This window comes from Moschus berezovskii, chromosome 1 (assembly GCF_049115385.1).
Source record: "Moschus berezovskii isolate FMDL1 chromosome 1, NW_MosBer_1.0, whole genome shotgun sequence".
In the NCBI taxonomy this organism is placed as follows: Eukaryota; Metazoa; Chordata; class Mammalia; order Artiodactyla; family Moschidae; genus Moschus; species Moschus berezovskii.
Window position 1 is genome coordinate 93,776,993 of NC_142460.1, and position 243,793 is coordinate 94,020,785.

At 38.0% G+C, this 243,793-nt stretch overlaps 2 protein-coding genes, 1 non-coding gene and 1 pseudogene across 3 annotated transcripts; all 4 read left to right on the plus strand.

The window, feature by feature from the left end:
* Nucleotides 1-21,367: 21,367 nt before the first annotated feature.
* On the plus strand, nucleotides 21,368-44,086 carry PPP1R2 (protein phosphatase 1 regulatory inhibitor subunit 2). Its single transcript, XM_055407409.2, has 6 exons — nucleotides 21,368-21,801; nucleotides 32,824-32,931; nucleotides 34,946-35,023; nucleotides 35,567-35,667; nucleotides 39,921-40,088; nucleotides 41,640-44,086. Exons 1-6 carry the CDS (start codon nucleotides 21,680-21,682, stop codon nucleotides 41,684-41,686), a joined length of 624 nt encoding a protein of 207 aa, XP_055263384.1. The 5' UTR covers nucleotides 21,368-21,679; the 3' UTR covers nucleotides 41,687-44,086.
* Nucleotides 33,647-33,719, plus strand: TRNAR-CCU (transfer RNA arginine (anticodon CCU)). The gene has a single exon. It is a non-coding gene; the product is annotated as a tRNA-Arg (tRNA).
* Nucleotides 44,087-72,832: 28,746 nt separating the features above from the next.
* Nucleotides 72,833-242,786, plus strand: ACAP2 (ArfGAP with coiled-coil, ankyrin repeat and PH domains 2). Its single transcript, XM_055407433.2, has 23 exons — nucleotides 72,833-73,163; nucleotides 139,113-139,170; nucleotides 148,274-148,393; nucleotides 149,166-149,219; nucleotides 180,528-180,586; nucleotides 183,161-183,344; nucleotides 185,361-185,405; nucleotides 189,423-189,518; nucleotides 196,927-197,001; nucleotides 202,595-202,707; nucleotides 209,978-210,029; nucleotides 211,529-211,629; nucleotides 212,222-212,327; nucleotides 221,078-221,286; nucleotides 221,618-221,687; nucleotides 223,516-223,607; nucleotides 224,987-225,171; nucleotides 226,311-226,403; nucleotides 227,784-227,971; nucleotides 228,348-228,457; nucleotides 229,739-229,849; nucleotides 232,278-232,339; nucleotides 238,275-242,786. The coding sequence occupies exons 1-23, from the start codon at nucleotides 73,111-73,113 to the stop codon at nucleotides 238,373-238,375; spliced, it is 2,337 nt and encodes a 778-aa protein (XP_055263408.1). The 5' UTR covers nucleotides 72,833-73,110; the 3' UTR covers nucleotides 238,376-242,786.
* Nucleotides 198,256-198,399, plus strand: LOC129553884 (U1 spliceosomal RNA; annotated as a pseudogene).
* Nucleotides 242,787-243,793: the final 1,007 nt, after the last annotated feature.

The window sequence follows — 243,793 nt, forward strand, 5'->3', positions numbered from 1 at the left end:
GACATTGTTTCCACTGTTTCTCCATCTATTTCCCATGAAGTGATTGGACCAGATGCCATGATCTTAGTTTTCTGAATGTTGAACTTTAAGCTAACTTTTTCACTCTCCTCTTTCACTTTCATCAAGAGACTTTTTAGTTCCTCTTCACTTTCTGCCATAAGGGTGGTGTCATCTGTATATCTGAGGTTATTGGTATTTCTGCCAGCAATCTTGATTCCAACTTGTGCTTCTTCCAGCCCAGCATTCCTCATGATGTACTCTGCATAGAAGTTAAATAAGCAGGGTGACAATATACAGCCTTGATGTACTCCTTTTCCTATTTGGAACCAGTCTGTTGTTCCATGTCCAGTTCTAACTGTTGCTTCCTGACCTGCATACAGGTTTCTCAAGAGGCAGGTCAGGTGGTCTGGTATTCCCATCTCTTTCAGAATTTTCCACAGTTTGTTGTGATCCACACAGTCAAAGGTTTTGGCATAGTCAATAAAGCGGAAATTGATGTTTTTCTGGAACTCTCTTGCTTTTTCCATGATCCAGTGGATGTTGGCCATTTGATCTCTGGTTCCTCTGCCTTTTCTAAAACCAGCTTGAACATCTGGAAGTTTACGGTTTATGTATTGCTGAAGGCTGGCTTGGAGAATTTTGAGCATGACTTTACTAGCTTTACATGTGAGATGAGTGCAATTGTGCGGTAGTTTTAGCATTCTTTGGTACTACCGTTCTTTGGGTTGGAACTAAAACTGACCTATTCCAGTCCTGTGGCCTCTGCTGAATTTTCCAAATTTGTTGTCATATACAGTGCAGCACTTTCACAGCTTCATCTTTCAGGATTTGAAATAGCTCAACTGGAATTCCATCACCTCCACTAGCTTTGTTCGTAGTGATGCTTTCTAAGGCCCACTTGACTTCACATTCCAAGATGTCTGGCTCTAGGTGAGTGATCACACCATCATGATTATCTTGGTCGTGAAGATCTTTTTTGTACAGTTCTGTGTATTCTTGCCACCTCTTCTTAATATCTTCTGCTTCTGTTAGGTCCATACCATTTCTGTCCTTTATCGAGCCCATCTTCCCATGAAATGTTCCCTTGATATCTCTAATTTTCTTGAAGAGATCTCTAGTCTTTCCTATTCTGTTGTTTTCCTCTATTTCTTTGCATTGATCGCTGAGGAAGGGTTTCTTATCTCTCCTTGCTATTCTTTTGAACTCTGCATTCAGATGCTTATATCTTTCCTTTTCTCCTTTGCTTCTCGCTTCTCTTCTTTTCACAGCTATTTGTAAGGCCTCCCCAGACAGCCATTTTGCTTTTTTGCATTTCTTTTCCATGGGGATGGTCTTGGTCCCTGTCTCCTGTACAATGTCACGAACCTCCGTCCAGAGTTCATCAGGCACTCTATCAGACCTAGTCCCTTAAATCTATTTCTCACTTCCACTGTATAATCATAAGGGATTTGATTTAGGTCATATCTGGATGGTCTAGTGGTTTTCCCTACTTTCTTCAATTTAAGTCTGAATTTGGCAATAAGGAGTTCATGATCTGAGCCACAGTCAGCTCCTGGTCTTGTTTTTGCTGACTGTATAGAGCTTCTCCATCTTTGGCTACAAAGAATATAATCAATCTGATTTTGGTGTTGACCATCTGTTGATGTCTATGTGTAGAGTCTTCTCTTGTGTTGTTGGAAGAGGGTGTTTGCTATGACCAGTGCGTTCTCTTGGCAAAACTATTATTTGCCCTGCTTCATTCCGTGCTCCAAGGCCAAATTTGCCTGTTACTCCAGGTGTTTCTTGACTTCTACTTTTGCATTCCAGTCCCCTATAATGAAAAGGACATCTTTTTTGGGTGTTAGTTCTAAAAGGTCTCGTAGGTCTTCATAGAACCATTCAGCTTCGGCTTCTTCAGCATTACTGGTTGAGGCATAGGCTTGGATTACTCTAATATTGAATGGTTTGCCTTGGAAACAGAGATCATTCTGTCGTTTTTGAGATTGCATCCAAGTACTGCATTTCGGACTCTTTTTTCGTTGACCATGATGGCTACTCCATTTCTTCTAAGGGATTCCTGCCCATAGTAGTAGATATAATGGTCATCTGAGTTAAATTCACTCATTCCAGTCCATTTTAGTTCACTGATTCCTAGAATGTTCACGTTCACTCTTGCCATCTCCTGTTTGACCACTTCCAATTTGCCTTGATTCATGGACCTAACATTCCAGGTTCCTATGCAATATTGCTCTTTACAGCATCGGACCTTGCTTCTATCACCAGTACATCCACAACTGGGGAGTATTATATTTAATTCTCCTGAATTTTCCTAGGCTGCTAATTCCAATGTAAAAATGCCAACCTTAACTCTTCAGCCTCTTCAGAGACCCAGGAGAGCAATAGTTTGTTGAATTATAAAGTGACAATTCCATAACAAAATTTCGAAGAGGGCTTGGGACAAGCACTGTCAGGAGACGAAGTTTGATAAGCACAGTCAAGTATTCAGACCTCTATCCCAATCCCTTCACTCAAGCGTGCTGAAGCCCTAATGATGGCTCTGGATACCTGCCGAGGGGTAAGTGCTCACTTCTGTTTATTTCAGTGCCATTGATTTTTTTTTTTTCCAGAGGGAGGGAATTGTTGCGTTACAATGTTGTGTTAGTTTCTGCTGTACAACAAAGTGAATCATCTGTATGTATACATATATCCTCTCCCTCTTGGTCCTTCCCCCTGCCCCGCGCACTCCCCATCCCACCCATTTAGTCATCACAGGGCATGAACCTGAGCTCCCTGCACTATATGACCGGTTCCTTGATTAACACACCCTCCTGGCCAATCTCCATCCTCCTGGCGTTCCCTCCATTCAAGCTTTCCTGTCTCTCCTCCCTTTGTTACTTCTCAGGCACCCAGTCTACTGGCTCTCAACTAATGCAGGCCAGTTTCCTGAGAGAATACATACTTTCCTTAGGAAGACATCCCAGAATGGGGAGTGTGTGGGCTAAAGAGGGAAAATTTTACAAAAAAATTTCCCCAAGCAATTCAAAACTGCTTCCTGCCTCAGTAGAGAACTCTTCCTTTGTTAGAACTATTTACCTCTGCCTTTGTCTCCCACCCCAAACCTTTTCATGCATATCCTTTCCCTTACTGAGATCTGCTGCTGTCAAAATCTTGATTTAACCACCAGGTATACATTAGTACTTAGGTGGAGCAGTTTGACAATATCTAGCAAAGTTGAGAATGACACAAACTTCGACCTAGTGATTCTATTCCCCAGTAAATATCCTACAAATATTCCTGTATATGAGCACAAACGTTCATTGTGTCACTGCCTGAAAGACTGAGAAACCAGGGACAACCTAAATGTCCGTCAACAGAAGAATTGATCTTAAAATTGTGGTACACATACACACACATATACACACATGCACACATAAAAGGAATACTATGCAACAGTTAAAGTGAACTATAGCCACATGTGTCAACATACACAATTTATAAAATATGTGTTTACATATATATATATAATTTAAAATATGCAGAGGGAGGCAGATAGGATAAAAGCAAATGGCAATAGGCAGAAGGATGTGGTATGATACTGTATATAAAGTGGCTTATTATTTCAGATTACAAACATATGCAATAAAAGCATAAGGAAATTCAGAGAATATTAAACACCAAATTCAAGGTTACTTCCAGAGGGTGGAGAGAGGAGGGTTGCAATTGGTTTGCAACACAGGTAGCTTCCATTGCATTGGAATTGTATTATTTTCCTGTTACAACAGAAATTTATTCTCTCAGAGTTCTGAAAGCCAGAAGTTCAAAATGTGAAGGCGTGGGCAGTGCCATACTCCCTCTGCAGGCTCTGGAGGCAAATCTCTTCCTCACCTCTTCCCTCATCTGGTGGCTGCCAGCATTTCCTTGGTTTGTGGCCACATCACTCCAAGTTTCAAATCTCTTTCTGATCCATCTTCACAAGACCTCCTTGTGCAGACAAATGTGTGTATGTGAATATCCCTATGCCTCCCTCTTATGAGACTCTTGTCATGGCATTTACGGCCCATCTGGATAATCCATGATGATCCCCCCCCACCATCTCAAGACCCTTAACTTGAGCACACATGCAAAGATCCATTTTTCCAAATTTAACATTTACAAGTTTCAGGGATTAGGACCTGATATCTTTGGAAGGGGTACATTTTCAGCTACCACAGCAATGTTTTATTTCTTAAGCTGAATGGGGAGAGATAGCACATATAGGCCCATGGTTGTCTACCATGGGATACTGTTACCTGTGCATGTATCTTACATCAGACACTGACCTTGACCATGAACCTCTCGAGGAAGGAGAGGTCTCCAGGAGATTGAAGAGCAGTTGTAGTGGGAGTAACTCAGGGGGAAGCTTAGAAAACTATGAGTCATGTTCTAAGAGTAGGGTGTATGCTTTTGTCATTTCACAGGTCAGTTCTGGCTAAGGTAAGATTCAGGGCATGACACCTATAAACTGACTCCTCTTGTTTTTAGAATTTTTGTGAGTCTCTTTTAAGGTGTCAAATCAATATGTTTAGAGAGTGAAACATTCTACTTCTCCAAAAGACTTTCAAGTCTTCTCCTGAAGAACACTTGCGAGTCTTCTCCTGAAGAAAATTTAGTCTTCAGGGACTCGAAGAGTAAAAATAAACAAATCTCCCACCCCAAAAACCTTTCAAAAGCTGAGTGGATTGGATGCTAACTTCTAGCAGTAGAATTTCAGGCATTGAGGACAGGTCAGGGGAGAAAAATTCCAGTCATAATACATAGACAGTCACCAGCTCTGCCTACTTCTAATCCAAGCCTTCTGTCTCCAACCCTTCCCAGGTCAAAAGAGTTACAAGTGCTCTGTGAGACTGTTCTGTCCCCAGGAGGTGACAAATGGGCTCAGAAGCTCCCTGACCAGAATGGGCAGTACATGGAAAAGCAGGTGGTCACTCCTTTGTCAGCACAGTTTGGCTGTGACTAAGTGCATGTTCATTCTTTGTCTGCAGCCTGGTCAGAGCAGGATTGGTGAGGTCAGGGCCTGCACAGAGTCAGAGGACTCCCTGCATCCACCCTCCCCAAATGAGGGATTGGTTGGTAATGACCAAGACCAACCCTACTGGAGGATGCTATGGAAATCTGACATCTCTGCATTCTGCCTAAAGGCACTGCGTCAACAAAGTGTTTTATGAATGGGAAACAGACTACATGGGTCATTTTTGCACCTATGAGTTATTAATGTGAATAACCTCTCTACTTTGCCAGGCTTAGAAGTTGAGGTTGTTGGCATATCTTTTGATATTCATTTCTCAGCTCAGATGGCATCACAACAGCCATATACCTAAAGGTGATTGCCTTAGTTAACATCCATCCACTCTTTAAAGGAAGAATTTTTTAAAATTTCTTTCTTACCACTTTAAACAATCTGCAATTATCTTGTTTACTTATTTGCTGAAGTATTTATTATCTATTTGTCCCACTAAAATGTGGTTTTTCTCGACTTCCCCGGCAATCCAGAGATTAAGACTCCACACTTCCAATAGAGGGAGTGTGGGTTCAATCCCTGGCCAGGGATATAAGATCTCACATGCAGTGTGGTTCAGTTGCTGGGTCGGGAAGATCCCCTGAAGGAGGGCATGGCAACCCACTCCAGTATTCTTACCTGAAGAATCCCATGGACAGAGGAGCCTGGCAGGCTGTTTCAGTCCATAGGGTCACAAAGAGACATGACTGGAGCGACTTATCATACATACACACATGGTGCAGCCAAAAAAAAACCAGAATGTAGGCTCTCTGAAGACAGGAACCTTGCTTTTTTGCACATTCTTGTATCTTCAGAGTTTAGGATGATGCCTGACACAGAATAGACACTCAAAGTAAATTTTCATTGAATGAATGAGGGAATGAGGGCAGAAAGAATCAGTCATGGAAAATTAAAGTGAATCCAAATAAATATAAATATCCTATATTCATGTGCTTTGCCATATTCAGCTAAGATTGCCTCCAATTTGCTGTTTCTGCTACATTTCTACAATTTACCACTGGAATATCATCTCCCTCATATGCATATTCATTCTCCAAATAGAGGAACTGATGCCCAGCAAGGTGAAATGACTTGAACAAAACTACGTGGCTAGTTACAGTGATGACTTGAATTTGAGCACTCATTTCTACCACAGAAGAAATTTACAGGATAATTTTTTTTTTAACTTTCTGTTCCTTTTGCCACAAACAACAACAACAAAACACCTGCTGTGAGAAAAATATTTGGGACAAAGTCAGTGTTACATCTGAGAAGACAATAACTTCTCTGTATGGGGCTGTAGTCAAGGAATAAATACTATGGAGGGACTTTTGGCTAAGATTGATGATTCTCTATGTTATTAGAGACGAAAGTAGGATGTCCTGCTTCCCAGGGCTACCACACATGAGATGTCAACAACAAGGAAGTTTTGGGCTCAGACTCTGGCTATTTTTAGCATTAGGAATATGGTTTCATGTGGCCAAGGGGCAACTCTACCAGGAAGCAGAGAACCTACTGACTTCATGAGGCCTTCCCAGCATCTAGAGCCACCTGGACAAAGACAGGACAAGAAGCAAGAAGAACAGAAGCTTTTAACACCCCCTCTTCCCATGAGCGTCTGAGGCCTCCTCCTGATTTGAGGGACAAATGCCGATTTCATGTACTTAATGTGTTGATTGGGAAACCATAATTTCTTACTAAATGTGAATACTTTCTCTGTCTTCAGCTCTCCCTTTGCACATTACAGAAGGGTTTCCCTGATGGCTCAATAGTAAAGAATCCGCCTGCAATGCAGGAAACGTGGGTTCAATCCCTGGGTCAGGAAGAGCCCCTAGAGAAGGAAATAGCAATGTTTCCACTCCAGTGTTCTTGCATGGTAAATCCCACAGACAAAGGAGCTTGGCAGGCTACATGGGGTTGCCAGAGTCTGACACGATTTAGTGACTAAACAACTGCAAGAACGTTATAGAAAGTATATCTTGCTCATTCAAATGTCATTCATTCTGAAACTTGTTTTGAATTATAATAGGAAAGTATGATTGCCATTGAAAGGGGAAAGAATTTTTTCACTTCAAACAAATAAAAGCCCTGAGGTACCATATCGTTTCATAAACAAGTTCACTGCCAACCTACAGCAAAAGAATTACCCACAGTAAAGGGAGACTATGAACACTAGTGTTTTACAGAAGAACAGCCTAACTTAGAGAATCTTTCTTAGCTCTCAAACAAACCTTACTATTTATTGATATTGTTTATTAATAATGTCTAGTCTTGTAACAACCACTTCCACCACCATCTTAAAAAAGACAACTCCCTATAAAGTCACAAAGAACAGCCAGCAGGAGGCTACCTGAGAGAAAGTTTTCAATACAAAATGATGGTAAACACAAACAAAAAAAAATTACAAAGCAATTTAAAATTAAGAAAAATTGTTATTTCAGCATAATAAAAGTTAACTATTCAGGGAGTAAAGAAACCTTGTGAAAACAGAATTCAAAGAACATTCTAGAAAACGATTTTGGGCCACCAAATTCAATGTGGTGAAGAAACAGTGTGATAGTTTTCTGCTTGAGGGACAAAGACTGGTAACTCCTGCAATGTTTTCAGTTCTCTGCTCAGGGGACTGGTTTGACTCATTATTAGAATTATGCCTAAGAACGCCAACAGCTCACATATTAGCTTTGACAGGAAGGCAGCTCTTCTTGTTCTTAGAATTACCGACTCCAAAGACAAATCTGATGTGTCAACGCTAAATAATCTCCTTCACTCCTAGTCATTGGTTGGCCTTTCCCACTAGATGATGAGGGCCTTAACGCAGGGATGCAGTCATTCAGTTTTGTTTCCCTCACTTCTAGTACAGAGGAGTGGAGTTAACACATGGACAGGTGTGAAGCCTGCCTCAAAAGTCAAATTCCCTTTAAATGATACAAGTGAACTTACAGAACAGGAAGAGACTCACAGACTTATCGTTGCTTCAGGGAAGGGAGAGTTAGGGAGTTTGGGGCTATCATGCACACACTGGTATATTTTAAATGGATAACCAGCAAGGACCTAAGTACCACACATGGAGCTCTGCTCAGTGTTATGTGGCAGCCTGGATAGGAGGGGGATTTGGGGGAGAATGAATGCATGTACATGCACGGCTGAGTCCCTTCACTGTTCACCTGAAAGTATCATAACATTGTTCATCAGCTGTACCCCAATACAAAATAAAAAGTTCAAAGTGTGGGGAAAAAAATCAATTCCCTTTAAAGTATTTAAAAATTTTATTTGTTCTATTCTTTATACCTATCTTTTTGGCATTTGAAGGACTTTTTAAACTATTGACCAAAAGCACCTCAGACTTTAGCTTATAATAGATTTGCAGCGTTTATGAAGGATGATATTGTTAGTTCCTTTGGGCCTGTTATTTTTCTTTTATTTACTGTGAGTCAAGATCTTCAAATTGCTAAATAATATTCTGGATTCTGAAATGCTAGTTACAAGTACTACAAATTATAAAAACTAACTTGTACCAAGTATTATGGATGACTGAGAGCAAGTTATTTCAAGTATTTACAATTAGAATCCACCCACAGACAATGGTTTTCAGAGAGTCCGTATAATTTCCACATCTCATCCGCAGCTATGTGTCCAGCTGCCTGCAGGACTCCGTCCCCACCTCACTGGGGCTGTGCTGCTCAGTCTCCATCAAGGGAAACTGCCAACGTTACCTATTTGAAGCAGGTTGTCTTAGAGTATGCCTCTAACGTCTGTGAAATCCAGCAATTCCATCACGATAAAGCAAAACAAAAATGTCAAACATTAGGCCAAAAAAGCAAAGGATACCTCCACAGGTGCCAAGAGGGCAGTACTTTGGGTGCACTGCTTTTAGGAGAATTGACATGGAGCCTGATTAAGTTGCTCATGGTCTAGAGAGGAAGATAAACAAGAAAATCAACCATTACAATGTAGGATTAAGAAGCCTCATAGGATTAGGGGCTGTAATCGAGGTGAGAATTGGGCACTAGGGAGCAGGGCACCCAACCCCAGTCTGAGGGGTCGGGGGAGGTTTCTCTCAGGAACGAATCCCGATGTGTCTTTGGAAATACAAGCTGAAGGCAGCCAGAAATAGAAGGATGAAGAGGCGGCATCCCAGGCAGAAGAAAGACTGTCACCTGAGAGAACTCAAAGAACTCAGTAGCATCTGGGGCCCAGGGTCTATGGAGGAGCAGTGGAATATGAAGCTAGGTAAGTGGCCAAGGTCAGATCACCCATGACAAGGAGTTCTGATGTCAATTTGAAGGTGAAGGGGAATGATTGAAGGATTCAAGTCTAAGAAGTAATAGAACTTACGTTAGAAAAATAAAACCAGAATACCAACTTACTAAGCCACAGTGAAAACAGTCCCTAAAGAGTAGATCAGAAGTTGGAGTCCTCTGGGAAGCTAGTGCTCTGCCTTCAGCTGGCTGCAGGGGATGCCAGGGTGTAATGAAGAAGTTGGTGAAATTCAGACAGCAGGCTAAGGCCACTCCACTCGTGATGCGGTCATATTGGATTAGGGTCCACCTTCACACATCCACCTACCACCTCACAGACACCTTCCTCCTGGGAAGGACACGGTTCCGAGCTGAGTGATGGCCCTGGCAGCAAAGGAAGATGGAGAGAGACAGGTGAGCATGAAAGTGGGAGCTTCTGTGGGGTAGCTGTTGTACTAATGTGTGTGATGTTGAGGGTCTGAACTAAGGCAGTGGGTATGGAAAGGACAAGGCAGACTTAGAATATTCTTAGCAGGCAGAATCAGATGGACTTAGGGACCAACTGGATGTGGGAAGTGATGGGGAAGTAGGTGTCTAAGATAAATGGTTACCAGGAGGTGTAGAGGGAGAGTCAAGGTGTGAAGGCATGTTTGTACGGGAAGATAACTAGACTCATGACCTGCTTCCTGCTACCTTTTAGGATCACCTCTTGCCACTGCTGAGTATAGATCCTTTTGACTGAATCACTTGCAGTTTCCCAAAGGTGCCTACACTTCAGATCTCAATCCCTTTGTACACATAGCTCCAGATGACATGATGCGCTTCCCTTCTCCTGCTCTTCCTGGATGACTGCAACTTACCAGCTCACCAGTTCTGTCCAGCCAGCCTTCTCCGGCCCTTCCCTTGCTTTCTTTCCTACCCAGCTGTTACGAGTTGAATTGTGTCCCCCCAGAAGATATATTGACAATTCTAACCCTCAGGATCTGAGCATGTGACTTTATTTGAAAACAGGGTCTTTGCCTATTTAATCATATTAAGATGAGGTTATTAGGGTATACCCTAATCCAATACAACTGCTATCCTTATAAGAAGAAGAAAATGCCACATGAAGACAGAAACACATGGGGAGAACACCATGTGACAATGGAGGCAGAGATTAGAATGATGAAGTGGCCTAAGGAAAGCTAGGATTGTCAGCCACCAACAGAAACTAGGAAGAGCCAAGGGTGGATTCGGCCCAGAGTCTCAGAGGGCACACAGCCCTGCTGACACCTTGACTTCAGACCTCTCACCTCTGGAACTGTGAAGAATAAATGTTTGCTGTTTTAAGCTGCTTGGTGGTACTTTGTTACGGCAGCTACAGAAAACTAATACACCAACTATTACTTTGTGTTCGTATTTCCGTACTTGTAAATGCTATCTGTCTGTGCAGGCTTTTACCATCTACCCTGGTTCTTTAAACTATGAGCTCATCTTTAAAGATAAGAACTCTTACACATCTTCGTACATACTGCACACTGGAACAATGAAGGCTTAATAATGAATATTTCTTTCTTTTCATTTATTTATTTTTGGCCATGACATGTGGCCTATAGGATCCTAGTTCCCCCGCTGGAGATAGAACCTAGGCCCCTGCAGTGAAAACATCAAATCCCAACCACTAGACCACCAGGAAATTCTCAAATATTTCTTATATGAGAAAAAAAAATGAGTCAGAATTCTGGATGCCATGTAAAGACTGGCAGGAGCTAAGGAGATGGCTACAACTGAAAGAGGTAGACAGAGTATTTATTTGATATTTTAGTTGATATGAGCCTGAAGGAGTTTTTACCCTGGGATATGGGTCAGGGTAGTGGGAGTGATGATAAAGGAAGGAGCCTTGAGAATCAAGGAGAAAGGCCCACCCCTCCTTCCAATCCCAGGGTTCCATGACACATGGGTGAACTGCCATCCATGACTTATAAGAGCTGTGTGGGGAAGAAAAACCAGAATTCTGCTAAGCTGATGAATGCAGGAAATATTCTGGTAAAGTCATTTGGAGTCTCAGGCCAACACTCAGCATGTGTGCCATCACAACATACCTACTTGGTATACAGCCACTCTTCTGAGTCTCCAGACTGTTCCCCATCACTCGGCCATCCTTAGGTCCCCCAGGGAGCCCAGAAACTAAAGGAGGAACACTTGCCTACCTGTATGATGGTCATTTTTCTTTGTGCCTGTTTGGAGCTAGCCCGCACCATTTTGGTTACCAAATATTCTGAGCAGTTTGTGAGGCATGGAAGCTAGAATGCCAGCAGAAAAGGCAGTGGAGGAGAATGAGCACTGAGCTGCCTGAAGGCGACAGTGGGGAAAGAGGCCTCATGTCCAGGGAGGCTGAGGGTAACAGGGTTGCAGGCCTAGTGAGTAGAACTGGCCTTGGGTGTCTAAGAGCTGGTCCATGGTGCCATGTGAACTCTCTAAAAGCTGCCTGAGCTAGGAGAGAAGCATGCTAGCCTACTTGGCTCCTGGAAGCAGCTGGCTCAGAAAGAAAGGGTTTGGCCAGGTCCCAGAGCCTGGAAAGATTGAAAATGGAGTTTGATGCCTGTGTGGGGGAGGTGGGAGCAAAAGACATTTATGCTAAATCCAACTGAGAGTTATTTTAGTACTGACTTTATTACATTCTAATTCTTCAAGAAATATAATCTCATATTTAATAAGTATGCTAACTTGATTAACCAAAAGACTATTCCTGCCCACTCTGTATAAATTTTCTTTATTTCTATGTTCTGCTATGGAAGGAGAAGAAACATGAAACAAAAGCAGTTAATGTGTTTATGTGTTCTCTTTGACCCTGAAAGAGTTGGAAGGAATTTATCCTGCAGGCTTAATTCATTGTTTCCTATTTAGAGGGATTTAGCAAGATCAAAGTGAGTTTCAACTATAGTCACCCATGAGGTCTACAATCCTGCACTGTAGCTGTTTTAGCACAGAATCAAATATGCTTCTGGACTTTCCTCTGAGATATGGCAAATATAATTCATTGCCTTTGATAAGCTAAGCTGAGCAGTGTAATTAGGAATGTTAGAGCGTTAGGGGTACAGTGGATCTTCATAAAAATAAGATAAAGTTTCCTGGGTGTTCATTGGTAGGACTGATGCTGAAGCTGAAGCTCCAATACTTTGGCTACGTCATACAAAGAGTTGACTCACTGGAAAAGACTCTGATGCTGCGAGGGATTGGGGGCAGGAGGAGAAGGGGACGACAGAGAATGAGATGGCTGGATGGCATCACCAACTCGATGGAGGTGAGTTTGAGTGAACTCCGGGAGTTGGTGATAGACAGGGAGGCCTGGCGTGCCGTGATTCATGGGGTCACAAAGAGTCGGACACAATTGAGGCGACTGATCTGAACTGAACTGAACTGAATGTTTACTATAGGTCTATCTTGGGCTTCTCAGGTGGCGCTAGTGGTAAAGAACACACCTGCCAATGCAGGAGACTTAAGAGATGCAGGTTCGATCCCTGGGTTGGGAAGATCCCCTGGAGGAGGACACAGCAACAAACTCGAGTATTCTTGCCTGGAGAATCCCATGGACAAAGGAGCCTAGCAGGCTACAGTCCATGGGGTTGCAAAGAGTCAGACATGACTGAAGCAATTTGGCATGCATGCAAGGGTCTATCTTGGACACAGTTGGGTTTCCAAGTAGGTCAAACATGAATGACAGGCAAGTAAAAAGAACATTCTAGTTAGTTACCTACAACACAACAGTATAGGTGCCACAGTTTAAAAACAAAATTCTAGGGACAAAACTAGTATTCACTTTGGCTTCATTTTTAGTTCAATTCAGTTCATGATGCTGGCTAGAAAACCCCACATATGAGAAAATGTGAAAAGAAAATTCCTTTGTGTCCTAGAATGTTCTTGATAGGAAATTTTTTTTTTAAAGAAGATTATTGGCGATCTTTAGTGTTTCCTGCTTTATGTTACGCAGATGAGAAGAGAACGTTTGCACTGAAACCACCCACCAATGGAGCCCCACTGCTGTTTCCCAAGTATGAGCTTTTCTTGCAGTCTCCCCATCCAGCTTTCCTGACTGCTAGTCCAGGGGGAGGAAACAGCTAGACACCAGTCGCACCAGTGAGGGCTTTGTGGTTCCTAGTGAGGGTCCCCTCTCCACCTGCTTTAGCCACAGGAGAATGAAGAGGGTCTGGAATTCCATCCAGAGAACAGGCCTACTTCATAAGAACACCTGATGATGTAGGGGAAGATCTTTTATGAACACAGCAATACTGGTGTCAAAGAGCACAGATCAAATTAAAACTGAATGCATGTACGTGAGAACAAAGAATTTTTTTAGAAAGGGTTCTGAAATTAAAGAATAGCTGCTGTAGTTCAGTGTATGAAACCAAGCCATCGGTGGCATCTAGAAAAAGGCCTGGCACATAACAAGCCCTCGATAAAGATTTTTGACAGACCGTTGTTGACAGACAGCCCCTCCACACACTTTAATGCTTTCTCTGCTTCTTTCAGCAGACTCGCTTATCTCAACTGTTTCTAGAATTATAGCTGGTTAATAACTCACTCTGCCATGTGGAACAAGATATATAATCAGATAGAGTTCCAAGAAACTGATATTTTTAAGGGAACCATTGATTGAGGAAGAATTTCAGAAGCATTTATTCTATTCACAGATTTGACCAACATTCATAGGGTGCTGCTCATGGGCAGACACGGCATCTGTTACGTTATACTGTTGTGGAGCTGAGAGAAGAAATGCTCCCCAAGAGGTCACTGTGGGAGAGACAGACAGACACTTGGAGAATTACGATACACGAGACAGAGGCAGGCAAATAGTCCCTCAGGATCCAGGTGAAGGCGAAGACTAACTGCCTGAGTGGAGTGGGAAGGAGGTAACCCTTGAACTGGGCTAATTCCAGGGCAAGAATGGGGGATGGCATTTCACACAGACTAGTAGAGCATGAAAAAGTGAAGGAACATGGAGTGTTTTTGTTACTGAGCCACGTTTGTTCTGCCGTCCTGCAGCAAGCCAGAACACTAAGACGATGAGGTCTGCAGCAACGAGGATTGATCTGTAAGGCAGACAGGAGAGGAGCCAAATCTCAGATATGCCTACCAAATGCTTGGGGCTCCGAACGTTTATGGAATATAACTGCATGATGTCTTGAGGTGTGGGAAGTATGGGAAAAGGTGATTGGAAAGGGATGGTAACTGTCTTTCTGTGCAGGTGTAAATAAGCTATGGGCCTCTGCACATTCAAAAATGAGGGCATTGAGCACCATTTGAGGGTACAGTGTTTGACCCTGTGATGTCAGAAGGTCACTGAGTGGACACTCATGTCCAGCTCAGCTTGGACTAGATGTAGCTGACTTCAAGTTTCTAGAAAACAACTCTAGCAAACACCTTATTGTTTAGGCTACGTGCTGCATGGAGGACACACAAGTCTGAAAATGACCTTGAATTAGTGAAGGTAGGTGGAATAGATTGACTCATGGCCACAGTTTCCTTCTAGCACCTTGAGAATGGTAGTGAGACTGGTCTGAAGAACATAAAGAGAAAGAGAAAGAAAGTAGATGTGAAAAGACAGGGAGCCTAGGAAAACAGATAGGGCCAGATTGTGAAGGCCCACGGAATTTGGACTTTATCCTATGTAATAAGCAGTCACTGAAGACTGAGCTCTTTCAGTAAAAGATAAAAGGGGGGAAGGGTCTAATTGTTTGCTCCATTCCTAACACTGCATCTTTCAAAGCAGAGTTGACTTTATACATTATATTTCATTACATAACATGATTAATTTTTTTTAGCATGAGAGTAGTATTAAGAAGAATGGACAGTAAGGAAAAATGGAGATCAGGCCCGAGACAAGTATAGAACTGTTAACAACAGTCAAATAAAAATAATTAAGATTATGGGACGGGGAGGGAAGTTCCAAAGGGAGGGCTATATATATACTTATGGCTGATTTATGTTGACCTTTGTCAGAAAACAAGAAAATTCTGTAAAGCAATTATCCTTCAATTAAAAAATAAATTAATTAAAAGATGATTACATAGTTGAGAAATTTCAAAGTAGAACAGATGCAAGTGAGCATAAATACAGTTTTTAAAATAAGAAGTCTTCCCACTGTAAACAAAGACTATAGGCTTCAAAATATATTTAGGGTTTTCCATGAAGTATTTATACCAACATCACATGTATTCTGAATCAAAGTCTATACTCTTTATTCCATTATGAGTTCACAGAATAATAAAATGCAATAGAATCTGGCAGTATTAGCACAACAAAATTACAATATATGTCATTGCTTGCTTACTACTCGCAGTAATTTACAAACCAGACCCATTGACGCTTATGGAAAATTTACAATCACAAAAAAGCTGAAAGATTTCTGGCAGGCACAAAAGACATTTGTAGCTTGGCCAAGAAAATAATTCACATTTCCTGCTTACAGTTTCAGGGTTCTTCATACTCCTTATCCTGCCTTCTTTTTTCTTTCTACTTTTTTGTCTGATAGGTTTTGAAAAATGTAAGTACTTTTCTAGACTTCCTCAATTTAACTAGTTTTTAAAGTGTCAGGAAAACATCTAGGAGCTAATGAAACCTTGTATAGTTGACAGGTGTACCTATGTTATGTGGATCTGTTCAGAAAAGTATCTTGGCAGTGTTCCGTGGTGTGTGAAAGAAATCCTCTTCATAGGCATCTTTGAAGAGATGACAGACAGTGGAGAGTTGCAACTCAAAGCCATTTTTAAAGTAAAAAGATGATTAATCTCTGTCCGTGGCTTTCTTTCTCTCGCTTGAATACTTTGGTATTTTTGTTTAAATAATCTTGCCTCTGCTACCACAAATTTCTACCAGGTACTATAAAATCTGTGATTTCAGATGGTAAAGAGTCTGCCTGTAATGCAAGTGACTGGGGTTCAAATCCTGGGTTGACAAGATCCCCTGGAGAAGGAAATAGCACCCCACTCCAGTATTCTTGCCCAGAAAATCCTCTGGACAGAGGAACCTGGCAGAATACAGTCCATGGGTTGCAAAGCATCGGACACGACCAAACAACTGATACTTTCGCCTTCACTATAAAACCTGTGATTTTTCTTGTCCCATGGAGGGATTACAGGGAATGGAAGAAAGTGCTACTCTTGACGAGCAAAGAGCTGCTGCTGACTCAGTGGTCAGTAAGCCCCAACCCTCGAGTATATTTCCAGAGGTTAGGGGCAGGCACTACTGCTCCTCTGCTTAATGAGCCCTGGTGACGACTTAGGCAGACTGTCACAGAAGCCATTTCTAGCTTTGGAATATGGTTCATGGTGGGAAACCAGGTGGTGTGGGCCTCAGTGGCCTACTCCAGTGAGAAGAGAGCCAGCTGGCTCCGCTGTGTAAGGAGGCACATTCAACGTGTCTCCTCTTCTCCTCTCTATGCGTAGCACTGAATCAGCAACCATGACGAGGTCTTCAAAAGAAGAGCAGAAGTAACTGATAGGTAATTCTTAAACATGTAGATATTGTTAAATATATATTTAAGATTCCATCCACAATCCATCTCTTGGCAGCCAAACCCACACAAGGAATTTAACACAAATACAGCCAAATTCGGTGCTTGGGCTGTCATTTGGAAACCTTCTTTGGGCCACACTAAAGAGTGTTGTTGTTGTTGTTTTTCAGTTGCTAAGTCACGTCCAATGCTTTGTGATCCCATGAACTGCAGCACACCAGGCTTCCCTGTCTTTCACTATCTCCCGAAGTTTGCCAGATTTATGTCTATTGAGTTAGGGATGCTATCTAACCATCTTATCTTCTGCTGCCCTCTTCTCCTTTTGCCTTCAATCTTTCCCAGCATCAGAGTCTTTTCCAATGAGTTGCCTTTTTGCATCAGGTGGCCATAATATTGGAACTTCAGCTTTAGCATCAGTCCTTCCAATGAATCTTCAAGGTTTGTTTCCTTTAGGAGTGACTGGTTTGATCTCCTTTCAGTCTGAGGGACTCTCAAGAGTCTTCTCCATCACCACAATTTGAAGGCATCAGCTTTGGTGCTCAGCTTTCTTTATGGAAGACTCTATCTGCAATGCGGGCGACCTGGGTTCAATCCCTGGAAGAAGGGAATGATTACCCATTCCAGTATTCTTACCTGGAGAATTCCATGGACAATGAGCCTGGCAGGGGTTGAAAAGAGTCAAATATGACTGAACAAGTAACACTATACTAAAGACACTATAGTAAGGAGTAAAGTGGTTCAATTATTTTAAAATATAAAGAAAACCTGTACTGGCATTCATAATCTTGCAGTCAAGCTAATATTTCATTAATATTTTTACACAAGAAAGTCATTTCATCTGCATTCACTTTTAGTGGGGTTGGGAGTAGAAGAAATAATAAAAGAGGCAACAGTTTGACTTTTGATGATGGAAATATTTTTTTCAAGATTCTTCAGAGAACTCTATATCATTCCCTGTTTCAGTGTTTTTTATTTTGTTAACTGTAATAAAACACATTAGGTCACACTGTGCTAGCCCTTTTCAAGAGTGTCTCAAAGCAAGGCAGTGCTTAATTTAGAGCCCAGTCATGTCAGGTCCAGGGAGGTGACTGCTGGGTCAAAGCAGGAACCAAGCAATCTGCCCCAATCTGCCCAGTAATTTACAACATGAAGAGAAGTTTTGTGTAATCCTTTGAAAAACAGGATTACCACCGCTGAAGGGGGCTCCCGCTGACAGAGGAGAAGAGGCACTGCAGGTGTTGGAAACTTGGATGGAAAGAACTCAGGAAGGGAGGTGACCATCCAGCTTCCCCCTGGATGAGAAGCCTCTCTCTGCCCCAGAGGCTGGGCAGGGACATCAGGGTGTAAAGAGTAGAAATCCACTGGGCAGTGGAAGACCTGTGCCTAGGAACAGAGATGGTGCCAGAAGCGGAGGTGCCAAGGGGGGCTGTGGAGGCCTCTGCCTGGGGTGATCCCTGGGGAACACAGACAGCTCTGACTAGCAAACTTGTCACCCTCCTGCCCTTCCTACTCACTCCCCTCTCCACTGTCTCCATGTAGTAATTATTTCTTTACTGAGGCCCTGTTCCAGGCCAGAAACACAGCTACAAGCTAGAGCCAAGGCAATAAAAACAGAGTAGCTTCCCTGGTGGCTCAGTGGTAAAGAATCTGCCCACCAGTGCAGGAGATGCAGGTCGGATCCCTGGGTTGGGAAGATCCCCTGGAGAAGGAAATGTCAGCATTCTTGCCTGGGAAATTCCATGGACAGAGGAGCCTTGTGGGGTACAGTCCTCATGGTTGCAAAAGAGTTGGACACGACTTAACAACTAAATAGCAAGTTTTCAGGAATCTTGCAGTAGTTTCTGAGGAGCTGAGTTCTAAAGCAATGAACTGAGTGTTGCTTTTCAGGGCACAGAGTCTGTGTTAAGGGAGACTAGGTTTGGGTCCCAGGAATAGGAGACCTGAGTGAGACCGTTGCCATCAGGATATGATAAAGTATCTTCACCTTCTCTCCTTTCATCCCCTATGCCACTGGCCAGATGTTTCTGGGAACCAGGGTGTCAGATCAATCTAAGGAAGAACTTTCTGACTCGGAGCTGTACAAAGATAAAATGAACTGTGTTGAGGGGTGGAGTGCTCCCAGCCACTGGATTTGTTGAAGAGTCTGGACAGCTAACTGGTGGATTGACAAGGTCCCTTCTAGACCTAGTAGTCTGTGAATCCACAGGGGGCTGGTCCACTGGGGGAGGTGGCAACTCTAGATGAACTAGTCTGCTGCTCTGACCTGTCATGAGGATAATGAGAAGGCCTGATCAAGGGTGATGGGCTGCTATATTTAAGATAGATAACCAACAAAGACCTATTGTATAGCACATGGAACTGTGCTCAGTGTTATGTGCCAGCCAGATGGGAGGGGTTTTGGGGGAGAATGGATACATGTATATGTATGGTTGAGTCCCCTCTCTGTTCACCTGAAACTACCACAATATTGTTAATTGACTATACCCCAATACAAAATAAAAGTTTAAAGTTTATTTTTTTAAAAAAAGGCAAAGGGTGATGGGAAAAAACCTGGTGATGAGGGAGTTGGGGATGAAATATAGGAGCAGAAGGGGAGGAGTATATACAGCTGCCATAACAAAGTACCACATACTGGGTTGGTTTTAAACAACAGAAATTAATATATCACAGTCTGGAGACTAAAAGCCCTAAATAAAGGTGTCAGTAGGGCTGGTTCCTTCTGCGAACTCTAAAGAATTTTCTCCATACTTCTGCCAGCTTTGGGAGGCCCCAGGTGGCCCTAGGCTTATAGATGCATCACTCCAGTCCTCTGTCTTCATATGGTTTTCTGCCTATAAGGACACCAGACATACTGGATTAGGGGCCCACCCTACTTCAGTACAACCTCATATTAACGAGTTACATCTGCAGTGACTGTATTTCCAAGTCAGTTTAGATTCCGAAGTACTGGAGGTTAGGACTTCAATATAACTTATTCTTGAAGTGAAGTGTTAGTCACTCAGTCACGTCCAACTCTTTATGATCCCATGGACTGGTGGTGGTTTAGTCGCTAAGTGGTATCTGACTCTTGCAATCCTGTGGACTGTAGCCTGTCAGGCTCCTCTGTCCATGGGATTCTGGACAGAGTGGGAGTACTGGCGTGGGAATACTGGAGTGGGTTGCCATTTCCTTCTCCAGGGGATCTTCCCGACCCAGGAATCAAACCTGGGCCTCCTGCATTGCAGGCAGATGATTTACCAACTGAGCCATGAGGGAAGCCCATGGACTAGAGCCTGGCAGACTTCTTTGTCCATGGAATTCTCAGGCAAGAATACTAGAGTGGATAGCCTTTCCCTTCTCCAGGGAATCGTCCTGACCCTGGGATCAAACCTGGGTCTCCTGCACTGCAGGCAGATTCTTTACTGTCTGAACCATCAGAGAAGCCCTAACATTTTAAGGGTGACATAATTTAACCCATAACAGGAGGCAATTTACTTAATCTGAGCCCTCTGCCTTTCTCACCTGTACAACTCTAGTGCTGGCGCTGGCTGCATGGAGAGAGCCTGTGTAGCTGGAGTGGATACCACCCCCTCCGCTGGCCTGAGCTTGACTTTAGATACACTCGAGCCCTAAGAGTGGGCTTTAAACTCCTGCCTTTCCCTAGAACCCACTTCTCACAGCAGCCACAGGACCCACAACCAGGATATACACGTATCCTGGCCCATTACAGCGTTAAATTCTCTTTTCCTCCCTCATCCAAGTCATCCCTGGTATCTTTCACTCACACCCAGGCAGAGATAAAGTGAGGAGACTGTGTGGGTGGGTTTTGGGTTTTTTTTGTATTTCTCTTTTGAGACTCATCTTACAAAGACCTAGACAGTCCCAGAATTTTTTGGCCTGTATTTCGCCCAGTGTTGGATGGCTCCTTACACTGAGTCCCAAGATTTTGGGGGGAGACAGATTCTAAACCACCATTCTAGGAACTTCTGCCAGCAATCCCTTCCATGGGATTACCAACACAGAGGCAGAATGTGGTAAAATGGAGAAATATCAGACCAGAAGCATAAGTCTGAAGTTCTATGACCACACATGACAGATGGGTCTTCTGATAGTGGTGGTTAGGTCATTTCTCCTCTCTAGCCTTCAGCTTTTCCAATGGTTAAAAAATGTTAGACTATTTCAATGTTGATGTCCCATGATTTCATAAAATTCAATATTCTATGATCCCACAGTAGGTCTCTAAGGACCGTTCCAATGCTGACATTTCATGACTTTATAATGGAGAGTTAAGCTTTTTATGGTTGTTAAATGGAAGGAAAGAAGAGACACACTGCTTTTCTCTGAAAGTCAGTTAATGTCTTTGGGGAATGATGTTACCTTTGAGCCTCAATTTTCAGATCTATAAAATACAGAACTAACAATAAGAACCTCATGAAGTGGTGGGAGCAACGGTGCTTGGAGAGATTTACCATTCCGTACAGAGTCAAACTGGAAACCTCTCCTAGGGTTCTGTCAAACAGCTCTCAGAGCCCCAGCCGCGGTTGGCGCTAACTCACCGAGAGGACTCGGGGAGGGGGCGGGGCGAGGAGGTTGGCATTGTTCTTGCCCCGCCCCCGCCCCGCCCTAGATATCGCGAGAGGGCGGGCCCGCTTGGCATTAGCGTCGGCGTCGTTCCGGCGCTAGGCCGGCTTCTCTCCGCGGGCCACGGTTAGAGTGCCGGTGGCCAAGGGCTCGCGGAGGTCCGCCAGCCACGCGGCGTCGGCTAGACGCCAGAGCGTCCGAGTCGTTGTGTCGTGACAACAGCTCTGGTGGCTGTCTCCGCGACAGCAGGTGCGGCCGCTTCAGCCCCAGGCGGGCTCGGCGGCTGCCTGGCGAGTTTCTGCTCGCGCCCAGCCCTTTCCTTCCTGAACTCGGCGCCAAGCAGCGACGCTGAGCCGACCGCCGGAGCAGCAGGCAATGGCGGCCTCGACGGCCTCGCACCGGCCCATCAAGGGGATCCTGAAGAACAAGAGCTCCACGACTTCCTCTATGGTGTCCTCGGCCGAACAGCCCGGCAAGAGTGTCGACGAAGAGCTGAGGTGAGAGCCGAGAGGGGCGGCCGCTCGTCCACCGGGTCAGCCTGGGAAGCCCCACCTTTCCCTCGGTGCCGTTGCAGACCCCCAGCCGGACCAGCCCCAGATCCCGAGCCCGAGCGCGGCCGGCGGGCGGGGCGGTTGCGTAGTTGCGGCCCCTGCGCGGCTCAGGTCTCCCTCCGCCGGCCAGGCTTAGGGGTGGAGTGATTATAAAGAAGGCAGGAGCTATGACGTTTATTGTGTGTTTGTGTGTGTGTATTTAACACATATACATATATAATAATTTTAAAACGTACATCAGGATCTTTAAGCTTTTGGAGATTGGTCATATTAAAGGATCAAATTGAAGTTGTAAAGCTTCACCTGTTAAGCAGTTATTACTTCACTTCGTATCCGAGTGTCTAAAATTCAGTAATTAAAGTCTATTTTCCTGGATTGGAAATCCTTTAAGATGCAGTCGTAGACTAATAAGAGACTCCTCCGAAAAAGAGATTTCTCTGTTTTTCTAGTTGCCCTTCTTCCACGGTCGTTCCTTTTTAGGTGAACATTATCGAAAGAAAAGCATCGTGCCACATTCACTCCCTTGGGTCCTGGTTTGTCATTATCTCGGCATTAAAAGAAACAGACATTTCCCCAGTCTGATCTATGTTTAATGGAAAACTACTTATTGCTAATTATTTTGAATCTGCAACAAGAATTTGAGCGCTTTCTAGTCTTTGTTCCTCTTGAAAGACATGTTTAAGCTCAGAACAGTTCAGAAAGTACCAAGTTAAAATGATGCCATGATAATTTAGTTGCTTTTGCATACTCGCAAATACATATGTGAAAAGATGTTGACCTGTAGTATTGTATGTGATAGTAAATAATTGGTAACAACCCAAGGTCCATTAAGAAGGACTAGTGAAATATTAATTATAGTACATTAGTATAATGGGAAAATAGACCAGCCTTTTAAAAGAATGAAATAGATGTTAATGGCTCGGAGAAAGATACCCAAGGTGCAGTCCTCAATTGGAAAAAAGGTGGAAAACTGATAATATATAATGTAAAATAAAACAGTAGGTTAGAAGTCATAGAGGGGCTAGCATACAAGGACTCTTACATACTGGAAATAAGGCTTAAGAAAAGTTGTTGAAATCTGTGAAGTCATAAAGCTAAAATTAGGATGTTCCCGAAAACTTTGAATATTGGAACTAGGGCACACCTGTTTAAAAAGATCATTTTAGAGCTATAAAAGGAACTACAGTTTGGTGATGGTGAATTTATGGGGATTTGTGTTGTCTTGAGGAAAACATGAAGTAAGATCATAGCTTAGAATCATAGCCTTTGGGGGTTGAAAAGGACCTTAATTTGTCTAGCAAGTCTCCTACTCCTGGATGTTTGACCCTTACATTCTCCGATGTGCAATTTTCCAACCTCTATTTGGGGTAAGCTGCTTCAGGTTGGGGGTTGTAATGGGACTAAAAAGACAGAATCTTACCAGACATAGCTGTAACAGGAAGAAGACTAAGATAGTCTAAAAACCAAACTATGGAAGGCTCTTATATGACTTCAGGGTATTCGGCGGCAGCACTGTGGTTCTCAGTGGCATTTAAGTTATTTAGTTATTCTCCAGCGTGAGCTTCTTTCTGTTTGGCTACCAAGTAGCTGCTTATATTTTCTTCTGTCTTTCCCTACTTCTGTTTATTCTCAACCTTAGTCGCTGTAATTTCTGGTGGCCCCACTCTGTGTATTGGCATCTTTATATAATTGATTAGGATTTACCTTCCAAGTCCTGCCTGGAAAGCCACTATACTAGACTGATTTACTTACACAGGGGTGCTCCTTCTCTCGGAGCTGCTAACAGGGCAGATTCATTTAAGGGTGGCCTTTTTCAGGGCGGTCATTTAAGAGTGGCCTTTTTCAGGTTGGTTGGCTTTGACTTGTCTAAATTAGAAGGTTATAGTCCTATCTTCAAAGGGAGCTGCCAAGCCCTAATTGATTGAGGTTTATGATGTTTGGTTCTAAGTAGTAAAAGGGATGGGTTTTTTCATTATAAGTGTTGTATGACTATAAAAGAAATAAAGTAATTCTTTTGGTAATACAATTTACATTGTTATTTATGTCACAGTTCATACAACCAATATTAGTGACTTTATTAGAGCCTCTTTGAATTCAGACAATGAAAGTATAGTTGAACATATTTGAAACAAACTTTTTGTAATTTTTAATTTTAATGACACCCAGTATTTTTCCTTTTGTTTATAAAGGACTGAAATAAATAGCTCTTTCAATTACAATGCACTTAAACTTCAGAAACTAAAAAAATATAGTGTAATGGTCTAGCTTTAAATGTTGGAACCATGGTTTAAAGCAAAATAATCTCATATTAATTAATGTGAAAATGACCAGGGATTTAAGTCAATTCTCAGTGTTCTGAGTAGTTACATTCTGTAAGTCACCACAAACGCTGGATTAGTTCATGCTGAACTGTTACTCCTAGAAGAAATATAAAAATATGTTACTGTAAGCTGATGGTCACAGCATTTTCATTACCTTTAAAAAATTTGTTTGTTTAAAGACACCTAATTTAATATATATTGACTCATTAACATTGAACACATGGCCAACAGCACTATAACTCATACCTGAATGAAGACGTTGTCTAACACATATTTTCTCCATAAAGCACTTACAGCTTTCTTGGGCTTAGGAGCACTAGATAGCAGTTAAGCACTATTCTTGGGAGCCATTTTGAACAGCCAGTTCACCAAAAAAGCAAAAAACATGGCACTAAATAGACTGTAAAAAGGACACATTTACAGTAAGAGAGCTGAAACAAGGTTTAATCTCAGCTAGGAACATGTGCATGTTCAGGCTACTCAGATTTTTCCCACTCTATGCATGTGTGAAAGAGAGAAAGCTCCTCTAGTATTGATTTTGAAGTTACAGGTAAATTTTAGCAAGTAGGCAAATTTCCAAATACAGAATCCATGAATAACCATACCTTTTATTGGTGCCTTTATCATATGAAATACAGTGGTGGTTTCCCTTTTCTGCACAAACCACTCCCCCACCCCATCAATTGTAAGAGGGTGGAAGGACTGATGCTAAAGCAGAGAATGAGATGGCTGGATGGCATCACCGACTCTGTGGACATGAGTTTGAGTGAACTCCGGGAGTTGGTGATGGACAGGGAGGCCTGGCGTGCTGTGATTCATGGGGTCGCAAAGAGTCGGACACTACTGAGCGACTGAACTGAACTGATAACAGAACGTTTATGTAACACAAAGAGATGTTACTAAGGGGTTTTTAAGTAATAATTGAGATGTGATATTCCAGTGGTCTCTCAACTTTTTGATTGTGCATCATTTATTAGGAAAAAATGAAATACGTTTCAAATACGTTTGTTTACAATTAGATAATATCTCAAGGTTCAAAGTATACTTAAAGTGAGGTTTATATACTGCCATATTTCAAATAGTCTTCAGGACTCTCTTAAATTCTTATTCTTTATACTTTGCATTGGTACTGTTATCTTCAATGAGTAGTTATTTCAAGTACCCCTTTCTGAGGGTTAGTTCAATTAAAACTGGATAGAATGTGTAAATCCACATAAAATTAGGCATAGATAATCTCAGTACACTGTAGCACACTGCTTGTGTTAAAATACCACTAGTTAGAACACCACCGTCACCCCCATCATTGTGGAATTCCCATTCTTTCTGGATACTTTGAATATAGTAAACAACCTGTGACTGTCAGACGTAACAGTTACAGTAAGTCCATGTACGTCATCAAAACAAGACATCATTGATTTTACGATGTACCATGATTTTATGTCACAGCAAGAAAAAAAAATGCTGCCAATTATGTCATCCATTTTAAGATATATTTTGTTTTCAGAAATATTAAAGTGAGAAAAATGTGCATTTGGGATTGTTGAAAATATAATGTTAAGTGTTACTAAATTCTGTCTTAATTAGAAGTGTTTAAGGTTACTGGTTAGTAATGGGGCCAGATTGCCTGGGTTCAGATCCTGTTTACTACTTACTAGGTCTGTGACTTAAACAGTGACTTAAACATTATAGTCCTGCCTAGTTTAATTATTAAATGAGTTACTAAATGTAAAATGTTTAACACAGTACTTCAAATGTTATTATTCTGTTAAAAGTATAGAAACCTAATTTTCCATACTTACAGGATTGTGTACGCAGCATGGTTTGGATTCACAGTGTTCAATTCAGATTCTGTAATAGTCTTAGGTAATGTGGCAAATTCTGCTTGGAAAGATTGTGCTTAATTTCCTTTAATATAATTTTATGTAATCATACTTCAACTTTCTCATTTTCTGCCTATAAAGGGATATCGAATATGGTCAAAGGCTCACTGACTGAAGTTTTCGAAAAGTGGCCTTTTATTCACTAATTGCTTTTATCGTTAAGTCTTTAATTGTTCAACCTAAAAGGCAGAGGCACCAGAGATCAAATTGCCAACATCCGCTGGATCATGGAGAAAGCAAGAGAATTCCAGAAAAACATCTATTTCTGCTTCATTGACTATGCCACAGTCAAAGCCTTTGACTGTGTGGATCACAATAAACTGTGGAACACTCTGAAAGAGATGGGAATACCAGACCACCTGACCTGCCTCTTGAGAAACCTGTATGCAGGTCAGGAAGCAACAGATAGAACTGTACATGGAACAACAGACTGGTTCCAAATAGGAAAAGGAGTACGTCAAGGCTGTATATTGTCATCTTGCTTATTTAACTTCTATGCAGAGTACATCATGAGGAACGCTGGGCTGGAAGAAGCACAAGCTGGAATCAAGATTGCTGGGAGAAATATCAATAACCTCAGATATGCAGATGACACCACCCTTATGGCAGAAAGTGAAGAGGAACTAAAAAGTCTCTTGATGAAAGTGAAAGAGGAGAGTGAAAAGGTTGGCTTAAAGCTCAACATTCAGAAAACAAAGATCATGGCATCTGGTCCCATCACTTCATGGGAAATAGATGGAAAAACAGTGGAAACAGTGTCAGACTTTATTTTTGGGGGCTCCAAAATCACTGCGGATGCTGACTGCAGCCATGAAATTAAAAGACGCTTACTCCTTGGAAGGAAAGTTATGACCAACCTAGATAGTATATTGAAAAGCAGAGACATTACTTTGCCAACAAAGGTCCGTCTACTCAAGGCTATGGTTTTTCCCGTGGTCATGTGTGGATGTGAGAGTTGAACTGTGAAGAAAGCTGATCGCCGAAGAATTGATGCTTTTGAACTGTGGTGTTGGAGAAGACTCTTGAGAGTCCCTTGGACTACAAGGAGATCCAACCAGTCCATTCTAAAGGAGATCAATCCTGGGTGTTCATTGGAAGGACTGATGTTGAAGCTGAAACTCCAATACTTTGGCCACCTCATGCGACGAGTTGACTCACTGGAAAAGACTGATGCTGGGAAGGATTTGGGGCAAGAGGAGAAGGGGACGACAGAAAATGAGATGTTTGGATGGCATCACCAACTCTATGGACATGAGTTTGAGTGAACTCCGGGAGTTGGTGATGGACAGGGAGGCCTGGCGTGCTGTGATTCATGCGGTCACAGAGAGTCGGACACGACTGAGCGACTGAACTAAACTGAACTGAAAGTATTGTACTTTGTCAATCTATAGAAGTTGAATCTTCATTTAAGAAAGAACCATTTTTTGAAATGTGGGCTTAAAGTTTAACACATTGAAGCAAAATCCTGCTTCCAAACTCATATAAAAATTAGAAAGTCACAAGCAACAATAAGTATGTAGGTCTTTGAGATGGCATCATATGAGTTATCAAAGTAAAAGTGAGAAGTGGTGACTTTTTCTGGTGCAGACTTAGGCTGCAGGGAAACCAGTCATCCAAGAAGGAGCAACTGAAACCAGCAGTTGCTTTCACCCTTACAGCTGGTTTTCAGTGTAAGTGATTGTGCCCCTATTTTTTCTAAGTGGCATTAATGGCCCAGTGACGGTCATAGGAATGGTTGTGGTAGTATTGGGATTAAACTCAAATTCACTCCTTGGGTTTTGTTGCTCAACTGATGTTAATTCTACCAAAACCTAAGAGATGGTAATTCCGGTATTCTTTGTCCTCTTTGCAGTTCTCCAACTTCATTACTTTCCTCCTAAGAATTTCTAACGTTCTTTGGAGCCTACTGTTTTATGCCCTTATTTAAATTCATGGTTTTGCAAGATGTTATTTCTCTGGATCTTGACAGTGTAAGGATTTCTTTTTCTCTTAGTATTGTGTTGAAGAAATAGACTGAAGCTTTGGATATATAAAACTTTAATTCTGTTTATAGTAGAAAGTAAATGGCAAGCAAAATACAAAAAATTTGGGTTATATAACCCAACAAGGTGGTTTTTTATCGTTTATACCTTATATATACCTTTGAGTTATATATAATGTGTTTAAACCTTCTCATAAATTTGAGTGTGTTCTTTACATTTATGTAGCTATAAATAACTCAAATTAATGAGAATGTTTCCAGCAAATAGGCAAAGGATGCAAACAAGGAAAGTAAGCATTTTTTTCATTGTTTATTAGGTAATAAGCAGAGAAACAGACGTAAAGCAGTGTTTAAATATCAATTTATACCTGCTCGGGTGGGCCAAATACCCAGATACCCAGTCCTGGCAAAGTTTTAGTAATTATTTGGGGACATTACAAACAGTGCTCTCTTAAAAAAGAAAAAATGTCTATGTGGCAACATAGAGTGATCTACAGAGCTCTTCAGTTTAACCCAGATATGCTTGTCCCAGCAAATTACCCGGAAATATCACTGAACAGAATGCGCACAAACATTTCTGCTTTAAGTAGGAAGACATTGGATTCAATCTAAACATTTAACATTAGGAGAATAGTTTATTATTGAATATAATGCATGTAATACTAAAAAGGTAAAGACTAGAAAATGCAAGCAGCTTCGTATGATAAAATACATATACTGATGTAGGAGCTATTTTTATGTATACTATATGTACTGTTTTGTCTATATATTTTTATATACTGTGATAGCTTGGGTATTTTTTCTTATGTTATACGGAGTGGAAAGAATATACAGAAATCAAAATTGTTAGTGGATTAAGATGCTAAGGTTGTGCTTACTAAATTTTATCCTTAATTTTAGGAAAATATTTCTTACATCCTCCTGTTCTTCTTTTCTATCATTTATCTTACAGAACAGATTTACAGCATTTGAGGGGTACCTTTAAACTGCAAAGGGCCATATTCAGTCTTCTAATGATGATAAAATTATTGTTTTCAATTAAATATTGCTAGCATTATTTATTTTTACTTTGAGATTAGGACACACTTAACAAAGTCATTTTGTATATGTTTATTTTTAAAATATTTTATTCTAATTAATATAGATACATCTGTCTCTGTTTCATTGACTACGCTAAAGCCTTTGACTGTGTGGATCATGACAAACTGGAAAACTCTTAGAGAGATGGGAATACCAGACCATCTCACCAGTCTCCTGAGAAACCTGTATGCACGTAAAGAAGCAAGTTAGAACCCTGTACATGGGTTGAACCAACTGATTGGTTCAAGACTGAGAAAGGAGTACAACAGGGCTGTCTGCTGTCATTCTATTTAACCTGTACACTGAGCACATGATGAGAAATGCTGGGCTGGTTGAATTACAAGGTGGAATCAAGATAGGTGAGAGACACATCAACAAACTCAGATACGTGAATGATACCACACTAATGGCAGAACGCGAAGAGGAACTAAAGAGCCTCTTGATGAGGGTGAAGGAGGAGAGTGAAAGAGCCAACTTAAGACTAAATATTAAAAAAACTAAGATCATGGTACCCAGCCCCATTCAGTTCAGTTCAGTCGCTCAGTCGTGTCCGACTCTCCGCGACCCCATGAATCACAGCACGCCAGGCCTCCCTGTCCATCACCAACTTCCGGAGTTCACTCAAACTCATGTCCATCGAGTCGGTGATGCCATCCAGCCATCTCATTCTCTGTCGTCCCCTTCTCCTCCCACCCCCAATCCCTCCCAGCATCAGAGTCTTTTCCAGTGAGTCAACTCGTCACATGAGGTGGCCAAAGTATTGGAGTTACAGCTTCAGCATCAGTCCTTCCAATGAACACCCAGGATTGATCTTTAGAATGGACTGGTTGGATCTCCTTGCAGTCCAAGGGACTCTCAAGAGTCTTCTCCAACACCACAGTTCAAAAGCATCAATTCTTTGGCGCTCAGCTTTCTTCACAGTCCAACTCTCACATCCATACATGACCACGGGAAAAACCATAGCCTTGACTAGATGGCCCTTTGTTGGCAAAGTAATGTCTCTGCTTTTTAGTATGCTATCTAGGTTGGTCATAACTTTCCTTCCAAGGAGTAAGCGTCTTTTAATTTCATGGCTGCAATCAGCATCTGCAGTGATTTTGGAGCCCCCAAAAATAAAGTCTGACACTGTTTCCACTGTTTGCCCATCTATTTCCCATGAAGTGATGGGACCAGATGCCATGATCTTAGTTTTCTGAATGTTGAGCTTTAAGCCAACTTTTTCACTCTCCTCTTTCACTTTCATCAAGAGGCTCTTTAGTTCCTCTTCACTTTCTGCCATAAGGGTGGTGTCATCTGCATATCTGAGGTTATTGATATTTCTCCCAGCAATCTTGATTCCAGCTTGTGCTTCTTCCAGCCCAGCATTCCTCATGATGTACTCTGCATATAAGTTAAATAAGCAGGGTGATAATATACAACCTTGACGTACTCCTTTTCCTATTTGGAACCAGTCTGTTGTTCCATGTCCAGTTCTAACTTGCTTCCAGACCTGCATATAGGTTTCTCAAGAGGCAGGTCAGGTGGTCTGGTATTGCCATCTCTTTCAGAATTTTCCAGAGTTTATTGTGATCCACACAGTCAAAGGCTTTGGCATAGTCAATAAAGCAGAAATAGATGTTTTTCTGGAACTCTCTTGCTTTTTCCATGATCCAGCGGACATTGGCAATTTGATCTCTGGTTCTTCTGCCTTTTCTAAAACCAGCTTGAACATCTGGAAGTTCACAGTTCACGTATTGCTAAAGCCTGGCTTGAAGAATTTTGAGCATGACTTTACTAGCGTGTGAGATGAGTGCAATTGTGCGGTAGTTTGAGCATTCTTTGGCATTGCCTTTCTTTGGGATTGAAATGAAAACTGACCTTTTCCAGTTGTGTGGCCACTGTCCAGCCCCATTACTGCATGGCAAATAGGAGGGAAAAGGTGGAAGTAATGACAGATTTCCTCTTCTTGGGCTCCAAAATCACTGCGGATGGTGACTGCAGCCATGGAATCAGAAGACTATTTCTTCTTGGCAGGAAAGTGATGACAAACCTAGATAGTTTGAAAAGCAGATGGTTGTACAATAATTTGAATGTACTTAATGCCACTTAAACTTACACTTAAAAATGGTTAAACTGGTGAATTTTGTTTTATGTATGTTTTACCACAATAAAAATATGAAGGAAAAAAGTGCTTAGTCTTAAATGGGGACACTGTGGGCACTATAGTGTAGAAAGCAAAAGAACGTAAAGTCAGGCTCACCTGTCATGAGTTGGCCCATGTAATTTTTAAGGTGACTTAGAATATGAAGAAAAGAATATGATACCAAAATTTTAAGTGTGTCATCAAGAGCATTTCAAGATCAGGTATTGGAAGATTTAGGAAAATTGAAAATATCTGCAGTAAAACGTCACCAATGTGGAACAAATATGGAAAGAATGATTTGAATCTGTGTAAAATCCACATTCTTTTTAAAGTAGTTTTATTTTCAAGTATATAATCAAGTCATAAATTATATATGTAACAATGTTGTTGCCTTGCAGAGAGGTGGTTTTTGTCCTTTTTAATGAATAAATAAGGATTTGTAATTAAGGCATTATTGATCACCTTAGTATTTGTGCAAGTATTTTGTTGGATGGATACTAATGAATATTCATAAAACACAAAGCATTTCTAGTTTTCGTAAGTAGATTTATCTCAGGTGATCTGAATATACCATTTCTTAGCAAATTAAAATAAAAAGATAAAAAAATCTTAGAAAACTGAACTGTAAGTTTATGTACAATCTAAATCTTCATTAATAGTATCTGAATTTAGTGAGATTTTTCTCTGTAGTTTTATGTTCTGATTCTTTCTATTGTTACGGTGTTGGTGGTGGTTTAGTTGCTAAGTCATATCTGACTCTTGGAACCCCACAGACTGTAGCCTGCCAGGTTTCTCTGTCCATGGGATTCTCAAAGCAGGAATATTGAAGTGGTTTGCCGTTTGCTTCTCCATTGATTGTTATGGATACTGCTAAAAAAAAATTAGGCCAAGAAAAATATTCCTGTTGTGTTTTTTTCACCAAACTTTTAAAAATATATGATGGATCCAAAATCTTTAGCTGTTAAGATCAAGCAATGTATAAATTCCAGTTTTTGCTGTTGTTCCATAGGCTAGATGAAGATTAAACATGTCATAATAGTTTTTTGAATGCCCAGTGAAGAATCTGAGTATTCCTGTGTATCCACAGTTTCTGCATCCTGAGAGTCAACCAACCATGGATCAGAAATATTCTAGAAAAAAAATTTCCAGAAAATTTCAAAAACCAAAACTTGAATTTACTGTGTGTCAGCAGCTATTTATTTGCATAGTTTCTATATTGTATTTGTGACTATTTGTATTTATTAGGTATTATAAGTAATCTAGTAATGATATAATGTATATGGGAGGGTGTACGAGCTTATTTGCAGATACTCTACCATGTTATAGAAGAGAGTTGAGCATCCTTGGGTTTTGGTATCCATGTGGGTCCTGGAACCAACTGTGATGTGTTTTTAATATGTGGGCACTAAGTAGTCTATAAAATATTTACTTACAGTTTTATTGTACAGCTTTTTACCCAAGTTAGTTTCTATTCCAAGAAAGTAGATGTAAAAATAGAAGTTAGCAGTCAAATAGAAATGTGAGATTTGGGTGTATCTTTGTCTTTTAATACATTAAGGAAAATTAAAAAATGTTTTATTTTAGTAAAAAGTCCCAGAAGTGGGATGAAATGAACATCCTGGCGACCTATCATCCAGCAGACAAAGACTACGGCTTAATGAAGATAGACGAGCCTAGCACTCCTTACCACAGGTAGTGTTTGTGCACAGTGTTCCTTTTCTCAGTTTCTTTTTTTTTTAAATTTGTTACTGGAACACTAATTAGTAACCCACTTGCATATTTTTGTGTAATAGTATAAATAACATGGAACTTTATGAAATCCAGTTTTTATGGTACAGTTATAGTATTAGATGTATTAGTATTAGTATTCTATTAATATTGCACCTCAGTTGTCCCTAGCTGCTAATGATATGCTAACATTAGTGACTTCTGCCTTCCTTAAAGTAATCTATTTATAAAAAGGAAGATGAGAGTTGGGCTTGTTTGCTGCTTCTTAAGTAGATAGCAGGGCCTTATTCATTCTCTTTGCAGAAAAGGGATAATCTCACAGATGGTTAACTCTTTTTTAACCCATACAAAAAAGGGTGGACATTACTGCCATCTCATGTCCTTATTTTTTTTAACTTAAATGATAGTGTAATTCATATAATTGCATTGGAATTGTTAGTTTTGAGTCTTCCAGAATTTTTTTTAATGAATTTTAAAATGATAGTGTGTGGCTGTAGTAAGTATGAAGACTAATGCACCAGTAAACATAATGGATTTCTAAATAAGTTAGAAATACCTAATTCAGATCACACCTAGATTGTATAGAAAAAAGATTTTCAGGACTGAAATATTTATGTTTGTCACTGAAGTAAGATGACAGAAATCCAGAATTTACTATTAAAACAGAGTTAGCGGGACTTCCCTGGTGGTCCAGTGGCTAAGATTCTGCACTCCTAATGCAGGGGGCCCAGGTTTGATCCCTAGTCAGGGAACTAGATCTCACATGCCACAATTAAGACCTGGCACAGCCAAATAAATAACTATAAATAGGTAAATTAAAAAAAAATAGAGTTAAATTCTGTTTTAAATCAATGGATGAAATTTTGGAAGATAAATTGAAATAACTTGATGATAGCAAAAACAGTGAAAACAATAAACATGAAGATTATGATAAAGGGAGGACATAATGAAATAGGAGTACAGATACTGAAACAATAAATCTTGAGGGAAGAAACAGACGTATCATTTATGAAAGTGATCCTCCTAATTTGCTCCTAATTATAGATGTATACTTTAAAACATATCTTAAGAGTGTCATTGTACCAGAAGCCAAAGTCAGTGCTTTCTTCCTTTTCAGTAAAGGTAGTAGACGTCCCTTATCTGTGTTGCTTGGAGATACATATCCTAAAAAAATTAAGATCAAACATGATTTAAAAAAAACCCAGCTTGTAGCCGTTATTTTAAAACTGTTTAAATAATAAAGATAACCTTTTTTTTTTTTTGGCCATTAAGTGGAGAGCAAATTTTTCATTAGAAAGTAGATTGGGAAAGCTAAATAACTTAAACTTCCTAGGTCTTAGGATCTAATTTTGTTATTTTACTTAACCTGTATCTGCATAGATCATTTGTGTCTCATCTTGAGTGAAAAGAAAAGTGTTAGTTACTTGATCATGTCTGACTCTTTACGACACATGAACTGTAGCCCACCAGGCTCCTTTGTCCATGGAATTCTCCAGGCAAGAATATTGAAGGAGGTAGCCATTTCTTTCTCCAGGGGATCTTCCTGACCCCGGGATTGAACCTGGGTCTCCTTCATTGCAGGCAGATTCTTTACTGTCTGAGCCACCAGGGAAGCCAGGTTGATGTACAAATACATATTCTAAAATCACATGGAATTTCTTTTGCATTAATTGTTCCCTCCTGCTGTATAGAATAATTGAAATGTTTAGTTTCTTTTTTTCCCCAGATGATTTGAGTTTTCAATATTTATATTCATGATTGCAGTAGTTTGTTTTTTTATATTATTTGAAGGCTTTTCTTGATTGGTGCTATACTTTTAAGTCTTTGCATTGAATAGAAACAATTTAAAATTAAACTTCAAAGACGACAACAGAGCCATGAGTATATTGATACTCTGTAGAATTATGTTCTCTACCTTGTTTTCCTGCTTAAAAAATTATAGTTCAAGTATTAATTTATAATGTGTTTGTCATCTTAGTATGGTAGCTGATGATGAAGATGCATTGAGTGATTCAGAAACCACTGAAGCCCTGACCCCAGATATCTTAGCTCGGAAGTAAGTATTGATAACTATAAAGCATTTTCCACAACTATAAAGCTGTGTCTAATTTTGCAGAGTTAAAGACATTTTACTTTAGTACAAGTGTAAATAAAAAGCATGTGCTGAATGAATAAAGTTTATCTGGATTTTTCATGGCAACCTGTATAGTCTTATTTCTAGGTTAAAATCAAAGTATGCAGATGAGTACCAGAAGCTGGTACACAGATTCCCTGTGTTGATTTCCTGCATAGAGGTTTTTTGTTTTGTTTTTTTATTATCCTGCCACCTGGGTATTAAAGATACACGTGAGATAGGTAAAAATAAGTTGAATTCCTAAAAAAGTTCTATCCCTTTGCTGTTCATAGATTTGTCTCCACTCTTCTTCTTGTTTATTGTTTTCTGTACCTATTACCATTCTCTGGCTTCCCACCCCCCTCCATCAGGTTATGGCTAGCATACTAATGTTCTTTAGATGTTTTTATGAGACTCAAAAGTTGAATAAGACACTCATATAAGACAGTCATAATGTTGATTTCTTTGTAAATTATTATTATATAGATTAACTGCTGCTGCTGCTGAAAGCTTGGAACCAAAGTATCGAGTTCGTGAACAAGAAAGCAGTGGAGATGAGGATAGTGACCTCTCACCTGAAGAACGAGGTAGTTTATTTCTTTAACTCAGATTCTACTTATGTGTATTTATTGTATATCAGCTTTGTCCCCCCTCATTTCAAGAAAATATTGCTATGTCTGAAGTGATTACAAGTGTTCCTTTCTTTGTACTAAGCATCTGTATTAGGTAGATGCTCAGTAAATGTTTATTAAATTAATGCATTTAGAGTCATTGAGTATTTGGATAATCTTAAAATGGATTGCAGTTAGAGCTAATTGCTTGTAGTTTTTTCTGTATTAAGACAGTGGTGAAGTTTACCAGATGAATCAGACTTGGAGTAAAGATTTTTTATTAGGTCCCATTGAACAAAAAGAACAGTAGTGTCATAGGAAAGGAGATAAAAATAGTCCTGTCAACAATGATGAGGAAGGCTCTTTTTAGTCCATATGGTGCATACACAGTTAAGCATTGCTACCTATTCATATTCCTGGTTTTACAAGTATTAGTGCTTATCTGTGGAGGTAAGGAAAGAAGAAAGATGTTTCACTTTGTTGCTTTTTGTAATTTTGAAGCATGTGAACATATGACCTCAAGAATTAAAAATTACGTATATAATTTGTTTTCGGTTATTCTTAAAAGGAAAACCAAGCCTATATATAGCGTGAAAGGATGCATGAAAAAAAAAAAACCCGTAAAAAAAGAAAGATTATTACTTGAAGCCTTGAAATGTGGAAACTATCTGTACTGTAAAGAAGTTTAGAAACTGTAGAATTAAGATTGCAAATATTTGCTAGTTAGCTGTCAGGATTTTTGTCGTGCATTTACAAAGGTAAAATTGGCTATTCCCTCCTGTCATGTTTAGAATGAAGTTTGTTGAACTAAACAATATGAGCCAAGAAAATAAAAACCAACAGCAACAGTCTGAGCCTAATTGCTATACAGGAGAGAAATTTTATATACAGCATAATCTCAGGTTGTATTATATTGATGATATTATCTATCTTCTGCCCTTGGTGACTTCCTATTTTCCGAAAATATACCCCTTGAGGCCCTTGAAAAGAGTTTTCAGATAGAAATTGTTCATTGAGCTTGTTAATTCCTTATTTTCTGAAAACTTGATCTATTGAGAACCAAATTTTTTTTATTATTTCTATCACCAGTTTTCATTAAGGAATTTTCCCCTCAATTTGTAGTTCAATGAGTTAACCAGCAGGGGGAACCATTTTACTAGTTACAGTTTTCACAAGTTTTTCAAGTTCCCAGTAGTAGAATTACTGATACAGGTGTTTTTAATGCTTTTAAACAAATTACGTGTCTGAACATCCTTGTTTATTGAAAACATTCTTAGAAGATTTTATCTTGTAACTAGCTGCAAACAATTAAAATATTGGCTATGGAATCAGATAAATCAAAGTTTATACTCCAGGTATATTGCTTATCTAATTTGCTTAATTTCTCTGACCCTCAGAAATGATCCTCATTTCTAAATTGGAGGCTTTAAAATATTTAGATTCATTAAATGAAATAAAGAATTTAAAGCACTTAGCACTGATTCTGACATATAGTTCAGTTCAGTCGCTCAGTAGTGTCTGACTCTTTGCGACCCCATGAATCACAGCATGCCAGGCCTCCCTGTCATCACCAACTCCCGGAGTTCACTCAAACTCGTGTCCATCAGGTCGGTGATGCCATCCAGCCATCTCATTCTCTGTGTCCCCTTCTCCTCCCGCCCCCAATCCTTCCCAGCATCAGAGTCTTTTCCAGTGAGTCAACTCATCGCATGAGGTGACCAAAGTATTGGAGTTCAGCTTTAGCATCAGTCCTTCCAATGAACACCCAGGATCGATCTCCTTTAGAATGGACTGGTTGGATCTCCTTGGTTGGAGCAGTCCAAGGGACTCTCAAGAGTCTTTTCCAGCACCACAGTTCAAAAGCATCAATTCTTTGGCGATCAGCCTTCTTCACAGTCCAGCTCTCACATCCATACATGACCACTGGACATATTGTTAGTACACAGAAATACTAAGTTTTAATAACTTAAAATTGGTAAACAAAAGTATAAAAAGGATAATTTACTTGTCAGGTTCATTGGATAGTTGATTATCATTATAGCCGGGCCTGAAACCTTAAAATTTTTGTTTTGTACTCTTTTGTATGATGTTGCTCTGCCATACAAAAATTATAAGTAAAATTAATATTCAAAGAAGGTCGAGACCATTTGTGTTAGCAGCTTTCTGTAGAAAGAATACATAAATCATATAATAAATTTTGAGTATTACAAAATGAAAAATATTCTAACAAGCAAAACCCAAGTCTAATATCTCTTAGAATTATATATAGTTGACCCTTGAACAACACGGGTTTAAAATGTGCAGGTCCAATTATACTAAATACCTAATACAACACTAGACAATCTGGTTGAATGCACAGATGCAAAACTGCAAATATGAAGGGACAGCTGTAAGGTTAAATGTGGATTTCAACTGTGAGGAGAGTAGGTGCTTCTAACCCCCACATTTTTCAAGGGTTACCTGTATATTACATCATAAAAAACAATGAAAATACAAAGAGGGAAATCAGAAACCTTTGACCAAGCTAGGGGATTACGTTATAACTTATTACTTACTAACCTTTTAAAATCATGTAGTAAATCTGCTATGTATGTGGCAGAATTTCACTGTATCTTCATGTCTAAACTCTGTATCATTTTAAGAGTGAAAGGTCACTATTATAGTTCCACTAGACAGTGGGCATAAACTGAGCTTCCTGGGATGTGGCCATTCTAACTATATAGTGAGAAAACAACATATGCAACAAAATATGATTCATCTTTATAAAAAATACATTTTTAGAAAAAAGTCAAATTATAAAATGTTAGTGATTATTTAAAGAAATGCATGTGTTTTAAGATTGTACCATTAAAAAAAATTTTTTTTTCCAAGTTACATTAAAGAGAACGTGTGTTACTTTGTACTTAGAAAAAGTCTTACCTTTTTAGTAAATATATCGGGTATTGGAGGCAGAACCAATTTTTGTTTTTTTTTTAGTATTGGCTCTTACATCATCTGAAAGTCTTCACTAAAAATTTAGTCATAAGGATTTGGTCTTTTATTGATTTTTTTTTTTTTTTTAATTTTACTTAAGTAACTTAGAAAAGAAGAAAGATGCCTGGCAAGATCTTGGTAATTTGAAACAAATGTTTATGGGATGATGATAACGGATGTTGATTTCAGAACTTTCCTCTCCCAAAGAGGCTGAAAAGTATTTGATCAGTAGTGACATGAACTGTAAATACCTGTTTTTAAGACATAAATAAGTGTAGATGATAGAAACTTAGAGGGAGTGACTTGCCTGATGGTCCAGTGATTAAGACTCCATGCTTCCACTGTAGGAGTTGAAGGTTTGAGAGAGGGAATTAGAGGACATTTAGAAAGTACTTTGAATAGCCTTATTCTGAGAGTTTTCTCTTATGCTTTTTTGGCATTAATATATATTTATGAATACGCTAATAAACCTATGGTGAGTTAATTTTTAATGCTCTTTACAAAATGAACAGTTGCAATTTTATGTCAGTTCCTTTTTTGTTTTTTAATTTACAGGTCTACGAAATTCTAAAATATTTCTTGATAAACAATAGATCTTTAAAGTGCTATCTATTGATAAAATATCAATATCAATTGATCAATTGGTTGTGTTGATTTACAGCTATTTTTATGTTTCTGTGATGACTTCATGGACAATAAGCATTTTTAAAAGGAAATTTTTCTTAATTGTAAAAATAGAAAATTTGAGAATACTAAAATCACCCCATAATTCCTTGATCCAGAATTAATGACTGTTAATTGCCAAGTCTTATTTTGTATGTGTGTATATGCACATGTGCATGCATGCAGGCTTTGTACATAGTATATATACGGTATTATAGTTTTCCTGTATCCCATTCAATGCTGTCCGGAGAATTTTCCTGTATCTTTAAGTTTCCTTCACAAATATAACTACTAATAGCTCTGAGTCTCCCATTAAGATGGACATATGAACCATCTAAGGCAAAGGTTGGTAAACTGTTTCTGTGAAGAACCAGACAGTAAATATTTTAGATTTTGAGGGCCATATGGTCTCTATTGCAGCTACTCAACTCTGCTGCTGAGTACAAAAGTATATTAAGCATTACAAAAACAAATGAATGAGACTGTGTTCCAGTAATATCAATACTTTACTTACCGAATAGACACAGGCTGTAGTTTGCCAGTCTTTGAGCTAAAGACTTCCTATGCCTACTTTTTTTTTTTTAATCTTCTAGAAAAAAAGCGACAGTTTGAAATGAAAAGGAAGCTTCACTACAATGAAGGACTGAATATTAAGTTAGCTAGACAATTAATCTCAAAAGACCTAAATGATGAGGAGGAGGATGAAGAAATGTCAGAGACTGCAGCTGGAGAAAGCATGAATATGGAAGAATCAAGTCAAGGTTAGATGGTTTGAAAGTATCACTGAGACTTGTGATCCTTTGTGCCTAAGTAATATATTTTATTTTGCTTGAAACTTCGAAGAACCTCAGAAAATTTTGCTATAATTTACTTTTTATGCCAAAAGCTTAGAAAACTTCAACCCCTATGGGCCAATTTGAAAATAATGTTTTTATGCTCAAGTTGTCTCAAGTACATAGGTTGTGCTATGTCTATGTTGTTTGGTCTACTGGCTTTAAGCAGTGATATTTATCTTCATATTAAGAAATACTTTATTTTTAATGTTTCAGATCATATTTTATTTGTTGTAACAACAAAAGAAACAGGTTTTTAACATGGAAGATCTGTTTTGACATCCCTTCAGGTATAAAGTATGTCATATCCTTCCAGTGTTGACTCTTGACTGTTGGGTTGACAAGTTATTGGCAAGTTTTTATTTGTTTTGAAGTCTCAAACGACCTGCCCCTGCAGCCTACCAACTCTTGATCAATCCTAGGAAATCTGTTTTTATTTATTTTTAATAAACTTATTCTGGCATTCAACGAAGGTGAATCTTCTATACTATTAATGTAGATTTTGTGCCCATCTGCCTACTCTGTACTGCAGGCTGGTACTTGTGAGTGAAGATGTAACTTACTTTTATGTGTGCCTTAGATGGTCAAGTCTTAGGAAAGTAAATAATTATTATATTATGGTGCTGGTGAGCATATATGAAATGTAAGTGATTTTTATGGAAGAACCCGATGACTGTGTCTCACTATAACATCAAGATTACAGTATGCTTTTGCTTTTCAGTTTATTTCCTTTTGATTAGCACTTCCTTTTGATTTTATTCACCATATTCTGTTCAGCTTGTATTTAACGTGAACAGGCTGTATCTTGAATGATTATCGCTATATGTCTCTTTTTTCTCTTTAAATTTATTATCTATTTTTAGGTGGCCTATTTCTGTATCTTGGTGATTTCTTTTGTTGTATTCAGCATAAACATTTCTTTGGTTATAACTTTTCATCAGTTTCTACTCTGACTTTCAATATCCATTTGTAGCAGCTCTAACAGAGCAATGGGAATACCCCTCATTTGCTATTGGAAATTTGTGCTGGCACTACTGTGCCAAAGGTTAAAGGGATATCTTTTTTAAGCCATAGCTTTTGAAAAATAACTTTGGCCTTTGTCTGTGGTATATTTAGACTCTGAGGAAATATTTTGCCATTTTTATATCATAAATGCAAATATTTTATAACTTTGAATATTTGAGTTGTAATAAACTCTTAGCTTTCCATTTGTGACTTACTCACAGAAGTGTTCAGTGTGAAACTTGTTTATCCTACCAGTAAGTAGATACACCTGTTCTGCTCTTTAGACTATTACAGGGTATACAGATTCTTTAATATTGTTCAGTCTTCATGAACTATGTCTTACTTGTTTTTTAGATTTTTTTTCTATTCATTTATCATCTATAGCAGTGGAAGGGAACTTTAGCTCAGGTGGGTCCAAGTTTGGCAATACTCAACAAACAAATGATGTTGCTATTTTTTCTTATATCATTGCAGGATCTGCTACAAGTGACCAACTGCAAAACAAATCACAGAGTTCATAGAAGAGATTTTTTTCAATACAGTAATTGTCAAATACAAACTCTGTTACTGTAATATACTGCTTCTTGTTCTCTACAATTCATGACTTAAGTACCAAAATACGTACCATTTATTATATATTGCCAAGAATTAAATAACTTAAGAGACTAATTAGACTGAAAATGCCTAATTGATACATATATTCTTGTGCCTAGTACTTCACCACAAATACAGCATAATGTCATCCAAAACTATGTTACTTTTGTAAGAACACTGGTTAATTTGTATAAGATATATAGCTTTTTATGCTTTAGAAATTAATATCTTTTGGGGAGGGAGAGGGGATCTAATTTATTTTCTTCACTTCTAGATGTGATAGCTCTTATAAAAGGTTGGGTTTTTAAAAAATCAAAATCCAGTTAGAACAGCAGATCATATAGGCTGATAAATATATTCAGTCTGAAATGTATTTTAACACGTGTCTTCAACTTGTCTGTTTAATTGAAAAGGATTACGTTATGAGTTACTGTTGCATTTTCTGGCATACTACCTTTAAAATTCCTGTTGAGTTTCTTTTATGTTTACAAGGAAAGGATTAAACTTTTTCTCATCAAAACTAGTTTTTTCCATAAATAAATTGTCAGGTTAAATTTGCACTAATGTCTGCTCTGACTTTTTTGTACACTCCATGGGCAGACTTCAGATCAGTCTTTCAATAAATATAATTCTAATATAGTTTCAGCATTCCCTTTATATGTCTGTGTTAAACTCCTGCCTTTGTCTCTTACTCCTTTCCACACATACGCACAGAATCCTTTACCTTTACAAAGGATCATAAAGATTGTCATGACATTGGAAACTTTTCCTTTTCTCACATACTCTGTCGTTTGCTGCAACAATGAAAATCACTTTGACTATTAATGCCTATTCATTCTTCTAATACATGGAGAAAATGAATTGAGTAGCATCAGTACTAGACAGGAAATACAATTCAGCTGCAGAATTTTCTACATGTCTCTGACTTACAGCTTGCTAATTAAAGTGCTATTATTAGTTTATTGTTTGACTTAATTAGACCTTAGAAAACAACTGAGGTTTTTTTTTTGCATGATGAGAGAATTGTGTGTAACCAGTGATATGATAGTTCCTGAATGTATAAACAGAATTCTGAATACTTTTTAATTTAAAAGCTTAAAATAGTTCCTGCTTTAAGGGAATATGATAATGTATACTATGACAAATGTTCTTTATTCTTCTAACACAATAAGATTTGGACTTTTTCCCCCTAAAATGAAGTGCAGTTCCTGTTTATCTTAGCTTACATTTCTAGTCAATTATTTGTATTTTAATTTTTTGTTAGTACCGAAAGAATCCATTATATGAGCAGACTTTTAAAGTAATTTCTGTATATTATATATTTGAATTGGCTTTTATTGAGCAGCTTATCTTCCACTTGCAAGCTTATGGAAATATCAAATGTCAAAATAAGTAAAAAGTGGGAGAATTATTTACTGTTAGAAGAATGTTTTTATTAGTTTGGATGTCTTCTTTTTAATGGAATCTAATCAGTACTTCTGAACTGCAGGTATAGTGTTCTAACTAAAACATATAAGCTAGTAGTACCACTGATTTATAAACTAAACAGTGTTTATCCCTGCTTTCTGAATTTAGAATATTGAGGTATTCTTACCTGTTTAGACTTGTCTGGGGGTATTTAAGCTTATACATATATGTGTACATATGTTCATACACACAGATCTCTGTTTTTGGTTTTCTCATTTCAAGTTCTTAGGAAGTATTCACATGCTCTTTATTTGTAGAAATAGCTGCTATACAGTGAAGAACAGGTAGGAACTTTAACAACTGATCCTTTTGGTGTTTTCTACAAATTATTTCTTGAAACTTCAATCACAGGCAAACTTGCATTTCTGGTTTTCGGAAGTAGATAGTTATCTCAGAGGAATAAGACATGGCAAATAATAGCATGCTCAGTAGAATTTTAGATAATCAAATGTGACTTGAGTAAAATTGTTATCATTGTCATGAGTTTCTAATTGATGTGGTATTGAACTAAACAAAAAATGAACCTTTATGACTCAAGTTATATTTTCCTTTGGAGAAAGTTATCTGTCAGTGTTCAGTTCTAGCCAAAGTAGATTTTACTTTCAGTTTTAATCAGTATCTTTTCTCTGCTTAACTCTTGATGTCATCTTTTCTGTGTATTCATTTTTCAGTCTGAAATTCAGCAGTGATACTCTTTAAAAACTGAGACATAAAATGGTATAAATGGATTGTTAAAAATAACTTCAAATTGAAGATTAAAGCAAAGTGCCATTTTTCCTTAGACTTTGATTTTGTTTACATTTTTTCCTCTTAACATTAGTACACTGAACATATTGTAATAAAATACAGTCATATGACAATTGCTTGTGTGTGGATTTTATTTTCTTGCTACCCAGGTCTCGTGTTCTATTACTAAGTGTTTTGGATACCAGAAGAGGGTCTTGGACTACACTGTGGTAGAGTAATTTGTTTAGTTGCCCAGCATTGTGCTTGGTGTCTTAAGATATAATCTTCAAAACAACCACGCAGAACAGATCACTTACTGAGTGAGGAAAATATTCTCGGCCAAATTCTTCGGTTTCAGTGTCTCACACGTGCCAAATGACAGGATGTCACTGAATTTCGTACTCTCTGTTCATGCCTTTTTAGGTGTAGAAATTCCCTCAGTTTTGAAGTTGTACCTTACAAGTAAACTTCGTTTGGATTATTGATACACATCCTGTGCTTTAGGAGTAACATTTTTCAAGTGTTTAGGTTGAGTTTTTATATTACTTTAATCTGAAGAAATTTGGAAATTTTATTTGAGGTTTACACACCATTTAGGAAAAATCTTAAAAGCACAATTATACAGTGGCGGGAGAAGTGCAAATGCATGTGATTAGGTTGTGTTCCACAAAAGTTTGTTTCTAAACAGGATGTTTTCAACACAAAGCATGATTTTTTTTTCATAGACTCTTTTACAAAGTAAGTACCAAGCTAGCTTGTATAAACATATGCCTAAGCCAGCATTTCTCAGTGTGTTCCATGAAACTGTCAATCCCACAACATGTTCCACGAAAAGGAAGCAAATATTCTGTGAGCAAATATGCTTTGCACTTGCTGTAGGCTTTATTCCCCTACCCCCCAGATTTATAATAATGCACATCATCATATTGAAAGAGTCTGAGACATCCTGCCTAAGGAACCTGTTTAAAATTTGATTTAGTATTTTTCAAAAACACTTCACAACCACCCCAAATTCCCTTTTCCCTCAAGTAGCATCCCAGATAGGAGTAAAGAAATCAGTTGGGGACTCTAATACATGAAAATTGAACTTCTTCCTAAAAGAAGAGACCAGTGTATCGTTGATAGAGGTAAGGCATGGTAGCAATAGCAGCATATTATGGATTGTATGTAATTTGGCAGGCATAAGACTTAATTTTTAGTAACTTACACAAGAAACTATAGAATACATGTCCAGGGCAGGTGAGGGTGTGGTGGATGTGGTTTGTTATAAGCTGTTGTGGTTTAGTATTGATATGACTGTTGCTGAAAGACTTGCTGCTTTAAGCAAATTTCCTAAATGCCTTGTCCTCCCCATCAGCTCACATAACTGGTTGACAGGAGCACATCTGCTACTCACTGGGAAAATAAAAGAGCAAATAACAAGTGAGTCTAGTCTGTGGCTCACACCACTAAGCCTTGGTTAGCTTCCCTAGTGTTTAGGGGGAGAGGTGTTAGGGGTTTTTGACTCCTACACTTCAAATTTGGGGTTGACTCATCTAGTTTTTTATTTGAGGAATTATTTGGGGGAGGTAATGCTGAGAAAGGAGGTAAGTGAGGGTGGATTTGGCAAGTGTTTAGTCATGATTTTATCTCAACTGCCCAATCTGAAATTTTTAGTAAGTCTGCCAAGTGAGTGTTTTGCATTTCAGTTCTATTACCAATGGAAATTACTGGAATTGGAAGAAAGCTATACATTTTTTGTTCTTTGTTTGATTCCTTTGGATTGATGACTGTTGAAATAGAAGAGGATTGTACAGGCTGATCTTTGGCATCAACATTATTTGACCTTACTTTTTAGGCAAGGGATCATAAGCAACTTTGCAGTATGCCTTGATCTAATAAATGATTCAACCTGAAAAAGAATTAACCAGTAATAGACCCTACAACCATATGAATGAGAAAGTTTAGTTATATACTTGTTCAGTTACACACCCTGGTATTGGCAGTATCTCTTAACATAAAAGATATTTTCATCTTCCTTTGTAAAAGAGATCCATGTGAAAAATACTCAAGCACGTTATTGTAGGGCATCATGCCAAGCTAATTGGAAAGTATGGACATATGATTTGCCCTGCCTTTAAATATATTGAAAGTTACACGTGTTTACGGAGCAGAAAGCACACTTTGGGTGAACGAGGAAGGAATAAGCTACACACTTTCCTAATTCTGAGGAGGCCTTTCTTGTAGAGTAGCTTAGGCTAATTAGCACTACCTTGTTATATGACACTGTTTCCACTGTTCTTCCATCGATTTCCCATGAAGTGATGGGACCAAATGCCATGATCTTTGTTTTCTGAATGTTGAGCTTCAAGCCAACCTTTTCACTCTCCTCTTTCACTTTCATCAAGAGGCTTTTTAGTTCCTCTTCACTTTCTGCCATAAGGGTAGTGTCATCTGCATATCTGAGGTTATTGATATTTCTCCCAGCAATCTTGATTCCAGCTTGTGCTTCTTCCAGCCCAGCGTTCCTCATGATGGACAGGGAGGCCTGGCATGCTGTGATTCATGGGGTCACGGAGAGTCGGACATGACTGAGTGACTGAATTGAACTGAACTGTTATATGACAGATTCTTATGCAACTTTCTTAAAAGTAGAATTTCTTTTTTTTTTTAAAGTAGAATTTCTTTAGTTACCTATAACAATTTTTACTAAGCAAGATAGACACCACAGAAATCAACGATGTTAAATGACTTTTTTTTTTTTTTTTTTTTTAGCAGAACTCAATCCACAATGTTGAACTGCAGAAGTTGAAGCAGATTTATGGATTGTTGCAAATTAAGCTTCTGCTGCCATTTTATTTTTTCCTAAGTCTAGTTGTTGAAAATGAGGTGGATTGGGAGGGTCTGGGTCAAGGCCACAATTAACAGGAGCCCCACTATAGTTTGAAACTATCAGGAAATGTGCTCTGGTCCAGTGCTGACTTTGAAAAGCAGTCCGTTCTTCCTCAAGTAGGAGCATCTTGAGTTGGTGTTTTTTGTTTTTTGGTTTTTTTGATAAATCACAATTTAAATTTTAAAACCAGCCATGGGAGTTGTGGGGTAGTGGGAAGCTGGCCAGACTGCAAAATGAACTGGACCCAGATTAGTATTCTTTTTTTTTTTTTTCGGGGCCGCACAAGGAGAGCTGGCTCGGGCCCTGAAAAACCCCGAACTCCCCGCTAGATTAGTATTCTTTAAGTTTCAAACACTGTTCTGAAGACCCAGACTAGAGACACCTGAAGGTTTTTACAGCCTGAATGAGGACATACTGATAAATGTAAAGTTAAGGGGAAAGCTTTATTTTTGAGATTATTAAATATGTATGAAGCACCAACTGTCCAGCCCAGGCATTTGCTGGGTAATGTACATAAAAAGGTAAGTAGAAGATGGTTCTTAAGAAAAAAGGTATGCAATTACTGTGGCCTAGATCAAAAGATAACAACAGAGGGTTCAGATGTCTATTGCTTACAAATGATGTCTCACATATATCAAATACACATCTAAAGTTGAGCTCTTTATCTTTCCTCTATTAATTTCTCTGTCCCCTGCACATTCTCCTCCCAAATAACTTAGCACCAGATTATTTCTCAACTTTGATTCTTTCATTCTCTTAAATAGGCGAAACCATCCATTAGTAAACCCTTTTGATTCTACCTCCATTATATATAGACTTCCCTGGTGGTGCTAGTCGTAAAGAACCCTCCTGCCAATGCAGGAAACTTAAGAGACTTGGGTTTGATCCCTGAGTGGGGAAGATACCTTGGAGGAGGGCATGGCAACCCACTCCAGTATTCTTGCCTGGAGAATCCCGTGAACAGAGGAGCCTAGCAGGCTATAGTCCGTAGGGTCCCAAAGAGTCAGATATGACTGAAGTGACCTAGCATGCACATACTCGTGGTAGATCCATAGCATCCTTTATTCAGGGACTTATTTAGCTCCATTACTAAAACATTATTACTCTTTGCTTCCCTGGTGGCTCAGTTGGTACAGAATCAGACTGCAAAGAAGGAGACCCAGGTTCGATCCCTGGGTTTGGAAGATCTGGAGGAGAAAATGGCAACCCATGCCAGTGTCTTGCCTAGGATAATCCCATGGACAGAGGACCCTGGGGGGCTATAGTCCATGGGGTCGCAAGAGTAGGACACGACTTAGCGACTGAACCACCACCACTATTCAGTTTAGTTCAGTCACTCAATCATGTTCAATTCTTTGCAACCCCATGGACTGCAGCACACCAGGCCTCCCTGTCCATCACCAACTTCAGGAGTTTACTCAAACTCATGCCTATTGAGTCGATGATGCCATGCAACCATCTCATCCTCTGTCGTCCCCTTCTCCTTCTGTCTTCAATCTTTCCCAGGATCAGGGTCTTTTCAAATGAGTCAGTTCTTCGCATCAGGTGGCCAAAGTATTGGAGTTTCAGCTTCAGCATCAGTCCTTCCAATGAATATTCAGGACTGGTTTCCTTTAGGATGGACTGGTTAGATCTCCTTGCTGTCCACGGGACTCTGAAGAGTCTTCTCTAACACCACAGTTCAAAAGCATCAGTTCTTCAGCGCTGAGCTTTCTTTATAGTCCAACTCTCACATCCATACATGACCACTAGTAAAACCATAGCTTTGACTAGGCAGACCTTTGTTTGGCAAAGTAATGTCTCTGCTTTATAATATGCTGTCTAAGTTGGTCATAACTTTTCTTCCAAGGGGCATCTTTTAATTTCATGGCTGCAGTCACCATCTGCAGTGATTTTGGAGCCCCAAAAAACAAAGTCTGTCACTGTTTCCACTGTTTCCCCATCTATTTGCCATGAAGTGATGGGGCCAGATGCCATGATCTTAGTTTTCTGAATGTTGAGTTTTAAGCCAACTTTTTCACTCTCCTCTTTTAGTTTCATCAAGAAGCTCTTTAGTTCTTTTCTTTCTGCCATAATGGTGTCATCTGCTTATCTGAGGTTATTGATATTTCTCCCGGCAGTCTTGATTCCAGCTTGTGATTAATCCAGCCTAGCGTTTCTCTTGATGTACTCATATAAGTTAAATAAGCAGGGTGACAATATACAGCTTTGACATACTCCTTTCCATATTTGGAACCAGTCTGTTCCATGTCCAGTTCTAACTGTTGCTTCCTGACCTGCATACAGATTTCTCAAGAGGCAGGTCAGGTGGTCTGGTATTCCCATCTCTTTAAGAATTTTCCACAGTTTGTTGTGATCCACAGAGTCAAAGGCTTTGGCATAGTCAATAAAGCAGAAGTATATGTTTTTTGGAACTCACGCTTTTTTGACCACCACTATTACGTATCTTTATGTATCTTAAATCTCTCCCCTTCTCCAATCCCTACTGCAGTATCATGGTCAAACCACCATCAGACTGCCTGTACTTCTACCATAGCCTCCTAAGTAATTAATTTCCTACTTCCATTGTGTCACTTTCAATCTATCTTCTATAACAGCAAGTGTTGCTGCATTATTTAAAGCCCTTCAGTGATTTCCTCTGCCATCCTTAAGAATTAAGTCCACATTTCTTAGAATGGGTTAACAAGACTGCATTGAAAGACCCCCAAATACCTTTTCAAATCTTTTTGTTTCACTCTCCTACTTAATTATTATAGTTGTACTTTTTTTTTTCTTCAGTTCCTTCAGTTCACTAAGTTTTTCCCCTTTTCTAGTACCTAGGCACTAGAAGATTACTCTGCCAGAAATGCTCTTCAATAATTATTCTTACGGCTTTTCTTCTCATTATTTAGGTTCAGACATAACCTCTCCAGAGGTGCCATTCCCTGACCATCTTCTTAAAAAAGATGTCTTTCCTATTGTTTTCAGACTCTTGTTTTCTTATCTGGTTGGGTTGCTTTGTTGTTGCCTGACTCCCTTACTAAACAGAAAGCTCAAGGCAGGATCTCTTTTATGCTTACTACACAGTATTCTCAAAGATTGGTATAGGCCATCTCTATAGAAGCCTAAATGAATGTTGAATGAATAAAAGGAAGATAGTTGTTTATAATGTGATTTACCTTTTCTTTCCCATTAGTTTTTAGCATCTTCATATACTTAATGTTTGAATATTAGAACTGGAAAAAATTTTAGAAATCAACTAGCCTAATGTCCTTGTTTTTTCAGAGAAGTCAACCAAAGCAAAGAGAAGGCAAGATTACCCAGCTGGTTTTTGGCAGCTCAGAGTCTAGAATCTAATTTCTCTGACTCTATATTTTCATAAGAAATCTCACCTTGGATTGAACAACTGTGGCCCTGTCTAGCCTTGGTGGTTGTATTTTTTTCACAGTGGAGGTAGTTAAGAATTAATTCATTATTCAGGATTATCTGAAAATGGGTTTATCTACCCAAGTAAAATTTCTCACAACTGAGTTACCCAAACTCTGACTTTTTGTTGTTATGATTAACATAGAATATTGCATTAGTTTCAGGTGTACAGCATAGTGATTCTATATTTTTATACATTATGATCACTGCAGTAAGCCAGTTACCATCCACCACCATACAAAGTTGTAGTATTATCGACTCTCTGCCCTATATATACATTACATCACTGTGACTCACTTATTTTATGGCTGGAGCTTTGTACCTATAAGCATGTTGGAAGTAAATCTTGCTGAAGAATGATGGATTTTCCAGTATTCACATACCAAGGACCCCAGACATAATCTTTACTCACTGACTTTTGTTTGTTCATATCAACATTGATTATTGTACTGTCTGAAATACAGCCTTGCCCTCAAGAGCATGTTGAATGGATTTTCCCCAAGCCTTAACGTGCTGTTCTTTTTCAGAAGGCATCTGAGGGTAGTTACCAGCTTCTTTCTGGATATGGCCTTTGTGACCATTTTCTTTGATGCCAAGAGGCTTGTTTCACTTCCAGCTTCCTGTCTTTGTTTCTGGCTGTAATTGCCAAAAAGCTCACACCACAGTAAATGGGTTATTACTGTAATGTAATACTCCTTGGACTCCCAGCCCTACCTATCTTAGGAAAGTCTTTAACACTTTTGGAAAGATATCAATTGTTGCGTTATGTGGTCCAACCAGAACCACAAGAAGTTAAGAAGAATTTAAGACGTTATAAATTTTGAGAACCAGGCTGAATACTTAGTTTTCTCTTCTGCACAAATTCCAGAAAATTATATATGCTGATGAGATTCTCCTGAAGAATTAACATGGAAGAGCAAACTTTACCTTATTCTTTTACCTATTTTTCTTGATTAGTTATATAAATACAATTAAAAATGTGATGACTTCTCAATTATTTTGAATGATGGAAAGATCACTTTCTGTATTTACACCTAGTCAGAAGATACCAAGAAAAGATAGACGTTTGGAACATATCTTGAATATTTCAGATATTTGAATATTCAATTTCAATTGAATATTTGAATATCTTGAATATTTCAGATACTAAATATATTCGATGAGTTAATACATTTAATGCCCAAAACAAGAGGACTAACAGTGCAAAGTCTTCATTCGATTTAGGGTCACCTGGATCATGGTGGTCATGTATGGATGTGAGAGTTGGACTGTGAAGAAAGCTGATGGTCGAAGAATTGATGCTTTTGAACTGTGGTGTTGGAGAAGACTCTTGAGAGTCCCTTGGACTGCAAGGAGATCCAACCAGCCCTTTCTAAAGGAGATCAGTCCTGGGTGTTCACTGGAAGGACTGATGCTAAAGCTGAAGCTCCAATACTTTGGCCATCTCATACGAAGAGTTGACTCACTGGAAAAGACTCTGATGCTGGAAGGGATTGGGGGCAGGAGGAGAAGGGGACGACAGAGAATGAGATGGCTGGATGGCATCACCGACTCGATGGACATGAGTTTGAGTGAACTCTGGGAGTTGGTGATGGACAGGGAGGCCTGGCGTGCTGTGATTCATGGGGTCGCGAAGAGTTGGACACGACTGAGCGACTGAACTGGACTGAGATCATGGTGATCTTCGTGAGAACTGACTTCATTGGCCTTGTGAAGGTGGAAGCCACAGTACAAGGGGCTGAGGAATGTGTACATGAGGTGTGGAGATTAACATTGCATGTATAGGCAGCTTGTTTAAGAACCTTAATTGTGAAAGGGAAGAGGGCTAAGACAATAGAAGTGGAGCAAACATTTGTGTGTTTATAACTGTATTTTAGAAAATGAATAGTATAGACTTAGAAAATAAGGAGAGAAGGTTCATCTTTGTTTATATATAAAAAATGCACATGACTAGATAAAGTTTAAAAATTAATCACTAGCAGTAACATTTGAAAAGAGACCTATGAAAGTATCTAATAAACAACCATGCCTTACTGTTCTTGAAATAGCTGCCTCCCTATCTGTACACATTATAATGTACACAGAGTCTTCATTCAGCATCTCATTATCGCATCATCTCAGGTTGTTTTTTTAATGTAATGCCTAAAGAGTGTAGGTTTATGAGATCTATATTAATATTTTCCACTATTTTCATGTCATTTGCCTTCAAAAGATCATCTATTTTTAAGCCATTAATTAGTATCTAAACAGATGGCACAACAACTAAGAGATCTTTTTTAGAGTCAGAGGTTTTGGTGTATATTAAATTAGAACCCCAAACGGTATGCTTCTTTGTTCACACATTAACAAAAGTTATTGCATCCAAAATTTAGTTACAATAATTAAACTATCTACTGACAGCAAGGGAAAAAAGGCTACTGAGAAAAACATTTAAGATTATCATTGCCTATCTTCTGTTAAATGAAATTTTGGACAATAAATGCGGCAGGTCTTAGAAAAAGAGGATATTCCGACATCCCAAGACAACATACTTGAGCACAGAGCTAGACAGCTCAGGGCTAATTTTGGAACTCAACAGTCAAAGCAAAATTTTTCTAAAGGCTATCTGAGAAAAAGCAGATTTTAAGTTTACATTCTTTTGTTTAAACTCAATATGTACAAAAGTAAACTCATAAAATTTCCCCATCAAACAATGCCTAATTGTGGAGCAATGTCTTCCTGTCACCCATACTATGCAAAGTCATCTTTCATGCCCTCCCTGCCCTCACCCTAGCATCTTAGGAATTACTAAGCTCTGTTAATTACCTTCAAAATACCACTTGAATCTGTCCTTCTCTAACTTCTGTGTAACTCTTCTCACTCTTATTCTTTATTACCTACGCTCCAACTAGTCTCATTTCTTCAGTTTTTCCTCTGTCATCCTTGCTAATCTATATCCATCCTATTCCTGGATGTTAATTTCCTTTTAAGACAAATGTAATCATGCATTAAAATATTCCTGATTCGGAGGGTCCTTGGTCCCTACAGCCTGCCAGATAAAATCAGTTCACCCTTAGGTCCTTTCTTCCTGCTGCTGCTGCTGCTGCTGCTAAGTCACTTCAGTCGTGTCCGACTCTGTGTGACCCCATAGACGGAAGCCCACCAGGCTCCCCCGTCCCTGGGATTCTCCAGGCAAGAACACTGGAGTGGGTTGCCATTTCCTTCTCCAATGTGTGGAAGTGGAAAGTGAAAAGTGAAAGTGAAGTCGCTCAGTCGTGTCCGACCCTTAGCGACCCCACGGACTGCAGCCTACCAGGCTCCTCCATCCATGGGATTTTCTAGGCAATAGTACTGGAGTGGCTTGCCTTTCTTCCTACCATCTATATATTCCCTGGATTTGCGTGAAGATGGACTGCTCTTTTTTCACCAAGATTCTTTTTACTTTTTTCTATCAACCTCTGTCATTCTGTTCTTTTCTGTCTTTTAGGTCAAGATTCACTTTTTTCATTAAGCTTTTTCATGTGTTTTTTTTCTTTGAATTCCTGTCATGTTATTTCTCCCTTACCACATTCTGTGTTATAATTGTGTATGTATCTGTCTTCTAGTCCCTTGGACTAAATACGTCTTTCTTGTATTTTCTACTATATATGAAGGTGCATGACAGATGTTTAATTATTCTTGAACCTTGAAGTATATTGACTAATGAAACATTAGGTTGTGATTCCAATCTGTAATGATGGGGTCAATTTAAAAGGAGATGTGAGTAGCGGGAGCAGGTGGAAAATTTGCATAGGTTCCAGTGCTTTGGACCTGTTTCTCTGTTGGATGTAAGGAGACATTACAGCTGTACTGCTCTTCCTTCATCTCTTGATCTGGACACCAAGCAAACTTGCTGGATTGCTGATGTATTTACATACGCAGATCCCAACAGATGGGACTTGGGCTACCACAGACCCACCTATTCATATTTGGTTTACTTTGAGCTGAGTTTATTCACCCCGCATGAGGCCTTACCATATTCAAAGGATATATGGGTTAGTGATAACAAGGTCTTTCTCTGAGAAGACTGGAGTAGATTTGGCTTGAACAGCTGTCTGTGTCCAAATGCTGGTTAGCAGAAAAACACAATGATATTTTATATTTCTCATGGACATGTGGGTCCGTGGAGATAAAAATGTTAATTTCAGCAGATGTGTTGATTTTACTCAGGGAGAAGGTGTCAGAACACTGTACCAGCACCAAAAATAACTTCTTGAATGCCTGAATTTAGAAAGATTAAAAATAAAAACATTTTTACATATTCTTCAAATGGTGGTAAAATATGCTATGCTTTACACAAGGACTTTTTCAGTGTGCTTATTTATTATTAGGATAGTTTCTTGCATAACCTAATTGATAAATATTTCTGCCAAGTTTTTATAAATTCCCAGGGAGTTTTCATCTGCCTCTTTCTTCTCAAATTATTTACTGCTATGGAAAGGTTTGTTTAACAGCATTTTGTTATCCACATGCATCTTAATCCATTTTTGAAAAGAATTTGGTTTTGGCTGCTATTCAATTTCAGGAGAGCAAATTAAGCAAGGTGGGTGACTGAGTAGCTGGTTGGCAGGTGGGTTTTAGAATAGCTTTGTTCTTAATCTGGTTTGCTTCAACTGCATATTACTCCAATTTCATTCTTATATTCAGACAACAAAAATAAGGTTTTGCTAAACACTGTGAAATTAAGGGAGATGTTTGTAAAATATGAAATAATGACTTCTGAATATGGAATCCCATTAGACTGTTGAAAACATATGATACCTTTTTATTAATACACGAAGATGAAAGAAATATACATTGTAATACCACATATATTAGGTTTTACTGAGACTGAAGTCACTTTCCCTGGAAAGTGACAAGTAGAATGAAACCATAATATGACATAGGTCATTCCTAAGGTGCCTCTAATAATTAGCATGAGGTCCATTATAGAACTGAAAATATGGGTTACCAAAAATATTGACAAACTCTGTCCCTTGGGTTATTAGCTAACCTGACAACTGATTTCTACCTTTCATCCTTATATATTGTATAACATCTGTATTGATTTTTTTTGGATCAGGTTCTTGAAGCATCTTATAAAGAATGTTATATACATACATACTATTACAGATACCTTAGGAAATCAGAGAGCGTCTTTCATAGAAGGTATGTATATCAAGTCATTTGGTGCAAAAAAATCAAATCCTCAAGCAAAATGGGAATTTGTGGCTCACAGAACTGTAAAGTGCACAGGTAGATAGGTCTAACTTTAGTTGTGCCTGAATTCTTGGCAGGGCTGTCTCCACCTTTTGACTCTGCTTCTCTCTATGCTGGCTTCATTCTCTCCACCTGATGGTAGAGTTGGCTGCTGCTTCCTGATCTCCATCATCCTTAGGTGCTTGAGATGCTAGAGAGAGAACTCCCTCTGCAAAAATTCCAAGGAGGATTCTGACTTGGCCTAGTCTGGATCTTGTGCTTCTCCTTCTTGGAGCAGTCACTGTCTATGTATATTGGAGAGAGGGGGCAAGAATGGAGCTGGTCGACTGCAGATGTAGAACTCCGGGCAAACCTGGCTCTCATCTTAACTCCTCATCAGGGCTACATGGACCAAGAAGAGTCACTGGGGAAGGGGGAGGGCTGGTCCCCCAGAGGAAGGAACCATAGGCAGGTAAAAATCTTCAGTGCACTTATTCAAACCTAAGCATATTCAGAACATTGGAGGAGGCTAATTTCATTTATTGTTTGAATTCTTTGCTTTTTAAGAATTACATATTTATTTTTTTGCTGTGCTGGGTCTTCATTGCTATGCACTGGTTTTCTCTAGTTGGGACAAGCGGGGTCACTCTTCGTTGCATTGTGCAGGCTTCTTCTTGCAGTGGCTTCTATTATTGTGGAGCACAGTCTCTAGGTTCTTGGACTTTGGTAGTTGCAGTGCATAGGCTCAGTAGTTTCGGTTCAGGGGCTCTAGAGCACAGGACTCAGTAGTTGTGGTGCTTGGGCTTAGTTGTTCTGGGGCATGTGGAATTTTCCTGGACCAGAGATCAAACCTGTGTCCCCTGCTTTGACAGGTGGATTCTTAACCACGGAACCACCAGGAAAGCCCTGAATTCTTTATATAGAAAAAATATAGAAGAAACTAAATTCTTTATTTAGTTTTTCTGTTTAAAAATATCTTTCATTTATATGTAAATTTTTCTGTTTTAAAAGAACTTGCAGATTCTGAGTTAGTGAAGTCTACCTTAATGAGCTCAATTGGTTGTATAATGGTTCAGTTCAGTTCAGTTCAGTCGCTCAGTCATGTCTGACTCTTTGTGACCCAATGGACTGCAGCATGTCAGGCTTCCCTATCCATCATCAATTCCCAGAGATTGCTCACACTCATGTCCATCGAGTCAGTGATGCCATTCAACCGTCTCATCCTCTGTCATTCCCCTTCTCCTCCTGCCTTCAATCTTTCCCAGCATCAGGGTCTTTTCCATTGTATCAGTTCTTCACATCAGGTGGCCAAAGTATTAGAGTTTCAGCTTCAGCGTCAGTCCTTCCAATGAATATTCAGGGTTGATTTCCTTTAGGATGGACTGGTTGCATCTCCTTGCAGTCCAAGAAACTCTCAAGAGTCTTCTCCAACACCACAGTTCAAAAGCATCAATTCTTCAGCACTCAGCTTTCTTTACAGTCCAGCTCTCACATCCATACATGACTACTGGAAAAATCATAGCTTTGTCTAGATGGAGCTTTGTTGGCAAAGTAATGTCTTTGCTTTTTAATAAACTGTCTAGTTTGGTCATAACTTTTCATCTAAGGAACAGTGTCTTTTAATTTCATGGCTGCAGTCACCATCTGCAGTGATTTTGGAGCCCCCCCAAAAAAAGTTTCTCACTGTTTCCATTGTTTCCCCATCTATTTGTCGTGAAATGATGGGGCCGGATGCTGTGATCTTAGTTTTTTGAATGTTGAGTACAATTTGGTAACTGAGGGTAATAATTGTTAACATTTATTGAGCACTTTAGTTCTAGAAATAATTCTGAAGGTTATCTATGTAATATCTCACTTAATCTTTAAAACAGTCCTAACGTGGTAACTACTGAACCTGAAGCTCCAATTCTTTGGCTGTGTGATGCAAATAGCCAACTCATTGGAAAAGACCCTGATTCTGGAAAAGATTGGAGGCAAATGGAGAGGACAGCAGAGGATGAGATAGTTAGATAGCATCACTGATTCAATGGACGTGAATTTGAGCAAACTCTGGAAGATAGTGGAGGACAGAGGAGCCTTGTGTGCTGAAGTCCATGGGGGTCACAAAGAGTCAGGCACGACCTAGCAACTGAACAACAGAAACAACTATTACTACTACTGTTTTACAAGTGAGGAAATTGAGGCACTGAGAAATGAAGTAACACTGGCTATACATAGTAAGTTGGGCATCCAAGATTCCAACCCAGGAAGCCTCTAGAGCCCATGCGGTTCTTAAAAGATGTGCCATATTGCTGCCCAAGTCCATGTTACACCTCCATTATCTACTGTTTGTGTTGCTGTTTGCATAGCTTTGCTTTCATTATCTTCTTACCACATGTATAATAAAATCCCAGCTCTCTGCCATGTCCTGCAGAGCTATGCATGACCTGGCCCTTGCCTACCTCTCTAGTATCCTCTATTACTATTCTGCTTTGCTCACTTCTGGCTATTCCTCAGATATGAATCCCAAATTCATTCTGACCTCAGGAACTTAACAAATTCTGTTCCCTATGGCTGGACTGCCCGTCCCGCAGCTCACTGTCTAGTTTTCTGGACTTCTCTGTCGGTCCAGTGGTTAAGACTCTGCACTTCCACTACAGGGGGCATGGGTTCACACTCTCTGATGGGGGAAGTGCCACATGCCTTGTGGTGTAGCCAAAAAAAGAAAAAGCTACATAGTACATGATTCAATTTATGATACTGTGGAAAAGTTAGAATTGTAGTTATAGAAAACAAACTGTCTAGCTTTCTTTTTCTTCAAGTCTCTGTCTGATGTTACCTCCTCCCTGATTACTCTATAACCCCTGTCCTAGTTTATTTTTCTTCTTGGCACTTATCACTGTTGAAATTGTCTGCTTATTTGTTCTTATTTTTCTCAATCCTCATTTCCACTACAATGCAAACCCCATTTCCCAATGAGGAAAAGAATTTTGTCTCTTTTGTTCATGACATGTTTCTGGGATCTAGAGCAATGCCAGACACACAGTAGGTGCTTTGTAGTTACCGAATGAATAAATTTAGTTTATCCCAAGAGTCTATGGGGTAGTAAGGCAGAAAATATTATATCCTTTTTATAGTTGAGATGGTCTCAGAAAGATGAAATAAATACCTTAAGTGCATTAGCTAATGAGTGGATGGGACTAAAGCGAGACTGAAATCCCTCCCTCTTCACTCTCAGGTCTGGACAATTTTCACTGTGCCCCCATGGTCTGCCTGATGTCATCTGTTTTTCTCTTCTCTGCCTCCAGATTGGTTATAAAGCATTTCTGAAATTACTGTCTGTGTAAGTCATCACAATAATCAAACCGCAGCTAAGATGGACTATAGTTTGAGAATTCTTAAATTATTGACACTAACACTTGTAGTTTTTTGACATGATTTTTCTTCAGCTAAAACTTTGAAATATTTGTAAATCTGTGTTGTTTTCTCTCTCTCCCATTCCATATGTGGTTAGAATATTTAGCTAAACCCAAATGTTTGCTCAACTAGAAAGAATTATTTCATTTATTCAATATGGATTTGAGGTCCACGCATGTATTTACAAGCTCAGCCCTGGTGGTTGAGATGGTAAAAATCTTCCTGCAATGCAGGAGATGCAGGTTCAATCCCTTGGTCACGAAGATCCCCTGGAGAAGGAAATGTCTACCCACTCCGGTATTCTTGCCTGGAAATCCCATGGATAGAGGAACCTGGCAAGCTACAGTCCGTGGGGTAGCGAAGAGCCCAACAGGGCTGAAATGACTTAGTATGCAAACTTGTATTTACTGGTAGAAGTCATTTCATCTCTCTGGGCCTCAGTTTCCTCATTGAGTAAGTGAGGATAATAATATTACCTACCTCATAAGGCTGTTCTGATGATTAAATGAGAGATTATGTTAAGTGCCTGACACATAACAATGGCGCAATAAATAGCAGTTACGAGCTGTATCACTATGTTCTATGTATTCTTTGATGTGAGAATATAATATCGAACAAGTGAGATTTGAGCCCTTCTCCCTTAGAACTTTCAGTCTTACAGGGAAGATAGTTAAACAAATGAACACAACGTATGTCAAGTACTCTAAGAGGGTGGGGCGAGAGTGTCATTCTTGGAGTTATCCTTGATACCCTCCTCTCATACCCCACATCTAATCCATCACCAAATCACAGCACCTCTACCTGAACAAAACATCCAGAATTAGACCACATCTCACCACTGCACTGCTGACACCCAGTCCTTGATCTCCTCTCACCTGGGTTACTCTTTTAGCCTCCTACTTGGTCTCCCTGCCTCCATCCTTGTCTCCCACAGTGTATTCCCCACAGGGCACCCAGGGTAATTCTGGTGAAACCTAAATCAGATCATGTCATTTGTTGTAGGCCGAATGATACCCACCCCCTCAAAGATGTCTGTGTTCTAATCCCTGGAACCTATGAATATGCTACCTCACATCACCAAGGGACTTTGCAGGTATGATGAAGGACCTTGAAATGCAGAGATTATTCTAGATCATTCAAGTGGTCCAAAACTAATCTCATGACTGCTTAAAAGTGGATAACCTTTCCTGGCTGTGGTCAGGGAGACAAGTTTACAGAATAGTCACAGAACTGTACGTTACTGGCTTTAAAAATAGAGGAAGAGGAATGATACGGAGGCTGACTATACTCTTATTTTCAGAAATGTTTTCTATATGTTGTGTTAGTCATTCAGTCGTGTCTGACTCTTTGAGACTCTGTGGACTGTAGCTGCCAGGCTTCTCTGTCCATGGGATTCTCCAAGCAAGAATGGTGGAGTAGGTTGCCATTCCCTTCTCTAGCGGATCTTCCTGATCCAGGGATCAAATCCAGGCCTCCTGCATCGTAGGAAGATTCTTTACATCTGAGGCACTAGGGAAGCCCATGTTTACTATGTGCCCAATTGAAAATGAGCTGGATGGTTCTAAATGAAATAGCACATGGACTTTTTTGCCTCTTCAAGGAGCTTCCCTGGGTAGCTCAGCAGTGAAGAATCTGCCTATAGTGCAGAAGACTTGGGTTTGATCCCTGAGTTGAAAGATCTCCTGGAGGAGTGTATGGCAAAGCACTCCAGTATTCTTGCCTGGAGAATCCCATGAACAGAGAAGTCTGGTGGGCTGCAGTTTATAGGGTCACAAAGAGATGGATATGACTAAAGCGACTTAGCCTGCATGCATGCATGGGCTTCATCAAACTCCAGGTTATGACTCATTAGTAGGTCATAGGCCAATATAGTGGGTCAAAAAAGCTTTTAAGGACTCCCTGGTGGTTCAGGGGTTAGGATTCTGCATTCTCACTGCCAAGAACCTGCATTCAGTCCCTGGATGGGGAACTAAGATCTTTTAAGTCAAATGGCAGAGCAAAAAATAAATATATAAATAAAATCATAACAACAACAACAACAACAAAAAAAAAACCCAGAGAATTTAATTTGGAAAGGGTAATACTGTGTCATGCCATGTCTATTTCAATCACATGTATATTTATATTTCATTCACACTCATTGATCATGAGGTTAAATGGATTTCTGACCATGGATCCTGGTTTCATGAGTTTGAGAAACACTGTTTCGGGGGTCTTGTTCAAATTCTTGTTCTGCAAGCTGGCTGTGTCACCCTGGGTGTGTCCATTATTGAATCTTGAAGGTTCTTATGGCTCTTTAGGACTTCCCTGGTGGCTCAGACGGTAAAGTGTCTGCCTACAATGTGGGAGACCCAGGTTCAATCGCTGGGTGGGGAAGATCTCCTGGAGAAGGAAATGGCAACCCACTCCAGTATTCTTGGCTGGAAAATCCCATGGACAGAAGGGCCTGGTAGGCTACAGTCCATGGGATCGCAAAGAGTCGGACACGACTGAGCGACTTCACTTTCACTTTCATGGCTCTTTAAGATCATGACTCCTGATATAGGAGGTCCTCCCTGTTTGGTTATGTGGCCAAATGTCTTGCTGTAACCTCTAGTGAGTCAAAAGGGAGGGCCCCAAGGAAGCAGTTGGCAAAGCATAAGCCAGAGCAGAGAAGCTGCAGGAGGCTGATTTCAGATCCTAAAGTACCTTGTGTTTCCAAGTTCGGGAGTGGGAGGAAGGACGAGGAAGTGTGAATTGATTATCTTCATAGTGCCACCCACCCCTGCTGCCGTCAAGAGTCAGTCAACAAGCTGCTGACAACTCTGTGGCAGTGCCCTTGCCCACCCAGGACCCTTCCAGATGCTAATTATGGAATCAGCTGAGAACAGTGAGGGCTGGTATGTCCATCAGAAGACTGGGGGGGGAGGGTCTCTGATGCCTGATGATCATCTCTGTGGAACTTCTTTGCCAGAAGTTGCCTGGCAGGTCAGCTGTTTCATGGGTGGAAAGGAGGGCTGACTCTGGCTAATTATATGTATGTAGCAACCATGCCAGTGGTGATACACACCCCTTTGGTCAGTGGCAGCATGCCACTGGCACTGGCCCACCCATTAATTTTGCTCTAACACGTCTTCTAATTCTCTGAGAGAGGTTAAGAAAGCTGGAGTCAGAACTGCAAGGAACAGGATCCGTGGTGACTGGGACAAGAGGTGTTAGACAATTTCTGTTCTTTGAGTGTAGCTATGTTGTGACCAATCCTGTAGAAACCACAGTTCATTGAACAGCATTACAGGAGGCTCTGAGACCCCAGGTGAGGATGGGCTGGTTAACTCCTGTACTCCTGGGTTCTGCTACTTCTCTAACAGTTTATTTCTTGTTCTTGATATTTTAGGCTTCCCTTGTGGCTCAGCTGGTGAAGAATCTGCCTGCAATGTGGGAGACCTGGTTTTGATCCCTGGGTTGGGAAGATCCACTGGAGAAGGGAAAGGCTACCCACTCCAGTATTCTGGCCTGGAGAATTCCATGGACTGTATAGTCTGTGGGGTTGTAAAGAGTCGGACATGACTAAGCGACTTTCATTTTCACTTGGTATTTTACTAACTTGAAGCATCTTTTTTAATTAATTAATTTAAATTAAAAAAATTTTTTTTCTTTGGCTGGGTGGTGAGGCATGTGGGGTTTTAGTTCCCCAACTAGGGCTCAAACCCATGCCTCCTACATTGGGAGCTCAGAGTCCTAACCACTGGACTGCCATGGAAGCCCCACATCATCCTTCCCAGAGCACACACATCTGGTGTTTTTTGAATGTGTAGTTTCAGATTTACAGCATTTGAGTATGCATTTGTTTTGGTGCAAAGGCTGTTAGTAATTTTAACATTACTTTTTAAACAAGAATACTTCCCTTGTAATTAGATCTGTACCTTCATATAGGACAGTGTCTTTTTTTTAAAGCAACATCAACAGCAACAAGCCTCCTTGTCCTCAGGAGAGATTAAGAAATGAGATATGTAGCTTCTGGTCTTTTCTAGGAAGGGACATATTTGGCTCTATTCCTACTGTTGATAAAAGCTGAAAAAAATGTTTTTAATTTCAGTCATGGAAATAGCTTGGTTTTACCTATCAATATAACTTTAGCACATGAAGGAAGAAGATAAATTCACTTGGTCACTTTCTACTTCCTTAGCACTTCTGCCAAGAGGCAGTTAAAGGCAAAAGGCAGATATTCAGATGAAAAGCTTTAAGTGTTCTTCTGAAGGTCATGGGTGGCCCTTGGTAGGTACAGAAAGAATCAGTGAAGCCCAAGACGTGAGTGTCCCTAGCATCAATGGCAGCAGGAAGGAGACCTGCTTTTCACTGCCATACCCCGTTGCACATATGTAAATGTTCAAAGTATTTAAATCATAAATAAGACTAACAAAACCAAAGTCCTCTAGTTTTTGTATTTAAGCTTTGTTTTCCTATTTGGAGATACTAAACTTTCTTTAACAAATGTAAAGAGGGTATTCTGAGGCCATTAAAAGGAAGTACCAAAATGTCCTTGTTACAATACCACATCCTCATGGGTAAGCACTTGTAAAGCCATGAATTCAGCACTAAAGAGAGGGTTCAGGGTTACACATTAGTCGGCTAACAGGTAATAGGAACAGAAATCAAGCTTAAATTTCTCTTGGAACTCAGGGAAATGTTTGGAACTCAGGGAAATGTTAATTGGAACAACATAACAGTGTGTTTTATTTTTAACCTTGTCAAAAAGAGAAAAGGAGCCTACGTTCTTAGTACAACTTTTTATTCTCTTCCCCATAGTTTTCATTTTTTTAAAAAAAAATCTTCATTTTAAATCTTATTTTCTTAATTTAAGAGACATCCTGGATATAAATGATTAAAATAGAGCAAATAGGTAAAATTTAAAACCCTTTAGGATTCACTTTTCTTGTAATAATAAATCTGAACACTTTTTTCCAATTATAAAAGTAATATAGATGTTTACAAAGAAAAGTGATAAAACATAAAGGAATAAACCAAAACAAATAATTATTGCTAATATTGGATTTATTTCCTTCTCTGTTTTTTCCCCAAGAATGACTTAAAATTTTGAAGTATTCTACTGTATGGATATATTAAATAATTTATTTAACTTAACTATTAGTAAAAATTTAGGACATAGCTCTTTTTTTCTCCAGAAATAACATTTCAACAAACATGCATATGAACCTATCTCCTATCCTTTTCTTAAGATAAATTCAAAAGCTAAACATATTTAGTACTGTGATTGTTGTTGTTCAGTTGCTCAGTCTTGTCCAGTTCTTTGCAACCCCATGGACTGCAGCACACCGAGCTTCCCTGTCCATCACCAACTCCTGGAGCTTGCTCAAACTCATGTCCATTGAGTCAGTGATGCCATCCAACCATCTCATCCTCTGTCATCCCCTTCTCCTCCTGCCTTCAGTATTTCCCAGCATCAGGGTCTTTTACAATGAGGCAGCTCTTCACATCAGGTGGACAAAATATTGGAGCTTCAGCTTCAGCATCAGTCCTTACAATGGATTATTCAGGGATGATTTTGTTTAGGGTTGACTGGTTTATCTCCTTGCAGTCCAAGGGACTCTCAAGAGTCTTCTCCAACACCACAGTTCAAAAGCGTCAATTCTTTGGTGTTCAGCCTTCTTTATGATTCAACTTTCATGGCCATACATGATTACTGGAAAAACCATAGCTTTAACTATATGAACCTTTGTTGGCAAAGTAATGTCTCTGCTTTTTAATACGCTGTCTAGGTTTGTGAAAGCTTTTCTTCTAAGGAGCAACCGTCTTTTAATTTCACAGCAAGCACTGTGATAACTGTTGCGAAATGATCCTTCAGATACGTTCTGTGCTTCTACAGTGTAGAGAACCTCTATACACACAGTCTCACCAATGTTTACTTAATTTTTTCCTCCTTATACATGTTTCCTGTTTCCTTTTTGAAGGTAGTTTATCTTTCCATGAACCAGAGCTTTCAGAATTGTGTGGCATAGCCAGTTATACTTCTTTAAAGAACACGTATTTTCTTATGTGTTGTGTGTGACAGAGGGAAGCCTGCAGGGCTTGGATTTTCCCGCTTCCTTGTGCAATAAGGAAAGCCTATCTCTCACAGGTGTGCTGGTCACTTACTGAATATTAAATATTGAATGGCCCTATCTGCCAGGCTCTGTGCCGCACAATAGGGATACAATGGCGAGCAAAACAGAAGTCTTTGCTCTTGGGAGGTTTACACTTTAATGGGTTGTTCTCTAAGACAATCTTTTCTATCTTTACCATCTGAAAGGGGAGGAAAAGGTATATCTTTCTAATTTGCATGTATTCGATTTCTGAATTCAGTAATTTTTTTGTCCATTTGTATTACTTCCATTTTTAAAAATATGACCATTCTTGGTCTTTCCCTTCTTCTTCTTTTTGATTTGTCACATTGATCCTTTGCCTTAGTGGCAGACACCAGTGCCCTCTTTGGTCCTTGCTGACTGGGCCCTGACTGTGTTCAGGGGCTGGATGTCCAAGTCCACCTGGACTTGGTGCCAGGCCTTCTAGGAGAAACAGGAAGCAGTGTGCTGAGCTTGGGTTCTGGCATGGAATCCCCACGAGGTCTGATAAGTACACGGATTACTCTCGCTGTGCCTCCATTTCTTCACCTATACAGGAAAGGAGCTGGGCAGGACAATATTTTTAGGTTCCTCTTCTGTCTATGACTTGAGGCCAAGTCTTGGGTGGATGTTTCTCACTGGCCCAGCCTAGGTCACAATCCCTCCTCTTCTGTGTGAGGAGGGCTGAGAAAGGGAATCACAGCCATCTTCTGGCTTTGATGGTGACGAATTGGCTCTGCTAAGTGGAGGATTCCTCAGATATCCAGAGCCATTCAAAGACAGAGTGGCTCTATTAGTTTGCTAGGACTGCCATAACAAAATACCACAGGCTAGGTGGCCGAAACCACAGAAGTTGTTTCCTCACAGTTCTGGAGGCTGGAAGTCCAAAATCAAGGCGTTGGCAGGTATATCCTGAGGCCTCTCTCTTTGCCTTGCCCACAGGTGTCTTTTCCTTGTGTCCTTGCTTGACCTTTTCTCTATGTGTCTACATCCCTGGTGTCTCCTCCTCTTCTTATAAGGACATCAGTCACACTAAGTGAGGGCCCCACCCTTATAAGTGCATTTAACTCCCTAAACGTCCTATCTCCAATTCAGTCACATTCTGAGGTACGGAAGACAGAGCTTCAACATATAAACTTCACGGGAACACAATTCAGCCTACAATGAGAAAGAAGCCCAGTTATCTTATTTAGAATAATTCTGGGAAGGGATACTGAAGGCCTAAACCAAGGTTGTAGTGTTGAGGATTGGAAGGTGGGCAGAGATTCAAGAGCAGGAAAAAGTTAACAGGATCGAAGGCTCAATTAAATGTGGTGGTTATGAAATAGACCATAGTCAAATCAAGAAGTTAGGAAGCAAATGCTTAGAATCTTTGGTGTTTTGGATCTATAGGGCTCGTAGCTGGGCAGAGAGTAAGTCTTCTTACTATGTAATAAAGGCGGGAAGATGGGAAGAGGGTGGAAGGAAGAAGAGCAGCAGAGGGTGCAGACTGTACTGAAGTACAGACCCAACAGGGACTGTGATAGTTCCTGTGGTTACAAAATGAGCAACAGTTAACATTTATTGAGTTTCAATTATGAAGGTTGTACATCAGAATCATCTGGGGGACTTAAGCCCCAACTCACCTCTGGAAAATCTGATTTAGTAAGTAGGGCCCACATGTCTACATTAAAACAAACAGAACAGGTCTAAAGGGGATTCTGTTATTCAGCCTGGATGAATCAGACATTGTTGGGCACTGCTGCTGCTGCTGCTAAGTCGCTTCAGTCGTGTCCAACTCTGTGAGACCCCATAGACGGCAGCCCACGAGGCTCCCCGGTCCCTGGGATTCTCCAGGCAAGAACACTGGAGTGGGTTGCCATTTCCTTCTCCAATGCATGAAAGTGAAAAGTGAAAGTGAAGTCGCTCAGTTGTGTCCAACTCTTAGTGACCCCATGGACTGCAGCCTACTAGGCTCCTCCGCCCATGGGATTTTCAAGGCAAGAGTTCTGGAGTGGGTTGCCATTGCCTTCTCTTGGGCACTGCTATATGTATCTTATTTAGGGAGGGAGCAACCAGGCTTTACAGGGCCTGATTGCAACTACTTCTAAAGGTCCATGGAAAGCCTGCCATCCCCATTCCAGGTGAAATCATCCCATTTTACCATGAGCTCTTTATTTTTGCCTTACTCAAATAGTTTCTCTTACAAGAAAACTAATCTTTTTGGATACAGAGGATGTATGCTTCTATTTCTTTCTCTGTTCTTCAAAGAGAAAAGAAAGGTCAGTGGAGGGAAAGGGTGAGGATACAGAGAAAGCTTTTTCAGAGGAGACTGGGAAGGGTGAGGAGATTCAGGGCACAAGGAAGAGATGCACTTTCCTCTGAGACAGGTGGCTAAGAAGTAAGCAAGATGGGAATGCAGATGAGTATGCAGGGCAGTGCTGGAAAGGGTATTCCTACGTAATAATTCCTGTTTACCTTGAAGGCAAAATTATCTACAGATCATGGAGTTGTGGGCCACAACTTGAGTGGCAAAGTTTGGGCAGAGTCATTGCATCAGTGTGCCAGAGATATGGCAGCAGATAAATGGTGAAGATAGATGAAACTCTTTAGTATGTAGTGTTCAAGTCTTGAACTACTGAATACAGTGATACAATCTCAGACCTGCTGATAAGGTATGAGAAACCTTATTTCCTTCCCCAGGAGAAATGACCATCAGAGTATGAGTAACCCCTTGTGCATGCTCCTGGCCTACAACTTATCACATGTTCCCCACTCTGGTCTGACAGCTCTAGACAGGAGACACTGTTTATTTCAACTGTAAACCTCAGTGCCTACCACAGGGTTTGGCCAGAATACACTCAATGGATATTATTGAATGAAGAAGGAATGAGTGAATGTTGAAATCACCTTAGCTGAGGGTAGGAGTTGGGGTAGAAGACTGTGAGTCAGAGGCCAAAGTCTTAGATGAGCGTTTATTAGCTGTATTTTATGAGAGCCAGCCATCGACACATTCTTTTAGGGAAACTGCCTTGTCTAGTAGTCAGCTATACCGCATCCCCCATCCTGACCCCATTCCTGTACAAGTGATTAAGTTGAGTTATCCTGCCTTTCTCTCAGCTTACTAGGGACCTGTGTGACCTGTCATGAAAAGATGAACTGGGTTAATCTGATTTTCTCCTGGGATCTGGGAATTGGAAAACAGATTAAAATGATAAGCTCCAGGAGCATAGGTTGAAAGGATACATCAAGAATTGTCAGGAAATATTTAGCAGATGCTGTACAGTGATCCTGAAACATTTTTAGGACTTGTGAAATGTTTTCTAATATTTTGAACGTGTTTGAGGATTGGAATGTTTTATATTGAAACCTGACTCTTTGGTTTCTCTTGTAAAATGTGAAAGTCTGAAAATGGCAAAAACTGACTGAAGCTACGCAGAACACGGGCACATGCCTTCCCCTTCACCGTGGCCTCCCCCACTCCATATGCTTACAACTGGCCAGCTCCATTCATTTACATTATCTGTTGGCCCCTACAGCCATCTGACAACCAACCTGTTGAAGGAACAAGTAGCAGTAAGGGCTTATATGCAAGCCAGGTTCACAGGCGAACAGAGTCTCTAGGAGAACAAAAAGGAATCTGGTGGGCGCTGGGGAGTAGGCGAGAAAGAGAGCAGATACAGCTGCTAAGGAGAGGGGAACCAGTGCTTAGAGATGCCTGGGTCTCTGGGCTTCCCAGTTCCAGTAGCTGCTCATGCTTACCTTCATCATAACTCCGTTTTCTTGAAATAATCTGCAATGCAATTAGCCGGGCTAATGGAGGGAGTTACTAGGAAATTGGTGGGCAACAGCAATGAAGAAAGTAAGAGTGGTTTAGTTAGATGATATTAGCCTCAAAGGAGAAGAAATTCTTACATGAAGGTGGAATATAAATTATAAGTTGCTGTCAAGAGTTAGACTCTTGGTGATTATGTATTCTGGCCCAGAAGGATCAGAGAAGGAGGACTGAACAATCTCTGCTTGAGTCAAAAGTATAGTCAAAAGTATTCTCAGACGAAATCAGAAGCATTCTGGGAAGGGCTATGGGTATTCAGGATCCAGGGGGTTTGGAGGTGGGGAATTGGGAAGTCCAGGGAGAAGAAAATTGAAAGAAATTTAAGTTTTGATCATTTATATCCTCTAATTGGACCTGGAAACTGACTTTCACTGTGTGTTAAAAAGAGCGGTCTGTATTTTGGCAAACAGAGAAGGCTTCCTGAAAGAGGTGGCATATGAGCTGCACTTTAAAGAGAAGATGAAAAGGAAGTGCTTCACAGGCAGGCAGAGCCACAACTGCAAAGGCTGATTTCTAAAGGGAGAGTGGGCAGTTTGCAGTTGGTGGGCATCATGGGGCCTGAGTCACCTGGCAAGTTATTTTTATATCTTGGGGCCTCGGTTTCCATTATTATAAGATAAATAATGTTGTATTTCTTCTATTCTAGGATTCAGTGTTTATACCCTATCTCACTTTTAATATTTCTTGATTTAGGACATATCTTACAATTGACACCCCAAAATGCTTGCTTTATAGGGCAAAGAAGAATTGTGACAAGTGTTATCACTAACTCAGTTCAGTTCAGTCACTCGTCTGACTCTTTGTGACCCCATGGACTGTAGCACACCAGGCTTCTCTGTCCATCACCAACTCCTGGCGCTTCCTCAAACTCATGTTCATCGAGTCAGTGATGCCATCCAACCATGTCATCCTCTGTCGTCCCCTTCTCCTCCTGCCTTCAATCTTTCCAAGCATCAGTGTCTTTTCCAGTGAGTCAACTGTTCACATCAGGTGCCAAAGTATTGGAGTCTCAGCTTCGGCATCAGTCCTTCAGTGAATATTCAGGACGGATTTCCATTAGAATAGACTGGTTTGATCTCCTTGCAGTCCAAGGACTCTCAAGAGTCTTCTCCAACACCACGGTTCAAAAGTCTCAATTCTTCGGCACTCAGCCTTCTTTACAGTCCAACTCTCACATCCATACACGACTACTGGAAAAACCATAACTTTGACTAGATGGACTTTTGTCGGCAAAGTAATGTCTTTGCTTTTTAATATGCTGTCTAGGTTGGTCATAACTTTTCTTCCAAGGAGCAAGCATCTTTTAATTTCATGGCTGCAGTCACCATCTGCAGTGATTTTTGGAGCCAAAAAAAAAAAAGTTTCTGTTTCCATTGTTTCCCCATCTATTTGCCATGAAGTGATGGGACTGGATCAGATGCCATGATCTTAGTTTTCTGAATGTTGACTTTTAAGCCAACTTTTTTCACTCTCCTCTTTCACTTTCATCAAGAGGTTCTTTAGTTCTTCTTCGCTTTCTCCCATAAGGGTGGTGTCAGCTGCATATCTGAGGTTATTGTTATTTCTCCCAGCGATCTTGATTCCAGCTTGTACATTTCGCATGATGTACTCTGCATATAAGTTAAATAAGCAGGGTGACAATATGCAGCCTTGATGTACTCCTTTCCCAATTTGGAACCATCACTAACTGGGTATATGCAAATATAGCCATCCACAGAAAGATGTTCACTTAATAATAAGCTTAGTTGAGTTATTTGCATTCATTGTGCCATGCAGTTTAATTTGAATCTCAAAGCGTCATGTTAGGTGTCTTCCAAAAGGTTACACTGGTGTTGAAGCATTGACGTTATACATACAGATGAGTTGTTATGCATCAGGAATACACTTACTGTAGAAATGGCCAACTCTCTAAATTTGACATAATGGTTACAAATCTAGAAGAGATTGTCTTGACTAGCTGAAGTGCCTGAGGACACCAAATATTTAACTGTCAATAGTTTCTAGTTATTAAGAGAAGCTGTGTAGATTCTAGGCATGTGCAATGTAATTTTAAAAAAAGAAACCAAGTTTATAAACAAGAAACATATATAACACTGATATATTTTTGAAACATCTCAAAAGTATGCCGTTAATTTCTAAAGGTGATAAAGAGATCAAGATGTAACCAAGTTATGAAAACCAGAATGCCATCATGCTATACTTAAACAGATGGTCAAAGGGTTATATAAGACTTTAGGCAGTGGAAGTGAGAAGACGTAAACTTAACCTCTGATTATGGTACTGAAGATGAAAGTGGTACAATTATGATAACAGCCAACACTTACTGAATGATTACAATGTGGCACTGTGTTAAATGCCTTTGCACAGCCTCAAGACAACGCTATCAGATCAGTGGTGTTATCTTCATTTTGCAGTGAGAAAGGTGTCTTCTAAGAGGTTACATTGGTGTTGAAGCACTGACATGCTGCACAGACAGATGAGTTGCCATTCATCTGGAATACAATTATAGAAACGGCCAACTCTCTAAATTTGACATAATGGTTACAAATCTAGAAGAGATTGTCTTGACTAACTGAAGTGCCTGAGGACACCAAACATTTAACAAGGCAAATCGAGCTTACCTCCAGAACCACATTGCTGTTCTAACACCTTCCCTGTGCATTTTCACAGATATGATTTTTAGGTTGGGTTTAAAAGTATATACTTAAATACAGTGTAGCCATGGTACCTTTTACTTACATGCCATGAATCCATGGCACATTACTTTGCCGACAAAGTTCCGTCTAGTCAACACTATGGTTTTTCCAGTAGTCATGTATGGATGTGAGAGTTGGACCATAAAAAAAGCTGAACGTGGAAGAATTGATGCTTTCGGACTGTGGTATTGGAGAAGACTTGAGAGTCCCTTGGACTGCAAGGAGATCAAACCAGTCAATCCTAAAGGAAATCAGTACTGAATATTCTTTGGAAGGACTGATGCTGAAGTTTCAGTATTTTGGCCACCTGATGCAAAGAACTGACTCATTGCAAAAGACCCTGATGCTGGGCAAGATCGAAGGCAAGCGGAGAAGGGGACGACAGAGGATGAGATGGTTGGATAGCATCACTGACTGGATGGACATGAGTTTGAGCAAGCTTCCGGAGTTGGTGATGGACAGGAAGGCCTGACGTGCTACAGTCCATGGGGTCTCAAAGAGTCGGAGACAACTGAGCGACTGAACTGAACTGATGAATTCATGGAATCTAAGAATCAGAAGTATGGGACTGGGGGTTATTATGAGGATCAGATGAATATCTTACAGCGGCTCCTAGAAAAGTCGTGTATCAGGGGGTAGGTGTTGCAAGTTGGAGTAAATGATTCTGTATTCTCAGAACTCTCTCATCTTAAAACTGGCAAAGGCTACTGAGAGAAAGGCGTCAGTAAGGAGGAATGTCTTCTGTGGTTTTGAAAGCGGTTCTTGTGCACAGAAAGTGCTACCTTCCATACCTGTTTTGATCCTTCCATGCCCACCCCGAATGCCAGCTCCTTCAGAAAGCAGTCTCTGGTTATATGAAAATATAAACATGGGAGATACTTTTAAATCGTTAAGTGATGAAGCCAGTAAGTGAAAGATGGACTTTATCATTAAAGTTACCTGCGCTCCTTTCCTGGCCTCAGTTTCTGTAAACTGAAAGGAAGAGGTGGCTTAGCCTAGCTCTTCCTTTTATAATCTCGACTCTTAACCTTTTCAGATTTCTGCCAGAGCTGCCGTGAAAAGCAACTCTTCTTCTTTGGACCTGCAGGCGGCCGCTCCTCCGCGTTGGCAGCTCAGCAGGGCGGGGCTGGAGAAGCAGGAGAGGAGGAGGGGGGTTCTAGGGGAAGCGCGGCGCGCAATCACGTGACTTCCTTCCCAAGGAGCCTCAGCTGCAGGCCTCCCAGCAACCAGAGCGTCCCGCCTAACGACGCCCGCGCATCCTGGTTGGCCTTCGGGAATGCTTGTGGCAAGGCGGCTCCCACGGTCGCGCTGCTTATTGGCTCGCTCTACCATCGCTCAGGCGCGTTGCCTGAGCGCCCGCAGGCGGTGCGGTCGAAAGCCCCTCCCATTGGCCGCTGGGTTTGTGGCTGGCTGGCTGAGGCTGTCAGTCCTGGGCCGTTTCCCCGAGGCAGGCGCTCTGCTGGGGGCGGGAGGAAGAGGGGCCGGACTGGGGCCTGACTAGCAGTCGCTGCCGCCACGGTCTTCGGGGCTGCTATGACCAGCGGACGACGCGCCTTCCGCAGCTCCGCGCAGCGCTAGTCGCGGCCGTGCGCCCGCCGTAGCCGTCTGTGTCCCCAGCTCAGCCGCTCCCGCGGCTCCCTCGGCTCTTCCAGTGCCCCCTGCGAGGCGAGGCGGAGGCAGGATGAAGATGACGGTGGATTTCGAGGAGTGTCTGAAAGACTCGCCCCGTTTCAGGTAATCGGCGCAGTCGCCCGGCGCCGGGCCGGGGTCACCCGGAGCTGGCTCCTCCGGCGGTGGGGGCGTGAAAGCCAGCCCGCGGAACGCGCTGGGGGCCCCGCAGTCCGCGCCCTCGGACGGGGCGTGCGGCGGTTGCTGTGGCTCCCGACCCGGAGAGGGCTCGACAGCCCCGACTAGCCCTTCGTGAGGGGCGAGGCTGGGCCAGGAGGGGGACGTCGCCTCCTTTTGCCCCTTCCTCGGCCTCTGCCCAGGGCGGAGCGCCCGAGAGGCTGGGCGCACCCGTTTCGAGGAACTGGGGTGCAGCCGCGTCCCCGAAGACTCGTGCCCTTTGCGGGCGCGCGCTGGCTCCCCTTCCTCTGGCCGCTCGTCCTTTCCCCTTCCTTCCGCTCCTTCTTCGTTTCCACCCCCACACCAGCCCCTCTTGGAGGGAGCTTGCAGGGCACCCTCCTGCAGTTCACTTAGTTCCTCTTCGCGCTTTTCCGCTCCCCCTACCCCTAGGAGGAAGGACTCGGGGGGCGAACTGGGAAATCGATTTCTGCTGCTGGCTTGTCCCCGGCCAGGGGGCTTCTAGGAAGGCGCTGGCGGTTGATTTGTACGGGAGTCGGGGGTGGGAGTGTTTGACCAGCCTTATTCTGTCCACTGTGGTCCTAGACTCTTAGGCTTTTCTTTCCACCTAAGCTCTTTGAAGGGGGCACCGCTATCGAGAGTACCGGGCTGAGGGGTGAGGACTAGGAGAAACAGTGCATTTCTGTTTTGAGAACGGAAGTAGGAGGGCCCTGAAGATTGCATTTCTGTTCCTCTTCCAGCAGCGTCGGCCCGGGAGGGCCCCGGTCACCGTAGGATGCTCCCAGTGGATCTGTCACATAAACTGGCTTGGTGGCAGTCCGATTCACATGGGCTGGCCTTCTTCCCTGGAGAGCCGGCAGCCCTGAGGGTGTCCAGAGCCCAGGCTCTTTCGGTTTGAGGGCATCTTAGAAAACTCTTGAATTGTTTTGAAGAGTGGGGTTTTGCTAGGTTGTGTTTTACACTGCATTTATAAGGCTGTCCTTAGGCCTTAAAAATAAGGCCTTCAAAACTTCCGTTAGAACAGTGACATGTCTTGAAAGCATCTCGTGAGCATTGATGTGTTTGTGTCCGCTGATCTTCAGGGCAAGCCTGGGTTGTAAATTCCTGCATTCTCTGCCTGGGAACGAACTGTTCTCATCTTTATCACTGTTAATTTGATTTGCGCCCCCCCCCCAACTTTTTTTTTTACCCTAGTGAAAAGTAAAGAAAAGTATTGTAAAACTTAATGAACTCCTTTGGTTTTTGTTTGTTTATTTTTTGGTGTTAATTTTATTTGGAACTTAGCGCTTTTGCTTGTAAAAAAGTGCACATGGTGGGGTGGAGAGAAGGATGTGTTGGTATTAGTTTTTAAAACTTCATGTTTTGCGTGATTTGACAGACTCAGGAGGTACAGATGGATAGTTTACCACAGCTTTGCAAGTTAGATTTCAGGACTGTGTGGCAAAGGAAGTAATTTTTAAAGTGTACCTTAAATAGTTCTATTTTTTGGTGGAATTTTTATTAATGTGACCCAGCTATTACTGAGTAATGATGTAGTCACAGCATTTTTTTTTTGTCTAGGGAATGTGACTTTGTGCTCAGTTTGTTTAGCATTTTAAGTTTCATTTAAAAAAAAGTTGAGAAAAGTTATTTGGGAATGCTTCTAGGTACTGCTTTTGGTCATAAACCATGTTCTGTCTTTGTTTTTGAAATGAAAGAGTAATTATAAAGTAAGAGGAAAAGATACTGATTAAGTTGTATGTACTATTGTAGTAAGCGTTTGTTAACCTTTAGTATAATATCTATTCTATATTAATTAAGACATTAGGGATTTTCAAGAGTTGTTTCCAGTATTCCATTTACTCTTGGCTGCAAATTGGAAAGAGAAACTAAGATTCACAGAACTCTAATATATTGTATACGTTTGTGAGACTAGATCAGATTTGCCAGGAAATAAAAGTCTCATCATATATATTCCTAATTATAACTCCATGTAGTTATATGTAGGTTATATATGTAGTTATATATGTAGGTTTCTATAGCATTTGAAAATAATATTTCAGAAGTCTTTATTCGTATGCTTATGTATAAGAGAAACTTTCAAGAGCATTGCGTGCTTTGAGTGATATTTTGAAGTATTTGTATCAGAAAATTTGTGACAGCTGGGCTTTTTTGACAGCAAGGCAGCTGTACTATTTATTCTTTGTAGTGTCCTGATCTGTTGTGCTGTTTTAAAACTTAATTCCTATTTTTATTATCCTTCACAAATGAATTTGCGGCATTTAAGTCTGGTGTGTGGACATAACTGTCTTGAATGTTGTAGAATCAATGTCAATGGCAGCTCATGCTGAAGAAAATTTTCACCGGTGGTCAAGCTTTAAACATTAATTTTCCTGTTAAATTGATAAGGAAAACAGGAGGAAGACTGGTTGAAATAGGGAGAGAAGGATATTGCAGTTGCAACATTGTTTTTAGTAATTTGAATAAAGTCTGTGGTTACATTTTACATTCCTGTGAACATTTTGTTTTGTTTTTAGATTGGAAGGCACATTTCTTTGTGTAATTTTGGGTTCTCTTAGTTTTTTAAAAGCCACTCTAAAGGTCAGAATCTTGTTCATTTAAAATCTACAGGAAAGTGGATGCATCTAAATAAGTATACTTTTTAAAAGTATGTAAAAAAAATAAAGTGGAAATTATCCATTTTGACTGTTAGTTGAAGAACTTTGAACTTGTTTGGGCCTGCGCTAAATTGTATGTGTAAGTGTGCGTTAAAATTTTATAAAAATTTTATAAGAATTGTGCTTTTTCTTTATATAAACATATGGTTCACTCAGGAAGTGAATATTTTGTTTGAAATAAAGAGTCGAATTAATTAGTGGTTTTTGAATTGTGGAAAGGAAAGAAAGAAAGATAGCGCTAAGTCGTGTCTGACTCTCGCGATCCAGTGAACTGTGGCCTGCCAGGTTCCTATGTCCATGGGATTCTCTGGGCAGTCCGCTGGAATGGATAGCCATTTCCTTCTCCAGGGGAACTTCCCGACCCAGGCCTTGAACCCAGGTCTCCTGTGTTGCAGGCAGATGCTTTACCGACTGAGCTACATGGGAAGCTTTGAATTGTGGAAGATTTGCTCTAATTTATTGCCCAAATATAAAAATGTTGCATCTTTATATGGAACATTTATTATCCTTAACAGTGTTTATTTTGCACCATTCTGAAGAGTTTTTCTTTGATTCTGTTTCAGATATAATCTTTGTTCCATAACTTAGGATAAAAATCTTAACAAGATGTTTTAGGGTGAAAGGTTTTAATGGCTGAAAGACATCACATGTGTGTGTGCACGTGCATGTTCTGTTTTGATATTAAGCAAGTGCCAGTCTTGACTGATATGCTACTTATCCTTCCATATTTAGAAGAAATACATTCTTAATAATTGGTAATTTCCACATGGAAAATGTAGTGGGCAAAAGATGAAGCAAAATATGTTCTTATTTCAGAAATGGTAGAATGGCATTATAGTTTTATCGTGAACCAAAATATCGGAATCCAGCTAGTCCTCATTGCAGCTTCTAATTCTTCATTTAATGTGGTATCAGCTTAAGTTGAAATAAGGAAGAACAAACTCTTATAACATGCCAGATCTTATACTCTAGTATGCTTTTACAACTACCGTCTCGTTTAATGTTAAAATGTATTATGATGGGGAATTATAATTTTTGTTTTTAAAGTGTTTAAAAAGATGCCAAACTGGATATTTTGAGAAGTTAAATTGACTTTCTTAATGGTGGACTTCCGAGTGGTGGACTTGGAAGTGAATTCACTCTTTTACTCTTTCAAGCTACAGGCTCTGTTACATTAATTAAATTTGTGTTAATTGTGTGTATGATGTCTTTTATTATACAGATATTTAAAAACTGGCTTTCATACGAAAAGTATTCTCATTCCCATTATTATAGGATATGTTCCATTTATAGCAATTTTTAGTTTCATGTAATGCAATGGATTTAGTTCTGAGTGTGAGGGATAATCCTATTTTTATTTTCTTCCTAATAGAGGCCCTTGTCCTGATACCTTTTACTGAATAATGCATCTTTAACCATTGCTTTAAAATTATACACATATTTGCATATGCTACTGCTACTGCTAAGTCACTTCAGTCGTGTCCGACTCTGTGTGACCCCATAGACGGAAGCCCACCAGGCTCCCCTGTCCCTGGGATTCTTCAGGCAAGAACACTGGAGTGGGTTGCCATTTCCTTCTCCAATGTGTGAAAGTGGAAAGTGAAAAGTGCAAGTGAAGTCGCTCAGTCGTGTCCGACCCCCAGCGACCCCACGGACTGCAGCCCACCAGGCTCCTCCATCCATGGGATTCTCCAGGCAAGAGCACTGGAGTGGCTTGCCATTGCCTTCTCCGTATTTGCATATACATACATGTATATGAAATGGGTCTTTTTCTGGATTCTACTCTTTTCTACCAAAGTAATTGTCTGTTTTTCTGCAAATACTGTTAATATATTAGCTGTAACATTTTATAGTTTATTATGATATCTGGTAGGTCAACTTTTCCTTTGTTACTGTTTTTTCAAAAAAAATAATGGCTGTTCTCGAATATTTTGTCTTTATAATATTATAGCTGTGTTCATAACAGAAGATGGTATGTCTTTCTATGTATTTTGGCCTTATATATTTAAAACTTTTTATTATGTAAAATTTCAATGATGATCCAGCTACATACTGTTTATTAGAGAAATACCTTAGATTGAAAGATACAAATATTAATAGATTGAAAGTAAAAGGATAGAAAAAGATAAATGATGCAAGCAATATTCACAAGAGAGCCGGAGTGGCTATATGTAAATAGCCTTTATGATAAAAATTACTAAAGATAAAGGATATTTTATAATGATAAAAGGGTCAATCCATCAGGAAGACATATACTTATAAACATACACACTTAGCAGAGCCTCAAAATACAGGACGGAGAAGGAAATGGCAATCCACGCCAGTACTCTTGCCTGGAAAATCCCATGGATGGAGAAGCCTGGTGGGCTGCAGTCCATGGGGTCGCTAGGGGTCGGACATGACTGAACGAATTCACTTTCACTTTTCGCTTTCATGCATTGGAGAAGGAAATGGCAACCCATTCCAGTGTTCTTGCCTGGAGAATCCCAGGGATGGGGGAGCCTGGTGGGCTGTCATCCATGGGGTCGCACAGAGTCAGACACAACTGAAGCAACTTAGCAGCAGCAGCTGCAGCAAAATACAGGAAGCAAAAAATGATGGAAGTTAAGGGAGAAATAGAAAATCCAATGATAATAGTCAGAGACAAAATACTTTCAGTAATGGGTAGAACTGCTAGGCAAATGGTCAACAGGCAGATATGAGATGTGAACAATACTATAAGTCAAAAAAAGATTTAATAGATATCTGTAGAATACTTCAGACTTCATTTTCTTCTCCAGTACACATGACAACATTTTCTATAAATAAATTAAGCCACTAAACAGGCTTCAACAAATTTAAAAGGATTGAAATCAGGCAAAATAAGTTCTTTGGCCACAATGGAATGATATTAGAAGTAAGTAAAAGAAGGAAATCTGAAAAATTCAAAATTTGAAAAAACCGAGTTACACACTCTTAAATAACTGGTGGATCAAAGAAGAAATCACAGTGAAATAAAGACACAACATACCAAACTCATGGGGTGCAGCTAAAGCAGTCCTTAGAGGGAAATTTATACATGCAAACACCAATATTAAAAAGAAGAAAGATCTCAAATCAATGATCTAACCTTTCGTCTTAAGAAACTAGAAAAAGAAGAGCAAACTAATCTCAAAATAGGGAAGGGAGGAAGTAAAGAAGACTAGAGCAGAAATAAATGAAAATTGAGACTAGAACAACGATAGAGGAAATCGGTGAAACCAGAAGTTGTTTATTAGTAAGGATCAACAAAGCTGACAAACCTTTAGCTAGACCAAGATACTGAAGTAGAAGACTCAGTCTTTTACTTTTCTCAGTTTTCTACTTTTCTAATTTCTTAATCTGGAAGTAAATAGATTTAGTACTGAAAGAGGGGACATCAATGCTGTCTTATAAAAATAAGAGAGATTATGAGAATGCTATGAATAAGTTATTATTTAGATAGTGAGTGAAAGTCATTCAGTCGTGTCCAACTCTTTGCGACCCCATAGACTGTACAGTCCATGGAATTCTCCAGGCCAGAATACTAGAGTGGGTAGCCTTTCCCTTCTCCAGGGGATCTTCCCAACTCAGGGATCATATCCAGGTCTCTGGCATTGCAGGTGCATTCTTTACCAGCTCATCCACAAAGTAAGTCTGTTATTCAGATAATAAATTACTTAAAGTAGATGAAATGGATATATATATATATATATATATATATTCCTCAGTTTAGTCACTCAGTTTTGTCCGACTCTTTGCGACTCCATGGTGGACTGCAGCACGCCCGGCCTCCCTGTCCATCACCAACTCCTGGAGTTTACCCAAACTCATGTCCATTGAGTTGGTGATGCCATTCAACTGTCTTATCCTCTGTCATCCCCTTCTCCTCCCAACTTCAATCTTTCCCCCAGCATCAGGGTCTTTTCCAGTGAGTCAGTTCTTCGCATCAGGGGGCCAAAGTATTGGCGTTTCAGCTTCAGCATCAGTCCTTCCAATGAATCAGTCCTTCCAAATCATTGAGGACTGATTTCCTTTAGGTTGGACTGGTTAGATCTCCTTACAGTCCAAGGGACTCTCAATCAAGAGTCTTCTCTAACACCACAGTTCAAAAGCATCAATTCGTCAGTGCTCAGCTTTCTTTATAGTCCCCAACTCTCACATCCATACATGACTATTGGAAAAACCATAGCTTTGACTAGACGGACCTTTGTTGGCAAAGTAATGTCTCTGCTTTTTAATAAGCTGTGTAGGTTGGTTATAACTTTTCTTCCAAGGAGCAAGTGTCTTTTAATTTCATGGCTGCAGTCACCATCTGCAGTAATTTTGGAGCCCAAAAAAGTAAAGTCTGTCACTGTTTCCATTGTTTCCCCATCTATTTGCCATGAAGTGATGGGACCAGATGCCATGATCTTAGTTTTCTGAATGTTGAGCTTTAAGCCAACTTTTTCACTCTCCTCTTTCACTTTCATCAAGAGGCTCTTTAGTTCTTTGCTTTCTGCCATAAGGGTGGTGTCATATGCATATGTGAGGTTATTGATATTTCTCCTGGCAATCTTGCTTCCAGCTTGTGCCTCATCCAGCCTAGCGTTTTTCATGATGTACTCTGCATATAAGTGGGGTGACAGTATACTGCCTTGATGTACTCCTTCCCCTGTTTGGAACCAGTCTGTTGTTCCATGTCCAGTTCTAACTGTTTTTTCATGACCTGCATACAGATTTCTCAGGAGGTGGGTCAGGTGGTCTGGTATTCCCATCTCTTGAAGAATTTTCCATAGTTTGTGGTGATTCACACAGTCTAAGGCTTTGGTATAGTCAATAAAGCAGAAATAGATGTTTTTCTGGAACTCTCTTGCTTTTTCGGTGATCTGACGGATGTTGGCAATTTGATCTCTGGTTCCTCTACCTTTTCTAAAACTAGCTTGAATATCTGAAAGTTCATGGTTCACGTGTTGTTGAAGCCTGGCTTGGAAAATTTTGAGCGTTACTTTGCTAGCATGTGAGATGAGTGCAATTGTGCGGTATTTTGAGCATTCTTAGTCATTGCCTTTCTTTGGGATTGGAATGAAAACTGACCTTTTCCAGTCCTGTGGCTACTGCTGAGTTTCCCAGATTTGCTGGTGATTGAGTGCAGCACTTTCACAGCATCATCTTTTAGGATTTGAAATAGCTCAACTGGAGTTCCATCACTTCCACTAGCTTTGTTCGTAGTGATGCGTCTTCCTAAGGCCCACTTGACTTCGCATTCCAGGATGTCTGGCTCTAGGTGAGTGATCACACCTTCGTGATTATCTGGGTTGTAGAAAGACACAAACTACTGAAATGACTCAAGAAGAAATTGAAAATCTAAGTGGACGTAAGAGATTGAATTAGTAATCAAAAGCTTCCTCGAAAGGAAAACCCAGACCAAGATGGCTTCACTGATGAATTCTGTCAAATATTTAAAGATGAATTAACAACAATCCTTCATAAACTCTTCCAAGAAGTAGAAGAGGAAGTGTTGCTTCACAGTTGATTCTCTGAGTCCAGTATTACCCTGCTAAAGATATGTTAAGAAAACAAAGATGTAAGAAAACTACAGACCAATATCTGTTATGAATAAAGGTACAAAAATCATCAGTAAAATATTAGCAAACCAAGTATAACAATATATAGAAAGGATTTTACACCGTGACCAAGTGGGACTTATCTCAGGAGTGCAAAAATCAATGTAATAAACAATAAAACAAAGGATAAACACCATGTTATCATCTTAATAGATGCAAGGAAAGTATTTGACTAAATAAACCCACTTTTATGACGAAAATACCCAATAAACTAGGAATAGAAAGCTTCCTCAGCCTGGTAAAGGACAGCTGTGAGCTAACATTTTATTTAATGGTGAAAAAGTTTTTCTCTAAGATCAAGAAAAAATTTCTTTTTCATACTTCTATTCAACAGTGTAGTGGAGCATGTAGCCAGAGCAGCTAGGCAGGAAAGAAGAATAAAGGAAAAAATATAAGGAAAACAGTAGTAAATTCATTTTTACTTAAAAGTAGATTAGATTATATACACTTGTGTCTTGATATCCATAGGAATTGGTTCCAGGACCCCTGCAGATATAAAAATCTGTAGATGTTCAAGTTCTTTGCAAAAAATGGTATAGTATAATCAACCGTCTGTATCTGTGGGTTCTGCATCCAAGGATATGGAGGGCTGACTGTATCTTGTATGTAGAAAATCTTAAGGAATGCACACAAATCAAATAGAACTAATAAGTTCAACAAAGCCACAGAATATAAGACCAGTGTCAGGATATACTACAGTTTATGTATTCTCCTATTAAAGGATATCTTGGTTGCTTTTATGTTTTGGCAGTTATGAATAAAGCTGATATTATATTTATGTAAAGGCTTTTGTGTGGACATTAATTTTCCTCTCATTTGTATAAGTACCAAGGAGACAATGCCTGGACTGTATGGAAAGTGTTATAAGAATATGTTTAGTATTTCAAGAAACTTCCAAACTGTCTTCCAGAGTGGCTGTGCCAGATACTTTATCAAGAACAGTGATTGAGAGTTCCTGTTGCTCTACCTTCTCACCAGCATTTGGTGGTGTTGTGTTCTGAAGTTTGGGCATTCTGATAGGCATATAGTAGTATCTCATTTTAATTTGCATTTCTCTGATTGTGTATAATGTATAGCTTCTTTTCATATGCTTATTTGCCATCTTGTGTTTCTTCTTTGTCAAGATATCTTTTAAGGTCTTTGACCCATTTTTTAATTGAATTGTTTACTTTTTTCTTTTTTTGGCTGCTTGTGGGATCTTTGTATCCCAATGAGGGAACCAACTCACATCCCCTGGACTGCCAGGAAAGTCCTGAGTTGTTAGTTTTCTTACTGGGTTTTAAGAGTCCTTCATACATTTTGAATAACAGTCCTTTATTAGATATATAGTTTGGAAAATTTTTTCCCCAGTCTGCAGCTTGTCTTCATTTTCTTGATTACCTTTATTTTTGATATTCCCTCTGTCATTTGAAATTCCCTCTGTCATTCATGTATTGGATTTGCTTTTCTTGATTTTCATGTTGCTGTCTTTTCTGTTTGCTTATTTTGGCAGAGTCCCATTTCCACTACTCTTCCTCAAAAAGGTGCATTTTTTTTTTTTTTTTCTTTTAGACTTTACCTGTCTGGAAATGTATGCAGGATTGTAGACTGAAACCATTTTCTCTCAGAATTTGAAGGCATTGCACCACTGTCTTCTGGGTTTCAATGTTGCTGTGGACAAGTGGTATTGTTTTTATTTCCTGATTTTTTTTGTTGTTGTTGTTTCTGAAGTTTTTTTAGATTTTTTTCTTTACTCCTGATATTCTGAAATTTCATAGTGATATGCCTTTAGGTGGGTATTTTTTATTTATTGTCTTGGACACTTCCTCTCAATCTGAAAACTCATGTGTTTTAGTTCTGAGGAATCATTATTTCTTTGATAATTTCTTTTCCTCTTTTTTTAATCTTTTATTCTTGTATTCATATTTTGAATGAATTCTTTTTCTCCCATTTCCTATTTATCTTTTTGTTTTGGATGATGTATCAAAATTATTTCCTAATCTTAGTTTTCAAAAATTCTTTGTTATTCTGAATATATGTATATGCATGTGTGTGTGTGTATATATATATGTGAAACTGAAAGTGAAGTTGCTCAGTTGTATCTGACTCTTCGCGACCCCGTGGACTGTAGCCCACCAGGCTCCTCTAGCCATGGAATTTTCTAGGCAAGAGTACTGGAGTGGATTGCCACTTCCTTCTCCAATATATATATATGTGTATGTGTATGTTTTAATGTCAGCCTGTTCTTCAAGGGGCTTTCCAGGTGGCCCAGTGGTAAAGAATCCTCTTGCCAATTCAGGAGACGTGGGTTTGATCCCTGGGGAAGGAAATGGCCACCCACTCTTGCATTCTTGCCTAGGAAATCCATGGACACAGGACCCTGGCGGGCTACAGTTCATGGGTCACAAAGAGTTGGACAAACTTAGCTACTAAACAACAACAAATTTTTCAAGAGCTTTCCTTATACATCTGAAGAAATTAGTCATACTAAACAGTTTTTTCTTTCTCTGAAATTATCTTCCTCTAAAGTTTTGATTTGTTTGTTGTTTGTTTGTTTTGATCTTCTTTTAGAAATTTTCTGTTGATCTTTGGCTCTCTGTTTACATCAAAGAGGCACTTAAAAAGTTACTGGAAGTATGCTGTATTTTGTTATGGGTTGTCTGGTGAGTTTTACTACAGGGTAGTATTTTCATTGGGACCACTCCCAAATGTCAGTATTTTTAGGACTTTTCTTATTTATCTTAAAGAGCCATCTTCTGCCTGGTAGATAGAATGTAAGTGCTGAATTTCAGGAAACTAGCTAGGAATATTCTTAATGAGATTGGGAATACTAGACCACATTACCTGCCTCCTGAGAAACCTGTGTGAAGCAGGAGCAACAGTTAGAATTGAATATGGAACAATGTACTGGTTCAAAATTTGGAAAGGAGTACATCAAGGCTGTGTATTGTCACCCTGATTATTTAACTTATGTGCAGAATACATCATGTGAAATGGTGGGCTGGATGAATCACAAGCTGGAATCAAGATTGCCAGGAGAAGTAGCAACAGCCTTAGATATGCAGATGATACCACTTTAGTGGCAGAAAGTGAAGAGGAACTAGAGTCTCTTGATGAAGGTGAAAGAGGAGCGTGAAAAAGCTGGCTTAAAACTCAGCATTCAAAAAATGAGGATTATGGCATTTGGTCCTATCGCTTCATGGCAAATAGATGGGGAAAATGTGGAAACAGTGTCAGGTTTCATTTTCTTGGCTTCTGAAATCAATGTGGATGGTGACTGCAGCCATGAAATTAAGACACTTGCTCCTTGGAAGAATAGCTATGACAAACTTCAGTTCAGTTCAGTTCAGTCGCTCAGTCGTGTCCGACTCTCCGCGACCCCATGAATCACAGCACGCCAGGCCTCCCTGTCCATCACCAACTCCCGGAGTTCACTCAAACTCATGTCCACAGAGTCGGTGATGCCATCCAGCCATCTCATTCTCCGTCGTCCCCTTCTCCTCCCGCCCCCAACCTTTCCCAGCATCAGAGTCTTTTCCAGTGAGTCAACTCGTCTCATGAGGTGGCCAAAGTATTGCAGTTTCAGCTTTAGCATCAGTCCTTCCAATGAACATCCAGGATTGATCTCCTCTAGAATGGACTGGTTGGATCTCCTTGCAGTATAAGGGACTCTCAAGAGTCTTCTCCAACACCACAGTTCAAAAGCATCGATTCTTCGGCGGTCAGCCTTCTTCACAGTCCAACTCTCACATCCATACATGACCACGGGAAAAACCATTGCCTTGACTAGACGGACCTTGGTTAGCAAAGGTCTCTGCTTTTTAATATACTATCAAGGTTGGTCATAACTTTCCTTCCAAGGAGCAAGTGTCTTTTAATTTCATGGCTGCAATCAGCATCTGCAGTGATTTTGGAGCCCAAAAAAACAAAGTCTGACACTGTTTCCACTGTTTTTCCATCTATTTCCCATGAAGTGATGGGACCAGATGCCTAGACAGCATATTAAAAAGCAGAGACATCACTTTGCTGACAAAGGTCCGTATAGTAAAAGGTATGTTTTTTCCAGTAGTCATGTATGGATGTGAGAGTTGGACCATAAAGAAAGCTTAGTGTCGAAGAATTGATGCTTTTGAACAGTGGTGCTGGAGAAGATTCTTGAGAGTCCCTTGGATATCAGGGAGGTCAAATCAGTCCATCCTAAAGGAAAGCAACCCTGAATATTCATTTGATGGGCTGGTGCTGAAGCTCCAATACTTGGGCCACCTGATGCAAGAGTTGGCTCACTGGAAAAGACCCTGATGCTGGGAAAGATTGAGGGCAGGAGGAGAAGGGGTCGACAGAAGATGAGATGGTTGGATGGTATCACTGACTCAATGGACATGAGTTTAAGCATACTCTGGGAGATAGTAAAGGACAGGGAAAGCTGCCGTGCTGCAGTTCATGGGGTCGCAAAGCGTTGGCCTTGCCTTAGTGACTGAACAACAATAACACCAAGCTACAGAAGGGGCTGGAGCAGGCCTGTGGGGTAGGGACTTCTCACTGGAGTTTCTCTCTCATGGGGAATTTTTAACTTAGTTTTAGTTAGTACTTTTGATTTTAGTATATAAACCTTTATAGAAAATAAAGCTCTCATTTTTTGTCAGGATGGGAGAGGGGTAGTCATATCAAGTTGGAAGAGTGGAGTGGGGATCTGAAGAGTCTGGTTACTCCTTATGAATATAAAATTTCAATTAATTCTGTTTTCACCTTCCCTCCTCCACCCAACTCCATCCCTGTATTTTGAGACATATGACATTTTCATGCCTCTAACCATTTGGGGCTTCTATATTGTGAATCTTCTTTCTTGAAAATTGGCTTCCCCAGTGTAATTTGATGGCTTAGGGTTTGGCTTTTTCTGGTCTGAGTTACTGTTCTTTTATTTGCCTTTCAGTTTCTAGAATTGTGCTGCTAACCGTTACTGTTTCTATTTTTTGTCCTGTGTATTAACTCCCCACCTTCTGTCATTTTAATTAGATTTTTTGAGAAAATGGAGATAAATGGGTGTATTTTATCTGTGATGTTTAACTGGAGGTTGTGTGCTGTTGGTGTGCAAAGCACAGCTTCAACTGGAGAATACTCTTTTATGGTAGTGAATATGGACCAAGTATGTGGGTTCTGGAGGCTGATTACCTGTTTTACTTCTTTTTCACTTACTGATGTTGAGACCTTTCTTACTTCTACCTTGGCTCAGTGAGAACAACAATGCATTACTGCAAATTCAAAATGCCTTTCACGGAAGTAGGTGAAGAGTACACAATTAATGCTCAGTCCTCTTCTTTCTCTTGTTTTCTTGAAGAGAAGCTTGGATAGTTTACTTAAGGATGCTGGCATGCTCATGTAGTAATAATAAATGGTTGAAGAATCTGGTATGTATGAAGGATTAGGCATGTTACTTGGAAACATGAAAATCATCTGTGCTGTGGATGATGAAACAGTGAAAGTAAATGGATAAACTTCACTTTGTAGAAGGAGAGCAGTAAAGGTCCTTAAAAAGCACCATAGGTAGATTTTATGTGTAGAGATTTAAGAAGGAAGGTTAAACAAAAGAATAATAGGAGAAAACAAACTACTGAGGACACAGTGCCTTAAGGATTTAAATCCTGAATGATGACCAGACAAAGGAAAAGCAGTGATAGGTTGTAGAAGAAAACTGCTGTGAGGAAGTGCATGTGTCTACTTGAGAGCACATGACATCTTTTCCACTGAATTACAGCTAGGATTTGGAGGTTAGACAGGTGAGATGGTGCAAGTTAAACATCTAAAGATTTGGGTAAATGAACACATGAAGAAATTCTTATAGAAGGGATTGACTTGATTATACTTTTGTAGTAATTTGTACCTGAAATACAGCAGGATTCTTTGTTGAAATACAGTCAGTTTTTCTGTTTGAAGTTTTTATGTTTTCTGTGATGCCGTAGACGTACTCAAATTTAAATATAAATTTTTTTTCCCACTGCCTAAAAAGTTGCTCTTCAATGTTGAAGTTTAAAAAAATGGTAAAAATAGTTCATCCAAAAGCGGGCAATGGAGAATGGGCACTAGGACACTAAATTTCATGGGATTTAATTTGTATGTATTTTAGCATCACTTTTAGATGAGATGTGAGCGGGGTGTGCATACTTTTTAAGTGACTCATGTAAAATTAAAGTTGATGGAACTAATAATTTTGATATTTTATTTCTAGTCAGAAATGTGTTCTGTTTTTGGCTGCACCTTGCTTCTTGTGGACTTCTGTGGTGTCTCAGATGCTAAAGAATTGGCCTGCAGTACAGGAGACCTAGGTTCAGTCCCTGGGTTGGGAAGATCCCCTGGAAAAAGGAATGGCTACCCCCTGCAGTATTCTTGCCTGGAGAATTCCGTGGGCAGAGGAGCCTATTGGGTTATAGTTCATGAGTTTGCCTTTAAGACTTACTTACTTGGGTCTTGTGAAATCTTAGTTCCTTGACCAGGGGTTGAACCTGTGCCCTTGGCAGTGAAATTGTGGACCATCAGGGAATTCCCCATGTTCATTTTTAAATAAACAAAACTTTCCTTGTTTTAAAAAATAGTTTTTAACTTGGTGATATATTGTTTTACTTTGATTTTCAGTTTTATGTTCAAAGGGAAGCTTCATAGTAAGTTAAAAATCCATTTATATGAATTTTTGAATCAAAGTATTTAATTATAGGGGGACTAGATGTTATTGGTTATGGTCAGATAATAGTTTTACATGAATGAAATGAATTAAGATACTTCCTAGCACGTTTATCATTTACTGTGAGAACCTCCTGTGGCATTTATCTACTGGCTAAGAGCCATCTGTTTGTCTGAAAAAGCCTTTGTTTTTCTTTGATGGTTGAAGGCTATTTTCCCAAAGCATAGAATAATAGGTTGGCTTGTTTTTTTTAAAGCACAATGTCATTTCATTGTCTTTTGTTTATATTTTTATCATTTATGTTGCAAGTTTGTCTGTCTTATTATTGCTCTCTGGAGCATAATGTGTTTTCCTCTGGCTGCTCTTAAGCCTTTTTTTTTTTTTACTGATTTTCAGTTTTAGCTTGATATGTGTAGGTGTGGTTTCTGTTGTCATCTTGCTTGGGGCTTGTAGGATTTCTTCAATATATGGGGTTTGTAGAGTATCTTTCATCCATTTGTAAAATTCCTGTTATCTTTCTCAATGTTGCCTCTGCTACACTTCTCTTCTTCTGGGACTCAGCTCCACATAAGTTAAATTTTTCTCTTGCTGTGTCTTACATGTCTCTTGTTCTTTTTTGAAATATTACTCTTAGTGAAGAAATAGGATATTTTAATTGATTTGTATTCCCTCATCTTCTGCTGTTTATAAACTGCTGTTAAACCTATCTGTGGAGTTTTTAATTCATCTTTTTACTTCTGGACATTTCGTTTGATTTTCTTCTGTATAGACTCTTGTTCTTTGGTGAAAATTGCTAGCTTTTCATGTATTTCTTGCTAGTTTTTCTCTCATTTCATGACTGTATTAATTATTGCCACTTTTCAGTCCCTATCTAATAAAACCAGTATCTGGCTTGTCAGTGATTCTATTTGTTTTGTATTTTCTTCTGGTTGTTGTTTAGTTCTTTCTTTTGGTGGGCCCAGGTTTTAATTTAATACTGTATGCTGTGAAAAACTGTAGATGCTCTGGATGATATCTTTCTCCAGAGAGGGTTAATTCTTTCCTTTGTTAGGTAGACAGAGTGGGAGATGATCATCCTGGTCTAGTCACTCAATAAGCTTCGTTGGCTTCCTATTGCTGCTACAACAAATTATCCCAAATTCAGTGGCTTAGAACAACACATTTATTATCTTACAGTTCTGGGGAGTCAGAGTTTCAATACAGGTCTTAGTTAAAATCAAGGTGTTGGCAGGACTGCATTTGTTTCTAGAAGATACAGGGAAGATCATTGCTTTTACTTTTCTAGTTTCAAGAGTCTGCTCATATTTCACAGCTCATGGCCCTCTTCTATATTCAAAGCCAGCAATGACTCGACAATCTGTCTTCCTCTTTCACTTATAAGGACTCTGGTAACATTGGACTTACCCAGATAATCCCAGGATGATTTTCTCATCTCACAGTCACATGATTATTATTAATTAAGCTTCATTCTGTTTGCTGCTTTAGTTCATCTGTACAGCATAACTTTACATTTTCACAGGTTCTGGGGACTAGGATGCTGGCCTCTTTGGGGGGCCATTATTCTGTCTACCACACTCTGCCCTCTGGCTCCTAAAGTCTCACCTCTTGTCTCACATGGAAAATTTATTCATGTCATTGCAACTTCCCCCAAAGTCTCATCTCAGTTGGGTTACGATTATCTCATTTGTGTTCATTAGTTTACTTGTTACTGTTGTAAAATCGTAGTGCAAACTTTTGGTAACTGTGCTATATTTTTATTTAGTAGTATTTATATATTTTCATTATTACTAGGAAGGTTTTATGATTTAAGGAAAATGGTTGTATTACATGCTTTATCAAGATGTTATGGCATAACACTTAATGCTTATTCCTGTATTGTATGTGATGATCGCCCACTTTTCTAGATTATGGCTAATATGATAACAATGTCTTGTTACTTACTTTTTTGAAAAAAGTAGACAAATTTTCTTATATAACTTTCCACATTCTGAAATCATCTGGTTGTTTTTTTCTGGATTAATTCAGTTTAACATTTTTGGCAAGAATACTTTTAAGTGGTGATGTATCATTTTCACCGGAAAACCCATGATATTTGGTTGTCTTCTGGTTAATAATACAGAGTTTGATCTCTGGCACCTTGAATTGGGAACCAGGGGGAGGAGAGGCTTGTAAATCAAAAGCCTTGAATGGGAAGGTGCATGATCTTCACAGAGCTAAAACAGGCCAGAGTGGGCTGGAGCAAAGTGAGCAGGAGGAACTGTGGCAGGAGATAGAGAGATAAATAGGGATCCAATCGTGTTAGGCCTGGTAAGTCATCCATAGTACGAAGTTTGGATTTTATGATTTTTGCCCTAGGAAGCCATTAGAAATTAGTAGTGAGAGATGATAAGACTTACATTTAAAAAATATTTTGACTACTGTTTGGAAAATGGGATGTAGAGGGGTGAGGGTGAATCTGGAGAGACTAGTTTTAGTTATTAGGTTAGACCAGGCAAGAGAAGACTTGGGGCGCTAGTGGAGGTAATTTCTGTGGTAGAATCAAAAAGAATTGCTGTTGAATTGCTTGTGAGGAAAGAGAATAAAAATAACATTTTTACCTTTAGCAACTGGAAGGATAGGTGTATTGTTTGCTGATGGGGGAAAGCAAAGGAAGAACAGGTTTTGGGTAAGAAACTCAAGAGTTCCATTTTTGTACTTGTTTGAGATACCTAGTAGACACCAGGTGGAGCTGTTAAAAGAATTGGCACAGAAGTGTAGCCTTTTGTAACTTTATTTTGCAAACTTATTAAGATCTCATCCCAGTCTCCATTTTAGATTATAAACTCTTTGGTACGAGACCTCCAGTGTCTGTTTCCTTTTATTCTCAGCATAATTCTTTTGCACACAATAGTTAGGCTACAAACTCTTATTGCCCAAAATTTCATTCATTAAAATAGTTACACATTCTCCATTTTTACATAAAATACTGTGTTTATTTTAGAAATCTATTGTTGTACTAATGATAAATTTCCAAAACTATAAGTAATACATGCTAGAGCTTGTTTAACTTTTCTTTGGCAACATAGTAATTAAATCAAACCGAAATCTTTAGATCCTCTTCAGTTCAGTCGCTCAGTCATGTCCGACTCTTTGCGACCCCATGAATCACAGCACGCCAGGCCTCCCTCTCCATCACCAACTCCTGGAGTTCACTCATATTCACCTCCATCGAGTTGGTGATGCCATCCAGCCATCTCATTCTCTGTCGTCCCCTTCTCCTCCTGCCCCCAATCCCTCCCAGCATCAGAGTCTTTTCCAGTGAGTCAACTCTTCGCATGAGGTGGCCAAAGTATTGGAGTTTCAGCTTTAGCATCAGTCCTTCCAATGAACACCCAGGACTGATCTCCTTTAGAATGGACTGGCTGGATCTCCTTGCAGTCCACAGGACTCTCAAGAGTCTTCTCCAACACCACAGTTCCAAAGCATCAATTCTTTGGCAATCAGCTTTCTTCACAGTCCCACTCTCACATCCGTACATGACCACTAGAAAAACCATAGCCTTGACTAGACGGACCTTGGTAGTTATAATTCTTGAGAGCCTAATCTGTTTGTAGGCCATCAAATACGTATATGTGGGGTCTATAATAAATTAGTTAATTTCACAAACAAAACTATTCAGAAAATTAATGCTTATTGCAGTTGTATAGAAAAAATTTTAAATATCATGTTCTTTTTTTTTTTAATTAAAAGAAATTTGCCCCTTCCAGCTTGAAAGACTTTGGGCTCTCACTAGTGAAGGTGTAGAGTCCCGATCACTGGACCATCAGGGAATTCCCTGAAATACTATGTGTGTCACCTTGATAAAACCATTAATTTTTCAGTTGACCATCTACTTAGACTATCTTATCAGTCTTTTGGAAACTTGTTCCTGGAAAACCTGATTTGGAATGAGGTATTTGAAAGAAATAAACCTAAAATTTAGTGACTTAAAATGACTGTTTTATTTTGCTCATGATTTGTGGGTCAGGAGTTTGAAAAGGTCTTGGCTGGAAGGATCATCTCTGATCCATGCTATGACAGCTGGGTGGCTGAGACTGGACCATCCACTTCCAATGTGGCTTCTTCAGTCACGTGTCTGATGCCCTTTTGTTTTGTGGTCCTTTGTCCTCTATTCACATGTCATCTCATCCTTGAGGCTGCTTAAGCTACCAGGCCAATCAAGGGTCAAGCCTGGAACTAGTTGAGCATTGTTTCCTCTGTATTCTGTTAGGGCAGTCACAGAGGTCACCTGAATTCAAGGGAGTGGAGAAATAGACTCTGCATCTTGGTGGGGAAATGGCCAGGTCATAAAAACAATCTGCCATACATTGTGTCTAAAAGTGCCCTTGGCAGTGATGATGAGGAAAACTATAAAGATGCAATAAGATTGCATTGTTGTTTAGTCACTAAGTTGAGTCCAACTCTTTAGCGACCCCACGGACTGTAGCCCACCAGGCTCCTCTGTCTATGGGATTTCCCAGGCGAGAATACTGGAGTGGGTTGCCATTTCCTTCTCCAGGAAATCTTCCCAACCCAGGGATCTAACCCCCATCTCCTGGTTGGTAGGCAGATTCTTTACCACTGAGCCACCAGGGAAACCAATAAGATGGCAGATTTAAAGCTAAAGTGAGCTATTTTTGTCTGTCAGATTGACAGTGTTAAGAGTTCCCCTTGCTAGGAAAGGTTAAGGGAAACAGTCCTCATAGTGTTGGAAAGGGTGTGGTTTGTTAGAACTTTTTTGAAGGACAAAGTAGTAAAATATCTCAGAATTTAAAAATACGTATGCTTTTACTTAGCATTTTTATATCTAGGAAGTTCTCTAAGGAATAATAGGAAAAATTTGCAAACTTATACGAACAAGGATGTCTTTTCAGATAAATTTATCAAATTGTTTATTTATAAGAGGAATTGTGCAAGTAGAATATTGGTTAGGTAGAATTTTTGTTGTTTTGTTGCTCACTCATGTCCGAATCTTTGCGGCCTCATGGACTGTAGTACTCTGGGCTTCCCTGTCCTTCACCATCTCTCAGAGCTTGCTCAAACTCATGTGCAGTGAGTCTGTGATGCCATCTAACCATCTTGTCCTCTGTCATCTGCTTCTCCTCCTGCCTTTAATCTTTCCCAGCATCCGGGTCTTTTCCAGTGAGTCAGTTCTTCGCCTCAGTTGGCCAAAGTATTGGAACTTCACCCTTAGCATCAGTCCCTCCAGTGAATATTCAGGATTGATTTCCTTTAGGATTGACTGATTGGGTCTTCTTCCAGTCCAAGGGACTCTCAAGTTTTTAAAATATAGTGATAGCTAACAATTAAAATTCTTAAAGAGGTGGGAATACTAGACCACATTACCTGCTGAGAAACCTGTATGCAGGTCAAGAAGTAACAGTTGGAATTGGACATGGAACAATAGACGGGCTCCAAATTGGGAAAGGAGTATATCAAGGCTGTGTATCAAGGCTGCAGAATACATCATGTGAAATGCTGGGCTGGAAGAAGCTCAAGCTGGAATCAAGATTGCTGGGAGAAATATCAGTAACCTCAGATATGCAGATGATACCACCCTTATGGCAGAAAGTGAAGAGAAACCAAAGAGCCTCTTGATGAAAGTGAAAGAGGAGAGTGAAAAGGTTGGCTTAAAACTCAACATTCAAGAAATGATGAGTATGGCATTGGATCCCATCACTTCATGGCAAATAGATGGGGAAACAATGGAAACAGTGACAGACTTTTATTATCTTGGGCTCCAAAATCACTGCAGATGGTGACTGCAGCCATGAAATTGAAAGATGCTTGCTCCTTGGAAGAAAAGCTATGACAGACCTAGACAGTGTAGAGATGTCAGTTTGTTGACAAAGGTCCTTATAGTCCAAGCTATGGTTTTTCTAGTAGTCATGTATGGATGTGAGTTGGACTGTAAAGAAGGCTGAATGCCAAAGAATTGATGCTTTCGAGTTGTGGTGTGGGAGAAGACTCTTGAGAGTCCCTTGGACAGCAAGGTGATCAAACCAATCAATCATAAAGGAAAGCAACCCTGAATTTTCATTGGAAGGACTGATGCTGAAGTTCCAATGCTTTGGCCACTTGATGCAAAGAGCCGACTCTCTGGAATAGACCCTGATGCTGGGAAAGATTGAAGGCAGGAGGAGAAGAGGGCAACAGAGGATGAGATGGTTGGATAGCATCACTGACTGACTGGACATGAGTTTGAGCAAACTCTGGGAGATTGTGACAGATGGGGAAGCCTGGTGTATTGCAGTCCGTAGGTTCGCAAAGATTTGGACACGACTGAGCAACTGAACATAAAAAATCATAAGAACACTGAAAAAGTGTTGTATATTTATTAGGACCATTCTGTGTACGTCATATAACTTGTGCAGTCATGGAGGGCCTCATTCTTAGAAGGGCCCTGTGCTTGATTTAATGCTGTGCTATCACTACTTTGAAGTTCTTAATTTTTAAACAAGAGGCCTCATTAATTTTTTTGATTGATCCCTGCTAATTGTGTTGTCATTTCTACTTATAAACTAGGTTTTTATATCTTTGAATGTTAAAAAAACCCCAAAAGGTAATTTTATGACATAATGAACAGTATATAAGATTTAAACTTCAGTGTTCATAAGTAAAGTTTTATTGGAACACAGTCATGTTTATTTGTTTACATATTATCCGTGACTTTTTAGCTACAACAGCAGAATCGAGGAGTTGGAACAGGGACTGTATATCTGGCTTTGTGTGGAAAATTTGCCAGTGCTTGCTCTGTCTAAGCTACTGTTATATTCTGTATTTTATAAAAGAATGAGAAAAAAATAGATTTCAATTTATGGAGATAATGTCCATGATATATTATGTGAAAAGAAAAGGTAGGATATAGAACATAATTTGAATGTATAACATGACACTGTGTGTATCAGAGGAGCTAAATATTGAAAAGTTTGGAAAACTATTAACCTATTTTATCTTTGGGAGTATGCTTTCTTGCCATTAGTTTTGAAGTTTTGTTTACAAAAATAAATGCTATTACTAAGAAAAAAAATATTACAGGGAAAAGGAGGCAATACATTCTTTCCCTTTATGCTCTGCCTGCCACAATTTTTTATTTTAAAAATGGTCAAACTTAGTGAACTGTTCAAAGAATGTACAATGAATACCTACCTAACCTTCATCCAGATTCTTTAATTGTTAATATTTTGGCACGTTTGCTCCCTCTGCCTGTCTTATATACACGCACACACACGTACATACATATTGCATGTACATTTTTATTTATTTTATTCATTTGTTTTAAATTTTTTCAGCCATGCTGTATGGCTTGTGGGATCTTAGTTCCCTGACCAGGAATCGAACCTGGGTCCTTGCAGTGAAAGCCTTAACCACTGGACTGCCAGGGATTCCTCAGCATGTACATTAAAAAAAAATCATTTGAAAGTTCAGCATGCATCTTCTAAAAATAAGGACATTCTTCTTTATAATCACATTTATAACACTAAAAGTAATTATATGTTCAAATTTTCCCAGTTGTTCCAGTAAGGTCTTTTATAAATGGTTTTCTTTTTTTTCCCTTTGATTTGGCACCCAGTTTAAATGTTCATGTAGTGGATTGCTTTTTCATTACCTTTATCTGAGTATATATTCTTGACTCTCTTAAGTTCATTATCTCTCACTGGGGTGACTTACCACTAAGAAAATATTAGTTTATTATGGAGTTAGGAGAGATCTGAGTCATACGTCTCAGGGATATAGAAAGTCAAAACATGGAAGATTTTGTATACCACATTAAGGATTTTGGTGGGTTGTTCTGGAAACATAGTGGGAAGCTCTTATGTGACATGTTCAAATTTGGATAGTGCATAAAACGTTAACTTTTGAGGCAAAATATTAGTATCACGATTGGTACAAAATGATAGAGCTTTGAACAAAACTATGAAAAATACATTTTTGAGGCAATCTGGGAAAGTCAAACATGAAATGCTTATTAGATATTATTAAGGAATTACTGTTATGTGTAATAATGATATAGGTTTTATTAAAAACTTTTTATCTAATAAATGTATTAAAAATATAACAGCTGGTATTTAAAGTGTATCAGCAGAAAAGTAGGATAGGATTACATGAAACAAGAGTGGCAAAGTTTTGGTAATTGTGGTGGTATGTGGGAGTGCATCATATCCTACTCACTATTTTTATGTGTGTTTGATTAATTTCATAAGAGGTTAAAGGGACACAACCACTGACACCTCATTTTTGACTTGAAAAATGAACCAGGAGGGTAAGTTGTATGTGAAAGTTGTATGATATCTAAAACTTCTGCTGTTTTCTATAGGAGTTTTTTATATAAAGTATGAAATACATGAAAGAAACATTTTTAAACATTTCATTGGAAAAATAATTCCTTCCTTGTCTGGTGCCTGAGAATGATTTGAAATCTGAAGAAAGAACAAAGCACACATAATGGAATCCAATGTGGAAGATATCAAAACTGAAAAATCCTTGTACAGATTGCCTGTTCAAATTAGCATACAATCATTTCAGCCTTTCTAAATAAAAATTTTTTTAAACCTTCAAAAAAATAGAAAAATAATTATTAGCAAAAATAATTGTTTCTGAATCTCTTTTGAGAAAACAGTCCAGCATTTTAAGGTGTTAAGAAATAGTCTTGCTTTTACATATTTATTTAAAATCTGCAATTTTTTTAAGTATTATGGAGAGCTAGCTATGAAAATAGAAAAGTCTGTACAAATTACAAAACTGCTTAATTCAAACTACCACTCACAATTATAGAACACTATTGTGGCGATTTCTTCCTTATCAATCAGCTATTGTGTAAATTGTGTGTAATCTTTCCTATAATTACAGCACTAAAGCATTACTAGTACTGCTTTACTACAATTCCAAGAGATGTAAACAATGGCATGTCTCTTGATTTGAATGCAGCCAGCTGTATTCTGTCCACAGGTGCTGGTTGCAGTCATTGAAGTAAAAATATGACAATGTTTTGAAGGTAGATTCTGAGAAAGTTAACAGATGACTTAATGTCAAAGCCTTTGTCTTCTATATTAGCAATATGTTAGTTTTCTTTTTATTTTAATGCTTGATTATTTGAGAAGCCATCCATGTAGGCAAATAAGTAATTTAAACCAGAGGACCAAGGGGCACATCAAAATCACCTGGGAAGCTATATCCAAACCACCTTTGTTTGGATTCTCCTGCAGGTCAGTTGAATAAGAACTTTGGGGGAGAATAGGACCTGGGCATCAGTCTTTTAGGTGATTCTGATGTGAACCTTAATTCAAGGCCTATTGTTCTAAGAATGTCAGATTTCTTCTTTAATATATGTAAATAGATAATAAAGCACAGTGATTTTCAATCTTCTTATTTTTTAACCTAATGGTTCTACGCAAGGTACAGTTTCCCACTGGTTGTCTATAACTTCATTCCTTATTCTTAAGAGTTTTCTTGTTCTCTAGAACAAGTAAAGCATTCAGGATTGCAGTGGATAGCCATTTAAATATCTTTTAGCAGACAAGTGATGTGGTAACATTTGTATGCTATTTATTGTGTTGTTGTTCAGTTGCTAAGCTGTGTCCAACTCTTTGCAACCCCATGAACTATACAGCACGCCAGACTTCCCTATCCTTGACTATTTCCTGGAGTTTGCCCAAACTCGCGGCCATTGAGTCAGTGATGCCATCCAACCACCTCATCCCCTGTTGCCCTCTCCTCCTGCCTTCAGTCTTTCCCAGCATCAGGATCTTTTCCAGTGAGTTGGCTGTTCGCATCAGGTGGCCAAAGTATTGGAACTTTAGCTTCAGCATCAGTCCTTCCAGTGAATATCCACGGTTGATTTCTTTTAGGATTGACTGGTTGGATCTCCTTGCTGTCCAAGGGACTCTCAAGAGTCTTCTCCAGCACCACAGTTCGAAAGCATCGATTGTTCGGCGCTCAACCTTTATAGCCCGACTCTCACACCCATACATGACTACTGGAAAAACTACTGCTTTGACTATAGGTACCTTTGTCGGCAAAGTGATGTCTCTGCCTTTTAATATGCTGTCTAGGTTTGTCATAGCTTTTCTTCCAAGGAGCAAGAGTCTTTTTAATTTCGTGGCTGCAATTATTTTGTCACACCTCAGGCTGATTTTTGCAACTTCCAGTGTAGACAGCCGCGTTATAGTTCTTCCCTAGATATCCTGTTCCCTGCCCAACCCAACATTACCTATTATTATTATTGTATTAGCAGTAGTCCTCCTGAGATACTAATTTCATTGTTTTTACTTTCATACACAAAAATGCTTAGTGTCTTTACACGGCCTTTGAGGTGAACTTTGCTAAGGCCTTCTAATTTACACCCTCTTGTGTCTTCTACTCTTAATTTTTTCTTTCATTGCCACCTAAATATTGCTTTAGTGATCCCTTCAGACTTTTATATAGTGTCCTTTTCTTTGTATTCTGTCTTTAAAAATAAACTTTGTTTTTTTCTTAGGCAGGTTTTAAAAACAATTTATACAAACTAGAAAAATAATACACTTTAATTCTAAGTGCTAACAACTTAGTGTGTATGCTTTCAGACATTTTGCTATATTTATGCTAACACTTACTTTTTTCTTTCATGAATGAGGTCAGATCATCTTTTCTGCTTCACTTAGCTTTTTTTCACTTAATGTAATATTCACATTTCTTTGTCAGTACATAAAGATCTGCCTTACTCTCTAAATGGCTGCATGCTCTTTAAGTGGCTGTGTACTAATTATTGAATGGTAATTTGAATAACCAGTCTCCTGGTGAGTTTTTTATTTTTAGTTTGTTTATTTTTCCTGTGAGCTTCCTTCTCTAATCCTGGTGTATTTGCCTTATTGTATCTGTAGCATAAATACTTTAAAGGAACATATAATTTGGGTAAAAAAGGATATACACTTAAAATTTTAGAAGCTATTGTGAAATTTTGCTCCAATAAAAGAAAAATGAGGGAGGACTAGTGTTAGTGCTTTTCCCTCCCTGTTCTCCCCACTTCCAGTATGTGTGTGTGTGTGTGTGTGTGTGTTCGTTCTTAAAGATGTAACCTTTTTTTTTTGGCTATGCCAGTGTCTTGTGGGATCTTAATGTGTGGGGCCTTAACAACTGGACCACCAGGGAATTCCCAAGATGTAATTGTTTTTTAAGTAAACAGGCTTATAAATCAGGAATGGATGTTTAATTTTGTCCAATGCCTTTTTGTCATCTGAGACTCTTTTAGTCATCTTGGACTGCCATGTCAGATTATACCGTGGATTGGGTGGCTTACATACCAAACATTTCTCACAGTTCTGGAAGTTAGAAGTCCAAGATCAGAGTGTTAGCATTGCTGAGCTCTTGATGAGGACCTTCTTTCTGGTGTATAGAGAGAACTTTGGTCTCTTCATCTCCTTAAGGACACTAATCTCATTATCACAGTTGTGACCTAACCTAATCTTTATTTCTTGCCTAAGAACCTACCTCCAAATACCAGCGGGTTAGAGGTTAAGGTTTCAACATATGAATTTTGGAGGGATATCAACAGTCAGTCTTTAACAGAGATACTCATGTTACTTTTCTTCTTTGATTTAGTAACATAGTAAATTAAATTAATGGATTTAAAGTATCATTACAGTCCTGTAAACTTCATTTGGTCATAATTTTAAAAAACACAGCTGGATTTCCTTACATTTTATTTATGAATTTGTATTAATATTTAGAAGTTATAATGAGTTATTGTTCTGTTTTAGGTTTTGGTAATACAGTAGTTCCCGCCCTTATCAGTGGGAAGTACATTCCAAGAGCCCCAGTGGATCCCTGAAACCAGCAGTAGCACTGAATTGTATATATACCATTTTTCCCTATCCATACTTATCTGTGATAAACTTGACTTATAATTAGGCACAGTAAGTGACTAACAACAATTGATAAGAGTATAATAAAAATTATGTGAATGTGGCCTCAAATTATCTTACTGTAATATATTCACCTTTCTTGTGGTGATGTGAGATGATATAAATGAATTTGGCATTGTGATGAAGTGTTAGGGTGCTGTTTTCTGGTTTTTTTTTTTTTGCCGTGTCGCATGGCTTGCGGAATCTTAGTTTCCAAACCAGGGATTGAACCCAGGCCCCAGCAGTGAAGGCATCAAGTTCTAACAACTGGGCTGCCAGGGAATTGCTGATTTTTTTTTTTTAAATTAATGTCTGCCTTAGCTTTCATAATTCTGTTTTCTGCTTTTCTTAGAAAGAATAAAGTAAATCTGGTATTTTGAGTTCATTTACAGCCTTTTGTCTAATATTCGGTATAAAGTCAAGAGTGTAGGTTTTTCTTCGAGCTTTTGTTGGATTTTGCTGTGAAGTGTTTTTATGATTATTTATCATATATTGTTAATGTGTAGTTTTGATTTTATTTTTAACTTAACACTGTTTAGGAGAAAAATTTAAAGTTCCTAGGATTGGGATTTTTTTTGTTTCCTTCCTTCTATTTCGGTTTTCATTACGTAGTGGTTAATGAGTGTGATTAGTTGTATTTCTACTCTATGAAACTTGAAGTTTCTTTGTGGCTTAATCAGTTTCTTAAAATGGTCCATGAATGTTTAACTAGAAGGTGTATACTCTGCAGATGTAAATCTTGGTTGATAGTTACATGTCTTTTAGATGAATCTTATTAATAACCTTACTTAGTTCTTCTATATCGGAGATTACGAACTGGCTGATAACATGCTCTTATATGGCCCATAGATATATATTTTGCTTGTCTTGCATTTTGTTGGACTGCATTATGTCAAAAATTAGCATTGCTTAAAAGTGCGAATGTTAAAAAATTTGGACCTGAGCATGTACTGACATGACTGAGCGACTTTACTTTCACTTTTCACTTTCACACATTGGAGAAGGAAATGGCAACCCACTCCAGTGTTCTTGCCTGGAGAATCCCACGGATGGGGGAGCCTGGTGGGCTTCCATCTATGGGGTCACACAGAATCGGACACGACTGAAGTGACTTAGCAGCAGCAGCAGCAGCAGCAGCATGTACGTACATATGTGGGTTTCTAGTTTCCTCAGAAGGTCTTATTTCAGCTCCTCAAGCAGACTGGAGGAGGAAACTCCATACTGTTTCCTGCCTCCTCCAGGTTTTGAACAGGCTGTTTGTTCTCTTTGCCTGGAAAGCTTTTTCCACTCCCTTTCACTAGTTTCCTCCTATTCATCCTTTCGGTCTTAGTGTCTGTATTACTGCCTGCCAGAAGCTTTTCTTTCACCTCTCAGGAATAGTGGAAGAAGATGTAGTGTAGCAAATAAGCTTATGAAAAGATGCTCAGCTGCTTTTACTATTAGGGAAATGCAGATTATTAGTATCCTACTCAGTATGTTGCTCCATACCTGGTATATTGGCTAGAATGAAACAGACGGGTCATACCAAGTATTGGCAGGTATGTGGAACAACTACAGTTCTTACACACAGTAGTAGATATGTAAAATGGTGAAACCATTTTGAAAACCAGAATGACAGTTTCTTGAAAATTTAGCAATATGTTTATCACATGATGCACACATTACACTTAGGTAATTAATCAACAGTGAGTGGATAAACAGGTATATCCTTAAAACAGAATACTACTCAGTAACAAAAAGGAATAAACTGTCGATACAGCATGGATGAATCTCAGAAAATGCATGCTGAGTAAAAGAACCTAGATAAAGGAGTTATATTAACACATTTATATAAAATTCTTGAAAATTTATAGCAACAGAAAGCACCTGAGGGAGGGGGAGGAGGGGCAGGAGACAGAAATTACAGAGGGGCATGAGGAAGTTTTGGGGGTGATACATGTTTATTATCTTGAGTGTGGTGGTGGCTTTATGAATATGTGTGTGTGTGTGTATCAAATTGTACACTTCAAATATATGTGCACTCAGTTATACCTCAATAATTCTGTTAAAAAAAAAGGTTCAGTCTAGAGAATGCTGTTACTATTACTCCCTAATCTGTCAATGTGGATCTCTAAGCACTTTCTCTTGTCTTCCGTTCTGTCGCTCAGTCGTGACCGACTCTTTGCGACCCCGTGGACTGTAGCCTACCAGGCTTCTCCGTCCATGGGATTCTCCAGGCAAGAATACTGGAGTGGGTTACCGTTTCCTTCTCCAGGGGATCTTCCCGACCCAGGGATCGAACCCGGGTCTCCCACATTGGAGGCAGATGCTTTAACCTCTGAGCCACCAGGGAAGCCCTTCTCTTGTCTTAGGCCAGTGTTTCTTGTTAGGCTGGTTGTTTACAGTATTTCTGTCCATTGGCATCCGGTGGTATAGTTCAGCCTCTGCAGAAGTTTTCCCATTCCAGGATATAAAACAAGCCCAAGACAACTCCCAAGTAGTTCATATTTTTTGCATGGGAAACATTCTCCTTGGCCTGCTATTGGTGACAGCAGCTACTTCGTAATTGTAGCTGCTGTTGCCGTGAGTCACTCCAATCAAATGCTTGTCTTCAGGTTTCTCAGGTGGAAGTCAGATAAAACCAGTCCAGAGTCCCTAAACTGAGCCAGAAGTCTTTTTGTTATCTTGTCATATGCTATTAATAAGACTTTTCTGAACTCTGTTAATTTAAAGATCTATACTTTGCTTTAGATGAGTGAAATTGTGGGAACTCTGCTTTTCATTTTGTCCTTATTGCATGGTGCTGTGCTGTGCTTAGTTGCTTCATGTATGTCCGACTCTTTGCAACCTCATGGGCCGTAGCCTGCCAGGCTCCTCTGTCCATGGGATTCTCCAGGCAAGAATACTGAGGTGGGTTGCCATGTCCTCCTCTAGGGTATATATTCTTGACCCAGGGATTGAACCTGATCTCCTCTACTGGAGTGGGTAGCCATTCTCTTCCTCAGGGGATCTTCCCAACCCAGGGATCGAACCCAGGTCTCCCACATTGCAGGTGGATTCTTTACCATCTGAGCCACCAGGAAAGCAATATAGGTATTGGACCTATATTCTTATCTGTGGTATGGAATTGTAGCCAATCCCTGGATTCATAGTAGGTGGAGTTTCTATAATAATAATAATTTTTTAAAATTGATGTTTGTAAACTTTGGAGAAGGAAAGAAAACATGCTCTTACCACTCTCCCTTTAAAAAAAAAAAATCTTGTTTAAAGTAGTCAACTAGTCATTCCCCCACTGATTTCCATCTTCTCTAAATTTCTGTAGAATTTATTTCTTTGTAATGCTTATTCTTTTATTTAGTAGTTTTATTCTTTTGTATTTATTTTCTTTTTTTAGTAGAATTGATTTGGTTTCTATATTTTTGAAATGGAACATTTAAAATGGGTTATCTTTGATAGTGCCTGACTCAGGTTTTAGGATTCTCAAAGCTCCTTTGGGAAAAGTAGGATAAGTGATATTTGCAATTTCATAGATAACGAATAAGTCAGATTTGAAGTGGTTGGCCAATATGATGTAGCAAATTAATGACAGTAAGGAGTAGAACACAGTTTATCCCAACTCTGTTCTGTTGTCTGGGTACTAGAAGTTTTAAGATTTTTCACTGAGGAATGTGTTCTACCACCCCTGCTTCCCATAATTGGTTTATGTGTTGAGCTCAGAACTGACAGATGGAATAATTACTCATGAAGTAGTAGGTAATGTGGGAATGGGGATTACATTTATTAAAAGTCTCATTTATTAGACGTTTTATTCTCTACTATGTCATGCAGTGGGGTTATCAAAGTAATCGATTGATCAGTAATGACCGTAGTACCAATAAATTTACTCAAACCCCAGCCTAACTGCTGAATTGTGTGTCTATTTTTTCCTTCTCTTTATTTTTTGTTTTTACTGTATGGGCTGCAGAGTCTAATTTAAATGGTGAAAAAAGGAATTTTTTGGTAAACTGTGTTAAGAGGTAGTCTGCCCTTATGCAAATCCCTGTGACACAGACTTGACTCTGGAAATTAAGTGAAACATTTAAGACATACAAGAATGTTGTCAGAGTAAACAGGAAGAAAAACAGCAGGAAGAGATGGCTGTCTTTTTGCCCTGTCTGCCTTAGTTAGCCTTTATGTCTTAATCACAGGGAAGCCATTAGTATACTAAGATTTATTGTGATCAGCATAATTAAGGCGTCATTTATTTTGATCTTGAGTCTCTGGTAGAATGATCAAATGAGTAAGAGAGGGAAAACCAACAGGATCAGCCTCTTCCTCCCAAATAGTGTTCACCACTAAAAAGATTTTCATGATTTTTCCATCATAATTTATTCCAGACTAAGTGAGATTCCTCTTAAGGACGTGTTTCTGTGGCAGGATGATAAGTTTTTTTTTTTTTCCCCCCGGGAAAACAAATATATGTTAGTTTGTGAGAGACATTTAGTATTTCAAGTAGTAAGTCACATTTTTAGACGGAAAGCTATGTCAGATGGATTCTGAGAACAGGCTTCTTTTCCTTTTGCTTCCATCCATGGTCCTCGTCTCTCAAGTGCATGGCTGTGTAATTCTTTCTGCTGTTTGTTTGGAAATGTCTCTGGTCTTTCTTTTTTTTTAATTGATTGATTAATTTATTTTAATTGGAGGCTAGGCTTTTGCCATACATTGGAATGAATCAGCCATGGGTGTACAAGTGTCTCCCATCCTGAACTCTCCTCCCAACTTCCTCCCGGTTCCATCCCTCAGGGTTGTCCCAGTGCACCGGCTTTGAGTGCCCTGTTTCACTTGGACTGGTGATCTATTTCACATATGGTAATATACATGTTTCAATGCTATTTTCTCAAATCATCCCACCCTTGCCTTCTCCCACAGAGTCCAAAAGTCTGTTCTTTATATCTGTGTCTCTTTTGCTGTCTCGCATATAGGGTCATTGTTACTATGTTTCTAAATTTCATATATATATGCATTAAAATACTGTATTGGTGTTTTTCTTTCTAACTTACTTCACTCTGTATAATAGGCTCCAGTTTCATCCACTTCATTAGAACCGATTCAAATGTGTTCTTTTTTAATAGCTGAGTAATATTTCATTATGTATATGTACAACAGCTTTCTTATCCATTCATCTGCCGATGGCCATCTAGGTTGCTTCCATGTCCTGGCTGTTGTGAACAGTGTTGCGATGAACATTGGGGTACATGTGTCTCTTTCAATTCTGGTTTCCTCGGTGTGCATGCCCAGCAGTGGGATTGCTGGGTCGTATGGCAGTTCTATTTCCAGTTTTTTAAAGTCTGATCTTTCATGAGAAATTTAGCTTGTTGAATGTAGTCAGAGATGAATCCATTTTCTTTCTTTTTTCTTTTTGAATTTAAAATAAATTCATTCTGTTTTTAACACCCTCAGAATTCCCCCTTGAAAAAAAAGTAACATGCAAAACAGTGTACACTGCTCTCCTTTAAAGGAATGGGTAGGTAATATCCTGTATAAAACAATCTCTGGAATTATGTGTAAATGTTATCTCTGAATCTCTTCTGTTTTCTGACCATATTCTTATAGTCCTTTTTCAGCTTGTAATGTTTAGGTCTGATAAAGTATAAGGCAGATATAGTGAAAATGAATAAAACAATTCAAAAAGGACCATAACATGGTTGTACATTAAAGTTAGTAACTTTCCTGTATACCAATTAAATAGAAATAAAGACAAGTTCAGGGAAATTAAGTTAGTGAAAAAATATATAAAATGAATCGAAAAGAAGTAAAAAATATGTGGGGTTTTATAATTATACAGCAGCTAAAAACTTGATGACAAAAAGGGAAAATATGACTAAGGAATCATGTCAATTGCTTGAAGACTCAACATTGTAAAAGTGTACATTTTTCCTAAATTAATTTATAAATTTAAATCTCTAAATGCAAGAGCAAATGTGTGATACTGGCTAAGAAAACTTTGGAAAATAAGAGCAATGATGTCCTGCTTCAGATTTTAAAACGTATTATTGGAATACCAAGATTAAAATAGTGTTGTATTGAGCTCAGGTTTGACAGATGAACACAATTTTAAAAAATTCTGAGACAGACTCAAATGTATATGGGAGTTTAGAGTTTGATTAAGGTGATATTTCAGATCAGTGGAAAATAGTTACCTGAGAAATAGAGGGAAAACTGGCTCACTGCTTGGCAGAAAACAAGCTAGACTAGATACGTTTACTCCTGCTGCTGCTGCTGCTGTTGCTGCTGCTAAGTCGCTTCAGTCGTGTCCAACTCTGTGCGACCCCATAGACGACAGCCCACCAGGCTCCCCTGTCCCTGGGATTCTCCAGGCAAGAACAGTGGAGTGGGTTGCCATTGCCTTCTCCAATGCATGAAAGTGAAAAGTGAAAGTGAAGTTTCTCAGTCGTGTCTCTTACTCCTACAGAATAAATTTTAGGTGGAATGATGATTTGGATGTTAAAATTGAAGCTATGAATGTAATAATGTGAAGTATAGGTGAGATTATGTATTAACTTGTGATCAGTACAGTCTTTCTAAGCATGACAAAAAACAAAAAGCCTTCAAATAAATTTGCCTATATAAATATACTAACTTTCCCTCTATAGATGGAAGATAGGAAAATATTTGGAATATGTGAAAGAAATTATAAATCCTATATATTTAGATAGTTCTTAGAAATGTCTTGTGGCTCAGCTGGTAAAGAATCTGCCTGCAATGCGGGAGACTTCGGTTCGATCCCTGGGTTGGGAAGATCCCCTGGAGAAGGGAAAGGCTACCCAGTCCCAATATTCTGGCCTGGAGAATTCCGTGCACTGTACAGTCCATGGGGTCGCAAAGAGTTGGACACGACTTTCATTTTCATTTAGAAACGTATTGCAGGAGCTCCTCGACTGGTGAACACATGGAGATGTTGGAGAGAGTGGCACATTCAGAGAGCGTGGAAGCTCTGTGCCCCCTCCCACATACCTTACCCTGTGCATTGCTTCTGTTTGGCTGTTCCTGAGTTGACTGTATTCCTGCTGGATCATTGGAGAAGGAAATGGCTAACTACTCCAGTATTCTTGCCCGGAGAATCCCATGGACCCCGAGGAGCCTGGCAGGCTACACTCTATGGTGTCTCATGACTTAGCGATCCAACCACCACCACCTGAAGTGGGCTTCCCTGGTGGCTCAGACTGCAAAGAATCTGCCTGCTAATGCAGGAGACCCAGGTTCAATCCTTGGGTCAGAAAGATCTTGTGGAATGGAATGGCAACCCACTCCAGTATCCTTGCCTGGAGAACTCCATGGACAGAGGAGCCTGGCGGGCTACAGTTCATGGGGTCACAAAGAGTCGGACACGACTGAGTGACTAACACTTTTTTTTTCTTCTGGATCATAGGAATGCCTCTGATAATTTGTATTCTGTTTAGATCAGACCTGATACAAATTTATATCTAGACGCAGGAATGGTTGGAAATGCAAGCAGTCTCCATCGAGAAGTCAGAAGCATAACACCTAGTTCAGATATCTAAAAATGTATCAACTGCTGATCCCTAAAAATAGACTCTAATGTAATAATTCTTCCCTATCCTCTCATCAGAAGACATTTAAATAAATCCAAAATATTCTACTGGGAAAAATATTTTTGCAGTTCCATTTACATGAAATGTCCAGAATAGGCCAACCTGTGGAGACTTAAAGTAGATTAGTGGTTGCCTAGGCCAGGGAGCAGGGGAAGTAGGAATGAGAAGTGACTAGCTAATGGACATTGGATTTCTTTTTGGGGTGATGAAAATATTCTGAGATTAGTGGTGATGGGTGCACAACTCTGTGAATCTACTAAAAAATATTAAATTGTATATTTTAAGTGATTATACTATTTGAATTATATATGAATAAAGCTGTTGCTGTTGCTGCTAAGTTGCTTCAGTCGTGTCCGACTCTGTGCAACCCCATAGACGGCAGTGCACCAGTCTCCTCCGTTCCTGGGATTCTCCAGGCAAGAACACTGGAGTGGGTTGCCATTTCCTTCTCCAATGCATTAAAGTGAAAAATGAAAGTGAAGTCACTCAGTCGGGTCTGACTCTTTGCGACCCCATGGAGTGCAGCCTACCAGGCTCCTCCGTCTATGGGATTTTCCAGGCAAGAGTTCTGGAGTGGGTTGCTATTGCCTTCTCTGAATAAAGCTGTTACCTTTTTTAAATTGCAAACCTGACTCAGTAGAAAATAGGCTAATACCTACTCAGCCATAAAAAAGGATGAAATAATGCCATTGCAGCAACATGGATGGACCTAAAGAGTATCATATTAAGTAAAGTAACTGGAAAAGACTGATGCTGGGAAAGGTTGGGGGCGGGAGGAGAAGGGGACGACAGAGAATGAGATGGCTGGATGGCATCACTGACTCTGTGGACATGAGTTTGAGTGAACTCCGGGAGTTGGTGATGGACAGGGAGGCCTGGTGTGCTGTGATTCATGGGGTCGTGGAGAGTCGGACACGACTGAGCGACTGAACTGAACTGAACTGAAAGTAAGTCAGAGACAAAGACAAATACTATATGATATCACTTATATTTGGAACCTTAAAATTTGAAACAAATGGACTGACTTACAAAACAGATACAGAAAACAGACTTATGGTTACCAGAGGGGATAGTAGTGGGAGAGGGAGTCAAATTAGGAGTTTGGGATTAACATATATACACTACTATGTATGAAATAGATAAGCAACAAGGACCTGCTGTATAACACAGGGAACTATATTCAGTATCTTGTAATGAAAGAATCTGAAAAAGAATACATATGTATGTATAATGAAATCATTTTACTGTACATCTGAAACTAATACAGCATTGTAAATGAACTATACTTCAATTAAAAATAATTAAAAAGGGAAATAGGCTAATATCATAAATAGGTAATTTAAAAAAAAGAGAATGTAGATGGCTAGTGAATGGGAATAAATCCACATTAAGATGCCATTATTTAAGATATTTCAATTGACAAAGATTTGGGTATACTCATACACAGTTGGTGGAAGTGTAAATTCGTCAGGCTCTGTAGGAGGCTGTGTATCACTGTGTAAGAAAAAAAAGCGTTTAAAATGTTTTTACTCAAAATATTTGTTTCAGCATTCCACTTTGAGAAATTAACGTCGCTTTTTTCACTTAATAGCCTATTCGAAGTATCTCCATGTTATATAACTTCTCAATATTTTGAATAGCCATGTGTATTTGTTTATTTGGGAATATTCCCTGCAAAACACTTTTATAGAACGAATGTTCTTATCTGGACATCTTGTTTATTTCTTTGATTGTTGAGAAGTTATTAAAAACAATAATCTTCAAGGTGGGTTTCAGGATCACTGAGCAACCACTCAAGAGTAAGTTAATCGCAAATGGCAAGAATTTGCAGTTTCTTGCTTTTTAAAGAAAGTTCAAACTGTTAGTCCTTTAAACCAGGCTTTGGAGTTTTGGTGGTGAAAAACTCAGTCTCTGCCTTATGCAGCAAATGGACACTTAAATTACAGTGTGTTAAGTGAGACAATAGAATTAAATCCTGGGGACAGATTAGAAAGATCTCTGTCTTGCATGGGCAAGTACGGCTTCCTAAAATAGGGAATGTTTAAGCTGACAGATGAAGGACAAATTGGGAATTACCAAGGTGAAGAGGAATTTGAGAAGGGCTTCTGGCAGAGAGCCAGAGCATGTGGAATGACCCAAAAGTAAGTGAGAGAGTAGAATGGTGAGGATGGAAGCATAAATAAGGGCCAGATCCTGGGCCTTTAGAGTCATAGTAAGGATTTTAACCTGAGGATTGTAGAGAGCCATTGAAAATGTTAAGTAGGAGGTTGGTCATGCTTTTGCTTGTTAAAGAACATTTTGATTGCAGTGTGTTGATATGATTGACTTCACTGGAGCAGGAGAGTCCTTTAGAAGGTTGCTGCAGTTCAGATAAGAGGAAATGATGCTTTGCTCTGGGTAGTTAGTAGAGATGGAAATGGACAGCATCACAGTACTTAGGAGGTAGAGTGATAGGCCATGTTTGCTTGAGTGTGAAGGAGGGGAGAGGGAGGTCAAGATGATGTCCATAGCTATGTCTTGATCAATTGTGCAAATATTGTTTGTTACAAATCACTGAGATAGAGACCAGAAGATTTGGTGGAGAAGATAAATGCCCAGATTTTTAGTTAAGCAGGGCGGGCTGCCCCGGTGGCTCAGTGGTAAAGAATCCTCCTGTGCTGCAGGAGACGCAGAAGATGTGGGTTTAATCCTTGAGTTGGGAAGATCCCCTGGAGAAGAAAGTCACAGCCCACTCCAGTATTATTGCCTGGGAAATCCCACGGGCAGAGGAGCTTGGTGACCTTGAGTCCACGGGGCTGCAGAGAGTTGGACACGACTGAGCACAGCACAGCAATGGTTTACCAGGGCTTCCTTCGTGGCTCAGATGGTAAAGAATCCACCTGCAATCAGGAGACCCGTGTTTGATCCCTGGGTCTGGAAGATCCCATGAAGAAAGGAATGGGTACCCACTCCATTATTCTTGCCTGGAGAATTCCACGGCCTGGCAGGGGGTTGCAAAGAGTCTGACATGACTGAGCGACTAACACTTTCCCTTTGATAGTTCATTCAGACAGAGATGTTCAATAGGCAGTCTAGAGCTCTGAGAGAGGTAACAAGCTGGAGATAAATATTTGAGATTTTGGTATTTATTTCCTTGAGAGTAAATTGGCTTTATAAGTTGGGGTAATTTCCTTTTGTATTTTATGACTATGTTTATGTTCAGAGAGCTGCTTGCCAAATAACAGGCTGTCTGAAAGTGTTTTATTGGTCATGTATTTACTTCCTCTGTTATAATTGGTGAGATTCAACCTAATTGGTTCTTTTATTTTATTTATTTTTACAGTTTTCATGGTATCTTAAAATCTACTGTAAGGAAGTACTTTATTGTATTTGTCTCTTCTTCTATGGATAGACGTTTGTTTTCTGTTTTTCTCAGTGCCGCTGTCATCATAGTCAGTGTTACCATGAAGTTTGTGTGCTCGAGTCTGCACATATGTGAGAGCTAGGGAGTGGAACTATCAGATAGAAGGACATAAGCATCTTTAATTTTACCAGATGTTGACAGATTGCTTTATGAAGGGGTTGTATCTGTGTACACTCCCACTAGCTATGTGTGAGACTGTATGTTTTCTCTCCTGTGGTAGGTATTATCAGACTGTAAAATCTTCGTCATTCTGATGAGTGTGAAATGGTTTCTTGTGACTTTAAATTTGTTTCTTAATTGCCTGTGAAGCTGAGCACCTTTTCATGTTCACTGTCCACTCATGATTTCTCTTCTACAAGTGACCTATTTATATTTAGCCCCTGTCTTCTGTTAATTTGTCCTTTTCTTTCTGATATGTGGAATTTTTGAACAGATGTACTAAACTATTGTCAGTGAGAATCTGTCCTCCCAATCTGTGGTTTCTCTTCACTTTTTAATTTTTTTTTTTCACTCTAAAACTTCACTTTCTGTGACGTGAGACTTTTAAGATTTACTGCTTCATTTATTTGCTGGTTATTTTGGATATATGTATATCTTAGTTTTTAAAAGAAATTTTTATCTTTTATACATAGAAAATTTATCAAATCTGTTGTATTGAATGGTGATACATTTAAAAATATTTTAAAGTTATAAATATGAACAGATATCAGCAAATTTTTTTTTAAATGAGCTTTATTTTTTTAGAGCAGTTTTAGGTTTACAGCAGACTTGAACAGAAGGTAGAGAATTCCCATGTTCCTTTGTCCCCATATACTTTCACCCTACTTCCCAGATGGCTCAGTGGGTAAAGAATCTGCCTGCAGTGCAGGAGACACAAGAGATGTGGGTTCAATCCCTGGGCCGGGAAGGTCCCCTGGAGGAGGAAAGGGCAACTCATTCCGGTATTCTTGCCTGAAGAATCCCATGGAGAGAGGAGCCTGGGGGGCTGCGACAAAGAGTCAAATACGAATGAGGAACTAAGCATCCCCACTATCTGCATCAGGTACCGCGGTACCTTTGTCACAGTTGAGAAACCTACATTGACACATCATTATCACACAAACCCTGTAGTTTCTGCTAGGGTTTGCTCTCAGTGTTATACATCCTATGGGTTTTGACAAGTGAGTAATGACTTGCACTTACTCTTGTGGTGACGTAGTTTTACTGCCCTAAGTATCCTCTGTGTTCTGCTGATTCATCTCTCCCTTCATCTTGACCCCTGTCAACCACAGATCTTCTTAATGTCTTCATAGTTTTGCCTTTACCAGAATGTCATGTAGTTGAAATTACACAGTATACAGACTTTTCAGATTGGCTTCTTTCACTTAGTAATATCCATTTAAGTTTCTTCCATGTCTTTTCATGGCTTTATAGCTCATTCTTCTTTTTTAAGCACTGGATAATATTCCACTGTGTGGATGTACTACCGTTTATTTATCAATTAGCCTACTGAAGGACATCTCAGTTGCTTCCAAGTTTTTTGGCAATTGTGAATAAAGCTGCTGTATACATCTGTGTGCGGGTTTTTGTGTGGGCATAAACTTTCCAATCATTTGGATAATTCCTAAAGAGAACAATTCCTGGATTGTATCGTATGTATTTTAAGAGTATGTTTAGTTTTATAAGAAACCCCCAAACTGTCTTCTAAAGTAACTCTGCCATTTGCACTCTCAAAAGCAATGAATGAGAGCTCCTATTGCTCTACCGTTTCACCAGCATTTGGTGTTGTCTGGAGTTTGGCCATTCTAATAGGTGTGTAGTGATATCTCATTGTTTTTTAAAATTAGTTAATCATGTCATATGATAATGATTTATGATATATGTTTCAAGTGTACAACATAATGATTCATGATTTTTGAAGGTTATACTCTAAAGTTATTATACAACATTGGCTATACTCGCTGTGTTGTGCAGTATATTCTTGTAGCTTATTTATGGTATACATAGTAGTTTACATCTCTTAAGCCCTTGCCCCATCATTGTTTTCTTTAATTTGTATTTCTTCTTTGCTTATGATGTGGAGCATCCTGGAGCATCTTTTCATATGTTTATATGCCACCTGTGTGTCTTACTTAGTGAGATGTCCAGATCACCTGGGGCTTCTCAGGTGGCGCTAGTGGTAAAGAACCTGCCTGCCAATGCAGGAGACATGAGAAACACAGTTTCCATCCCTGGATCAGAAAAATTCCTTGGAGAAGGGAATGGCAACCCACTCTAGTATTCTTGCCTGGAGAATTCCATGGACAGAGGAGCCTAGTGAGCTACAGTTCATGGGGTCACAAAGAGTTGGACATGACTGAGCGACTAACACTTTCACCAGATCCTAAGCCTATTTTTTTAAACTTTTTATTTTATATTGGAGTATAGCTAATTAACAGTGTTGTGATAATTTCAGGTGGACAGCAAAGGGACTCAGGCCTATTTTGCAGTTGGGTTGTTTGATCATTGTTGAGTTTTAAGAGTTCTTTGTATATTTTGAATAGCAGTCGTTTTATCAGATATATATTTTGAAAATATTTTCTCCTAGACTCTGGTTTGTCTTTTTATTCTCTTAAGCAATATTTATATTTAAATAAACATCGGGCATTTTTGTTTGTGGACTGTAATTTTCTGATTGATTGATTAGTGTCCTAAGATAAAGAAATCTTGGTTGTGATGTAGCACACCAAATAAAATAAGGCAGAATCAATACAATTTTAAATCAGGAGATACTTCCAACTAAAACTAGTTACAAAAAGAATAAAGCTTGGATGCTTTAAGATCTCAATTTATGTAGAATTCTCCTCTATGCAATATAATAAAAATTACATTTATTCAACTATTTTCTTCACTATATTATTGAAGCAATTTCTTTCCATTCCTTAGTATATTTCAGCCATGAATATTTTTCTTATATATTTAAAATTGAATCTCCTTCCATTACTCTGTAGCCTCTTATCCTGCTTTTTAAAAAAGTGCTTATGCTACCGGACATAATATGTGTACATATTTGTTTACAGTCAGTCCTCCTTAGACTTTATTATTTGTTGTAATCCCAGTTAGATTCCATGAGAACAGAGATCTATTTTATTACTGTATTCTAAGTCCCCTGTATAGGGTTTGGCATCCAGTAAATGCTATAGAAATATTTGTTGAATGAATAAAAAAATCTTACTTATATTTTAATGTGCAAAGCTTAAAAAAAAGTCACTGCTAATTTCAAAGGCAGTTGTTATAACTTCAATTGTTACTATACCTGAAATTGATTTTACAAAGACTTCTTGCAGATCAAAAGGGATAAAATTTCTTTTCAGTACTATTACTCAGAATTTCAGATTTCATATTCTGAGCAACCAGTTGTATGTGTGTTAAGTTGCTTCAGTTGTGCTGACTCTTTGCGACTCCATGGACTGTATGCAGCCCCCCAGGCTCCTCTGTCCGTGGCATTTTCCAGGCAAGAATACTGGAGTGGGTTGCCATGTCCTTCTCCAGGGGATCTTCCCAACTCAGGAACTGAACTCGGATCTCTTGCATCTCCTGCACTGGCAGGCAGGTTTTTTACCTCTAGCAACGCCTGGGAAGCCCCCTTAGAATGACTGGTTTTCTGTTGGTAATATTAGGTATCACCAGGAAAGTGCAACTGAGATGTAATAGATCAACTGAGTGTTTAATGAACATCCATTGTATCTGTTGCTATTATAAATCAGTGGATTAGAACTAGTGATGAACTACAGAATATGAATAAATGCTCAGCTTGTTGTTGTTTAGTCACTAAACATGTCTGACTCTTTGCGGCTCCATGGACTGTAGCCCCTCAAGCTCCCCTGTCCAAGGGGTTCTTCAGGCAAGAGTACTGGAGTGGGTTGCCATTTCCCTCTCTAGGGAATCTTCCCAAACCAGGGATTGAACTCACATCTCCTGTATTGGCAGGTGGATTCTTTGCCGCTGAAAGCCGTCAGGGAAGCCTAGTGTTCAGCTTAAATGCATATATTACCACAACTGTATAGTCTGTTGAGTTGCATTATCTCCTTTTTAGTATAAGTATTTTTAAACAGGAGGATGAGATTTTGCTGATAGAAAATAAAACTTGAAATATAAAGATTCTTGGCTCTTTAGCAATATAGTTAATATGATTGCACTTAAAACTACTGTTGCTAGATTGTTTAAACAAAGATAACCCAGACTTCAGAGTTTTGTTTGGTGCTGAAAGACATGATCAGCAAATTTGTGGAACAGAATTATAACCCATCCCTAAGCAGTTAATGAAATTAGTTTATCTTGTGTATATGTGTTGCTTTTAATTTTGAGAATTTATTAGCAAAGAGTAACAGTAACTGTAGCTATACAAAAAGAACCATAGAGTTGGAATGCAAGATATCCCAACTTTATAGAAAGATAAGGAAATACGGATCTTGGTCTGTGACTTGTCTCATGGAGAGTTAGAGAAGTAGGATAACAGTCCTTGTATTTGTAGGTGTTGCTGCTGCTGCTGCTAAGTCACTTCAGTCGTGTCTGACTCTGTATGACCCCATAGACGGAAGCCCACCAGGCTCCCCATTCCCTGGGATTCTCCAGGCAAGAACACTGGATTGGGTTGCCATTTCCTGTTCAGTTCAGTTCAGTTCAGTCGCTCAGTCGTGTCCGACTCTCCGCGACCCCATGAATCACAGCACGCCAGGCCTCCCTGTCCATCACCAACTCCCGGAGTTCACTCAAACTCATGTCCACAGATTCGGTGATACCATCCAGCCATCTAATTCTCGGTCGTCCCCTTCTCCTCCCGCCCCCAACCTTTCCCAGCATCAGAGTCTTTTCCAGTGACTCAACTCGTCGCATGAGGTGGCCAAAGTATTGCAGTTTCAGCTTTAGCATCAGTCCTTCCAATGAACACCCAGGATCGATCTCCCTTAGAATGGACTGGTTGGATCTCCTTGCGGTACAAGGGACTCTCAAGAGTCTTCTCCAACACCACAGTTCAAAAGCATCAATTCTTCGGCGATCAGCTTTCTTCACAGTCCAACTCTCACATCCATACATGACCCCGGGAAAAACCGTAGCCTTGACTAGACGGACCTTTGTTGGCAAAGTAATGTCTCTGCTTTTTAATATATTATCAAGGTTGGTCATAACTTTCCTTCCAAGGAGTAAGCGTCTTTTAATTTCATGGCTGCAGTCAGCATCTGCAGTGATTTTGGAGCCCAAAAAAATAAAGTCTGACACTGTTTCCACTGTTTTTCCATCTATTTCCCATGAAGTGATGGGGCCAGATGCCATGATCTTTGTTTTCTGAATGTTGAGCTTCAAGCCAACCTTTTCACTCTCCTCTTTCACTTTCATCAAGAGGCTTTTGAGTTCCTCTTCACTTTCTGCCATAAGGGTAGTGTCATCTGCATATCTGAGATTATTGATATTTCTCCCAGCAATCTTGATTCCAGCTTGTGCTTCTTCCAGCCCAGCGTTCCTCATGATGTACTCTGCATAGAAGTTAAATAAGCAAGGTGACCATATACAGCCTTGAAGCACTCCTTTTCCTATTTGGAACCAGTCTGTTGTTCCATGTCCAGTTCTGACTGTTGCTTCCTGACCTGCATACAGGTTTCTCAAGAGGCAGGTCAGGTGGTCTGGGATTCCCATCTCTTTCAGAATTTTCCACAGTTTCTTGTGATCCACACAGTCAAAGGCTTTGGCATAGTCAATGAAGCAGAAATAGATGTTTTTCTGGAACTCTCTTGCTTTCTCCATGATCCAGCGGATGTTGGCAATTTGATCTCTGGTGCCTCTGCCTTTTCTAAAACCAGCTTGAACATCTGGGAGTTCACGGTTCACATATTGCTGAAGCCTGGCTTGGAGAATTTTGAGCATGACTTTCCTAGCGTGTGAGATGAGTGCAATTGTGCGGTAGTTTGAGCATTCTTTGGCATTGCCTTTCTTTGGGATTGGAATGAAGACTGACCTTTTCCTGTTAGATTGTGTTTAATGGTATGAGTGGCAATAGAACTTTTCTTTGGACTTCTGAGAAAGAATAGGAAGGTTTCTTTTTCATGTAATAACTAGCTTTGCTTATAGGAAGGAACTGAGAATGGAGAAGAGTAGAAGGAAACTAGATACTTGTTTATTTTTAATATGCATTTTCAAAATTTCTAGTTGGGAAATTTTTTTCTCATTTTAGCTTCAGTTGCTTTATTTTCTTAGAAGATTTTCCAAACTTCTATTTTAAAATAATATATTAATCCCTTACATAGTCACATACTCTTAGGTCATCAAAATACAAGGCTAGAGGTGTTTTTCAACATAAAAAAATTGTTTTCCAGCCACTTTGACTTGTCATAAAATTAGTGTTTATTCTCAGCTCTTATCTTATTTGATCTGTCAGTAGCTTTGTCGTGGTTGATCACGCCTTCCTTTTTGATAAACTTTTTTTTTTTTACTTCTGCACCGCACTGTCTCGGTTTTCCTCTTACCTCATTAGTTGCTTCTTCTCAGTTTCTTTTTCTAGTTCCTCTTGTTCTTCCTGACTTTATGTATTGGAGTGTCCCAGATCTCAGTCCTTAATTCTCTTTTCTATCTTCACTTTTTTTTGGATAATGTCCAATGCCTGGCTGTAAATGCTATCGACATGCTTATGATTTCTAAACTTGTTCCCCTAGTTCAGACTTCTGAAATCCAGACTTTACATTTATCTACCTGTCTGATGCCACCACTTATATGTATCTAATAAATATTTCAATTTCAGTCAAATCCCAAACTGAACTCCAGATGTTTTCTACCAGACCTGTTCTGCCCATGGTCTTCTCCATTTCAGTTGGTTGCAACAGTATCATTTTGGTTGCTCCAGCCAAAAACTTTTAATCAATCTTTAATTACACATTTGTCCACTTACTTTTACCCGTGCATGCATATGCTCACACTCCACATGTAGTTTGTGAGGAAATCCTCTAGTTTCAGCCACTTTCCAATTCCTCTATTATTCCACATTCTAGAGTATTGTGAAAAAATTCCTATTTTTCTCAACTTTAAAAGAAATTATAGGTACTGTAATCATTTATTAAAGATGTATAGACTCTTCCTTGTATGTGGAAAGAACTTTATCATTGTTTCATTGAAAAATTGGTTTTGAGGTGTATGGAATTGTGTGTTCTTTTTTATTTCATTTTCTCTAAAGACTTTAAAAATAACACCTCTGTGAGGCTGGAGAGGTTATGGCAAATTGGAATAATTGAAGTCTGGAACTGTAATTGGAATGGGAATTGGAAAATTAACATATACATACATGTACACTGAGATACAGGTATAATAATCATAGGTGGTTCTGGACCCCAGATTATATAAATTGTTTTAAATGCTGCATCTTTCCATCCATCCAATAAACATGGGTTTTACTTGTTAACTAACCAAATTAGCTAAAGGAACCATAGTCTCTGCTCAAGGCCTCTCAGTTTTGGCTTCTAGACCAATAGTTGAATTGTCGTTTTGAGAGGTGCTCATTCCACTGAGGAGTGGAAGGGGCTTCAGTGTCACAAGTTTACTATCCAGAATGGCTTATGGTGTGAACATTGTCTTTAAAACCCTGAACCTTTTAATTATGCTCTTAAATTTGTATTCTTCTGCATCCTGTTTACAAATCTTGGAAAGCTGCAGTGTTTTACTGCAGATAAAATACTATGTGAAGTACTTTTCTAAACACAGCACAGCTGCCCTACTTTCATTAAACAGTTCTGACATTCAGCAATTTGCTAAGATTTCTTCCAATTTGATTCTTTGATTCTGGGATTGTTGCTCATTTTCCTTTTAATATTTTTTCTATTATTTCATCTTACTATTTTATATTCTTCTCATAATATAATAATATAATATATATTCTTCTCATAATATAATGACAAAATGTGGTCCACTGGAGAAGGGAATGGCAAACCACTTCAGTATTCTTGCCTTGAGAACCCCATAAAGAGTATGAAAAGGCAAAAAGAAAGGACACTGAAGGATGAACTCCCCAGGTCGGTAGGTGCCCAACGTGCTACTGGAGATCAGTGGAGAAATAACTCCAGAAGGAAGGAAGAGATGGAGCCAAAGCAAAAACAACACTCAGTTGTGGATGTGACTGGTGATGGAAGCAAGGTCCAATGCTATAAAGAGCAATATTGCATAGGAACCTGGAATGTTAGGTCCATGAATCAAGGCAAATTGAAAGTGGCCAAACAGGAGATGGCAAGAGTGAACGTCAGCGTTTTAGGAATCAGCCTACTAAAATGGACTGGAGTGGGTGAATTTAACTCAGATGACCATTATATCTACTACTGTGGGCAAGAATCCCTTAGAAGAAATGGAGTGGCCCTCATAGTAAACAGAAAAGTCCAAAATGCAGTACTTGGATGCAGTCTCAAAAACGACAGAATGATCTCTGTTCATTTCCAAGGCTAACCATTCAGTATCACAGTAATCCAAGTATGTGCCCCGACCAGTAATGCTGAAGAAGCTGAAGTTGAATGGTTCTATGAAGACCTACAAGACCTTCTAGAACTAATACTCCCAAAAGATGTCCTTTTCATTATAGGGGACTGGAATGCAAAAGTAGGAAGTCAAGAGATACCTGGAGTAACAGGCAAATTTGGCCTTGGAGCATAGAATGAAGCAAGGCGAAGGCTAATACAGTTTTGCCAAGAGAACACACTGGTCATAGCAAACACCCTCTTCCAACAACACAAGAGAAGACTGTACACATGGACATCACCAGATGGTCAACACCAAAATCAGATTGATTATATTCTTTGCAGCCAAAGATGGAGAAGCTCTATACAGTTAGCAAAAACAAGACCAGGAGCTGACTGTGGCTCAGACCATGAACTCCTTATTGCCAAATTCAGACTTAAATTGAAGAAAGTAGGGAAAACCATTAGACCATTCAGGTATGACCTAAATCACATCCCTTACATTATACATTGGAAGTGAGAAATAGATTTAAGGGATACATCTGACAGAGTGCCTGATGAACTATGGATGGAGGTTTGTGACATTGTACAGGAGACAAGGATCAAGACCATTCCCAAGAAAAAGAAATGCAAAAAAGCAAAATGGCTGTCAAAAGAGGCCTTGCAGATAGCTGTGAAAAGAAGGGAAGCGAAAAGCAAAGGAGATAAGGAAAGATATACTCATTTGAATGCAGAGTTCCAAAAAATAGGAAGGAGAGATAAGAAAGCCTTCCTTCCTCAGTGATCAAAGAAATAGAGGAAAACAATAGAATGGGAGAGACTAGAGATTTCTTCAAGAAAATTAGAGATACCAAGGGCACGTTTCATGCAAAGATGGGCTCAATAAAGGACAGAAATGGTATGGACCTAACAGAAGCAGAAGATACTAAGAAGAAGTGACAAGAATACACAGAAGAACTATACAAAAAAGATCTTCATGACCCAGATAATCACGATGGTGTGATCACTCTATGGTTATGACCAACCATAGAGCCAGGCATCCTGGAATGTGAAGTCAAGTTGGCCTTAGGAAGCATCACAACAAACAAAGCTAGTGGAGGTGATGGAATTCCAGTTGAGCTATTTCAAATCCTAAAAGATGATACTGTGAAAGTTGCTGCACTCAATATGCCAGCAAATTTGGAAACCTCAGCAGTGGCCACAGGACTGAAAAAAGGGCAGTTTTCATTCCAATCCCAAAGAAAGGCAATGCCAAAGAATGCTCAAACTACTGCACAACTGCACTCACTCACATCCCATGGACGGAGGAGCCTGGTGGGCTGCAGTCCATGGGGTCGCTAAGAGTCAGACACGACTGAGTGTCTTCACTTTCACTTTCATGCATTGGGGAAGGAAATGGCAACCCACTCCAGTGTTCTTGCCTGGAGAATCCCAGGGACAGAGGAGCCTAGTGGGCTGCTGTCTATGGGGTCGCACAGAGTCGGACACGACTGAAGTGACTTAGCAGCAGCAGCAGCACATGCTAGCAAGGTAATGCTCAAAATTTTCCAAGCCAGGCTTCAACAACACATGAACCATGAACTTTCAGATGTTCAGGCTGGTTTTAGAAAAGGTAGAGGAACCAGAGATCAAATTGCCAACATCCATTGGATCATCGAAAAAGCAAGAGAGTTCCAGAAAAACATCTATTTCTGCTTTATTGACTATGCCAAAGCCTTAGACTGGGGGGATCACCACAAACTGGAAAATTCTTCAAGGGGTGGGAATACCAGACCACCTGACCTGCCTCCTGAGAAATCTGTATGCAGGTCAAGAAGCAACAGTTGGAACTGGACATGGAACAACAGACTGGTTACAAATCAGGAAAGGAGTACGTGAAGACTGTATATTGTCACCCTGCTTATTTAATTTATCTGCAGAATACATCATGAAAAGCGCTGGGCTGGAGGAAGCACAAGCTGGAATCAAGATTGCCAGAAGAAATATCAATAACCTCAGATATGCAGATGACACCACCCTTATGAAAGAAAGTGAAGAAGAACTAAAGAGCCTATTGATGAAAGTAAACGAGGAGAGTGAAAAAGTTGGCAGAAAACGAAGATCATGGCAACCGGTCCCATCACTTCATGGCAAATAGATGGGGAAACAGTGGCAGACTTTATTTTTTTGGGTTCCAAAATCACTGCAGGTGGTGACTGCAGCCATGAAATTAAAAGACTCTTTTGAAGAAAAGTTATGACCAACCTAGGCAGCATATTAAAAAGCAGAGACATTACTTTGCCAACAAAGATCTGTCCAGTCAAGGCTATGGTTTTTCCAGTAGTCTTGTATGGATGTGAGAGTTGGACTATAAAGAAAACTGAGTGCTGAAGAATTGATGCTTTTGAACTGTGATGTTGGAGAAGACTTTTGAGAGTCCCTCTGACAGCAAAGAGATTCCACCTGTCCATCCTAAAGGAAATCAGTCCTTTATATTCATTGGAAGGACTGATGCTGAAGCTGAAACTACAATACTTTGGTCACCTGATGCGAAGAACTGACTCATTTGAAAAGACCATGATCCTGGGAAAGATTGAAGGCGAGAGGAGACAGGAACGACAGAGGATGAGAAGGTTGGATGGCATCACCGACTCAGTGGACATGAGTTTGAGTAAATTGCGGGTATTGGTGATGAACAGGGAGGCCTGGCGTGCTGCAGTCCATGGGGTTGCAGAGTCTGACACGACTGATCGACTGAACTGAACGTAATATAATATATTCCATATCATGCATAAAGGTGCCATGCAAATTGTAAAACACAGAGAAAATGTCGTACAATGTTATTTTAATTATGTATCAAAGTGAATTTTTTTTGGTTAATGGAATAGTCTAGGAAAGTTATATTGTAGATGTGATTTGTCTATCAACTTAATGATGTAAGAACTCTGAAAGGCCCAGTATCTATTGTTGTTACCTTACCTACCTTCTCTGTTCTCAGGATATCTTGTGCCTTTTAGTTCCTGAAAAGGGTAATTGGGAACAGTCATGAAAGTGGGAATATGACAGGTCTCTGATTAATATTTTTGATAGTTTTATCTGGCTCTGGCTCTGTATGTCCCTACCATCTTGCTTTTTCTCATTGTGAGTTCGCTGATGGTCCCATCTTATTTGAACTCCTTGGTCATGCTGACAGTAATAACGATCTCAGTATTCTTTTCTCATAGGAAGCTCCTCCCTCTCTACTATGAACCATGAAGTTTACAGAGCTGCTTCTCCCTAAAGAATTGCCTGTGACACTCTACTAATATAATAGGCTTTGTGGTTTCACTGCTTTGGTTGAACATTTGATTTTAATCCTGTAAACAGTAATAGTAACTACTTTATTGTCCTATTATGACAACGCCTGCTACAGTGATAAGAATTCTTGGGACTGGACTGCCTTTGTAGAGAGTCGACCTAAAAAAACTTTTTTCTTATTGACCTCAGACCTGCCTGAGTTTGCTGTGAAATCAAGACAGAAATATTTTTTTCTTTATCTTTTATTTTTTGGGGCCCACCTGAGGGCAATATTTTATAGTCTGTAGATCTGTAGTTTTTTCGTTAATTGTCTTTTTTTTCCCTCATCAAAGTGACCTTACCTTTCTTTAGATGACTAGTGCTTTCACTCCAGCTTTACATCTTCTACTGTGAAAACTGGAAGCGACTGTTATCTAGTCCTATGCCACTTATTGATCCCTGCATAATAGATGGGCCATCCCTTCTTCCACACTGCCTTCTTTTATGGCACAGTAGAATGAAGTTAACTCTTACTGTAGTTAGGAGTAGGATGTGCACCTGCTTGGATATTGCTAACTCCCTGGGCAAGAAATTGGGGGGTGAAATGGAAATATGGCTGTCTATTGATTTTTTTTTTTAAATGTATGTGACGAAAAAATGATTTCCAGATAAAACATTACTAGTATTTCCTTTGACAAGTTTCCTGTAATAGTGAATATTTGCCACTGCATGATAAAAACATAACTTTGTGTATGGTTCCTATCTGCTATGCAGAGCAAATTCTGGAAGAGATTATTGAAATCGTACCCCTGTTAAGGAGAGAATCTGGAATCCTTGGGACAGAAGATCCTGTACTTATTCTTTGTATAGTTGATCTGGGTAATATTTTAAGAGTGTTATCCACCCCCCCACCCCCCTGCTCTGCTTTTTTAATAATGAGCTTTGACTGATAGGGTTACTGAAACCTGAATAGTGATTGAGACTGTGGTGTTCGTTCACTTGGACCTAGTGGATCTGGATCTTGGTTGTAACCTTTTCAATTACATTCTTCTCTGGGCTCAATGATTTTACTTTGGATACTGTGTATTAACTAGGGGGAACCTGAGAGGAGAGGAGGTACATACTCTTTTAACTATCTTTTAAAAAAATGTTCTTTTTTTCCTCTAAGAAATGGCAGAATAGTGTCTCAGTCTTTAAAAATGAAATAAAATGGAGCTCACTCAGAAAGATACATCTGTGAACAGAAGATACAATTTTTTTCCCCCTGAGATGTGGAGCTGAATAAAACCCTTTAGAAAAAAAAACCACACCACTGTTTTCATCTGTATTCATTGTTTTTTTTTAAATATTATATAGAGGAGGTGTTTGAAAGGAATGAGTGAATTTTGGCGAGGGTTTTCATGGTTTGTATTTTTTTCTTTTATTGTGTAACTCTATTGAAAGGGCTAGTGAGGGCCTGGAGGAAATCCTGCTTGGGAGAAGATAATCAAATCCAGGTTCTGGCTTTCTTTTGAAAGCTTCAGTTCAGTTCAGTTCAGTCGCTCAGTCGTGACTGACTCTTCCAGGATAAAAAAATATTAAAATGTAGAAGTGTTATTAAAGATGATTCAGTCCTTTCTTCACTTGTAATGGATGAGAGAGTTGAGGTCTGGAGAGAATCAGTGTTCTTTCCAGAGACTGCTGTTAGTTGGTGAAAAACTAAAATTTTGGTTTCCATTTCTAGTTTGTTTCTCCATTATCCTTTTTTCCATTACAGGATTGGCTTTCTCAGGAATCTTGCCAGGTTTACTTAGTTGACCAATCTGAGTGGAGAAGCAGTTAACATTTCTAGTATAACAAAATTTGGAGAATTTCCTTTTAATTTCATTGAGACTTTGTAAAAATACAGAGACTTTTCTTTAAAAGGTGGATTATTATTCAGTTTTATTGAAGTATAGTTAATGTTGTGTTTAATTTCTTCTGTACAGTAAAATGACTCAGTTATGTTTGTTCTTTTTCCTATTCTTTTCCATTATGGTTTATCACATACTATTATGTGACAGTGGCTTACAATTACTGTGTAATAAATATTCAGGGCCTTGTTATTATTATGTAATATATATATATATATAGTGTAATATGTATTCAGCCCCCCTGATATTGATTGCAGTTATTGGTTCTCCTCTGTAGGCTAGCAGGGAAAACCACTAGGCCATTCAGGTATGACCTAAATCAAATCCCTTATGGTTATACAGTGGAAGTGACAAATAGATTCAAGGGGTTAGATTTGATAGAGTGCCTGAAGAACTGTGGATGGAAATTCATAACATTGTACAGGAAGCAGGGATAAAAACTATCCCAAAGAAAAAGAAATGCAACAAGTCAGAATGGTTGCCTGAGGAGGCCTTACAAATAGCTGAGAAAATAAGAGATGTGAAAGGCAAAGGGGAAAGGGCATTATATGCCCAACTGCATGCAGAGTTCCAGAGTTTGGAGTATGAAGTCAGGTGGGCCTTAGGAAGCAGTACTATGAACACAGCTAGTGGAGGTGATAGAATTCCAGCTGAACTACTCCAGATCCTAAAAGATGATGCTGTGACAGTGCTGCAGTCAATATGCCAGCAAATTTGGAAAACTCACCAATGGCCACAGGACTGGCAAAGGTCAGTTTTCATTCCAGTCCCAAAGAAGGACAATGCCAAAGAATGGTTCAAACTACTGTACAATTGTACTCATTTCACATACTAGCAAGGTAATGCTCAAAATTCTTTGAGTTAGGTTTCAGCAGTACATGAACTGAAAACTTCCAGATGTACAATCTGAATTTAGAAAAGGCAGAGGAGCCAGAGATCAAATTGCCAACATCCATTGAATCATAGAAAAGACGAGAATTTCAGAAAAATATCTACTTCTGCTCCATTGACTATGCTGAATCCTTTGACTGTGTTCAGTTCAGTTCAGTTCAGTCGCTCAGTCGTGTCTGACTCTTTGCGACCCCATGAATCACAGCACGCCAGGCTTTCCTGTCCATCACTGACTCCTGGAGTTCACTCAAACTCATGTCCATAGAGTCGGTGATGCCATCCAGCCATCTCATTCTCTGTCGTCCCCTTCTCCTCCTGCCCCCAGTCCTTCCCAGCATCAGAGTCTTTTCCAGTAGATCATAGCAAATTGTGGAAAATCCTTCAAGAGATTGGAATACCACACCACCTTACCTGTCTCCTGAAAATCTGTATGCAATTCAAGAAGCAACAGTTAGAACTGGATATGAAACAATGGACTGGTTCAAAATTGGGAAAGGTGTACATCAAGGCTGAATATTGTCACCCTGCTTATTTATAACATACGCAGAGTACATCATGCGAAGTGCCGGGCTGGATGAAGCACAAGCTGGAATCAGGATTGCCAGGAGAAATATTAATAACCTCAGATATGCAGATGATATCACCCTTATGGCAGAAAATGAAGAGCAGTTAAAGAGCCTCTTGATGGAAATGACAGAGGAGAGTGAAAATGCTGGCTTAAAATTCAGCATTAAAAAAGCTAAGATCATGGCATCCGGTCCCATCACTTGATGGCAATTAGATGGAGAAACAATGGAAACAGTGACATTTTATTTTCTTGAAATCACTGTGAACAGTGACTGCAGCCACGAACTTAGAAGATGGTTGCTCCTTGGGTTGAAAGTTATGACAAGCTCAGACAGTGTATTAAAAGGCAAAGATACCACATCACCAACAAAATCCGTATAGTTAAAGCTGTGATTTTTTCCAGTGATCAAGTATAGATGTGATAGTCAGACCATAAAGAAGAAGTCTGAGAGCTGAAGAACTGATGCTTTCAAATTGTGGTGCTGGAGAAAACGCTTGAGAGTCCCTTGGACAGCATGGAGATCAAATGAATCAATACTAAAGGAAATCAACCATGGATATTCATTGGAAAGACTGATGCTGAAGGTAAAGCTCAAATACTTTGGCCACCTAATGTGAAAAGCTGACTCATTGGGAAGGGCCCTGATGCTGGGAAAGATTGAGCAGGAGGAGAAGGGGGTGATAGAGGATGAGATGACTGGATGATGTCATCAACTCAATGAACATGAATTTCAGCAAACTCTGGTAGATAGTGAAGGACAGAGAAGCCTGGCGTGCTTCAGAACATGGGGTCTCAGAGAGTTGGACAAAACTTAGCAACTGAACAACAGAAACAAAAAGAGTCAGATTGAACCGACCTTAATAACCTTGGAAAACCTAGTGGATTTTCAAGTAAATTTTATTACATAGTCGTGCAGCCTAGATTGAAGTTATGAAGAAGTTAGGAGAAAACTCCAGTGTTTATTTGATATGTTGTTTTTGTAAGAGGTAAAAAGTATTGATGTGACTTCTCTTAAAGCAGTTTGGACTTGCTGTTTTATCTGCTAATCATAGGTCTGTTGTAAGTTTTTTTTTTCTCCTTTTCATTTTTTAAATTATTTTTTAAAGTTTTTGGTTTCGTTGGATCTTCGTTGCTGCGTGTAGGCTTTCTCTTGTGGTGGTGGTGGGGCTAATCTTTGCTGTGATGCACGGGCTTCTCATTGCAGTGACTTCCCTTGTTGCAGAGCACAGGCTAGAGGCACGCAGGCTCAGTAGTTACAGTGTGCAGGTTCAGGGGCTTGCAGACTTCAGTCTTTGTGGCCCACGGGCTTCAGTTGCTCTGAGGCATGTGGACTCTTCCCAGACCAGGGATTGAACTCATGTCCCCTACTTGGCAGGCAGATTCTTACCCACTATACCACCAGGGAAATACTTGTGCTCCTTTTTAAACCACTTCAAATTCTTGTTAGGTATATGTAATAGCTTAATCTTATTATTACTTTTTTCCCTTTTGGCCCCATAAAATGAAAAGGAAAAGAGACTGTGTATTTTCTTTAATAGCATAGATAATTATAACTAACAATTGTTTTAAGATTTTTGTATGTATCTTAAAATTTATTCTCATACATCTCTATGGAATATGATTGTTATTATCTGTGTTTTATAGATGAAATTTGTACACAAAGATCTTATTCAGTGTCATGTAGGTAGTAAGAAGTAAAATATGGATTCAAACCCAGACAGTTTTAAAAACTCCATTCCAGTGCCTCTTAATAAGAAAAGATATTACAGAGACCCAATTATAAAGGACTCAATTTATTGAACAAAACAATTCACATTACGAAAGAATCTAATGAAGGATTTCTTTTAAAAAGTGTTCTCTGGTCAAAAACCCAGGGGGAGCCATCTCATTATATGGAGAGTTTGGTAATCTAGTTTTACTATCTGTTGAGCTATAGGACTATCCCTAGGGCCAGCGAGCTATCCAGTCATCCTGCCGTTGTCTTGGCTTTGCAAAGAATAGCCCAGTACTGCCCACAGTGAGTAAAGCTGTTGAGCTGAGAAGAATTGACTGGGAATGGTAGGTCATGCTAGGCATATAGGCAACTCCTTTGAGTAAATGGTTATTCAGTTTATATGCAGCTTTTTAGAAATATATGTATTATATAAAACAGGGAACATAGATGTTTCAGATTCTATACATTATAGTTTCTTATTTGAATCTCTTTCATAATTCTTTAGGAGGTAGTTATGACAGAGCCTCAATAACAAAGCTAGTGGAGGTGATGGAATTCCAGTTGAGCTATTGCAAAACCTGAAAGATGATGCTGTGAAAGTGCTGCACTCAATATGCCAGCAAATTTGGAAAACTCAGCAGTGGCCACAGGACTGGAAAAAGTCAGTCTTCATTCTAATCCCAAAGAAAGGGAATTCCAAAGAATGCTCAAACTACCGCACAATTGCACTCATCTCACACGCTAGTAAAGTCATGCTCAAAATTCTCCAAGCCAGGCTTCAGCAATATGTGAACCGTGAACTCCCAGATGTTCAAGCAGGTTTTAGAAAAGGCAGAGGCACCAGAGGTCAAATTGCCAACATCCGCTGGATCATGGAGAAAGCAAGAGAGTTCCAGAAGAGCATCTATTTCTGCTTCATTGACTATGCCAAAGCCTTTGACTGTGTGGATCACAAGAAACTGTGGAAAATTCTGAAAGAGATGGGAATCCCAGACCACCTGACCTGCCTCTTGAGAAACCTGTATGCAGGTCAGGAAGCAACAGTCAGAACTGGACATGGAACAACAGACTGGTTCCAAAAAGGAAAAGGAGTGCGTCAAGGCTGTATATTGTCACCTTGCTTATTTAACTTCTATGCAGAGTACATCATGAGGAACGCTGGGCTGGAAGAAGCACAAGCTGGAATCAAGATTGCTGGGAGAAATATCAATAACCTCAGATATGCAAATGACACTACCCTTATGGTAGAAAGTGAAGAGGAACTCAAAAGCCTCTTGATGAAAGTGAAAGAGGAGAGTGAAAAGGTTGGCTTGAAGCTCAGCATTCAGAAAACAAAGATCATGGTATCTGGCCCCATCACCTCATGGGAAATAGATGGAAAAACAGTGGAAACAGTGTCAGACTTTATTTTGGGGGGCTCCAAAATCACTGCAGATGCTGATTGCAGCCATGAAATTAAAAGATGCTTACTCCTTGGAAGGAAAGTTATGACCAACCTTGATAATATATTAAAAAGCAGAGACATTACTTTGCCAATCAAGGTCCGTCTAGTCAAGGCTATGGTTTTTCCTGTGGTCATGTATGGATGTGAGAGTTGGACTGTGAAGAAAACTGATCGCCGAAGAATTGATGCTTTTGAACTGTGGTGCTGGAGAAGACTCTTGAGAGTCCCTTGGACTGCAACGAGATTCAACCAGTCCATTCTAAAGGAGATCAATCCTGGGTGTTCATTGGAAGGACTGATGCTAAAGCTGAAACTGCAATACTTTGGCCACCTCATGCGACGAGTTGACTCACTGGAAAAGATTCTGATGCTGGGAAAGGTTGAGGGTGGGAGGAGAAGGGGACGATGGAGAATGAGATGGCTGGATGGCATCACCGACTCTGTGGACATGAGTTTGAGTGAACTCCGGGAGTTGGTGATGGACAGGGAGGTCTGGCGTGCTGTGATTCAAGGGGTCGTGGAGAGTTGGACACTACTGAGTGACTGAACTGAACTGAACTGAAGTATGACAGAGCCTCAAATTCATGTTTAATGCTTTGAGGCTATTTATGTGCTTAACAAGTGATCTTGAACACCCATAGTTGCATTTTAGGTTGCATCATCATGTGACCTAATCTCAGATTATAAATTTCCTTTTAAGCGTATTGCCAAAGCTGAAATGGAAGTGTTTTTGTTTTTTTTTTTAAACGATCTCAAATGGATGGGTAATTTTTTTTATTACTCTTCCTGTTTCTTTCAAATAATTTTCTTTCTTAAAGAAAATGCAATACTCATGTCACACATACTATTTAGTTATTTTTATGGATAAACTCATAAAAACTGGTTTAAAAAGTTTATTGTAAATCAGCTGTACTTCAATAAAAAGCAAACAAACAAAAACAAAAAAAGTTTATTTCTACATCAGAGATGTGCAATTATCTGGGTGGGAGAGTTCTATTTCTGTGCTTTTCATAGAGCTTTATTTAATTCACAGCCCAAAGTGATCACCATGTGACTAGAAATCTCTCAGTGTTAATACTTGCTGCTGTATTTTTTCCCATTCTAGTTTTATGTTTTTATTTTTAGTTAACTCTTTTGTGAGTTGATCATAAAATACTGTGACACATCAATAGATAAAAGAATGAAATTATTATTAAAAATAAAGTGATTCGAACAGCAACGTCCCACTGTATAGCATATGTATGTATGTTTATTGCCCAGTCGTGCTTGACTCTTTGCAACCCTATGGACTGTAGCCTGCCAGCCTCCTTTTCTTCATGTAATTCTTCAGGCTGGAATACTGGAGTGGGTGGCCATTCCATTCTCCAAGGGGTCTTCCTGAGCAGGGACTGACCTTGGGTCTCCTGCATTGCAGGCAGATTCTTTACCATCTGAGCCACCAGGGAAGCCCACTGTAGAGCATAGAAACTATATTCAATATCCTGTTATGAATTCAAAATGTTAGTTACTCAGTCTTTTCTGACTCTTTCTGTCCCCCATCGACTGTGGCCCGCCAGGCTCCTCTGTCTGTGGGATTTCTTGGGCAAGAATGCCTGAGTGGATTGCCATTTCCTTCTCCAAGGAATCTTCCCAACCCAGTTATTGTATCTGGGTCTTCTTCGTTGCAGGCAGATTCTTTACTGTCTGAGATACCAGGGAAGTCTATAACCTGTTATAAACCATTAAGGAAAAAGAATATATATAACTGAATTACTTTGCTGTACAGAGCTATTAAAAATCCTAACGGATGATGACATCAAAATGTTGCATTCAGTATGTCAGCAAATATGGGAGACCCAGTAGTGGCCACAGGGCTGGAAAAGGTCAATCCTCATTCCAGTTCCCAAGAAGGGTAGTACTGAAGAATGTTCTAACAATCAGATAATTGCATTCATCTCCCAAACTAGTAAGGTGTTTCGAATCTTACATGCTGGGCTTCAGCATTATGTGAACTGAGAACTTCCAGATGTCCATGTTGGGTTTAGAAAAGGCAGAGGAACCAGAGATCAAATTGCTAACATTTGCTGGATCATAGAGAATGCAAGGGAAGTCCAGAAAAACATCTCCCTCTGTTTCATCAGCTGTGCTAAAGCCTTTGACTGTGTGGATCATTATTAAACTGTGGAAAGCTCTTAAGAGATGGAAATACCATATCATCTTACCTGTCTCCTGAGAAACCTGTATGTGAGTCAAGCAACAGTTAGAACCCCTATGGAGCAACTGATTGGTTGAAGATTAAGAAAGGAGTATGACAGGACTGTCTGCTGTCACCCTGTTTGTTTTACCTATACACTGAGCACATAATGAGAAATCCTGGACTGGATGAGTTACAAGCTGGAATCAAGATAGGTGGAAGAAACATCAATAACCACAGATATGTGTTTGGCACCACTCCAATGACAGAAAGCAAAGAGGAACTAAAGAGCCTCTTGATGAGGGTAAAGGAGGAGAGTGAAAGAGCCAGCTTAAAACTAAATATTAAAAAAACTAAGATCATGGAATCCAGCCCCATTACTTCATGGCAAATAGAAGGGGAAAAGGTGGAAGCAGTGACAGATTTCCTCTTCTTGAGCTCTAAAATAACTGTGGATGGTGACTGCAGCCATGAAATCAGAAGACGATTGCTTCTTGTCAGGAAAGCTATGACAAACCTAGACAGTATGTTGAAAAGCAGAGACATTACTATGCCATTGAAGGTCTGTATAGTCAAGGGTATGGTCTTCCCAGTGGTCATGTGTGGTTGTGAGAGCTGGACTATAAGAAAGGCAGAGTGTCAAATAATTTATGCCTTTGAACTGTGGTTCAGGAGAAGACTCCTGAAAGTCCCTTGGACAGCAAGGAGATCAAACCTTGCTTGACAAGGTTGTTAAGATTGATAAGGAGATCAAAGAGCAAACCTTGCTTGATAAGCTTGACAAGGAGATCAAAGGTCAAACCTTGCTTGATAAGATTGACAAGGAGATCAAAGTTAATCTTCAGTTCAGTTCAGTCACTTAGTTGTGTCCGACTCTTTGCGACCCCATGAACCACAGCACGCCAGGCCTCCCTGTCCATCACCAACTCCCGGAGTTCACTCAAACTCATATCCATCGAGTCGGTGATGCCATCCAGCCATCTCATTCTCTGCCGTCCCCGTCTCCTCCCACCCCCAATCCCTTCCAGCATCAGAGTCTTTTCCAGTGAGTCAACTCGTCGCATGAGGTGGCCAAAGTACTGGAGTTTCAGCTTTAGCATCAGTCCTTCCAATGAACACCCAGGATTGATCTCCTTTAGAATGGACTGGTTGGATTTCCTTGCAGTCCAAGGGACTCTCAAGAGTCTTCTCCAGCACCACAGTTCAAAAGCATCAATTCTTCGGCGCTCAGCTTTCTTCACAGTCCAACTCTGACATCCATACATGACCACGGGAAAAACCATAGCCTTGACTAGACGGACCTTTGTTGGCAAAGTAATGTCTCTGCTTTTTAATATGCTATCTAGGCTGGTCATAACTTTCCTTCCAAGGAGTAAGCATCTTTTAATTTCATGGCTGCAAACAGCATCTGCAGTGATTTTGGAGCCCAAAAAAATAAAGTCTGACACTGTTTCCACTGTTTTCCCATCTATTTCCCATGAAGTGGTGGGACCAGATGCCATGATCTTTGTTTTCTGAATGTTGAGCTTCAAGCCAACCTTTTCACTCTCCCCTTTCACTTTCATCAAGAGGCCTTTGAGTTCCTCTTCACTTTCTGTCATAAGAGTGGTGTCATCTGCATATTGATATTTCTCCCAGCAATCTTGATTCCAGCTTGTGCTTCTTCCAGCCCAGCGTTCCTCATGATGTACTCTGCATAGAAGTTAAATAAGCAGGGTGTCAATATACAACCTTAACGTACTCCTTTTCCTTTTTGGAACCAGTCTGTTGTTCCATGTCCAGTTCTGACTGTTGTTTCCTGACCTGCGTACAGGTTTCTCAAGAGGCAGGTCAGGTGGTCTGGGATTCCCATCTCTTTCAGAATTTTCCACAGTTTCTTGTGATCTGCACAGTCAAAGGCTTTGGCATAGTCAATGAAGCAGAAATAGATGTTTTTCTGGAACTCTCTTGCTTTCTCCATGATCCAGCGGATGTTGGCAATTTGATCTCTGGTGCCTCTGCCTTTTCTAAAACCTGCTTGAACATCTGGAAGTTCATGATTCACATATTGCTGAAGCCTAGCTTGAAGAATTTTGAGCATGACTTTACTAGCGTGTGAGATGAGTGCAATTGTGCGGTAGTTTGAGCATTCTTTGGCATTGCCTTTCTTTGGGATTGGAATGAAGACTGACCTTTTCCAGTCCTGTGGCCACTGCTGAGTTTTCCAAATTTGCTGGCATATTGAGTGCAGCACTTTCACAGTATCATCTTTCAGGTTTTGCAATAGCTCAATTGGAATTCCATCACCTCCACTAGCTTTGTTAGTAGTGATGCTCTCTAAGGCCCACTTGACTTCACATTCCAAGATGTCTGGTTCCAGGTGAGTGATCACGCCATCGTGATTATCTTCGTTGTGAAGATCTTTTTTGCACAGTTCTTCTGTGTATTCTTGCCACCTCTTCTTAATATCTTCTGCTTCTGTTAGGTCCCTACCATTTCTGTCCTTTATCGAGCCCATCTTTGCATGAAATGTTCCCTTGATATCTTTAATTTTCTTGAAAAGATTGAGATATCAACCCTGAATTACTTGTTGAAAGAGCTGAAGCTGAAGCTCCAGTATTTTAGTCATCTGATGAAAACATTGGAAAAGTCCCTGATGCTGGGAAAGGTTGAAGGCTGGAGGAGAAGGGGACGACAGAGGATGAGATAGATGGTTGGATGGCATTGCCGATGTGATGGACATGAGTTTGAGCAAGCTCCGGGAGTTGGTGATGGACAGGGAGGCCTGGCCTGCTGCAGTTCATGGGGTCACAAAGAGTGGGACACAGCTGAGCGACTGAACTGAACTGATGTCATTCGTATATTAGAAAGCATTTTTATACATGTTGCTGCATTTGATATTTAGTGAGGAGTCAGTAAATTCTCCACAAAGGTTCAGGTAGTCGTAAATATTGTAAGCTTTTTAGACCGTACGTTCTCTCTCCTGCTGTTCAGCTCTGCCAGTAGGATGTGAAAGCTTAGGTAGGCAATGTGTCAGTGGATGAGCTTGACTGTGTTTCCATAAAACTTTATTTATGCACCCTGGAATATGATTTTCATGTCATTAAATATTGCTTTTGTGTTTTTCAACCATTTAAAAATGCAAAAATTTTTAGCTTACTGTTTGCGTGACGGTAGGTTAAGGGCCACATTGTCTGATAGTCTGTCATTTGCTGACCCCCTCGTAATAATCCTGTGGTTATAATCCAGTCAGACTCTCCTGATTGCCTTCTGTTTTTTTGCCCTTTATTTTACCGTCTTTTACCATTATTTTACGTGTTTCTTGTTTTGCTACTTAATCGTGTGTTTTCTTTCATTGTTAATGTGTGTGTAACTTTAAAAATTTAATAAATTTTGTTACATTTAAGCTATGGAGGATAGGTTCAGTAATGTGTTCCCTTTAATGCCTTGCACATTTTACAAAAATTATATGCTCAATAAGGGCTTCACTGATAGCTCAGTTGGTAAAGAATCCATCTACCTGCAATACAGGAGACCCGGGTTCGATTCCTGGGTAAGGGAGATCTACTGGAGAAGGGATAGGCTACCCACTCCAGTATTCTTGGGCTTCCCTTGTGGCTCAGCTGGTAAAGAATCTGCCTGCAGTGTGGAAGACCTGGGTTCGATCCCTGGGTTGGGAAGATCCCCTGGAGAAGGGAAAGGCTACTCACTCCAGTATTCTGGCCTGGAGAATTCCATGGACTGTAACTCCAGGGGTCCCAAAGAGCTGGACACGACTGAGTGGCTTTCACTTTCACTTTCATATGCTCAATAAGTATTTGAGAGAGTTGAAAAGGAATAATGTCTGCCTTTCACTATTTGAAGGATTGTTGTGTAGATTGTTTTACTTATTCATTTGTATAGTAAAGATGTGTTCCAGAATGATTCTCTTGCATTATGAGTAGAAGTAATAGGAAGGTAAAATTCACCTCACAATTCAGGAAAGGGAAAACAGAGAAGGAAGTTCTTATGGATTGAGGTTTTTTGTGATGACATATGTACTGTGGCCAGTGATATGGACAGTCCCTCCTTTAACCTTTACTTAACCTTTATTTTAAATAGGTATTTCTTTACTCAGTTTACAGATTAAAAAAACAGATAAAATATCTTAGCCTTAAATATGAGTGGTAGGACAGAATATGAACCCAGACCATGTTCTTTCCATATATTTTACTTTTTTATAGTAAGAATATACAGCAACTTATCAGGCTGCCTTTGACACTGACTATTTACTTATTGTTACAAGTTTTCACAAACACATCTTAAATAACCAAGGACAGAGATTTTTTCTTAGAGAAGGTGAAATGTTGAAGAAACCTCCATGATAATCTTTTATTCTTTGAATATGTGATTACGAAGGACTTTATTCTGAAATGATAGGCAAAATACATTTTCTCTCTTACTTTAGTACATAACTTTTACCTCTTTAAAGAAGGGTGTTTAAAAGTGTTTCACAAATAAATTCATAGAACTCTACAATAAAATAAAATGGAGGAATGTACATGAAGTTTCTATCAAACTGTATGTTTAGTAGAAACCAGTGATAAAATCAAATCTTAAAGCTGATTATTTTAGTTAATTTTCTTAAAGTTGTTGATTGAGTCAAGCTAAAATAAATGAAGGCTAAAAGTATAAATGGAGAGAGAATACATTTGTGGTCCAGTGGTTAGGCCCTCATGCTTCCACTGCTAGGGGCCTGGGTTCAAACCTTGGTTAGGGAACTAAAGATCCTGCAAGCCATATGGTGAGGCAAAAAAAAAAGTGTAAATGAAGAAAGTTTCTGACAATATTAATTGTGGAGTTTCTTTTTTGACTCAGCAGACATTTCGAGTGTCTGTACTGCTACTGGGAGCTCAGACTAGTGAGAGAAGTAGACAGAGGTAGAGATACCAAGAGGACATGCCTCCTGGGGAGGTGAAGTCGGAGCTTCCCCCTTTATTAACTTTAAAATGCTATCTAAAATCATTGAAAATGCTAAAGCAGTCTTGAAGTGTAAGCATAAAAAGTATAAATCCCTCTTTTCACTTTCTGCTCTTCGATCCCCATTCTTGAGTTATAGTTAGCAGACTTGTAAATATGCTTCCAGATTTTTTTCTTTTGCATATACTAGTAGGCCTCCCCCCAAAGAAATTGGACTCACGCTATATATAATTTTGTAAATTGCCTTTCCTCCCTTGTGATATTCTGTAATGTACATGTTTCCATGTCAGTAGATACAGATCAGTCTCATTTCAAAACCTTCTACCTCGGTGATGAGATGGGATCCCACCATTTATTTACATTATTTCTTATTGCTGGGCATGTAGGTTTTCAACCTGTTTACAAAAAATAGATATCCTTGAACTAATATGCTTTATTTTGTGAAGAGATGAGAATTAATGTGAAGGGGAAATGTTATCTAGGCTAAGGGAACAACGTGTCATTAGAATAACTGCTGCAGAAAATGACGAACTTTTAGTTTAAGAGAGAAGCATTTCTTTTTCTGTGCTGTGGAAGTATAGCGCCTTTTGTTTTCTCAAACTGTATGCTAGGGTATTTCATTTTATAGAATTGGCATTTCTTTCCTGAGTAATTTATAGTTACATAATTTTCTTATTTTGGCAGTTAAAAACTTTTTCAATAAATGTTGCCAGGTAGAGAATTAGAAAGACGTCCCAGGTGGCTCAGTGGTGAAGAATTTTCCTATCAGTGCAGGAGATGTTAAGAGACATGGTTCCCTCCCTGGGTCAGGAAGATTAGCTGGAGAAGGGAATGACAACCCACTCCAGTATTCTTGCCGGGGGAATCCCATGGACACAGGAACCTGGTGGGCTACAGTCCATGGGGTTGCAAAGAGTCGGACATGACTAGCAACTGAGCATGTATGAAGAGAAGTAGAACCACAAGCTGATAATAATGGTCATTCAAGAGGTCACACAGAGGTTAAGTGGGTACTTTTGGGAGTAGAGCTTTTATCTTAGCTATTTTTCTCTTAACACTGAGAATTCTTGCCCAGAGTTCAAAATGGGGTTTTGGGTGGCTACTCCCCCACTGTTATCCATTTGAAACCAATTTTGGTAAATGAAAAAACAGATATTGTGAAGTTGCTAGTTAATCGAGTAGTTGTCTGAAAACTAAACCGATAGCTTAAAGTGGATGAAGAACATGTTTTTACTCTCCAGTGTTGTTGTTCAGTCACTGATTTGTGTCTGACTCTTTGTGACCCCATGGACCACAGCACGCCAGATGTCCATCCTTCCCCATTTCCTAGAGCTTGCTCAGACTCAGGTCCAGTTGAGTTGATGATGCCGTCCAACCATCTCATCCTCTGTCACCTTCTGAAGTATACAAAATCTTAACTGTAAAATCTTGCTATCCTTAAAAAGTTTTAGTTGCTGCTTTTCTTCACCCCTTAATTTCCAGTTTTGGAAATGTTGCCCTACAGCATATATCAAGTACTACACTGGAAAAGACTCTGATGCTGGGAAAGGTTGGGGGCGGGAGGAGAAGGGGACGACGGAGAATGAGATGGCTGGATGGCATCACCGACTCTGTGGACATGAGTTTGAGTGTACTCCGGGAGTTGGTGATGGACAGGGAGGCCTGGCGTGCTGTGATTCATGGGGTCGCGGAGAGTCGGACACGACTGAGCGACTGAACTGACTGACTGACTGACTGACTTTAGCGTTAGAATTTTGTCATTCCTAGGGGAAAAGAATCTGCTGATTTCTTTAAAAATACATTGGTGTATTAAGTAAGGGTAATAAATATCTTTCTGGACTATTTCTAAAAGTAAAAGCCTTTATTTTTGATTGCCAGTGATGCTTTGCTGTTTGATTACATGTGCTTTGTTGAATACAAGTTTTGTAAGGCTCAACTTTTAAAATTTTTTGCTTGTTTTTTGAAAAACCTAATGCTAAATGTTATGACCAACCTTGATAGTTTATTAAAAAGCAGAGACATTACTTTGCCAACAAAGGTCCGTCTAGTCAAGGCAATGGTTTTTCCCGTGGTCATGTATGGATGTGAGAGTTGGACTGTGAAGAAGGCTGATCGCCGAAGAATCGATGCTTTTGAACTGTGGTGTTGGAGAAGACTCTTGAGAGTCCCTTATACTGCAAGGAGATCCAACCAGTCCATTGTAAAGGAGATCAATCCTGGATGTTCATTGGAGGGACTGATGCTAAAGCTGAAACTGCAGTACTTTGGCCACCTCATGCGACGAGTTGACTCTCTGGAAAAGACTCTGATGCTGGGAAAGGTTGGGGGCGGGAGGAGAAGGGGACGACGGAGAATGAGATGGCTGGATGGCATCACCGCCTCTGTGGACATGAGTTTGAGTGAACTCCGGGAGTTGGTGATGGACAGGGAGGCCTGGCGTGCTGTGATTCATGGGGTCACGGAGAGTCGGACACGACTGAGCGACTGAACTGAACTGAACTAAACTAATGCTAAATAGTTCTAACTAGTGTTATTAATTTGAAGAGTATGAATACTTTGAGTAAATTAGCCTGTGTTCTCTCATTACCTTAAACAATAATCTTATCGTCTGTTGTAACACAGATTATGAAATATTCATACTTTGTTCTAAGGGAATTAATACTTTACATGAAGTGTAGTTTTTAAGCATTCATACCTGTTTTTTCACTTGGAGTTACTTTTCAAGAGTAAAGTACACATTTAAACACAAAGTAACTTATTTTTGTTTAATTTTTCTAGGGCTGCTTTGGAAGAAGTGGAAGGAGATGTGGCAGAATTGGAACTGAAACTTGATAAGGTAAATTTTACTTTAACTTTTTAAAACAGTGGTTATTATTTTGCATACTGATTTGTGCCTACAATGCCAGATGGGTCACATGATTTCTTTTATATTCATGAAGGTAAATGCTAATATTATCCTGATTTTACACATACAGAAGTTGAGGCTAGAGATGTTAAGTAGTTGGTTGAAAATTTAATCTAACTGCCAGAGCAAGAATTTGAACCCTGTCTGACTAGACATCTTTTATACTGTTGGAAGTTTGTTTCCTTCTCCATCAAAAAGATTGCAGTATCTTTTTGTTGCTTAATGGATAGCATACATAACCTAACCATTCTTGATTGTATATTTGGGTTTGGCTGTGTTCAAACATAAAAATTTTAATACTCATTCCATTTTTTAAAGTTAATGCCAGAAGTACTGAATATGTATTTATTTAATAATTGATATTAAATTGTCATAGTCTATGCAAGGGTAAATGTACATTGATTCCTATCTTCTGTGTTAATTATTGATAATCTCTCTCTCTTTTTTTTTTTTTTGGTCTCCATCTCAGAAATGTTATCTGTTGTATAACAGAAATATAAGAATGAATAAAACATGGCTTCTGATTTTAAGTAACTGTTGTTGATTGTTAAAATTTCTGGAGACTAAATGTGTTTATTTGAAATACCTTTTCTGAAGATAATTTTCTGTTTATTTACTTATTATTGTAAATGGAATTGTTTTGGAAAGCAGTGCTTATCAAGTGTTACTGTGCATAGGAACATGTGGGGGTTCTTGTGAAAGTACACACCCAGATTCAGTATGTCTTGGTATCTGAGATTCTGTTTGTCTAGCCAGATTTTAGGTGACACCATGCTGTTGAATAGACTGCACTTTGAATAACAGTGATGTAAGCTGAAACTCCAATACTTTGGCCACCTCATGCGACGAGTTGACTCACTGGAAAAGACTGATGCTGGAAAGGATTGGGGGCGGGAGGAGAAGGGGACGACAGAGAATGAGATGGCTGGATGGTATCACTGACTCTATAGACATGAGTCTGAGTGAACTCCGGGAGTTGGTGATGGACAGGGAGGCCTGGCGTGCTGTGATTCATGGGGTCGCAAAGAGTCGGACACGACTGAGCGACTGAACTGAACTGAAGATATATTAATTAGACTGAAGATTTTCAAATGTTTTGAAATCATGAAATATGTATATATAATGTAAATAGTATAGAAAATATATAAAGCAGTAGCTATTAGTTATATATGTAAGACAAAATAATTTCAGAAAATGTTTAGTAATAAATTATTTTTGTGCAGTACTCTGTAATTTTCAAAGTACTTTGATATATAGTATGTTTGGGATTTTTACAATAGTCCTGTGAGGCAGGTGGGGCAAGTGCATTATTTCCATTTTCTAGATGACAGTAGCAAAGCCCCGAAAGTAAAGAGGAGTTGGTTCAAATCCCAGAGCTAGAAAAGGCAGAGGCAGGGTTAGAATCCCATCTGCTTTATTTTTAGTTCAGCACTCTTCTTGGGCATCACTGTACTCCTGGGTCTGTGTTGAGGGGCACGTACTACTTGAAAGTTTTCCGAGGAACCCTAGCCAACTTCCAGGCAAGTGTTTTTAAAAACAAATGTTAGAATTTTTGGTAAAGATATTATTTTCAGAAATGTTATTTTCTATTTGATATTATGTGTATGGGATCATTGTCATTGTTGTCATCATTATTATTATTTTACCCTGATGTATAACATTTATTTTTAAGGACTCTATGAAACACAGTTTTTAAACTCTTAAGGTAGATAGCAGAAGATGTAGCTTTGATTTTCTGGTAGATGTATGAGAGAATATATAGAAGGATAAAGTTTCTTTCTTTCTTTTTTTTTAAAAGAATCACAGAGTAGTACAATAAGGGTATCCATTTTCTCTGTGTAGATTTGCATCTAAATCAAACAAAACACTGTGTGTCAGGGGGACCTCAGAATTTAAAGTATCTAAACAGACTCCTCTTACAGTTTTTTTGTTAATGATTTTGCTTTTATGAGCAGCTGTCTTTTGTTTTCACCCCTTTATATCATTTGTTTGGGGTTGAGAGACTGGTAGAATCTTAAACCAAAAAATCCAAATCTAAAGCAAGCTGTCAAAGTATTGCTGTTCAGTACTAAGAACTCTAAACCCTTTCTAGAGTCTGTATTAGGGCTTTCCAGGTGGCTCAGTGGTAAAGAATCTGCCTGCCAAGCAGGAGGTGCTGGTTCAACCCCTGGGTTGGGAAGATCCCCTGGAGAAGAAAATGGCAACCTACTTCAGTATCCTTGCCCGGGAAATCCCATGAACAGAGGAACCTGGTGGGTTATAGTTCATGGAGTTGCAAAAGAATCAGACATAGTTGAGCGACTAAACAACATCAACAGAGTTGGGCCAGTAAGGACATCATGGAAACTTTGACACTTTTTAAAATATATTTCTCTTCTTTAAGATCTTAATCCCTTATATAATGTCCCTTACCCAAATTCTTAAGCTGTCATTGGTCATTTTTACTCTAGAATTATGAGGAGGTACAATTAGAGAAGAGGCCTGTAAGGAGCAAGAACTGGTTGTTATTGAAGGTGGTGACATTAGTGAAGGGACAGGATTATCTAAGGCTAGTTTAGTGATTTCATAACTTTGTTCAGGGCAAGTTGTACCTGTAATATTGCAAATAATGGCAGTGACAGGTTTAACGAGTTTGCTGACTTAGCTTATATTTGTTTTGCTTGTAAATATATGCGATTGGTAGTTATACTCTTTCTAATGAGTAATACTCCATGAATGAATGACATTATTTGACTAGGTCCAATTATTTATCCATTTTGCCTGGTATTCTGGCATTGGCAACATAATAGAGCATCATAGTTTCCATCTAGGTATAATTTCCATATATGTTTAATCTTCTCATTGAAATGGCTTGCTTCTTTTAAAGTAGATACCCTTTAAATTATAGCTCAAGTACTATCAAACTTAGGTGTTTTTTTTTTTCAGGTATTACATTATTTTTTGCATTTTTACATTTCTTCCATTTTAAAATTATACTTCCACTGAAATTATTATAATATTATTATAATATTTGGTTTATAACATAGTCTAGTAGGAAAGAGCACAAAGCCTGGAGCGACGCTGCCCATATATGAGTCAGGCTTTACCACTCACTGAGCCATATGGGCCTTGGGCAAGTTCCTAAACCTTCCTATGTCTGAGTTTCTTCATCTCCAAAATGGGGAAAATAAGAGTATCTTATCTCATAGGGTTATTATGTGAATAAGATGTGTTAATACATGTTAAATGCTTTGGCATATGGTAAGTCCTAAATGAATGTTAATGTTGCTGATGTCTCTTCAACAGACTTTGGTCTGTCTTGAAGACAGATTGTCTTTAACGGGAAAAATCCCCTCATTTTACAGTTAGGTAAAAACCTTCCCTCTTTGTAGGTTATGTTATGTGATATAGTTACAGCTATCTTCACTGTTATCTAATAAAAACTTTTGACAGCTGCTGCTGCTGCATCGCTTCAGTCGTGTCTGACTCTGTGCGACCCCATAGATGGCAGCCCACCAGTCTCCGCCATTCCTGGGATTCTCTTGGCAAAGTATTTATCTGTCTCCAAGTCATTCCTTCTCCCGAATAACTATAGTATATATTTGATTCAGCTATATGACACATTCATTTTCTCTCCAGCTCCTGTGATAGTGACCTTATTTTAATTCTGGTACCTGTTTCACTGGCCAGATGCTCAAAGTTGTAATCTCTGAAACTGGAATAATCTTTGATACCTTACTTTCTGATGGGAGTCTCTGGTCTTTGCAGTTCTCATCTTGGACTCCTCCTGCTTCTGTTTTTCAGGTTTATCTAGATCTCTAGTCTTTTAAGTCTGTTCACTTCCAGAGCTCTTTTTTATTCAGGGTACTTTTTTAAAAATAATTTTTTAATTAAGATTAAATTCACCTAATATAAAATCTACCATTTTAAAGTTTGCAACTCAGTGTTTTTTAGTATATTCACAGTGTGTACAACTATTGCCACTACTTAATTTCAGAACGTTTTTCTTACCCTAATAAGAAACTCTATACACATTAGCAATCACTTCCAATTTCCCTCTCCCTGTATACTCTGGCAACCACTAATTAACATTCTGTCTCTATGGATTTGCCTATTCTTGTACATTTCATATAAATGGAATCATGCAATATTTGACCTTTTGTGGCTGGCTCCTTTCACTTAACATGTTTTAAAAGTTCATCTGTCTATGTTGTAGCATCTTTAGTATTTCCTTTTTACTGGCTGAATAATATGCCGTTGTATGGATGTACCATATTTATCTTTTCATCCATTGATTGACATTCGGGTTGTTTCCACTTTTTGGCTATTATGTATAATACATCTGTGAACCCTTCTAGTCTGCTCTTAACTTTATATCATCATTTCTCTTCTGAAGACCTCCATTTCCCTTCCACAGCACCTATTCTGCAGAATTTTGACTATTTGTGTAATCTTCTATATTCTCTATATCATATTTGGGCTACAGAGCTGTTCAGGAGAAGTTACACACTTGTTTGGTGAAAGGGATTGGTGGGATTCTTGATGCAAAGCAGGTTTTTCAAGACTCAGTCAGGTTATCTTATTATCTTTCAGTTCAGTTCAGTTGCTCAGTCTTGTCCGACTCTTTGCGACCCCATGGACTGTAGCACGCCAGGCCTCCGTGTCCATCACCAACTCCCTGAGTTTACCCAAACTCATGTCCATTGAGTTGGTGATGCCATCCAACCATCTCATCCTCTGTCGTCCCCTTCTCCTCCTGCCCTCAATCTTTCCCAGCATCAAGGTCTTTTCAAATGAGTCAGCTCTTCACATCAGGTGGCCAAAGTATTGGAGTTTCAGCTTCAACATCATTCCTTCCAATGAATATTCAGGACTGATTTCCTTTAGGATGGACTGGTTGGATCTCCTTGCAGTGCAAGGAACTCTCAAAAGTCTTTTCCAATACCACAGTTCAAAAGCATCAATTCTTTGGCTCTCAGCTTTCTTTATAGTCCAACTCTTACATCCATACATGACTACTGGAAGAACCATAGCCTTGACTAGATGGACCTTTGTTGACAAAGTAATGTCTCAGCTTTTTAATATACTATCTAGGTTGGTCATCTTCCAAGGAGTAAGCATCTTTTAATTTCATGGCTGCAGTCACCATCTGCAGTGATTTTGGAGCCCCCAAAATAAAGTCAGCCACTGTTTCCCCATCTATTTGCCATGAAGTGATGGGACTGGATGCCATGATCTTAGTTTTCTGAATGTTGAGCTTTAAGCCAACTTTTTCACTCTCCTCCTTTACTTTCATCAAGAGGCTCTTTAGTTCTTCTTCACTTTCTGTCATAAGGATGGTGTCATCTGCATATCTGAGGTTATTGATATTTCTCCTGGGAATCTTGATTCTAGCTTGTGCTTTCTCCAGCCCAGCATTTCTCATGATGTACTCTGCATAGAAGTTAAATAAGCAAGGTAACAATATACAGCCTTGATGTACTCCTTTTCCTATTTGTAACCAGTCTGCTGTTCCATGTCCAGTTCTAACTGTTGCTTCCTGACCTGCATATAGGTTTCTCAAGAGGCAGGTCAGATGGTCTGGTATTCCCATCTCTTTCAGAATGTTCCACAGTTTATTGTGATCCATACAGTCAAAGGCTTTGGCACAGGCAATAAAGCAGAAATAGATGTTTTTCTGTAACTCTGTTGCTTTTTTGATCATCCAGCAGATGTTGGCAATTTGATCTCTGGTTCCTCTGCCTTTTCTAAAACCAGCTGGAACATGTGAAAGTTCCCAGTTCACATATTGCTGAAGCCTGGCTTGGAGAATTTGAGCATGACTTTCCTAGCGTGTGAGATGAGTGCAATTATGCGGTAGTTTGAGCATTCATCTTTAGCAGCTCTTATATTCACTGTTCTCTCAAGATTTATCAGCTTATTCTTCATTCTTAGTAGAGGAACTTGTGTCTTTCTTTTGATGGGAACACTTTTATTTCTTGCTTTTAATCTAGGAACTTAACAGAATCTGTCCTTAATCTTTTCCATACACACACATTTGAGTGATAAAAGCACCCCTTTTCCTATGCACTTCCAGACTTCTTTGAGAAAGACTTACCTTCTTTGAGAAAGACTTTGCTTTAGCCACCTCTCTCTTTTCCCTTTCTACATCTTTAAATTGTCCTCTTTCCTAATGTAAAGCCATCATCCTCTGTTTGCCAGAAAGATGCCCTATGCCATGCTTCTAAGATGTAGGGTGTCTTTATTGTTTCCCATTTTCTTTCATATAATATGTGAATACCTTTGCTTTGCCCACAGTGTTTTTCCTGATCTGGCCCTTGTATACATTTTTGCACTGAACTAAGCTCCTTAGTTGGAGAAGGCAATGGCAACCCACTCCAGTACACTTGCCTGGAAACTCTCATGGACGGAGGAGCCTGGTAGGCTGGAATCCATGGGGTTGCGAAGAGTCAGACACTACTGAGCGACTTCACTTTCACTTTTCACTTACATGAATTGGAGAAGGAAATGGCAACCCACTCCAGCATTCTTGCCTGGAGAATCCCAAGGATGGAGGAGCCTGGTAGGCTGCCGTCTATGGGATCACACAGAGTCGGACACAACTGAAGTGACTTAGCAGCAGCAGCAGCAGCAAGCTCCTTAGTGCCTCTGGTTTACCCTGCCTTGTAAGCTTCAGGGTTAGCTCATGCTTTTCCTAAAATAGTGGCTTATTACCCTTTTCTGATTGACTAATTCCTGTTGGTCTTCAGGGTTTTTCTCGTGTTTCCTTTGTAGGAATCCTTCTCTGAACCCCATAGTCCTGGTTAGATGTTCTTCTTTTGTTCTCTCTTGCATAGTTTTGATGAACATAGCAGTTGTGTTTGTGCTAAATAGAATTTACCTGCTTTTCTAATGGTTTAGGATTTTGTTGTTCAGTTGCTCAGTCGTGTCTGACTTTTTGTGAGCACATGGACTCCAGCACACCAGGCTTCGCTGTCCTTCACCATCACCCGCAACTTGCTCAGACTCATGTTCGTTGAGTCGGTGATGCCATCCAACCATCTCATCCTCTGTCGTCCCCTTCTCCTCCTGCCTTCAGTCTTTCTCAGCATCAGGATCTTTTCTGATGAGTCAGCTGTTCACATCAGGTGGCCAAAGTATTGGAGTTTCAGCTTCAGCATGAGTCCTTCCAGTGAATATTCAGGGTTGGTTTCCTTCAGGATTGACTGGTTTGATCTCCTTGCAGTCCAAGGGACTTTCAAGTCTTCTCCAGCACCACAATTGAAAATCATCAGTTCTTTGGTATTGAGCCTTCTTTATGGTTCAACTCTCACATCTGTACATGACTACTGGAAAAGTCATAGCTTTAGACTATATGGACCTTTGTCAGCAAAGTAATGTCTCTGCTTTTTAATATGCTGTCTAGGTTTGTCATAGCTTTTCTTCCAAAGAGCAGGTGCCTTTTAATTTCATGACTGTAGTCACAATCTGCAGCGACTTTGGAGCCCAAGAAAATAAAGTCTGTCATTGGTTCCATTGTTTCCCCATCTGTTTGCCAAGAAGTGATGGGACCGGATGCCATGATCTTAGCTTTTTGAATGCTGAGTTTTAAGCCAGCCTTTTCACTCTCCTCTTTCACTTTCATCAAGAGGCTTTTTAATTCCTCTTTGCTTTCTGCCATAATGGTGGTGTCATCTGCCTATCTGAGGCTGTTGATATTTCTCCTGGCAATCTTGATTCCAGCTTGTGCTTCATCCACCCTGGCATTTCCCATGGTATACTCTGCCTATAGGTTAAATAAGCAGGCTGACAATATACAGGCTTGATGTACTCCTTTCCCAGTTTGGAACCAGTCCTTTGTTCCATGTCCAGTTCTCACTGTTGCTTCTTGACCTGCATACAGGTTTCTCACAAGGCAGGTAAGGTGGTCTGGTATTCCTATCTCTTGAAGGATTTTCCAGTTTGTTGTAATCCACACAGTCAAAGGCTTTAGCATATTCAATAAAACAGAAGTAGAATTTGTTCTGGAATTCTTTTGCTTTTTTGATGATCCAACAGATGTTGGCAATTTGATCTGTGGTTCCTCTGCCTTTTCTAAACCCAGCTTAAATATCTGGAAGTTCTTGATTCACATACTGTTGGAGCCTAGTTTGAAGAATTACGACAGAGAATCAGAACAGATTTAGTAGAACAGATTAGAACAGAGATTTTTTTCATTTAACATTGCTCCAGATTCCAGGGTAGCAGTTTTAAATTACACTCCTGAAATCCTTGTGTTGTATTCTAAAGTTTTCCTGAGCTGTTTATCCTCTTCTTGGTGACCCCACTTCCCATGCTGTCATTACCCTTCCTTCTTCTAGATCAGCTCCACTTTTATCTTTATTATGTTTAAGTTTCACCCAAGATATTGTTTGCTTAAAGAAAATGTTTTGTGTGAAATAAAGAAAAAAGAAGGGCTAGAGAAAGAAAAGGAATGAAAAGGAAAAAGAGAAAGATTAAGAAGGGAAAGAGAAAAAGAGGGAATGGGGAAAGAGAGAGAGAAGCTCAGTTCTGAGATTTAGTATAGTGCCTAGAATGGTAGGCATTGGAGAAACATGGTTGATTAATCAATTCTGCTTTGATAGTCTGATACTAAAATGACCAGCATGACTCACCCACCATACCAGTTTACTTCCCTTTCCTCCACCATACCACAGTTGTGTTTTTAAAAAATCTTTTGTCAAACTGCTTGCTCTGCCTAAGTTTCCTTTTATTCCTTCGAAGAGATGCTTAATACATTTTTGTGGAGTTAAGTTACAGGGTTGCATTTAACTTGATAAAATTAAAAATTAACTTGATTGGTGGTTGGTGTTATAAGATACCCTCCGCATCCTGAAAGATCATCATTTTTATTTTTTTGATACAGCTCTCTTATGATGTACTTTATAAGCCAAAGGGGGGAAAAATAACACTTTGAATTTAGTTTCCATTTATTGATGAACTATAATCTTAACTAGGCAAACTCATGTGGTTATTGATAATACTTGTTCAATTAATTAAAAAAAATTTTCAGTTATATAATGTGTTTCTTTTTCAGCTTGTGAAACTGTGTATTGCAATGATTGATACTGGAAAAGCCTTTTGTGTTGCAAATAAACAGTTCATGAATGGGATTCGAGACCTGGCACAGTATTCTAGCAATGATGCTGTAGTTGAGGTTAGTATTATTATAATTAGTTAAAATGATAAATGCAACATGTTATTAAATAACTGTATCTATTTACCTTATTAATGATAGTGGTGGTCCTTAAAATCAGAAGTGGAAAAACTGTTACCTATTGGTGCTATCTTATATAATCCTGTGTTCTAGGACAGTTAGAAGGTGATGGTTGATCTATGCTGTAAATATTTGTTTATTATACTTGCTGCTAGGTGAGCTGAAGCATCTAGAAGGGCACCTGAGCAGTTAGGGTAGGATCATGTTTATTAGCGCAAGCAGAGAACATTAACTTAAGACTAGTTTCTAACTGTACATTTGGGGGCCTGCATAGAAAGTTCTTGTCAACTAACTATGTTAGCTTAGACCCCTTGCTATATTATGTGGTATTATAATGTTTCTTTTATGAGGAATAATAGCTAGTGAAAAAAATGGTGTAATTTGATAATTATGTGATCCATAGATACCTAAATGGGCACAGTCTTGATACACTCACTTTTAACCTTTAGGTTTATATATGCCATTTCAATTAGTTAGTATAATAGTATTGATAGATAGTTTAGTTCTTTGACTGTTCTTGAGTTTTATGTTATTACCTGTAGACTTCTCTGCAGACCGTGTCTGAGAAGTAATGAGATTGTCCTAGTGAGAAATAAATGTTACTGTATACACTCTAACTTGATCTTTCTGTCACAAATGCTGAAATTATGTTTTTCTAGCATATATTAGTAGCTCTTAAATAACTGGTTTTCTTTTGATTTCTTTCTCATAGACAAGTTTGACCAAATTTTCTGACAGTCTTCAAGAAATGATAAATTTTCACACAGTAAGTGTTAGTAAGTAGGGGTTATTATGGCCATGGTAATGCTTTATTATTTTTCTTTGGTGGCAATATTTTATAGAATTACTTAAGTTGGAATTCACAGACTTTGATTTATTAACAACTTTTTAGTTGAGTGGATCTAAAATGCATGTGTGTGTGAGAGAGAAAAGATGGAACTATACATGTGTATTATTTCCCATCCTGTAATAGTGAACTTTAATTTCAATGAAGTGCACACACATAAAAGTTAATTTTTTCTCTTTAAGTTGTGCCTTTGTAAATTTTTAAGCAGTTATTTCAAGAAGAAAGACAGATGTACAAGTCATCATTCTCAATTTGGCTATTTCTTTTAATTACAAATATATCCCCTTTGTCTAATAAGTTGCTAATATTAAAGACTGTTGTATTCTTTGAGCTATTTATGTGTGTTTAAGATATGAGGACAGATCTTTAAGAATGAGGGATATGTATTACTTTTGGAATGTGATGAAATGCCTTTATACATTTTGTAAAAGTTTACTGAATATATGGTACTTTGTAAGCTATATATTTTTTATAATTTTAAAAAATCTAATATGTATGACTCAATTATTTATTCAGTGCTTCACAATTTAATTGTCTGTAAGAGGGGAATATCAATACTTATATTCTTTGTAAATTCTGCTCTCTGGTTTTTAGTTAATTTGATTTTCTTGGGTTTTTTTAGACAACATATTAAGGATGAATTGATCTGATAATATTTATTTTAACTGTGGTTCAAATTTTATTTATACCAAAATTATTATATAAAGGTATCTTCTTCAGTTTCTGCTGTTAGTTCTTTTGGTTATGTATTTAGGTGTAGAATTGCTGGGTCATAAGTAATTCTATGTTTATCTTTTAGAGAAACTATCAAACTGATTTCCACAGAGGCTGCAACATTTTTCCATTCCCATTTACATCCCTACTAGCAGTGTATGAGTGTTCCAGTTTTTCACATCTTGGTCAACACTTGTTATCTATCTACCTACCTGTCTATCTTCCTTCCTTCCTTCCGTTTTGTTACAGCCATTGTAGTGGGTGTGAAATGGTATCTCATTGTGGCTTTGATTTGCATTTCTTGCTTGACTAATGTGGTTAAGCATCTTTTCATCTGTTTGTTGACCGTTTATATATTTTCTTCTGCCATTGTTACCATTGTTGTCCGCTTAAGTCCTTTGCCCATTTAAAAATTTATTTAAATTGAATTTTTTATATATTTTAGATATTAAACCCTTATCAGATGTATGATATGTAAATTTTCCTATTCTGTAAGTTGGTTTTTTTACTTTCTTGATAAATGTCCTTTGATGCATTAAAGTTTTAATCGTTTTATTGAAGTATAGTGAATTCACAATGTTATGTTAGTTTCAAGTGTATAGCAAAGTGATTCAGTTATGCATATATTTATATATTTATTCTTTTTCAGATTTCTTTCTATTATAGGTTATTACAAGGTATTGAATATGGTTCCCTGTGCTATACAGTAGGTCCTTGTTATTTACCTATTTTATATGTGTTAGTCACTCAGTCGTATCCAATTCTTTGCGACTCCATGGACTGTAGCCCACCAGGCTCCTCTGTCCATAGAATTCTCCAGGCAAGAATATTGGCGGGGTTGCCATTTCCTTCTCCAGTTTTATATGTAATAAGGTATATATGGTAATCCCAAACTCCTAATTTATCTTCAACCACCCCCTGCCACCAACTATCCCCTTTGGTAACCAGAAGTTTGTTTTCTGTGTCTGTGAGTCTGTTTATGTTTTATAAATAAGTTCATTTGTATCAGTTTTTTTAAGATTCCACATATAAGTGATGTCATATGATATTTGTCTTTCTCTGTCTTACTTACTTCACTTGGTAATTTCTAAGTCTATCCATGTTGCTACATTTCATTCTTTTTAGTGGCTGAGTAGTGTTCTAGTATTATGAGTAGTTGTGTGTGTGTGTGTTCCTACACACCACGTCTTCTTTATTCATTTCTCTGTTGAAGGACATTTAGGTTGTTTCCATGTCTTGGCTATTGTAAATACTACTGCTATGAACATTGGTGTGGTTGTATCTTTTCAAATTAGAGTTTTCTCTGGATATATGCTCAGCTGAAGGGGATTGCTGGGTCATATAGCAAATCTATTTTTAGTATTTTAAGGAACCTTCATGCTGTTCTCCATAGTAGCTGCGCCAGTTTACATTCCCACCAATAGTGTATGAGGGTTCCCTTCCCTCCTCACTCTCCCAACATTTATTGTTTTTGTATTTTTTTGATGCTAGCCATTTTGATTGGTGTGAGGTGATACTGAGATACTGTGGTTTTGATTTGCATTCCTCTAATAATTAGTGATGTTGAAAATATTTTCATGTGCTTGTTGGCCATCTTTGAAGAAATGTCCGTTTAGGTCTTCTGCCCATTATTGATTGGCCCATTGTTTCTTTTTTTGTTTCTTAGCTTTGTGAGCTGTTTGTGTATTTTGGAAATTAATCCCTTGTCGGTTGTAATGTTTGCAAATGTTTTCTTCCATTCTGTAGGTTGTCTTTTCATTTTGCCTCTTTAGGTGGGTTTATTCCCAGATATTTCATTCTTTTTGATGTGATAGTAAATGGGGTTGTTTCCTTAATTTCTCTTTTTGATATTTGGTTGTTAGTGTATAGAAATGCAATGAATTTCTGTATGTTAACTTTGTATCTTTTAACTTTACTGAATTCATTCATGAGCTCTAGTAGTTTTCTGGTAGCATCTTTAAGGTTTCCTATGTAGAGCATAGAAATGCCACATGCAAACAGTGACAGTTTCACTTCTTCTTTTCCCTCTCAGATTCCTTTTATTTCCTTTTCTTTAATTGCTGTGTCTGGGACTTCCAAAACTATGCTGAATAAAAGTGGTGAGAATGGGCATCCTTTGTCTTCTTCGTTATCTTACAGAAAATGCTTTCATCTTTTCATCATTGAGTATGATGTTAGCTGTGGACTTGTCATGTATCGCCTTTATTATGTTGAGGTATGTTCCCTCTATGCTTATTTTTGGACTAGTTTTTATTAGAAATGGATATTGAATTTTATCAAAAGTTGTTTCTGCATTGGTTGAGATGATCATATGGTTTTTATTCCTCAGGTTGTTAATGTGATGTTATCACATTCATTAATTTGCAGATATTGAGAAGTCCTTACATCTTGGAATAAATTCCACTTGATCATGGTGTATCATCCTTTTAATGTATTGTTGGATTCATCTTTTGTTGAGGATTTTTGCATTGTGTTCATCAGTGATACTAGCCTGTAATTTTCCTTTTTGTTATCTTTTTCTGGTTTTGGTATCAGGGTGTTGGTGGCCTCATAGAATGAGTCTGGGAGTGTTCCTTATCTTGCAGTTTCTTGGAATAGTTTCAGAAGGATAGGTATTAACTCTTCTCTTAATGTTTGGTGGAATTCACCTTAGAAACCATCTTGTCCTTGGCTTTTATTTGTTGGGAATTTTTGTATTACTGGTTCAGCTTATGTACTGGTAGTTGACCTGTTTGTATAATCTGTTTCCTCTTGGTTCAGTCTTATGAGAGTGTACCTTTCTAAGAATTTGTCCATTTCTTCTAGTTGTCCTTTTAAATTGGTGTATACTTGCTTGTAGTATTCTCCCGATGATCTTCTGTATTTCTGTGGTGGTGCTTATAACTTCCCCATTTTCATTTCTGATTTTCTTTATTTGGTCCTCTCCCTTTTACTCTTGATGAGACTGTCTAAAGGTTGACAGAGAAATGTTTGCAACAGTGACAGGTTTACTTCTTTTCCAATTTGGATTGCTTTTATTTCCTTTTCTTCTCTAATTGCTACGGCAAGGACTTCCAAAACTGTTGAATGTAAGTGGTGAGAATGGGCATCCTTACTCTTGATCTTAGAGGAAATGCTTTCAACTTTTCATTGTTGAATTAGTTTTCAAAGAACCAACTTTTGGTTTCATTGATCTTTCTGTTGTTTTTGAAGTCTCTATTTCATTTATTTCTGCTCTGATCTTTGTGATTTATTTTCTTTTACTAACATTTAGTTTTGTTTGTTGTTCTTTCTCTAGTTGCTTCTTGTGTAAGGTTAAGTTGTTTGAGACTTTTCTTGTTTCCTTAGGTAAACTTGTATGAACTTCCCTCTTAGAACTGCTTCTGCTGTATCCCATAGGTTTTGGATAGTAATTTTACTGTTTTAGGCATTAGTCTTCAGACATTTAAAAATTTCCTCTTTAATTTCTTCAGTGATGCACTGGTTGCTTAGTAGCATATTGTTCAGCTCCCATCTGTCTGTATCTTTTCAAGTTTTTTTCTTGTAGTTGATTTCTAAGTTTAAGCTTTGTAGTTGGAAAAGATATCAATATTTCATTTAATTTCAATTTTCTTAAATTCACTGAGGCTTGCTATATGTCCTAGCATGTGATCTATTCTGGAGACTGTTCCACGTACACTTGAAAAGAATGTGTGTCCCACAGCTTTTGGATGGAATGCTCTATTAATATCAATTAAGTCCATCTGGCCTAATGTATCATTTAAGTCCCGTGTTTCCTTATTGATTTTCTGTCTGTTTAATCTATCCATTGATGTAAGTGGGATGCTAACATCCACCATTTTATTGTATTAATATCAGTTTCTCCTTTTATGTCTTTTAACATCTGGCTTATATATTGAGGGGCTCCTGTGTTGGGTACCTATATATTTAAAACTGTGCTACCTTCTGTTTGAGTTGATCCTTTAATCATCATGTAGTGTCCTTCTCTGTCTCTTATCTTTATTTGACAATATGTTTTGTGTGACACAGTATTATTATTCCAACTTTTCTTTTGATTTCCAGTTGCATGGAATACCTTTTTCCCATCCACTTACTGTCAGTCCATATGTGTCTCTAGATCTGAAGTGAGTCTCTTACAGGCAGCAGATATACAGGGCTTATTTTGGCATTTATTCAGCCAGTCTTTGTTTTTTGGTAGGAGCATTTATTTCATTTACGTTTAAGGTAATGATAACCAATATGTATGTTCCTATTGCCATTTTCTTAATTGTTTTGGATTTGTTTTTGTAGGTCTTTCTTCCTATTTTCTTTTTTTGTTCTCCCTCTTGTGGTTTGATGACTCTCTTTAGTGTTATATTTTTTCTTCCGCGTGTGTATATCTATTATAGATTATTGTTTTGTGGTTACTATGAGATTTTTATATAGGAGTCTATATTTGTTATGTGCTTGTTTCAAATTGCTGACCTTTTAATTTCAAATTTTAGATAACCTTCATTTGTACTCGCCTCCCCTCATGATCACTGTTTTGGGTATTATATATTGCATCAGATTGTTTTGTATATCCCTTAACTGCTTATTGTGGATACAAATGATTTTTACTACTTTTGTCCTTTAACCTTACTATTAGGTTTGTTTTTGGATTGTTTCCTACCTTTTGTGTGTGTTTGTCTTTACCAATGAGCTTTTCCATTTTGTAATTTTCTTGTTTCTAGTTGAGGCCTTTTCTTTTCTGCCTAGGGAAGTTCATTTAGCATTTGTTGTAAAGCTGTTTTGGTGGTGCTGAATTCTTTTAGCTTTTGCTTGTCTATAAAGTTTTTGACTTCTCCATAAAATCTCAATGAAAATCTTACTGGGTAGAGTATTCTTGGTCGTATGTTCTTTTCTTTCATTGCTTTAAATATATCATATCATTCTCTTCTGGTGGGTAGAGTTTTGATGAAAAATTTGCTGATAGCCTTATGGGAGTTCCCGTGTATGTTATTTGTTACCTTTTCCTTGTTGCTTTTATTTTATTTTCCTGCTCCAATTTTTATTTTTAAATTTTTAATAAACTGAAATATACAATGTGTTTATATCACTCACTGAGTACATGGCATTTAAAAACAACATCATTACAGAAAGATAACAAAAATACAAAGTCTTAAAACCTACAGGATATAGAAAACATTATCCACTGAGGCTTAAATGTAGTAGACTTTACATAAAAAGGGAAAGCAATGAGCACACAAGTACACAGCCAGTCCAAGAAGTTAGCAAGATAAACAGAACAATCACAAAGAAAAGAAAGCACCCAATACTTTTATTGCTTGTTGCTTTTAATATTCTCTCTTATCTTTAATTTTTGTCATTTTGATTACAGTGTGTTTTAGTGTATTCCTCTCTGGGCTAATCCTGTATGAGAGTCTCTGCACTTCCTGTGCTAGGATTACTCTTTCCTTCCCCAGATTAAGAAAGTTTCAGCTAGTAGCTCTTCTGATACGTTCTCAAAACCTTCTCTTCTCCTTTGGGGCCCCTGTAATGCAAATATTATCACACTTGTCCCAGAAGTCTCTTAAACTAAGATTTTGTGTGCTCTCCTTAAGAGTGAAGTCTCTGTTTCTCCCAATCCTGTGGAGCTTTTGCAGTCGAGCTCCACTGGCTTCCAAGGCCAAATGTTCTGGGGTCTTGTCCTCCTAGTGCCAGACCCCCATGCTGGGGAGCTTGACGTGGGGCTCAGCATTCTCACTCTTGTAGGAGAATGTCTGTAATCTAATTATACTCTAGTTTATGGGTTGCTTACTCTGGTGGGGTATGAGATTTGATCATAACACAGGCACACCCCTACTACCAGTCTTATTGTGGTTCTGTCTTTATGTCTTTAGTTGGAGAGACTCTTCCCTGGTATGTTTCAGTTTTTTTTCAGCGATGGTTGGTCTGCAGATTGTTGTGAGTTTGGTGCGCTTGTGAGAGGAGGTCATCTTACGGTTCTACTCTGCCATCTTGGCCCCTCTCTAGAAGTTTTAATTTTGATGAAATCCAATTTATCTTTTTTTTTTTTCTTCTGTTCCTCTTATTTTTGGGGTCATATCCAAGAATCCATTGCTAAATCCTAGATCATTCAGATATATCCCTTTGTGTTTTCTCTAAGAGTTTTATGATTTTAACTCTAACATTTTGCATCAGCTTGTTTCTAATGACCCCTTATTAGTTTTCTTTTTGCTTTCTGTTGAATTTGGATGCTTGTGTGTGGTATATTTGATTTCTTTTAATTCAAGGGACCTTTTGGATTCATACTGCTTAAACAGTGTAATATAATGAGAATTAAAAATTTTTTAAAGTTAACTGATTTTAAATTAACATAATAAATTAAGTTTTTATGGTAATAAAATATCCTTTGTGATAGTCCTATTCTTGATATTTTCTTTAAATTAGTAAGTCTTATATTATTGCCTTATATAAGACTATCTTGCTCTTTTTATAGTTTTATATGTGAAAAGTTATGATTAAGATAAACTTTTGGCAAGGAAATTGTTTAAATGAATGTTCAAGTCTGTCCTGTCAAGAAATCTTAAGTTCAGAGTATTTTATAAATTATCCTGTTAGAGTAAATTAAGTCTTTAAAAATGAGGTTTGTTTGAAGCCAGGGCTAAAAGTATAGTTTGCTTCAAGACAATCGAGATTATTAGTCTTTTTAGTGCTAGTGCTGTTAATATGCAACTCGTTTCCTGAACTGATTCCAATAGTGGTTTTTTTTTTCCCCGCTTTTCTAAAATTAAAAGCAATCAATGTTTCTTGATTTTTAACATTGTAAAAGGAACATAGAATTTAGATAGAAACACCTCAATTTTAAAAATCACTTTCATTTTTCAGTTTACTGTTCTATAAACGGGGAATAGTAGAATTTGCAAAAACAATTTGTAAAAGGGTGTTGTGATGAGTAACAGAAATTGGGCAACTAGTTCCTGGAGTGATACTTCTTCCTTTATTATATTGGTTGGTATCCATTTGGGAAAATAGAAACCACATATGGTATTTCTTTTCTTTTCTTTTTTTTTACATATGGTGTTACTTATAGAAAGATTTTTATACATTGATTTACTTACAAAGTATTGGGAGAGTTGGAAGAAAGAAAAAAGCCACAATGATGCCACCTAGAGATTAGTCAACATGGGAAGGAGCTATTGTCCTTAGGGCTGCAAGACTCCGGGTAGAAGTGATACCAAAGCCCCTATGTGCTGCACTGTATTGTTCCCAAGACAAGAAGTTAAAGCTGGCCTGCTTGTTGCTGCTGCAAGAGCGTTAGCACCTGCAGTCCCACTGACACTCTTGGATTGGTCCCTGATGCTGCTGAAAATTGGAATAGCTTAGTTGCTTACTAATGGCTGTGTCAGAACAGAAAGCAGAGAGAAAAGTGGCTTCTCTTTATCTCCTGCCTCTTAATCTAACATCAAATCCCATTTGCGGAACCTGACCTCTTAGCTTGTGGGGAGTTTGGGAAATATACTTTACAGATTTCTAGCTCCTGTCATCACAGAGAAGACGATTATGGAAGGGTGATGTAGTGGTGAAAGCCAGTAAACAGTTGGCACACCAACCACAAAGACTATAATTTTGAAAACATTTTTAGTAGGTAAATCATTACACAGTCTTAACAATTTTTATCCTTGAAACCTTTTTCTGTGGCTTTTCTTTTTCTCCTCACACTCTGTATCGCACACATTAACAAAATATACCCCAAGTCCTTTGTCACCTCCAAGTCTAAACTATAAATGGCTTCCATCTTTTGTTTAGGATTATATAACTTGTATCTCTGCTTCTCTTCTTGCCCTTTTACAGTGCATTCTGTATACAGCAGCCAGAATGAACTTTTAAAAATACAAATTAATTCATACTACTTGGCTGCTCTGGCTCCTTATTATACTCAGAATGAAATCCTAACCAAGCCTTGTATGATGAGGCTCCTGCTGGTAACTTCCTGATCTCATCTCTGCTCTGCCTCGTTGTAACCCCGCCGTTGTTCTTTGAACGTGCCCGTGTAATTCTCAGCTTAGGACCTTGGTATCTGTACTTGGTATCTGTTCTGTGCAGAACGTTCTCCCTTCACATCTATGTGTGATTGTTTCTCTATGATATTCCTTCTCTTTTGTAGGTCTCTCTCACTTTAATAGGTCACTTACTCTATGAAGCCTTCCTTGACCACCATATGATTCCATTCTATCAATTTACCGTCTTTTGGGTGTTCATTGGAAGGACTGATGCTAAAGCTGAAACTGCAATACTTTGGCCACCTCATGCGACAAGTTGACTCACTGGAAAAGACTCTGATGCTGGGAAAGGTTGGGGGCGGGAGGAGTAGGGGACGATGGAGAATGAGATGGCTGGATGGCATCACCGCCTCTGTGGACATGAGTTTGAGTGAACTCCGGGAGTTGGTGATGGACAGGGAGGCCTGGCGTGCTGTGATTCATGGGGTCGCGGAGAGTCGGACACGACTGAGCGACTGAACTGAACTGAACTGAATGTGCCACATTAAAAGACACACATACACACACCACATATATGTATATGATATTATTCTTAAATATATATATACTTACTTTATTGTCTGTTCTAAGTTTCATGACTGTAGCCACTTTGTTATATTTATCTTCTGCTGCTACTCGGAAGAATCCTTGGTTGGAAGGAGCTACTCATGCCAGGGTTGAGGAGACTAAGATTATGATAACCCTTGTTTTATTTTTAAGTCATTAAATGAATAAAGATGTGTTAAATTGGTGACAGTTCAGTGCTCAAATAGACAATTAAAATATTTAATATTATTTTCTTTTATTGTTTTCTGTACTTGTAAACTTCAGGATCTCTGTTTTTACTATAATTCACATTGCTTTAGAAAGATAATTTGCACAAACTAGTCATCTTTCTGTTGGCCTAGAGGTCTAAAGGCTGTAGATGTGAACTTGCGTGTATTTACATGTGTACTTATATTAATATATATGTATATAGAGAACACTCTGTCTCATACTGCACTCAGATGTCTAGTGTCTTTCTAATTTTATTCCCATAATCCTTTTTAAAGCATCTCAGAAATTTTCTGCTAATAGCTGTAGGTATGAAATTGTGACTTTAGTTTACTTTTTTCTTTCTTTTTATAGTTGCCGTGCTCTCTGGCCTTTTTGTTTCTTGTTAACAAATACTTTTAATTTTTTCAGTAAGGGTGACCTTTGTATATTGAATCAGAATTTTTGTATTTGTGGCAAAAGTTTTCCCCCCATCATAATGCTGTGTATTTCACTTCAACTAGATAAAGACAGGATGACACACATCTTGTTTACTGTTGTCTCCTTAGTACTTGTGTCATTCTTATCCTGGGGAAGTCATTTAATTTTTCTAAGTTTTACATTCTACCACTGTGTAATGAAGGGGCTGCTGCTGCTGCTAAGTCACTTCAGTCGTGTCCGACTCTGTGTGACCCCATAGACGGAAGCCCACCAGGCTCCACCGTCCCTGGGATTCTCCAGGCAAGAACACTGGAGTGGGTTGCCATTTCCTTCTCCAATGTGTGAAAGTGAAAAGTGAAAGTGAAGTCGCTCAGTTGTGTCTGACCCTTAGCGACCCCACGGACTGCAGCCTACCAGACTCCTCCATCCATGGGATTTTCTAGGCAAGAGTACTGGAGTGGCTTGCCATTGCCTTCTCTAAATGAAGGGGCTTCATTACATTAAATGACCTTCATTCAGTTCAGTTCAGTTCAGTCGCTCAGTCGTGTCCGACTCTCCGCGACCCCATGAATCACAGCACGCCAGGCCTCCCTGTCCATCACCAACTCCCGGAGTTCACTCAGACTCATGTCCACAGAGTTGGTGATGCCATCCAGCCATCTCATTCTCTGTCGTCCCCTTCTCCTCCTGCCCCCAACCTTTCCTAGCATCAGAGTCTTTTCCAGTGAGTCAACTCGTCGCATGAGGTGGCCAAAGTAGTGGAGTTTCAGCTTTAGCATCAGTCCTTCCAATGAACACCCAGGATTGATCTCCTTTAGAATGGACTGGTTGGATCTCCTTGCAGTCCAAGGGACTCACAAGAGTCTTCTCCAACACCACAGTTCAAAAGCATCAATTCTTTGGCGATCAGCTTTCTTCACAGTCCAACTCTCATGGCTGCAATCACCATCTGCAGTGATTTTGGAGCCCCCAAAAATAAAGTCTGACACTGTTTCCACTGTTTTTCCATCTATTTGCCGTGAAGTGATGGGACCAGATGCCATGATCTTTGTTTTCTGAATGTTGAGCTTCAAGCCAACCTTTCACTCTCCTCTTTCACTTTAATCAAGAGGCTTTTGAGTTCCTCTTCACTTTCTACCATAAGGGTGGTGTCATCTGCATACCTGAGGTTATTGATATTTCTCCCAGCAATCTTGATTCCAGCTTGTGCTTCTTCCAGCCCAGCGTTCCTCATGATGTACTCTGCATATCATTACTGACCTTTAATTATAAAAATTCTGAAATTATAAAGCGTTAATTATTATAAGATTTAAATGTGATCTCAGCTATTTGTTAAAAATATGGGAAAAGCCTAGTTGTATAAAATTCTTTATTTTAGTAGTATTCTATTCACTGAAATTTTAATTACATAGCATTACAGGAGAAAGGAGGCTTTATAGAGTAAGACAAACTGCTTTCTAAAAGGTAATAAAACTGTCATCTGCTTTACATTCTACAACCAAGCTCATCACACTTAAGTCTTGGTGTATCAGTTTGTATCAGGATAAAAGACTGGATGTTATAGAGATTTATGAATAACTTTGTGGGCTTGAATAAATGTTTCAAATAATGTAACCATTTGTGTTTTTACCCAAGTAAAATTAAACATAGATTGGTCCTAGATTATCCAGTCATTTAAAAAATAAATTATTTGGATTCTTTTGTAATTTACTTTCTCTGTAGAAATGGATAGTATTGTTCCTTATTCTTTATAGAATGAGAATTTCCTAGAGTTTCTCTTTAACTCATGTATTTTTTATAAGATGCCAACTGATGACTTTTCCAAAGCAGGTCATATATGTTGTACTACATGCTAGAGTTGATTTGACTACTGGTTGTTTTTCTGGAGCTCTGTTTATGTAACATTACTGATGGCTCTTTTGGATTCTAATTTGCTGTTGGTATAAGGAGCTTGCACTATTGATTTGATTATTTGTCAAATGAAATTTTAAAGTTGAAATTGTTGCATAACATTGTATGAAAACATGTGACCCTTTTTGTTTTGTTTTTTTGTGAGCTTGGCTTTTCATATTGCACCTATCTACTCATCTGCTCAACAGATGGTTTTAGGTAGTGAGAATATAGTAGTTTGGTGCTTCTGTTCTCATCTCATGGCAGAAGTAGAAAAGGATGGTTGTGTTTGTGTGAGACACTGGAGAGAACTGCTGGGGGACGTGAGGTGTCGTGTCCTGTCTGAGTGTTGGTGAAAAATATTTATTTCTTTTTTATGAGCTTATGTTATTAGCTATTTAGTAAATAATTTATTTTTTATAGAATTATGTTAAAATAAAACTTAAAGTGAAAGTGTTAAGAGAGATATTACATATTTAATGTGTATAACACCTCCATATATTTAAAAAATATTTTAATGAGAAACTTGAGCTGGCTTCCCTGAATGTAACTTAAAAAAAAAAAAGGTCTTATGTGTGAAATAGTTTCAAGCAGTTCCTGATTAAGAGTTAAAAATTGATGATCTTTTTAAGTTCTTGGCCATTTTCATTGACGAGGACTTTGTCTGCATAGGTAGACATACTAATGAAAGGCAGATGAATATTTATTACCCTTTGCACCTGATTGACAGGAATTGTTTTATCACTTGTAAGTGAAATTTAAATAATTTCATCTCTTTAAATTATCCCTTAAAGGAACAATCATTCATTAAGTGGGATTGCTCTTTTTTTTTTCTTTCATTGACACATGTAGTGTCATATATTTTTGGGGTTAAATTGAATGGATTTTGAATGAAATAATGACAGAGCTTTCCTGCAGGTAAATGGAGAAGTTGCTTTACCTATGAAACCCATTTACACATTTTAATAATTCTCTTTGTGGATTCAGATTATAGCACTGAAACTCCCTAATGACTCAGCTTCTTGTTTGCAACACTTTGAGTCCATAAAGATTGTTGGTACATGGTAGTTGTCAAAAATATCAAGGAATTGCTTGAAATAAGATCATCCATCAGAATACAGAACACTAGTTAAGTAAGCCACCTTTTAAAGTCAATAACTGTTGCTGCTGCTGCTAAGTCGCTTCAGTTGTGTCCGACTCTGTGCGACCCCATAGACGGCAGTCCACCAGGCTCCCCCGTCCCTGGGATTCTCCAGGCAAGAACACTGGAGTGGGTTGCCATTTCCTTCTCCAATGCATGAAAGTGAAAAGTGAAAGTGAAGTCGCTCAGCTGTGTCTAATTCTTTGTGACCCCATGGACTGCAGCCTACCAGGTTCCTCTGTCCATGGGATTTTCAAGGCCAAGAGTACTGGAGTGAAAGTCAATAACTAGCACTAAGCAAATCTGCAAGTTGAAAGTTGTTTCTCCTAAACTTCTTGAATTCTACTTTTAAATCATAAACCCAGGCAAAATTCTCCCTTTGGACAGCTAGTATTCTGGGTGGGGGGTTGGGGGGAAGCTGCACTGCACAGCATACGGGATCTTAGTTCCCTGACGAGGGATCAAACCCATGACCTCTGCATTGAAAGCAGGAAATCTTAACCACTGGATCGCCAGGGAAGTCCCCAGAGAGTTGATATTATTGTCTAATATCTATACAAAAAGCTGAAGATGAATGAAATGTTTTGAATGTTTCGCTTAGATTCATGCATCGTCTTCATAAAATTTAATTTGAAATTTATATCTACATGGAGTCTTTTACATATTTGAGATCCTTTGTGAAATAATACACTAGTCGATCTTCACAACTTTCTAAATGGATTCTTAGTGTAAATTTACATCTTGCTGTCTTAGTGGCCACATTATCAGTATGCAAAATTACAGTGCTTCCAAATTTGTCCTCTTTGTTTTAAAGTTTTCTTTCGGCATTAGAGTATTTCATCCCTAGGGATTTGTTTTGGTACTTAGAAAAGCAATCAGTGTTCTTCCAAGATAATCTTAAACTCAGAAATTTTAACTATTGTTAATTTGAACAAGAATTATTAACATGTAGAATCATCACACAGCAATGAAAACTTTGATACCATTGTCTTCTGGTTAGTGATTATTACTGTGCTTACGTAGCATGCCATCAAATGCATCTGTTAATTCTGTTATTTGAATGTGGCATATTTTCTATTTCCTTTGCTTCTTTGGAAATTATAAAGTTCTGACATTTTCCTTGCAGGTTGGTGTATTATGCAATTTTGCAATTTTATGGGGCATTCTGCCTCTAGCTGTTAACTGAGTAACCTTTTAAGCAGCTTCTTAATCTGATATAGTTATAACTAATATCATAAAAATAACTTTGTTTCTTATTTTGTGTTTGCAGAAGTTTAAAGTACAAATCTTTCTGTATGAAATGGATATTTTGTGTTGAAGTCTTGTATGATTTACTCCTGCCATTGTTTTAATAACTTTTTCATATACAAATACACTGTGGTTGAAGAAGAAAATTTTGTAATGTGTTTGCCTTATGATTCTCAAATTGTGGTGCCTGGACCAGCAGCATCAGCAACACCTAAGGACTTATTAGAATGGCAGCTTCTTAAGAGTCCATTCAGATCTACTAAATCAGAAACTCTGAAGCTGGAAGCCAGCAATATGTGTTTGAACAAGCCTTGCAGGTGATTCTGATGTATTTGAAAGTTTGTGAACCACTTTTCTAGAGCACGAGTTGGCAAACTATGGCTTGCAGGCCAAGTCTAGCCTGTTGCCCCTCTGCCATTTTCATATAAATTTTTGTAGGAACATAGCCATATTCATTTGTTTTTGTATTGTCTATGGTTATTTTCACACAATGGCAGAGGTGAGTAGTTGTGACACAGACTACATGGCCCACAAGCCTAAAATGCTGTCTCGCTCTGCAGAAAAAATGTGGTAATCTTTGCTCTCAAGACTGTTTTTGTCCACTTCAGAGGACTGTATCTATCATGACATCCACTGAAGAGAGGCCCCTTTCTGCTCTGCTGCTGCTGCTAAGTCACTTCAGTCGTGTCCAACTCTGTGTGACCCCATAGGTGGAAGCCCACCAGGCTCCCCCGTCCCTGGGATTCTCCAGGCAAGAACACTGGAGTGGGTTGCCATTTCCTTCTCCAATGTGTGAAAGTGAAAAGTGAAAGTGAAGGCGCTCAGTCGTGTCCGACCCTTAGCGACCCCACGGACTGCAGCCTACCAGGCTGCTCCGTCCATGGGATTTTCTAGGCAAGAGTACTGGAGTGGCTTGCCATTGCCTTCTCCGCTTTCTGCTCTAGTGAAAGTAATTTAGTGATTAAACTACCTTGATGAATTCTTCTCAGTGGAGCGCTAGTGGGTTACAATCCAGACTAGTTAAAATCCAGTCCCTGGGAGTAAGAAGCAGCAATCCAAAATCTTTAAAGCTCCACACCACACATCATCCCAGTGTGCAGCCCAGTTTGAGAAACAGTGTGTTGCTTCCACAAACAAGCATTTAGAAATCTTGGTAAAGGCAGATTTCTGATAATGTGAGTCTGGGGTGGTTCTGAAGATTCTTCATTTCTGGCAAGTACTCAGGTGATGTGGATAATGCTGGTTCACATCTGGAGAACTTTAAAAATACTGATTTCCGAGTCTCACCAGTGTTTATAATTATCTCGGAATCAGAATATTTAAAAGTTCCCCAGGTTATGATACTGTGCAACCATTTGAGAACCCCTGGTCAGAACAATTTGTCTCAATCTTGCCTGATAGCTCAGTTGGTAAAGAATCCGCCTGCAATGCAGGAGACCCTGGTTCGATTCTTGGGTCGGGAAGTTCCCCTGGAGAAGGGATAGGCTACCTACTCCAGTATTCTGTTCAGGAGAATACCATGGACTATATAATAGACCATGGGGTCATAAAGAGTCGGACACGACTGAGTGACTTTCACTTTCACTTTGAGTAACACAGTCACCTAGTGAAGTTGTTAAAAAATGCGGAAGAGTTCTATCCTTCTTTAACAAGCTTGGATCTTTGTATTTTCTGTTAGCTTTGCAAATGAGTTTGATTCATACCCAGCCAGTGGCAAACCATTGCATTAGATAAATGAAGAAAGGGAGAAAGAAGAGGTTCAGTTCAGTTTAGTTCAGTCGCTCAGTCGTGTCCGACTCTTTGCGACCCCATGAATCACAGCACGCCAGGCCTCCCTGTCCATCACCAACTCCCGGAGTTCACTCAAACTCATGTCCATCTAGTTGGTGATGCCATCCAAACATCTCATTCTCTGTCGTCCCCGTCTCCTCCCACCCCTAATCCCTCCTAGCATCAGAGTCTTTTCCAGTGAGTCAAATCATCTCATGAGGTGGCCAAAGTATTGGAGTTTCAGCTTTAGCATCAGTCCTTCCAATGAACACCCAGGATTGATCTCCTTTAGAATGGACTGGTTGGATCTCCTTGCAGTCCAAGGGACTCTCAAGAGTCTTCTCCAACACTACAGTTCAAAAGCATCAATTCTTCGGCGATCAGCTTTCTTCACAGTCCAACTCTCACATCCATACATGACCACGGGAAAAACCATAGCCTTGACTAGACGGACCTTGATGTTAGGTCAGGCAGAGAATGTAGAAAAACAGTAACACATAATAGATATTCACTTGCATATTTGGGACCTATTTCTGATAAAACGAAGAAGAGTCTTCTTGATTATTATAGGCCTGAAATGAGCAGACCTGATGAGACTCTAAAGATTCAGAAAATCCACAATGTCAACAGCCATACCCCTGTACCTATAGATTCTGGAAAGGACAGGAATGATTATGTTACGCAGAATCATCAGAAGAGGCTGCTGTGTTAGCTCAGTAATATTTAAATGGATCATGAAGACTTTGCAAAATTTTATTCTCGGCCAAGGGGACCTAAATGGTAAGAATTGGAACTAGTTCAAAGCTATCTATGGATGTGTAGCCTATTCTTGTGTTGTGCTAAACTTCCTAGAGTGCCTGCCATCTGTGTAGTGTATTTCAGCTTACGTCCTTTCCTGAACATCGCAGAGATAGTTTTGCTTTATCTGAGTACAGACATGAATGGGGAATAACTTGAGTGTAAGCCATTGGTTTTAAGCAGTCATGATATTTATGCACTTTAGTAAGATCTTTTTATAACTAGCAGATAGATCAAATGACACTGTTGATTACTTGTCATGCATATGTTGCTAGGAATAATGCTATTCATTTCCAAATATGGAACTGAATCTCAGCTTTTGTGTTGGTAGCTCCATACACCCAACCCGGCCAGAATCTGTCACTGTGACTTTATTATACCATCCCAGATTTTGTGGTGTAGACCTGAAAGAGAAGCCCTGAGATGTACTTGATTCTGAGGATGAAACAAATTTTGTTTTGGTTTAAAGTCCAGATAAAGTTTTTGGTGGTTGCTGAGTACTGTGGGTAAGATCTGGATCAGAACCCCCAACTAGTCAGGATGGTAGAACTGTACACAAGGAAAATGGGGAAATGAGGTAAAGGGCAAAATTTTAGGGAAGAATCTTGTACACTTCCTTGTCACCTAATTTCCAGGGGTATTAAGGCAGAGTCTTAAAACGTTTTGCTTTTAGCACATGAAAAGAAATGCTGTGACGTCTCACTTAGTGGGGTATAGATTAGTGCCCAATTGGGGCAGCTCTTTGCAACATTTTGTGGGGCGGGTGGGCAGTTAGCGGTTAGATAGCTGAATAGCTTGAAATTGGTAAGTAGAAAACAAGAGTTTTACTCATTTGCCCTTGCATTGCAGCATACTTTTCATTCTTTATGGAGATGTTAAAAATATGTCGGCTTATTATTGACATTTGCCTGAAATACTTCTCATTCTATCCAAATGTATATAAACTAGCTAAATGCTGTATTTTGCAGACTTTAGATAGTTATGTTTTGTTATTTTAATGCAACAGTAATAATAGATTCTATTTCTTTCTCTGAAATATATATATACATATATTTTTAAACTGGGGAGTAATTGACTTAACTGTGTATTAAAGTGTACAATTTGATAAATGTTGACATATGTATTACTGCCATAAAATTGTCACCATATTTAATTTAATGAACATAACAATTACGCCTCAAAAATTTTCTTGTGCCATTTTATAGTTCCTCCTTTTCAATTTTCCATGTCCTTATTCCTTGTCAGTCACTGCTGGCTGGCTGTCATTATTGATCAGTTTGCATTTTCCAGACTTATATGTAAATGGAATTTTTTTTGGTCTGATTTCTTTCTGTGGAATTAGTTTGAGACTCAGTCATGGTCTGTGTATCTATTCCTTTTTTTTTTTTATTGCTTAATAATGTTGCATTGTGTAGAAGTATCACAGTTTCTTTATCCATTCACTTGTTGGATATGTTAGTTATCTATTGCTATATAACAGATTACCTCCCAAATATAGTGGCTTAAAACAAACATTATCTCATTGTTACTGGGCCTGGAGTCTTCATTTTTTAGAGATTTAGCTGCTGCTGCTGCTGCTGCTGCTAAGTCGCTTCAGTCGTGTCCGACTCTGTGCGACCCCATAGACGGCAGCCCACCAGGCTCCCCCATCCCTGGGATTCTCCAGGCAAGAACACTGGAGTGGCTTGCCATTTCCTTCTCTAGGAGGCTTTATTTCAGAGTCTTTAATGAAATCTTTGCTAAGACGTTTCCAGTGACTCAGCAGTAAAGAATGAACCTGCAGTGCAGGAGCCGCAGGAGACATGGGTTTGATTGCTGGGTCAGGAAGATACCCTGGAGGAGTAAATGGCAACCTTTCTAGTATTCTTGGCTGGAAAATTCCATGGACAGAGGAGACTGCGGGCTACAGTCTCCACGGGGTCGCAAAAGAGTTGGACACAACTTAGCAACTAAACAACTGTCATTTGAAGGCTTCATCACAGGGGCTAGAAGATCCAATTCTAAGAAAAATAGTGAAAGTATTAGTTGCTCATTTGTGTCTGACTCTTTACGATGCCATGAACTGTAGCCCGTCAGGCTCCTTTGTCCATGGAATTGCCAGGCAAGAATACTGGAGTGAGTAGCCATTCTCTTCTCCAAGGGATCTTTCTGACCCAGGGATTGAACTCAGGTCTCATATGTTTGGGGCTTCCCAGGTGGTGCTAGTGGTAAAGAACCCTCCTACCAATGCAGGAGACATAGGAGTTGCAGGTTTGATCCCTGGGTCAGGAAGATCCCCTGGAGGCGAGCATGGCAACCCACTCCAGTATTCTTGCCTGGAGAATCCCATAGACAGAGGAGCCTGGCGGGCCACAGTCCATGGGGTCGCACAGAGTCGGACATGACTGAAGTGACTTAGCACACATGCATATGTGAGCAGTGTGTGTGAGTTCTAGTTGTTCCACATGATTGCCAACACTTGGTATGGGTAGTCTTTTTAATTTTGTTACGGCTTTTGTGTTTCTTTAATAACCAGTGATCTGAAAAATCTTTTCATGTGTTTATTTGCCACCCATGTATTGTCTTTGGTAAAATACCAGATCTTTAGCTCATTTTTAAAAATCGAGTTATCTTCTTATTTCTTAGTTACAAAAGTTCTTTCTGCATTCCATGTATGTCTTTTGTCAGATAAGTGTCTTGACGATACATATTTTCTCCCAGACTTTGGCTTATCTTTTTTATTTTTGTAGCTGTAGCTTTTGACGGAGAAGGCAATGGCAAGCCACTCCAGTGTTCTTGCCTAGAGAATCCCAGGGACGGGGAAGCCTGGTGGGCTTCCGTCTATGGGGTCACACAGAATCGGACACGACTGAAGTGACTTAGCAGCAGCAGCAGCATAGCTTTTGAAGAACAATAGTTTTTAATTTTGATGAAGTTAATTTATTGATCTTTTTTTCTTTTATGATTTTCTTTTTTGTGTACTATTAAATGTTTTCCTAACCCAAGTTTCGGAGAAGGCAATGGCAAGCCACTCCAGTACTATTGCCTAGAAAATCCCATGGATGGAGGAGCCTGGTAGGCTGCAGTCCGTGGGGTCGCTAAGGGTCGGACACGACTGAGCGACTTCACTTTCACTTTTCACTTTCCACTTTCACACATTGGAGAAGGAAATGGCAACCCACTCCAGTGTTCTTGCCTGGAGAATCCCAGGGACGGGGGAGCCTGGTGGGCTTCCATCTATGGGGTCACACAGAGTCGGACACGACTGAAGTGACTTAGCAGCAGCAGCAGCAGCAGCAACCCAAGTTTACTAAGACTTTACTCTGTGTTTAGATTTGTGATCCATCATGAGGTAATTTTTACACATGTTGCATGGTAAGAGTTAAGGTTCATTTTTGATCATAAGGCTGTCCAGTTTTTGTTCTAGCATCATTTGCTCAGAAAATTATCTTTTCCTTATTGGCATCTTTTGTTAAAAACAGAAGTTGACCCATTTGTATGGATCATTTCTGGACTCTTCTGTTTTATTGATCTTACCTTTGCCTATTTTTAATACTGCAAATGCCTTGGTTACTTTAGGTCTCAATAATGAGTCTTAAAATCAGGTAGGATAAGTATTCCAACTTTGTTCAATTTCTTCTCAAAATTAGTTTGGCTATTGTAGGTCCTTTATATTTCGATATACACTTAAAATTTTTTTTTTTAAATTGTTTTTGGCTGCATCACATGACACACACGATTTTAGTTCCCCAACCAGGGATTGAACCCATCTCCTGCAGTGGAAACATGAACCACAAGGGAAGTCCCATTTCCATATATATTTTAGAATCAAGTATTAAATGTCTGTAAAATGCCTTACTGGGATTTGGAGTGAGATTTCATCGAATCTAGAGATCAACTTGGTGAGAATCGACATCTAACTAATAGTGAATTTTCTAATCCATGAACACAGTGTATTACTTCATTTATTTAGGTTTTCTTTCATTTCTCTTGGCATTGTTTTGTGGTCTTTATTGTACAAGACATGCATACCTTTTGTCAAGTTTGTCCCTAAGCATTTCCTATTTTTTGGTGCTATTGTAGGTGATATTTTTGGAAAGTTCAATTTGCAGTTGGTCATTGCTGATGTACAGAAATAGCACTGATTCTTGTACATTGACTTTATTTCTACAACTTTGCTAAAGTCACTTATTAGTTCTGGTAGTGTTTTCTGTAGTTTCTCTTTAGTTATGCTTGTTCATTTTGTTTTTTAGATTACATGTATAAATTAAATAATATATTTTTCTTTCTCTGACTTATTTTACATAGTGTAATACTCTCGAAGGAAATGGCAGCCCACTCCAGTGTTCTTGCCTGGAGAATCCCAGGGACAGGAGAGCCTGGTGGGCTGCCGTCTATGGGGTCGCACAGAGTCGGACACGACTGAAGTGACTTAGCAGCAGCAGCAGCAGTGGACCCGTGCATGTTATAGCAAATGGCAAATATTGGGAGTCTGAGACATGACAGTCAGACAGGAAAAATAAATGGAATCCATACTGGAAAGGAAGGTGTTAAACTGTCAGTGTTTGCAGATGCCATATGATACTATGTACAGAAAATCCTAAAGGTGCCACCAGAAACTGCTGGAACTTGTCAATGAATTCAGTAAAGTTGCAGGATACAAAATTAATATGCAGAAATCTGTTGTGTTTCTGTATACGAATGTTGAAGTAATCCTGTTTACAATTGCATCAAAAAGAATAAAATATGTGGGAATAAATCTAAGGAAGTAAAAGACTTCTACTTGGAAAACTATCAATGATAGTTTTGACAGTGATCAAAAAAATCACTGATTAAATAAATAAAGATGACATAAACAGGCTCATGGAGTGGAAGAAATAATATATTAAAAATACCCACACTACCAGAGGCAGTCTAGAGATACAATATAATCCTTATCAAAAATCCCAAAGGCATTTTTCACAGAACTAGAAAAAAAAATTCTAAAATTTGTATGAAGTGCAAAAGACCCCAAATAACCAAAACAATCTTAAGAAGAAAGCTAGAGGTGTCACACACCTACATTTCAAACTATACTACAAAGCTACAGTAATCAAAACAGTATGTCAGTGACACGAAAACAGGCACATAGATCAAGGGATTAGAGAGTCCAGAAATGAACTCACATTTGTACGGGCAATTACTTTGTGACAGAGGAGGCAAGAATACACAATGGGGAGAAGACAGCCTTTTTAATAGATGGTGTGAGGAAAACTGGGCAGCTATATACAAAAGAATCAACTGACTGTATTCTTACACAATATACAAAACATAAAGTCAAAAATGGATTGAAGATTTAAATGTAAGACCTGAAACCATAGAACTTATAGAAGAAAATATAGGCAGTATGCTCTTTGACATCTCTCTTAGCAGTATTTCTTTTTGGCTGTCTCTGTAGGCAAGGGAAATAAAAGCAAAAATAATAGGACTACATCAAACTAGTGTTAGTTGCTCAGTTGTGTCTGACTCTTTGGAATCCCATGGACTGCCAGGGTCTTCTCTTCATGGAATTTTCCAGGGAAGAATACTGGAGTGTGTTGCCATGCCCTTCTGAAGGGGATGGGGTCAAACCCAGATCCCCTGCACTGCAGGCAGATTCTTTACCATCTGAGCTACCAGGGAAGCCCACATTGGACTAAAAAAGCTTTTATATAGTGAAAGAAACCATTGACAAAATGAGAAAGCACCATGGTGAATGAGAGAAGATATTTGCGAATGTTACATGCAACAAGGAGTTAATACCAGTATTCAAGGTACTCATGTACCTCAACATAAAAAACCCCCCAAACCCAAAATAACCCAATTAAAAAAAACGGTCAGAGGACCTAAATAGACACTTTTCCAGAGAAGAGATGCAAATGACCACCAGGCACATGAAAAGATGCTCACCACCGCTAAAGTATCAGGGAAATGCAAATAACAACCACAGTGAGATATCACATCACACTTGTCAGAATGGCTTTTATCAAAAAGATAACTAAGCAACAAGCGTTGGTGAGGATATAGAGATGAGTGAATCCCTGTGTGCTATTGATGGGAATATAAATTGGTATAGCCACTGTGGAAAACAGTAAGGAAATTTCTCAAAAAACTATAAGTAGAACTACCATATGGTCCACCAGGTTCATTCTTGGGTATTTAATCAAAGAAAACAAAAATACTATTTAGAAAAAATACATGCACCCCTATGATCATTGCAGTTGTATTCACAGTAGGCAAGATATTTAAGCAGCCTAAGTGCCTACCAATAGGTGAATGGATAAAGAAAATGTGGTATATCTACTCTGTGTATAGTATATATACAGGAGTATTACCCAGCCATAAATAAGAATGAAACCTTGTCATTTGTGACAACATGGGTGGACCTAGAGGGTATTAAAGTTATTTTCTAATTCAGTTGTAACAAAATTGATTCCTTGTGGTATACAGTTTTATGAGTTTTAACAAATGCATACAGTTGGGTCTCCATACCTCAATCAAGATACAGTTTCATTAATTCTGCTGCTGCTGCTGCTAAGTCGCTTCAGTCGTGTCTGACTGTGCAGCCCCATAGACGGCAGCCCACCAGGCGCCTCTGTCCCTGGCATTCTCCAGGCAAGAATACTGGAGTGGGTTGCCATTTCCTTCTTCAATGCATGCGTGCATGCTAAGTCACTTCAGTCATGTCCGAATCTGTGCAACGCTATCCAGCAGCCTACCAGGCCCCTCTGTCCAAAGGATTCTCTAGGCAAGAATACTGGAGTGGGTTGCCATTTCCTTCTCCATTCATTAATTCGAGAAATACTCTTATTAACCATTGTTAGTCAACCTTCCCTCCCTTCCCCACCATTGGAAACTGTTTATATTCTGCCTTCTCTGAAATATAATATAAATGGATTCATTTAGCTTATAGCCTTTTGAATATGACTTATTTTACTTATCAGAATGCATTGAAATTCATCTATGTGATTACAGTTATTAATAGTTCTTTCTTTTTCTTGATGATAATAGATTTTGTATAGATATACCGTAGTTTGTTTCTCTGAGGAAATTTGGGTTATGTCCAGTTTTTGGCAATTAAGCATGAAACTGCTATAAATATTTGCATACAGATTTTGTTATGGACCTAAGTTTAAGGTGGATGAAGAAGGGGACAACAGGATGAGATGGTTGGATGGCATCATCGACTCAATGGACATGAGGTTAAGTAAGCTCTGGGAATTGGTGATGGACAGGGAAGCCTGGCGTGCTGCAGTCCATGGGGTCCCAAAGAGTCAGACGCAACTGAGCGACTGACCTGAACTGAACTGAATAAGTGATATCATATATGTCTTTCTCTGACTTAGTATGATAATTTCTAAGGGCATTCAAGTTGCAGCTAATGACATTATTTCATTCTTTTTACGTCTGAGAAGTATTCCATTTATCCATCCATCTGTCGATGAACATTTATGTTGCTTCCATGTCTTCACTATTGTAGATAGTGTTACTGTGAATATTGGGATGCAAAGCTTTTCAAATTAAGAGTTTTTTCCTGGAAATATGCCCAGGAATGGGATTGCTGGATGATATGGCAACTCTATTTTTAGTTTTTTAAGGACTCTCCATGCTTTTCTCCATAGTGACTGTACTAATTTATTTTGTTGCCAACAATGTCAGGAGGTTTCCCTTTTCTCCACACCTTCTCCAGCATTTATTATTTGTATACTTTTTAATGATGGCCATTCTGACTGGTGTGAGGTGAGATCTCACTGTAGTTTTGATTTGCATTTCTCCAGTAATTATCAGTGCTGAGCCTCTTTTCGGGTACCTATTGGCCATCTGTATGCTTTTTTTGAAGAGACGTCTGTTTAGGTCTTCTGCCCATTTTTTGCTTGGGTTTTTTTTGTTGTTGTTGTTATTACTGAATTGTTTGAGATGTTTGTATATTTTGGAAGTTAAGCCCTTGTAGGTCATATTGTTTGCAATTTTTTTTTCTCCCAATCTGTACGTTTTTTCATTTTGTTCATGATTTCTTTTGCTGTTCAAAAGGTTATAAATTTGATTAGGTCTCATTTGTTTACTTTTACTTTTATTTCTAGTGCCTTGGGAAACTGACCTAAGAAAACAGTTGAGCTTCATTAATTTTTGTCTTTCAAAGAATTTACCCATCTCATCTATTGAATTCATCAACATAAAGTTGTTCCACAAATCCCCTGATTTATCCTTTCTTAATACCCATAGGGTCTGTGGTGAAGTCCTGTCTCTCCTTATTGTAGGACATCGTGTCTTCTTTTTTTCTGATCACTTTGGCTGTTGTTGTTTTTGCTCAGTCATTAACTCATGTCCAACTCTTTGCGACCCCATAGACTGTTGCACTCCTGACTTCCCTGTCTTTCTGTATCTCCCAGTTCAGTTCAGTACAGGTCAGTCGCTCGGCCGTGTCCGACTCTTTGCGACCGCATGGACTGCAGCACGCCAGGCCTCCCTGTCCACCACCAACTCCCACAGTTCACTCAAACTCATGTCCATTGAGTTGGTGATGCCATCCAACCATCTCATCCTCTGTCGTCCCCTTCTCCTCCCGCATTCAGTCTTTCCCAGCATCAGGGTCTTTTCAAATGAGTCAGTTCTTCACATTAGGTGGCCAAAGTATTGGAGTTTCAGCTTCAGTATCAGTCCTTCCAATGAATATTCAGGACTGATTTCCTTTAGGATAGACTGGTTGGATCTCCTTGCTGTGCAAGGGACTTTCAAGAGTCTTCTCCAACACCACAGTTCAAAAGCATCAATTCTTCAGTGCTCAGCTTTCTTTATAGTCCAACTCTCACATTCTTTCATGACTACTGGAAAAACCATAGCCTTGACTAGACAGACCTTTGTTGGCAAACTAATGTCTCAGCTTTTTAATATGCTGTCTAGGTTGGTTGTAACTTTTCTCCAAGGAGTAAGCGTCTTTTAATTTCACGGCTGCAGTCACCATCTGCAGTGATTTTGGAGACCCCCAAAATATGGTCTGTCACTGTTTCCACTGTTTTCCCATCTATTTGCCATGAAGTGATGGGACCAGAGGCCATGATCTTCGTTTTCTGAATGTTGAGCTTTAAGCCAACTTTTTCACTCTCCTCTTTCACTTTCATCAAGAGGCTCTTTAGTTCTTCTTTGCTTTCCACCATAAGGGTGGTGTCATATGCATATCTGAGGTTATTGATATTTCTCCCGGCAATCTTGCTTCCACTTTGTGTTTCATACAGCCCAGTGTTTCTCATGATGTACTCTGCATATCAGTTAAATAAGCAGGGTGACAATATACAACCTTGACATACTCCTTTTCCAGTCTGTTGTTTCATGTCCAGTTCTAACTGTTGCTTCCTGACCTGCATACAGATTTCTCAGGAGGCAGGTCAGGTGTTCTGGTCTTCTCATCTCTTTCAGAATTTTCCACAGTTCTTTGGGATCCACACAGTCTAAGGCTTTGGCATAGTCAATAAAGCAGAAGTAGATGTTTTTTCTGGGACTCACTTACTTTTTTGATGATCCATTGGATGTTGGCAATTTGATCTCTGCCTTTTATAAAACCGTCTTGAACATCTGGAAGTTCATGGTTCACCTACTGTTGAAGCCTGGCTTGGAGAATTTTGAGCATTACTTTGCTAGCGTGTGAGATGAGTGCAGTTGTGTGGTAGTTTGAACATTTTTGACATTGCCTTTCTTTGGGATTGGAATGAAAACTCACCTTTTCCAGTCCTGTGGCCACTGCTGAGTTTTCCAAATTTGCTGGCATATTGAGTGCAGCAACTTTCACAGCTTCATCTTTTAGGATTTTAAATAGCTCCACTGGAATTCCATCACGTCCACTAACTTTGTTCACAGTGATGCTTTCTAAGGCCCACTCGACTTCACATTCCAGGATATCTGGCTCTAGGTGAGTGATCACACCATCGTGGTTATCTGGGTCATGAAGATCTTTTTTTGTATCGTTCTTCTGTGTATACTTGCCACCTCTTCATAGTAGCTCCTGCTTCTACTAGGTCCATACCATTTCGGTCCTTTATTGTGCCCATCTTTACATGAAATATTCCCTTGTTATCTTTAATTTTGTTGAAGAGTCTTTCCCATTCCACTGTTTTCCTCGCACTGATCACCGAGGAAGGCTTTCTTATCTCTCCTTGCTATTCTTTGGAACTCTGCATTCAAGTGGGTATATCTTTCCTTTTCTCCTTTGCCTTTCATATCTTTTCTATTCTAGCTATTTTTAAGGCCTCCTCGGACAACCATTTTGCCCTTGTGCATTTCTTTTTCTTGGGATGATCTTGATCACTGCCTCCTGTACAATGTCAGGAACCTCCGTCCATAGTTCATCAGGCATTCTATCAGATCTAATCCCTTGAATGTATTTGTCAGTTCCACTGTATAATTATAAGGGATTTGATTTAGGTCATACCTGAATGGTCTAGTGGTTTCCCCTACTTTCTTCAATTTAAGTCTGATTTTGTCAGTAAGGAGTTCATGGTCTGAGCCACAGTCAGCACCTGGTCGTGTTTTTGTTGACTGTATAGGCTTCTCCACCTTTGGCTGCAAAGAATATAATAAGTATGATTTCGGTATTGACCATCTGCTGATGTGCATGTGTAGAGTCTTCTCTTGTGTTTTTGGAAGAGGATGTTTGTGTTCTCTTGGCAAAACTCTGTTAGCCTTTGACCTGCGTTATTTTGTACTCCAAGGCAAAATTTGCCTGTTATTCCAGGTATCTCTTGACTTCCTACTTTTGCATTCTCAGTTCAGTTCAGTCGCTCAGTCGAGTCCGACTCTTTGCGACCCCATGAATCACAGCACGCCAGGCCTCCCTGTCCATCACCAACTCCCGGAGTTCACTCAAACTCATGTCCATTGAGTCGGTGATGCCATCCAGCCATCTCATTCCCTGTCGTTCCCTTCTCCTCTTGCCCCAAATCCCTCCCAGCATCAGAGTCTTTTCCAGTGAGTCAACTCTTTGCATGAGGTGGCCAACGTATTGGAGTTTCAGCTTTAGCATCAGTCCTTCCAGTGAACACCCAGGATTGATCTCCTTTCGAATGGGCTGGTTGAATCTCCTTGCAATCCAAGGGACTCTCAAGAGTCTTCTCCAGCACCACAGTTCAAAAGCATCAATTCTTCGGTGATCAGCTTTCTTCACAGTCCAACTCTCACATCCATACATGACCACTGGAAAAACCATAGCCTTAACTAGACGGACCTTGGTTTGCAAAGTAATGTCTGTGCTTTTTAATATGCTATCTAGGTTGGTCATAACTCTCCTTCCAATGAGTAGGCGTCTTTTAATTTCATGGCCGCAATTAGCATCCGCAGTGATTTCGGAGCCCCAAAAAATAAAGTCTGACACTGTTTCCACGTCTATTTGCCATGAAGTGATGGGACCAGATGCCATGATCTTAGTTTTCTGAGTGTTGAGCTTCAAGCCAACTTCTTCACTCTCCTCTTTCACTTTCATCAAGAGGCTTTTTAGTTCCTCTTCACTTTCTGCCATAAGGGTGGTGTCATCTGCATATCTGAGATTATTGATATTTCTCCTGGCAATCTTGAGTCCAGCTTGTGCTTTTTCCAGCCTAGCGTTCCTCATGATGTACTCTGCATATAAGTTAAATAAGCAGGGTGCATTCTAGTCCCCTATTAATGAAAAGGACATCTTTTTGGGGTGTTAGTTCTAGGTCTTTGTAGGTCTCCATAGAACTGCTCAACTTCAGCTTCTTCAGCATTACTGGTCGGGGCACATACTTGGATTACTGTCATATTGAATGGTTAGCCTTGGAAACGAACAGAGATTCTTCTGTCATTTTTGAGACTGCATCCAATTACTGCATTTGGGACTCTTGTTTTCTACGTGGGCCACTCATTTCTTCTAAGGGGTTCTTGCCCTCAGTAGTAGATATAATGGTCATCTATGTTAAATTTACCCATTCCAGTCCATTTTAGTAGGCTGATTCCTAAAATGTTGATGTTCACTCTTGCCATCTCCTGTTTGGCCACTTCCAATTTACCTTGATTCATGGACCTAACAATCCAGGTTCCTATGCAATATTGCTCTTTACTGCTTCGGACCTTGCTTCCATCACCAGTCACATCCACAGTTGGGTGTTGTTTTTGCTTTGGCTCCGTCTTTTCCTTCCATCTGGGGTTATTTCTCCACTGATCTCCAGTAGCATATTGGGCACCTACCGACCTGGGGAGTTCATCTTTCAGCGTCCTGTCTTTTTGCCTGTTCATGCTGTTCATGGGATTCTCAAGGCAAGAATGTTGAAGTGGTCTGCCATTCCCTTTACGACTGGGGTTTCCCTGATAGCTCAGTTGATATCACTTATATGTGGAATCTAGAATACAACACAAATGAATTTATATTTGAAACAGAATGAGACAAAGAGAAGAGACTCATGGTTGCTAACGGGGAATGGAGGTGGGGGATGAAAGAATTGGAAATATGGGATTAGCAGATGCCATTATATATTGAATGAATAAACAACAAGGTAGTAATATATAGCACAGGGGGCTATATTGAATATTCTATAATAAACCATAGTGGAAAAAATATGAAGAATACATATATATATTCAGAATATATATTTGTATGTATATATTATATATGTGTTTACAAGCAGAGTGATTCAGTATACATATATATATGTGTGTGTGTGTATAATGAATATTTGAATTTCTGCTTGTAAACTAAGTTCCCAAAAACTAATACAACCTTGTAAATCAACTCTACTTCAATAAAAGAAATTTTGAAAAGGAGATATCAGAAAACTAGACAGATTTCCACGTAATCTGCTGGTTAGGATTTTCACTACTATCAGTAGCATTCAGTCCCTTGTCAGGGAACTGAGATTCCACAAGCCTCATGGCATGACCAAAAAAAGAATAAACAGAATTGAAGAAAGAGAATCTATATTGAAAAAGCTCCCATATACTATAAAGTTAAAGCTACATTTACATAAAACCTAGCAGTATCAACCCTAGGTATTTGTCCATACAGATTTCTCAATAGGCAGGTCCCAGAGTTTCTTCAAATTGATGTCCATTGAGTCGCTGATGCTATCTAACCATCTCATCTTAACCATCTCACCTTCTGCCACCCTCTTCTCCTTTTCCTTTCACTCTTTCCCAGCATCAGGGTCTTTTCTAATGAGTCAGTTCTTCACATCAGGTGACCAAAGTATTGGAACATCAGCTTCAGCATCAGTCCTTCCAATGAATATTCAGAGTTGATTTCCTTTAGATTAACTGGTTCGATCTTGCAGTCCAAGGGACTCCAAAGAGTCTTTTCCAGCATCATGATTCAAAAGCATCAATTCTTTGTTGCTTAGACTTCTTTATGGTCCAACTCTCAAATCCATATGTGACTATTGAAGAAACCATAGCTTTGACTGTATGGACCTTTGTTGGCAAAGTGACGTCTCTACTTTTTGGTACGCTGACTTTGGCTCTGAGTTTATCTATTGTAGATCTTAAAAAACTAGCTTTAGGTTTCTTTAGGTTTTGGCTATTGATTTTGTTTTCTATTTAATTACCTTCCAATCTGATCTTTATTATGTCATTTCTTCTGCTTAACTTGGGTTTAATACTTTGGGATTAACATTGTACAAAACCTTTTTTCCTTTAAAAGTGAATTGGACAGATTTTGAAACCCTGTACTCAACCCAGACTGTGCGTGTGTGTTGGCATTTAGACAAGGACATAATACTTCGCTTGTAGGCAGATTCCATAAAGATTGAAATATTTTGATGCTGTTTTTAGTTAGTTGAAGGACATAGGATTTTCTTTTTGTTTTGAATAGTGATTTTTCTGCCTTTTTATCTGCTGTGTTTCAAATTTTGAATGAAGTATATCTGTAAATTATCAAAGTGCTTGACATTTCCATGCCAAGCCCTATGAAATTTACCACATATAGAGTTAAATATATGTGACATCCGTTAAGTGGTGTAAAATATTTTTGTAAGAAATAAAATTTCATCCTCGTCTTTAATCTTAGCAGTGATTTAAGGGCTGTATAATATTTACTTAATTCAGAATGTAAGACATTTAAATCCACATGTCTTCCCAAATGAGAAATCTCTAAGGTATAAGGAAGTTCTGGTGTTTTCATTTCTTATGTTTTAGTATATTAGAGTAAGAAATTGCTGTAGTGGATAGAGTAGAATTTGTATTAGTCTTTTAGGTTGTCTTCTAAAGCCTGAGTTGGAATCAAGGAAATAAATTGCTTAACTGATTGAAAATTGTATTTAAGTATTAATACACGTTTGATTTACTCCGTAAATAGTAATTTTATTTTTTAACAGATGAAATTGGCTTGAGAATCAGTTTCTTTTTAAAATACTTATTTCTTATGCAATGTTCAGTAAGAAATATAGGTATTATTAGAATTGGAATATTGTTGGAGGGATGTAGTATTTATAGAACTAGGTGAAAATTTTTTTCTTTGTTTACTTTTCTAATTGTTTAATGTTCCGTTTCTTTTAGATCCTATTTGACCAAACCCAGAGATCAATTAAGGCACAACTTCAGAACTTTGTTAAAGAGTAAGTCAATTTCAGTGAAAAGAAAAGAAAAGCAGCCAAGATTACATCTGGGAGTTATCATTTGAGAGAACCTATAATCATACTTTCAGACTGTTAAAATACCATCAGTTATTCTAGTTATCTCCATATAGTATTTTCTTTGTAGAGAAGATAATAGGGTTTATGAGAATGAGTTATGAAGGTGCATAATAAGTAATGAAAACAAGCCTTTTGTGTCACAGTCATCACATTTTATGTGTGAAATAAAATGAAACTGGAAATAAAAAAAAATCTGACCTTTCCAGGTATGGTTATTTGCCTTTTGTACATAATAATTTCAGTTTTTCTCTTTTAATTCCTGACTGGGAATATATTATATTACATATAAGGTTGATTAGGATACAGTATTCAGTTCAGTTCAGTTGCTCAGTCATGACCCCATGAACTGCAGCACGCCAGGCCTCCCTGTCCATCACCAACTGCCAGAGTACCCAAACCCATGTCCATTGAGTCAGTGATGCCATCCAACCATCTGGTCCTCTGTTGTCCCCTTCTCCTCCTGCCCTCAATCTTTCCCAGCATCAGGGTCTTTTCCAGTGAGTCAGCTCTTCATATCAGCTGGCCAAACTATTGGAGTTTCAGCTTCAACATCAGTCCTTCCAATGAGCACCCAGGACTGATCTCCTTTAGGATGGACTGGTTGGATCTCCTTGCAGTCCAAGGGACTCTCAAAAGTCTTCTCCAACACTACAGTTCAAAAGCGTCAATTCTTTGGCACTCAGTTTTCTTTATAATCCAACTTTCACATCCATACATGACTACTGGAAAAACCATAGCCTTGACTAGATGGACCTCTGTTGCCACAGTAATGTCTCTGCTTTTTAATATGCTATCTAGGTTGGTCATAACTAATTCAGGTATTATAAGCTATAAATAGTGGCAGAGCTCATAATGCACTTCTATCTTAGTAGATTGGAATTTGTTGTACTATAGGTGATCTCTTGAAGATTGGTTATAAATTGTTTCATAAAATACTAATATTCAGAATGTCCTTACAGAATATATACATGAAAATTTTTCATATCCTATAAAGAGTTTAAAGACTTTGCTAGGTATATTTTATTATTGTTGTTATTATTTTAAAGTTATTTGTTTTCAGGTTATTTTGCCTAATTCCCTGGTAGAAGGAGTAAAAGCAAGGGATGTTATGTATTTACCCTAAAGTCATTAATGAATGGAGGTTTCAGATTTTCAGACTGTTACCCTTTACTGGTACATAATTCTTTTAGAGGGCTTCCCAGGTGGCTCATGTGTGCTCAGCCATGTCTGACTTTTTGTGACCCTATGGACTGTAGCCCACCAGGCTTCTCTGTCAATGGAATTTTCCTGGCAAGAATGCTAGAGTGAGTTGCCTTTTCATTCCAGGGAATCTTCCTGACTCAGGGATCGAATCCTCATCTCTTGTGTTTCCTGCATTGACAAGCAGGTTCTTTATCAATTGAGCTACCAGGGAAGCCCTCTAAAAGAATTATGTACTAGTAAAGGGTTATAGTATCCATTTCAGTAGTCTGAGCTTCCCTGGTGGCTCAGATTGTAAAGAATCTGCCTGCAGTGTAGGAGACCTGGGTTTGATCCCTGGCTTGGGAAGGTCCCCTGGAATAGGAAATAGTAACCCACTCCAGTATTATTACCTGGAAAATCCCGTGAACATAGGAACCTGATGGGCTACAGTCCAGGGGATCGCAAAAAGTTGGACACAACTGAGCACACAGTACACACAATTCTTTTAGAAAGCATTATATGTGTGTATTTTAAAAATGTATTCCTGCCTTTTGGCCTACTGATTTTCTTGAATAAGAAATGAATGTTGTTTCTTTAAATGTGGTCTATGCTCTTGTAACATATACTATTCCCCAGTGGCTCAGGTGGTAAAAAATCTTCCTGCCAATGGAGGAGACTCTGGTTTGATCCCTGGGTTGGAAAGATCCCCTGGAGAAGGCAGCCCACTAGAGTATTCTTGCCTGGAGAATCCCATGGACAGAAGAACATGACAGGCTACAGTCCATGGGACCTCAGAGGAGTTGGACAGGACTCAGTGGCTAAAACAACAAGAAGACCACCCATAACAGGAAATCAAGGACTTGTCTTAAGAAAATCCCTTAGATTTTTAGAGCTTATCCCCAAAACACAAAGAATTATAATATCTGGGAGAGGACCCTTGGAACTTGCATTTTTTAACAAGTTTCCTGTGGTATATACTACTGTTTAGAAATCATTTGGTTAGATATTGGTGCATGTCCCAAAGTTTGTCTTTAGAAAAAACAAATTAACTTGGCCTTTTATGTTTCTGTAATGTTAATTTGATAATTTATTTTTTCATTTGAATTGTGTAGATTTAAGTCAAGAAATGCTAGCTGACTATATTAGGGAATATTATGTGCTCATAGACTAATATATGTATTAGTTGGAAGAACTATCGAGTGTCATTGCAGATAAAAAAATAGAGCAACATAAGAATAAAATTTTAAATGTTATTTTGCTAAAGTGTTTGATCCAGAAAGTTTTATAAAAATTTCACTATTTTAATTTTTTTAGAGATCTCAGAAAATTCAAAGATGCCAAGAAGCAGTTTGAAAAAGTCAGTGAAGAAAAAGAAAATGCATTAGTAAAAAATGCTCAAGTGCAAAGAAACAAACAGCATGAAGTTGAAGAAGCCACAAACATTCTGACAGCAACAAGAAAATGCTTTCGACACATAGCCCTCGATTATGTACTTCAGGTTTGTTCATTATATGTTTTCAAAAAGTGCTTACTAAACATGTTTTTGGGCTTCCCTCATAGCTCAGTTGGTAAAGAATCTGCTGGCAAGGCAGGAGACCGGGGTTTGATTCCTGGGTCAGGAAGATCCCCTGGAGAAAGAAATGGCAATCCACTCCAGTATTCTTGCCTGGATAATCTCATGGACAGTGGAGCCTGGAAGGCTGTATAGTTCATGGGGTCATAAGAGTCGGACATGACTTAGCAACTAAACCACCACTACCAAACATGTTGTTATTTTTGAGTGATTGCATTGAAGGGAATAAATAATGCTATTTCTTTTAGTTTAAAATTAAGCCATGTTCTTCTGTGAAAAATTTTCATGTGTCTGTTTATCTGTGTATGCCCTTTTCATGTGTGTATACCTTAAGTTCTGATTTCTTCCCCTGCTCACTTAACATTATCCTTTCTCCTTTACTAAATATCATTAAAAGGATTATTAATTGCTATGTTTTATTCTGTGGATATACTGTGTCAATTTAATTAATATCCAGTTATGAGATGTATAATTGCCAATTTTTGCTGGCAATACTTAAAATACAGATTTCAATAGATATAAATGATATAATATCTTTGTATACAGATCTCTTGCAACATTTCTAATTATTTCTTTAGAGTAGATTCTAGAGATTCAGAGGGCTCACCATATTGCCAAATGAAAAATATTTCTAGAAATAATGTTCTCATATTTGCATTAGGTGCTGCTTTTTAAAAGTAGAGATTGATATTTGGTAAGATGCTAGGTGATCTAAGAGAAATCCCTATAGATTGTTGACTGAACAATGGTCACAGGGTATTTCATAAAAAAAACCCCGAAGTAACCATATGGCAAATTAGTAGGCAAACTACCCAGATAACTTTGTAAAAATAGTAGAAAATGACCTTACAATTTTTTTCTATTAAGTTCCTCTTCAGTAAGTAGGAGGATTAATTTTCAAAAGTACAGTCTATTAATTAAAGACTTCTAGAAAGAAGTAGTTTGTATTTCCTATTTCCTCTTATCTATCTCACACTTATACCACTTCCTGCATATGTTTTAGCTGGGGAAATGACATAAGTAAATAAAATATAAGGTAGTTAAGAATACTAAAAGAAAAATAAATAGGGTTGATACACTAAAGAGTGCTTGAAGGCCTAATTTGGACCTTTGTGAGGAGATAGTATTTAATTTTGGACCTTATGGATAAGAGCCTCATGCCCGTTTGGGCAGAAAATCATGACATGAGGACAAAACAAATAGTATGAAGGCCTTGAGGTGGGAATAGTCTCGGGCTGTGGTTGGAGTACAGAAAAGGGGAAAGTACTGTAGGACAAAATTAGGTTGGAGAGGTGGCAGGAGCCGCTTCACAAAGGGCCTTGTAGGCTACAATAGGGAGATGTAGGTTGGGAGTTGGAAGAATTTAAGATAAACATACATGATTTTATTTACTGTTTGAAAAAGCACTCTGGTTGCTGTGTGCAGAATGAAGTGTAAGGAGTCAAGAGTGGAAACAGACTAGTTTAGACTATAGTAACAGTCGTGATTCGTGGAGTCGCAAAGAGTCAGACACGACTGAGCAACTGAACTGAACAGTCAGGAAGAGAGAACGGCAGTTGGTGGTAGTGATGAAAGTGGTGAGAATTTATATTAAGGATGTATGTTGAAAGAGCAATTAGATGAGGAGATTGGATAAAAGATGGAATTCTAAGAAATTTCAAAGTTTGTCAAGGTGATAGTTTTATCAGTACAGTACAATTTTATGATTTAAACATGGCCAGTTTTTCTTTGAGTTGAAAAATGATGAGAGTTTCATTGGTATGTTTGTCTAAACTGGTTTTGCAAAAAGCAGGTCAAAAGCTGAAAAACTCAAACTTTGTTTTTATTTACTTTTCTAGAAAAGTATTAAACCTTTAGAATAAGCAGATTTTACAACACTGCATTCTGGATTAGTTTTTTAAATAGTGCATTAGTGATTAACCAAGTTCGTTTTTCCCTCAGATTAATGTCCTTCAATCAAAAAGGAGATCAGAAATCCTGAAATCAGTAAGATATTTATTGAAATGATGTTCTATATACTTTAATATGAAGTTAAATGTATATATTTATTTAGCATCATATATGTGTATGTATATGTTTATTTATTGACTTATTTATTCCAGGTTTATAATTAATCTTCTTAATGATGTTTGTATACTTCTTACATGTCACTAAACCACTTTTTTCATTTGTTTGTTTTTTTAATGTTACAGTTATTTATGTATGTCTCATCCATTAATGGAGAAGGCAATTGCAAGCCACTCCAGTACTCTTGCCTAGAGAGTCCCATGGATGGAGGAGCCTGGTAGGCTGCAGTCCGTGGGGTCGCTAAGGGTCGGACACGACTGAGCGCCTTCACTTTCACTTTTCACTTTCACACATTGGAGAAGGAAATGGCAACCCACTCCAGTGTTCTTGCCTGGAGAATCCCAGGGATGGGGAAGCCTGGTGGGCTTCCGTCTATGGGGTCACACAGAGTCAGACACGACTGAAGTGACTTAGCAGCAGCAACATCCATTAATATATTGTAAGTTCCTTAAAGCAGACATTTACATATTTGAGATTGAGGGTATACATAAATAGCATCATTTTATAGAATTTTCCCCTTAGGGTTGTTGATGATGTATCAGCTTTTTGGAATGCAGGTAGAAAACAAGCGAGTTGAAATGTGAAGGTGTGAAAACAGTGATTTTCTTATTTGCCTTTTTTTTTGTCTTAAAGCTAACAAGGAGGTTGGCAGAGGATGGTAGTGGTGTGGACACTATAGTCTCTTGTATTTTGAGACCTTTAGAAATAATTTCTCCTCTGATTTTGCTCACTGAAGTTTTTTTTCCTTCAAAAGGTTTACTGAAATTGTTCTTGATCCTTGTCCCCACCTAGCTTTTTCCTAAATTCTGTTAATATTTATGTTATTTCTTATCAGATAAGTACACTATACTTCCTGTTTACGTCCACTTCCTTTTCCAGATTGAGAACAGTCTGTATTATTTGTAGAAAATTAGAAAATAAAATGTATGAAGAAAGAATAGAAATACTACAAATGCTGCTACCAAGAGAGAACCACTGTTGTGGCTGATGTAATTTTTCTTTTTTATGTGTGTGTGTGTGCCTATTTGTGTGTGTGCATGAACATTTATATATACCTTTTTAAAATCCTGTTTAATTTTTGTAAAGCAAAACAAAATAGGAATCATTCCTACATATTCTTCTGTAATTTTTGTTTGTGCTGCTGCTGCTGCTGCTAAGTCACTTCAGTCGTGTCCGACTCTGTGTGACCCCATAGACGGGAGCCCACCAGGCTCCCCCGTCCCTGGGATTCTCCAGGCAAGAACACTGGAGTGGGTTGCCATTTCCTTCTCCAATGCGTGAAAGTGAAAAGTGAAAGTGAAGTCGCTCAGTCGTGTCCGACCCTTAGCGACCCCATGGACTGCAGCCCATCAGGCTCCTCCATCCATGGGGTGTTTGTACTAATCATCCAAAATCATCATGTGTTATTAAATATTTTTTTGTTTAATGATGACCTTTGTGGCTAGATAGAATTCTTCCTTGTGAATATAGTAGAGATGAGCAAACATTTTTTTGAAGGGCTTGATAGTAAACATACTAGATTTGGGGGTCCATATGATCTGTGTTGCAGTTGCTCAGCTGTGCTATTGTAATGAAAAAGCAATCAGACAGTATGTAAATGAATGGCATGACTGTTTCAGTATCAACATGGAAGTTAGAATTTTACATACTTTCTATGTCATTAACATATCATGTCTTTTTTTCATTTTCGTTAACCATTTAAAAATGCAAAAACTATTGTTAGCCCATTGGCCATCCAAAAACAGGTAGTGGGGCTGGATATATTCTGTGGGTTACAGTTTTGACCTTGTTCAGTTCTGTTCAGTCGCTCAGTCATGTCTTTTTGCAACCCCATGGACAGGCCTCCCTGTCCATGAGTTTACCCAAACTCATGTCCATTGAGTCAGTGATGCCATCCGATCATCTCATCCTCTGTTGTCCCCTTCTTCTCCTACCTTCAATCTTTCCCAGCATCAGGGTCTTTTGCAGTGAGTCAGTTCTTTGCATCAGGTGGTCAGTGTTGGGGTTTCAGCTTCAACATCAGTCCTTCCAATGAACACTCAGGACTGATTTCCTTTAGGATGGACTGGTTGGATCTCCTTGCAGTCCAAGGGACTCTCAAGAGTCTTCTCCAACACCACAGTTCAAAAGCATCAGTTCTTCAGTGCTCAGCTTTCTTTAGTCCAACTCTCACATCCATACACGACTACTGGAAAAACCATAGCTTTGACATGACAGACCTTTGTTGGCAAAGTAATGTCTCTGCTTTTTAATATTCTGACTTGAATATACCATAAATTAACTTTACCCATTAATGGACTTTTACGAGTTGACTCACTGGAAAAGACTCTGATGCTGGGAAAGGTTGGGGGCGGGAGGAGAAGGGGAAGACCGAGAATGAGATGGCTGGATGGCATCACCGACTCTGTGGGCATGAGTTTGAGTGTACTCCGGGGGTTGGTGATGGACAGGGAGGCCTGGCGTGCTGTGATTCATGGGGTCGCGGAGAGTCGGACACGACTGAGTGACTGAACTGAACTGAACTGAAGTAATTTCCCTGTTTTTGAAATGAAATGTAGCAGTATATAGTGATCATCCTAATGAATACTATGATTATTTCCTTCAGACAGATTAAGGTAAGAGATTACTTAGAGGATTGAAGCATTTGTTGAGACTTTTTAAAAAGTATTGTCAAGTTATAAGGGTTACACAAATTTTTCACTAATAGTGTGTGAGAGTGAACATTTTTGCATCTTTTACTGACACTGGGTGTTGATTTTTCCCACTCGACCCATAATTTAATAGATAGAAAATTTCATATCATTGTTTAATTTTGGATTTCTTTGATGTAAATGAGTATGATTGTCCCCCTTCCCCTCCCCCCCTTTTTTCATGGTCATTTATGTTTTCTGTTTATGTCCTTTGTCTCTTTTCCTGTTGGGATCTTCATGTTTTTCACATTAATTTGTAACATCTCTTACCTATTAAGACTATTATTAACCCTTTGTCATATGCTTTTTCCTAGTTTATTATTTATCTTTTAATATACTTATTATGTTTTTTGATGTGCAGGCATATTTTACATTTTTATGAACTTGTAACTATCCTTCTTTATATATAATTATAAATATAAATTAAGCATAATTTTTAAAAATCATATTCACGAAGTTGTACAACCGACATTATCTAATTCCAGAATTGTCTTTTAGTGAGCTTTGTCCTTTTGTCATTGTTTTTTATTTTATTGGTTTTTCTCTTTCAAAATAATTTCTTTTGAAGGATTCTTGAGTATTAAGGACCTTGTGACCTATTTTAGATTTCAGAGAATTAAACAGATGTCTCTTTTTGCTAAAAATAACATGGCTATTCAGAGGGTTCTTTCAGTCCTGTGATTGAGTTATTTAATTCCTTCTAATGTGAAAACTTAACTAATAAAAGAGTGTTTTTTTTTTCCTCTCATGAATGGTTAAAATATAGGAAAACAGAAAAAATCTTAACCCATTAATGACAGTTTTGGATTTTTGGAATGAATATAACAAAATCTCCATATTGGCAAAGCCTGTTGCCCCATTTTATTTTGGTATTTTGAGAAAAAAATGAGCATTCCCTTATTACATGTTATGTTCAGTGATCTACAGGTTGTAAAGTGTTTGTGATTGTTTTGAGAGCTTCTTATATCACCTTCTAATCTTTTGATGTTTTATTTGTAATTTAAGATTTTGCCAGTGAGTTTGGTTGAAAGATAATGTACCTGGAAAGATAGTGACGCTATTGAAAACTTGATTTTTTGAATTATTGCAGCCTTTTAAGAAAAATGATTCAGCTTAATTTTAAATGGTTTGATATTTTGTGCTCTGGTGAAATGATTTTTTAACAATACATAGGATAAGAATTTAAGTTTGAGAATATTAATTTAAGAATTGATTAAAAAATGGTGATCATTTTTTCCTCCTTTAGATGTTATCTTTTATGTATGCCCATTTGGCTTTCTTCCATCAAGGATATGATCTGTTTAGTGAACTTGGGCCCTATATGAAGGATCTTGGTGCACAGGTAATGTACTGTACATCTTGTTTCTGTGTTATATGCCAATATCTGTATTTTTTTTAAAGTGTATATATTTGACATTTTCATTTCAGGTATACAATAATTTAATATGTTAGTATGTATATACTGCACAATGATCATCACAGTATAAATCTAGTTAACGTCTACCTTACATAGTTATACATTTTTTTTTCTAATGAGAACTTTTAAGATCTACTCTCTTAGCAACTTTCAAGTATATAATGCAGTGTTATAACTATAGATACCATGTTGTCTTTGACATCCCCAGGAGTTGCTTATTTTATAGCTGGAAGTTTTGTACCTTTTGACCCCCATCTCCCATTTTTCCCACCCCAAAACCCACCTCTAGCAACAAAAATATGAGTTCTATTTTCTTTTTCATTCTACTTATCAGTTCATTGTGATCACACAGTAGTTGTCTGTCTGACTTATTTAACTTAGTGTAATGCCCTCAGGATCCATCCATGTTGCCAAAGGCAGCCTCCCCCCATTTTTATGGGTGAATAATACTGCATTGTATATTTATACCACATTTTTGAATTCGTCTATTGATGGATACTTAGGTTACTTTCCTATCTTGGCTAAGTAATGCTTCAGTGAATGTGGGTATGCAGATACCTTTTTGAGTTAGTGTCTTCATTTCCTTCAGATAAATGCCCATGAGTGGAATTGCTGGATCATATTGTAGTTCTATTTTTATTTTTTTGAGGAACCTCCATACTGTTCTTAATAGTGGCTGCACCGATTTCATTCTCATCATCAGTGTACAAGGGTTCCCTTTTCTCCACATCCTTGACAATCTTGTCTTTGATGACCGCCATTCTAACAGATGTGAGGGGATATCTCATTGTGGTTTTAATTTAGAAGTCCTTCATGATTAGTGCCTTTTGGCCCCTTGTTTGCCATCTGTGTGTTTTCCATGGGAAAATGTCTATTTAGGTCCTCTCCTCATTTTTAATTGGATTTTTTTTTTTTTTTTTTGCTGTTGCATTGTCTTGAGTTCTTTATATATTTTAGATATTAACCTCTTATGAAATATATGATTTGTAAATATTTTCTGCTATTTGGTAGGTTGCATTTTCATTTTGATGATGGTTTCATTTGCTGTGCAGAAACTTTTCAGTTTGATGTAGTTTGAGTTGTTTGTTTTGTTGTCTTTGTTCTAGTACTTGTATTTTTAAAGAGATTAAGCAAATTGGGAAATTTGACATTTAGTTTTTTTAGTGTAGAAGTTTGGTGTTTTTATAGCAGATTTATGTGAGTCCAATGTGTAACCAAAAATGAGATTAAAGTTAAAGAATATGTTGTAAATAGTTTATAAGGGTACTGAGAAGAAGAATTTTAAAACAAAGTGTTTGTTTTACAGTATACATAGCTGGATTTACTTTTTTGTTTCTTACATTTGGATTATTGAGTTACTGTCCTAATTGGTATTTTATTTTAGGTATAACTCTTTTTTTATTTTCAAAGATATTTGCGTTTTGCTATTTTGAATAATAAAATTTTATTTTTAAAGTATTTATTTATTTCTTTGGCTGCCCTGGGTTTTAGTTGTGGCAGGCATATGGGATCTAGTTCCCTAACCAGGGATCAGACCTGGCCCCCTTCATCAGGAGCATGGAGTCCCAGCCACTGGAGCACCAGGGAAGTCCCTGAATAATAATAAAGTTTAGAATTTTAAGATTAAAGAGCTCTAGGTAACTTTTTCATTTTACACACATAGACATGCATGAATAATATATGATAATATTATATAGAAATTTTGTTATGTCCGAATTATTTTTGATTATCTGATCAGAACTTTAGGCTTCCCTGATGGCTCGGTGGTAAAAAGTCCACCTGCCAATGCAGTGTCAGACACAGGTTCGATCCCTGGGTTCAGAAGGTCCACTGGAGAAGGAAATGACAACCCACTCCTGTATTCTTGCCTGGGAAATCCCGTAGACAGAGGAGCCTAATGGGCTCCAGTCCATGGAGTTGCAAAAGAGTCGGACACGACTGAGAAACTAAACAACAATAGCAACAATCAGAATTTCATGTTAAATCTGTTCCCAGACATTCTTTTTTGTTGACTGGTGAGTTTTCTGGATTTCTATCAATTTTTAATTGGTTTTCTTTCTCAAAATTGTTCATATTACTTTTTGAGGAAAGGGATTAAGGATGAAAAATAGAGTTTAGAGAAATGGGGAAAAAGTAAGAGCAGAATGATAATTGCATTCATTGACCAAAAATAAATATGGTACATGCATGTTTTTGTGTTTGTGTGTGTTGGGCTGTTGTGGGGGAAAGGTGGTATGTAAGGTATATGTCATGAATTATAGAATTGCTCTTCCCTGCCTCTACAGAGCTTAATCTACTGGAAGAAAATAACAAGTTACCACACTATTAATCTCTGAGCTAAGTGCCCTATCTGGGTATATAAATTGAGATTAGATTTTGTTTGCATGTGATAGAAAACTGCAAACAGCGGGAGCTTTAAACAGGATAGAATTTTATTGCTTTTATGTAAAATCAAAGGTCTAGTATAGTGGTCACTTAATCTGTAGGGACCCAGGCTTATTATATCTTTGGATTCTGCCTAATGGTTCAGAGTGGTTTATCAGGCTTTAGCCATCATATCCAAATTGTAGCCATTAGGGTGGAGGGGACAAGAAAGATTTGTTCCCTTTCAGCATAGTTCCCAGAGATTGTATATGCCACTTCTGCATATGTTCCATTGTCCCGCTAGCTTCAAGGAAAGCTGGGAAATAGTGTTAATGCAAGTAACCATGCTAGCCTACTAGAATTTGGGGATTTTGTTGTTAAGAAAGGAAGAGAGAATGGATATGGGAGATAGATAGCTGTTTCTACCACATATGTTACTGCAACATATAAGTAGTATATCCAGCCCAGATTGGGAAGAAGACAGGACCTTCTTAGGCCCTTGGTGTTGTGTGTTAGTTGCTCAATTGTGTCCGACTCTGCGACCCATGGACTGTAGCCCGCCAGGCCCCAGGCTCCTCAACTACTACTTGAAAGTCCATGAATTCTCCAGGCAGGAATACTGGAGTGGGTTGCCCTTCCCTTCTTGAGGGGATCTTTCCGACCCAGGGATCGAACCCGGGTCTCTTGCATTGTGGGCAGATTCTTTACTATCTGAGCCACCAGGGAAGTCCTACTGACATCTTAGCAAACATTAGATTTTACCCTCATCTTACATTAAGTATAATATCAAAAAATGCATTGGACTGTAGTTGACTAGTGTCAGTAATTGTATATTTTGACATTTATTAATTTCAGTTTTTCAGTTTTAACCCTCCCAGTTCTCAAGTAATTTTGCACGTCCCTGAGAAGCATCTAAACTCTAGTGCCTATAGTTTTTGGCCTGGTTGGAGGTGCCAGTTTATGGTATCTGGAACCAGGGTCATGGCAGTAGGGGTAGAGAAAAACAGATAGACTTGAGGAATATGTAGTCAATTCGAGAGTGGAGGGACATGAGAAGTTTAAATGTATTGAGTTTGGGAATAGGACATCTAAGTGGGTATATCTAGAATTCAAGAGAGAGATACATTAAGAGAGTCAATAGTATATAATTGCTAATTGCAGTCACAAGAGTGTGTGAATTGAACCAAGGAGAGTTAATAGATATTTCAAAAACATGAACCTATTTAAAAAAAGATAAGTGACCAAGCACCATGCCTAATACTTTTAATTTTGAAAATTAAGGTCAAGGTCCACAAGTGTGGAATAAAAGAGAATTTGACTTGGGACAGATCCCTCACAATGACCTACTTTTAAGAAATGGCTAGGTAAGAGGGCTCCATGAGAACATTGATGGGAGAGAGGTGGAAAACCAGGAGACCATGGTAGCAAAAGACAAGGAAAGAGGGTCTCAAAAAGATGTGGGTGGTTGTCAGTTCAATGACTGGAAAGAAGGTTGAGTAAACCTAGGACTGAGAATTGCCTCTTAGATTTAGCAACAAGAAGGTAATTTGTTACTTCTGTCAGAGTTGAGGGTCTAAGAGGTAAACCTAAATTACCATGGATAGATGAATATGATATGGGCAAGTGGAGAACAGGGAGAATTTTTTAAGAAGTTGTATTGTGAAGGAAAGAGAGAGAGAAGTTGGTAACTAGAGAGGAGTGTGTGGGTTTTAGGAAGATTTTATTTAAGGTATTATTCTATTTATTAAATTTGCACAAATTTAAAACAAGTGGGAATGGGAGAATTTGAAAAGCAGAAGAAGTATTGAAACCTGAAGTGGTAGGAATGGAGGAGATTCAGAACATAAGTAGAGGATTGGGGGCCCCTGGTTAGTTATAGGAGCCTATTAACCTCATATGTGCAATACTAATAGAAACACTGGACACATGCTGCCTTGCTCCAATTCTCTTCCTGATCCAGTATCCATCCCCTAGAAGACAGGACTGCCAGCCTTTGCATCTCTCCAATTCATTCGTCCGCCAGCACTTCACTGTGTTGAAAGATTATCTTTTTCTTTATACCTTTGCCCCAACAGAGGGAGAGGAATTTTCTCTCTTTTCTGCTGCAGTAGCAGTGGAGTGGGATACAGTTGAGAAATTTACTACCAATTTGACAATTTACTACCATCACTGGCATTGTAGTACTGTTGTGGAAGGTGCGTGCATGCAAGTTTTTAAATATCAGTTTGAATCTTGGAAGTACCTTCTACAGTTCAGCCTGAATGTATGAAAAACATTTATATGTCATTCGATTAAAGGCTGTAAAACCAGGATATAATGGTTATTTCACTCATTCACTATAAGAAACCATTGAGGACAAACATTTTCCTAGTGCAGCATTACCCATTAAATCAGTGTGACATGTCACTATGGTGTGTATGCCTTAGATCCAAAAGTGGAGTGGTATCAGTTCAGTTCAGTCGCTCAGTCGTGTCCGACTCTCCGCGACCCCATGAACCACAGCACGCCAGGCCTCCCTGTCCATCACCAACTCCCGGAGTTCACTCAGACTCATGTCCACAGAGTTGGTGATGCCATCCAGCCATCTCATTCTCTGTCGTCCCCTTCTCCTCCTGCCCCCAACCTTTCCTAGCATCAGAGTCTTTTCCAGTGAGTCAATTCGTCGCATGAGGTGGCCAAAGTAGTGGAGTTTCAGCTTTAGCATCAGTCCTTCCAATGAACACCCAGGATCGATCTCCTTTAGAATGGACTGGTTGAATCTCCTTGTAGTCCAAGGGATTCTCAAGAGTCTTCTCCAGCACCACAGTTCAAAAGCATCAATTCTTTGGCGATCAGCTTTCTTCACAGTCCAACTCTCACATCCATACGTGACCACGGGAAAAACCATAGCCTTGACTAGACGGACCTTTGTTGGCAAAGTAATGTCTCTGCTTTTTAATATGCTATCTAGGCTGGTCATAACTTTCCTTCCAAGGAGTAAGCGTCTTTTAATTTCATGGCTGCAGTCAGCATCTGCAGTGATTTTGGAGCCCAAAAAAATAAAGTCTGACACTGTTTCCACTGTTTCCCCATCTATTTCCCATGAAGTGATGGGACCAGATGCCATGATCTTTGTTTTCTGAATGTTGAGCTTCAAGCCAACCTCTTCACTCTCCTCTTTCACTTTCATCAAGAGGCTTTTGAGTTCCTCTTCACTTTCTGCCATAAGGGTGGTGTCATCTGCATATCTGAGGTTATTGATATTTCTCCCGGCAATCTTGATTCCAGCTTGTGCTTCTTCCAGCCCAGCGTTCCTCATGATGTACTCTGCATATAAGTTAAATAAGCAGGGTGACAATATACAACCTTGACGTACTCCTTTTCCTATTTGGAACCAGTCTGTTGTTCCATGTCCAGTTCTAACTGTTGCTTCCTGACCTGCATACAGGTTTCTCAAGAGGCAGGTCAGGTGGTCTGGTATTCCCATCTCTTTTAGAATTTTCCAGTGGAGTGGTATAGTTGCCATCTAAATAAAGTATTTTGTAGTAGTGATAGTTCTGTTTCCATATATTTTCTTTTGATTATTATTATTCAGTGATATTAAGATTCTGTGGCCAGAGGGAAAAAACACCATTTGTGATAGAGAGTCAATAAACATCACATAGTCTTTTAAGAAAGGCCTTTTTCAGTTTTGTTTTTAAAGGATATCAGTGAAAGCATTTGGATATTTAATACTTCATCTTTCTCCATAGTTTGTTGATATCAACATATATGTTTATCACATATTAGTCAGTTCCAGGTGATGGGTGTTCAAAGATGAAATGATGTACATCACAGTTTAGAATAGTAGACACACCTAATGGAGTATTTTATTTATTTTCTTTTGAAATTTTTATTTTGTATTGGGATGTAGCTGATTAACAATGTTGTAATAGTTTCAGGTGAATAGTGAAGGGACTCAGCCATACATATACACGTATCCATTCTTCCTCAAACCTCCCTCCCATACAGACTGCCACATAACATTGAGCAGAGTTCCATGTGCTATATATTAGGTCCTTGTTGGTTAACCATTTTAGATATATTTTAAATGTATTTAAATGTTTTAAATATAGCAGTGTGTACATGTCCATCCAAAACCCCCTAACTATACCTTCCCCTGAAAATAAGTTCATTTTCTAACTTTATGAGACTCTTGGAGTATTTTAAACCTAATTGTTTGTTACTCCAGCAAAGAGGAATTCAAGAAACTAGTACTTTTGTCATAATACTGGAAATCAGGTATTTCTCTTCTGATGGAAGGAACAAGAATGAAATGGGATTTTATGATTTCAGAAGTTTTAAAATTTTTTTTAAAGAAAAATTAATGATTTTATACCTTGACCTAAGGAATGACTTCTTTCCTGTTTTATTCTACTCTCCTCTATTCTATTTTCTTTCTCTTTTCTCTGTTATTTTTTCTACATTTTAGATTTTGTTATAATACTAGGAAGCCAGTTTGAAAGCATCATGCATCTTGAGTGATTGAAAGTGTCTGTTATGCTGAACTTGTGAGTGCTGGCACACACTAAATTAGCTGCTAGATTTTGCTATTTGGGGAAAAAAAAATCAGTATATCTTCTTTCTGTCTTTGATAGTAACTTCTAGAATTGCTGAGCGTATCAGCTGGCCACTTAATCTAGAGTCATTCTCCTTAATTCAAGGAGTGAACTCATTATCATTGTTGTACCCTAGACAAGGCCACCTGTCACAATTGCTTGACATGTGATTGTTCTCAGAAACATTTTTCCCTAGAGGAGTTTTAGACATTCTCAAAGAGGATATGAAACCAGAAAAAAAAGAACTTTCATTTTATGGTTGTAGCCAAAATGCCTTTTTAGGTAAACCTAAGTTAACTGACTTATTTGGAATATGATTTTTGAAAAGTAATTGTATCTTTCTTTTTCAACTTTTAAGTCTCTCTTTATTTACTCTTTATTTTCTTTTGCAGTTGGATCGACTGGTTGTAGATGCAGCAAAGGAGAAAAGAGAAATGGAGCAAAAACATTCCACCATTCAACAAAAGGTACTTGAGGGGAGAAGTTAGAGGAGATTAACTCCCTTTTTACACAATGTTTTGATTATTGGTTTCAGCAAGGTATCACATTGAAATAAACCCTTTGAATTGCCTTAATAATTAAATTGTGTAGATGATTTCCTCCTTTTTTTGTAAAATGTAGAATATTTTTCCAGTGTTGATATATGTATTTTATTATTCTTTTATATCAAAATATTTGAGAGCCATGCTCTTGAACAAGTTTATAAAAATGTCAGTCTCTTAGGGCCTTAACTGATTTAAAAGTGGCCCTTATGTGCTAAGTCACTTCAGTTGTGTACAACTCTGTACAACCCTATGGACTGTAGCTTGCCAGGCTCCTCTGTCCATGGAATTCTCCATGCTAGAATACTGGGGTGGGTTGCCATTTCCTTCTCCAGGGCATCTTCCTGACCCAGGGATCGAACCTGCACCTCTTAGGTCTCCTGCATTGGCCAGTGGGTTCATTATCACTCGGGCCACCTGGGAAGCCTTAGTTAGAGTTTAAAATGCTGCTTATAGTTTCAGTTAGGATATCACCAGGGCTTCCCAAGTGGGGCGAGTGGTAAAGAACCCACCTGCCAATGCAGGAGACACAAGAGATGTGGATTTTATCCCTGGGTCAGGAAGATCCCCTGAAGGAGGACACGGCAACCCACTCCAGTATTCTTGCCTGGAGAATTCCATGGGCAGAGGAGTCTGGCAAGCTACAGTCCATAGGGATGCAAAGAGTCATACATGACTGAAGTGACCTAGCCTGCATGCACGCAAGATACCACCAACCCCTGTAAAATGTGTGTGTGTGTATGTCTGTATGGAGGGTAGCAGTGGTTGATAGAGGGTAGGTGGAGGTGGACAGAAGTTGGAGAACACCGAAGCACCAGTGTGTGTGTGTGTATGTTACTAGGGATTTCCAGCTGCAGTCACTCTATGGCAACACTTACCCTCTTAAGTGATGCTGAAGTTTCACTTGGATTTCTTGTTAACTTATCTAAGCCTAGGTAAAGTAGTAATATCTGAAAAATATGTATTTAAAAATGAAGATTAAATAAAAAAGATTTAAGTGTGAAACTAGGTTTTATTTCTGTGTGCTAAAGCTTTGAATATGATATACCTGGAACTCAGTGTAATAGTATTCTATACAGTCATCAGTGTGGTTTTTTTGTGCGTGTGTAGTCATCTGAAAATAAAAGGATAGAACCAGTGGATGAATGTGTGTAAAAAATATGTGAAAAGATGTCTTCTGTACTTACCTGGCAGAGCAATACCACGATTATGAGGGTGGTTTTCCCAAGGGGAGCTTATCCATCCCTCTCCTGCAATTTCCCCAAATGTGGGAAACATGACTGCATAATTTTTGGTAGTGGGGGACTACATCACAACCTCCCTAAAAAGACAAAAAAAAAAAATGATGTCATCTAGTATTGCTTTAAGAAATCTATCCTCTTGGTATTGAGCAGTCAAATGAACTTTTGCTATGGTTTATTTAGAATTTAAAATGCCAGTAAACTAGATCTAATATAGAAGATGTCAGTGAAAAACAAAATGAAAGTGAAATCAGTAATAAAAGTTAAATTTTTTTTGGTAATGGGTTGTTAATACTCAAAGAGAAGCATTTTTAAAAAAGGGGAAGATTTTTTACCAGGTAATGTTTAATTCCTTTCTTATAGTTTTAGTCAGGTAAGACTGCCTCCATGTTTTGTTTTGTTTAAAGTTAGAATCACTTTTGGCTGGATAACTTGTTTTAATGACATTACTATGGAAAGATTTTTAAGAATTGGGACCAGTGATTTTTAATTAAAATGAGAGGTCATGATATTTAGAAGCATGTTTATTTGTTTAAACTGAATTATTTAATGAATATTATGCATCTTTTAATACATTTCCTTATTGTATGTCAGTGTCATACTGAATATCCAAGAGTATAAGTTATTAAATCTGATTAATGAATTAGATTTTAAATAGTGGTCAGTTATTGTTTTCCTTAAAGAGAGTAATGCTGTTTTTGCTTATTATGAATACTTAATCTTTTTTTTTTTTTTGCCCTTAAATGCTGACCCAAGGCTGCATTACAGGTAAAAAAAGGGAAAAGACCTAGTCAAACTAAAAAGCATAGAGAAGTATGTCTAATGTAATTATTTAGATTTTTTGGAATTTGGTCAGTTGAAGAAACAATGGTGCTGTGCACATTCATGTACATGCCTTTTGGATATGTGCACGCGTTTCTGATAGATTTAGACCTAGGAATAAAATTGCTGGGTCATAGCGTGTGTCTATGTGTGTATATATGTTCAGTATTAGTATATAATGCTGTTATTTTTAAAAATGTTATACCATTCCTGGTAAGCAGAACTGTGTTTGAGAGTTCCGTTGCTCCTTGTTACCTCATCATATTGTGAGAGTTTTCAATTTTTTGCCTATTTTGGTGGGTAGAAATGGACATCTTGTGGTTTTAATTTATGCTTTAGTCACTAATGACCTCTGCTGTCTATTGGTCATTTGGATATCCTCTTTGTTAAATGTCTGTTAGTCTTTCTCCCATTTTTCCATCTGGTTGTCTAACTAACTGTTGATCATATCCTCAAATGCTCTAGACATTAGTCCCCCTTCGGGGTATATACGTTTTAAATTTTCACATAGTTTTAAAAATATCTTTTCTGTTTGGTGCCTTTTGTGTCCTTCCCAACCCAAGATCACAACAATTTATTCCTGTAAAATCTTACGTTTGTGTGTGCATGCTAGGTCGCTTCAGTTGTGTCTGACTCTTTGCGACTCTATGGACTGTATCCTGCCAGGCTTCTGTCCATGGGAATCTCCAGGCAAGAATACTGCAGTGGGTTTTCCTGCTCTCTTCCTAGTCCAGGGTTTGAGTCTGCATCTTTGGCAGGAGGATTCTTCTTCCCACTAGCACCACCTGGGAAGCTTTGCTTTTTATATCTAGGCCTTTAATCAGTCTATAATTGTGTGTGTGTGTGTAGTTTGAGATAGAGATCCAGTTTCCTTTTATTTTCACATTGGTAGCTAAATGATCTAGCTACCAATGTGAAATTTGGTTATTAAAAAGTTTGTTTTTCCCCAACTACTCAGTGTTGAACACTCTTTTATATAGGACATTTCCATACATGTGAGGTCTGTTTCAGACTCTCTATTCTGTTTCATTGGTCTTTTTGTCTTAATTACACCAATACCATGCTATCTTAATTATTTTAGCTTTGCAGCATATCTTGATAATCTGATAAAGCAAAGCCTCCTACCTTCCCTTCTTCAAAAGTGAATTGCTAAAGTTCTGTATTTCCATATAAATACAGTGGCTTTTCAGGTTGCATAAAAATAGCTTTGCACTGGATCTGTGAATGAATTTGGGAAAGAATTAATATCTTTCTTTTAAATGTCTTCCAGTTCATGAGCCTTGAATATTTCTCTGTTCATTCATTTTTTTAAATATCCTTCATAAAATTTCATTGTTTTGTTTATCTTTTGGTAGGTGTATTTCTAGATACTTGTATTGGAAATGTTATTGTAAATGTTATCCTTTAAAAATATATTTTCTCACTGTTTACTTTTGTTGTATATTAGAATAAAATTTGATATTTGTGTGTTGATTTTTTAACCAGTAGTAGTATTTTTAAGCTCTCTTTACTACTACTACTAATATACCTCTGAATTCTTTTGGATGTGAAGTGTACAGTCACATCGTCTGCAAATAATCCTTTCCTTTTTGTTTATCTGCTGGCTAGGACTTTCAATGGAGAAGGCAATGGCAAGCCACTCCAGTACTATTGCCTAGAAAATCCCATGGATGGAGGAGCCTGGTAGGCTGCAGTCCGTGGGGTCGCTAAGGGTCGGACACGACTGAGCGACTTCACTTTCACTTTTCACTTTCCACTTTCACACATCGGAGAAGGAAATGGCAACCCACTCCAGTGTTCTTGCCTGGAGAATCCCAGGGACGGGGGAGCCTGGTGGGCTTCCGTCTATGGGGTCACACAGAGTCAGACACGACTGAAGTGACTTAGCAGCAGCAGCAGCAGGACTTTCAAAATAATCTTGAATCAAAGTGCTTATAGTGGTCCTTCTTGTCTTGCTTGCAGTTTCAAAAGGGAAAATTTCATTTGAGTCCCTTCATTGTCTTGACTTATATTCCTTGGGCTCCATACCAAAGCCTCAAGTTCTCCTGATAAGACAAGCTCCTGATGTTACAAAGAAATCTTTGGAATGTTGCCAAACTCGATTATATCTATTGCTGACTTAATTTTGTCAGCATAATTAAATTATAGCTCCAAATAAATTTTAAATGAAGGAATTAAAATTTCCCTGATTTTTTCCCCCAAAGTAAAAGCAGAAAGAAATGTAGCAGTTTATTTACAGATTATTTCATTTGATTATTTTGGATTATCATGTCCTTCATGATTAAGTTTTGAGATATATCAGCAGTGTTTGCATGTAATTCTGAAGTATGCCTAGTTCCTTTTCCCATCATCATGGACTCTCAGATTTAAAAAGCTCTTACGTGATTATCACTCTGCTTCTCCTCCAGTGCAGAACCCCTGCATTCCAGTATTTTTGGCAGATGGTCATCCAAGTCTCTACCAAAATCTTTCTCAAGATGGAGAGTCTACTCCTCTCTAATAGTATAGCATTCTAATTTTGCTTATTGGTCCAGAAGTGATTTTGAAGTTTCAAGACTGATTTTTAGAGTTTTCAGTTTGGAGATCACAATGATTTTTCAGTTTTGTTGAAATTACTTTGGAAATTCACCAGGAAATATTTTAAATATAGAATTTCTGATTTAAAAATTTAGTGGCTCCTTGGAGGAAAATGGAAAGTTTGAATTGCATTGAAGTGAAAACTAAAATGGTTAGATGATTGAAGATGTCTATGAGTGATTTTATAATGATTGTAAAAATGTGAGCTCGGAATGCCTACTTCACACTGTGGTGCTTCTTCTTTGCAAAAATAAACTTTTTGTAATTCTTTTTTTGAACCCCCAAATAGTGGAGTTATTGTTTCTACCAAAAACAGTATAACAATATAAAACTACCATAATAGTAATATATTTAGAAAATAGTGGTAGATTTAACTAATTCATGGGGTCACAAAGAGTCGGACACGACTAAGTGACTGAACTGAACTGAAGTAGAAATACATATATTCCTTTAAAAAATTGTTAGCAGACACATCAATATTGGGATTAAATGAAAACATTTAAAACAACACCCATAGAATATCACGTTGTTCCCCTTGTCTATTTTTATACATATTATTTTGTTGTTTTAATCACAGTGTGTACAATTTATTTATCCAGGTTATATAATTTATAAAATTTTTATATTTGTTTTTCTCTTTTAATGTGTATTCTGTATAGTCGTTTGTATTATTGCATAATAGTCCACTGAATTACGTTTCGTTAATATGTTGAAGCATTCTTCTATTATTGAACATTTAGGTCTCCCCTTATGAGTGTTGTTGATATAACTATCCTAATACAATGCTTTTCTAATGTTTGAGCTGTTTCTCTAGGATAGATTTGTCTAGGGAAATCTGTAAAAACCATACAAACTTTTTAATGTGTTATCTTGTTTAGGATTTCTCCAATGATGATTCTAAGCTAGAATATAACGTAGATGCTGCAAATGGCATTGTTATGGAAGGTTATCTGTTCAAACGTGCCAGCAATGCCTTCAAAACTTGGAACAGGTAATTTATTTCAAACACCAGTCTTGCTCTTTCCATATCCTCAGTTTTCTGACTTTCTCTGTGGTTTAGTGACTCTTTCCTTCATAATTCTCTAAATTTACAGTCCCTAGTAACTTTTCTGAACTATGTGTATTGGAGATAAGTTGCCCCTCTAGGAAAAAGGCCTTTAAGAAGCAAATGAAAAATAACACTAGCAAATCTAAATTCTAAAATTTAAGCAAAGTTTAAATCGGGAAGCAAGAAGAAGTTTTATAATGCTTGGTGTGTAATGACTAGGTTACTACAATGAATAAGTTTTTAAATGTGAACTTCCTCTGATATTTGTTGAAATAGATCTGATTGCCAGTTATATATTGAGTATAATGGATGAATAGGACAAGTGGGCTGTTTTTCCTTTCTTGGGTTCCTCCTTTGTATGTTTGTTTATGTACATATTTACTTAATTTTGGCTTGTGAATCTTTAAGTGAGGTGATGCTGGTTTTTTGATCTTTTCGATAACTTTAACCAGGCTTTTTAGAATATGGGGTGGGTTTTATATGTGAAGTGTACGTGGCAGCTGCTGCTCCGTTTTTGTTCACTTGATGCCTACTGAAAACTTAAATGTTTTTTCTAAACTGATTTTTAAAAATAAATGTTGATCAAGTAAATACCTTTTAAATGAATGCATAAAATATTTTGTTATATTTCTCGTGTATTAATAAAGTGAAATAATTTCAGACATGAAGGCAAAAGGAAAGAGTGATTGTCTTGGGATCATCTTTCTGAATGACAGTGATTAGTCTTTTATTTAAGGATAACTCCTTTGTGGGAAAAAAATAATTATTTTGTAATAGTTGAGAATAGTAGCAGATTCTGGTTAATTGATTTAATTACTATTATATTATTGGTTGAATGTGTATATTTTATTTGCTACTTGAACAGGATGTGAATTCACTTAATGATAGAGAAGATTGTTTTCTTTTTTAAAAAAGTGGACATTAGCAAAATAAATAGAATTTTCTTGGTAAGTTTAATTTGGTATACATTTTTGTTAATTTAACTGGAAACCTTTATCCTTGAATGTTCAAAATATTGAAATGGATTCTTAGAGCATTTATTTTGAGTTCTTGGTGATGAGGTTATATACAAAAAATATTTACTGATATTTTCAAATGTCATCTTAGTATCACTGTATCAATGTTATTTGTATCAACTTAGTGTCAGTGTCATTGAGTATCTTAGCATTTGATAGTCAGATATTTAAATGGGACATGGTGTGTTCTTTACCTGAGAATGAATATAAACGGGAAAGAATGGTGATTGTATTTGATATTAAGTTTCTTTGAATAATGTAGAACTTTAAAAATGATAAATGAATATAGGAAGATCTACTCAGATGGCCTGGTTAAGAAAGAAGATTTTAACTGTTGTAAAGTAAACATGTAAAATTGAAATTTTGTTTTCTAAACTGTAAAAATTAAGCCAATAATCTTTTAAGCCTTTCCTGACAAATTTCCCTGGCCAGAGTAGGAAATTAATATAAGAAATAGTGTGATTGTCAAATTTTTTTAATAAAGAGTTTTTAACCGGTACAATTTCATAAGGTAATGTTAGAATTGAATTTTAACCTTCAGATTTCAAAACAACCTTCTTAAAATTTAACACAGTGAAAATACAAGAAATCCATAAAAACCATACCATTATGTTAAGAAGAAATGAAATGAACTTCCATGGAATACTCTTAATCAGAAATGCTCACAGACTTCAAAATGAAGCACAATAAGTGTTAGTGGAAAATTACATTCCCATTTAGGACAACAGAAGAAAATCAGTTGATTCAAGCATGGATCTTTTTGTTCTTATATGTTTCATGAATTTTATTAATTGGCATAGACATTAAATCGTAACTAAAATCAAGTCGAGGATAGCTGTTAAAGTCTCAATTGCAGATATGTTACCTACCATTTGCCAAGTAAGAATGATAGTAACTTTGAAAATGAGGCTACCTTTAAAAGGAGATGCCATTTCTATATGGTAGGATAACAGTTATTGATTAAAATCATAGATTGTAGTTAACACCCTGATATTTAGTAAAGAAAATGGAAGTGCAGGGACAGGTTTGCTCATTCAAGGTCATATACTTGGTTTGTGGCAAAATTGAGGCTCAAAACCTGGCGTTTTAGGAAACTTGATATGAAAATTCCAAACAATCTGTATTTTGATAAGATACAGCTTTGGTAAAAACAACAACAACAAAAATAGTTTAAAAACTATTTTTAAAAACTTTCCTAATGCATTTCTTTATTAGGAATAAATTATGGATAGCAAATTATTCTTTTTCATATACCTTTAAAGAATATTTTGATGAAAACACTAATTTAAAAGCAGACTTGTAAAGAATAGAGCATATAAACATGTAAAACTCTTTTCAAAGACAGAAGTCAAAAACCTTTTAACAAAAGTCTTAAGTATTTTATAGGTTATAGGTCAATAACTATAAAAGGGAGAAGTCTCTTAAATGTTACTTAGAATTCTCTTCCGCTATTCAATTTAAAAAATTTGGAATGTATCTAATTTTTTTTTGATATGAGGTTACCAAAAATCTAGTCTCAGGAAATATTTGCAAATATTTTCCTTTTACCTATGTATGATCTCAGACTCTTTCCTGCTTATCTACTTCTCTGTCCAGCTTAATTTAATATATTTTATTAGCCTCTGAATAAAAGACTGTGTATTTGTGATATTTGTGCCTTAACTACAAAAATCCAGGAGTTCAACTGTTCAAGCATACAGATTTTTTTCTGCCCACTTTTTTTTTTTTTTAAAGATTGTTTGTGGTTTAGTTTAGGAAGCATACTTGCATACTTTCTTGTAGTCACTCTGAGAGGTTTCAGTCATATTATGATGACAAATTTGCTATTGTCTATAGCTTTATGGAATAGAAGCACACATATTTCAGAGTCAACTTTTAAAAAAGAGCTTCCTGAGAGAAATGTGAATTTGACTAGGAATTTCCAGTTAGTTTTAAAACCTGATGCTGTATTTCATAAATTCTAAGTATATTTTGAAAGCATCATTCTATAATCTGAAATTTAACCAAAGAGATGGTATTTTTATGTGGTATGATTGAAATGGTATAAGAATTGAAATGTGTTATGTCTTATGTGAATTGTTGAACCTGTTTCTGGTTGGTTTCAGATTTCTAGTTTGTAGTGTCTCTTTAAGATTTTTAAATGTCTGTAATATATATTTTTTGAAGATGTGATATCTACAAAATAGTTTTTCCAGGCCATCTTCTCAGTGTGGCAACTTCATTTCAAGCTCAAGTCAGAGCTAGATGTGTTACTAATACCTATATTTCTCTTTTGCTTTTCATGATAAATTTAGAAAGTATGAACGAACAATATAGAAATAATTAAATATTAGCATTATTTAGTAATGAACTGTTAAAACTAATAAGGAAGTGGAATAATTAACAAACACTATGCTCAGTCTTTGTTAAACTGGAAAATGTAGCTAAAAGCATAAAATGCATTATACAGTATCTTAAAGCAAAGTATTATGTTTCTAGTACAGATACAAATAAGAAGTGTATACATAGATTACAGATAAACTCTACTTGTGTGTGGCCTTGGAGCATCTGCTATCATTTGATGAAAAGAGGGTGAGCTGGTGGGAGGAGCTTTTCCTTTTGAAATGTTCTCATTTGTTTCAGGTTTCTGTAGACATAGCTGTAGTGATTGTTTCCTTTAATTTTTTAAGATGAGGAAAGGTACTATTTATATTTTAGAACTACAACCATAGAGGTAGATAACTCCCAATAATAGTAGAGTGTGAATATTCTCAAGAATAGTAAGTGTACAGAATTTTCTCTGCCATAATGCTTTGAAGAATATTTTGAATATTTATAAAATATTAGCTTTTCAGATTCCTAAGAGTTGGAATTAGTTGTATAAATGCGTATATATATATTATCAGCAAAATGCAACAGATATTTTTGATTCTTTTGTTAGGTTATGAGCTTAAGCTGGTTCCTTTAATTCTTGCTTTATTTTCATATCATGCTAGTCCTTTGCTTATTTTGCACATTTGCGTTTTCATTCTTTTACCACCTTTCCCTTATGTTTTAATCCTGCCCCATTTTTTCACATGACAGGAAAAAGCCCGATCATATCAGGTACCAAATGGCTTCCTTCCCCTCACCCCTGCCTTACTCCAACTTCCTCTTTGGCACGAGAAAGCTCGTAATTAACCTGCATTTCAGTTGGATTACTTGCAATGGATATAAAGTCTCTTTATGTTTTAAACTGGGAAGAAAATGTAAACATCTTATTTGAGGATCAGAATTATACCTTTTCATTGCTTATATCCTCAATTTGTTTTAATCTGGAAAGGAACATTTGATGTGTAAATAGTTGTCCAAAGAAGACATAGCTTCAGTAATACAAGTACTACGAGTGTGTCTATATGTGTGTATGTGTACAAACATGCACATGTATATATACACACACATATATGTAGGTATGTATTTTTTAGGGGAAATAAGCTAGTAAATGCTTTTTAAATTTTTGAAATAGTAATTAGGTATTAGTCTCTTTGGTAATCACCTTATTAATTATGTTTAAAGGAAACACTGCCAATTCCTAGCTATTTTGTTTTACCACTTTGGTCTTTCTCCTTGTGAAAACTAAATTGAACTTTAAGTAAAGGAACATATATATGTTCAAGCTTTTAATTTTATTAAATGCTCACTATTTGGCACCTGTATGAATCTGCACATGAACCCATCATTTGTATGATTTTAGTGATAAAGCTTCTACTTATAAAAATAAATAGCGATAAACATTTAAATGTTTTGCTTTTACCCATGTTCTTGATTTCAAGTAGGTCCTGGAACTAGTGTTCAAAAATTGTAAAAGATACTTGATTTATTTTTTAGTGCATTCCCCCCCCAATTTTGTCATATAGAAGCTCTCATTGATATTTAAAAACTAATATTTGTTTATGAATGTAAAATTTTGGTCTAAAATTTTTATTTTATTGAGTTGTCTCAATTTGAGATAGATATAAAGTGGTGTCTTAGTTTTCTTAAAACCAAAGAAATTTCACTTTTGAATACTTATGTTTTGGCTTTTTGGTCAGTTTATGAATCTTGTAGAATATAATATAGTTGTCAACCTAATGCTTTCCAACATTTGTCCTTTTTATTATTTAATTACCTTTTAAAGTATCTTCAAATTGCAGGTGGCATGAGCTTGAAATATTAAATATTTTCCATATCCTGTAGATTGTGAATATTTTTCCTTTTATTGGAGGTTTTAATAATAACTAGGATTATTCTATAGGAGCAAAGATTATATTTTATTTTGCTTAGCTGATTAAAGTCTTGATCAATATAAATGAGTATAGTTAGCTCTTTTTTTTTTTTTTAATGGTTGAGGAGGGGAGATAGTATCATAAGACATACTGAGTTTGGCAATTAAAACTTTTTTCTACCCAGGATAGTTGTGATTTTTTTCACTTAGGAAATGTCAAATTAAGATGAATTCATAGTGTCTTGAATTTACAATATAAACAAAAATAGATGATGTGAGAAAGTTCCTCATAAGCAGATAAATGGCAAGGGAACTAAGTTTCAGAAATATAAATGATCTATAAAGTTAATAATCAAACAGAATATAACAAAAACCCATAAGTTTTTATCTAGTATTTTGTTTTTATGTTTAGAGGCTATTATTCTAAGATTCAGCAGGTCAAAAGAAATTTACTTTCTGATGACCTCAGAAGCATGAAAAGTTTGCCTGGATGCCTTTCCATTGTTCAGTGAAATTCTTTGTAGTTTTTCATCAAATTATATAGTATTACTATATATAAAACTTAAGAATTTTTATTAATATAGTTTACTTCAAATGAGTTTTTAAATAATACTTTAATCAATATCAGAGATTGTTTCCATTGCATGTCATCCCATGTGGCAGGGCTGCACCATTTTGTTTGTTTGGAGGTATTTCCTTTAACATTTCTAACCAACCATGTGTCCCAGAACAAAGAGACCCAGAAGTTCTTCCTTTTCTAGCCCATCTCTTGATGATTTGCGTTTAGAGGCAACCTACTTGGTTTTTATCTAGATGCTTGTTTAACAGATCTGTATTTTAATGGTAAAGGTGAATGCCTTTTTAAATAGCAAGAAAACCTAACAATCTGTCTAGCTTAAAAATAGAAAAGCATCTAATCATTTTCTCAGCCTTGGAGAATTAACTTAAATTTTTTGAAGTAGAAGTTCTGAACATGTCTAAATACCATTCTTAGTGCTTTGTATTAGTATCAATGAAAAGGTAGAATCTCTATCTGCTAATAGATTAATAACTAATGTTTACAATAGAAATCATCTCACATGTAACTAATTTTAAAATAATGACTCAAATATTGTTTTACCTTTCATGCTTGATGAGAATTTTTGCTTCCTTTTATGAATGGCTTTTGGCTGTGGTTTTTTTTTTTTTTGTAAGTCTTAAGGTCTTTTATTGTTTTAATAAATTAGAATTAGTAAATATGCCGTACACAGGTTAGTTTTTTCTTCTAAAGAAGATTGCCAGTAAAATGCCAATTAATTTACAGTAATGAGCAGAACAATATTAATAATGGGGTGACTCATTTTTAGTAATAACTTTGATTTTTCTGCTAAGAAGTATTCTACATGAAAGTAAGGCCAAGTGAATTGGCGACAGTCTCCTATTTGATATCATTTCTAAAAGGATGATATAATTTTCTGTTTTGCTTTACAGATCAAATGCTTGTTGAATTGGGTGCAGAAAGGTTGAAAACAAAGCACCATTTGTTTCAGTCTTTTATTGTATACAAATGAATAGTCTTATTTATAATATAAATTTATTTCTACTTTATAACACAAGCAAATTATTTTGGGGGAAAGCTTTAGTTAGTTTTGGGGAAGCTCAAAAAGCTAAATTTTTATTTTTTTAAAAAATTATTATTTGGTAATGGCACGAAGTATAACAACTTTTGTTAGGGTATAAATTTCTGACATAAAAATGAATAAAAAATATGGTAGTTTTATTTTCTTATTCTGTGGTTTTAAAATTGCCTGAAATTTTTAATTTCAGTAGTTATCTCATTGACATCAGTTTATATAAAGCAAAACAAAACAGTGCTCTTCTAAAAATTCAATTACTATAAGCTGATTTTCTAATACTTTCTCAAATATTTTGTTTCTAACAACAACTGAAATAAATTATGTTTGTGAAAATGTAATCTATTTTATTATTTGTTTAGACGCTGGTTTTCAATACAGAATAATCAGTTGGTTTACCAGAAAAAGTTTAAGGTAGGTGTTTTGTTAAGTAATTAAGTGAAAACCCATTGAATCCTCCACTTCAGTTTTTATCTGTTCCTCTTGGTATAGCATTGAAGTTCATAAATATGTATGTGTGCAAAATTATCATTTGTTTTATGTTTGGATATGTATAAAAGGACTCAGGAGTGGAAAGTATCAACATTCCTAAATTCTTAATTCCTATCTTTGAGATGGATTGTTCTGTGTCTCAGGATTACTATTTTTATTTCTTCACATGTTTCTTTGTCTGTTGGTGAGACAGGAATTCCCTAATACTGTTTTGGTGCTAAAGGAAAGGTTGTGTTTAAGAAATATCACCTTAGGGCCAAACTTGAGTCTGAGTGAACTCCGGGAGTTGGTGATGGACAGGGAGGCCTGGCGTGCTGTGATTCATGGGGTCGCGGAGAGTCGGACACGACTGAGCGACTGAACTGAACTGAACTGAACAATTACATTAAAATATAAGCTTGAATTAATTTAAATAGAAACTTCTAAATTTGTTAATATTGTTGTTACGTATTTGTTTTCTTGAGCCTGATTTTAAGAGTGAGATATTTTCATTTAATGGAAAGGCATAATGAGATTATATGTGACTTGATAATGTTAAAGATAATTCGAGAAAAGAACTTAGTTAATTGCTGATTTGATTTTTACCTAATTAACCTTTATGAATAATATGTTCAACTGTAAATTTCAAATACCCAACTGCTTTCCTCTTGAGATGACACAATGTGAAATTTTACTTGCTAGGTTCTATGGTAGCAGGTTTATTCCATACAAATTCTTTTAACTATTCAGTACATGTTTTTTCCTACCCTGATAAGCTTGGTTTTGAGTTTCTATTTTTATTTACTAAAAAGTGATTTAAAAAATTCTCATTTTTTTTTTTTTTTTAGGTAATTAATTTATTTTTTATTGGAGGCAAATTATTTTACAATATTATATTGGTTGGTTTTGCCATACATTGATATGAATTTGCCCCGGGTTTACATAAGTTCCCCCTCCTGAACCGCCCTCCCACCTCTTAGATATTTTAAGAAGCATGTATAAGGTTTTTATTTTTCTTTGAGTTATTAAAACTAGACTCATGAAAGTCTTCTTTTTTGGAGGAGAGTGGCTTTTATTATATGTGAGGGGATCAGGAGAAAAATCGATTTGAAAGAAAACGGAAGAAAATTAATAGGAAGCTAACATTTATTGAGCACCTGCTAATTAACTGTGAAGCGTTTGACTAAGTTTATATGAACTATTTCATTTAATTCTATACAGCAATTTTATGAGGCAGATAAAATTAACAGGACATAATTACCTTTATATGGAATTAGTTATATCTATATAGATAACTCCTATTTCTGATCTAAAATAAGATCAAATATAAACCTTTAAAATTAGACCATTTATTCCAAGTACTGTTTTTCAGAATGTTTTTATAGGTAGTGATATTTAAAGCCTAGGTTGATAAATACGGGAGTCTTATTTCCTTGTTGTAGGATAATCCCACTGTGGTGGTGGAGGATCTCAGGCTCTGCACAGTGAAACATTGTGAGGACATAGAGCGACGATTCTGCTTTGAGGTAGTCTCTCCAACAAAGTAAGTGGTTCTAAAGAATTTGAGAGTTGTTTTTGTGTTTCTATAGCTTGTCTTAAAGAACTTTTCAGAATACAGAAAGATTTGTTACAGTTGTGACTATAAGAGCTAAAGAGGAAAAAAGTGTTCCCAAATTAAATTTGAATTATGAATGATTACACACATATTAATGACTACAAGTCAGATATTTATGTAAATTTTATGCAGTATCATAGTCCTTAGATTGTGATGATTACTATGGCTATATGGAAACATTTTAACTGTCATGGTAATGAGCTAAAGTCATATATCAGAAAAATTTCTTTGGTAACTTATTATTTCATATGTCTACCTGATGAAAAATATTAATGTTATCTTATGTGGCAAATTTAAAGTTTTTTTTTTAATACACAGAATAGGCGATTTGTTTTCAGTAGGTAATTTATTTCATTGACTTCATAATTTCTTTACAAGCATACTACCTAAAGATAGTGAAATAAAACCTTTCAACACATTATTTTTTGTTAGAAAATTATTATATAGCAAAGTTGATAAAAAATAAAACTTATTTTTTGGGTTAATCTAGTGTCTGAGAAAACAATATTATTCCTTTTAGAAGCTGTATGCTTCAGGCAGATTCTGAAAAGCTGCGCCAGGCGTGGATTAAGGCTGTTCAGACCAGTATTGCTACTGCTTACAGAGAGAAGGGTGATGAATCAGAGGTTAGTAAACAGTATTGCAATACAAAGTGATATTTTGCCAAAGTTTTTTATTTTAATTGCAACATTGTATGATTATAACATTCTTTTTTATGGAGGATGATTTTTTTTTATATTGAAATGGGTTTTATTTTTAAATTTACATTTAGTTTCTTGTTTATTTCTCTTGACTTTTCTTTTAACTTCAATGTTTCAGTGTGTGTTTAATCCAGTATTTGAATATGTGTCTCAGGTATTCTGATGCAAGTATTTTTCCTCAAATATTTTGTTAATCTAATAAAATAGTGAATGTGAAAGGTAAACACTAAAACTGGGTGAAAAAGAAAGCTCATATTTTTTATTTGAAATCTCCCTGGAGAAGATAAGCTGAATATAGAGTCTGGGGTTGTAGTCTGGTGTTAGCTACCCAGTGAGTTTACAGACTGTTTTGAGCAAGGCCATGAGTGAGTCTTATGAAATGAAAAATGTGTTTATTTTATCCTCACATTTGTTAGTTTGGTTAAGTATGGAATTTTTAGGTTGGTAGTGATTATTCTTAAGAATTTTAATCGCAGTGTTTTCTTGTTTCCAGAGTTGCTGTTGGAGTCTTTCTTGTTACCAATCTTTAATATTCTTTCTATCCAATTTCTTTGTTTTCTTTTTCTGAAATTTTTGGACTGGTCTTATGATTCTCTTATTTTTTTGTGTGTTTTTTTTTGCTCTGCAATCTGGGAGATTTTACCAGTCTTCCGAACCTTCTATTGAATATTCCAGTTGTGCTAGCTCATACTTAATTTCGAAGAGTCTCTTTTTGTTACTGAATGTTTATATACATAAACCTGTTCTTTTTTGCATGCATGCGGTGTTAAGAGTTGTGTTTCTTAATCTTGACTTCACAGTATAATACAGGAAGTTTTAAAAAATCCCAGTTCTTAGGTATCACCCCAGAACAGTGGAATGGAGTTGGGGCCCAAGGCATCAGTATTTTTAAAAGCTTTCTACTAATAAGTGATTTCTCTGTTCAAGCAGTGTTGGGAACCATTTTATTAGGGGCTTTCCTTGACTATCTTGTTATCTGCTCATGGTTGCAAGTGCTGTAAGAACATAGGACTTTGTTGACTGTGAGCTTCACCAAAGTGTGGACCATTTGTTGAGGAACAATTTGAGTTAGCATCTTTGGAGTCTTTGCAGCTAAGCTTCCCCAGAGAAGACTCACTGTTCTCCTGTGTAGGGGTAAGGGACTGGCTGGGAGTTAATTGCTGGGGAACCCAGCATTCAGTTATGTATATGTTCATTTAATCCTGTGCTTACCTCCTTTTAGGTAATTGCCATCTAGTTACTTTCTGTTTTCTTTCTCAGTGAATGAACCTCTTCTCCTTTGTATGTCTTTGTAGAGAAATGTTCACTAATGTCAGCATTGGGGAAGGGGACCTTTGATCTAACTTCTTCTTAATAATTTCTCCTACTTTTCATCCCCACTTCCAAGATTAACCAGTACAAATCCTTGAGCCAATTGTCTATTATGTGATGTAAATTGATGAACTCTTAGATTTTTCTTACTATTTCCTTAGATTTTGCCTTGGTCTACTCTGTTAACATTCATCCAGCCACTTTACAGCTCTCTGAATTTTATTGCTTTTATTTTCTTTTCTGTTGTCCCTATGCTTGTGGATAATGTTTTTTTTTTTTTTATTTAAAAAACCGTAAGTTTCTAAAGTTCAGTTCAGTTCAGTCGCTTAGTTGTGTCTGACTCTTTGCAACCCCATGAACCTCAGCACGCCAGGCGTCCCTGTCCATCACCAACTCCTGGAGCCCACCCAAACCCAAGTCCATTGAGTTGGTGGTGCCATCCAACCATCTCATTGTCTGTCGTCCCCTTCTCCTCCTGTCCTCAATCTTTCCCAGCAACAGGGTCTTTTCAAAAGAGTCAGCTCTTCGCATCAGGTGGCCAGAGTATTGGAGTTTCAACTTCAACATCAGTCCCTCCAGTGAACACCCAGGACTGATCTCCGTTAGGATGGACTGGTTGGATCTCCTTGCAGTCCAAGGGACTCTCAAGAGTCTTCTCCAACACCACAATTCAAAAGCATTAATTCTGCTGTGCTCAGAGTCCAACTCTCACATCCATACATGACCACTGGAAAAACCATAGCCTTGACTAGACAGACCTTTGTTGACAAAGTAATGTCTCTGCTTTTTAATATGCTCTCTGGTTGGTCATAACTTTCCTTCCAAGGAGTAAGCGTCTTTTAATTTCATGGCTGCAATCAACATCTTCAGTGATTTTGGAGTCCCCCAAAATAAAGTCTGACACTGTTTCCACTGTTTGCCCATCTATTTGCCATGAAGTGATGGGATCAGATGCCATGATCTTCGTTTTCTGAATGTTGAGCTTTAAGCCAACTTTTTCACCCTCCTCTTTCACTTTCATCAGGAGGCCCTTTAGTTCTTCTTCACTTTCTGCCATAAGGGTGTTGTCATCTGCATATCTGAGGTTATTGATATTTCTCCCGGCAATCTTGATTCTAGCTTGTGCTTCCTTCAGCCCAGCATTTCTCATGAGGTACTCTGCATAGACGTTAAATAAGCAGGGTGACAATATACAACCTTGACATACTCCTTTTCCTATTTGGAACCAGTCTGTTGTTCCATGTACAGTTCTGACTGTTGCTTCCTGACCTGCATACAGGTTTCTCAAGAGGCAGGTCAGGTGGTCTGGTATTCCCATCTCTTTCAGAATTTTCCATAGTTTATGGTGATTCACACAGTTAAAGGCTTTGGCATAGTCAATAAAGCAGATAAATGTTTTCTGGAACTCTCTTTCTTTTTTGATGATCCAGCAGATGTTGGCAATCTGGTGGTTCCTTTGCCTTTTTGAAAACCAGCTTGAACATCTGGAAGTTTGCGGTTCACATATTGCTAAAGCCTTGCTTGGAGAATTTTGAGCATTACTTGACTAGCATGTGAAATGAGTACAATTGTGCGGTAATTTGAGCATACTTTGACATTGCCTTTCTTTGGAATTGGAATGAAAACTGACCTTTTCCAGTCTTATGGCCACTGCTCAGTTTTCCAAATTTGTTGTCATATAGAGTGCAGCACTTTCACAGCATCATCTTTCAGGATTTGAACTAGCTCAACTGGAATTCCATCACCTCCATTAGTTTTGTTCGTAGTGATGCTTCCTAAGGCCCACTTGACTTCACATTCCAGGATGTCTGGCTCTAGGTGATTGATCACACCATCGTGATTATCTGGGTCGTAAAGATCTGTTTTATACAGTTCTTCTGTGTATTCTTGCCATCTTCTTAACATCTTCTGCTTCTTTTAGGTCCCTACCATTTCTGTCCTTTATTGAGCCCATCTTTGCATGAAATATTCCCTTGTTATCTCTAATTTTCTTGAAGAGAACTCTAGTCTTTCCCATTCTCTTGTTTTCCTCTATTTCTTTGCATTGATAGCTGAGGAAGGCTGACAGAATGTGGTCCACTGGAGAAGGGAATGGCAAACCACTTTAGTATTCTTGCCTTGAGAACCCCATGAACAATATGAAAAGGCAAAAAGATAGGACACGATAGATGAACTACTCCCCAGGTCAGTAGGTGCCCAATATGCTTCTGGAGGTCCATGAAGAAATAACTCCAGAAAGAATGAAGGGATGGAGCCAAAGCTAAAACAACACCCAGTTATGGATGGGACTGGTGATAGAAGCAAGGTTCGATGCTGTAAAGAGCATTATTGCATAGGAACCTGGAATGTTAAGTCCATGAATCAAGGCAATTTGGAAGTGGTCAAACAGGAGATGGCAAGAGTGAACATCGACATTCTAGGAATCAGTGAATTAAAATGGACTGGAATGGGTGAATTTAACTCAGATGACCATTATATCTACTATTGTGGTCAGGAATCCCTTAGAAGGAATAGAGTAGCCATCATATTCAACCAAAGAGTCTGAAATGCAGTACTTGGATGCAGTCTCAAAAATGACAGAATGATCTCTGTTCGTTTCCAAGGCAAACCATTCAATATCACGGTAATCCAAGTCTATGCCCTGACCAGTAACGCTGAAGAAGCTGAAGCTGAACGGTTCTATGAAGGCCTATAAGACCTTCTAGAACTAACACCTCAAAAAGATGTCCTTTTCATTATAGAGGACTGGAATGAAAAAGTAGGAAGTCAAGAAACACCTCTAGTAACAGGCAAATTTGGCCTTGGAGCACGGAATGAAGCAGGGCAAAGGCTAATAGAGTTTTGCCAAGAGAACCCACTGGTCATAGCAAACACCCTCTTCCAACAACACAAGAGAAGACTCTACACATGGACATCACCAGATGGTCAACACCAAAATCAGATTGATTATATTCTTTGCAGCCAAAGATGGAGAAGCTGTATACAGTTAGCAAAAACAAGACCAGGAGCTGACTGTGGCTCAGATCATGAACTCCTTATTTCCAAATTCAGACTTAAATTGAAGAAAGTGGGGAAAACCACTGGACCATTCAGTTATGACCTAAATCAAATCCCTTATGACTATACAGTGGATGTGAGAAATAGATTTAAGGGACTAGATCTGATAGACAGAGTGCCTGATGAACTATGGACGGAGGTTTGTGACACTGTACAGGAGACAGGAATCAAGACCATCTCCAAGAAAAAGAAATGCAAAAAAGCAAAATGGCTGTCTGAGGAGGCCTTACAAATAGCTGTGAAAAGAAGAGAAGCGGAAAACAGAGGAGAAAAGGAAAGATATACCCATTTGAATGCAGAGTTCCAAAGAATAGCAAGGAGAGATAAGAAAGCCTTTCTCAGTGATCAGTGCAAAGAAATAGAGGAAAACAATAGAATGGGAAAGTTCCTAAGGTATATTACAGATGTCATGTCATTTCACAGTAAATAGTAATTACTTAAAATCGTCTGTAACTCAGTCTATTCAGATGTCTCCAGTTGTCCTAAAAATGTCTTTTACAACCTGTTTTACAAGTAGGATCTTTTTTGTGACTCGGCGTTGCATCTAGTCCAATGTTCCTTGTCTTTCAATTTAGAATAGTTCCTTTTTTTCCCTTGACAGTGACTTGCTGAAAAGGTTAGGCTTTCTGTTCCAGGAGAATTCCTTGTCATAGATTACAACATAGGTGATGTGTATACTTCGTGTTGCAGTGAGAGAAATACAATATTGTTACCCAGCCATTGCTAATGCTAAAATCTTCTTTGTGAAGATAAAGCAGAGGTGGTGGATTAGGGAGATGACAATGTGATCCCTTCATTGTCATGTTACATTTCCTTTCTTTTTCCCAGTCTATTAATACATCATTGCTTTGTATAACAAATCTACTTTGTCTTACTTTAACCCTGTAAAGTCTAGGCCCCATCAACCATACATTTAATAGTTTTATAGTTGAATTTGTAATTTCATTCTGAATTACAAAATGATGATTTTCTAATTCTTTCATCCCATATTCATTTATTAACTTGCATTCTTATGTGAAATATAGGTTTTCTTGATCAGTGGAGCTAGTTAGTTTAAAAAGAGATGTTTGAATTTTTGCTTTTAATTACCACATTTGGTTGATTTATTAGCTACCTGAAGTGGGGACAGATAAATGTTTTGGGGGATATCATTATAATCTCCCAGATTTTTGAAAACATAATGGGTCCCAATTGTGGTAATTACTCTTTTTTCACATTCAAATTATCACACCTTTGTCCAATAAGGACTCAGGTGATGCCTTGAAAAATTTCTCTAGTTTTTAGCGGAGTTGTGAGAGGGAACAAATTTAGATGTGTATCCAGATCATATTGATGAAGAACTTAGTGGATTGCTGAAATGCCTGTGTTGGCAGAATCATACACCAGAAATAATAGGGATTACAGGAAAAATAGAGATAGGGCCAACCTAAACCTACCTAAATTTGTAACTTGAATAATTTTAGGAACTTTAAAATCTCAATAAAAGTATTAGCACAGTTGAATTCCTAATAAATAAACACTATACTGTAGAGGACAGGTAGGACTTACCTTTAAAAATCGGTGAAGATAGCTTAAAGGAACGGTACAGAAGGGTTGAGGCTTTGGTGACATGTGCAAAACACATAAATATCAGAGAGAATGGCGTAGTAAACACTTTCAAGTCATGGCATGTGGCCAAAATGAGCCAAGAAGAATGAAGGATGGGTGTCATTTTCAGTCCTGTATTCCTTGAGGTGTCCAGCCCAGGTTCTCCTGTGTTACTGTACTTGGCTTTCAGCTTCTCTCATTTGGTGCAAAAGCTTTAGCTAATAAAGGAATACTGATAGTGAACCAGCATGATTTGTTTTTGAATGATAATTGCTTATGAGCTAATTTACATTATCAAATATGTTTTAGTAACATAGGTTTTATTTCTTTTTTAAAATTTTAAAGTAATCTATAGTTTATAGAGAAGTTCCAAGTAAGCCAAATAATTTTTCCCCTGAACTATTTCAGAGTAAGCAGCTAATATGTGCTCCATCACCCATTATTAATTTAGTGAGTTCTTCCCACAACTAGGACATTTCTCCAGTATAATCATAATCAAGAAATGAGCATTGATACATCACTGCCATTTAATTCTCAAATGTCGAGTTTGAATAGTTGTCCCAGTGATGTTCTTCACAGCGAGAGGTCCAGTCTAGAAGCACAGGCTTCTTTTAGTTGTCCTGGTTCTTCAGTTTCCTTCAGTTTTAGTAATAGTCCCTCAATTTGACTTTGACCTTCTTGACCTTGATTGTATTGAAGATTGCAGACTTTTGTAGAATATCCCCCATTGTTGATATGTTTACTTACAAAGTTATACATTGTTGATAGGAATATTATATAAATGATGCTGTGTTCTTCTCACTTCATCCTCTCAGGTGGCCTGAGATTTTGATTTGTCCCATTTTTGATGATGTTAACTTTGATCACTTGATTAAGGTAGTGCCTGCTAGACATCTGTACTGAAATACTGTCTGTGTAATAGTATTTTGTATGTATGGGGAGTATGTACTTTGAGACTATGTAAATATTCTTTCCTATTCACATTTTAGGAAAAGACTGATTCTGGGAGGGATTGAGGGCAGGAGGAGAAGGGGACAACAGAGAATGAGATGGCTGGATGGCATCACCGACTCGATGGACACATGGGTTTGGGTGGACTCCAGGAGTTGGTGATGGATAGGGAAGCTGGCGTGCTGTGATTCGTGGGGTCGCAAAGAGTCGGACACGACTGAGCGACTGAATTGAACTGTACTGAATATGAGGATACAGCCCTGTTTTATTCCATGTATTATGGTTCATGACTATCATTATTTCTTTTGTTGCTCAGATTGACTCGTTTCTCTAGTGGAGCCCTGGATTCTGTATCCTTTTGACATTTCCCCAACAATCTTGAAGTTCTTCCCTACCTTCTAGCATGATGAGCTGTCCTGAGTTCATCTTCTTGTACTTTCTCTGCACTAGCCTTGAAATCAGCAGTTTCTCCAAAGTACACTAGTGCTTTTGGGTAAAGAATAGGTTTTAGAAAGCACGATAAGGGAATATACATGTGTATATACACATTTATATCTGTACTGCTTTATAAATCTATTTATGTTAAAACCATTAGGGCGCCTGTTGTCATCTCCAGTCCTAATGTAATACAACAGGGTTTGTTCTAACTTTCTCCCTTTTCATATAAATAACTCTTTTCTCTGAAGTAAGAAATCTGACTTCCATTTATTTTTAGCAGGTTTGCTTATATGATCAGTCCCCTGTATGTGACCAGTATGCTTTCTCTGCTGCCATTTCCCGCCTGCTAGACTAACACCTCACACTAGGTGACACTGCCAGTTGGTGGTTCCTCCCTGTCTTCAGGCTCTCATTTCCTTTCTTGGACTGTCTTCCTATGCAGAAACCCTTCTTCTCCTGCTTGGGAACCAACAACCTGCATGGGGTCACTCTCATCTGAGGTTGTGCTCCTCACCCAGCTCAGTCTGCTCTGTAATACCATATCCCCACACTTTCTTTGCTTAGCCACACTTAACGGCTGTTGAATTGAGTTTTCAAGGGCAAGATTATATTTATGTGAATTGTGTTCTAAAATATTGGCTTATTAAAGTTGAAATGTTTTTAAACCAAAAGACTTTTTAGGCCATATATTTATTTGCGTAGGATCCCCAAACTCCATTTTTGTACTTGGTCATTATTGGTATAGTCTTTGCTGTGCACTTAAAAAATTAGGTTTTTGCTTATCTGCCACATTTGCTTCTCTCCTAGTTTCTCATGAGGTTTTAGACTTCGTGCGTTATATTGTTGATTCACTCTGTAATTATAATTATGCAGTTGATCTGTTCTTTAGTAAAAGGCCATACCATTTTCAGTAATTCACTGCAGTAATTGAAACAACTTGCTTGCAGTTCATTGAATACCTTGGAAAAACTTGATATAAAATAGCATTTATTTTATTCTTGAGTCTTAATAGTCTCATGCGTACTCTCTCTGTTTCTCATCCTGCATGCTAAATTCCTGTCCCTCTTTCTCTTTGCCTTTTTATCTTGTACATACAATCATTGTGGCGAGTTATTTTTTATTATTATTGTGTTTCTCCATATAAGACTAAAGGCCAACTGATGGCAGATCCTGTATATTTTCATTCTTGAACCCCCAGTGTTTAGAATAGTGTCCTTCTTAGGCCCATAATAGACCTTCAGATTGTTGATTGGAAGCTTTTGTTTGGAGCGTGTAGTGTGCAATGTAGTATTACAATCCTTTTTTGTTTTTTTAAATCTTAATTCTTTTAGAAGCTGGATAAGAAATCATCTCCATCCACAGGGAGTCTAGATTCTGGAAATGAGTCAAAAGATAAGCTATTAAAAGGAGAAAGTGCATTGCAGAGAGTCCAGTGTATACCTGGGAATGCCAGCTGTTGTGACTGTGGTCTCGCAGACCCACGGTGGGCCAGCATCAACCTGGGCATCACCCTGTGTATTGAGTGTTCTGGGATTCATCGGTGAGTAGGCCCACCTGGGGTGAGAGCCTTCTTTTGGTTAAACACACGTAAATTTTTGTGTCCCAATGATTAGAAGACTTTCCCTCCTGCCTAATTTGGCTGCCAGTTTGTGTCTTTGTACCTTTTATGAAGTGGATAAAATTCTGGTTTGTGAACTGATTTCAAGGACTTTGATTCACCATTAACCAGAAGATCTATCCCTATTTATATATGTGTTGAGGGCTATATTAGAGACTGTGTCAAATTAAGATAGAAAAATAACTTGTATAATGTGCAGATAGAGACTTGAAAATTTTATATATTGATGCAATCTTTTCTTTTTCTGACTTAGGAGTCTTGGAGTTCATTTCTCAAAAGTGCGATCTTTAACTTTAGATACCTGGGAGCCTGAACTTTTAAAGGTAAAATAAATATTTGCTTTAAAATATTTTATGTTTTCACATAAAAGTCAAGATTTTTTAAATTTATTTATTCTTTTGCCACTTGGCTATGCAGGATCTTAGTTTCCCAACGAGGAATCAAACCTGTGCCCTCTGCAGTGGAAGGGTGGAGTCCAAACCACTGGACTACCAGGGAATCCCCGAAAGTCAATATTTTAGAATCTGGATTTGCAAATGTATGAGTTTCTCAATGCCAACAGTGAATTAAATTGTATTGGAATATATCTGATGTTATTTTGGCAAATCTGTTGTTTTCTTACTGTTTTTTTTTAAGTTGCTAAGCTTAAGTAGCATTCGTCAGGGGTAGTAGTCATCACACTAAGACATCCTTTTTCCCTGTGTAAGGATTCATATCTGTGAAATAAATAATTTTCATGTGTCATGAATAATTTTAGATCACAACTGGATTTTTAATAAGTGAAAGTAAAAGTTGCCCTGTCATGTCCAACTCTTTGCGATCCCATGGACTATACAATACAGTCCATGGAATTCTCTGGGCCGGAATACTGGAGTGGGTAGTCTTACCCTTTTCCAGGGGATCTACCCAACCCAGGGGTTGAACCCAAGTCTCTCGCATTGCAGGCAGATTCTTTATCAGCTGACCCTCCAGGGAAGCCCAAGAATACTGGAGTGGGTAGCCTATCCCTTCTCCAGATCTTCCCAACCCAGGAATTGAACTGGAGCCTCTTGCACTGCAGGCGGATTCTGCACCATCTCAGCTTCCAGGAAGCCCAAGACTTTCAAAATTTATACTGATTAATAGTGTATCCATTCTAATTCCCACTGTTTACCTATTGTAAAAAATGTTAGCTTAAAGGTTGTAGTGTATTCTACATTTATTTCTCTCTGAAAATTGTTTCTTAATGCATTTGTGTTTTTATTTTAATCCATAGATAAACTCATAATCCTTTCAATTATGTGAAGTAAAAAATTTTTCTTTGTGGAATTATTGTGTAAACCTCTAAATGGAAGTGATAAGTTGTCTTGTATGATAGAGCCCTATTTCTATAGTTTCTATAAATTGATATGAATTCAAAGGAGAAGTAAGTGGGGGGTGGGAGCTAGAAATCTAATTTCTGGGTCAACTGTGGGTAGATATGAACTCAGTGGACTCATTTTAGAAATTTTGGTTGAAATAGCTGTCTGATACTTTTAAAAAAATATTGAAGCAATATTTAGAAATGTAAATAAAATCTAAGGAGAAAACGTGTGTGTGTTGGTCATTCAGTTATGTCTGAATCTTTGCAACCCCATGGACTGTAGCCTGCCAGGCTCCTCTCTCCATGGCATTCTCCAGGCAAGAGTACTGGAGTGGGTTGCCATTTCCTTCTCCAGGAGATCTTCCCTACCCAGGAACTGAACCTGGGTCGCCTGCATTTCAGGCAGATTCTTTACTGTCTGATCCACCAGGGAAGCCCAAGGAGAAAATAGTTTGCTTCAGTTCTGAGTTGTTTAAAGCTTAACCTATCTGGACTTAGGCTTCTTTTTTTCAGTTAACTTAGCTGATGTTGTGAGTATATAGCCTTGTGCTAACCACGGTGGAGGGATAGAAGTCTGGTAGAAGATGTGTGAGGAGAAACCCTGTCTTAGAGAGTAGTAATCTAGGGGAGGTATTCTGGTAAAAAATGGGAAAATGCTGATAATGCTGTGAGTCCTGGTTTCATTTTAACTTTCAGCATCATTGTGATACATGCGTTTTCAGAACTTGCAAGAATTAAGTGTTTGCTTAAGGATTAATATAGTATTTTTTAGGAAATTGTAGCTTATTTTCTGTCTTTCTGTCAAACAGCTTATGTGTGAGTTGGGGAATGATGTTATAAATAGAGTTTATGAAGCTAATTTGGAAAAAATGGGAATAAAGAAACCGCATCCAGGACAAAGGTACTATATCAGTTGTATTAAAATGTCACTTCATCCCCCCACCCATCTTGAATATAGCTATTATTTTATTTCCCTTTAATTGATATGTAATGTTGAAACAGAGTGGTTCAGAGAGATCATTACTGCTTCAGTTATAATGTGGCTGTTTCTATCTTGGGTTTGGTAATTAGATTGTATTTTATAGTCAGGTAATAAATTACAATCTCTAGATGAGAGAGAAGCTTAAAAATTAAGGCTCTGCAAAGGAGTATAAAACCTCTTACTGGCAAGTAAAGTAGACAAAGTTCTATTAGTTGCAGGCCTTTAAAAAGAGATAATCTGTTCATTAATGTCTCCAAGGGTCAAGTTTCTATACCTACAATGAATAATTTTCGCATTTTTGAGTTTGTTTAACAAATACTTGTTAACTACATATTTCCTACATCACATTTTTATATTGAAAGATTACAATCGAAAAGGATGACTTCTAGTAAGGGAGAGTACTTACTTAATTGCTGAGTTTTAAGTTTTACTTCCAGTCCTGTTCATGGAGACTTATTGAATGAAGTGGCAAAGAGTGCCTTCAGTGTGGATAATTAGTTTTGTTGTTCATGTTATTTTTAGTCTTTATGTTTCTTTATATTAGATATTAAAACTTTGCCATAATCCTATATTTGACTATATCTTTATGATAATTAATACTTTTTAAAAGTTATTGCTCTCTAAACCAATACCGTTTAAATCAGATTCTTATTTTTGTGCAAAACCATGGTTATTTGAGTTATCTCAGACCTTGAGATATCCTATTTTAGCCAAAGACTTAGGCATTTTAGAAAGATATAAGTAAGAAAAGGTATAGAAGAAACTTGATAAGTTTTATAGTTGTATCATAAATCAAACATTTTAAGTGTGATACCTTTTTTGGTCCCCTTTAATTTAAAAATGCTGTGTTGTGTTAAAGTAGTTGTCTTATGAAAACTTATGGTCATGACTAGTGGTAATTCAGTGTATCACATTATTTATTGGAGTAAAAATAGAATTGAAGTTAATTTCTATACATTTAATAGCATTTTGGTATTGTTTTTCATTCTTTAAAAAGCAACAGGGAATATGTGTAGAAATGAATGAGCATAGAAATTAAGAGAATAAGAATGCTGTGTTAATACTTGTGACTTTTCAGTTGGTTGATTATTTATATTCATTTAAACATGAAATCATAGTTCATTAAATATTTGGAAGGAAAACATGTTGCAGAATGTTGCAAATGCATAAAACGTTTTAACTAGTATTATGTTTGGTGACTTTCTTTGAAAAATTCAGTATATAATGACTTCTTTTCACTATTGACCATGCTAAGAGATTAAGCAGAACATCATGACATTTTTATATATACCAACCAGACAGGAGAAAGAGGCGTATATCAGAGCAAAATATGTGGAGAGGAAATTTGTGGATAAATACTCTATGTCATCATCACCTCCTGAGCAGGAAAAAAAGATTGTCTCCAAAAGTTGTGAAGAAAAGAGGCTGAGCATTTCTAAACTTGGGCCAAGTGAACAAATTAGAGCATCTCCTCAGAGTTCAGGTATTACAGTTTATTTGTTGTTTTTATAAGTCACTTTCTTAATTTCTGAATTAGAAGCTGTTGTAAGTTTTTTAAATGCTGAAAACATATCTTCTTCTATATATCCTAAGGAAAAATTGGATGTCTCTGTCTTTAAAAAAATAGTTAAATATAAACAGTGTCTTGGTAATTCACATTCCTACATACAGTTGACCCTTGAAGAACTCAGGGGTTGGGGTACAAACTCTCCACTCAGTTGAAAATTCACATGTAATGTTTAGTTGGCTCTCCATGTATGTGCTGCCTCCGTATCTGCTCTGCAGTTCCTCTGTATCACTGGTTCCGCATCTGTGAGTTCCACCAATCCCAGATCATGTGGTACTGTAGTATTTTGTACTGAAAAAAAATCTGTATAGGTGGACCACATAATTTAAACCTGTGTTGTTTAAGGGTCAACTGTAATGTATGTATCCTAGGGAATAAAACTGCTTAAAATTCAAGGGGAGATGGGAATTACAGATCTATCATGCAAAAAGCCCTAAATATCTGATTAACCACCTAATATCCTTCCTGTTTTTTCCTCCTAAAAATTTTCCCAATAACGTTTTTTCCTGCCCTCTTCCCTTCTTACGGCCTGCTTTGTGCTTTGCTAACTTGCATGTCCCCAGTGGTTGCTGTAAATAGCGACGAGGCCAGGCGGGAGTCTCTCTTCTGTCCTGATGAGCTAGATTCACTCTTCTCCTACTTTGATACTTCTTCAAAACTGCGTAGTAGTAAGTACTACTCTTGTGGAGCATTCCAAGTCTGTGCCAGTGGTCATTGTGTGGTGTGGCCATTTCTCTCGATGTTACCCATTGTCTCAGAATCGCACATTGCTTCCCGTCATACAGTAAATTAACTCTTTACTATCCCTGACACACTCTGGGGTAATGAGAATGAGATATGTTACGACTCTAAAAATAAGTGTATTTCTAGGTTTCATGATTGATTCATGTTTTGATAAGTGAAGTGTACCAGAATTAAAATTGTGAAAAGTTTATTCTGGTGGTGGCTGTGTTCATGTTGATGTTTCAGAGTTCATTTAAAAATCTTGTTGTTTGTGGGACTGTTTTCTTAATGGTTCAAAACTTTAATCTCTAGCTGGTTTTTCTTTAAAACAGTCAAAAGTAATGACAGTGGAATCCAGCAGAGCTCTGATGATGGAAGAGAATCTTTACCCTCCACAGTGTCAGCCAATAGTTTATATGAACCTGGTGAGTTTGGTGAAATTCAGTGTTAATTGATATTGTTTGCTGAAAAATGCATGTGAAATGTGAAATGCCAAGTCTGATTGAGTAGTTTCCAAAGGAAGTGGTTAATCTTTTAGAAGGTACTAAGGGGCAGTTAATACTGCTGAATGAGAAAGCAGCTATTTCTTTTCATATTTGGAAGTTCTTTCCTAGCTGTGTATTTTTCTAAGCCTCTTGACATGTGCTAAAAGTAACTTGTCAATAACTGGAGGTAATTTTTAATGCATGTGAACTGTATGTCTTATTACCCGTTATCTTTTGGGGGACTGTCTTTTTTCATATATAATTTTATATATTTATTTTTGACTGCACTGGGTCTTTGTTACTTTCTTTATGCGGGCTTTCTTCTAGTTGCGGTGAGTAGGCCCTGCTTTCTAATTAAGGTGCGCAGGCTTCTCAGTGCAGTGGCTTCTCTTGTTGCAAAGCACAGGCTCTAGATCTAGCGGCTTGGGCTTTAGTAGTTGCAGTTTGTGGGCTCTGGAGCACAGGCTCAGTAGTTGGTGCACATGGGCATGTGTGCTTCTGGGCATGTGGAGTCTTCCCAGACCAGAAATCGTACCCCTGTCCTCTGCATTGGCAGGCGGATTCTTACCCGCCTTGTAAGAGGAGAGTCCCTGGCTATCTTTTCTTGTCAGGAGAAAGAGATCAGCAAATCCCTTCCATCCCACAATTAGGGATGCCCACCCTGCACCCCCCAATTAGGGTTTTCTTCTAACTTGTACTTTCCTCCTATATTCTCTCCTTTATGATTTCAGAGGTTTTGATTTTGCAGAATACTCGATAGAAAGCATTCTTTATGTTATTTGAACTGCTTGAACTGCAAATTGTGATGGTGTTGGACCATCCCAGGAATAATGTGAGGTTTGGTCTAGTAGTGAAATTCTTTCGGGGTTGTTACTGCATCTTCTGAGTCCCTAAGTCTTATAGTCAGATACCTAATTAGTCTAATACAGAGTAATCTACCTACATTCAGATACTGACAAGATCACAGAGACCTGATATACTTGTCAATATATTTAAAAAAGAAGGCGGCTGTGGAGAGTGATTAGTCTATAGGAAATACAGTACCTTTGTGAAAATCTTACATCATAACTTCATACTGTGATACAAGGAAGAGTTTGGTTTTTTAAAAAACTGTGGTAAGTTACATATAACATAAAAATTTACCATCTTAACCATTTTCAGGTGTACAGCTCGGTGGCATTAAGTCGTTCACACTTTTGTGCTGCTGTCGCCATCCTCTATCCCCAGAATTCTTACCCTAAAAGAATAAGAAGCAGTGACTTCCCATTCTCTCCCTCCCTGCCAAGGGCTCATTTTTATTTATTTGTGTTTGTTTTTCAGAGGCAGAAAGGCAAGATTCTTCTGTGTTTCTTGACTCTAAACATCTTAATCCAGGACTCCAGCTTTATAGGGCTTCATATGAAAAAAATCTTCCTAAAATGGCTGAGGCTTTGGCTCATGGCGCAGATGTGAACTGGTCTAATTCCGAGGAAAACAAAGCAACACCACTTATTCAAGCTGTATTAGGGGTATGAATTTGTAAATTCAGGTTTTCAGTGGTAATAGAACATAAAAAATCATAATTCATTTTGAGCATAACTTTACATTATTGTTTGCTTTAAGAGGTGGGTTGGAAAATAGAAGCGGCAGCTAGTAGTTATTTCTGAATATCGCTTTGTGTAAGTTCAATTTTTTTTCTTCATGGAAGGGAATTCTAGTAATGAAAGTAGTGGGTTTTGCTAGATTGCAGACTGCAAATAGAATCCCAGTTAGAAGTAGTTCTTGGAAAGAAAATAATATAATTTATTATTTCCCTGCTTTTGCTGGGGGGCATTTTCTCTTTTTGGCTCTTAGAGTAATATTGTCATTCACTTTTTGCCCATTGTCTTCTTTTTTCCTTCTAAGGGCTCTTTGGTTACATGCGAGTTTCTCCTGCAGAATGGTGCTAATGTGAACCAAAGAGATGTGCAGGGGCGGGGACCATTGCACCATGCCACCGTCTTGGGGCACACGGGGTAAACTGTTGTGCTTATATATTTAAGTAGATTTTATTTAAAAAAATTATTTAGAAATAATCTTTTGCTCTTCGGTTAAGATCATTAGGTACAGTTTGTAAGGTGATACTTTCTGTGACTTACATTGTCATGGTAGAATTTGAAATTTTAAAAAATTTCAGAAGAAAATACTGTTACTTTTCAATAAGTAACAATAGTACTGTTGTCAATAAGAAAATTGACAGACTTACTTTGAACTTTACTAATTATTTATACAGATCTCTTAGAATTTAAAACTGTCACTGAAATTGTGGCAGTTTTAAAAGACAATGTGTTTATATGTATTTATGCATATAAATACATACAGTATTTCTGTATTTATACATTATGTACATAGGACACGCATTTGGGGGAAATTTTGTAACTTTATAAATTTTAGTTTTCCTGCAAGGTAGTTAATTCTTATTTTGTGCTATTGATGTTGTGATTTCTGGACCAGTATTTAGATACACAGGACAATAAAGCCATACAATGGGCTTTCTACTAGAGGGTACAAATAAACTCAAAATTTGGCCTTATATATTTGCATCAAAGGTCACTTTTTTTAATAAAATACCTCAGGATCTGCAGTCTTTATTACCTGGACAGGCAAGAAGCTGTCCTTTTTTAATGTTTGTTTATAACTAATCTTCTATTTTCATCCTGGCTTGTTTTATTTCCCTCTATTAGCACGAAGATTCAGTTCAATAACTTTATCATAAAATCTTATCTTTACAAAAGCTTATATTTAACTCATCCTTTTTATTTTCTTTTTAATCATGATTATTCCCATTTTACTTCATAGACTCCATTTATCATTTTTTCATTTTTGTCAGTTTCTTGAAGTTATGAATATTTGCGAGGAATACAGCAGCAAGATTACTTCCCATTTGTTGCTATTGTATTAGCATTAATATTTTATGATGTGAACATTGCCTTGGCTTCCTTCTTTTCCTCGATAATGACCTTGAATGCTTTTTATTTAAGTGTATAGGGATCTGTGTACACCTTTCTATAATCTTTGAAGGTAGGGGCCATAATTTATACATCCTACTATACTATGTATTGCCAGATTAAATGTGAAAATACCTTGAGGTTTATAAAATGTTGATCATGGTAGATTTTTATTATTAGAGTCAATAGTCAATAAAATAAATCTTTGTAGAGTGAATCAAGAATTTCCTAATGAAGATGTTATATCTTTAATTAGTGCTTTTTATTTTTTAAGGTGAATACTAATTTTTTTTTAATTGGCAATATCAGGCAGGTATGTTTATTTCTAAAAAGAGGTGCCAATCAACATGCCACTGATGAAGAAGGGAAGGACCCTTTGAGTATAGCTGTGGAAGCAGCCAATGCTGATATAGTGACCTTGTAAGTGTTTTCACATGATTATTTCCCATACATTTTATTACTTATACAGGGTTTTAACATAGAGTTTCCTGTGTAGGTGTGAAATTTAAACTTGGTTATTTACTAGAAGCCATTTACTTTTCTAAGCACATTAAATGTATGAAGCATGTTACATAGATGAAATTACTTGATTCCAACCTCAGCCCTATGAGGAAGGTTTTATTATTATCAGCCTCATTTTCTAAGGAATCCAAGCTACAGATAATTTGAGAAACTAGTAAATGGTGGAGCTGGAATTTGAAACCAAGAATTCTGTCTCTAAACCTGTGTGCTTAGCCACTTTTGTTTTACTTCCTGGCCAGTAGGAGTAGAATATCAGTGACTTTTCTGAACTGGATTCTTTAACTCTCAGTAAAGTACTGGGGTGAGAGTTGGATTGGTTAGTAACAGGCAGTTTTACTATTACTTCAAGAATTAGAGGATTATAAGCAGGGAATGCAATTGCATTAATGTTAGTAACTTGCAGTTGCATTGCCTTTGTGCACTGATACTTAGGGGACCTGTTTGTGATTATTTTTTAAAAAGAATTATTCATAAGAGTACTCTATTTTGAGGTAAAAAGATTTGTTTTGGAATGTTTGAATACAAATTAATATGACCTGTTAAAGAACCTTGAGGTCTTTGATATTCATCGTAGATCAAAGTTGTTCATTACACTTGAAATCTAGGAATGTGGTTGTCACCTACCCTTTACTGTTATGTAGGAAGTCTCAAACATATGTTGTTGAATCACTTTTTCTTTCTATTCTGAATGAAGCCCATGATTGTTGGTTCTCTGTTAACTAAATATAGTTCCATTTACACTACTGAATTTCAGTTACAAAGAGGAACTCCTTTGACTATCTTGAACTCCATAGCTCCCACTGAGAATTCTTGCCATATATATCACCCCTTCCTGACCCCTGCCAGACTGAAACAAAACAAAAAACCAAAAGAGAAAAATATATTTTCTCTGTACCTAGCTTCATTTCCTCACTGGAGGGTTTATTGTTATTGTGGAGACTATTGTAGGAAAATTTAGATCTGTTAAATCATTATAGACTTAACATTGGAGAAAGCTAAGTTATTAAAGAAAAGAAGGCAATGGCAAGCCACTCCAGTACTCTTGCCTAGAAAATCCCATGGATGGAGGAGCCTGGTAGGCTGCAGTCTGTGGGGTCGCTAAGGGTTGGACACGACTGAGCGACTTCACTTTTACTTTTAACTTTCACACATTGGAGAAGGAAATGGCAACCCACTCCAGTGTTCTTGCCTGGAGAATCCCAGGGATGGGGGAGCCTGGTGGGCTTCCGTCTATGGGGTCACACAGAGTCAGACACGACTGAAGTGACTTAGCAGCAGCAGCAGGCGTGATATAGAGAAATTACATTAACCCTGGCTGCAGCTTCCCAGGCAGTTCTTATAGTAGTGGCCCTTCTTTCCCCAAAATATGTTCCCAAATTCTCTAAATTTTCTCATTTTGTTTTACTTGAGGCTATCAGTTTCACTTAAAATTTATTGAAATAGGCAGCCTCTCTGAAAGGTTCAAATACCAAAAAGGGAGAGTTACTTATCTTGCTAGTATGAGTTCACACAATGTTTGAAAAAGGAAATGGCAGCAAATTGTGGCACTCTGAAGATAAAAAACAGCCTGTCTCAGATGCAGTTGCCAGAGAGAGCATATTAGAAGAAGGTGATGGAAGTCTGGGAGGGCAATGAGTGTTTGGTGGCCTGAAGAACAGGCAAAAAAGTAGGAGAGGGGCACCACAGATAACATTTGTGTTGCAAAATGTTGCTTGAAATTAGTAAGAAAATGAGAGGAAATTCACTAATTTTCTTAATCCAGTACTATAGGTCTTCCTGCTGTCAGGTAAATAACCCAAAAAGAATATGTATCAATATGGTAACTGTGGGAAAATCTTAGTAGCCTATGGTCATTTATTATAATGTCTGTATGTCAGAATATATCCCAAGTATTTATAGATAACACATGCTATTTATACATTTGGAACTACCATACCTCAAGATGAACCAGATTGAACTTATGACAGGCTATTGCTTCCATTTTATAGAAGCAGTAATTTCAAAGGTTGGCAGTTAAAGTCTTAACAGGTTGCATTAGAAATCAGGAATTCTGTGTGTCTGGAGGAAGCGAGCTGCTAGTGGTGCTGCAAGGAACCTGCTTAAAACTGAAACTCACTTTTTAGAAATCTTTTATTGTCTTCTGTCATGAGAATTGTTTACTTTGTATCTCAGATTGTTGGGTCTAATAAACTAAAAGTCCTTTTGTTTCAGGCCAAATAACTGGTAAAAGAAAAAATTACATGAGTACATGTCTTAGTTGTATATAATTCAGTAGTTTATGAATATTTATATTATATAACTTACCTAAAACATTATTTAATTTTAGGTTACGTTTAGCAAGAATGAATGAAGAGATGCGGGAATCAGAAGGACTTTATGGACAGCCAGGTCAATATTCTACTAATAATCATACTGAAATGCAATATAAGAAATGCATCCAGGAATTTATCAGTTTACAATTGGAAGAGTCATAGTTCTTTAGCAAACTAACAATACTATATAGAGTTTTTATAAATTACTTGTAAATTGTGAGTTGTTAGCTATGTACTGAACTTACTGAATTCTTGGGAGTGGCTCACTCTTGAGCCTTTAAAACTCCATAACTATTCCTATTACAGTACGCATTTACTTGCTGTATTTAACTCTGGCTACTGACTTCTTTATCTGCTGTACAGATGTCTTCCATATACATTCCAGTGAGGTGAATGGAATGATAATGTATCTTTATACACTTAAAGCAGCACAACAGTCATTTTCTTTTTGGCTGTCAAGTGAATATAACAGAATTGTTTTCTTTTGGTTATTCAGGGAATTTCTATAAATTGTGTTCAGGGAAAAAAAAGACAAATCACTATGTGTTGAAATATAAAAAGTCAGTATGGAAAATATCTAGAAAATGTTTATTGAATTAAGAGTTCTGTATTTGACCTAAAAATGAGTTAAAGGTTTAAAAATAAAGTTTACCAGTAGGTTAAAAAGTCCATAATGGGAATAGAGTTAGTTTAAAAGGTAGTGGGAAAAGGTCCAATTTTATCTTGTAGCTTTGCCCTAAGTAATTGTACAATATTTGTTGGATAAATGGAAGTATTTCAAGCAGTATTTTGTGAACTTGATGGCAAAGTAGATGTATTCTTATTAAGAGAAATATCAACTCAGGATCAGCCCAAGTCTCATTTTGCGTAATTTTTATCTTTGAGTCGAGATGTAAGAAAATTAAGAAATGCTGCTGATCAGATTTCTTTCTTTGATGAACAAATCCTGATTAGACATTCTTCACAAAGAAGAGAGTAATAATTAGATCTCCAGTTTCATGAATTTGAGTACATGAATTACTAATTTATCTGTTTTAAATTCATATACATGCTGGTTAAAAATTTTAGGAATCCATGACTAAAATAATTGAGACTGTTCAGTTCTCAGTGAGTATGTTTAATTATTTTCAATCAGTATTAATATTTTAAAAGTGGCTTCTAATAACATCTATCCTGTTTATGCTAGTTTTAGCCAGCATTTTTACTTTTATTTTAACTTTACTTTTATTTTAACCCGATTAATATATATATATATATATATATAAAATAATTAAGATATATGGGACCATTCCTTTCTCAGAGGACTGTATTTATTACTTTTGGGGGGTCTAATTTAGTAGGGAACAAGTAAGAACTTTTGAGAATAGAGGCACTTCAGCTAGATACTTCTAATCTAGGGTGTCCCACTTTAATCCTATGGATCAAACAATATGACTGATTCATGATGTACCAAGATGTAAGAGTGCTGATAAAGGGTGAAGTCTCAGTATTAATTCTGAATTTCACCCATTTGTTTTAAACTTGAATGTTAGACTTTAAAAATGTTATAATTTTGTAACAGATATACCTAAGTGATAGTATTACTAGGCCATTTTTGAGGCCTTTGTGTTTAAGCACTTTAAAATAAAACTTATTCAAAGAATATGACCCGATAGGCAAGATAAGAGTGAATTTCAGGATTTTAGTTTAAACAGTTTTTTTTCCTTGACATTTTCAACGTAAATGTCTGGTCAGCTGCTGTTTCCTTAGGGTGTTTACTGATGAAGCTGCACCCAGCTGATTATTCAGAAGGTCAGTGGGTGACTTTTCTCTGGAGCTGGGACTTTGAAAGGACAGGTCATCTTATGTTCTTGCAGCTTCTAATGCCATCTAAACTGTTGGTCTTCTGCCCCTATCTGGAAGCATTCAAATGGTTCTCTCAGTGTCATTTTGTGTATAAGTTTATGAGTATATACCTTCTGCTCTGGAGAAGGAAATGGCAGCCCACTCCAGCATTCTTGCCTGGAGAATTCCATGGACAGTGGAGTCTGGTGGGCTACGGTCCATGGGATCGCAAAGAGTCGGACGACTGAACACACAGCACAGTACCTTCTGCTCAACAGTAGAAAAACAAGGGTTTTCCAATTTATTTGAATGAAAATTTGAAGGAAAAAAAAAGGCTTATTTTTTTTTTAAAAAAAGCAAGCTTTCCTGCTATAGTCAAATCTTAGTTTAGAAAAGATTTTAAAAAAAGAGCAGAAGTCTGGAAATGGTATACCAGCAGAATAAAATGAGATTCTCATTTGGTAATAACTAGATTTTAAATTCATTTAGGTGGTCTCGTATTTAAAGAAAAACAACTTTATACTTACACAGGTGACATGGTGAAATGGCTCAGCAGTTACTCTCTGAGCCTTTTCCTTTGTGAGTCTTTGGAGAGCAGATATTTTTGCTCAGGTGGCAGGTCTCTTTTCCTCTTTACTTATCACTGTAAATTTCCCTCTCATAGATTTCGGTTGGTTGTTTTAGCTAGGTCATTTGTTGTTGTTGTTGCCTAGCAATAGATGGAAACCTCAGAATTCTGGGTAGTTTTAAAATGCAGGTATCTTCAGTCTTTTCATTATGAAGATCTCTTCCATTTAAAAGACTCAGATATAATCTGTGGGAATCATGGACCTGTTTCTAGGAAACCCCACTTTTGAACTTTCTATCTACAACCCTAAGGACCTGACACTTTCTATTTTTTGCATTGTGACCCAAGAGCACACGTTTCCTGAGGGGAAGATGTATCCCTCCTTGTCAGTTCCCTCAACTCTTAGGAGGACTAGGTGGATGCGTGCAATATCACATCCTGCTCTCAATTGTTGGAAACTAGTTTGGTGGTTCCCACGGTCTCTGGCTCTATGACTCCTCTTGATTTTTGGCAGAGTTTCTCAACCAACTGTAAATCACTGCTTTAGTGAACCATTACTAATTATATGAGTATGTTGCTGGTGAAGACTGATGATTGATCCAGTCAGTTACAAAAAGGAAGCTGTGATCAGTACAGAGGGGAAGGATCATCCACTGATCACCTGGGCGCAGGGTCACCCATGCTGCCCTATCTTTGAGGGGAGTACATTTTAAGGGCAAAATTAGCAAAATCTTGGATCATAGCTGCTGTTGCAGTGTTTATTCTGAATACCAAAAATCAAACACTATTTTAAACCATCAGTGGAAATATAGCAGTCCACATTTTAAAAACTCAGAACTGTCCAAGCACATAGAACAGTTAGCTTGCTGAGGAGAAGTAGAATGTGATTAAGTAATTTAAAGAATTTAACTTAGTATTTCAAATATTGGGTGGTTAGTTGTTTATTGTTTATAATAAACTGTTAAATGTACTTATGAACTTTCCAGGGCAACATATTCTGGTTTATTGCTTATGTATTCTAGTGTAGACAAGTTATATTTGCCGTTGGAAACTTTCTGAATGATCAAAATTGTATTTGAAGAATCACATTGAAGTTCAATTTGTAGTTCAATTTGTGTTAACTGTATTAAATATCTTAGTCACTATTGTTACGTCGTTTGCTTTTTGACAACACATTTTGAGGCCTAAGAAAGGTATTATATTGATATAATTAACATTTGGTTAGAAACTGAATATTAATGAAAATTTTTGTGTGTGTGAAGGTAAGACTTCCTTTTGTATTGTATTAACTCTTTTAAAATGTATTCAGTAAGTGAAACCAATGATTAGTATAGCACCAACCCTTTCCTTCAAGGAAGCATTTGATTCAGTGAATAAAAAAAATCTTATAATCTGTCTTGCATGGTACAATGGTTCTACTAAAATGTACTTGTGTAGTAGGTACTAGATAATTTAAAAACAAAAACTGGAAAACCATAAAAAGAAAAAAAAAATCCCACAGCTTGTTATACAGAATATGCATTGCTAATAGTAGAAGCCATATATTGCCATTGTACTGTTGTAATACTTAAGATTGACTGCTCATCTGGTGCTATCTGTAAGCTGTTTGGCATTAGCGTCTGCTAGGTCCTTCTTCCTATTTCTTCTTGAATGTATAATGTGTGCCTTTTAAGTTCCTTATGGTGTTGAATGGTAAAATCAGTGTGGTATTTTTGTATTATAATCTGCACTTTACACTTTCTTGGAAAGTATGATTCCAGACTCTCCAGTTTAAATAGTATTTTTAAAATATTTATAATGTTTACAATAAATATTTTGAATATTTGAATTCAACATCTAAGAATAAGAAAAACTTTTAAATATTTTGTATGGTTTGTTAATTGATGTTTAATGTTTGTCTCTTAGTTTATTTTATATATTTTAGAATGCCTAAAAATGGGAATAGATTGTTGTTTGTCTTCTAATATGGAGGTAAACTTTTATGAAATGAAACATGGTTATAATTGGATTGTCTTACCAGTTGTTCCAGCATATCACCCTTTATTGTTTTAGTTACAATAATATATGAGTTAGATGTTACTCTTAGCCAATCTATTAGGCTTTTCTTCTTACTGTATTTTTTCTTTTTGAAGTGATTGATTCAGGTCATGAGAAAATTTCCAGGACTAAATGAAAAACTATATAGAGATTTTAATAACTTGCTTTTTACATTGACTAAATATTAAAAGCATTAAAAAAATTTTTATTGAAATTCTTGAGTTATGCTGTTAGACCTTTTTACTAGATCTTTATCACTTTCCCCTGATTTTTTCTAATTGCCTAGCCTTTGGTATGACATCTATTGCCTCAAAAAATCTCACTTTTTAAAAGCTGACAAAACTTACTGCACTATTAACAACAGCTGTAGCAATGAGTGTATAATAAGATGGATGCAAGATATCTTTTGGGGAATAATTATACAACCATGCTTTAATAATAAACCAGTATTTGACAGTCTCAATCTTGAAAACAGAACTATGACAAGCCTCTGTATAAAAGTAATATGCTTAATGAAGCATTCATGATGAATGATTTAACTTGAAAATAAGATTTCATTTTATATAAATCTTTTGTCCAAAGAGTTAGCCTGTATGTGTGTATATATTTAGTTTTTCATCACAAGAAAAATAGTCTTCAATCTGCTGTAATATCAGTATCTATAATCTTCTCTGTAAGCGTATTGTACGTATATACACATGTATTCCCTGGAGTAGGAAATGGCAACCCACTCCAGTATTCTTGCCTGGAGAATTCCATAGACAGAGGAGCCAGGTGGGCTACAGTCCATGGGGTCACAAAAAGTCGGGCACGACTGAGCATATACAACCAACCAACATATGTATTATTCTAATTTAACAGACGTCTTTGATATTTAGTCCCCTTTTCAAATATGACTATAATATGACTATATTTAGTCATAGCATCCTTGCTCAAATGACCTGCAGTAAATGAACTATTGACTAAATGTGAAGGTATGATTTTAAAGTCATTTTCTAGGCTTTATTATTTTATAAGCTTAGTAAAAAGTAGGTTAAGTGCATTAGTTTTAGTTAAGCATTAAAGTTTGAATAAAGACTTTTTCACATATTATTTAAATTAAGATTTAATTAAATATAATATTAAAATTTCCCATCTGATTATCAGTTTTGTCCTGTTACTAACTTGCATCCATCAGGAACATTAATATTTGTTTTTTGATCTTTTCTTGGCCTTGATCAAAGGAAATATTTATTTAAAGAATGCCTTGTTTATTATACCTCATTTAGGATGAATTTTATTTCTTGTGTGTTAATAAATTTATTTCTTTACTTGCTTTAAAACACTTGCATCTTTGCTCTTTTCTAACTCTGAACTTTCCTCTGTGGCTGCATCTGAGGTGCTTTTTCAGGTATAGTTTTTTTTTCTTCCATTATATACTTATCCAGCACTTACATTTAGTTGGTCTTTTTTCTTCAAAAAATGATCATCTGAACAAAGTTTTATTATCATGAATTGTAAAATAGTAGTCATAAAAATGAGTGTTGTTTATTAATACTTCTATGTAAATTTTTTAAAGTGTTCTTATTTTACTTTTATGCAGGTGATGAAACTTACCAGGACATTTTTCGTGATTTCTCCCAAATGGCATCCAATAATCCAGAGAAACTAAATCGTTTCCAGCAAGATTCACAGAAATTTTGAATTTTTTTAGAATGAGGAAAATAGTAAATCTAGTGACCCCTTAATGTATATATCTGAAAACTCACATATTTTTACTGCTTTAATTCTACTTACTTACTTACTTTTAGTGGTTTGGAGAAGAGATACCCGTTCATTGATATTTTTATAAATCAAAACATAGATCTCTAGCAGTTGGGAGAGGAGCCTACTTTAAGACTTATTTTATTTTTGTTTTTTAAAAAAAAGCCTGTTTAAAGGGCTGTTTTTTATAGATGAAAGTTGAATCTGGACTTAAGCCATCTCTAGGTTACAAGATGCTAAGAATTTATACAAAATTATCTTTTCTTCCAATGAATGATGGCATTGATGTTTTTCTTCTGTGCACTGTGCCCAGGATTGTTCAGTCAAGCCTGTCAGCATCAAGTGGGAGCCTGATGTCCTGCCTGATTCCAGAACGTGTCTTTGCTTTAGCTTCCTGGATGTTGGTGGTTCAAAATAGTTTTTGTTTTTATTTTTTCTTGGTAGCTATTATATACACAGTATGTAATTTAATTATTAGAACTAGAGGATACATGACCCCATTTCCTCATAAATGTAGTTTATCCCTCACATTCAGTACTTTAACATATATGCAGTGGCTCTACAGATTGATATAACTCAGTCCTTTAGATTTATTCCATTTTATGAAGCAAAAAAGAAACCATTGACAATTTTTTTTTTCAATTACCAAAAGGATCTCATAGAAGTTATAGTTCTTCAATGTTGGGTTGATTTCCTAAAACCTTGACAATTTTATTGATGTAATAAAACTGTGTTTCAAAGGTTACTTGAATGTTGCAAAATTATGCTTTCATCAGATTGTAACTATCAAAGGAAAAGTTGACATAAAATAATGTAGAACATTTTTATATTTGAAATGTATCCTTTTCAAGGTACATTTTTGCTGTTGCTCCTAGTGAAAGGAAAATCTCTCTGTAAAAGGAGAAAAAAATACTTGTTGTTTTTAGTTTATACTAAAATATACAGCAATAAATTGCTTTTTAATTCTTCTAACATCTATCCTATGTACTTACTGTACATGGTATACATTCTTTTAAATTATAGTGTCTATGTAGGCTTCCCTGGTAGCCCAGATGGTAAAGAATCTGCTTGCAATGTGGGAGACCTGGGTTCAATCCCTGGGTTGGGAAGATCCCCTGGAGGAGGGCACAGTAACCCACTCCAGTATTCTTGTCTGAAGAATCCCATGGACAGAGGAGCCTGGGGGGCTATAGGCCAGGGGTCGCAAAGATTCAGACACGAGTGAGCGACTGAGCACAGCACATGTAGCTTTAGTATTTGGTTACATGAATCACAGACCCTTGAATTCCAAAATATTATGGAATTGGATAGATATACTATGGAAATATTAATTTTCTATGTATATGCTGCAAATTAGTTTGATTCCATCTTTGATTAACCTCTCTTATCAGGAGTATAAAATAAGTAATTTGCCTTATGGTTAATTTTTAATATTGTCGTAATTAAGTTTAATTTTCTTTTTCAAGTTATATGTAAGTAGTGAGAGGTTTTTAAACTTGAGTTACCAAATAAGTAGAGAAATTATATTTCATTGGGTATATAATAAATTTTCTAGCATTTTCCCACCAGTAAGTAGAGTTTTCTAAGTTGACCAAACATCAAATCAGAATCTAAATAGGAATTATACTGAAATAAATTCACATCACAGAAAAGGTTCTTTATTTGTTTGACCAAATTGCATGCATATAATGCTTATTTAATAATAACTTCTGTGTATTAGATAAAGATAAAAAATATATGTATGGATTATTTCTAAGGAAAGGTTAATTTCCAAAACCTTGTATTTTAATTGCAACAATAGCAGGAGCATTAAATCTTCCTTGTTTTACCTCTGAGTCACAGATCACCCAGCTTTGCAAAAGTCTGATTTGTAGCATTTTTGTTAGTGTACTTTGAAATTAATTGTCCAGAAAGCTCAAGGAGAAGGAAATATATTGAGATAAGAAAGAAAGAAACAAAGAGAGGAAGAAAGAAAAAAGAAGAAAACAAGAGCCTCACTTTTCCTTTATAATGCCTATTCCAGTTTTGATCCTAGGAATCCTTTTGATCTTTTTCTGAAGAAGCCTAGGTAGTTTTCATTTCGGATCCAGTCTTTGGTCTCCAGATCACCTCTGGGGTCTCTGGTTGTGAAAGCAGTTCTTAGATACTCTTAACTCTTGTGGCTTCACTCATGAGTTGTTAATGTGGCAGTAATCAGTGTCTACTTAAATTTAATTGTTAGAGATGTATTTGAAGTACACTATAGATGATCATGGTTCTGAGTATCTTCAGAAAATCTTCAAAGAAAGTGAAAGTGAAATCTTTAACAGTGCAGGGAGCTTGTACATTGAAAAATAATTTCTGTGGCTTGGTTTCTTGAATTTGTCAAAACCCAATTTGGATTAAATTTGGCAGAAATGATGCAGTAGTAACAGCAAAGTTTTAAAGTAAATTAATGGTTACAAGTAGTTTCAGAGTAGGTTGGCTTTTAACCAAGGTGAATTTAACTATGTCAACTAATAGCTTTTCTATAGTATGTAACAAATCTGAGTTTTATTATGCTGTGAATTATTCAGTACAGTATGATCAATTACAAGGTAAACAATGTTAGTTATAATCTTGGGCTTCAGAAATCAATGTGATTGTCCTTTGTTTTCTTTCCCTAAGTGATCTGCTGGTATTTAGTTTCAGATCCCTTATTATTCCATTAATCATTATTAGTTCATTAGCATAAAAGTTTGATTTAAAATAGTCTCAAAATAAGAGTAGCAGTACTATGAAGAGTTTATACAGAGCAGTTTCATGTTAGAACTAGACTAAAGGTAATTGTGTAGTTATTTGTAATTTTTCATGGTAACACTTAACATGTTTAAGATTTCTAAGGTTTTAAAAAATTACCTTTGGTACAATTCTTAGAAATTCAGAGATTTCCAGGGATTCACTACATTACAGTGTTTGCCTAATTTATACTGGTCTTCATTGTATATTTTAATCAACTTTAGTGTTTACTTTGTAAAACATATATATTTTATTTGAAATATTACTTTGGTTCTTCATGAGTGCATTTTGACAAAACAGTTTTACAGTCTGGACACCTTAAATTTGTGATGTGTTAAGCAGTATTTTAAAAGTATAATTTTACACATGTCAAGTGTGATCATAAGAAACAATTGTATTTAAGACTAAATTTACTATCCATTTTGAATAAGACATTCCCTTATCACTCTTATATTGTCTAATTAACTTTTCTGTTTGATAGCACTTTTGACTGTGGACATGACCTGGATAAATGCTATATTTTTATGAATTGTCTTTCTAAAATGATTTCAGACCTACATGATATAGTGGAAAGAGCACTGACTAGTGATTATTACTCTTTGAAGGCAGAGCGCCTCACAAATGAGTTGGATGAAACAAGGTGAAACTGTAACAGCAGTCTTTCCTATACTGTTCCCACAGCTCCTCCCAGTGTACCTTGCCATCAGTTTATCTTGCAGGATCCTCTCGGTAGGACTTCTGAGATCACCAACATTGTCTCTTCTTTGATCATGGGCTGCTGCTCTTGTTTCACAGAGCTGGTCTCTGGTTTGCTGGTTGGTGGCATAGCTGACCCCTCTCTGACTAATAGTCAGAGGCACTGATATCATGAAATGATTTGAAATCATTATAAATCAGCGAAGTCTGATAATGACTGCCAGCTTTCCTTGTGTTTTGATTAAAAAAAAAAAGACTCCAAATATTCTGGAAAACCTGGATATAAAATTACTTTGAAGAAATAGATTAAGTTTGAAGACATCAAATTGTAGGGAATTTTATATTTTTGCAATAACAAACATTGACAAAGGCAAAATGTTGTAAAGGTAATTTTAATCCACCGTATGCTTACCAATTCCTTGATTCTTCTAAACGAAGACAGCTAAAAGGGACGTGGATTCAGTTTGGCCAAATCTTGACATCTATAAATACAGTGTTGTGGGCATCCTTTTCTGTTTACATAAATTTATCTACTAAAATGAGTTAATGGGAGGAAAGCAAGATTTGATTAAATAAACTTTTTTCTGCATTGCTGTTTTCACTGTCTTATGTACTAGGTTTTCTTATTTTTCCTCAGCACACTTCCCAACCTTTTGGATATTCATTTTAAATAGGGAAAGCTCCTACATTATAAAGAATATAGGCACCATTTATTTTACATGAAGGCTAAAGGTTAGCTTTTAGAAATGATGAGCTACTTTCCTATATGTGTTTACTTGTGCTTCATGATATTTCTGGATCATTCCAGTCATAAAGACTTATTACATGTAATATTTCCTGCTACCTGTGAAAAGATATATTTTAAAGAATGTATAACCAACAATCCATTTAATTTTTATTAGCATGTAGAGGATTTATTTGTATCTAATTCATGAATGTAGTTTTACTGTAGGATGTCACTGTAAATGGAACAAAGTATGTTATCTTTATAGTTATTCTAAGATGTACATTATGTAAGAATTGTAAATATTTGCCTGATTAAATTCTTTGTATGCCAAAAAATTACGTCAAGTCAATAAAAATCTCACCTCTGGCATAGTTCATGTTCAGACTTCTATTTATTGTGAACTACAATTGCAGATATACCTGTTAACGGTCATGCTTTTCGTATTTTCAGTCCTATATTCCTTTCCTACCCTGTCAGATTGGTCCAGATTGATCCTATTTGCTGATTGCTTCAACCATGAAATCCGTTTTGATTTTTTTAAACATTTTCTTCTGCCTGCCACAGAGCTGTATGTTTCCCAGTTCATTAGCTAAAAGCCACAGAAGGCTTTTTTATGCTGTAGCTCTAATTTTTTTGCCATTATGATTGAGATATCTGTTGAATTTTCTAATCTAGGCAACATATTTACACTCAGTCCTTTTAGTAAACAAACAAAAGCAAGTTTTTGCATGAATCGAGATTGAAGGAATAGAGGCTTAAAAGAATAGACCTGGAAGTGAATTGCCTGCTTTTGCTTTTCCTTTAAAAGTTAAGTGAAAGCAGACACTAAAACTATTCTATGTAATTTATTTTATTCCACTTCATTTTCATAATAGTTATTTGACCAGGAGAATGCAAACTGATAGTAAATGTTTTAAATGAAAACAGCCTACTTTCCTTTATTACAAAACAGTGCTTTTTCATTGTAGGAAAGGTTAATGATAAGCAAAAAGAATTCTATCCTAATTCCATCATTTGCCTGTGATGTTTAGTATGGTACCTCCTAGCCACATGTGTCTACCGAAATTAATTAAAATTAGAATTAAGTATTGAGTTCATGTGTTGAATTGCCACATGTCAGAGCTGCTAGCTTTGTGTCCAGTGACTACTGTTTTGAGCAGGGCAAATTATAGAATATG

Bases quoted from the DNA above. Each gene is read 5' to 3' on its own strand.
- ACAP2 (XM_055407433.2), top strand. From the start codon at position 73,111: ATGAAGATGACGGTGGATTTCGAGGAGTGTCTGAAAGACTCGCCCCGT. The intron at 148,394-149,165 runs GTTAGTATTATT...TCTTTCTCATAG, and splicing joins GCAATGATGCTGTAGTTGAG to ACAAGTTTGACCAAATTTTC. The intron at 212,328-221,077 runs GTTAGTAAACAG...TAATTCTTTTAG, and splicing joins AGAAGGGTGATGAATCAGAG to AAGCTGGATAAGAAATCATC.
- PPP1R2 (XM_055407409.2), top strand. From the start codon at position 21,680: ATGGCGGCCTCGACGGCCTCGCACCGGCCCATCAAGGGGATCCTGAAG. The intron at 21,802-32,823 runs GTGAGAGCCGAG...GTTTTATTTTAG, and splicing joins AGTGTCGACGAAGAGCTGAG to TAAAAAGTCCCAGAAGTGGG. The intron at 40,089-41,639 runs GTTAGATGGTTT...ATATCATTGCAG, and splicing joins TATGGAAGAATCAAGTCAAG to GATCTGCTACAAGTGACCAA.